Source organism: Chiloscyllium punctatum, chromosome 2, assembly GCF_047496795.1.
Source record: "Chiloscyllium punctatum isolate Juve2018m chromosome 2, sChiPun1.3, whole genome shotgun sequence".
Lineage (NCBI taxonomy): Eukaryota > Metazoa > Chordata > Chondrichthyes > Orectolobiformes > Hemiscylliidae > Chiloscyllium > Chiloscyllium punctatum.
The window spans coordinates 76,897,592-77,151,096 of record NC_092740.1 but is presented as its reverse complement, the minus strand read 5'-3'; the positions used below and the strand labels follow the sequence as shown (position 1 = coordinate 77,151,096).

Genomic DNA, 253,505 nt, shown 5'->3' with positions numbered 1-253,505 from the left:
CAAAGTTGGTTATTATATAATCAATACCTTTGACTAGAATTGGAATTTTCCATGATATGTGAATTAAAAGCAATATATTTAGAACTAAATAAAAGCAAAGTATGCACAATGTCATTGTAAACTGTACTCATTTTATGGAGAAAATCTGTATTTTCATTTTGAGTTGGTGTCCTTTTCTTTTTCAGAGTCTAATTCTGATTGATGTAAGAAGTGAATAGAAACATCGAAGGACCATTTATATTTTACTCTAATAACAATCTTGAGGATTTTTTTTATTCCAGTAAAATAAAACATGAAATTGAGTCTTCCTCTTATTGTGTTAGAGGTAGATATATTTCACAAAATCTGACTTTTGGTCAAACTCATTCACATCACCCAGGCATCCCAATCTCACTTCGTCTCATTTGCCAACATTTGGCCTATATCCTTCTAAACCCTACATACTTATATACATGTCTAGATGCCTTTTAAATGTTATAATTGTATTCACCTCCTCTGGCAGCTTGTTCTAGACAACATCACCCTCTGTGTGATAAAGTTACCCCTTGGGTCCTTTTCAAATCTTTCCCCTCTCATCTTAAACCCATGTCCTCTAGTTTTAGACTCCCCTATCCTATGAAAAAGATCTTAGCTATTCATCCTATTCATGCCCCTCATGACTTTATAAATTTCTATAACGTCAGCCTTCAGCCCCTGACATTTCAGGAAAATAACCCCCTCTCCCTATAACCCAAACTCTCCAGTCCTGGAAGCATCCTTGTAAATCTTTCCTACATCCTTTCAAGTTTAACAACATCCTTCCAATAGAAGGGCAACCAGAACTGTATGCAGTATTCCAAAAATGGCCTCACCAATGTCCTTTGCAACTGCAACATGATGTCCCAACTCCTAGACTCAATGTTATGACCTATGAAGGCAAACATACCAAATGCCTTCTTTACCACCATGTCTACCTGCGACTCCACTTTCAAGGAACTATGCACATATTTATTTTCAGGAATTTATCACTTCAAAATTGTACCTTGATAATAACATGAATATTTCCATTTATTTTTTGGTCTAGTTGAATAGACCTTCCAGATTTTTCTAATACTAGACAACTTTGCATTTACTCTCATACAAAATGCAGATGAGGAACTCTGAGATAAAACAGAAAGCATTTAGCAGGTCTGGCAGCATCTGAAGAAAGAAACCATTTTAAGATTTACATCCTGACATGTTTATTTTATTCTCTCTTCATAGATTAGATTCCCTTAAGTGTGGAAACAGACCCTTTGGCCCAACAAGTCCACACTGAGCCTCCAAAGAGTAACCCACCCAGACCCATTTCCCTCTGACTAATGCACCTAATACTATGGGCAATTTAGCATGGCCAATTCACCTGGCCTACACATCTTTAAACTGTTGGAGGAAACCCACATCAACACAGGGAGAATATGCAAGCTCCACACAGACAGTCACCCAAGGCTGGAATCAAACCTGGGACTCTGGTGCTGTGAAGCAGTAGTGCTAACCACTGAGCCACGATGCTCCCCAAATGCTTCCTGACTTACTGAGCTTTTTGAGTGCTTTGATTTTTATTCCTTATTATGTTACACAAGAGCACAGAATTATCTTTGTTGGCGGCACCATAGCACAGTGGTTAGCACTGCTGCCTCACACCGCCAGAGACCTGGGTTCAATTCCCGCCTCAGGTAACTGACTGTGTGGAGTTTGCACATTCTCCCTGTGTCTGAGTGGGTTTCCTCCCACAGTCCAAAAATGTGCAGGTTAGGTGAATTGGCCATGCTAAATTGCCTGTAGTGTTAGGTGCAAGGGTAAACGTAGGGGAATGGGTCTGGGTGGGTGTGCTTCGGCGGGTCGGTGTGGACCTGTTGGGCTGAAGGGCCTGTTTCCACACTGTAAGTAATCTAATCTAAAAGACTTGTTGAAGTGAAAGGGACCCAGTCTTTCTTTTTTTGTGGAGGTTGGAGTGAGATGTGAGTGAAAGGCTGGAAGAACCATGTGCCCTTTTCTCACAACAACCTTACTTTTGTGATGAATTTACTTTCAAATAAATCATGAGACCTTCAGTCTTTCCTCCCCTGAAGTTTCAGTGAATTAGGGATTGTTGAAAAACATTGGTAGGAAATGTTAAACTGTGTCTCTCCAGTCTTTCTGGTTCTATAATTTCCTGCTGAAAGTAATTCAAGAGCCAAAATGCATGTTTTATGTAGTGACAGGCATACTGTAATGATATCCATGTGACTGAGATGTAACAGCTGATTTATTTGCACTGTGGCATACGTAAGACATTGAATAGTTCTTAGGATCCACTTTGCCATGTATAACAAGTTTAAAAGGCTGAACAACACATGAGTTGGGAAGCCCATTGAGATTATTCGAATTAATCCAAGGCAACAATTTATCTCTTTAAGCAGAGTAAAGGATAGGTAATTAAACAACACAAAACTGGGAAATACAAGTAAATTAAAGTGGGTGAATTGTGTGTCAGATACAGAAAGATAAATAGTGAGAAAAAGTTTAGATTAAGTTAGAGGAAAGTAAGGGAAAAGAACAAGTAAAAAATCTTCTTATAAAACGTTACTTTTTAAACTTCTGCATCAACAGTTAAACCCTGAAGCAATTGCACTCTACGGTTGTAGTAGTTAATTTGCAGTATTCGACAGAATGCTGAACATATTATAGTGTTATGTAGACTGAAATGGATAAGACTTAGATTTCCTTGGCAAGTTCAGTTCAGATTTACCACAGAAAGACAATGATTTTACAATCAACTATGATAAAATGCCACTTTCAATTAGCAAACTGCAAAGCAGAGCATCTCAACATAATTTTGGGCTTCTGTATTTAATTTTCTATCTGCCATTATGTGAAGTTTCTGAAAAATGTGTGCATTATTCCCCGTAAGCACCATTGGTGCTGCTGTCTCAGGTTACAAATGGGAGTTTTAGAAAATTGTTGCAGAGTGAGCCCTATTATGGTTTCTTAGATTTTGTTTGATTCATGTAAAGTTTTCAAAAATGCAAATCTGCATTGGCTTTTATGAAAAGAGAAAAGGCTGAAGAAACTCAGCAGGTCTGGCAGCAACTGTGGAGAGAAAAAAAAACAGTTAACCTTTCAATTTCAGTGACCTTTTGTTCACCAGGATTAATTGTATGTTTGTTTCATCTCTGATGCAGTTTCTTTCCATTCTGAGAACAGAAAGAATGGGAACATTTTGAGGCAAATCACCCTATTTTAGGCAAGCTGAGTGGAAATGTTGTGAAACAGGTGTGTTCTGCTTCAATGTACCACCAGAGGGCAGCTATGTGCAAAGCAGAATGCAAAATCATCAAAGTTTCAATTTACTGACTGATCGCGTCATAAAGTCATACACCACGGAAACAGAACCTTCAGTCCAACTCGTCCACATTGATGAGGCATCCTAATCTAACCTAATTCATTTGGCCTGTATCCATCTAGACTTTTCCTATTCATGTACCCATCCAGGTACCTTTTAAATGTTATAATTGTACTCACCTTCACCACTTCTTCTGGCAGCTCATTCCATACACGCACCACCCTCTGCGTGAAAAAAAGTTACCCATCAGGTCACTTTTAAATCTTTCTCCCCACACCTTAAACCTTTGGCCCTAGCTTTGAACCTCCCCACCCTAAGAAAAAGACTTTGGCTATTCACTTTATCCATGCCCTTCATGATTTTATAAACCTCTATATGGTCACCCAAGGGGAAAAGCCCCAGCCTATTCAGCCTCTCCATATAATGCAAATCCTCCAGTCCTGGCAACATTCTTGTAAATCTTTTCTGCACCCTCTCACGTTTAGTAACGTCCTTCCTATAGAAGAGTGACTAGAACTGTACACAGTATTCTAAAAGTGGCCCATCAATGTCCTGTACAGCTGCAACTCCAATACTCAATGTCCTGATCAATACAGGCAAGCATGCCAAAAGCCTTCTTCACCATCCTGCCTACCAGTGACTCCACTTTCAAGGAAGTATACACCTAAGTCTCTTTGTTCAACAACACTCACCAGAGCCCTACCATGAACTGTATAAGTCCTGCCCTAGTTTGCCTTACCAAAAGACAACACCTCACATTTAGCTAAATTAGATTCCATCTCCCACTCATTGGCCCATCTTATTAAGGTCCCATGGTACTCTGAGATAATCTTCTTCACTGTCCAATACACCTCCTATTTTGGTGTCACCTGCAAACTTACTCACCCTGCCTCATATATTCATATTCAAATCATTTATATATGTGACAAAAAAGCATGGACCCAGCACTGATACTTGTGGCACACGGCTGGTCACAGGCCTCCAGTCTGAAAAACAACCCTCTACCACCACCCACCGCCTCCTACCTTCCAGCCAATTTGTATCCAATTGCAAACAAAAACAGAAAAGCTCAGCAGGTCTGGCAGCATCTGTGATGAGAAATCAGAGTTAATGTTTTGAGTCCAGTGACCCTGAGTTCTGAGGATGTGTCATCAGACCCAAAATGTTAACTCTGATTTCTCTTCAAAGATGCTGCCAGAGTATTTTCATCAACTTCTGTTTTGTTTCTGATTTACAGCATCCACAATTCTTTCGGTTTTTATTTTGTATCCAATTGGCTGGCCCCCGGATCCCATGTGATCTAACCTTACTAAACAAACTTTCAAAAGAGAAGTCATCCTTTCGAAGCACTGTGCTGTAATAATTTATCATATGAATATTGTACAATTTCATCAGCATAGCAACACAACAGGAAACAATTTGTAAATTTAAACTATTAAATAATTAGTAAATTTTTAAAACCTTGCATTGGAAAAAGCAAAGCTAAGTAGATGGATGTGATTAATGTGAACACTGATAAGAGCAGAAAGACTTCTCTGTAGTTACCACAATCGGACTTGTCTCTCCTCCTGAATACAATACAGTCATACAGGAAGGCACTAAACATGTTAACATGGCAATGGAAATGTGTAGAAGTGAACTTGAGAGTATCTGATAGAGCACACAAGCCATCTACCCAACAGTTCAAGTGGTTTGCTTTTCCCCAGCAGTTCTACACTACAAGTGCACTAGCAGAATGGAAAGACTCGAAGTTAACTGCAAGTACTATCTCTTTATCACCTCACAAAAGTTCATCCTCTACACTTTCACTGTTATGTGCAACACCTTCCTCTATTCACTCTCACCAACTCTTCCACCATGACGCCACCCTCAATCTTGTGGGAGTTCAAGCTGAAGAGAGTGCCTTACCTCTGGGTAGGACACTTCCAGCATGCCGGCGCCTTCTAGGCATTAAGGTCCTCAACGAAAACTCCCAAGACCAACGGGCTTCACTGTAGAGAAGGCTTCCTCCAGCTCAGCTGAGAACCTGAGGATTTCACCAAAAGAGAGTGGGAGGGAAAGAAAGAGGAAGACCACCTGAAGGCACATAGGTGAAATGGGTGTCATTGAATTACAAATACATTATCACATTTCTTCATGTTTACTTTCCATCATCAGGTATGAGTGAATGTCTGTCCAGCTGCAACTGCAAGATTGAGGGTGAAAACCCAGCCCACCTTAGCGCTACACAAGGTTTTACTGTCCGAGCTGTGAAGTGAATATCTCGTGTACCATCTGCAGGCAATGGGAACGTGAAACACGCTTGCTAAATTGGTAACTGGCTGTTGATACATTCTGTATCACAGCCATGAGAGAAATTGATTTCTGTTATGGTTGAGATAGTGCTTGTGGTTAGGATTTGGATTCTACTCAGTAGGTTATTTCCGAAGGTTCACATACAGCATGTAGTGCACACAGGTATCCTTCACCTGTACTGTCTGGATATCTATGCAATGTTATTGCCAATTGAAGGGCTGCTTGAATGTGAAGCTCCCTTCCACACTGATCCCACCATCTCTGGGTCTGGTTGCAGCCATTTCCAGCTCCATTGCACACATATAACTGACAGCACTATGAAAGGAAAGAGCGATCACTTCTCACATAATGAGTCTCCCAGGCTCAGCCTCTTCGCCTTGGTGAGAGCCAAAATGTTCATACTCCCTTCTTGGTAGCCCACTCTGTCATTCCATTTGACTTTGAACTTCCCCACATTCGCATCAACCCCTTTATTTAACTCTTCATTCTCCCACTTTATCTCCAGAACCCCAGTCATATTGAGTCAACATGCCAGATATAGTAGTCTAATGTGCCCCCAGAGTGATGCAGACTGTAGCTGACCCACCCTTTTTTCATTACCCCTTTCCTTTTAATGCTGTGTCATTTTTCAGCTTTATTTATTGAGTTGCTCCCCCTTCACAACTTTTATCCCCTCTGCATTTTAGAACCGTGCCTCTCCTGCTCAGTGTGGAGTTTTTTTTTAGCTTCCCTCCTGCAATAATGGCCCTGATTATTCTGACTCAACTTTTAGTCGCAGAACCTCAGCACCAACCATGAGCATTCCCTTGAGGCAGAAAGATCTGAACATTGACCAAACCCCCGACTGATCTTGGTGCTGTTTCCTGACTGACTAGTTGTGATTCCCTCGATTGATTTTAACAGACCGTAGGGTTGACCATGGCCCACTCCCTAAACTGTAGAAGTACCAACACCATGAACCTGAATGCTAAATAGCAGACTGACTGTGTCAGAATCCTAGTCAAATCTCAGAGGCTGCTCTTGACCTACTGTACTGCTAACCCCAGGCTGAAGCTCCGTCCCTTGACTGAACTGTGGGATATTCCTATTAGACCTTGACATATGGCTATTCAGTTGTTACAGCTGGCACGCATTCCGGAGAGTGGTAATGTACAGCAACATGTCCATCCCTTGACTGTTCACTGCTGACTTCCATGACAAGCTGGCTGGCTTTCTGTCTGCTCCAAAAAGTATATCAGCCTTTATGTTCTGGCTGAGGGGTAAAATGCAACAAGGCACACTTGATATGACAAGGCAAGGCAGTGATGCTGTGAATAGTTAATGTCTGCAAAGTGAGTGCATGCTAAGAGAGTGTGTCTCAGGGCTCCTCATGCTATGATCCAATAGTGAGTTGGGTGCATGTGGGCAATGTCCTGGCAGCAGCCTTCCAATGGAAGGTACCATTGCACTTTGAAATGAAGCATTGACATGCCTACCAAAATGGAAGTAGATTAGGGATGTGTCATGATGGTGAAGCTGGTATATGTCAGATTCCAAGTTGTGTTTTCGATGCAGTGTGTAATCACTGCCCATGGAATGTATCCTGAGATGATGGTGCCTGGGGCCTAGGCTGGAGTTCTGGCAGAGCCTTGACCAGCAAGAGTCATCAGTAACTACTCAGTCTTTCAAGTTGGGAATTGTCACTGTTCATTTCTATCTGATGGGTGGAAAAATGTTAAACTGCAAATTAATGCAAGCTAATTCATGCAAATAGGCCTCTCACCACTCACTGGCAAGAATCTCATCTTGCAGATCAACACTTGGTTGGAAAATAAGGGTTTTTGCTCTAATCATGGAGGATATTTGAAGGATTTTACTCGCTATGGTCCTCATCGTCCAGGGGTGGGGAAGATGCAGCTCACTGTGTCTTTCGATTGAAGCTTTGTGAGTGAAGACCAACCTTCTCTCTGCCTGCCTGGTTGCTGATGTGGACCTGTTGCAGTTGTAGCCAATTGCTGTATTATCCAATCGGAGGATAGTGATTGCGGCAGTGTAGTCAGGAGTTATACATTAGGACCATTCGAAAATCCTGATGCAGGAATTGCGCAGATAATTGAAATTTCTAATGGACAATTATCTAGTGACTGGGATTCTCTGAGAAACTCCCCAGCCCTGCGTCTGAATGGGACACTTTTAATGGTTCTGACTTTCTAACTTAAATAGTTAACCAGAAAAAAGATGGAGGAAATAAAACATGCTCTAACCCCTGGCTAACTATAAAACTGACTCCTGCGTTTAAGGCTGACATATCCCTATATTAACTGGACACCCCTCCACCTTCCTCCACACCAGACCCAACCATCACCTAAGTCAATCCCTGACTTCCCCGATGACAGCTTCCTACCTATCCAAACCTTGAGTCCATATTGATCTCCCCCTGGATTGATACCCTCCCTGAACTGACCCGCAATCAACCTGGACCTTACATCCATGCTAACACACAAATTTCTACCATCAACTCTCCTCAGACTCCCATCCCCAACTCCTCAATTGATGTCCATACCTCACATCTTCCTCCTATACATTCCCCCCTGGACCTGACATCCCATAACCTGGACCCAACACTCATACACCTTGACATGTGACTCCTCTCCAACACGTCCCTTCCACCCTGCTACCCCCAGGACCTGATCCTCCTCACCTACACACACTCCACACCAAAGTGACCCTTCCAACTTCCTCCTGACCTGAACTGATCCAACCAACCTCCTAATTAAACCCGCACCATCAAACACCAACCCAATGCTTTTCAACCTATCCTAAACCTTCACCTACTTACTTGCTGCCCTACTTCCTTCATCCATTTGACACCCTAGCTCCCCCCTCACTTACTTTATATTTTTTACCCTCCTGCAGCAGCTTTCAAAATGGTTTAAGGATATTTAAAACCACAGAATGCAGCATGGTCTCAGTACTCATCCAGCCCAATGCTGACTGCATGAATTCCTGAGCTCCACTATCAGCTGGAAAGGATCCTGGCCTTGAATTTCACCCAATAAAAACCCTCCAAAGGTAAGTAGGCAATGTTCAGTCTGACTGGGGTCAGACATAGGGATCCCATCGCGAATTGTTAGCATCAAGCTAATATGCTTTCCTGGCAATCATCAGAGAGATCTGGTAAGCAATGAAACAAAACCCCAAAGAAGAGAAAATATGCCAGCAGCTACCTTTGCATTCCTTGGTGTTCTTGGAAGAGTGAACCCCCTTCATTATTCAGCCACATAGAACTTTTACAATAGTTATTTAAATATTCCATTTGTATTAGCTGAGCATAAGAGTGTCCGGCTCTGCCAGAAATGTTTATACTGCTAATGTTGTTAAATATCTTTAACACATGTGGGTGGCACAGTGGTTAGCACTGCTATCTCACAATGACAGAGACCCAGCTTCAATTCCTGCCTCAGGCAACTGTCTGTGTGGAGTTTGCACATTTTCCCGTGTCTGCGTGGGTTTCCTCCAGGTGCTCTGGTTTCCTCCCACAGTCCAAAGTTGTGCTAAATTGCCTGTAGTGTTAGGTGTAGGGGAATGGGTCTGGGTGGGTTGGTCTTCGGAGGGTCGGTGTGAACTTGTTGGGCTGAAGGGCCTGTTTCCACACTGTAAGTAATCTAATTTATCCAAACAAGGCGATTTATGAGTCAATAAGTACGGTTTAATGGATACCATAAAATTGATGGTATATGCAGAATTAATCAATTGATACTTGTCGATAGTGCATGAAAAATAACACTTAATTTAAGCTTGAGCACTATAATGATCCTTTGATTGAATTGACATCAAAGTTTCACCAGTCTGCCCAATCATTTGCTTCTGTCCCATTTTAAATCTATGAATTTATAAATAAAATGGAAGAGTCCAATTGCTAATAGTTAGATCAATTGCTAATTATTTCTTAAAACGGTAACAGGCACAGATTTCTGAGCTTCTGCAGATTCAAGCCAACTTGCTTGAAATTTATAAGCTCAGCAGATGCTCTTGGCTACCAATGCTTTATGGTTCATTTAATAACAGGTATGTTTAAAGGAAGGGATAAAATATCAGAAAGGCACAAAATGTCTTTTTATGTTGCTGTAAGTTTTGTGGATTCTGGAGATACTGAAAAAAACTTACCCAATAAGTTTAAATGTTACAAAAGTTGGCTTTCAGTGCACTAATTCATTTAATTAATGGATCTATTGCTACAGGAACAGAATTTGTGAGCCTTTTTCATAATTTAGAAAAAAAAATCCTGTGTTACCCCAAACTGGTAGAATTATTTGAAAAGTTGGAATCAAGTGAACTTACGGCTTTTTACCCTGATGGCAAATCCATTGCAAAATAATATGTCAGATCAATGTATTGAACAATTAAAATGCTATTTATGAATTTCTGATCTGCACATTATGCTATCTTCTATTTAGGAATTCAAGGAAGTATGAAGGAAGTTTTCAAGACCAGTCATTGAATAGTAGGGGACTATAATGAAAAGTGACTGAGATGGGGATTGTGGAGGACTCAATGCTCAACAACAAGAAGAACATCTAACTATAGAACTATTTTGGGAGCAGCTATTTTGGAAAGGTGTTATTATGTCAAAATGCTGCTGTTGAGGTCAAAGTGCAATCTTTGGTGAGCATCAGGTTTTGCTGAGGAGACCGAGCAGCATTCAGGTAAAGCAAGGTGATGTCTTTCCCTTTCTTTTAATCCAATAGTTACTAACGGACTAGTAATGATAGTGGAATGGTTTGCTCCTCCTGTGAGATTTAATAGATCAGTGAGAAGCCAAATGTCCATGACAATGATGTCTGCAGGAAGTGCATCCACCCACATCTCCTCTCAGACCACATGGATCAGTTGGAGCAGCAATTGGTCCCACTGAGAAATATGCTGGAGGCAGAATGTTTTTTGGAGAGGAACATAGTCACACCAAAGGTTCAGCCAGATAGATGGATGACTGCCAGGAGGGGCAGGCAGGTAGGCAGTGCAGGAGTCGTCTGTGAGTTGGCATAGACAAGTTGGATGGGAGAGTCTGTTTCCATGCTGCACACCTCTATGATTCTATAGCTATTTCCGTCTCAAACAAGTATACTGTTGTGTGGGGAAGGGGCAGAGGGCGATGGCCTTTCAGGGGGAAGCTACAGCAGCAGCAGTCTTGTACAGCAGGGAGGGTTGAAATGTAGGCAGGCGATAATGATAGGAGACTCTATAGTCAAGGGTTTTTATGACCCTGAGCGAGACTCCTGGATGGTGTTTTGCCTGTCTGGTGCCAGGATCAAGGATGTCTTTGAATAGGCACAGGACATTATAAAAGTGAACATGAGCAGCTAGACATTATTATCCATATTGGTACTAACAACATTGGCAGTGAGAGAGATTTGGTCCTACAATGAGAATTTAGGTAGAAAGTTAAAAAGTAGGATCTCTGTCACTGTGATACCATAGGTCTCCCAGTAGCTGGTGGGAGATAGGGGAACAGATATGTTGGCAGATTTTAGAAAGATGTTAAAACAACAGGATTTTTGTAGTGGGTGGCTTTAAATTCCCCAGTATTGATCGGGACACCATCAGTGCCGGGGCTTAGAAGAGCAAAATTTGTGAGGTGCATCTAGAAGAGTTTCTTGAAACAATATGTAGACAGTACAACCAGGGATGAGGCCATACTAGACCTTGTTTTGAGGAATGAGCCTCACCAGGTAATTGAAGTTTCAGTGGGGGAGCACTTTGGGGACAGTGATCATAACTCCATAAGTTTTACGATAGTCATAGATAAGGTTAAGACTAGTCTTCAGATGGAAGTGCTAACTTGAGGGAAGGCTAATCACAACAGCATTAGGCAGGAGATTGAGAAATTGGATTGGGGGCAACTGTTAGAGGGTAAATCAACATCTGACATGGGAATCTTTTATAGGCCAGTTGATCAGAGTTCAGGACGAGCATGTTCCTGTGACAGTGAAAGGTGCAGATGGCAAGATTTGAGAATTCTGGATGACACGAGAGATGCAAGGTTTAGGAAATTGAAATTAGACAAGGCCTTTGAGGAATATAAAGGAAGCAGGAAGGTACTTAATCAAGGAATTAGGATGGCTAAAAGGAACTTCCTTAGTATATAGGATTAAGGAAAATCTCAAGGCATTTTTTACATGGATTAGGTGCAAGAGGGTAGGTAGAGTAAGGCTAAGTCTATTCAAGGATAAAAGCAAATTTATGCATAATGCCAGAGGAAGTGGAGAAGGCCCTTAATGAGTATCCTGCATTGGTATTCACCAAGGAGAAGGACATAGATGATGGTAAGATTTGGGAGATATTGCAGGGCATGTTGATATTTAGAAGGAGGAGGTATTGGGTGTCTTCAAAAACATTAAAGTAGTCAAGTCTCCTGATGAGATTTTCAAAGGATAATAAGGGAGCCAAGGGCAGAGATTGCTGGGGCCTTGAGAGAGATCATTGTATCCTCTTTAGCCACAAGCAAGATCTCATAAGATTGGAGAATAATCAACGTTGTTCCTTTGTTTATCAAGGGTACCAGGGATAGAGGTTGGTAAGCCTTCATTTGGGAAACTATTAGAGAAGAAGTTTAGGGAGGATTCACTCATATTTGAAAAAGAGTGGACTTATTCGTGATTTTCAGCATGGCATTGTGCGTGGAAGGTCTTGTCTCACAAATTTGATTGAGTTTTTTGAGGAAGTGATAAAGACGATTGAAGAAGATAGGGCGGTGGATGTAGGCTACATGGACTTTACTAAAGCATTTGATAAGGTCCCTCATTGTAAGCTGGTCCAGAAGATTAAACCACATTAGATCCATGGTGAGTTGGTAATTTGATACAAAATTGGCTTGGTCTTAAGGCAGATTGTAATAATTGAATGAAAATGTAGGAGGTCTGCCTAGCAAGTTTGCAGATGCACAAAAGTTGGTGGAGTTGTGGATAGTGAGGAAGGTTGTCAAAGGATATAGTAGGATATAAATCAGTTGGAAAGTTGGACAAAGAAGTGACAGAAGGAGTTTAATCTGGACAAGTGTGATGTGATGCAGTTTGGGAGTTCAAATGTAAGAAGGAAGTATAGAGTAAATGACATCACCCTTCGGAGTATTGATATGCAAAATGTTTTTTGGGTGCAAGTCCATAGTTCCCTTAAAGTTGGAAATGCAAGTGAAAAAGGTGTTCAAGAAGGCATACAGCATGCTTGCCTTCATTGGTCATGGCATTGAGAATTAAAGTTGGCAAGTCGGGTTGCAACTGTATGAAACTAGTTCGGCCACATTGGAATATTGTGTGCAATTTTGGCTGCTACACTATAAGAAGGATCCAGAAAGATTTACCAGGATGCTACCTGGTTTGGAGTTTATGAGCTATAAGGAGAGGTTGGACAAACTTGGTTTGTTTTTCCTAGACCTTCAGGCAACCTGACAGAAATATGTAAGGTCATGAAAGGCATGGATAAGGTAAATACTTAAGAGTCTTTCTCCCAGAGTGAACATGCCAAATGCTAAGTGAGAGGGGGAAAGTTTAAAGGAGATGTGAAAGTTAAGATTTTTACAGAGGATATTACGTGCCTGGAACACACGGTCAGGGGAGGTGGTTGAAACAGATATGATAGCAATGTTTAAGAGGCATTTAGACAGGCACATAAACAGGCAAGGAATAAATGGATACAGACCATCTGCAGGCAGCTGCAATTAGTCTAGAATGGCATCATGGTCAACACAAACATGATGGACTGAAGGGCCTCTTCTTGTGCTGTATTGTTTTATGTTCTGTGTTCTCGAAATCACAGTGTATGTTGACAATCTTACCATTACAGGAAAATCTAAGCAATTGCAAGCGGGAGAAGGTGAAGGAGAAATAGATCTGAGAAACAGCTTGAAAATGCAGAGAAAGGATATGAGTGGAGGATCACAATGTACTGGGGAAGAGAGAAAACAGTCTAAATAGAAAATAATGCATGTGATGAAGATTCTAAGAGACTTGTCCTTTTAGCAGTGCCTTATTACTCTGAAGTTTACACTTTAGAGGGATGTGACAATAGAAAGTTTTGAGAAGGTTTAGCAGAGACATTGGTGAGAGGCTGTTTCCGCAGGCTGGAGAGCCAGCAATTAGTGAGCATAGACTTTGGACTGAGACAAGGAAACATTTCTTCACTCAGAGGATTGTGAATTGTTTGATTTCTCTGCTGTGAATGCATAGTCATTGAATATATTGAAGGGTTAGGTTGAAAGATTTTTGGAATCCAAAGTAATGAAGGATTAGGAAGGTTAGCAAATTGGAATTCAGGTTAAGGTACATCTATGATATTATTAAGTGAAAGATCTGGATAAGGTGCTAGGGATATCCCATATTCGTTAAAGGGAAGCGGTCAGACAATAGAGAAGACAGAAGCATGGAGTAAGTAGGAGACAGAGTGGCCAGCTTTAATAGGGAGGTTGATGAAGGAAGGGAAGAGGGCAGGTGAGTAGGAAGAATGAATGAGCAGAAAGGAGGCACCTCTATTTTGAGTATGAAGGGGTCTCACTTTGTGTACATGCAGCTTGCTCCACTGTAATTTTTCAAATTTATATGAATGGAGCATTTATTTTTGCATTTGGTGACTCTCACTATTGCTTTATTACCTGCAGCCCACCCTAATCAATGTTTAACAGCAAAAAAAACAGACGTAGATGTTTCTCATGGTCAACTGCAGAATGCATGAGTTGTGTACAATATGACTGTCATACACAGATCTATTAGTCCATTCTCTATTAGTGATGAAAATTCTCCCGCACTAATCACTTCTGAATGCAAATTAATTGCTTAAACCTTTTTGTTAACCAAGTGATTCTTGAATATTCAATGTAGATTTCTTTTAGCGAAGATGGTTTGGGAACTAATTCCATTTCAGCAATGGGTCAAAGAGAAAAAAAATGGATGAATAATCCATACCTGTTTCACAAGGATTTTTCTCTCTGGTTTACTCATTTCCTCACTTAGGCTGCATTAAGGCAAGAACTTTTTATTAAAATTTAATTTAAAAAACTAACTTTTCCAACCTCTAAATATTTACTAACAGTGCGAGTTACCCATTCAGGCTATTTTTTTGATGTTTAGCATTATGTCTTCCATATTAAAATAATCCCCAAATTGGATCCGATTGAATCTTTGATCATAATGACAGAAATAGAAATAAGCTAAATTTGTAAGTTTTTAAAACATGTTCTTAATGGCCATTTCAATATTCTCAGTAATTCTGAAACTACAGTTTATCACGGTTGTTAGACTAGAGAGAATTCATCAGCTGGAAGACATATTTGGCACTTTAAAAGAAATCCACTGTTTTTAATCCAGTTAGCTTTCCTAACTCCGTATTGGGCCTGAGGTCTGAAATTATCTCTCATAGTATTGACATCAACAACTTGTACATGATACTTTCCAAGGCAAGAAAATTGAATCCACTTCCAATTCTTAGTGTAAGCTGGTATTGATCGGCTTCTTGTACATGGTACAGGCCTAGTGAACTAAGCTTCTATCCTCTCTAGAAGGACAGAAGTAGAAATCTTGGCAGGAAATTCCTCATAGTTGCATCACTTTATTATTGTCACTTTTGACAGACGTACAGCCAAAACTGTATCTAATTTTTCTGCCAAAGTTGCAGAGTCAAAATCAAAGCAGCTCTGAGAAAGTTTCCAATTCATGTTCTTCACCATTTGAAATGAAGAAATGTTAGCATGCATAGCACCAGAAAATCACTGGAAGTAGTTTGACTGTTATATTCCCCCACTGGTAGGGTCCGAGTTAGTTTGGTGAGGAAAATCTGTTAATTATATGAATTAAATGATAATGCAGAAATTGGTCATTAAAGATGGTCACCTTAACTTAAGTTATCCTAGCATCTTAGTTTTATTGGTTTGTTTCTATTTTAATGTTTCAGTGTTCAAATGTTTTCAAATATTTTTCTCTGCATAATTTTGGTCCTGGTTATCTCTAAGCACCAATAATAATTGCTTGTAAATCAACCTCATGATGTGTGCGTAGAAATGGGAAATTGAGGAGAGACAGTTCTCTTGGAAGATTGATGATGTTGTGTTTTCTTCTTCAAAAATTGCATTCTAACTTGTTGGTCATTGGCTCACACTCGCACGTTAGCAAGCCTAGACATATCAGAATGATCTCATCTTCAGTGGATCAGTTGTTCAGGGACAAGAATTTTCTCCATCTTGCTTCCAAACAGGCAAACTGCAGGTTGGAAGCAAAGCAATGCGTGGTATGTCTAAAGTCAAATGACTATATGTAATAAGTGGTCTGAATACTTTTGCATGTCAAGTAAAACAGACGGTATAAAAGATTTGGCACCTTTTCTCCCAAAAGTAGGCAAATACATGAATATTAATGTATGCTGCAGATTTTACTCAAGATTACTAAATTACATGAGTCTAACCTTTATCTGAGACCATAAGTCTTGGAGAAAGGGCAAAATGCCCTTAACCTCCTCTAGAGTTTCAAGTAATGGTTGCATTTGCATGTTAAATATCTATTAAGACCACGACCGAAAGTTAAAGCTGGTGTCGCTTTAAGTGTCACTTTGCCGTTCAATTTCTCTTGAGAATGAGAACTGTGAAGTCCCAGTCTTAGACATGGTAAACGGAGATCTTTAAAAGTAAATCTTCATCTTTTTAAAGTTTTTTTTACTGTTCCTTTATGTCTTTTTCTCTTGCTCTCTCTTCCTTTTAGTTTTTATTTTTATATACATCTGATTGAATTCCAATTGTCCTTATTCCTTTCACTGTGATTTTCTCTGTAGTATGAATTTGCTATTGAAGAAGGTTGTTCAACAAGTTTTTAGGTGGCTTGTCCTTCTCACTATCCCATTATCAGCTCACTCTTGAACCCAACTTGTAAGACAAAAGTTTTTCAAGCCCAAGACTGAAAGTTAAAAAGGCTGCAAGCTCTACAGCAAAATATGGGTCAATGCATTCCACTTATGGAAAGTATGTATATTTTTGTTTTGATGTGACCAGCATAAAAAAAAAACTGGAAGCTATTGATTTTTAAATTAATCGAAAAGCTGATAATAGCTTCCATTCCTTCACTATTTATGAAGCAGCCAGGAAACTGGCATCAAAACCACTGGTAGTTCCTGCACTGCAGCCTATTGTTGTAGTTGTCATTGATACTTTGGGCAGAACTGAAATAGAGAATGTGAAGGCAAGAGTAGCGATTTCCTCGTTGCCTCACTATGTTCCCCAGCTTTTGATGCTAGACCCATTGGTGCTGTAAGCAAAATATTTTAAATTGAAACACAAGAGTAATTTTAACACATGTTGCCAATTCTCTGATAGCAGATTAGGTTAAAATTGGATTTCTGTTCTTTGCCATTTATCTTATCAATTGCTGTATTTTGGGGCTCATTTCCAAGAATATATTACTTAAACCTTAACATCCAGCTTTGAAGTACCAGAAGAGAAGGCTGGGGATGTTGTGGGGGTCTGTGAAATCTCTCTCAACAAAGGGCTGAGCAGCAGCAGAATTCTCTTCTAAATTATAATATTCAGCCATCTGAGAGGCCATCTTCATCCCCCATGACCTGTCACAATAGATTACCCATTAGAATTCACTTGATCCTGTCACTATCAAGCATGTCCATACAATGGAGTCAGAAGGTTTACCAGTATTAGAGGAGCATCTAGATGTTGGGTGGATCTTCACCCTGTCAGAGGGATATCCTATCAGAAACTGTCAACTTTAATGCTTTACAGATTGTTCACAGACAAATTTTATTAATTTTAATTGACAATTTGCAAGAAAATTTCTTGCATGGATCTTTGCTCAATAACATGAGAAGTCAACTCACGATTGACACCTCTAATCATATGAGTAGGATTAAGCTAGCCAGGAGGAAATATTTTACAAATAGTACATAACTCTGAAATTGCTTTTCCAGGCAAGGCAGCACTTCTATAAAACACCAAATGATCCATTAACATGACGATCTTACTTCATATCTCTAATCTTGATATAGCAGAAATCCTGCAATATCTATTGCTCTTATCACTTGAATATCTAATATGGCTCTCCAGCAAGAAAGGTTCTGTGTTCAGAATTCAAATTTGTAAAACTTATTTAAATTGGAGCTAAGTTTTCTGCATGGCTTATCACATATTTTTCATTTAATATTTGGTCAGTTTCAGTTATGTGTCAAATATTTTTAATTGCTCTTTTTGGAATGTTAAAAGAGCAATATAAATGTATCTTGGATCATGTTTTGGATTTATCAACCATCTCAGCTCCCATGAAAATGGAATGGAAATGAGTCATCTTCAATCCTGAGGGATTGTCTAAGAGAAGAAATGCTATAATTTTCAAAGTAATTTGATGTCAGTGCATATCAGCAAATCATGGGTTATACTGCCTGTGATTTTCCAATACTCAAGCCTCTTGTTAAGAATCAGTATATCTCAGGTATTGTATGCTATAATGTGCATGCTTGACTATAAGGACGTGTTGCATATTAAAAGCTCCAATATTGTGAAAACATCTTTGCTTTTAATTAAACAGTAATGAAACATCTTACTTCCTTCAACCTGACTATTCCTTTATGTGTTTCATAGGTTTCAAAGAGATCACCTGTCATTATTTGAAACTCTAGAGAATGCAGCCCTGGTTTGCTCTGTTTCTCTTCCTAGGATGGACTCGTCATCCTGGGAAGAAGTCTGGTGAACCTTCATTGCATTCTTTCTGTGGCAATAATAGCCTTCCTGAGAGAAGGAGACCAAAACTGCACACAATACTCTAGGTACAGCTCAACAAAGCTTCTACAATTGAAGCAACACACACTACTCCTGTACTCAAATCCTCTTGTGATAAAGACTAGCATCCCATTATTCTTCCTAGTATTATTACACATGCATACTTAGCATCATTGACATCTAGCCAAAGACAGCCAAGTGGCTTTGTACATCTACAACTTCCAGCTCTTACCATTTAAGAAATATTCTGCTGCTCCTGTTATCAAAGTGTTTAACCTCACAGTTTTCTGAACTATATTCCATCTGCCATGATCTTGATCACACACAAAGCTGTCTGACAATCTAAGTAAACAATGTTAATCAACTCCCTTTTATAAATATTGTTAGTAACATCTTCAAAAAGCTCTCAACAAGTTTGTCAAATATGATTTCCTATTTGCAGATCCATGCTAACTGTGCCCAATTAGATCATTATTGTCCCAGTGTCCATTTGTCATATTATTAAAACAGATTCTAGCATTTTTTCCAACTATTGATGTAAGGCCAACAGTTTAGTAATTCTCTGCTTTCACTCTCATTCCCTTCTTAAATATATGGTGACATTTGCTTCTTTCTGTACCAAAAGAATCATTCCAGAATCAATAGAATTTTTGAAGGTAATCACCAATGCACTGATTTTTTTCCATAGCACCTCCTTCAATACTGTGAGCTGTAAAATGTTAGGTCCCAGGGATGTATCAGCTTTCAGACCCATTATTCTCTCTATTACAATCTTCTTTCTGATAGAAAGTTCCTTCAACATTTCATTCTCCTAAATCACTTGGATCATTAGTCCTAAGAGATTTATGTTTTCCTCAGTGAAAGCAGAAACAAAGTAATCATTTTTTGAATTCATTCTTGGGATGTGGTGTCACTGCAAGGCCAGCATTTATTGCCAATCCTAATTGCCCCAGAGGGCAGTGAAGAGTCAACCACATTGCTGTGGGTCTGGCCTGCAAGCTAGACCAGGTAAGGATGGCAATTTCCTTCCCTAAAGAGCCTTAGTGAACCAGTTGGGTTTTTCCAACAATCGACAATGGTTTCATAGTCATCACTAGGCTCTTAATTCCAGACTTTCATTATATTCAATTTAATAAATTTGCCATGGCAGGATTCGAACCTGTGTTCCTAGGACATTACCTAGGTCTTTGGATTAATGACCCAGTGATAATATCACAAGGTCATCACCTCCCCATTTAACATCACCGTTATAAGTTCTCCTGACTGTGTCTAAAAACAGTCCTCGTTCATCTTAGCCAAATATTATGAAAGCTGTAACATCCTATTTTTGTTTTGCTGGATTCATATTCATATTCTATTCTCCCCTTTGTTATTAAATTCTTGGCTCTCCTTTACTGTATTCCAACAACCTCCCAATCCTCAGAGTTGCTACTAATTCTGGCAACTTTATAGACCTTTTATTTTAATTTCAAACAATCCTTAACTTTCTTTGTCAGCCATGATTGACTGGCCTTTTTAAGTTTTGCACCTGAAGGAATATATTAGTTATTATAAGTCATGGAATAGTTATTTAAAGACTATTCATTACAGAGTACTGAGTACAGTCATGCTTTTTAATGTATTGTCCCAATCCAGCTCAGTAAACCCAGCAACATGCCTTCATAAATTTTCTTCTTCAAATTTAATATCCTTGCTTTAGATTGAAAGCTCTCATTTTCAAACAGCAGGAAAAATTCCATCATAATGTGAAGATTCATCCCTAAAACTTCTTTGACAACACTATTAATTCACCCTTTTTCCTAATGCAATTCTACATCTTAATTAGTCTGTCCTTTCTTAAGATTCTTAATAAAACTTTCTGGAAAACCATCCCTGACATATTCCAGAAACATATTCTCGAGTGTGAAATGGGTTCATAAACTGATTCCTGGGATGACAGGATTTTCATATGAGGACAGACTAGATTGACTGTGCTTGCACTCAATGGAGTGGAAAAGAACGTGAGGCCTCTCAATGAAACATATGAAATTCTGATTGGGCTGAGCAGACAAGGATGATATTTCCTTCGGTCAGGGACCCAGAACAAGGGATCACAGTCTCAGGATACAGGGTAGACAATTTTGGACCAAGATGAGAAGAAATATATTCACTCAAAAGGTGGTGAATGTTTGGAATTCTCTACCACAGAAGGCTGTGGAGGCCAAATCACTGACTATATTTGAGAAAGAAACATATTTCCAGAAGTTAAAAGTATCAAGACATGCCTAGAGAGAGTGAGAGTATGATATTGAGGTAGAGAATCAGCCATGGCAATATTGAATGAGAGTATGGGATCAGTGGGCTGAATAGCCTGCACCTGATCCTATTTTCAGTGCTTTCAAGGTAGCAGTAAGGATCCCCAAACTTTGCAAAGTTAGAGTTGCATCCTGCCACACTGCAGGGAAAGTGAAGTATAAAGATCATAATGAGCAGTTTCAGCATGTGGAATAGTAGAGTCAAAGCTTCATTACTTTATGTCTTGACACATGCGTCATTTGAGCAAACATCCAGAAGTGCAAAGTATTGGAAGTGCTTACTCTCATTGCTGCTTAATTGTTGATATGAGCCCAGGGCATCGTGAACTTTAGTTTTCACTGAAGGACATCAGAACCACATCTGAAAGGAAAAGTCAACATTTTTTCTGCATAGCTAAATCAACATGAAAACAAGTTGAACCTTGAGGAATGTGGCATGCAGCAAGCAGAGGGTTGTCAGCATATTGCACAAATACAATTACAGGGCAAGTTGTCAGAGGTATACTGCAGTGTGCTGCCTAACCAGTCCAGGCATAGGAACCTCATTTTCAGGAGGCCAATGGTCTGTTGTACAATAGCCATTTCATCAGTTGAAATGTGTGCAGTGTCATATCTCTCTTAATGGCAGTCTGAAAATTTCTTAGAATTGTTAGCCAGGTGTAGAAGGGATATCCCTTGTTGACCAGTAACTGGTATGACTGGTGATATCTGATCTTCTTTCAGAATTATAAGTGTTGTAGTCATGTTCACCAGAACCAGCTGAGTGCCTTCATTAATCCTTCTTTTTTGGTATAAGCCTAAGTTACTGAAACCAAGTGAGGAGGGATACCATTCTAAGTCTTTGGCAGAAGATAGGCTTAATTGTGGTAAGTTAAATTGTTTACTACATAATGCTTAATATCTAGTTATATTACATCTCAGTTACATGATTGTCTCCAGGTTCAACTTAAGAGGACATACAGATTGCAGTTAGCTACGTAGCACTGACAACTGGTACTGCAACACTGCTGAGAGACCATTATAGAGTCAGAGAGATATAGAATCCTTCAGTCCAACTCATCTATGCCAACCAGATATCCTAATCCAATCCCATTTCCCAGCACTTGAACCATATTCCTCTTAAACCCTTCCTATTCATATACCCATCCAGATGCTTTTGAAATGTTATAGTTGTACGAGCCTCCACCACTTCCTCTTGCAGCTCATTCCATTCAAGCACTACTCTCTGCAAGAAAAAGTTGCCCCTTAGGTCCCTTTTAAATCTTTCTCCTCTCACCCTAAGCCTATGCCCTCTAGTTCTAGATTCCTCGACACCAGGGAAAAGACCTTGTCTATTTACCCTATGCATGTCCTTCATGATTTTATAAACCTCTATAAGGTCACCCCTCAACCTCAGTCATAGAGTTATACAGCACGAAAACAAATCTCACAGTCCAACTTCCTCCCACCAACCAGACATCCAAATCTGACCTGGTCCCATTTGCCAGCATGTGGCCCATATCCTACTAAACCCTTCCTATTCATGTACCCATCCAGATATTTTTGAAATGTAATTGTGGCAGCCTCCATCACTTCGATTGGAAGCTTATTCCAAACACACATGACCCTCTGCATGAAAATGATACCTTTTAGATTTCTCTGAAATCTTTCCTCTCTCACCTTAACTCTATTTCTCAAATTCTCAAATTCCATCTGACGGTTAGGGGATCTATAATACAATCCCAATAAGGTGATCATCCCTTTCTTATTTCTCAGTTCCACCCAAATAACTTCCCTGGATGTATTTCTGGGAATATCCTCTCTCAGTACAGCTATACTGCTATTCCTTATCAAAAACACCACCCCACTTCTCTCTTGCCTCCCTTTCTGTCCTTCCTGTAGCATTTGTATCCTGGAACATTAAGCTGCCAGTCCTGTCTATCTCTGAGCCATGGTTCTGTAATTGCTGATATCCCAGTCCCATGTTCCTAACCATGCCCTGAATTCATCTGCCTTTCCTGTTAGGTCCCTTGCATTGAAATAAATGCAGTTTGATTTATCAGTCTTACCTTGTTCTCTGCTTTGTCCCTGCCTGGCCTGACTATTTGGTGAGGACAAGCCAGGGAACTATAGACCAGTGAGCCTGACATTGGTGGTGGGCAAGTTGTTGGAGGGAATCCTGAGGGACGGCATGTACATGTATTTGGAAGGGCAAAGACTGATTAGGGATCATCAACATGGCGATTTGAGCGTGGGAAATCATGTCTCACAAACTTGATTGAGTTTTTTTGAAGAAGTAACAAAGAGGATTGATGAGGGCAGAGCAGTAGATATGATCTATATGGACTTCAGTAAGGTGTTCAACGAGGTTCCCCATGGGAGACTGGTTAACAAGGTTAGATCTCATGGAATAAATGGAGAACTAGACAGTTGGATACAGAACTGGCTCAAAGGTAGAAGACAGAGGGTGGTGGTGGAGGGTTGTTTTTCAGACTGAAGGCCTGTGACTAGTGGAGTGCCACAAGGATCAGTGCTGGGTCCAGTAATTTTCATCATTTATATAAATTATTTGGATCTGAGCATAAGAGGTACAGTTAGTAAGTTTGTAGATACACCAAAATTGGAGGTGTAGTGGACAGTGAAGAAGGTTACCTCAGACTACAACAGGATCTTTATCAGATGGGCCAATGGGCTGAAAAGTGGCAGATGGAGTTTAATTCGAGGTGCTGCATTTTGGGAAAACAAATCTTAGCAGGACTTATACACTTAGTGGTGAAGTCCTGGGAAGTGATGCTGAACAAAGAGACCTGGGAGTGCAGATTCATAGCTCCTTGAAAGTGGAGTCGCAGGTAGATACGATAGTGAAGAAGATGTCTGGTATGCTTTTCTGTATTGGTCAGAGTATTGAGTACAGGAGTTGAGAGGTCATGTTGTGGCTGTACAGGACATTGGTTAGGCCACTGTTGGAATATTGCGTGCAATTCTGGTCTCCTTCCTATCGGAAAGATGTTGTGAAACTTGAAAGGGTTCAGATAAGATTTACAAGGACGTTGCCAGGGTTGGAGGATTTGAGCTGTAGGGAGAGGCTGAATCAACTGGGGCTGTTTTCCCTGGAGCGCTGGAGGCTGAGGAGTGACCTTATAGAGGTTTATAAATTCATGAGTGGCATGGATAGGATCAATAGACAAAGTCTTTTCCCTGGGGTGTGGGAGCCCAAAACTAGAGGGCATAGGTTTAAGGTGAGAGGGGAAAGATATAAAAGAGACCTAAAGGGCAACTTTTTCATGCAGAGGGTGGTATGGAATGAGCTGTCAGAGGAAGTGGTGGAGGCTAGTAGAATTGCAACATTTAAAAGGCATCTGGATGGGTATATGAATAGGAAGGGTTTGGAGGGATATGGGCTGGATGCTGGCAGGTGGGACTAGATTGGGTTGGGATATCTGGTCGGCATGGACAGGTTGGTCCGAAGTGTCTGTTTCCGTGCTATGCATCTCTATGACTCTATTCCCTCTTGTTTTGAACTCCCCCAACCTAGGAAAAAGACTCCTGCCAGAAACTGTCCTTTATATCCTGATAGGCAGAGCTTATTGTTTGATAACAGTTAGCCCTTTCAGTTACCAACTGACATGTACAACAGCAACTATCCTTGTCTGGGAGGAAATCTTTGAAAGAGGCTATTGAGTGCTCCTGGATGTATGAGTCATAGTAGCTCTCGAACTATCCAGTACAGATTTGAGATATCTAGCTGTTGTGGTCATAAATTGTTTGAACATTAAAGGACTGGTGTATATTTCTGTTGAGGAAGGCTGCTGGTTCATATTAAGGTACTTTGATTCTTTTGTGAATGTAACTGATTGCATCCTGAATTGAGGAAAGCAATGATGAGAATCCCAATTACTTTGCCTCCTGACTCACTGTATCAAGAAGCAAAGAGATGGATTAGTGAGATCTCATTAAAGAGAGCTTCAGGGATTCTGGATGAACGTATGAGGTGAGGACTGTGAAACCATAGAGTTCCCCTATAACTCCTGAAATGATCTGTTCTGCAAGAGATGAAATGTAGCTGTTACCCTTAGGACTATTGGGAATGGATTGATGCCAGGTTCTTACGCCCATAGATCTTCATCCAGCAGTGGGCGTACAATGATTCTGGACATCCTCAGACACCTTCTGCATTGGGTCTCACTCATTTACACATGGTGCTTCTAAACCTGTGGATCTTGTTTCACCTAGGAGCTTTCTTTCAACATGATGCCTCTGTTCTGCTGCTTCTGTACAGCAGCTTATGGCACAACTCATTGGAAGTTGCAAAACATATATGGAAAGGTCTATATGTTGTACGTCTCACAGAGAGGTGCCCATTTAAAGATAATGTTTTTCCTGAAATGATAACACTAAAATTGCTTTTGGCTTTTCAGTTATTTGCCAGAAAGTGTTATGTTTCTTTTGCCTCAACATCAGGTTCTGGTTTCTATTCCACTGTCATCATCCCTGTTTCTTGTCACTTCTAAGCTATGACTCACCGAGTATTAACTTCTGAAGTTATCCTCCTGCAAGTTTTGTTGCTCATTGGATTGATTGCCGCATGTTATCCACAAAGACTTGATTTTGTGCACAGAAATTCAAGCTTGTATTTTGGCAAGATAAGAAAATAAGTAATAACCATAACAATGCACAAATTTCCAGATTTTATATGAATTGCAGAAATTTAATTTTCTCCACATGCTATTTTTAAGGCACAGCTTAAGCTGTTCCTCTAAATTCATGCAAAATTTACTATAGTTTCACACAATAACCTGATGAAACAAGTGCTTTGAAATGTTAACAAAAAGGAGTTAGTTTAAAGCAATTAAGTTTTCTAAAATGTTGTTGTGGTTCTGATCGCCGAGCTGGGAATTTGTGTTGCAGGCGTTTTGTCCCTTGTCTAGGTGACATCCTCAGGGCTTGGGAGCCTCCTGTGAAGCGCTTCTGTGATCTTTCCTCCTGCATTTATAGTGATTTGCATCTACCGCTTCTGGTTGTCAGTTCTAGCTGTCTGCTGCGGTGGCTGGTATATTGGGTCCAGGTCGATGTGCTTATTGATTGAATCTGTGGATGAGTGCCATGCCTCTAGGAATTCCCTGGCTGTTCTCTGTTTGGCTTGTCCCATAATAGTAGTGTTGTTCCAGTCGAACTCATGTTGCTTGTCATCTGAGTGTGTGGCTACTAAGGATAGCTGGTCATGTCGTTTCGTGGCTAGTTGGTGTTCATGGATGCAGATCGTTAGCTGTCTTCCTGTTTGTCCTATGTAGTGTTTTGTGCAGTCCTTGCTTGGGATTTTGTACACTACATTGGTTTTGCTCATGCTGGGTATCGGGTCCTTCATCCTGGTGAGTTGTTGTCTGAGAGTGGCTGTTGATTTGTGTGCTGTTATGAGTCCTAGTGGTCGCAGTAGTCTGGCTATCAGTTTGGAAATGCTCTTGATGTATGGTAGTGTGACTAGTCTTTTGGGTTGTGGCATGTCCTCATTCCGTTGTCTTTCCCTTAGGCATCTGTTGATGAAATTGCGGGGGTATTCGTTTTCTAAAATATTTTCTGAGCTAAATAAACCACTGAATTGAAATATTGAGCGCAAATGATCTTTGCCATTGGCAGTTGACCTTTCCCATTACCAGTTTTCAGATAGCACTATGCATGTAAATATTTAGTATGTCATAATATATTATTGTGGCATTTTGTGCATTTATTTTTCAGAAAATTCACAACTCAGGCATATTATGGATTGTCTTCACTGGACTGTTCAGAGAAAAAAACCAGTAATTATTAGAATGAGCTTGAGGTTCAACAACAATATTATAGTTTCGCAGGAAAGGAGAACCAGTGAGGGAGGTGCATTGGGAGTCTGAGTCAATCAGTGTCACAGGGTCTTTTCCCCAGGGTTGGCGAGACCAAAACTAGAAGGCATAGTTTTAAGGTGAGAAGGAAAAGATTTAAAAGGGATCTCAGGAGCAACTTCTGCACGCAGAGGGCAGTGTGTACATGGAATGAGCTGCCAGAGGAAGTGGTGGAGGCTGGTACAATTGCAACATTATGGATGAGTACATGAATAGGAAGGGTTTAGAGGGATATTGTCCAATTGCTGGCAAATGGGGAATGAGAATAATTCAAGATATCTGGTCGGCATGGACGAGTTGGACTGAAGGGTCTGCTTCCATCATGTACATCTGTATGACTCTATGACTGACAACAGACACACAGCTATGACGAACAATATGCATCTATCCACAATCACAGCTAGCATACTACCAAGTGACTGTACAGTGCCAAATCATGATAACTGTAAAAGGACCGGAATTGGTTTACGATACATCCACTAAGGCTTATCTGAATATATTGAGAAAATTTATCTATACATATCCTTGGATATTTTATCAGTTAAACATTACTGAGAAAATCAGTCACTTGACATCATGATATATGATGGTTCAGTATAAAGATACCCATTGTGCTTTCCATCACTTTCTCTTTATATTTTAATCAGTGTAGTCAATCAGGCATGTGTATTTCACCTACTGTAACATCAATAAACACAGAAACTAGGCTATTTGTGTAATTCTATAATACTGCAGCCTTGTAAGAATTTAGTGTTGTAAATAAACTTCAGGATATCTGAGTCAACAGAACCCAACAATCTGTGTTATGTGTTAAACAGAATAAATATAGCAAACTACAAATGGTATTGTGCAGAAGGCATTTAACCAAGTCTTCTGCAAGTGTCTTATGAATAACGTGGAAGCCCATAGTATTAAAGAGAACCTTAAAGTTTTAATCAACATCCCGGGAGTTACTATTGACCAAAAACTCAACTTGATTTGTCACAGAAGCATAGTTGCTACAAGAGCAGTTCAGAGGTTATAGGAAGACTACAGCTCCTGACTCCTAACATCTGTCCATCATCCACAAGGCATAATTCAGGAGTGTGATGGAATACTCCCCACTTGCTTGAATGGGTAAGGCTCTAATAACACTCAAGATGCTTGACAACATCCAGGACAAAGCAGCCCACTTAATTGACACCATATTCACGAATATCCACTCCCTCCACCACCGATGCTCGTAGCAGCAGTATATAATATCTACAAGATACAATGCAGAAATTCACTGAAGATCCTCAGAAAGCACCTTCCAAACCCATGGCCATTTCTGTCTAGAAGGATAGGGTGACAGATCCATGGGAACACCAGCAACTGTAAATTCCTCTTTAAGTAACTCACCATCCTGTCTTGGAAATACTGTATACTGTCATTCTTTCACTGTCGCTGGGTCAAAATTCAGCAATTCCCTCCCTAAGGGTATTGTGGGTCAACCTACAGCACATGGACTGCAGCAGTTCAAGAAGGCAGCATGCCATCACCTTTTCAAGGGCAACTGGGAGCAGGCAAAATATGATAGACAGCTAGCGATGCCAATGTCCCACGAGTGAACAACAAAAATATGGAATTGGCTTAGTGACAGAAAGCAATGTATTGTGGTGGATGAATATTCTTTGGGAAGTTATTTCCAGTGCTATTCTCAAGGATCAGTTTTTGATTGACTATCCTTTTTACTTTTTGAACATGACTGAAGGTGTAGAAACCAATGTTATAAAGTTAGCAATGTAGTGAATAAGGAAAAACACAATTGTAGGGTTTGCCAGAAAATGGAATTGATATAAATATAGCACTTAGAGTTCAATGTGGAGAAATGTGAAGAGGCATAATAAATCTATTCAGTTAGCATCTCTGAGGACTAACAGCCATTCCAAAGCACCTTAAAGTTTATGAAGTATGTTTGGAATGTGGTCACTGCAATGTAGCAAATAGGACAGCTATTTCCACACAGCAAGATACCACAAGCATTATTGTGGTAATTACTAAGCAACTTGTTTCTTGTGATGTTTAAGGGATTGAGGGATAATATTTGTCCCATCGTCAGGGCCAACACCAGTATTGTTCATCAAAAAAATGCCTTTTGATTATTTACCTGAGAGAGCAGACAGCATCTCATTTAGCATCTCAACTTAAAGGCAGCATTTCCGACTATATAGCACAATCAAAAGTATTACATTGTTTTGTTCACCCAGATCTTTGTGTTCAAGTCTTTGAGTGGGACATAAGCTCACAAGCTTCTGAATCAGGCATATGTGTTACTAACTGAATGACAGCTGACACAGTAACATTGCAAAGTGGTGCATTGAGGGAGGACTAATACTTCTTGAAAAGTATAGATGAGAAAAGAAAACATTGTGTTCTTCTGCATAAATCCTGAAAGAGTGCAAGGTAAATTAATAAGATAGTTATTTGAGTTTGTAAATAGAGGCACAGAATAGAGAAACAAACGGCCATGCTTGAATTTTATTAGCTATTTGCTAATCATCATTAGAGTATTGTGAGCTGTTCCAAACACTGCTCTACAGGAAGAATGTGCAGATCTTATAAAGTGTCCTAAGGAGATTTATTAGATGTTGCCAAGGATGACAAATGTCAGTTATGTTTTATGCTGTTGACATGTGCAAAGATGATACTAGTTCATATCTATAAATTTTATTTACATTACTTATAAACTGTCTGCACTCTCATGCTTCCAGTTCGTTTTTTCAGTTTTGTTCCTATTTCTCTCTGCAACCATGTTTAATTAATAACATATTGTGGACTGTTCATGTTAACAGACGCATATAATCAGACATGGACTAATTAAACAATTAATTGCTACAATTCTTCGGAAAGCCTGGATTCCTCTCCTTGAAAGAAAAAATGTTGCAATATAATCAAATAGATATTTTCAAGATGATTTGGATTTTGAAAGATTGGGTACTAATAGTTTTGGATTAGGGTTTGCTCGCTGAGCTGAAAGGTTCATTTCCAGGTGTTTTGTTACCCTACTAGGTACCATCTTCAGTGGACCTCAGCTAAAGCGATGCTGAAAATTCCTGCTTTCTATTTATATGTTTGGGTTTCTTTGGGTTGGTGATGTCATTTCCTGTGGTGATGTTATTTTCTGTGGGGAAGTCACTTCCTGTTCCTTTTCTCAGGGGGTGGTAGATAGAGTCTAACTCGATGTGTTTGCTGATAGAGTTTCAGTTGGAATGCCATGCTTCTAGGAATTCTCATGTGTATCTTTGTCTGGCTTGTCCTAGGATGGATGTGTTGTCCCAGTCGAGGTGGTGTGCTTCCTCATCCCTGTGTGAGGATACTAGTGAGAGAGGGTCATGTCTTTTTGTGACTAGTTGGTGTTCATGTATCCTGGTGGCTAGTTTTCTGCCTGTTTGTCCAATGTAGTGTTTATTAGTCCTTGCATGGTATTTTGCAAATGATATCAGTTTTGCTCGTTGTCTGTATAGGGTCTTTCAAGTTCATTAGCTGCTGTTTTAGTGTGTTGGTGGGTTTGTGGTCTACCATGATGCCAAAGGGTCTGAGTAGTCTGGCAGTCATTTCTGAGATGTTTTTGATGTAGGAGAGAGTGGCTAGGGTTTCTGGATGTGTTCTGTCTGCTTGTTTGGGTTTCTTGCTGAGAACGAACCCAAACAAGCAGACAAAACATGTCCCCTACATCAAAGACATCTCTGAAATGACTGCCAGACTACTCAGACCCTTTGGCATCATGGTAGCCCACAAGCCCAACAACACACTAAAACAGCAGCTAATGAACTTGAAAGACCCAAAGCAGACAATGAGCAATACTAACGTCATTTACAAAATACCGTGCAAGGACTGTAACAAACACTACTTTGGAAAAACAGGCAGAAAACTAGCCACCAGGATATATGAACACCAACTAGCCACAAAAAGACATGACTCTCTCTCACTAGTATCCTCACATATGGATGAGGAAGGTCACCACCTCGACTGGGACAACACATCCATCCAAGACCAAGCCAAACAAAGACACACATGAGAATTCCTAGAAGCATGGCATTCCAACTGGAACTCGATCAATAAACACATCGAGTTAGACCCCATCTACTCCCCTCTGAGAAAAGGAACAGGGAGTGACTTCCCCATAGAAAATAACATCATCACAGGAAATTACATCACCAACCCAAAGAAACCCAAACATATAAATAGAAGGCAGGAATATTCAGCAGTGCTTCACCTGAGGCCCACTAACAATGTTACCTAATAGGGTAATGAAATGTCTGGAAATGAACCTTCCAGCTCAGCGAGAAAACCTACATCCAAAACTCAACTTGACCTATAAATCTTCTCAAAACTCGGGTACCAATAGTTCCGTCTGATGAGTGGACGAAAAACTGGGGTGATTTATTTAAAATCATTAGCATAAAAATCCAGTGGAAGGATGTATGTTTTGTATAATTGAGATTTTAGAATGAGGAATACATTACCTGATAAGGTAATGGAAATGAATTCCATAAAAATCAAAGAAGATTAAACAGCTACTGAAGGATGAAGAATTTACACAGTAACAGAAAACAGGGGTGAATGTGGAACTAAATATGATTGCTCTATCCAACAATTAACACATGAATGAAAAGTTAAATGGAATCCTTCTCTACTGCAAATTTCTGTAATTCTGTGATGTTAATATAATTTATGTGGAAAGTCAGCTTAGACTGAAGAGAACTAATCCTACTCTACAAGCCAGCCCAAGGTTATTTATGTTGAGCTGTAAATGGATCGCCTATCTTGTTCAAACTCCTATCTCCGTTTATGGAGAGCGTGCAGTTCGAAGGTAGAGAGTGAGGCAGATTTCATGATTTTTCTCTTATTTCTGTTGTTTTCTCTCAAAATGTTTTCTTTCCTCGAGGTATGCATTGAGAAGTTTACATTACAATCATGCTCTCATCTGTTCCCCATAAATGGTCAAAAGACAGAAATAGGTTTTATGTGGGTACTATACATAAAAGGAGTGAGCATGGGTTTGTATAGAACAATGGGGAATGTATCAAGTTGTCAGACAAATGACCATTTGAAACTAGACAAAAACTAGAACAATATTTAATAAGGAAGGTATGTTTCATGCTATAATTGTTCCTGAATGATATTACAATGAAACTACAGCATTTTGCAAATGACAATCTTTTTCATGTGGACATCACCAGTAAGGCAAGTATTTGTAGCCTATTTTTAATTGCCCCTGAATAGAATGGCTGTTCAGAGAGAACCACATTGTGGGAGGGCTGGAGTCACGTGCAGACCAGACTAGATAAGGGTGGCAAATTCAATCTTTGAAGAACGTTAGTGAACCAGATAGGTTTTTACAAGAAACAATGAATGTTTTGTGATCACCATGACTAAGACTAGCTTTCCATTCCATATTTTATTAATTTAAAACTACACCAGCTGTCAACTCAGTTTTGAGTCCATGTTCCCAGTACAATAGTCTTTGGCTTGCTAGGCAAATGACATTGCAACAACACCACCATTTTCCCTATGTTTACCCTTATTTGTCCTTGTCCTCTGTAAACATTGAATTCCAATCCTTTGCACAATGCATTCAGCATGGGCATGGTCACTGCCATGTTGCTTAACCTAGAATTCACTTAGGTCAGTGACCACAGAGGTGAGGGGGAATATGTAGCAGGGTTTTGGATGATCTCAACTTCAAAGAAGTTAGAAAATGGAAAACAATCAGGAATGTATTGATATTTTGAACCGTTAAAGTAACAAAAGCATCGATGAAGAAATTTTTCTGTACATGCTACATCGAGATTTCTGTGACACTCTCCTTAAACTACGGTACCTAGCATACTGCTTGCCATTTTCCTCCTGCACTTAAATCAGACGGAAAATGTTTAAAAAGCAGTAGTTGTGTCTTTAAGGTGCTGCAGGTTTTTAGTACTATAAAGGGAGATACGATTCATACATGACAGTTAGCTACCTCAAGCAAATTAGCTGAACAAGGAATTACAGCAATGTTCATTCAGTCACAGCAAAATTACATGTAATCTGATTTACACAGAGTCACTGGTCAGGGGCTGAAATCATGCTCTTTATTTTTTTCCTTATTTAAGATTTAGCCTACAAAGATACAAGCAAATGTAGGTGACTCTATATATTCTCCACTGCATCTCCTTCTGCACAAACTAAATTAAAAACGCATAATTAGAAATAGTGTTATTCTAAACAAGATAGAAACAATTTGTTCACAGTTGAATTTTTTTATGTAACTAATGTTTAGCCCCAGTGCTTATATAGACAGCCCTCAGAAAAGCATGCTTATGAGCAATTTTTTTTAACCTTCCACTGCACATACTGCAATATCCATTAGTTAGATTGCTTCTTAGACTATGAACCCACTGAGCCACTCATTACTTAATGGTTATTTAAACTTATTGTAGTTGAAGAGATTAGAATGAATGCTAATTACTTATATGACTGTATTAATTCTAACATAATCAGCATAACTTATACCAACAAGTTGTGCCAGAACAATTAATGTAATCGTTTAAAAGTACATCATTGTTCTGTGAGAAAAATTCACACAAAAGAAAGCTTTTCCAATTAAGATGATATACTACATTGATATAGGACAAGCCGAATCTAGTTAAAGCAGTGTAATCAACAGAAAATAAAAAAAGGAAATCGACGTGAAGTATAAAACAAAAGCCAACTAATATGGATGCTGGAAATCTGATTAAAGCAGGCAATGCTAAAGATAACTAACAGGAGATTCAAGATGGCGGTGACCCAGCAAGTCTGAGTCTGTAGTGCTCTGCCTAAGACTCGGGCAAAGTGGAGCGAGCACCTGCCTTCACCACACCTTTTAAATCATTTAAAATAGCTTTTGCCCAGCATAATTAGTCATTTTACATCAAACTTGAACAGTTTGGTGTTGTTCTTAAAATGACTACGAGCAAAAATTCCGCAGTTCGCAACAGACAGGGACCCTTTCCACACCCCCTCCAGCAACAGCAGAGACATCCACGGCCACCTCGGGGGACTTACCTAGAGGTGAGCCTGATCTCCGGGATCAACCAGCTGCAGGAGAGGATCGACGCCTTCATTGAAGAGTGCAGGACCAGGTGGGAGTCCTGCTTTGTGCTGCAGAAGCATGACGGAGAAATTGAAAAACTCGAGCAACACGTTGGAGGGGCAGAGCAAAAGGCCACAACCTTGGAAGCTGCTGCCAAGTCGGCTGTGGGCTGGGTCCGGGCTCTCGAGCAGCAAGTCCGGACCATGAAAGAGCACATCGACGACCTCAATAATCGGGGTCGTTGAAAAAATATTCGGTTGCTGGGCCTTCCTGAACGGGAAGAGGAAGGCCAACTTGCAGTTTTTTTGGAGCAAAGGCTCCCTCAAAATTAAAGTTGGAGTCGGGAGCAGGTCAGGTGTGGGTGGAGTGGGCCCATCAGGTTGCTATACATAGACCCGGGCCGGACCAGCGCCCCCGCCCGGTTCTGTTCTGGCTCCAATGTTATAAAGAGAAGCAGACACTCCTGGAAGCCTCCAGAGTCCTGGGGAAGGATCCCTAGGCCATGATGCACAATGGTTCCAGGATTATGTTATTCCAGGATTTTTCTCCAGCCGTGGTCCACAAGAGGAGGGCATTCGATGAGGGGAAGAAGCGTCTAAGAAACCTAAATATTCAATACTTCATGCGTTACCCAGCAACGCTGCGCTTCAGCCATGAAGGATCAGTATACAACTTTGGATCACCGGAGAAACAAAAAGAATTGTTGGACTCACTTAAATAGACTGTAAGATTCAAACCATATGGATAATGATTTTAACGGAAGCGTTCTCCAAGTTGATGGCTTTTGGGGCCCGCCATACAACTATAGGAGGAGATTTTAATTGTATTATGGACTCAGAGACAGATAGGATACCCAAGAGTACTATGGGTATATCTCTTAGATCCAGATAATTGGCAGATCTGAATAAGGAGCTAGGGCTAGTAGATGTGTGGAGGTGCCTTCACCCTCAGGGCAGAGACTTTACTTTCTACTCTAACCCACACAAGTGTCATACTAGAATGGATATGTTTTTTGCTCCCTCAACCCTTTTGAATTCCATATTGTCGTGCAAAATAGGTAATATAGCAATCTCTGATTATGCCACAGTACATATGGAAGTTAAGACTAGGGATGATGGGACAGGCCCCCGATATTGGTGTATGGATTCTGTCTTAATGAAGGATAGCAAATTTATAAAATATTTTTCTCAAGAATTCAAAACCTTTCTGGAAATTAATTCAGGTACGGCCAGTAACCCATCGACGATGTGGGAGACCATTAAGGCTTATGTGCGAGGTTTGATCATCTCATATTCTGTGACCCAGAAAAGACAAAAGGGAGAACAACAGCACCTGCTCGAGGCTCACTTGAAGGCAGCGTATGTTGATAGGTCCTGTATTACTAAGCTACAAAGGATCACAGCCCTTAGGACAGCCTTGAATACAGCACTTACCAAACAGCAAAGAGGGAAATATTATTTGCAAAGCAAAGACTGTATGAATATGGCAACAAGCCTGGCAGATACCTAGCGTATCTTACTAGGGGAAAAAAGGCTCCTCAAGCTATCATGTCCATTAGGGATAGTGCTGGTACTCTGACTCGTGATTGTAAAAGGATCAATACAGCCTTTAGAGAGTTCTATTTTGAACTGTATAAATCGCAGGACTGTGAGGATAGAACTAAGAAGATGGAGTCCTTCTTTAAAAACTTGGCCTGTCCGGATTTAACCTCAGAGTAGGTGTCGATCCTGAATGCTCCACTGGCAATCCAGGAAGTACTCAATGCAATTAGACAGCTCCAGAGTGGCAAAGCACCTGGACCAGATGGATTCCAGGTTGAATTTTGTAAAGAATTCATAGGGGAACTGGCTGGTCCACTTATAGACATGTATAATTACTCACATAGTCAGGGCTGCCTCCCACCTATGTTGAGAGAAGCAAATATTTCTCTCATTCTTAGAAAAGGAAACTCCCCAGAAGATTGCTCATCATACAGACCAATATCCTTGCTAAATGTAGATTTTAAAATCCTTTCTAAAACATTAGCATTAAGATTGGAAAGGGTCTTACCATATATCATAAAAGAGGACCAGATGGGGTTTATCAAGGGCCGTGGATCATCTAACAACATTAGAAGGGTCTTAAATATGATACAACCCTGCTAACAGGAAAGAATACCGGGGATAGTTGTCTCCTTGGATGCAGAGAAGGCATTTGACCAGGTTGAATGGTCATATCTTTTTAACACATTGGAAAGGTTTGGTGTTGGAGAGATATTTTCTAAATGGGTCTTATTATACAATGACCCCAAATCAGCCATGATTACCAATGGTTTAGGTTCGGATAGCTTCAGTTTGGGTAGGGGCTGTCATCAGGGATGTCCTCTCTCACCATTATTATTCACGCCAATAATCGAACCACTAGCAGAAGCTATACGAACTGACTCTAACATAATGGCTCTGAGGGTTGGTTCAGGTAAACATAAAATCACTCTCTACGCAGGTGATGTCCTTTTTTTAAGTAATCCTTTGATATCCATGCCCCACTTAATTCAAGTAATCAATCTATTTAATATATTCTCAGGCTATAAAACCAATTTTATGAAATTGGAGGCCATGCCATTGAGTGGTCTCACGAGCATATCCAATTTATCGGATGGATCTTGCTATCCCTTTCAGTGGTCACTGGAGGGTTTTCTATACTTAGGTATTTTTATCACCTTAGCATATGGTCAGCTGTATAAAGCCAATTTTGTGCACCTACTGGAGAAAATAAGGCAGGATCTTCGATGCTGGGGTGATCTCCCAATATCCTGGTTAGGCAGAGTAGCCCTAGTTAAACTGAATATTCTGCCTCGTCTCTTATATCCTATGAGAATGCTCCCTTTGATGTTGCCAAGACTGACGTTACGTAAACTACACGACTGGCTTGGTTCCTTTATTTGGAATCATAGACAGCCCCTTATCAAATTAGAGAAGCTGCAGCTTCCACAAGCAAAGGGAGGACTGGATTTTCCAGACTTTAGGAGGTATCAGTTGAGCTCTCCATTAGGCTTTGTAGCTGACTGGGTCACAAGAGACCAATCAATTTGGTTAGACATCGTAACCTCCCAAGCAAAGAGTCCCCTCATCAATCTTTTATTTTTTGATAAGATGAGAGCTATTATGGACCATTGTATTAAATACAATTAAAGCCTGGAGGATAATGCGACAAGATGAGGGTAACTTATAAAAAACGTCTCCTTATACTCCTATAGTGGGAGCATGGGGTTTTCAGCCAGGGCTGACAGATGCTACATTTAAAACCTGGAGGTTCAGAGGTGTCTCTTGCCTAGGGGACCTGTTCGATGGGGAGGTTATGATGTCTTTTGAGCAGCTGCACCAGAAGTTTGGACTGCCTAATGGAGAACTTTCTCGGTATTTCCAAATACGAGATTATGTACAGAAGAAGATCACATTATTAGACAGTCCCTACAAATTGGATAGGGAGAGAAGAGTACTATGGCCAATGGGACCACCCTCGGTCAGTACTCTTTATCACTCATTACATAATGAGGTATCAAAAGACATGGAACGACTGTTTAAAACATGGAACCAGGAATTGGGGTTAGAAATCCCTTTAGAAATGTGGGAGGACATCTGGGAAAAAGCCAGAAAGATCTCTATTTGTAATAGAACTCAAGCTATTCAATTAAAGATACTCCATAGGGCTCATATAGCACCTGAACAACTGGCAAAATCTAGGGTAGGAACATCCTCAATGTTTCCTAAATATAAAATAGAAGTGGGCACTCTCACGCACTGTTTATGGACATGTCACAAGACCTGCAAATACTGGGACAGAGTAGCGAATGCTCTGACAGAAATCTTGGGAACGGAAATTGGATTGGATCCAGTGTTTCTTCTCCTGGGCTTTTCAAATATGCCATCCCTCGATGTGCACGGGAGAAAACTATTTTCCATTCTCTCTTTTTGTGCAAGGAAAAATATCTTAGTGAATTGGGTAGCTGAGGGCCCTCCAGGACTTTCAAATTGGCATAGATTAATCATGGAATATATCCCCCTTGACTTCCTCACAAATATGGTGCTCCAAAATACTGAATTATTCTATAAAATATGGCAGCCCTTTCTGAACTATATAGACATAGATATTTTGGCCATATTGTCAAGGGCTTTTGTCTGGCTGTGGTAGTGGTTCTGGCTGGTCCGGGGGCCCCCGGGGGGAGGAATCCTATATAAGTATGGGTTTTATTATGACTTGATGTTAATCCATCTTGTAAGATATCTTATTTTATGCTTTGGTTGTATGTAGGACAGATTAATAGTTAGCTGAGTTTTTTTCTCTTTTTTTTGTTGTGTGTTGGTTTTTTTTAAAATATATATTAAATTGTATATTCGTTTTATACTTGTTTGTATTACTTTGTAATTTTGTAAGAAGTGTTTTAAAATTTCCTTTTTTCCTTTCAATAAAAATACCTATTAAAAAAAATACCCAGCAGATTCTACAGCATATGTGGAGAGAGAAACAAAAGTAATGGACGGAATCTTCAAAGCCTTTGAACAATATGGGCATTGGCGAGTTAGTTGGAAAGATGCGGTGAGGTTGTGGGTAATAAGATACTTGACTTTGAGAAAACGAATTCCCAGTTGCAACCAAGTTTTGAACAGAAAAATGTGAATCTCATTAGTGACGAGCTAGAGGCCAATTTGCATCCATTAACATTTCATTAGTACTTTTGATATGCACTTTCCCATTGTCCCACATGCCAGAGAGAAACTAGATGGCAGTAATTCTTGTCATGTAAGTCACAGGATACCTGGTCACTCCAGCTCATTGCTTGCTCCTCTGGACATCCATCTTGGATAACAGTGCCCGATATCTCAGGGTAGACTCCATGATCAACAACTTCCACCACCCTCTGATCATGATGGTTGATATTAGGCGTATGTCAACTTCATTACGTCATCATGGCACATCTTCAATCCACTAATGTAGGAGTGAAATTCCCCCGATCAGAGACAAAGACTCAGGAAGCAGATAGGATACAGGCACGAAATAGACTTTTATTCAAGCAGAAACTGGTTAGTGTAGAGAGAGGGCCAAAGGATTTCTCTGAAATTGGCTCCAATGTGAAAACATAATTGTTTCCTTAATCTTCAGCTCAGATTAGAAGGGAGATCAATAACACAATCTACTTTTACAGTAAAAAACAGTATTTTGATACATTTTGTGTTACAATGATCACACACAACATGGTGACTGTACCCTCCCCTTCCCTTCTGTGGGACCAATCTTGTAAAACACCTGATCAATGATGGACATTCCTATGGACAGCCCTAGGTTCTTAGTTTTATTTGTATGATGTTTAACAATTATTGTAGTCGCTAGGCTGGGGGAGCTATATGTTGCATTCCAAAGTTACTGGCTGTCCTCTTTCAGTTATGCTTATCTCTAAGGACTGCTTGAACTCTACTGACCATTACCTTGGCTATCTCTTATCAAATTCCATGACTTTTTAAAATATAAAATGTTGATTTTGTTATAAAAACTTGTAATATCAATTATTTATACTGTTAATGTTTTTATTTAATTAGACAAGATATGACAAGCATCTCTTTAATGTTTTATAATTGCATTGAAATCTGTATCTGTGATTATTTAAAGAATCTTTAACTAGAATTTATTAATATTGTAAATAGTTTCAAAGAGACAGCTAATTTCTGTAAGATAACTTTAGCTTTCATTTTTATGGCTAAACACATCCTTAATGAGACAAGAATTAATTTCTTATTGTAGTAATTTTTCAAAGTTTTCGAGTTACAATTTCAATTTGTTACAAATAGTCCAAATGTATGTTTTAACCTTCTTAATTGCTGAATTTGCATTCTTTGGAATCTTGCCATTCAGATAATGCTTTCTTTTGCCTTACAATAATTCCCTTCTCAAAGGCACCATTTTCTTTTTTTGAGATAAGCTTTTTAAAATTTCTGCCATTTTGTGTATCTTAAAAATAGGTAGCTGCATCATCTAACAGCACAGGTTTGCTTCTTAATGCTGCACCTGTGAATGCACCAGCGTCTTTTATTGCACTCTTTGCACTTTTGCCCCTCAAGCAAAATGTAAAGGCTCACAGTATATCTACCTTGCCTTGCTGTTTAGCACAGTTTCAAATCCAGGCAGATTGTAATGATTGTTAGCAGTCACTAGTTGGACAGTAGGCATTTAAATATATGGCTAGGAGAAAGTGAGGACTGCAGATGCTGGAGATCGGAGCTGAAAATGTGTTGCTGGAAAAGCACAGCAGGTCAGGCAGCATCAAAGGAACAGGAGAATCGACGTTTCGGGCATAAGCCCTTCTTCAGGAATCTTCAGGAAGGGCTTATGCCCGAAACGTCGATTCTCCAGTTCCTTTGATGCTGCCTGACCTGCTGCGTTTTTCCAGCAACACATTTTTAAGATTTAAATATATGGCATGCTACATTAATGTCTCACTTATAGCATGTGACAATAATTTGCATGGCTAACACATAACTTGTGCTTCAACTAAATGGCCATATCTTCAAGTCTAATGGGACTAGTGTTCAGTCAAGTCAAGGGAAACAGCTTTCTGTCAGGGATCCAAGTACTACACATTTGTCGAATTCAGGCCAGAAGCTAGTACATTGTTAGTCTGCTACTTGGAGCAGTCAGGTTTAGGGAGTCTATAGGTCTACAGTCTAAGGAGTAGGCCACGGCCTATTCTGTGGATCCAGTCCATTGCAACCATCTGGGAGTCACAATAGGCCAGTCAGGGAGCTATACAGATAACAGTCAGGGTTTGTTCATTCATCAGTCAGGGATGTCTCTCAAAGGCAGTCAGGGCCATCTTCAGTCCTGTGAGTCTGTCAACTTAAAGTAGCGGGGTATAAGCAGGTGTCCATACTGTGGGATGGAAGCTGGAGAACTCTATTGTGGGAATTGGAGGCAGCATGCTGAGTTGCAGGGGGATAATAACAGTAGTGAAAGGAAGAGCACCTCAACATATAATTGGGGATGACGATAGAGAATAGGAAAGAAAGGGATAATGTGGGAGGTCATCGACAGTCAGCACTGCCCTCACATCATCTGGGAGACAGTGCACTACAATGTTTGGCATGATGATGTGGTGTACTTGGAGTTCGGGGTGTAAAATAGGGAGATAGGTAAATAAACGTGCTGGGTGCAAATGTGGAAAATGTCAAAGATGATGGGTTGACAGAAGGGCAACCAAAAAGTTAAATATGAGCTGCTGAGCCTGTAACATATTCTATGAAGCATGATCGCAGTTACCTTCCATCATTATTGAAATTGCAAGTGCACAGTTAAGATTAAGATGGCTGCCACCACAACCAGAGTGGATGAAGTAAGTGTTTAATTCTGTGAGGGAGGGCGGTCTATTTTCATGCGATGAAAAGGCCTTCAACTGGCTACAGCATTAAACAGACTCTCACTCAAGGACATTTGCTATCACAAAATTCTGTCTGCGGACCTCTTGACCTATATTATTGGCAGAAAAATCCTGGCTTCAAACACTCTTGACCACATCATGCAATGTTATCAATCAATCCTGCTAATGACTATGAAGCACAGGCAGTACTTGGACGCCTAGAATGATTCTCTCTAGTTGTCAAAGTAGCAATCATCTTCTAAGATCCATAGCCTGCAGAGGGTGCGTTGGCTGCTGCTTTACACCTTGGACCATAAACTATCTACACCTTCTGCTGCCTTTCTTGAGTAATGGAGGCATTGAGGGTGGAGTGAAAGGCCTTAATTATTGCTGCTAGATAAGCAACCTCATACTGTATGTGCACCAAAAGGTTTGAGCGACTGATGTCTGAAACAGGGCAAGGATGTCCAATGACCATGCAAGGCATTCCATTGTCCTCCCTCTCGAAAGAAACTGTTGAAATGTTATTTGTATATGCCGAGGCTGATGAATGATAATGCTACTGAGGAGTTGCTTTGTTTCTGATATTGCCCACATAGATTCATTGAAACTGTCCCCAGTGGATCTAGCACAGTAGCTGTGGTCTTTATTTTGACTGCAGTGACAAGGGCTACTGCATGACAGGTTAAGGAACACATACATCCATAAGCTCAGGCATAGCATCAACTTCCAGTGGACATGGAGTCAACCTTGAGCTTGCAGCCATAGGTGCCTTCATGATGCAATGAAGGTGCAGGAGAAACGTAGTTGCTTGTTTTCCATTGCATGCCGTATGGATGAGAGAGGAGTGATGCCATTCCGAGGTGGAGTAAGAATAACATGTACTGACCAGTGTATTTTCAATGTAACATCTCCATTCATAAGGACCAATGAGGGACACAGGAAAACCCCTCATAATTAATGTTCCTGGCAGGAGATGTCTGGGGCTTCATATTCATATCATTCTGACAGAGGACAGCGTTCGATCCTCAAGATCTCTGTTTGAAACAACTGAAGGGTGTATTCAGACTATGGGATGGATGATGGAAATCACAGCATTGTGATGATCAGATCAGGACATTCTTCAGATAGAACAGCTCCTTCAGCATAGCAGCATCATGCAAAGGAAGACTTCTTTGTCATAACTGTTCAATGGAACTGAGCTGTGTGAAATTATCTTTCACTTCCTAAAAATATTTTGATGCAGCTGAGGGCCTAATTGCAAATGCAGTTCAATTCTTTGATCTTTGAATGTGTACATGCTACTTACTTTAAAAAAGTTACAAATCAATGAAAACCTTCACAACATCTGATGCACTCTCAATTATGACAAAGTTTCATACCGCTAGGGGCGCAATGGAAAGGAAAGCTAAGACTCAAACAGGGTTAGAGCATTGTGTAGGAATGGCTGGTCCCTCTACCTTCATTCTTGTAGTTGTAGCTAAAATGATTTCATCTAATGGAACTGATGATGAAAATTGAACAAATCTTGAAAAATGTGTAAGACACTTACAACTCATTGTTACCCATGTCACCTTTCTGCTCTCTTCTTTCTTTCCCTCTTATGACATTTAGGTGCAGTCCCCATGCTCCAGAGTTGGGTTAGAGGGAACAGTGGAGAAAGTTGGCCTTAGATGGTGCAAACCTGGGGCATTTGTGAGTGAAGGGCCCTTACATGCTGACTGAGTCCTGCCCAGAGAGAGATGTAATCTCTTCAATTACTCCCCAAGGAGTTGATGGAAACAGGCAGCATGGAGATGGAAGGCTCTGGAGTATCCTGAGAGAAGACCTGAGAACCAGCTGGATCACTATTGGCATCATCCTGTTTTCTGGTGAGGAAAGGGCTGCCTGGATTGAGATCAAGGTCCCTTGTTCTCCTGTTGCCTTGCATTGGTTCCAAGCACCAATGGCTGGAGTGATAGAGTGCGGGGCTATTCATGTACCCAGCCAACACTGACGGTGTTGTACTTGGCTCTTCGTGGCAGCTGCCAACCTGTTCATTGAGGCAGCCAGACCATGCTGCCAGAGGCAGCACTGTTCAAATAGCTTTGGCGGAGTCCTCCAATTTTTGAGTCCATTTGCCCACTGCTTCCATCAAACCCACCTATTGCTTTGTGTCTGGAAATGTGTAATGGTGAGCACCACAGGATCCCTTTTTACCTGGTACTGAGTAGGTGTCTGATCTCTACATGTGGGTTGAATGATCATGTTACTGGAGAGTTATTATGTTTCTGATATTGCCCACATAGACTCATTGGAACTGTTCCCAGTAGATCCAAGCACAGTAGCTGTTGTAAAATAAAGCAAAGAACTGCTAGTGCTGGAGATCTGAAACAAAAACAGAAATTGCTGGTTAAACTCAGCAAGCATGGCAGTATCCATGGATAGAAAGCAGAGTTAACATTTCAGGTCAGTGGCCTTTCCTCAGGACAAATTGGGTCTGTTGAACCTTCCTCAGAACTCAGAATACACAGTTCTAGTCTCCCAATAACAGTTGTGCTAAGGGCAGCTGCATGAGTGGATAAGGAATATGTGCATCCATAAACTCAGGAGTTCTTCCTTGACCAGTTGCTGGAAGATGGCAGTACAGCGCTCACCAGAATGTGCTACTAACACAAATCCAGCAAAAATACCCCCCAAGGTGTGAGTATCTGATCTGGTGGAGAGTGCAAGAGACAGTCTTGCTGATGCATCCTCTGAATGATCTGTGTGTTCTTTCTAAGAGGTGGAGGGGATGTCTTGCAGAACCAGCTCCTTGGTGATGGAGGCCGTATAGATAACACTGGTAACTATAGAAGTCAAATTTTGAATGAGTTGCAAAGTAGGATTAGAATTTCAGGCATCTTAAGAATTTCTACACAGTAGCAGTACTGGGAGAGCAATACTGGATAATGAACCATGCTTGTCTGCCTGTATATGAAGGTTTCAGCATCACCACATTATGGTCCACTCCCATAAAAGTGAGGTTCATCTCCTCATAAGGAGTGAGGAGGCAAATCTCAGCACCCTGCCACCTGTCTTAGCTCTTTGAATACTATTCTGGATAATGGTGACCTGAAATGAGACAAATGGAGGGATTGAGTGAAATGAAAATGCCTGCATAGTTGTTAATGCTGGTGTAGGTAAGATGGCCCAAGTGAGTGAATAGGCAGCACAGTGGGTCTGCAAGATTGGTAATATAGGCGTTTCGGCTGGGGGAGAGCAATTGAAGGGAGTCGTGTAATGTCATGATATTACATGACTCGACATGTAACGGTGAGAGTGGTAGACCATGAGGCTTAGTGGGAAGGTGGTGCAGTAGTTGAATTAAATGAGTGTGAGATTGGTGGTACAGTGGACAATGAAGAAGGTCACCTAAATTTAGAAAGAGTCCTTAATCAATTGGGTCAATAGGCTAAAGAGTGGCAAATGGAGTTTAATTTGGATAAATACGAGGTATTATATTTTGGGAAAACAAACAATGACAGGACTTATATGATGAAATGTAGGGCCTTGGGCAGTATTGTAGAATAGAGAGACCTAGGGAATCATCTTCATAATTCTTTGAAGTTTCCATCACAAATAGAGTGGTTAAGAAGTCATTTAATGTGCTTGGCTTAATTGCTCAGTCCTTTTGCATATAGGAGTTGGGATGTTATGTTGAGGATGTATAGGACATTGGCGAGATTTGTTCTGGAGTACTGTGTCCAGTTCTGGTCACCCTTTTATAAGAAGGATATTTTTGAGCTGGAGAGGGTTGCGAAGAGGTTTACCAGAATGTTGCTGGGAATGGAGGATTTGAGTTATAAAGAGAGGCTGGATGTTTTCACTGGAGCATAGGAGGTTGAGAGGTGACCTTATCTAAGGTTTATAAAATGATGAGGGGTATAGATAAGGTGAATGCAGGTGTCTTTTCCCTGGGCTGAGGGATTCCAAGACTAGGGGGCATTTTAAGGTGATGGGTGAAAGATTTGAAATGAATGCGACAGACAATGTTTTTACCCGGAGAGTGGTTCGTGTGTGGAATGAACTTCCAGAGGAAGTGGTGGATGCAGGTACACTTACAGCATTGAAAGACAATTAGATAAATCCATGAATAGGAAATGTTTGGAGGGAAATGGGCCAAGCACAGGCAGATGGGAATAGTTCAATTTGGGATTATGGCCTGCATGGATTGGTTGGACTGAAGGGTCAGTTTCTGTGCTGTATGATTCTATGACTGTATAACAGTGTAGTACCTATTCTCGCAGAGCTCAGAGATGGTTATTTACTGCAATGTTGGGCAATTTTCTGGATTGTGGGCACTACATTCTGGATGGCAACTTCAGACCAGGTCTTCCTGTATCCTCTGGCAGTCCTGAGGAAAGAGGACATCCTTTATTTGCTCCACCATGTCCATGAGGATCCCTAAGTCACTGTTTACGAAGTGTGGAGCAAACATGTCTTTTCTACCATAACTGTTAACAATTCACAGGAACCACTCAGGGCAACTTTGGAGTGATAGCAATTGGCCTAATGCACAACTGCTTTTTAAAAATGGCATTGGGACCAGGAGGACTGAGAGATCCTGGCAGTTGTAAATGCTTCTACCACTGGGTGAGAGGAAGACTGCAAGTGGGGTACCATAGATGTGTGGTGCAGAGCTAATGAGGCATTCTGCAAAAAAATGGCTTCAGAATATTTGTTTGGGCTCACGGTAAGAGCCCCTCCATGAAACTTACCAAAGAACACTCAGCCCACATATGGTAAAATTTAGCTTGTTGTTTTCATCCGGCATAATTAAATGAGTCTGTGAAATTTCACTTTACGTGAATTTATCGATTTTTCGATTGGTAGCTTCTTCACAAAAATGCAAAAGAGAAAAGCAGAATGCAGGATGTTCAATTCTTTTTTAAATGCTGGGTATTTGTTATTGGAAATGGTTAAATGCTACTTTCAGGAAAACCCTCAGTTGCACTTTGCATTAATAAAACTCAAAGAAATAGAGTCAGAATATCTTGTTGCTTTTGATGACAAGTGCTATTCGTTAGACCTGCTCTTTACTTTGATTTGTTTTAAACTTTCTAGAAGCCGAACTGCTGAAAGCACAATTTGGTAATATCATAATGAGGGGAAGTGAAATTCTGGGACTTCTGTAAGCAGGGCAAGCAATTGTGTAACTCCTACATTATTAGATTGAGGACTTGTGAATTCGAGAAGCCAAAATAAAGATTAGTTTAAGACAAAGAAAATAAAGAGACAGATTGGAAGAAAATAAATAAAAGTTTAAAATATTGCATTTCCTGGAATCTCCAGCAACAATTGAAGCCTGAAGCAATGAATTTATCTTTAGGAACAGAGATGTGGCTTGGTAGTAATTACATCATTAAAGGGATACATAGTCTTGGAATTGCTTGACGTAGCTTTTTGTGGCACATATGGACGTACATGGAATAGTGTTGGTTAGATGGGCTTCAGATTGGTATGACAGGTCGGCACAACATCGAGGGCTGAAGGGCCTGTACTGTGCTGTAATGTTCTATGTTCTATGTTCTATATAACTAAAGAGCAAATACTGTCTGTTCAATACTTTTCAATGATGAGGTGACCAGCAAGATGCCTTTTTCATGATGATAATAGCAGAGTTACGCAAGAAACTTTTAAATATGCACATGTAACTGCATATTTTCAACTCCCCGATATCATTTTCACACAGCTAACAGTGAGTGCCATTTGCCTCACTATTCTTTTGAAGGCAAAATCTGCTTAATGAAATAGTAAATTGAGCTATTTTAAAGATTTTATGATACATATTGCTTTTGGGAAGAGAAATATATATCATTTTTCACTCTTTTATTTATGAAAAATATTGGAACCATGCAAGGAGGCTTTGGTACTGAACTAATGCCTGTTTGGTATGGATTTTGTGGCAAGTGCTGAATTACATTTGGGAACTAGAAATTTATTGCAGTGAATAGTTTTTACATTTGGACTCTTTTATTAGTCCACAAAAACTGCACGTATCTATTACAGTCTTATCAAAAAGATTTTGTTTTACTTTAGAGATCAGAAAAGGGCACACAGGGGTAAGTCAAAGCATGCACATTAACTTTGTTTTATTACTTCCATGGATTAAAATTTATTGTTGCACAACTGAGGATTTCTGGAGATCCAATAGAAGCAGCTTCAGGCTTGACTTAGAAGCTATATGTAATTACCTTTCATTAACCTGAGCAATCATGTGTCACAGGAGAAGGCTATGTTCCCTGTTGATTTCCACATGAATCAAGATCCAGCATTATACAACAAGAAAGTCACCATTAATAATATTTTAGAAAATATAAATTCATTATTCAACATCAAATTGCTCCAATATTTAATTAACTTCCTGATCTGCTGCTGTTTGATTTAGTTTTGCAGGCATTAAACCATGAGCTCTCAACATTTATCTGCAGCTTCTAAGATTAAGTTTGTTGCAGAATTATTTCCTAGAGTTTGGCAGATGACAACTAACTAGCGATAGTGTGCTGCAGAGCAGCAGCACAGCACATTATCACGATAACAATTCGAAACTGAGCTGTGTGCAAAGAGCTGGGAAAAGATACTAAATTGGTTGACTTGCTGAACAGAAATTGTTACAACTAGAGAGAGGTGTTATGGGATAATTTCACCCTCTTTTTTTTCTCATTCTTCAAGTTGTTTGCGACAAGATGCATATTTTAGTAGGGTTGTTTTAAACATTGTACGTACTGTGCACAAATGTCCAACAGAGAGCTCAAAGGTCAGAGTCTGCTCACTAAACATTTATGCTTGGCCTGCCAACCTTTCATAACCTGTGCCAAAATGCCAGACATCTCACTAAACCTTTATTCAAAATATAGCCATACGAAAGTAAACTAATTCATTAGTCTACTCATTTGAAGCTTTTGACAAAAATGTGCATCTGTTTTGTTGCATTTAATAATAAGTTAAATATCTAATTTCTTATTTTTCCTGATTATGCTCAATGGTCCCCTATGAGTGATAAACAGTTAAATCATTTCCCCCTCGCACAAAAAAAGGATGGACTTAACTGTTTTAAAGGATAGATACATATAGGCTTTTTGATAAAGTTAAACAAACACACAAGTGGGTTGAAGTAGGACCTTGGAGCCTATGGACAAAACTTTCCAGTCAGAAGCAGGAAGGCTGACAAAATGGTGTAGGCAGGTAGGGGGCAATGAAGGGGCAGTACTCTCACTCTATCATTTTTGCGAGCGCCAAGACTGTCAGTGGCTTGGCTGTCCAACAGGGTGCCAATTGAGCCATCTTAGTAACCAATTATGGACAACTTCTCGATTCTCAGACATTTTGTCAGTTCTGCAGCAGAGACTGTACAATCTCATGAATCCCAACTGTTATAAGTATCTGAAACTTGAGGAATCTTGGCTAAGAATTGTGGAGTTAAGGTCAGAAGTGTCTGCAGAGAGGATGATGTTTCTTGGGATGGCAAGTTTCAGTTATGAAAAGAGATTGTACAGAGGGGCATGGATAGCGTAAATAGACTAGGTCTTTTCCCTAGGGTGGGTCAAATCTAGAGAACATAGGTTTAAGATAAAGGGAAAGATTTAAAAGAGACCTAAGGGGCGACTTTTTCACGCAGTGGGTGGAACATGTATGGAATGAGCTGCCAGAGGAAGTGATGAAGGCTGGTATAATTACAACATTAAAAAGGCATCTGGATGGGTTTATGAATAGGAAGGGTTTAGAGGGATATGGGCCAAGTGCTGGCAAAAGGAGACGAGAATTAATTTAGGATATCTGGTCAATATGGACAAGTTGGACCGAAGAGTCTGTTTCCGTGCTTTACCCCTCTACAACTCTATGACAGGGGTTACTTTCCTTCGAGCTGAGGAGATTGACAGGGGACATGATTGAGATGTATAAAATAATTTGGGCCATAGATAGGATAGACCAGTGGCACAGATTTAAGGTAAAGAGCAGGTGGTTAGGTGCAGAAGTCCCTCTGAACCCATCCGGTGTTCCTGATGTGGTCTTCTCTACATTGGTGAAACCAAACATAAACTCAGGGAACGTTTCGCTGAGCGTCTCACTTGGGCACGTAAGAGTCAGCCTGACTTCCCGATCACTGCCCATTTCAATTCCCCTTTTCCCCTTCTCACTCCGTCTCCTACACGTCCACCCTCGGTCTCCTCCATTGCCACAGTGAATCAGACTGCAACTGGAGGAACAACAGCTTGTCTTCCTCCTGGGCAGCCTACAAACCAGAGGACTCAACATTGAGTTCTCCAATTTCAAATAATCTTCCCACCCATTCCCTGACTCCCTCTCCAGCCCTGCCTCGTCCCTTCCATCCCACCTACTGCCCCTTCCTTCCAGCTGCCAACTGGATTCATTCCTCCCATCAACCAATCAGGTTATACCTACCATCTGCATTCACCTATCACTACCTCACCATTCCAATCCTCTCCCCTCCTATAACCCTCCCCCCTCTTCATCTGCAGCTCCCCCACACCTACACCCATTCCTGAAGAAGAGTTATACCCAAAATGTCAACTTCTTCACCTCCTGATGCTACCTGGCTAGCTGTGCTCTTCCAGCCTACTGCTTATTTCCTTTAGATTCCAGTATCTGGAGTTTTTTTTTGTCTCCACTTCTTCCTCTGGCAGCTCATTTCATATACTCACCAACCTCTGCATGAAGACGTTGCCCTTAGGTCTGGTTTAAATCTTGCCCCTCTCACCTTAAACCTATACCTCAAATTCTGGACTTCCTCATCCCAGGGAAAATACCTTGTCTATTTCCCCTATCCATGCCCTTCATGCTTTTATCAACTTATAAAAGGTTACCCCTCAGCTTCTGACACTCCAAGGAAAATAGCCCCAACATATTCAGCCTCTTCCTATAGCACCAACCCTCAAACGCTGATAACATCCTTGTAAATCTTTTCTGAAATCTTTCAAGTTTCACAACATCCTTTCTATAGCAGGGAAATCAGAATTAAATGCTGTATTCCAAAAGTGGCCTAACCAATATCCTGTACAGCCACAATATGACCTCCCAACTCCAAAGGCTTTCATGTCTTAAACAATAATCGGTATAATCCAGGGGACATGGCCAGCTCTCTAGCTGCACAGATCAATTCAGTTCAGTGGTTAGTTGAGTCAGGGTCACAGTTGAAACTGGAAACTCTCTCCCTTCTTCTGCCCTTCTGACTTTGTAACCTGTAAGCCTTTTGTGTCATTTTGACTCTTTGTGCTAAGGGGTCTGTTTATTGGGATTGTTGCAAGTATTTTGAAACAGCATCATTAAGTTAGGATAGTCTGTCGGGTTTTTGGATAGGATAAGTTATTCCAATATTCTATTTTCGGATCATTGTGTTTCCTTCTGTAATTTTGTAAATAAATTCTGTTTGTTTAATACCTGGCAGTTGGACCAACTAATTCATTCTGGGAATATTCACTGTACACTTACCTGAAACAAATAGCAAAGTTACCATCTGGGCTAGTTGCTTGAAAATGTTTTGAGGGGTTTTTACGTTCTGCCCTGATTTGCATTTCCAAAATGTTGCACCTCACATTTATCTAAATTAAATTCCACCTGCCATTCCTCAGCCCATTGGCCCATCTGTTTACGATCCCATTGTAATCTGAGGTAACCTTTTCCACTGCACACTACACCTCCAATTTTGATGTAATCTTCAAACACACTGACCATACCTCCTATGTTCACATCCATTTATAGAAATGACAAAAAGCAGGGGACCCAGCACTGATCCTTGTAGCACGGTCTGAAAAACAACCCTCCACTACCATCGTCTCTCTTTAGCCTTTGAGCCAGTTCTGTCGATCATAGAGAAGAACTTACAGCTAATTCTGAACTTATTGAGGATGAGTAATTGAGTCGTAGAGATGTATAGCATGGAAATAGACCTTTCAGTCCAACTCATTAGTGCTGACCAGATATCTTAAAAGCCAGCATGTGATGTCAGAAAACCCTGCGAACAGCAGAGGAGCTGGAGCTGAGGAGAAGTCTCTGGTGCTGGTGTGAGATGGCAGAGCGAAGCAGAAGATGCTGAACCAACAAGGAGCATTATCCATCCTGCAGAGGCAAAGAATGATCTTGAGAAATTATTGCATCAGTTGTGAAGTACTGCTTTCTTCCTTATTTTACTGAAATAGCAGATTAATAACCCACAGTTTCCAGTTTATTTTTTCCTTTAAAATGTTATGTTTTCTAGCTAGTACATTTTGCATCATTGACTGCTACCATGTTCAGCTCGGGCAGAAGGGGAGCTCCTGCATTGCCTGCCTTGGATATATTGTTTTCTTTTGCCTCCCCAGGGATTTGGTTGTGATCCCGTGTTAGTCGAAAGGCAAGAGATGGTAAACCCAGCCAAAAGCAGAATCAGTGTGTCAATTCAGGCCACTGAATCCAGTTGAAGTCTTAAGAGTAGACCTGTTCATCCAGAAATTTAAAGGCAATGACACCGTCAATCTTTTCTGGCAAAGAAAACCTTTTATGTTTGATAAGGTGTTTTCTCTGAACATGGCCCAGGATCATGTTTACAATGCGTGTGCCAAGCATATTTTTAAAGATGCCCTTGATGGTTGCAATGGAACTATATTTGCTTATGGTCAAACAGCTTTTGGCAAAACACACAGTATGGAGGGAAAGCTTCATAATCATCGGCAAATGGACATTATTCCAAGAATAGCATGTAACATCTTTGATCACAGCTATTCAATGGATGAGAATTCCATATTAAGATTTCCTACTTTGAGATCTACAAGTTCAAAGTTGGGATTTGCTCAGTGTTTCAGAAAGCAATCAATCAGTCCATGAGAATAAAAATAAAGTATCATTTGTTAAGGGTTTTACGGAAAAGTTTGTCTCTAACCCTGAGGAGGTATTGGATGATGTTGATGAAGGAAAGGCAAACTCTCATGTAGCTGTCGCCAATGTGAATGAATGCAGTTCTCAAAGCCACAGCATCTTTCTCATTTGTACTTATTACATTTAAGAATGATGCAGAGATGCTGGTGTTGGACTGGGGTGAACAAAGTCAGAAATCGGATGACACAGGTTGTAGTCCAACAGGTTTATGTGAAATCACAAGCTTTCAGAGCGCTACTCCTTCATCAAGTGTAGTGACTCCATCTGATGAAAGAGCTGTGGTCTGAAGGCTTGCGATTTCAAATAAACCTATTGGACTATAACCTGATGGCATATGACTTATAACACTTAAGAAGTATTCACAAGTGCATGTGCAAAGCCATGGTATTCAAGGCTATGGATCAAGTGTTGGAAAATGGAATATGAATAGGTGGCTGGTTTTGACCAGTACAGATGTGATAGACTAAAGGGCCTTTTTCTCTGCAGTAGATCTCTTTGACCTTCTGACTATGAACATTTTGTCCCTGGATGCAATCACACTGTTCGGGCTAAATAATGCATGATTTGATTTGATTAATGGTTAGAAACTTGAGAATATAGTTGTTAGTCAGGAAGACAAAGTGACCACAGATTCAGTGTGAGAGGAGTCTCAGCCTTTGCCCTTGTACAAGAGCCCCAACAAAATTGGGACTGGTTTGGATGCTTAATAACGATTGCTTGATAATGGACAAATTGAACTTGGCAGTGTGGGTAAAAGGCCATTTTAGTGAGAGCAAGTAGGGGGTTAAAGTGTGTTCTTTATGGCTGTTATTGAGTGCTCTGAAGGGTGTGCAGCCTGTTTACTGTCAAGGAGTGAGCAAGAGTAACAGTGTCTTCGGGCAAATGTTTAGTCATTAACTCTCCGCACCAATAGCTTGCTCGGCTTTTAGCCCCAAAACTGTCTTTGTTCCTCTTTGGCATAGCTGCAGCTATTGCACATCTCCTTCCCAAAATCTGCGTGTCTAGTTGATCCTGAGAGTTGATGAGTCTTGCAACAGCAAGATCAATTGCTTCCTCCTCTCTGTCCAATTATAGCTTACACCTTACTTTCAATAGGTTATAACCCGGATTCCTCTCCTACAAGAATTGTCCACTTGGGCCTGTCTCTGGGCAGATCTGATAGGAGTTCACATCCGCCTCTCCAAACTATTCCTTTTATTCTTGAATTAATACCAACAGTTTAACACATTACTGTACTAAAAAAATGTTAGTGGTCCCAGCTATAGTGAACAAAACCCTACAGACCTTCTTTCAGTTGCTTATATTAAAATACAATAAACAAGTGTACCTGAACCAAAGCAGGAGATAATGCTGGTGTCAGCTCACTGATGAGTGAGATTGACACTAGTTCTACTAATCAGAACTTTGGGTTTCATTACTATGACATTGCCAACACTCTTGTTTTTGTCTTTCAGCCAGCTAGCCAGATGGGCACAGCAATTCTGTGATAATGTAATCTGGAGTTAGGCTTTCTAGACCTGGAACTGCTCCAGCTCATCCTCAATGATCATTGGAACTATCTTTGACTGAGGTTTAACTGCTTTCCACAGCCAGGCATTAATCACTAAGGAAGCACCTCACAGGAACACTGGAACAGATAAAGGACAATGAGAAAGCTATTAAGAAAATGCTCATGTGATTGGATGATTTTTGTATGCATTTTCATACAATTTAATTTAATGTATGTATTTGGTTTGGCATGTTCAGTTGCCGATGGTTTTTATTTTTGTGTTGCTGAAAAGATTGTTTCTGATTGAATGAAGGTCAGGAGAATGGGATCATTGGCAAATGGGATCCTGTGGTTGAGGTTACTGACATGACTAGTGAATTATTTGATCATATCAAACCATATCAGCAATTACTCACAGAATTGTATGATATCTTATTCTTCCTATTTCTCCCCTTCCTCTTGCAATTACTGTTCCACCTCTTCCTTTTCCATCATCTACCTTGCTCCTTGTATCCTGACACACAGCTGTCAGTTGATAGATTGAGGCCATGGTTAGATTAAATCGTATGCATTACACCTTGGCAAATCTGGCATGTGCTGAGCACACAAGGACTCCTGTCACAGCTGAGGACACCAATGGTGATGCTTGATAATATTACTTGAGGCAGCATGACTCCCATTGTAGGTGGGCTAGGCACTTGTTTGTGTGTTCTAAAGAGACTCTGGAAGCATATAATAAATTTTCGTTTTTGTCATCTAGTAACCAGGCTTTGACTTGCCAGAATGCAACTGGCATTGAGGAATTGGCAGTTTGATGGAATCATGAATACAGTCAGGATACCACAGAGTGACCTGCTTGATTTACAAATAGCCATGCATCATCTGGGCATTGAGACAGCGGCACCCCTTTTGGTTTAGGAAAATGGCAGCTTCACATAAGGTGCTTCCAAAGCAAAGTACACATAGTCAATGGGACTCTGGACTAAGGGAAAGCCTATAATCAAAATAAAGCCTTAGGCTCATTCCTGTAGTTTGTCTCAACAGATGGAATGGAATTAAGTTGTTGTTTTGTGTATAGAGAGCCTTATTGACCTCCCTTATATGGCAGTGCATTTGCAAACATGAGATATTGATTTTTTCTCCAGTAGTAGCACAGAAGGTTCCAGGTGTATAAAACATCCATTCTCATGCTGATGGCCACAGGCAGTGCCATCTTTCCTTCGTTTTCAGGATGCAGTTATGTCTACAGCAGATTTCAGTCACAATCTCTTTAGTGAAGCAAAGAATTTCCATGATTTAGATTAGATTAGATTAGATTACTTACAGTGTGGAAACAGGCCCTTCGGCCCAACAAGTCCACACCGCCCCGCCGAAGCGCAACCCACCCATACCCCTACATCTACCCCTTACCTAACACTACGGGCAATTTAGCATGGCCAATTCACCTGACCTGCACATCTTTGGAGTGTGGGAGGAAACCGGAGCACCCGGAGGAAACCCACGCAGACACGGGGAGAATGTGCAAACTCCACACAGAGAGTCGCCACACAGTTTTACTGAAGTTGGGATATGTGACTTCCTCCATAAAACCTATGGAAGATGTCATGCTGAACCAAGAGCTCTTTCTCCAGCCATTTCTCCTACTGTTTCCAGTCACTTCTCCTGCTCTATGTAGTATCTCTTCATTCTTTTTATCTTGCTCAATTCCAAGAGGACAGCTAATGACACTGTCAGTGTTTGGGACCAATATTGTTCAGTACAAGTGTTTAAATAACCAAGCATGTACTTCAACAGCCACCAGACCACTTGGTGTGAAGTAATAAACATTATGGCAAAAATAGAAAAGCTCCCAAAGTAAGTAGAATTGCACTAACTGCCTGGATAAATCATGCATCACCTACCATTTATTTTGTTCATCATCCCTTTAAGTAGAGTTGGTGAGGGGTAATTTGTGCTGTTGCACATGTGTTTAGCTGTTATAGGTTAGGGGAGCATGGTAACATGGTTTTGTGACCTTTGAAAATGTTAGGACTGGCTACCATTGCTTGAGGCAGCCGAATTGTCATTGTAGGTGTGCAATGTACATGTTTGTAAAATCCAGAAGTGACTCAGCAATCACGTCACAAAATGATAGTTTTTGTCATCCAGGAACCAGCTTTTAATTTGCCATAATGGGTCATATTGCCACATGCAAGCTATGGCACCAAAATTTGGTACTTATCCTAATTAGAAGTGTCTGCACACATATAGGACTTAATTTTTCACCATAAGGAAATCATTCTGTGTAAAATCAAGCAGAGTGTACCAGCAAGGATCAGTGCATGACAAATCTGATATTGGGTTAGTAATTAAAGTCTCTTCAAAGAAATATTGTGAAATGTTAAAATTAATAGCATTATTTTCAATGTTCAAAACAATTATAACAAGACAAATGAATGAAAAGATGTGTAATTATGCTCTATTCATGTATTAATGACACAAATAGAAATAAATGTGTTGGATCCAGTAGCCATAATTGAGATGTGGTCACAGAGTGACTGAGATTGGAAACTAAATGTTGCAGGGTATGTGGTATCTGGAAAACTCAAACAAAATGGAAAAGTAGGAGAATATCCCTGAGAGTTTGTAAAGGGGAAGAAATTAAGAAGAGGAAACATGGGTCCTTCAGAGTCAAGGATAAAAAAATCATGGGAAATAAAAAATTAGTAATGATGTTAAACTAATATTTTGTACCTGTCTTCACAGTAGGAGACAAATAAAACACTAGAAATAGTGAAAAGCCAAAGATTTAATGGGAGTGATGAACATAAAGTAATCAATATTCTAAAAGAATAAAAAGTAGAAGCCAAATTAATGGAACTAATACAACACAAAAAGATGGTTACAGAGATATAGTGGAGTATTGGTTTTAAATTCCCAGGATAACCAAATTCTACAAAAATCATGATGGATTAGAAAATACTGGATGTAATTACACTATTCAAGATTGGATTTAACAGAGAAAACAGGGAAACTATTATCCTGCCATTACTCATTGAGAAAATGCTACTACTTATTATTAAAGGTGTGGTAATAGGGCATTTAAAACCTAACATCATTGGGAGAGTTAACATTGATTTATGAAAGAGAGATATTTTCAAAAAAATAAAAAAAACTATTTGAGCCTTTTGAAGATACAACTAGAAAGCTTAATGGAATGGGGAGGTGGGGAGACCAGTAGATTAATGTACTGATATTTTCAAAACACGTGAATTAAAGTGTCATGCAACAGATTGCTAAACAAAATTAAGGGAGACAGTAGCTTCGTGGTAATGTCACTAGACTAATGACTAATGCTCAGGGGACATGGTTTTGAATCTCATTATAGCAGATGGTGGAATTTGAATTTTAAAAAATCTCAAACAAAGGAGTCAGTTTAATTGTGACCATGAAACCACTAACAATTGTCTAATAACCCACTTGGTTCATTAATATCCTTCACTATGGAAATCTGTCACTTTTACCCAGGTCTGGTACAATGTGATGCACAGTAACGTATGTCACTCTTAACTGCCCTTTGAAACAGTCTAGCAAGCTACTCAGTTGTATCTAAAGACTGCAAATCAGAACTAAATAAATGAAATAGGACAGACTACCTGGAATCAGCCTAGGTGTTAGAAATCACAATGGCAAATCCAGCTTTGTCAACCATGCAAAGTTATCCTCTCTAACATTTAAAAAAAATATTCATGAGGATGAATGGGCCAGTATTTATTGCACATCCCTAGTTCCCTTTGAGAAGGTGGCACTGAGCTGGCTGTTTGAACCACAGCTGTCCATTTAGTGTAGATAGACACATAATGCTATTAGAGACGTCCAGGATATTGACTAGTGACACTAAAGGGACAATGATATATTTCCAAGATAGGATGGTGGATGACTTGGAGAGAACTCGTAGGTAGTGGTATTCCCATGTATCTGCTGCTCTTATTCCTCTAGACTGCTGTGAATACCTCACCTCCTGACTCCCCAGAGCCTGTCCACCATCGACCGGGCAAAAGTTAGGGGTGTGATGGAATACTCCCCACTTGCCTGGATGAATACAGCTCCAATAAGAATCAAGCTTGACAAAATCCAGAAAAAAAGCAGCCCGCTCGATTGGCACTCTACCCACAAGTATCCACTCCCTCCACCAACAATTCTCATTAGCAGCAGTGTGTGCTATCTACCAGATGCAGTGCAGAAACTTACCAAAGGTTCTCGGACAGCAACTGCTAAACCCACAACCAATCCCATCCAGAAAGGCAGCATAAATATGGGAACGTTACCACCTGCAAGTTCCCTTCCAAGCCCCTTACTTCAAGCCGCTCCTCCTGACTTGGAAAGATATTACTGTTCCTTCATTGTCAAATCCATGCAATTCCCTCCCTAATGACATTGTGGGTCAACCCACAGCAAGTGGACTGCAGCATTTCAAGAAATCAGCTCACCACCACCTTCTGAAGGCCAGCTAGGGATGGGCAATAAATGCTGGCCAGCCAGTGATCCCCACATCCCAAAAATGAATGAAAAAAAGACGGTAATTGTAGTTAGTTTGCAAAGTGCTGTCTCGGGAGGCTTGGCAAATCTCTACAGTGCATCTTGTAGGTGGTACACGCAACTGCTATGGAGCACTGGTGGAGAAGGGTGTAGATGTTTGTGGATGTTGTGCCAATTGAGTGGACTGCTTTGCCATGGATGGTGTCAAACTGAGTGATGTTGGAACTGCATCCATCTTGGCAAGTGGGGAGTATGCTCACATTCCTGGCTCTTGCTTTGTGGATGGTAAACAGGCTTTGGGAATCAGGAGGTGAGTTGCTCGCTGCAGGGGAATCCTAACCACTGACCTGCTCTCATAGTCTCAGTATTTAAACAGCTAATCCAGATTGACTTCTGGGCAATGGTAACCCCCAGCATATTGATAGTGGGGGTTTCAGTGATGGTAAAGCCATTGAGTGTCAATGAACGAGTTCTACTTTCTCTGTTGTTGCAGATAGTCATTTTCTGGCACTTGTGTGGCACAAATGTTACTTGTAGTTGTCAGTTTAAACATGGATGATGTCAAGGCCTTTCTGCATTTGGACCTGGATTGCTTCAGTGTCTGCACAGTTGTAAATGGTGCTGAACACTAAATTTCTAATTCCAGATTGGGTTGAATTCAGATTCCACCATGTGATGTGCTGAGAGTCAATCCCAAGTTCCTAAAACATTCTCTGGGTCTTCAGAATACTAGTCCAGTAAGAATACAACTAGGCCATCACCTCAGCCAAACATTTCACCAAAATTGAGAGAGCTGTCTCAATGGAATCATATTTTATTAGCAATATCCTTGAAAGCACCATCATTGTTCCAAACGTTTAGACCAATCAGAATTGCAGCACAGTTATAACAGTCAGGAGCGTTCCCCTCCAAGTCTTCAAATTTGACTCCAGACCCATGTTATCTTAATAAGGCAAACATGAGTAAGGAAACTTGCCACTGATTACTCATCTAATGAATCAGCACACTCCAGGTTAATCATCAATTTAAATGAAGCACTGTCAGTGGAAGGCCATAGAATATAAATCATGTGGGGAACTTCAGTGTCAATCACCAAGCAAGGCTTGGGAGCACCACAACTCAACCAAGGTAACTGAGTGATAAAGGATATAACTGCTACACTGGATCTGTGGCAGGTTGTGAGGAAAACCAACAAAAGGGAAAATGCAAACTTGACAATATCCTCACTGATGTATTTGTTACAGATACATCTGCCTTTGATAATATTAGCAGGATAGCTTGCCACTCAATCCTTGTGAGATGATGCCAGTCTTCATACCAGTCACTCTTTCTCCTGCTGCACATTATTGCACCTACTCCTCCCTCAGTGTATCACTAACATAATGTAAAAAGGGATAGATTTTAAAAAGATCATGCAACACATAACTGTGCGTCTATGAGACACTATGGACCATCAACAGCAGCTGAATTGTATTCAGATGGTATGTAACCTCATGACCATTCATGTTGCCCACTCTAGCATTACTACGAAGTTGGGGATCAACCCTGGTTGAGTGAAGAGTGCACGAGGAGTGTTTCTGGCATACCTAAAAACAAAGTGTCAATGACTGAAATTGCAACAGAGGACTGCTTGCATGCTAAACAGAGGAGGCCACATGTGACAGATGGAGCTAAGATATCCCACAACAAATGGATTGGTTCTACTCTCTGCAGTCTTGCTGCATCCAGTCCTGAATGGTGGTGGACAATTAAGCAAAACACTGGAGGAGGAGATTCCCAAAATATCTCCATCCTCAGTAATGGGAAAACCTGGCTCATCACTGCAAAAGACAAAGCTGAATCGTATCTATCCATATTCAGCCCGACGTGATGAGTAGACAATCCATTGCAAACTCCTCCTGAGGTTCCCGTAATTATAGAGGTGGTCTTCATCAAATTTGATTCACTTTTTATGAAATTAAGAAATAGCTACTGGTACTGGAAACTGAAATGGTATTGGCCTTAACAACATACCGGTAATGTACAGCCAAGTTGTTCCAGTATAGCTACCACACTGGTAACTCTGCAGCAATGTGGGAAATTGTCTAGATATGACGGGTCCACAGAAAGGAAGGATTAATGCAACTTAGCTAATTAGTTCTATGCCATTTACTCTTACTTGTCAGTGAAATCAAGGAAGGAGTTTTCAACAGTGTTATCAAGCAGCACTCATTTAGCAATAACCTGCTCACGGTGTTCAGTTTTGGTTCAACTAGGGTCCCTCAGCTGCTGATCTCATTACAAACATGATCCAAACAAGGACAAAGAAGCTGAACTTGAGAGATGAGGTGAAAGTGATTGTGCTAGACATCAAGGCAGTATTTGACCAAGTGTGGTATGAGGGAGTCCTGACAAAACTGGAGTCGGTACAAATCCAGTAAAAATTCTCTGCTGGTTTGTCATACCCAGCACAAAAGAAGATAGTTCTGATTGTTAAATGTCTCAGTCACAGGACAATATTGCAGAAGTTGATTGGGGTAGCTATTTTCCAATCAACTTGTCCAGATATGAGCAAGTAGATGAGTACTGGCCCTGGGGCTCTTGGCTCAGGGATAGGGACACAACCACTGCACCACATGAGGCTCGTCACCTAAGCACAACTGCCTTCAGCTGCTTCCTCAATGAGCTTTCCTAAACCATTAAGGTCAGTTGTCAAGTTGTTTATGGTGATTCCATAATGTTAAGCATCATTCACAACTCCTCAGATACTGAGACAGTGCATGTCCATTTTTAACAAAACCCTAGACAACTTTCAGGCTCTGATTGATAAGTAGCAAGGAACATTCATATCCCACAAATACCAGCCAAGAGCTATCTCCAGCAAGATAATCTAACCATCTCTCTTGACATTTGATGGCATTACCATCACCGAATGCCTCATTATCAATCTCCTGACCAGAAACTGAAGTGGAACAGTCGTATAAGTAACGTGGCAATAAGAACATGTCAGAGGCTAGTAACTCTATGGTGTGTAAATCACATCCTGACCCCTCAAACCCTGTCCACCTTCTATGAGACATAAGTCAGCAGTGTGACAGAATAGCCCTTACTGCAGAACTTCAGCAAGACACCTTAGGCAGCAGCTTTCAAACCTACGCCCACTACCAACTAGAAGGGGAGGGCAGTAAATGCATGGGAATACCACCTCTGCTGTATTATTATGACAAGAATAAGAATAAACATGCCATTTACTAATTGGCCATTCAATTTAATGCTTCTGCATCAGCTGTTTAAAACTATATCCATTACTTTGATAAGAAACTGAATATAATGTACAAACCTACATAAGGAAGCAAGCAGGGCACATGAACAAAAGAATGGGCAAGATGGAGTAAAATATTAAGAAATGTGCAACTATCCATTGTTGGGAATAAAAGGGAAAAGCAGAGTAATTTTCTTTTAATTAAAGATGAATAGATATGGTTAGAGGATTGCTTTAGGTGTCCTTGTACACAAATCATAGAAATTAACATGCTAACACAGCAAGCAACAAGGACAGGAATTTGTATGGCAATCTTTATGACAATAGAATTAGATGACAACAGAAAAGAATTATTGCTGAAATTATAAAGTGCTTTTAGTTTAATCCATGTCTGGAGCATGTTGTTTGTTATTGCAACACACCTCTGCCTCAATGTTGCTTCATAAAAATAGGACAGAATACACCTCTTAAAGAATAGCATCATCATAAAAATGACAGTCAGATGTACTTGTACAAATACATGACATCCCTCCTCCTTTACATCAAAGGTTCCAACAGTGAAAGCATTCCCAATATTTACAGTACAACAGTTAGGATGTAAGATGTTCCAGAGGATATTGATTCCTTTGTGGCTATTGGAGCACCTATGGTGTCTGTTTATTTTTTCATTGGGTTTAATGTTAGATATTTTAGGTTTACAAGGAACATCATCTGTCATTGCCTTTTCCTGAGATGAAGTGATGTTCGAAGATTTGCACAATGTTGTGGCACTCACCACTAAGGTATGGCTCCCTCAGGAGCTCCAGTCACTGTTCTGTCCACAGCTGGATTCAAGTCTCTATTTGGTACAGTTATTTGTGGATCTTAAATTAATGTTGTCCTTGCCACATTTGTTTTATTTACCAAGAATTGTTCTGCATGACTTCTCTATCTTTCCTCTGTAGGGTACATTTCCTTCAATGTGTTTTCTATAGATGGCAATTATTTCTTTTACCACTCGATAATGAAGAAGATATATGAAAAATGCTTTATTATGAATAACTTTAGCTCTTATCTTTTTATTTTCTTTTTTTTAGTAATTTTCCTTAATTTCCGTAATTAAAGTGGGAAAATATAATTTTAAATTATCCTCCAACATTTCCTATAAAAACATTTTCACTCGTGTGGAGATCATTGAAATGTTTTAACCTGAAGGAATACTGCATTTTAACTGATTGTACAAAATGTGAGAAAACCTGTTTTTGTGTCACTTTCTACTTCTCTGTGATTTTTGTAGCCCTTTCAATTCAATGGAGAACCTTTGCCATTCCTGAATCTTCACGCCATTTCACATTGAATAAATGGCGTCATGCTGATAGTGCCTCTTTAAAGCAATAATTTCAGTCACACTATAAAATAATTTCATCAAAATACTGTTAGAAAAATACTGTTAGACTGTTATCAACTTCTTTCCATGCTCATTATTAGTTGATTTATGCTGCCAATTCCCCAATTTTCCGAATGCGTTGCTTTTATTTATTTAAAAGAATTCCAGCAGATTTTCAACTGCACTAGCCATACTTGTTTGCTTAATAGAGCAGTTTCAACCTTCTTTCAGTTTCTCACACTAGAAGACTGTTTTAGTAATACAATATTTTTGACCCTTCGATTAAGGGACTTACATCACATCAGGTGTTTCAATATCATTCCCAGGAATACGATTCATATTTTGCCCCTTGAAATGACGATGAGACTCTGATCTTGACGAACTTTTTCAATATTTTCCATTGATTCAAACTGCATTGATCTTTTACTGTCTACTTTAGTGCTACAGTGGTTCCTGCAGTCTTTTTATTGCTGGCTGCTGTTTTCATAGAAACTGAAAGAATCTGCAAGCTTTTGAGTTACTGAATATTTAAATATTCACTCATTCTGATTTGATTTGACTTTATCCTTCCTTCCTCTCTTGGATGGTTGAGTTTTTGTCATAATGAGGTTTTTTTCAGGCTATCACCATAACATTTTTGTTTTAACGAGGAAGTTGTGTCTGTCACTGCTAACATCCTCACACATTCAGCTAAATTAAATCTGGAGGAAGTTGAGATGGATCATCTTTTCAGCATTATTAGCTGAAGATTATTTCAAATGATTCAGCCTAGTCTTTTACATTGATATGCTGGGCTCCCCCATCATTGAAGATGAAGATATTTGTGGAGTCTTCTGCATTGTATTGTTTAATTGTCCGATGCCATTCACAACTGAATGTGGCATGATTGCAGATCTTAGATCTTATCCATTTGATTTTGAATTCTCTTCACCCTGTCTATAGTTTTCTACTTCTGCAGTTTTGGATACGCAGGTAACTCTGTTTTATAGCTTCACCAGGGAGACACATTTTCAGCTATGCCTAATGCTGCTCTTGTTGCTATCTTCATTGATCCCCTGGCTTGATGTTAATGTTGGAGTGGATAACATGCTAGCCCGTGAAATTGAAAATTGCATTTCAGTGTATTTCTGCTGTTACTGATGGCACCCAGCACCTCATGGATGCACAGTCTTGAGTTGCTAGATCTTGTTGAACACTATCCCAGTTAGCACAGTGACAGTGCCACGCATGGAGGGTATTCTCAATATGTAGACAGGATTTGGCTCCATCAGGACGATGTGATATTGTCTCCTATTGACACTATCATGGACAAATGCACACACAGCAGGTAGCTAGGCGAGGGTGAGGTCAAGCATAGTTTTCCCTCTTGCTGGTTCCTTTACCGCTTGCAGCAAACCCAGAGCAGCAGCCACATCCTCTGGGACTCAAGCAGATTGATTAGTATTGGTGCTGCTGAGCGACTTTTGCTGATAACAATGAGAACCCCTCACCAGAATATATTCTGCACCCTTGTCACCCTCCTTGCTTCATCCAGTGGTGTTCAATATGGAGGAGTACTGATTCATCAGCAAAGTGGGGGCTGCACATGCTAAACATCAGTGGGTTTCCTTGCCCATGTTTGACTTGATGTTATGAAGCTTCGTGATGAGTCAATGTTGAGGACTATCAGAGTAATTCCTTTTTGACTGTATGCCATTGTACCACTACATCTGCTGGGTCTGTCCTAGGACAGGACATATCCAAGGATTCTGGTAGCATCCGGGTCATTGTGTAATGAATGATTCTGTGAGTGTGACTGTGCCAGAATTTTGCATGACTAGTCTATGAGACAGATTTCCCAGTTTTGGCACTGGTCCCCGGATGTAAGTAAGGAAGGCTTTAGCAGTGCTGTATTTGCTGTTGTCATTTTCAGTCTTTTAATCAATGGTTTCATTCCTTTGTTGAATATTTCTGACGATTGATACAACTGGGGGCATGCTAGGGCCATTTCAGAGGCCAGTTAGTATTGATGTCGATCCAAAGTCACATCTAGAGCAGATCAGGTAAGACTGACCTTTTCTTTACCTTTCATTGGCAAGCCAGATGAGTCTTTGTGACAATCGGCCATGGTTTCATGTTCATAATTATATTTTTAATTCCAGACTTTTTTTGAGTTCAAATTTCACTACGGTGTAAATTTAGGTCCCCAGTACAATAATCTTGATTACGAGTCCAGTGATAATACTACTACACTATTGTCTCCTCATATGTTGATTTCCAACAGGACCCTCTGAGATATCTTGGGTAGATTTGCTGTTACCAGTCCTTCATTCTGCTGTTATTCTCGGCCACTGACACCATGTGGGAAAAAATGTGCACGCACTAGAAGGGAAACTGCCTCAGTCTTGATTAAGAGCAAAAATTTTTATTAAATTTTAGCAAGAAGTAAGTTAAATTACATCTAAGATACATGATTATCTCTCCTGAGACATCATAAGAACAGAAGGCGGCCATTCTAGCCTCAAGGTGAAGCCTGTTGTGGTCTGGGCTCAAGGCTCAGAGTGGTCTAGAGTCAAGGTCGAGAGTAGTCTGGAATCAAGGACTGGAATGGTCGGCAATCGAGGACTAGAATGGTCTGGAGTCAAGGTCTGGAGTGGTCTAGAGTCAAGGTCTGGAGTCAATGCCTGGAGTGGTCTGGAGTCAATGCCTGGAGTGGTCTGGAGTCAAGGTCTAGAGTGGTCTGGAGTCAAGGACTGGAGTGGTCTGGAGTCAAGGACTGGAGTGGTCTGGAGTCAAGGTCTAGAGTGGTCTGCAATCAAGGCCTGGAGTGGTCTGGAGTCAAGGCCTGGTGTGGTCTGGAGTCAAGGCCTGGTGTGGTCTGGAGTCAAGATCTGGAGTGGTCTGGAGTCAATGTCTGAAGCAATCTGGATTCTGGATTAGTGGTGCTGGAAGAGCACAGCAGTTCAGGCAGCATCCAAGGAGCTTCGAAATCAACGTTTCGGACAAAAGCCCTTCATCCTGATCTGGTTTCCAGCATCTGCAGTCATTATTTTTACCACCCTAAAGCAGTTTGGAGTCAAGGCCTGGAGTCAAGGCCCAGAGTGGTCTGGAGTCAAGGTCTGGGGTCAAGGACTGAAATGGTCTGGAGTTGAGGACTGGAGTCAAGGACTAGAGTGGTCTAGAGTCAAGGTCTGGCGTCAAGGACTGGAGTGGTCTGGAGTCAAAGACTGGAGTGGTCTGGAGTCAATTCCTGGAGTGGTCTGGAGTCAAGGCCTGGTGACAATGGCTGAAGTAGTCCAGGGTCAAGGCCTGGAGTGGTCTGGGGACAAGATCTGGAGTGCTCTGGAGTCAAGGCCTGCAGTAGTCTGGAATCAAGGTCTGGCATGGTCTGGAGTCAAGAAGTGGAATGGTCTGGTGTCGAGGACTAGAGTGGTCTGGAGCCAAGGTCTGGAGTCAAGGCCCAGAGTGGTCTGGAGTCAAGGTCTGGGGTCAAGGACTGAAATGGTCTGGAGTTGAGGACTGGAGTCAAGGACTAGAGTGGTCTAGAGTCAAGGTCTGGCGTCAAGGACTGGAGTGGTCTGGAGTCAAGGCCTGGGGTCAAGGGCTGAAGTAGTCTAGGGACAAGGCCTGAAGTGGTCTGGGAACAAGACCTGGAGTCAAGGGCTGGGGTCAAGGCCAGAAGTGGTCTGCGATCAAGTCCTGGAGTGCTCTGGAGTCAAGGCCTGGAATAGTCTGGAATCAAGGCCTGGCATGGTCTGGAGTCAAGGAGTGGAATGGTCTGGTGTGGAGGACTAGAATGGTCTGGAGCCTAGGTCTGGAGTCAAGGCCCAGAATGGTCTAGATTCAAGGTCTGGAGTCAAGGACTGTAGTGGTCTGGAGTCAAGGCCGGGAGTGGTCTGGAGTCAAGGTCTAGAGTGGTCTGGGGTCAAGGACTGGAGTGGTCTGGAGTCTTGGCCTGGAGTCAAGGACTGGAGTGGTCGGGGGTCAAGACCCAGAGTGGTCTTGAATCAAGGTCTGGAGTGGTCTGGAGTCAGACCTGGTGTGGTCTAGAGTCAAGATCTGGAGTCAAAGACTAGAGTGGTCTGGAGTCAAGACCTGGAGTGGTCTGGAGTCAATGTCTGAAGCAGTCTGGAGTCAAGGCCTGGAGTCAAGGACTGGAGTGGTCTGGAGTCAAGGGCCAGAGTGGTCTGGAGTCAAAGTCTGGAACCAAGGCCTGATTTTGTCTGGAGTCAAGATCTGGAGTCAAAGACTGGAGTGATCTGGAGTCAAGGCCTTGAGTCAAGGGCTGAAGTAGTCTAAGTTCAAGGCTTGGAGCGGTCTGGGGACACGACCTGGAGTGCTCTGGAGTTAAGGCCTGGCATGGTCTGGAATCAAGGACTGAGTTCAAAACCTGCGGTGGTCTGGAGACAAGGCCTGGAGTCATCTAGAGTCAAGGCCTGGGGGTGTAGGCCGTGGAGTGGTCTGTTGTCAAGGCCTGGAGTGGTCTGGAGTCACAGACCGGAGTGTTCTGGAGTCAAGGTCTGGCATCAAGGCCTGGAGTGGTCTGGAGTCAAGGCCTGGAGTGGTCTGAAGTCAAGGCCTGGAGTCAAAGCCTGGAGTGGTCTGGAGTCAAGGCCTGGGGTCAAGGGCTGAAGTAGTCTAGGGACAAGGCCTGAAGTGGTCTGGGAACAAGACCTGGAGTCAAGGGCTGGAGTAGTCTGGGATCAAGGCCTGGAATCAAGGCCTGATTTGGTCTGGAGTAAAGTTCTGGAGTCAAGGCCTGGAGTGGTCCGGAGTCAAGGCTGGGGTCAAGTGCTGAAGTAGTCTGGGATCAAGGTCTGGAGTGGTCTGGAGTCAAGGCCTGGCATAGTCTGGAGTCAAGGACTGGAATGGTCTGGAGTTGAGGACTAGAGTGGGCTGGAGCCAAGGCCTGGAGTTAATGACTGGAGTGGTCTGGAGTCAGGGTCTGGAGTCAAGGCCCAGAGTGGTCTAGAATCAAGGTCTGGAGACAAGGACTGGAGTGATCTAGAGTCAAGGTCTGGAGTCAAGGCCTGGAGTGGTCTGGAGTCATAGTCTGGAGCGATCTGGAGTCAAGGCCTGGGGTCAAGGCCCAGAGTGGTCTGGAGTCAAGGCCTGGAGTAATCTGGAATCAAGGCCTGGCATGGTCTGGAGTAAAGGAGTGGAATGGTCTGGTGTGGAGGACTAGAGTGGTCTGGAGCCAAGGTCTGGAGTCAAGGTCCAGAGTGGTTTGGAGTCAAGGACTGGAGTGGTCTGGAAACAAGAACCAGAGTGGTCTGGAATCAAGGTCTGTGGAGTGGTCTGGAATCAAGGCCTGGCATGGTCTGGAGTAAAGGAGTGGAATGGTCTGGTGTGGAGGACTAGAGTGGTCTGGAGCCAAGGTCTGGAGTCAAGGTCCAGAGTGGTTTGGAGTCAAGGACTGGAGTGGTCTGGAAACAAGAACCAGAGTGGTCTGGAATCAAGGTCTGTGGAGTGGTCTGGAGTCAAGGCCTGGTGTGGTCTGGAGTGAAGCTCTGAAGTCAAAGACTGGAGTGGTCTGGAGTCAAGGCCTGGAGTGGTCTGGAGTCAAGGCCTGGGGTCAAGGCCTGGAGTGGTCTGGGGTCAATGCCTGGAGTGGTCTGGAGTCAAGGCCCGGAGTGGTCTGAAGTCAAGGCCTGGAATCAAGGCCTGGAGTGGTCTGGTGTCAAGGCCTGAAGTGGTCTGGAGTCAAGGTCTAGAGTGGTCTGGAGTTGAGGCCTGGAATAGTCAGGAGTCAAGGCCTGGAGTCAAGGACTGGTATGGTCTGGGGTCAATGCCTGGAGTGATCTGGAGTCAAGGTCCAGAGTGGTGTGGAGTCAAGGACTGGAGTGGTCTGGAGTCAAGAACCAGAGTGGTCTGGAGTCAAAAACCAGAGTGGTCTGGAATCAAGATCTGGAGTGGTCTGGAGTCAAGGACTGGTGTGGTCTGGAGTGAAGATCTGGAATCAAAGACTGGAGTGGTCTGGAGTCAAGGCCTGGGGTCAAGGCCTGGAGTGGTTTGGGGTCAAGGCGTGGAGTGGTATGGAGTCAAGTACTGGAGTGGTCTGGAGTCAAGAACCAGAGTGGCCTGGAATCAAGGTCTGGAGTGGTCTGGAGTCAAGGCCTGGAGTGGTCTGGAGTCAAGGCCTGGAGTGGTCTGAAGTCAAGGCCTGGAATCAAGGCCTGGAGTGGTCTGGTGTCAAGGCCTGAAGTGGTCTGGAGTCAAGGTCTAGAGTGGTCTGGAGTTGAGGCCTGGAATAGTCTGGAGTCAAGGCCTGGAGTCAAGGACTGGTATGGTCTGGGGTCAATGCCTGGAGTGATCTGGAGTCAAGGTCCAGAGTGGTGTGGAGTCAAGGACTGGAGTGGTCTGGAGTCAAGAACCAGAGTGGTCTGGAGTCAAAAACCAGAGTGGTCTGGAATCAAGATCTGGAGTGGTCTGGAGTCAAGGACTGGTGTGGTCTGGAGTGAAGATCTGGAATCAAAGACTGGAGTGGTCTGGAGTCAAGGCCTGGAGTGGTCTGGAGTCAAGGCCTGGGGTCAAGGCCTGGAGTGGTTTGGGGTCAAGGCGTGGAGTGGTATGGAGTCAAGTACTGGAGTGGTCTGGAGTCAAGGCCCGGAGTGGTCTGAAGTCAAGGCCTGGAATCAAGGCCTGGAGTGGTCTGGTGTCAAGGCCTGAAGTGGTCTGGAGTCAAGGTCTAGAGTGGTCTGGAGTTGAGGCCTGGAATAGTCTGGAGTCAAGGCCTGGAGTCAAGGACTGGTATGGTCTGGGGTCAATGCCTGGAGTGATCTGGAGTCAAGGTCCAGAGTGGTGTGGAGTCAAGGACTGGAGTGGTCTGGAGTCAAGAACCAGAGTGGTCTGGAGTCAAAAACCAGAGTGGTCTGGAATCAAGATCTGGAGTGGTCTGGAGTCAAGGACTGGTGTGGTCTGGAGTGAAGATCTGGAATCAAAGACTGGAGTGGTCTGGAGTCAAGGCCTGGAGTGGTCTGGAGTCAAGGCCTGGGGTCAAGGCCTGGAGTGGTTTGGGGTCAAGGCGTGGAGTGGTATGGAGTCAAGTACTGGAGTGGTCTGGAGTCAAGAACCAGAGTGGCCTGGAATCAAGGTCTGGAGTGGTCTGGAGTCAAGGCCTGGAGTGGTCTGGAGTCAAGGTTTGGGGTCAAGGCCTGGAGTGGTCTGGGGTGAAGGCCTGGAGTGGTCTGGTGTCAAGGCCTGGTGTGGTCTGGAGTCAAGACCTGGAGTGGTCTGGAGTCAAGGTCTAGAGTGGTCTGGAGTCAAGGCCTGGAGTGGTCTGGAGTCAAGGCCTGGAGTCAAGGACTGGGGTGGTCTTGAGGTCAATGCCTGGAGTGGTCTGGAGTCAAGGTCCAGTGTGGCGTGGAGTCAAGGCCTGGAGTGATCTGAAGTCAAGGCCTGGAGTGGTCTGGAATCAAGGTCTGGAGTGGTCTGGAGTCAAGGACTGGTGTGGTCTGGAGTCAAAGACTGGAGTGGTCTGGAGTCAAGGCCTGGGGTCAAGGCCTGGAGTGGTCTGGGGTCAAGGCCTGAAATGGTCTGGAGTCAAGGCCTGGAGTCAAGGACTGGTGTGGTCTGAAGTCAAGGCCTGGAGTGGTATGGAGTCAAGTACTGGAGTGGTCTGGAGTCAAGGCCTGGAGTCAAGGACTGGAGTGGGCTGGAATCAAGGTCTGGAGTGGTCTGGAGTCAAGACCTGGAGTGGTCTGGAGTCAATGTGTGAAGCAGTCTGAAGTTAAGGCCTGGAGTGGTCTTGAGTCAAGGGCCGGAGTGGTCTGGAGTCAAGATCTGGAATCAAGACCTGGTTTGGTCTGGAGTCAAGATCTGGAGTCAAAGACTGGAGTTGTCTGGAGTCAATGCCTGGAGTGGTCTGGTGTCAAGAACCAGAGTGGTCTGGAATCAAGGTCTGGAGTGGTCTGGAGTCAAGGCCTGGAGTGGTCTGGAGTCAAGGTCTGGAATCAAGGCCTGGTTCGATCTGGAGTCAATGCCTGGAGTGGTCTGGAGTCAAGGCCTGGGGTCAAGGGCTGAAGTAGTCGAGGATCAAGGTCTGGAGTGATTTTGGGGACAAGACCTGGAGTGCTCTGGAGTCAAGGCCTGGTGTCAAGGCCTGGAGTGGTCTGGGGTCAAGGTCTAGAGTGGTCTGGAGTCAAGGACTGGAGTCAAGGCCTGGAGTAGTCTGGGATCAAGGTCTGGAGTGGTCTGGAGTCAAGGCCTGGCATGGTCTGAAGTCAATGTCTGAAGCAGTCTGGAGTCAAGGCCTGGTGTCAAGGTCTGGAGTGGTCTGGAGTCAAGGCCTGAGGTCAAGGCCTGGAGTGGTCTGGAGTCAAGATCTGGAGTCAAAGACTGAAGTGATCTGGAGTCAATGCCTGGAGTGGTCTGGAGTCAAGGGCTGAAATAGTCCAGGGCCAAGGCCTGGCATGGTCTGGGAACAAGACCTGGAGTGGTTTGGAGTCAAGGCCTGGTGTCAAGGCCTGGAATGGTCTGGGATAAAGGCCTGGAGTGGTCTGGAGTCAAGATCTGGAGTCAAGGCCCGGAGTGGTCTGAAGTCAAGGCCTGGAGTGGTCTGGGGTCAAGGCCTGGAGTGGTCTGGAGTCAAGGACCGGAGTGGTCTGGAGTCAAGGTCTGGAATCAAAGTCTGGTTTGGTCTAGGGTCAAGATCTGGAGTCAAAGACTGAAGTGATCTGGAGTCAATGCCTGGAGTTGTCTGGAGTCAAGGCCTGGAGTCAAGGGCTGAAGTAGTCCAGAGCCAAGGCCTGGCATGGTCTGGGAACAAGACCTGGAGTGCTTTGGAGTCAAGGCCTGGGGTCAAGGCCCGGAGTAGTCTGGGATAAAGGCCTGGAGTGGTCTGGAGTCAAGATCTGGAGTCAAAGACTGGAGCGGTCTGGAGTCAAGACCTGGAGTCAAGGACTGGAGTGTTCTGGAATCAAGGTCTGGAGTGGTCTGGAGTCAAGGCCTGGAGTGGTCTGGGGTCAAGGCCTGGAGTGGTCTGAAGTCAATGGACTAGGGTGTTCTGGAATCACGGTCTGGAGTGGTCTGGAATCAAGGCCTGGAGTAGTCTAGGTTCAAGGTCTGGAGTGGTCTGGGGATAAGACCTGGAGTGCTCTGGAGCCAAGGCCTGAATCCAAGGACTGGTGTGGTCTGGGGTCAATGCCTGGAGTGGTCTGGAGTCAAGGTCCAGAGTGGTGTGGAGTCAAGGACTGGAGTGGTCTGGAGTCAAGAACCAGAGTGATCTGGAATCAAGGTCTGGAGTGATCTGGAGTCAAGGACTGGTGTGGTCTGGAGTGAAGATCTGGAGTCAAAGACTGGAGTGGTCTGGAGTCAAGGCCTGGAGTGGTCTGGGAACAAGGACTGGAGTGGTCTGGAGTCAAGGCCTGGAGTGGTCTGGGAACAAGGACTGGAGTGGTCTGGAGTCAAGGCCTGGTATCAATGCCTTGAGTGGTCTGGAGCCAAGGCCTGTCGTCTACAGTCAAGGCCTGGAGTTGTCTGGAGTCAAGGCCTGGAGTGGTCTGGAGTCAAGGCCTGGGGTCCAAGTATGGAGTGGTCTCAGGTCAAGCCTGGAATGGTCTGAAGTCAAGGCCTGGGTTCAAGGCCTGGAGTGGTCTGGAGTCAAAGCCTGGAGTGGTCTGGATTCAAGGCCTGGAGTGGTCTGGAGTCAAGGCCTGGAGTCGTCTGAAGTCAAGGCCTAGGTTCAAGGCCTGAAGTGGTCTGGAGACAAGGACTGGAGTGGTCTGGAGTTAAGATCTGGAGTCAAAGACTGGAGTGGTCTGGAGACAAGGCCGGATTGGTCTGGAGTTAAGATCTGGAGTCAAGGACTGGAGTGGTCTGGAGTCAAGGCCAAGAGTGGTCTGGAGTCACGGCCCAGAGTGGTCTGGAGTCAAGGCACCAGCATGGATTAGAGGCTAGGTGCCAGCATGGACTGGGTTGGAAAGATTGTCATTTATTGTCACTTTTTATTTCCTTATTTTTCATAATTTATTCCTTTGATCTGTAGTGCTAGATTTTTTTATTTCTTTGAATTTCTAAACGTTCCTTCCCCTATGAATTTATACTTAAGAATGTATTACTAGATACCTTTGGTACCTTAGATAGTGCTCTAAGTGGCAACTTGTAAACTTTTCATGGTACTTATATGAATACATGTGACAATAAAGCTCATTCAAATTCTAATTCTAATCCTAATCCTAATTTATTGCATCAGCTCCAACAATCAATGAGATCATGTCTGATCTGATAACCCTCAACTCCACTTTCTTGCCTTGCCCCATAACCTCCCATTCCCTTACTGATTAAAAATTTGTCTACCTCGGCCTTGAGGTTACTCAAAGGCCCTTTATTGGAAATAATTCCGCAGATTCCTTACCCTCTGAGACAATAAATTCCTCTGCATCTCTGTCTTAAATGGGTGACTCTGAGATCGTGCCCACTTGTCCTAGTCACTCACAAAATAGGAAACATTTAGAATTTTTTTTCACTGTGGGACATGGACATCACTGGTTGGCCAGCATTTATTAGAGGTAAAAACAATGACTGCAGATGCTGGAAAGCAAATACTGGATTAGTGGTGCTGGAAGAGCACAGCAGTTCAGGCAGCATCCAACGAGCAGCGAAATCGACGTTTCGGGCAAAAGCCCTTACCCCTAGCTGCCTTTGAGAAGGTGGTGATACTCTGCCTTCTTGAACCACTGCAGTCCACATGCTGTAAGTTGACCTACAATGCCCTTAGGGAGGGAATTCGATTGGTCTCCGTATTTACCCTGTCCATTACCCTAAGAATCTTTTTTGTTTCAATAAGGCTGACTCTCATTCATCTATACACCAAAGACTACAAGCACAACTTACTCAACCTGTCTTCATAATATAGTCCCTTCATTCATGAGATCAATCTAGTGAATCTTCTCTGAACTGCCTGGAATGCCAGTATAATATTCCTTAGATAAGGGGACCAGTATTCCAGGTGTGGTCTAACTAGTGCAGCATGATGACACAATGGTTAATATTGTTACTTCACAGTGTCAGACACCTGGGTTTGATTCTAGCTTTAGGTGACTGCGTGGAGTTTGCATATTCTCCCTGTATCTGTGTTGTTATGGACTAGACCAGACTACTCAAAACATTCTTATGCAGGCAGCCCAGAGCATAACTTTGCAATTTGTTTTGGTAAGTGTACAGTGAAAATTATCCAAAGTAAGTTAACGAGGTGGACTACCAGGTGAAAAACAGACAAAAATTTATTCACAAAATTATGCAATGAAACATGAAGAGCAGAATAAAGAACCCCTAGAATAAAGAACTCAGTCTATCCAGACTAGACTCAAATATGCTGTTCCAAATATACACGACAATCCCAATAAGCAAACTCCCTTTAAAAACCAGTATGAATGGAACACATGCTCAAAGGTTGAAGTAAGGAGAGAAAGAGTTTCCATGCACCTCACTATTGAACTCCCAATCAGTTATGGACTTAACTAAACTGCTCAGCCAGAGAGCTGACCACTCCCCTTTCTTTATTCAGGTCACTTCTAAAACATGACCACTTTAGCCTGTCTCGTCTGTTTACATATAAACAAAAAAGCCTCTCAATACACTTTAATCTCTGTACCAAATCAGACTAATCAGAACCCGGCTTGATTTATTACCCTTCTGAAACAAGCAAGGACAGAGTCTCCTTGAGCCAAGGAACAGCTTTTAGAACAAAAATGTGACTAGCTTTGTGACAGTGTGGGTTTCCTTTGGGTTCTTCCCACAGTCCAAACATGTGCAGGTTAGGTGGACTGCCCAAGCTAAATTGCCTTGTAGTGTTCAGTGATGTATAGGCTATGTGGATTAGCCATGGTTCTTACAGGATTTTAGGGATAGGATGGATGTTCGTTGGAAGATCATCGCAGACTTGATGGATGGAATGACCTCTTTCTAAACTGTAGGGATTCTACAATTCTAGTGCCATGTATGATTTTCGCAAGACATCCCTATTTTTATATTCCAATCTACTTGAAGCCAATATTCAATTTGCTTTGCCTATTCCCTGCTGAATTTGTATGCTACCCTTTTGTGAATATGTACGAGGACTCCCAAATGCTGGAGTTTCCTGCATTTTTTTTCTCTATTTAATTAATATTCAGTTCCTCTAATCTTCCTGTGAAAGTGCATAATATCACATTTTGCCACATAATTTGCATTCCAGCATTCTCACTTTACATTGATAACAAGCCCAGAATTCTATCAACTCTCGAGGAACTTTGGAGAAACCAGTTAGTTCCTTCACAGAGATATATTGATAGATTAAATAAACTGACAAAATATAGGCAAATGGAGTATGTTGTGGAAACATATAAAATTGTTAATTTTGAAAATGAGAACAGAAGAACAGTATTATTTAAACGGAGAAAACTGCAGAAGATACAACACAGAGGAACTTGGGGGTACTTTTGCATGAAACACAGAAAACATGCACATAGGTGCAACAGGTAATTAGAAGATTAAAGGATTGTTGGCTCTAATTTCAAGGGGGTTGCAATATGAGAGTAGGGAAGTCTTACCATAATTGTACAAGGTGCTGGCGAGACCACATCTGGACTACTGTGGGCAATATTTCTCCCCTTCTTTAAGTAAATATATTATTGCATTGGAGGAAGTTCAGTGAAGGTTCACTGGGATAATCCCTTGTGTGGAAGGGTTGTTTTATAAGCAAAGGTCAAGCAGTTTGGGACTCATTGGAGTTGAAGAGAATGTGAGGTGGTCTCACTGAAATTTATAGGATTCTTAAGGAACTTGACAGGGTAAACACTGAGAGAATATTTCCCCCTCATGGGAGAATGTAGGACCAAAGGGTGTAGTGTCAGAATAAAGGTGTGTCAGTTTAAGAGTGAAACCTTCTCTCAGAAGGTTATCAATCTTTGAAACTCTTTGCTACAGCGAGCTGGGGGACAGAGTCCTTAAGACTGAGATAATTAGATTCTTGATCTGTAAGGAAATCAAGGGTTATGTGAGGAATGTTGCATCAGCATTCCTGATCCAACATTCAGGAGCAGGCACGAGGCGCCAGACAGCCTCCTCCTGTTCCTATTTCTTACGGTCTCCCAGAAGCAGCCTCTATATCCTAATGCTTTTCTCTTGACACTGCTTAATGCTTTCTGATCTTAAATCTTTTACAGAACAGTTAACAAGACAAGCTTAAATGACAAAAATGATATTTTGGTTTTGACAGTATAAGATTTTATTCGGTTGAAAATTAAAATATCTCTTGGTTACAAGTAATGCTTGGACCGAGTGTTTTTAATGAAATGCTATGTAGGTTGGGGGGGAAGTGCTGTGAATCCTTGCTATAAAGATAAAACTTATAAGTATATGAAAGGAGTCTACTTCGAGTATTTTCATTTTCTCATGTTTTCAGACTCCAGGTATTGAATGCTAAGTCAATCATTTGCTCCCATTTTTAAAATCGGGCTATGCTTTTTATGAATAATAACAAATAAGGCATAGTCCTTACCCAAACACTGAACCATTGCTAAGAATATTTGGTTAATGCAAGTTATTTTTAAAATGCTAAAAGGGGAGATTTTGATTTACACTAGGAATGGGTTCAAACTCAACAGATCAAGGAGCTGATGGCCAATCAGTGCCAGCAGATCACTCAAGCTAAGTTCTGCTTTGGTTTCAAAAAATACATTGCTGACAAGCTGCAGGCACAGAAGAGATGCTCCATGTTGCATAAGATAATGATTCTGCAAGAGTTAATGTTGGAGACTGCATTAGGATCCATCCAATCTGATGGTTTGATATACCTATTGCAATGTATACCTATTGCAATCACACATTAAATGACATCTTGTATTAAGGCAAGTGCCTCTTCTTGTTCAGATTCACTGGTGACTCATCCATTACGACTATTAATCAGACAGATCCTTATACCTAGTGTAGCAATGTTGATAGGAGACAGCACTCTACCTCCAACCTTTAGCTGGTCGTGACTGGCTACGCAATACAATATCTTATGACAGCTTGCTAGTCAAGTATTGGCGAGTGCATAGCTAAGCAGTGCAAGGCAGTCCTGGGGAATAGAATGGGACAGGGCTCAAACACTCCTATGTTCCTTTGGTGAGCAACTATTTAAAACTAAAACGTTTCTGAGTTTTTTTGAGAAGTCAGCATTTAAATAAATATATATAAATTTGGTCTATGGATTTGATGACTGAGAAAGATTGAGAAAGATAGTCACAAATGAATGATTTTAGAACCTGGTGAAATTAAATAAATGGTTTTCTGGTTCACAAAATAATTTTAAAATACACGTCATAAAATAAATTAATATTTGTTGTGGGTAGGTCTGAAGAAATGAAAGTTGAACTACTTTAACGTACCTGATTTTAACAGAATTTCATTTTTGTTTATGTGCAGGCACATAGCATACATTTGCTACTGCAATTGACATCGTTTTTATATATGTTTTTCACAGTCTGCAAACTGCTTATCCTGAGCTGAGAAACTCTTACCAGAGTACAACTCTGCAGTCATCATATCATTTTGGATTTCTTTCATCAGAACACTATGACATTTATTGTCACATTTGATCAAGTGGCTATGTAGTTTCAGTACGAAATGATGCTGAGTCAATGTATGTCTTACATACCAACAATCACTCTTCTGTATTATCCTCTGGAGTATTATAGCAGCAAAGTAAATGTTCCTGGATTTTTCCATGGGCATTGCTTAATGTTTTTTTTGACATTCAGGCTGGTTGTCTGGCAGACTAGTCTTAATTTGAATGCAATATTCCTCTATTGATCACAAGTAATCATCATTTCATCATTAAAATGTCATATTTAAAAGCATGACAGCTGTCACAATGGGTCCACGTTATTAACACAATTCACAGCTTTTGATTGTAAAAAGAACATAAATCAATTGGGTCTTTTGTTTCAACCCCATCAGCCATTCTGTTACAGTTGCTCTTTTAAAACCAAAATAACTACAGTAGAACTTAGCCCATGACCTGCTGTCAAGCCCTTCATCACACCTATTTCCTGGATGGAAAACTGCATGTTACTTGATCAGTTCAGGTTTTATTTTATTCTGGCCCATTAACTGTGATCATCATGATCACATCACCTCAAAAGACAGTGAGGGTTCTTTGCTGGCATTATTAAAATAATTAAAGACAAGGCTTCGATTTAAGTGTGGAGCGTATACATTTTAAAAAGTGCCTATTCTTGTTTTGTCTCCCTCACCTCCAAAAGCAATAATTGTGCATTATTAATCTGGATCAGATATTAAAAACATCTCACACCTATCCAGTTTACCTATTCCATGGAGTTACATGAGGGCTTAAAATTTATCTACACAACAATCACTTATCATTTTATTATCATCAGACTCGCTCCATCTTTAATTTACATTATAAGTGGCCTAAATTAAGAACAGCTGTTCTACTTTCTACAGTGCATTATCCAAGTGAAAGATTTACTGCACAATCTTTTCCCTGTGACCTAATGTTAAGATCATCATTCAACAATCCTATTTGCATCTTCATTTTGCATAATAATGCACAGTGACCCTTGACAAAGGAAGAGAAATGATGTAATAGGTGGGAATGCTCTCAAGTAGTGGGATAGCTGAAAAGATTAGAAGAGAACTCAAAACTTTGCAGCCCATTTCATATTGAGACAATGGGGGATGATGCATTGAGTTCTAGTGCAATTGTGTTGCCAGGTCTGTTGAAAGAAAATAAATATTGACAGGGTTTTAACTGAGGGGAAGCCTCAATCAAAACCTCCCATGTTTATATAAATTTGATATATTATGGATGGATAGGTCAAGTACTGCTAAAGTTCACTAACAGCCCCATCCTGTCAATATATTGTCCTTGCCTCCACTACTCTGATTGTCCAGCTGAATAGTTAAAATGGTTCCAGGATAACAGGCTGTGGTGTGTCTCAAGGCAATGCTACACTGTGGGACTCAAATTATCAACATTGTCCTCTCAAATTATCAATGTGAACTCCATCCTTGGGGATTTGTTTCATGAGAACAAACTCCAATCCAAAATGTTTTCTGTGACATAAGTTTGGTTTTACAATCTGATTCAATTCTCACAGAGTATCATCTATAATTCAAAGAAATCATCTGAAGAGAAGAGAATGATTGGGAGAGAAGAGGGAAAAAATTTGAGAGGGAGAGAATAGTGGACTGCTAATGGTTTTCAGCACTAAAGTGGAGCCCGCTCCATAAATGGTAAGTGAAATAACTCCATGAAGACCATATCCCATTACCAAGTCACTCTTTAGTTACGCATGCATGGTACGATAATGACCCAACTCCCTCAGAGCCAGCTCTCAGAGTGACTGGAACCCCTGACACTCCCATTTTTATCTGTCAGCCAGGACTTCATGAATGGGCCAGAATGCTAATAGGGGAGAGGAGGGAAATATATCCCTGGTGGTGGGGTCCGTTTGGAGGTGGCGGAAATGATGACGGATGGTACAATGTATCTGGAGGTTGGTGGGGTGGTAGGTGAGGACCAGTGGGGTTCTGTCCCCTATCAGCGTTCCAAAAAGACCACTCCCTCCGTGACTCCCTCGTCAGGTCCACACCCCCCACCAACCCAACCTCCACTCCTGGCACCTTCCCCTGCAACTGCAAGAAATGCAAAACTTGCGCCCACACCTCCCCCCTTACTTCCATCCAAGGCCCCAAGGGATCCTTCCATATCCACCACAAATTCACCTGCACCTCCACACACATCACTTACTGCATCTGCTGCACCCGATGTGGCCTCCTCTATATTGGGGAGACAGGCCACTTACTTGCGGAACGTTTCAGAGAACACCTCTGGGACACCCGGACCAACCAACCCAACCACCCCGTGGCTCAACACTTCAACTCCCCCTCCCACTCCACCAATGACATGCAGGTCCTTGGACTCCTCCATCGCCAGACCATAGTAACACGACAGCTGGAGGAAGAGCGCCTCATCTTCCGTCTAGGGAACCCTCCAACCACAAGGGATGAACTCAGATTTATCCAGTTTCCTCATTTCCCCTCCCCCCACCTTGTCTCAGTCCCAACCCTCAAACTCAACACCACCTTCCTAACCTGCAATCTTCTTCCTGACCTCTCCGCCCCCACCCGCACTCCGGCCTATCACCCTCACCTTAACCTCCTTCCACCTATCGCATTTCCAACGCCCCCTCCCCCATGACCCTCCTCCATACCTTTTATCTTAGCCTGCTGGGCACACTTTCCTCATTCCTGAAGAAGGACTCATGCCCGAAACGTCGATTCTCCTGCTCCTTGGATGCTGCCTGACCTGCTGCACTTTTCCAGCAACACATTTTCAGCATCTGCAGTCCTCACTTTCTCCTAGAAGATTCTTCCAATCACTACACTAATAATTTCTAACAAACATCTATTGCACCAGTGACCATTCTAAGGAAGAAGAGTCATATCAAACTGGAAACTTTAACTCTAATTTTTCTCCATAGCTGCTGTGAGACAGACTGAGTTTCTCCAGCATCCTCTGTCCTTGTTACCCTTCTAATGATCCACTGGTTAGCTAATATGTAGATGAACATTTCTTAAACATAGTCATCCTGTCATTGTCTGCTTTCAGTGTTGATCAATTTTGCAAAAAGGTGCTGAACCATGCATTGGGCTCTTTATCTGCACAAGTTTCAAATGTGGACCCCAGGAAGCCTCCTTTTTTGTCCTAGCATTTAGAAAGAAAGGAGATATAGATCCATAAACATAGGTACTTCACAGAACCATCCCAAGACATTTACAATTAATGAGAGATGATAGTGATGTAGACTCGAGTCATGTTCTGTGTACCTTGGTTCACATTCTGCCATGGTGGGGTTTGAGTTCAATTTCTTTGAAGAAAAATCTGGAATTAAGAGTCTAATGATGATCTTGAAACAGTTGCTGATTGTCAGGGGAAAAAGCAAACTGGTTCAGTGAGGCCTTCAGGGAAGAAAGCTGCCATCCTCCTGTCTGGTTTACATGTAAGTCCAGATCCACAGCAATGTGGTTGACTTGTAACAGCCCTCTGGTAATTAGGAATGGACAATAAATACTGGCCTAGCTAAGGATGCACATATTCTGTAAATAAATAAATAAAAATAATTGCTTTAACCTGTGCTCAATGGTCATGAAATGTCTCAGAAACATGCAAAATGATTCCTGTGTGATTGGTAAGATTAAGAGAATGGGTTGGTCAGGATATTTGAAGGATCTCCAGATCTTGCTGCCGTCATTCAAAAAGAGCCATGGGATCATAATGTTTTGTTGAACTGGCAGATGCTGCCTCAGTTTAAGATCTCATCTGAAAGACAGCACTTACAACACGTACAGTCCATTTATTTGACAAAAGACTATAATATAGCTTTACACATTTGTATTCTCAGCATGGAGATTCATGTGCACATGTCAGGGATGCAGTTTCAGGAGTCAGCAACAATTCTTGCAGGAAACTCCAATCATTGAAATTAATTCACAGAATATCTTCAGGGAACTGTCGACCTCTGACCATTAATTTCTGTCCTAGGTTCACAGTGAATGAAACTATTACTGGGATATGAATTTGCTAAAATCTACCATGATATATGATGTAATCTCTGTGTTTCAAAAAAGTCTTTCTTTTACTCAATTCATTAAGACTTAATATCTTAAAATTACCATTTTAAAAAGCTCACACTTTCCTTTCACATTTTTTGTTGTGACCAACTGGTAAATTTCTAATAGAAGTTCCTTTTTCTTATTTATCTATCACATTGTCACCTGGCAATTATTAACTTCCTCCACAAATCAACTAAAGTGCTTTCTGAAAACGATTCTGCAACTTTTCTTCATCAATGAAATTTCAAACATCCAAAACACGTTTCAAACAGAAAAACAATCAATATATATGCAAGTGTGTCTTTTGATCGATTCATTAATGTTGCTTCTTGAATTCTGGTTTTCTGGTATGTTTGCATTTGAATGTATTAACTTTGTCCATAGTTATTACCATACCTATCTAATAGGGTGAATTTTATGAAGGGCATACTATTCTCTCCCCTGCATTCCTTCCATCAAAAAGTTGGTCTCAGTTTGACAAACTTAAAAATATGTTAAGATGATGGGCAGAACATAACAAGGACAGAGTGGGTCTTTGGTTCCTCAGAGAAAGAATGTCCCATCCTTGAAAGCTGTCTGCTAATCTGATTAGCTACTGGCTGTGAAAGGAACCTATTAAAACAGCTTTCAAGATATTTAAATCTCCTGCACTTTAAATACTTGGTGGAGAACTGCAGTATTTTTAATAAAATCAGATATTGCTATTTCACTCTGTTGAGAACATCTTGTGGGTCTTTCTGACAATATTTGTGCTGCTTGATGAATTTTATATCCTAACATTATCGCAGTGGGATGCCTGTCAGTTCACAATTTGATTAATAGCTGCAGATGCTTCTAAAATCTTTGGGGTAGGACTATGAATACAAATGTTTGTTTTTGAAAGTATTGAATAAATCTACATGTGATGAATGATCCCAAATATCAATATGTGAATCCAGAAAGAACACAGGAAGAGAAACAAATAAGTGGATTGGACCTCAAATTGCATATGCATATAATGTTTTTGCTCTCATTTCACAATGATAGCAACAAATCACTCAGTCTCAAACTCAAATCTCTCGATGTGATACTTGGCTCAAATGTAATATATATGTCTTGCCTCCAGTTAATTATTGAAAAAGTCACAGTGGATTGGAAAACTGAAACATGTAATATTTATTTAAAAAGGGAAGAAAAAAAAAGAAAAGTAACTAAAGTCTGGTTAGCTTAATGTCTGCTATTGGGAAAATAACGATTATGACAAAGGATGTAATATTAGACCATATAGAAATAGACGTTGTGATCAAACAAAGCCAGCATGGCTTCTTAAAGGGGAAACTATGCCTGACAATTTTTTTGAGAATTCTTTCAGAAAGTAACATGCCAGATAGGTGAAGGGCAAGTAGTGGTAATAACATATTTTGATTTTTAGAATGCATTAGATAAGGTATTACATGTTAAGCTACTTAATTAGATAAGGGCCCATGTTAATGGACATTAGCATGTTTAAAGGATTGGCTTGCAAAGAGAAACAGAGAGTTGGGTTGTGGGGCTATTATCAGGTATTATAAACTTGTAGCCAGTGGTGTGTCATAGGTGTCAATGCTGGGGCAATTATTTACAGCATAAATAACTTGAATGAGCAGAGTCCATATGCTCTGGCCAAGTTTGCAGATGAGACAAAAATAAATGGGGAAACAAGAGGATGACACAAAGACTTTGCAGAATAATTTGATAAAATGTAGGGTAATGCAATTTGGCAGGAGGAATAGAGGAGGTGAATATTACTTAAATGGAGAAAGACTGCAGAAAGCTACAGAATAGAAGGATTTCAAAATTCACATTCATGAATCACAAAAGGCTAGCATTTAAGTTCAACAGATAATAGAGAAAGCAAAAGGAATTTTCTTAAAAATTCACTCATTGGATGTGCGCTTTGCTGGCTATCCAGCATTTATTGCCCATTCTTAGTTGCCCTTGAGAAGTGGTGACAAGCTGTCTCTTGAACTGTTGCAGTCCATATGTTGTAGGTTGACCCACAATGCCCTGAGAGAGGGAATTTCAGGATTTTAACCTGGCAACAATTAAGGGACGGTAATATATTTCCAAGTGACGATGATGATTGGCTTGGAAGGGAACTTGGAAGGTGGTGGTGTTCCCATGTAATTGCTGCCCTGTCCTATCAGATGGAAGTGTTTGTGACTTTGCAAGGTGCTTTCAAAGGATTATTGGTAAATTTCTGCTGTGCATCTTGGAGATAGTACACACTGCTGCTACTGAGTATTGGTGGTGGAGGGAGTGGATGTTTGAGGATGTGATGCTAATTAAGCAGCTGCTTTGTCCTGGATGGTGTTAGCTTCTTGAGTGTTGTTAGGGCTGTGCCCATTCAGGCAAGTGGAGATGATTCCAGCCACTCCTGACCTTTGCCTTAAAAATGGTGGACAGAATTTGTGGAGTCAGGAGGTGAGCTACTCACTACAGAATGCTGATCAAGCTGGCTGCTCTGTCCTGGATGTTGTCAAGCTTCTGCAGTGTCATTAGAGTTGCACTCATCCAGTGATTCTATCACAGATTTGTGCTTGTGTTTGTAGATGCTACACAGTCTTTGGGAAATCTGGAGGCGAGTTACCCACTGTAGACTTTATAGTCTATCATTTACATTTGAGCCACATCATTTTATATGGCTTGTTCAGTTCAGTTTCTGGTAAATACTATTGCATTCCTGATAACTTAGCCATCTGCCTCCCAGTGAAATATTTTACTCCTTCACAGATTCTAGGCATCACAGTCTAGACCAGCATTTACAGCCCATCCCTAAATGCTCTTGAGAAGATGTTGAAGAGTGTTCTTGAACCACTTAATGTTATGCAATTACACCCAAAGCTCTGTTAGGGTTTTTGACCAAATGACATGAAAGAACAACGATTATGGTTCCACGTTGGGGATGGTGTGTTCCTGTGTATCCACTGCCCTCATTCATCCGGGTGGTAGACATTACATAGTTAGCAGGTATTATTGAAGGAAACAATGAGTTGCTGCATTGCATTGTGTAAATGGCACACACTGCTGTCACTGTGCATTGATGATGGAGGTAGTGAATGTTGAAGAGATGCCAATGATAGATGAGGTGCCAATCAAATGAGCTGCTTTGTTCTAGATGGTGCCAACACTCTCTTGAGTGTGATTAGGTTGCGTATCTCTAGTAAAGTATATAGCATTCCATCATCTGTTGTCAAAAAGAGAGACCTAGGGTTACAGGTACATAGTTCTTTGAAAATTACATCACAGGTGGACAGGTTGGTTAGGAAGGTGTTCAGCACACTTACCTTCATTGCTCAGACCACTGAGTATAGGAGTTGGCACATCATGTTGAGGTTATGCAAAATATTGGTGAAACTAATTTTGGAGTACGGTGTACAGTTTTGGTTGTCCTGTTAAAGGAAGGATATTATTAAATTGGAAAGGGTTCAGAAAAGATTTACCAGGAGGATAAACTGGAGAGTTTGAGTTATAAGAGTAGGCTGGATAGGCTGGGACTTTCTTCACTGGAGTGTAGAAGGTTGAGAGATGACCTTATAGAGATTTATAAAATCATGAGGGACATAGAGAAGGTGAATAGCAAGGGTCTTTTCTTTAGGGTTCAGAAGTTCATATTTCAAAGGTGAGAGAAAAAAAATTTAAAAGGGACAGGAGGGGCAACTTTTTCACACAGACTGTGGTTCATATGTGGAATGAACTGCCAAATGAAGTGCTGGATGCAGGTTCTGTTACAACATTTAAGAGAGGATACAGGCCAAATGCAGGACTGTGGGACTATTTTAGTTATGGAAACTTGGTCGGCATAGATGAGTTGGACCAAAAGGTCTGTTTCCATGCTGCATGAATCTATGATTCTATGATTGTGGTGGTTCAGCAATTGTACTATTATTGAATGTTAAGGGGAGATGGATAAAGTTTCTCTTGTTGGAGATGGTCATTAAATGCAATTGTATAGCACAAGTAATATTTGACAATTATTTAATTATTAGCCTATGTCTGGATGTTATTCAGGTGTTGAATAATATTGAACATTGTGCAGTCATCAGTGAAAATTTCCACTTGTGACTGAAAAAGAAGGGAAGATCGCTCACACAGACACTAAAATTGGTTAGGTCTAGCAGACTATCATGTGGAACACCTGCAGATATGATCAGGGGCTGAGATGATTGACCACTGACAATAGCATCCACCTTTCTTTATGTTAGCTATGACACCAACCAATGAGTAGTTTTGCCTAATTCCCTTTGACTCCAGTATTGTTTGGACTCCTTGACTCCATATTCAGACACGCACTATCTTGATGCCAATCATTGTCACAGTTCCCTCACCTTTGGAGTTCAGCTCTTTCATTCATGTTTGGAGGAAGGCTATAGTGAAGTCAGCAGCTGAGTGGCCTTGACAGAATCCAAACTGAGTTCAGTAAAATGTAATTGTGGAACAGTACCAGTTAATAGAACTGTCAGTAACCCTTTCTAACACCTTGCTGATGATGGAAAGTAGACCAATGGAGTGGTGATTGGTTATGTTGGGTTTGTCCTGCACTATTGATGATAGGACATACCTTGGCAATTTGCACATTGTGAAATAAATGCCATAGCTATACTGGGACAGTTTGACTCGGGACACAAGTCTCCAGTATTTTTGCCAGAATATTGTCAAAACCCACAGACTTTGCAGCATCCAACAGCCTTTGCCATTTTGTGAAATCATGCAAAGTAAATTGAATTGGCTGAAGGTCAGCATTTGTGATTTGAAAGAACTGAGAAGGAAATAGAGCCAGATCATTCACTCAACACCTCTGGCTGAAGTTTGTTGCAAATGCTCAGCATTGTCTTTTGCACTGATGTGGTAAGCAGACCGATTGTTGAACTTGAAGAGGGTTGTGGAGCCCCCTTTTCTTGTTAATTGTTGAAATTGCCCACCACCATTTAAGGCTGGATGAATAAGACTGCAGAGCTTAGATCTGATCTTTTGGCTGTGGGATTGGTTAGCTCTGTTTGTCTTATGGTATTTCTACTGTTTGGCATGCAAGTAATCCTGTGTTGCAGCTTCACTAGATTGACATTTCATTTTATGTATGCCTGGTGGTGCTCCAGGCATGGTTTCCTTCACTCTCCATTGAACCAGGGTTGACTCTGCTGCTTGATGGGAATGGTCCCATGGGGAATATGCCTGGCCATGATGTTACAAATCTAGAAATCTATTCATTTTTCATGTAAACATATTCTGTGATTTTGCCTCCACAGTCTTCTATGGCATATGAATCCACAGATTTACAATGCTCTTCACTTAGAAGACATTTCTCTTCACCTCAGTCTGAAATGGTCTATTACACATCCTGGTAATGCGACCCTTTGTTTTGGAATCTCTAGCCAGGAGGAAGCACCATCCCAGCAACCAGCCCTGTTTTGATTGTGTATATTTCAATGAAATCCCCTTTCAGTCTTTTAAACTCCAGTGAATCAGGCTGGTGAACCTTCACTGCAATCCCTCAATGGCAAGGACATCTTTTCTTAGTTCGATGAAACCACACAATCCTCCAGGTATAGTCTTCAAAACCATGTACAACTGGAGTAAGACTTCTTTGCTGCTGTACTCAAGTCTTCTTGTAGTGAAGACTAAGATACTATTTGCCTTCCTAATTGCTTGCTGTATCTGCATACTTACTTTCAGTGACTGGTGTGCAAGAATACCCAGGTTCACTTGGTACATCAACATTTCCCAGTTTATCACTATTTAGGTAATACTTTGTAGTTCTGTTTCTCCTACTGAAGTGGGCAACTTCATATTAAACATATTGTAAACATATATTATGCATAAACCAACTTACTCAACTTATCAAAATCACCATGACGCCCATACACATTCTCCTTACCACTCAATCCCACAAAGTTTTGTGTTGCCAGAGAACTTGGAAATATTGCATTTAATTGTGTCATTAAAATCATTCGCTGATATTAGTATGAACAGTTGAGGTCCAAACACTGATCCCAGTAATAGGTCACTGGTCACCAAAATAGATCCATTTATTCCTACTCTCTGTTTCCACTCTTCTAACTAATCATCAATCCACACCAGTATATTACCACCAATGCCATGTGCTTTGATCTTGCATAATAACCTCTTAAGTGAGATTTTATCTACAAAGCTTTCTGAAAATCAAAACATAGGACAACCACTGGCTGTCCCTCATTTATTCTAATAGCTGTGTGCTCAGAAACCTCTAGGAGGTTTGCAAGACATGATTTCTCTTCTGTGAATTATTGTTGGCTTTGTGTAACCTTTTTGATATTTTTTGTCCTGTTATCACTTCTTTTATAGTAGAGAAAATGCTGGAGTCTGTGACTGTATGTAATTCTGATTTTTTTTCCTCTCCCTCCATTACATTTGCCACCCTGCAGTGTCTAAGAACTGCTCTAGAGTTAACTACTCACCACACCTGGAAGCAAATTTAGTAACATGTGCAATAGTCAGTACACAATCCATTAACAGCAATGATTAGGTCTTAATAAACAATCCGCATGTGCATTGATTTAATATTCTGATAAACTAAATTCTCATCCAGCAAGTAAGATTCAGAGATGTGAGCACAAGGCTTATGATCATGACCAACATTTTCCTGTAAAAGTAAGTTATTATCACACATGCACCATAAAGCTCAATCTCAGAGGATGACAGTGAGTTGAAGGTTAGGATAATATTTATGACGTTACACATTGTTTTATTACTTATGTGCAAATAGCTTCTAGGCCTAGCAAATAACCTTTCAGCTCAAGGTTTAAGCAGTCAAGATAAGGTAGTTGTAAATCTACAAATTACTACAAGGATGGAAGTCTAGTTTATCTATCCACCATCTTGTGATTTTTAAATATGAGATCAAAATTTCTAATATTTGACGGTGTGAAGCATTAATTCAGATTACAAACACAACATCTACTATCCTAACTTAGGTTCAAGATGATAAAAATAACAAACATAAGCATTTGATTTCTGTGAGAGCTGAGGAATGGGAAGCATTTATAGAAAATGGCTTACACACAGTGAAATTAATTTAGGCCTCTAACTTGGAAATCTTTCTCTTGAAGACACGTACAAACTAAATGCTTAATTGAATTGAGTTAATTTAAATTGAATTTATTGTCACATGTACCGAGGCACAATGAAAAGCTTTGTCTTGCGAGCAATACAGGCAGATCACAGAGTTAAGTAGCATAGATAGTAAATAATAGGTAAACAGCGGCAAAACCAAAATCAGAGGTACAGGCGAATGTTAAGAGTTTGTGAGTCCATTCAGTATTAGAACATAGAACATAGAACATAGAATAATACAGCACAGAACAGGCCCTTCGGCCCACGATGTTGTGCCGAACTTCTATCCTAGATTAAGCACCTATCCATGTACCTATCCAAATGCCGCTTAAAGGTCGCCAATGATTCTGACTCTACCACTCCCACGGGCAGGGCATTCCATGCCCCCACCACTCTCTGGGTAAAGAACCCACCCCTGACATCTCCCCTATACCTTCCACCCTTCACCTTAAATTTATGTCCCCTTGTAACACTCTGTTGTACCCAGGGAAAAAGTTTCTGACTGTCTACTCTATCTATTCCCCTGATCATCTTATAAACCTCTATCAAGTCACCCCTCATCCTTCGCCATTCCAACGAGAAAAGGCCGAGAACTCTCAACCTATCCTGATACGACCTATTCTCCATTCCAGGCAACATCCTGGTAAATCTTCTCTGCACCCTCTCCAAAGCTTCCACATCTTTCCTAAAGTGAGGCGACCAGAACTGCACACAGTACTCCAACTGTGGCCTAACCAAAGTCCTGTACAGCTGCAACATCACTTCACGACTCTTGAATTCAATCCCTCTGCTAATAAACGATAATACTCCATCGGCCTTCTTACAAGCTCTATCCACCCGAGTGGCAACTTTCAAAGATCTATGTACATAGACCCCAAGATCCCTCTGTTCCTCCACCTGACTAAGAACCCTCCCATTAACCCTGTATTCCGCATTCTTATTTGTTCTTCCAAAATGGACAACCTCACACTTGGCAGGGTTGAACTCCATCTGCCACTCCTCAGCCCAGCTCTGCATCATATCTAAGTCCCTTTGCAAACGACAAATGCCCTCTTCACTGTCCACAACTCCACCTATCTTCGTATCATCTGCAAATTTACTGACCCACCCTTCAACTCCCTCATCCAAGTCATTGATAAAAATTACAAACAGCAGAGGACCCAGAACTGATCCCTGCAGAACTCCACTTGTAACTGGGCTCCACGCTGAATATTTACCATCTACCACCACTCTCTGACTTCGACCGGTTAGCCAGTTTATTATCCAATTGGCCAAATTTCCCTCTATCCCATGCCTCCTGACTTTCTGCATAAGCCTACCATGGGGAACCTTATCAAATGCCTTACTAAAATCCATGTACACGACATCCACTGTTCTACCCTCATCCACATGCTTGGCCACCTCCTCGAAGAATTCAATAAGACTTGTAAGGCAAGACCTACCCTTCACAAATCCGTGCTGGCTGTCCCTAATCAAGCAGTGTCTTTCCAGATATTCATAAATCCTATCCCTCAGTACCCTTTCCATTACTTTGCCTACCACAGAAGTAAGACTAACTGGTCTATAATTCCCGGGGTTATCCCTATTCCCTTTTTTGAACAGGGGCACAACATTCGCTACTCTCCAGTCCCCTGGTACCACCCCCGTTGACAGTGAAGACGAGAAGATCATTGCCAACGGTACTGCAATTTCCTCTCTTGCTTCCCACATAATCCTAGGATATATCCCGTCAGGCCCGGGGGACTTGTCTATCCTCAAGTTGTTCAAAATGTCCAACACATCTTCCTTCCGAACAAGTATCTCTTCTAGCTTACCAGTCTGTTTCACACTCTCCTCTTCAACAATACGGTCCCTTTCGTTCGTAAATACTGAAGAGAAGTACTTGTTCAAGACCTCTCCTATCTCTTCCGACTCAATATACAATCTCCCACTACTGTCCTTGATCGGACCTACCCTCGTTCTCGTCATTCTCAGGTTTCTCACATACGCATAAAATGCCTTGGGGTTATCCTTGATCCTATCCGCCAAGGATTTTTCATGCCCTCTCTTAGCTCTCCTAATCCCTTTCTTCAGGTCCCTTCTGGCTATCCTGTATCCCTCCACTGCTCTGTCTGAACCCTGTTTCCTCAACCTTATGTAAGCCTCCTTCTTCCTCTTTACTAGACATTCAACCTCCCTCGTCAACCAAGGCTCCCTCACACGACCATTTCTTTCCTGCCTGATAGGTACATACATATCAAGGACATGTCGTATCTGCTCCTTGAAAAAGTTCCACATTTCCACCACATCCTTCCCTGACAGCCTATGCTCCCAACGTATGCTCCTCAAATCCTGTCTTACAGCATCATAATTTCCCTTCCCCCAATTGTAAAAACTACCTTGTTGTGCGCACCTATCTCTCTCCATAACCAAGGTGAAAGTCACAGAATTGTGGTCACCATCACCAAAATGTTCACCCACTAACAAGCCCACCACTTGTCCCGGTTCATTACCGAGTACCAAATCCAATATGGCCTCCCCTCTGGTTGGGCAATCTACATACTGCATTAGAAAAGCTTCCTGGACACACTGCACAAACACCGCCCCATCCAATCTACTTGATCTAAAGAACTTCCAATCAATATTTGGGAAGTTGAAGTCGCCCATGACTACGACCCTGTGGCTTCTGCACCTTTCCAAAATCTGTTTCCCAATCTGTTTCTCCACATCTCTGCTGCTACTGGGGGGCCTATAGTAAACACCCAACAAGGTGACTGCACCTTTCCTATTTCTGACTTCAGCCCATACTACCTCCAGAGGCAGATCCCCCTCAAACTTCCTTTCTGCAGCCGTTATACCATTTCTAATTAGCAATGCCACCCCCCCTCCTTTTTTACCACCCTCCCTAATCTTACTGAAACATCTGTAACCAGGAACCTCCAACAGCCATTCCTGTCCCTCATCTATCCACGTTTCCGTGATGGCCACAACATCGTAGTCCCAGGTACCGATCCATGTCTTAAGTTCACCCACCTTATTTCTGATACTCCTTGCGTTGAAGTATACGCACTTGAGCCCATCTCTGTGTCCGCAAGTATTCCCTGTCAGTGCTACCTTCTCCACAGCCTCCCTACAGTCTTGGGCATCCTGACACACAGCTAGCTTACTTGCTGGACTACAAGTCCGGATCCCATCCCCCTGCCAAATTAGTTTAAACCCCCCCGAAGAGTGCTAGCAAACCTACCCCCCAGGATATTGGTGCCCTTCTGGTTCAGGTGCAACCCGTCCTGTTTGTACAGGCCCCACCTTCCCCAGAATGCAGTCCAATTGTCCAAATACCTGAAGCCCTCCCTCCTACACCATCCTTGCAGCCACGTGTTCAACTGCACTCTCTCCCTATTCTTTGCCTCACTGTCACGTGGCACCAGCAACAACCCAGAGATGATGACTCTGTCTGTCCTAGCTTTTAGCTTCCAGCCTAACTCCCTGAGCTCTTGAATGACCTCCCCACCCCTCTTCCTACCTATGTCGTTGGTACCAATGTGCACTACGACTTCTGGCTGCACACCCTTCCCCTTAAGGATTCTGAAGACACGGTCCGAGACGTCTCGGACCCTGGCACCCGGGAGGCAACAAATCATCCGAGAGTCTCGCCCATGTCCACAGAACCGTCTGTCCGTCCCTCTAACTAGAGAGTCTCCTATAACTAGCGCTCTCCTCCTCTCCCCCTTTCCCTTCTGAGTCCCAGAGCCACAGACCGCTTCACTGCAGCTTACACCTGCAAGGCTGTCCCCCCCAACAGTTTCCAAAGCTGTATACTTATTTTTTAGGGGAACGACCACAGGGGAACCCTGCACTGCCTGCTTCTTCCCCTTTCCACCTCTAACTGTTACCCAGCTACCTCTGTTCTCCGGCATAACTATGTCCCTGTAGCTTCTATCAATCACCCTCTCAACCTCTCAAATAATCCTCAGTTCATCCAACTCCAGCTCCAGTTCCATAACTCATTCAGTGAGGAGCAGGATCTGACTGCATTTCCTGCAGACGAAGTCGGCAGGAGTATCGGTGGCCACCCCTACCTCAAACATCCTGCAGGAGGAACATTCCACCGCCTGCACTGCCATGACTGTACACTTTGTCTCCAAAACAAGATCACTGAGTCACTTACCTGTGGACTTTAAAGTTAGGTTAGAGGAGGAAGGTGGGAGGGAGGCCCTACGAGAGTAGGACCTGGGGTCTAGAACACACCCACTCAAATACTAATCACTTACCTTCCCGACCAGCTCTGTGCTCCAACCTCACTTCTGCCCAGCTCACGCCGCTGCTCCCACTCAAATGACCGTTGGTGTTAAAGGGTGAGTATTTATCCTCACTGTTCTCCTTCCCGGCTGCCCCTCTGCTTGCCATCACTTCCTCTGCTGCTCCCGCTCTTTCTGTGAAGAGAGAGAAAAAAAACACCGCTGCCCGCTCCAGGTAAGTAATTTTAAAACAAACTGTCTTACCTTAGCTGTAGTCTCCCGGGTTCGCTTTAACTCGGCCGCTGCTCCCACTCAAATTCTAACAACAGTAAAGTAGAAACTGTTACGAAACCAGTTGGTGCATGCATTCAGGCTTCTGGACCTTCTTCCCAATGGTAGAGGTTGTAGAAAAACATTGCCAGGGTGGGATGGATCTTTGAGAATGCAGGCAGCCTTTCCTTGACAGCGGGCCTGGTGGATGGATTTTATAGATGGGAGATTGGCCTTAATGATTGTCCGGGCCGAGTTCACCACTCTCTGTAACCGTCTCCCATCTTGAATGGTACAGTTGCCATACCAGGTATTGTGGAAAGTGATAAAAATCAATACCAGATCTTGTGCAGCAGTTACAATGAAAGTTAGTTTAAAAGTATGTTCAGAATTAACTGAAGCTGTGAACCAGTGAGTGGATGATTTGGGCCAAGTTTTTTGTCAAGATCAGAGATGTGTTTCAGTGTGTGAATTGCTTTTTGGAGGAAATCCAGATTTCTTCCACATTCATGTGATCGTCCTCTGGCTATTTTGTGTGTTCAAAATGCAGACCCTCCTCTGCTGAGGTTGCCATCCCCCATTTTTAATCGAGGATGACATTTTTATTGTCTATTTTAGATTTTCTTGCGTCCAGAGGAAGATTCTGCCTTTGATTGTAATATTCAATTGAGTCACACAAATTTTGAACCAGTTGAAAAATACCAGCCAGGAACTACAACTACAATAAACATTGCAATCATAGAAACTCCTTAGCCTGGAAATCCAGTGATTCTGTGTCCATGTACTGATGCAAACTCAGTGCCAAAGTATTTATTGTGGTGCATGTAGATTCACTTATTCAGCACTGGAACCGTGCCTTCAAACATTCTGGCATAAGTATCAAGGGCTTACATCTATTATAAGTATTAATTCCTCTACCTATGTCAGTATGTTGTCAAGGTCCACTGCATTTGCTGTGCTTAATGCTTTCAGCTGCTTCTCAGCACCATGATAAATTGAGTGGCTGAAACTAGCAATAATGATATTGAAACTAGTAACTTGCTAGCTCAAAACTTCGCTCTTGCTGAAAATTTAAGTAATAGTTGATATTGGAAATCTTGGGAGGAGCCTGGTCAGATTATCAACCTAACAGAGGTGGCTGAAGTTGGTATTAACACATCAGTCTATTCACTTGCACTAATACGCTGAGCTCTGTAATGATTGGAACTTTGATGCTATTGGTGGACAATAAAAATTTTGATATGTGTTTCTGTGGCCAACAAGTAGTAACCTCTGTATTACTTCAACAACCACATACAAGTAGAATCATCGAATCTCTACAGTGGGTAAACAGGCCATTCAGCCCATCCAGTCCTTAGCAATCCTCCAAACAAAATCCCACCCAGACCCACTCCATCTCTACAACCCTGCATTTCCCATCGCTAATCCATCTAACCTAAATATATCTGGACAATACAGGCAATTTAGCATGGTCAATCCACTTGACCTGCAAATCTTTGGACTATGGGAGGAAACCGGAATACCCAGTGGAAACCCACATAGACATAGGGATTGTGTGCAAACGCCACACAGACATCACCTGAGGCTGGAATTAAACCTGGGTCTCTGGTGCTGTGAGGCAGCAGTGCTAACCACTGAGCCACCGTGCCACCCCATAATTAAGTACAGAAATAGGAGGATAAGGCAGACGAATGTGTGGCTGGAAGGATGATGTGGAGAAGGGTGTTATTTGAGATTCCTGAGATGTTGGGACTGGCTCTGGGAAAAGTGTCACCTGCACAAGACAGATGAACAGCTTGTACATGAACAGAACTGGAATGATTTGGAGGTGCTGGTGTTGGACTGGGGTGGACAAAGTTAAAGATCACACAACACCAGGTTATAGTCCAACAGGTTTATTTGGAAGCACTAGCTTTCGGAGCACTGCCCCTTCATTAGGTGATTGTGGAGTATAAGATTGTAAGACACAGAATTTATAGCAAAGGTTAATGCATTATCTGGGTTGACATGACACCAATTATTAAAGTTCACTTGAGAATGTAACTTTTAACAAAAAGTTTTGCGATTTACATATGAAAGAACTGAAACCAACATGGTCATCTAAAAGATGACAGACTTAACAAACAATTCAGTTCTTTTTCAATATATAATTTCAGTTACATCACACTGGGAACTTTTGCTATAAACTCTGTGTCTTACAATCTTATACTCCACAACCACTTGATGAAGGAGCAGCACTCTGAAAGCTATTGCTTCCAAATAAACCTGTTGGGCTATAACCTGTGTTGTGTGATTTTTAACTTAGAATTGGAATTCCTTATGCAATAAGGGGTTTTGCTCATGTTGGAAAGGTTTGAACAATCTCTGCAGGGATGTGGAAACAAGGACAGACTGGTCAAAAGTAATTTCAGGGTTCACAATACTGGAAGAGACGGATGCCACTATAGTAGGGACTAGCAAGTTAATAGCTGGGGCTGGAATCAGGAGAATGCAAGATGTATAGTAAGTAAGATTGATAAGTTAAGGTGCAGATTGTCATGGAATTCTGACACTGTAGCGATAACAGAGAGTGTGCTGAAGGACAGATACAACTGTGTATTAAATATTATTGGTTACACAGTGTTCAGGAAAAATAGGAAAGGAGGAGATGGTGTTAATATTGGTTAAGGATAGAATTGCAGTAATGCAGAAAGAGGATGCTTCAGAGGGTCAAGTAATCACTGGGGACCATCATTACCTGCCTTCCTCCAGCCAGAAAAATATCTATTAAGGGTTTGGAATATTGCATAACACTGATTCTCTTATGTGACCTGTATTCATGGCTACCAGCTGCACAGAGCATGCAGTGTCACTGGGAGAGAAGGAAGCACTCAAAGGTATGCAGAGGTATGCTGAGGTAAAGCTTGAATCAATGATATCTTGATGCCACACATCCCAACTGGCAGATATAATGCCAGGCTCCAAACGTAAATCATGTAAGTCTTGATTATAAATCTTTGTGTCATTCACCAAAGTTTTATTGCAAGATGGGATCTGAGCCTGGGATAATTAAAGGTCCATTTCCTTTGGTGTAGATGACATATATTTGAGGAACATTAGTTTCGACAAAATTGATGGATGTATTCTGAGAGTTAATGTTTTGCTTGTTTCTCTATACTGGGGGAGAGCTGCCGACTTGATCCAACTATGGAGGCAACAGTTGCTGTGCCTCCTGGTTTGCAACGTAAGAGATGAAGAGAACTGAGGAGGAAGGAAGAGGTGAAAACAGTGGAAGAAAGGAGGAGACATCCCAGGTCCTCTGTAAATGGACATGCTGTGAAAGGGCAAATTGAGACATTCTGCCTCTCCACCCAAAATGGAGCCAACATTCACCATTGTTGCACCTACTTCACATTTCCCATCGCAATGTCACCTTGTTCAAAATCAAAATCCATCACCCTGAATCCTTTTAAAGAGAGTTATCCAATGATAGAACCAGTTATAAAGTATACAACCTTTCTCATTCCTAGTGTCTGACTTGCCTTTTCTAATATTCCTATAAGGTGCTACTCTCACAGGTACACCATGTCTTTAGGAAGAATTTTCCTATGTTTCAGTAAGGAAGACTGCAGATGGCTGATGATTCATGATGTGCCGACCTTGACTCTGTGTTATCCTCTAAAGTTCATAGAGTACTAGTATCTGAGCTGGAGGCTGTGACTGTATCATCAGGTATCTGTACTTCAGTTTTGTGGGGTTTTTACTGTCCTTCCTCTTGCCTTGACCAACACCATTCAGGCAGCTGGTCCTAGGGATTTTTAAAGACTGGTTTAAGGAAAGGATTGGGATTGCTTTCTCCTCCACCAATGTAAAACAACCTGCAGTTTCACTTGATGCTCCATGACAAGGTGTGGGTGAGCAGGAAATTGTGAAGGGTATGAGGAAACCAGTTACCTTTATTCTGGACAGCTTCACTGTGTGAGATATGGAAAGACTGGATTGCTTCTGAATCCACAGTCTGGACTCCTATCTCCTCAAGGGAAATCAGGGGATGGAATTGTAAAGCATTCCCTTCTCACTTTCTATGTCTCCCTGGTGCAGCCACATCTGGAGTATTGTGTGCAGTTTTGGTCTCCATACTATAGGAAGGATGTGGAGGCACTGGAATGGGTGCAGAAGAGGTTTACCAGGATGTTGTCTGGTATGGTAGGAAGATCGTATGAGGAAAGGCTGAGGCACTTGGGGCTGTTTTCATTGGAGAAAAGAAGGTATTAGGGGTGACTTGATAGAGGTGTACAAGATGATTAGGGGTTTAGATAGGGTTGACCATGAGAACCTTTTTCCACGTATGGAGTCAGCTATTACGAGGGGGCATAGCTTTAAATTAAGGGGTGGTAGGTATAGGACAGATGTTAGGGGTAGATTCGTGAGTTCATGGAATGCCCTGCCAGTAGCAGTGGTGGACTCTTCCTCTTCATGGGCATTTAAACGGGCATTGGATAGGCATATGGAGGATAGTGGGCTAGTGTAGGTTAGGTGGGCTTGGATCGGCGCAACATCGAGGGCCAAAGGGCCTGTACTGCGCTGTATTTTTCTATGTTCTATGTTCTATGGTGACATGACCTACTTCATGACAGAAGACAGTGAGTTAGTGTTGTGTGAACTGTGCCATTAATAACTAAAAAGGTGTGTGGAGGCAGGAAGAGGTTGGTGTTGCTCTGGTGATTTTAGAACAACCATTTTCGAATTGTGGGTACAGTTGTTACAGACTTTATTCAAGCATATGCTGGCGATATGCTTGGCAAAAAGAAATTCAGTCAGCAGGACAATTTATAATTACAATGGATGGAATTATAATGGACCTGAATGATGTAGACCAAGGAAAGGAATGTTGTAGAATTGGGCAAGAATTCTAGCATGAGCCATCTCACTCGGAACATCTCACTCTACCTTTTATGTTTTTCATACTCGTTGGAAGAAGATTCTCCCATGAAATGGCAGGTTGTCATTTAACTGCAAACAATTGCCTGTTGAAAGCCCAACACCCTCATTAATATTCAGCATACCACCTTACGAAATGTGAAAAATAAACTCAAGCTGAGGAAAACTCAACAAGGAAGTCAGAGTCAACACCCTCCAGATTCAGTTCACTGCTTGCTTTCAATGATCTCCATGTTGGAAGCTGCACACTTCAAGGTCACTGGCCTAAAACACTCTAAATTCATGGACATTGATAGATGCCAATGGACCAGCATTTAAGAATCCTCATGGCACATCTCAGATCCACTCACAGGATGCTTCTGCTCTTCAATGCTACAGACTGGCAATAATCAATCTCGAATTTTTGTTTTTAGAAAAGCTAGGCAAATGGCAACCATGTGTCCACTGTCATATTTCATTAACGTCCTTTGTCCTTTAGGAGGTGGAAATCTGCCATCCTTGCCCAGTTTGGCCAACATGTGAACCCAGAGCACAGCAAGGCTTTGAAACCAACTGCTCTCTGAAGTCACTCAGATCAAGGCGGATTTGGGGATGGAGAGTCAATGCAATCCCAGCCAGCAACACCAACATCCCTTGAAATGAATAAAAGAGACAGAAAGTTTTCACCATTTGAAGGCTTTTCTGTACCTAATGAATCTGTACATAATCTATACATATCTGTACATTATGTACATATCTGTGCATAATTTCCCACGTGAATAAGTAGAGGATGTGTTAGGCATTAGGGAAAGAATAGGATTTTAAGATGGAATGGTGCTAAAGATGGGTAATGTGCTAGCTTTGATTTTGAATAGCAATACATTTACAAATGTGCACTTGTATTCAAAATGAAGCATCAGCTATGTCAACTAAGACAAGGGCATTTTCTTTAGTTCCCCTTCTACCACATGCACAATGAAGGATAGCTCCAACTGTCATGTCTGGTCTTTAAATCCAAGTGGGTCCCAGTCGCCACAAGTTCTTCTGCTCTGGCAAGAGGGAAGCTAGGATGAATGGGGTGCAATTGGGGCATACCTAATGAGGCAAGGTTCAGAGAGTAGCTTCAGAAACCTTGTTGGAACCGATGGAGAGAAATCCTCTCAGAAATTTGCCAAAATTGACACTTAGCCAAATGCTGGTAAATTTGAGCCTAGAACCAGAGTACAAAAGTAAGTCAGGTATGGTAAACTATGAGAAATTTTGAAACATTAGTTCAGCCTCAATTGGAATATTTTGTTCAGTTTTGTGCACTGTGGAGGATGTGAAGGCTTCAATCAAATTGTAAAAAAAAGAGTTAAATCTCGTTCTGAGGTTAGACTTATGTGGATAGATCAGAGAAGCTGGGTGGTTCTCCTCAGAGAAGGGAAGTTTGAGACGATGGCTTATTGGCTCTGTACAGTCCACTTATACCCTGGGACTGCTGACAAAACAAAACAGAGCTGCCATCCACTTCTTTGAGATACCACCTAATTCAGTTCAAGTGAGGAACCGCAATACCATTTCCAACCACTTGGAGCATTACATGGTTAGAGGAATTCTGCGGTCAGCAGGAATGCATTCTCTGCTGAAACTTTGGGTAGCTTTGGCAAATCCCACCATGCAAACCATCCTGCACTGACTGACATCATGAATTCAGAAACCTTTTGGATTGTGGAACGATATGCCAAAGCTTAACCACAATGTGTGAACTTCAAAATGCTGTAGATGTAAATACTTACTTGAAAATTAAATAGGAGATAAAACATGACAAAGCAATGGAAATAAAAAAAATGTTTTATTAATCTGAATACTCTACTTTCTCCTCTCTGACATTGCAGCACCTATAGTGGATTGTCTTCCTGAAACCTCTCTTTTAAACTGATTCTGAGAATTGGAACACCAAGACCAATTGACTCCTCCTCTGTTTCTACTTAAATTTCCACCTTATTTTCAATAGTTTATATCATGGGCCCCTGACCAATAAGAAACAGGTCATATGAGCATGTCTCTGTGTAGATCTTGCAGCAGGTCACGCCCCCATCTCCAAACTATATCAACTTATCTTGAATTAATGGAGACAGCTTAAATCATTGCTGCTTCACAGAGGCCAGCTTTCACAAATGTGGTAAGTTAGCGACAGTGAATGTAACATAATCTTCTTTCAGTTGTGTGTGATGAAACACAATGTACAAGTGTTCCTGAGTCAGGGCAGGAGACAAGGGTAGTGGGTGAGGATATTCAAGGGATGTGGGTTTCACTGACTGGATCAGCATTTATTGTCCATCACTAGTTACTCTTGAGAAAGTGGTGAGTTCTCTTCTTGGAGCACTGCAGTTCATTTACTGCAGATAGATCCACAGCGCTGTTAGAGATGAAATTCTAGGAATTTTACCCTGTTTGTTCAGTGAAGGAACAGCAATAAATTTCCAAGTCAGGATGGTCAGCATGGTGAGTGGCTTGAAGTAGAACTTCCATGTGATGTTGTTCTTCTCCTTCTCGATGTTGGTGGTCATGGGCTTGGAAGGTGCTGTCTAAGGCGCTTTGTTGACTTTCATCATAGATGCTGCATGCTACTGTTGCTTGTTTAGATTAGATTACCGTGTGGAAACAGGCCCTTCGGCCCAACAAGTCCACACCGACCCGCCACCCACCCATACCCCTACATTTACCCCTTACCTCACACTATGGGCAATTTAGCATGGCCAATTCACCTGACCTGCACATCTTTGTACTGTGGGAGGAAACCGGAGCACCCGGAGGAAACCCATGCAGACACGGGGAGAACATGCAAACTCCACACAGTCAGTCGCCTGAGGCGGGAATTGAACCCGGGTCTCTGGCGCTGTGAGGCAGCAGTGCTAACCACTGTGCCACCGTGACGCCCACAAATGGAAGAAGTGAATGTTGTGGATGTGGTGCCAATCAAGTGGACAGTTTTGTCCTGGAATGTGTCAAGTTTGAGTGTTGTTAGAGCCGCACTCATCCAGACATGTGTGGAGTATGCCATCACACTCCTGACTGGAGCCTTGTAGATAAACTTTGAGGAGTCAAGATGAAAGCTATTTATTGTAGAATTCCTAACCTCTCACCTGCTGTTGGAGACACATTACTCATATTGCTAGTACAGTTCAGTTTTGGTCAATGGTAACGACCAGGATGTTAATAGTGTGGACTAAGATGGATTAGCCACTTCGTATTTCTAGTTGAGGATTGCTGTGAATGCTTCCGCCTCATCTTTTGCACTGATGTGCTCAGCTTCTCACCATTGGCAATGGGGATATTTGTGGAGCCTCTTCCATCAGTGAATTGTTTAATTGTCCATCACTATTGGGGACTGGATGTGGCAGGAGAGCAAAGCTTAGGTCTAATCCATTGGTTCTGAAATCTTTTAACCCAGTCTTCTACTTGCTGTTTATTCTACTTGGCATGCAAATAATCCTGCTTTGTAGCTTCACCAGGCTGATACCTTGGTATTAGGTAAATCTGCTGCTGCGGCTGGCACACTTTGAACCTGGACTGATCCCCTGGCTTGATGGTAATGGTAGATTGGGGATATGCTGGCCAATAGGTTGCAGATTGTGTTCAAGTACAATTCTAGTGTTGTTGATGGCCCACATTATCTCATGGATGCCCAATCGTGAGTTGCTTGATTTACTTGAAGTCTATCCCATTTAGTGTGCCATATTTCATAACGAAGTGTAAGGACCCATCATTGAAACTTGGCTCCACAAGGACTGTGTAGCAGTCAGTCCTCCCAAGACTGCCATGGAAGGATGCACCTATTGCAGAGTGATTGGTGAAAATGAAGCCAAGTACACTTTTCCTTCTTTTTGGTTTCCTCACCACCTGCTGCAGGCCTAATCTAGCAATTATAGCCCTTTCGACTCAAAGAGTTAAAAGTGATGGTGGTGCTGAACCTCTCTTGGTGATGGACACTGAAGTCCGCCATCCAGGGTATATTCTGTATTCTTGAGAATTCTTCTTCCTCATGTTTGACCTTGTGCAGTCTAGATCTGATGCTGAAGACTTCGAGAGCAATTCCATCCTGACTGTATACCACTGCACCCTGACGTCTGCCAGATCTATCCTACCAGTGGTACAGGGCAGAGATAGCAATGGTGTTGTCTGGGACACAGTCATACTCATAAAATAATATCTTACAGAAAATATCAGACTTTTCTGAACCAGTCTGAGACACAGTTCTTTGAAATTGAGCACTAACCCCCAGACATTAGTCAGGATGACTTTTCAAGATTGACAGAACTGATTCTCTCATTGCCATTTCTGGTGCTTAGCACAATGTTATTAGTGCAATGATACAAACGAATGGGTTGCTTAGCCATTTCAGAGGGCAGTTTAAAGTTAACCTCATTCCTGTCGTCTGTAGTCATAAATTGGCCAAACCACTCAAAAACAGCAGTTTTCCTTCCCTAAAGGACATTAATGAACTAAATGAGTCTTACCAACAATTGTACACCCTAGAGCTTTACATTATTCTCTGGATTACTACCCCAAGGATATACTGCTACATAATTACCTCTCCAAGTTTGTGACATCAAAATTCAGTCCTAAGATTGTCAATGACATCAAGAGAATGCTTTAATCGATCCATTTCTTTAAATTGATTTCCTATTCTGTTTAAATTCACTTTACATCCAATTTTTCCCCTCCACCATTCATGTCTTTCATCCATTTAAATAAATGTCTGCACCTAAGATTATTATAGACAACTGACTGGAATTTGCACTTTGGATTTGCTTAATTCTGAAACAGAATGTGGAGGAGCCACTTTTGGACTGGGGTGGACAAGGTCAGAAGTCAGATGGCACCTGGTTAAAGTCCAACAGATTTATTTGAAATCACAAGCTTTTGGAGCTTCACCTGGCAAAGGGGCAATGCTCCAAAAGCTTGTGCTTTCAAATAAACCTTTTGGACCAAAACCTGGTTTCCTCTGACTTTTAACATTCTGAAACATGAACAACACATTTACAACATTGATCCACATAGTGACCAAAGAAATGTGAACCCTACAGTAAATATTTGAGTTTGGCTATGCTTTCAAGTAATAGCTCAATGTGAAACTGTTCATTTTACTTAGAAGGTATGAGGTAAGTGTTGGATAATTTAGTGGGATAGATCACATTTAGGGAATGCTGTCTGAACAAATTCAGATTCTAGTCAGATTCTAACATGTGGCTAGAGATCCAATCAACAAGATCAACTGCTAGGTGGTGAATTGCTGAGTTATTCAGTAGAAGAAAAGAATTATGAATTCCAGAAATATTTGTGAGTGTGACATCCATTTAACTGAATATTATTAGCAATAATAGTATTATTTCTTAAAAATGGTTCTATGCTATTGCTTTTGGTGTAACACAAGATGCAGCTATCCTGTAAATCTGGATAGATGTTAAAGTTGAATAGTCCCCTAAGATTAGAATGACAGAAAAAAACTTGTGAAGAACATTGTTAAAGTTTCAATTCAGTGAAGAAATGTGGATTTGGATCAAAACTGACAAAGCCTCAGGTTGTTTAGTTGTGTAGATGTTGGGACAAAAAGAATCCACAAATCAGAAACCATTGACTCTCTTTGTTCAGGAGCACTTGGTTGTTTTCTCCATGATATTATTGTCGCTGAACATCCTTTGTAGTAGTTATTCGCAACATTGCTTTTAAAAATGGTGTATGAAAATATTGAGATTCTCACGTGGTAAAGAAAACATTATTTGAAGATGAGGATTTACAATGAACTATTCTGTTAATTGTCAGCCTTAGGTCAAACTGCAGATTTTATAGAACACAAACTTCAGTGTTTGTGGAGATGAGGTCTATTCATTAAAATATCAATCATTTATAATTGATGAATTACAGAATTGTTACAATGCAGAAGGAGGCCATTTGGCCCATTGTGGCTGCACTGGCTCCATTATCACCTTCATCCCCTCCCCACTCACCCATTGTACTCTACGCTACTTTCTCCACACCCCCACCCTCCTCTAGCTTACCCCTCCATGCTTCAGGCTCACTGCCTTTATTCCTGATGAAGGGCTTTTGCCCGAAACATCGATTTCGAAGCTCCTTGCATGCTGCCTGAACTGCTGTGCTCTTCCAGCACCACTAATCCAGATACTACCTAAATGGAGTCAAGTTAGGTAAAGGGGCAGTACAAAGAGACCTGGGTGTTCTTGTACACCAGTCAATCGAGGCAAGCATGCAGGTACAGCAGGTAGTGAAGAAAGCTAATAGCATGCTGGCCTTCATAACAAAAGGGATTGTGTATAGAAGCAAAGAGGTTCTTCTGCAGCTGTAGAGGGCCCTGGTGAGACCGCACCTGGAATATTGTGTGCAGTTCTGGTCTCCAAATTTGAGGAAAGACATTCTGGCTATTGAGGGAGTGCAGCGTAGGTTCACGAGGTCAATTCCTGGAATGGCAAGACTACCTTATGTTGAAAGATTGGAGTGACTGGGCTTGTATCCCCTCGAGTTTAGAAGACTGAGAGGGGATCTGATTGAGACGTATAAGATTATTAAAAGGATTAGACACTCTGGAGGTAGGAAACATGTTTCCGCTGATGGGTGAGTTCCGAACCAGAGGACACAGCTTAAAAGTAAGGGGTAAGCCATTTAGGACAGAGATGAGGAGAAACTTCTTCACCCAGAGAGTGGTGGGTGTGTGGAATGCTCTACCCCAAAAGCCAGTGGAGGCCTGATCACTGGATTCGTTTAAGAAAGAATTGGATAGAGCTCTCAAGGATAGTGGAATCAAGGGTTATAGAGATAAGGCAGGAACAGGATACTGACTGAGGATGATCAACCACAATCATAATGAATGGTGGTGCAGGCTCGAAGGGCAGGATGGCCTACGCCTGCACCTATTGTCTATTAATAGAGAGATGCAATGGCATAAATTTAAGAGGATATTTCAGAATGCATAGAATAAATTTGTTCCAACAAATTAGAAAAATTCCAAGGGAAAGACCCACCACTGTCAATAACTAGAAAAGAATAGAATAGAATCCCTATAGTGTAGAAGCAGGCCATTCATCCATTGCATCCACACTGACTCTCCAAATAGCATCCCACCCATACTCAGCCACCCCTACCCTATCCTTATAACTCTATTTCTCATGGCTAACACCTCCTAGCCTGTACATCCCTAGAGACTATGGACAATTTAGCATGACCAATCCGCCTAACCTACACATCTTTAGACTATGGGAGGAAGCCAGAGCATCTGATAGAAATCCATGCAGACATGGGCAAAATGTGTAAACTCCAGATAGACAGTCACCTGGAAGTGGAATCAAACCCAGGTCCCTGTGCTAACCACGGAGCCAAACGCGCTACATCCTGTTAAAAGTTAAAGATAGTATCAAAAAGCAAAACATTTAATTATTCAAAGATTGGTGACCTATCAGAATATTTGACAAAATACAAACCAGCAAAGAATTGACTGAAAATTAATAAGGAGGAGAAAATTGGAGTACAAAAGAAAGCTAGCCAGAAATTTGAAAATCAGATAGTAAGATTTTCTGTAAATATTTTAAAAGAAAGGAGTTAACATTGAGAGTGTTCATCCTATAGAAAATACATTAAGGGAATTAAAAATTGAAAATAAAAGATGGCAGATGAATTGAACAGTTATTTTGCACTCTCCATGCAGAATACTTGTAACATCCCAGAAGTAGCTATAAATCAGAAAATTGAAGGGAGGGAAGCAGTTAGGAAAATTGCAATCACCATATAAATGGGAACAAGTAAATTGCTGCAGCTGAGGGCTGGCAAATGCTCAGAATCTCATGAAGAGCATACCTAAGGCCTTAAAAGAATTGGTTAGTGAGATTGTTAATGCAGGACGTTAATTTCCAAAATATCTTCTTTTCAGAGAAAGTTCCAATAGATTGAACAGTGGCAAATTTAACTCTGGCATTCAAGAAAGCAGGAAGATAGAAATCAGGAAATTACAGGCCAGTTAGCTTAACATCTGTCGTGGGAAAGACGTTCAAGACTATTATTATATAAGTTATATCAGGACACTTAGATAAGTTAAAATTAATCAGACAGATATGGTTTTTTGAAATGGGACTGGAGTTATTTGGGGAAGCAATGTGCTGTGAATGAAGTGGAACCAATGCATGTATTGTACTTTTATTTCCAGAAGGCATTTAATAAAGTGCCACATCAAAGGTGATTTCAGAAAGCAAACGCTCATTGTGTAAGTGGCTGCATTTTGGCTTGGATAAATGATTGGCTGATTAACAGAAAACAGACAGTAGACAAACAAAATAGCCTTTTTCAGTTTAGCAGGTTTGAACAAAAGGTGTGTTTCAAGTAGGAGTGTTGGGACCTCAATTTTTGATAATTTATGCAAATGACTTGGATGAAGGGACTGCAAATATGGTTGTCAAATTTGTAGAAGATACAGACAGTGGAAAATAAACTGTAAAATTGCTAGGAGGCTATAGAAAATAAGCTGCACAGTTCTTAAGGGTCTGCAGTTACATGGTTTGATTGCAGAGGCTGTGAATATTCTTAATGAAGAAACAAGATCTAATAAAGGAGTTGTTAGATGTCTCCAAAATCACAAGGTGTCTGAACAAACAGACAAGCAGCATCAGGAATCTAAGGTAACTAATTGGAGATGATTGGAAAAAGAAACAATGGCAACATGAGGCAAACATCAGAGTTGATGGAGGCAGGTTCAATCATAAATTTCAAAGGGGAAGTGGCTCATTATTTAATAAGGAACATTTGCAGGTTTATTGAAAAAGGTGTTGCTGTGCAAGGAGGTGAATTGCTTTTGCCCAAGAGTTGACACAGGAAAGATAAGTGGAATAGCCTTCTGTGCTTTAACTAGGCTCCAATTCAATGGTCCAAAGAAATTTTGGCTCAGAAAAGCAATACAAAACAAATATCTTGAGGGTCTCTTCAGCTCCAACACCACTTAAGCTTGTGGATTCCTTTCTCTTTTCATGTTCCAAATAAGTGTCTCAAGAAAACCATCCCAAGTCCCTACACTGTAGGACGCGGTTTTATTTTTAAATGGACACAGGCAGTAACTCCTTCTGACACAGCTATTGCCAAAGAATCTTTCTTCAGTTTGCTTTTTTATATTTTGTTCAAATCAACAACACTATAGCTGGTGATATTCTATTATGTTTTATTATTCATATCATTAGAATGATAGAGAAAGAAAGAGAAATAGAGAAGTGAAACTGAAAAGAGAAGAAAAAGAGTGGAACAGCCATCAGACTCTTATCTCATAAGTCATTGGATTTACTCAAGGATAGGAGGTTCTTCTGTTCTTTTCATCCCTATTTATGTCTTTGGGATAAACCACAGGCACTTGCCCAAAATACTACCAGGGTAGTGTAGGTCCAACCTGCCCCTTCCTCCCTGGGATAAATAGGTTCTGTAGCACCTTAAACAATGACTAAGCCTACAATGAACTCAGCTGTTTACAAGATATACTCTAACAACTACCAAATCCTCTTCAACAGCACCTCTCAAGCTTATGACTTCTGATATTAAGAAGGACAAGGGTGGCAGGCACATGGAAATACCACCACCTCTATTGAATAAGGGTTTTAGGACCTTGAGCAACATTGTGAGGATATTACGGAGCTGCTCCTCACCGGACATAAAAGCACACTGTGGGTGGAGTCAAGAAGAAAAAAAACATGGTGATCCATATCATTCACAGCACATTGCTTCCCCAAGAGGTTTAGCCTTGAGAATATTTGAGATACATGCAGAGAAGCAAATGGAATAGGCTGACCATTAATAAGTGACAGAGATTATGGAAAAGATTTTCTCGAATGCAGGAAGATCAGAGACTGGTAAATCTCTGAATGTACTGTAGTCTTCAGTCTGGAGCTGCTCAGTCTCAGTCTGAAGACATTTCTTGACCTTGTTTACTTCTTGATCAGTCTGTATTGAACTCAAACTCGAGGACCTGTTCACAAAAACACACAACAAAGGAGGGAGCAGTCTAGAAAATTGTGACAGTAAAGATCAGAAAATCAGTAAGATTAAGAAACAGAAATTAAGTCATTTAGAAAAGAGAGCTTTAAACTAAATTGCTTTTTCAAACAATTATCTGTACAACTTGAAGACCAGGGGCAACCAAAAGAGCCAAGGAGCTGAACAATTAATGTGCAGAAAGCATCTCTGAATTTCTCATATTTGAGAAAGAGTTAAAGTCTTCCAACACATATTTAGCAATTACTGAACTGTTTACTTAATGGCAATGGTATCAACAAGGAGAAATAGTGAAGAAAGTATAAAAAACATAAAATTTCCTATCAATTCATCCTGTAGAGTGCTCACATCATTACCATCTATGCTGTTAACCAATGACTATCCCAAAACAAAACAAAAGTATGACTCTCAAGCTCACATTCAAGTTGTCACAAATTCTCATGCATTCTTAAAAAAAATGCCAGAACAACCACACTGTAGGGAATCTAATCTAATCTAAATACCTTGGCTATTATGGAATAGTATTAATGGAATCTTTCTCAAGAGGTTCGATAGGAGTTACAAAATAGCTGGGCTTTGCTCATCCAATATGTGAGTTTATTATTTGGATCAGTGTTTTATAATCACAGCGACACAAGATCTATTGTTATTTTCAAAGAGGGCTGTGAATTATTACAGTGAACTCCTGCAGTTAATGGATGGTGTTGTTCTGAAGTTCATTCTTTAAGTAAGTGGTTGAGTCTATATGTACCATTCACTCTGGACAAAATAACCATCCCAAGACTTTAAAGCTTGAGTTTGTGTCTGCTATCCTATCATTAATTGGAGTTGGTGCTCCAGCCCCTCCAAACACTGTCATCACTCTTACGTTGGTGCTTACTCTGCTGTTTCAGCTTTACTCAGTTCCTGATTCCTCTCTTTCACTGTCCATTCCCACCTCTGTTATTACCCAAGTGCATATTGTCTCATCACAGGATCTCTTAGACACATTCCATTTATTGCTAATCTGTTTGAATAATGGAAAACCTGAAAGAGGGTTGCTATACTCCATTAATAACTGTCCAGGTTTGAACTTCTCACAATAAGATTAGGGTCAGAAGTGCGGAGAATAAGATACCTAGATGTAAATAGCAACAGACTCATTTAATAAACTGTAAACATGACGGATTAGTTAATAAATGAATTGCTTTTGATACTTTAAAAGAACTACGAACAGTATGTATGCAGTGTTCTTTAGTTTTCCCTCTCCAGTGTTTAATTGTTGAAGTGTTGTGGAGTGTGAATAGTGCAGCTCATTGATTGTTACCGAAAATTGAAGATGAAAGGACACATATCAATTCCCTTCATAATTGTGTAAGATAGAAGTAGAGAGGATGTTTCCACAGGCAGGTGAAATTAGGACAAGAGGGCATAGCCTCAAGATTAGAGGGAGCAGATTAAGGACAGAACGGAAAAGAAACTTCTTCACCCAGAGGCTGTTAATCTATGGAATTACTTGTTCAGGGAAGTAGTTGGCGCTACTTCAGTAAATGTTTTTAAAGCTAAGGTAGATTTTTTTAAAAAAATAAAGCAATTAACAGATATGGTGAGAGCGTGGGTAAGTGGCACTGAGTCCATGAAAATATTAGTCATGATCTTATTGAGTGGTGGACCAGGCTCGAAGGGCCGGATGGCCTACTCCTGCTCCTCGTTCTTATCAGACACAATATCTTTTTACTAACTAGGATAACCCAGCATGCTATCCCAAGTTTCCTATAGGTAGTGAGGAAGGTGTTTGGTAAGCTTACCTTTATTGGTCAGTGCACTGAGAATAGGAATTAACATGTCATGTTATAGCTGTACAGGACATTGGTTTGGCCACTTTTGGAACACCGCATTCAATTCTGGTCTCTCTGCTATGGGAAAGATGTTGTTAAACTTGAAACAATGCTGAAAAGACTTACAAGGATGTTGTCTGGATTGGAGGGTTTGAGCTATAGAGAGAGTCTGAATAGGTTGGGGCTATTTTGTCTGATGCATTGGAAGAGTGACCTGATAGAGGTTTACAAAATAATGAGGACCGTGGATAGGGTAAATAGCTAAAATCTTTTTCCCAGAGAAGGGGAGTCCAAGACAAGAGGACATAGGTTTAAGGTGAAAGGGAAAGGTTTTAAAAGGACTGGAGGGGTAACCATTTCATGCAGAAAGTGATGCGTGTATGGAACAAGTTGCCAGAGGAAGTGGTGAAGATGGATACAATTACAACATTCAAAAGGCATCTGGATGAGTATATGGGAAGGGTTTAGAGGGATATGGACCAAGTGCTGGAAACTGGGACTAGATTAAGTTAGAATATCTGGTTGGCATGAACGAGTTGGACTGAAGGATCTATTTCAGTGCTGTACATCTCTATGATCATGACTCTTAGTTATGGTTAGGGTAGTTACAAATTCAGTTGTTTGAGTGAGAAATGCAGGTTTTATTTGGCAAATATGAAGCTTTGTCAATTTTAATTCCTAAGAAACTGCAAACTAAAGATAAAGAAAAAGAATCAAATCTCATTATGTGCTGTTGAACTCAGCGAGAAAGTACCTCAGATGCAGTAGTACACAAAATTAGCTTAAACAACACCATGGCAAGCAGTTTTACAGTCACATAAGAATCATTCAATCTTATTGATTGACACCATTTTAGGAAAGTTTCTACCCACATTTCTTTTAGAAGTCCTTCAGCTGTTTTGGAAAGGGAATCTCTTCATTTGTCTCTGTGAAGCCAACATATTGGTAAAAGGAAAAACTGAATTTTACTGAAAAAGACAGAGAAAATTGAATTGAAAACAACATTTACAGGAGTAAAAGTGTTAGCAACTTTCAGTTTTAGTACTATAGAAACAATCTTTCCAACAAACATTCAACAACAAGTTTGATTATGCAACAAAAACACAACAACAAAATAAGTTGAATGCAAGATCAAAATATTATTATTGATTTTTCAGATCATAAACAAACGACTTCAAGGGGCTATCAATAATCAACTAATGCAACTACATTCACCTGTACTGATCTATCCATTAGAAAAATTCCATGTATCTAATCTATTTGATAGATCAGCAAATTGGTAAATGTGTAAAGCACAATTTCTAAGATTTCAAACATATGTAACATTGAACACCAAATTAAAAGCAGGACAGGTAAACACATTTTCTACAATATGAGAAGAATAGCTGATTACGTGTTACATAGAAAACAGATCAATGAGAAACAAATTATGTTTGACAACCTTCTGACGGTTTTTGATCAATATTTTCACAAGATCAAATAGGCAAGATCCCACTTGAACTGCGAACTCCCAGGAGTGTCTGTAAATAGTTTCATCAATGATCTTTTTGTACTTCCTGAACCATTCAATTATGGAAGATTGCAGCAAGAACTCATTTTTCACAGACTCTTTGTTGGTCTTGCTGATAAATTAGTTGCTGAACTTTTAAGATCAAGAGAGGATCTCACTCTAGAATGATCAGTACACGTAGCAAAATTGATAAGAAACTTTAGCAAATTTGGCTAAATGTCAATTTCAAGGAGTTTTATGGAATATTTCATTTTGTAGTTGGTTATCTCATGCAATTCTCCACTATGCCCCTTATCTTGTAAGCACCGTGCCTTTGATGTGTCATGGTCATACTATCTTATGCTCACCAGCAGCAGATGTGCTTGTTAATGTTGGCACCTTCCATTATTTGTGCCACTGGCACCAGGTTTAGAGCCTCATTGTGCACCATGATAACATTATCAACCAGGAATAACCCTTCAGGGTAAGGCACAGTGTGAGGGAAATGAGAAAGAGAAACAGCCGAAGGTACATAGATGACATGGATGACACTTCATGTGACATATCACATTCATAAATCTATTCTACATCAGGATCTTTTTGATCAACTCTCATTTTAACTGCAGCAACAAAAATGAAGCTACAGAAGCTCAGTGCTATACTTTGTTACTACCCTATCTGAAAGAGCACTACTCTTTTCAAATTGCCCAGTGTAAGATAATATCTTGTTATTTTTGAATGTGGTAATACCACATGTTGTAAACCCTCCAAACAATTGTTAATGTTCGCTTTTATTAAACAACAGAAAAAAAATTATGGAAGAACAAACAAAATGAAAAGGTTACATTGTCTTCTGGGATTAAACAGGAGTAGCCCTGTCTCAACTAAGAACTACGCCCTAGACTTTAAGTCATAGGAACACCTCTTCAGTCTGTAGATCTGTGCAGTCAATCAAGAGCAGTCTCTGATATCAGCCTGGGAGGTTTGGCACTGCTAGTCTGCTATGATCACCAGGATCCAGGCATTTTTAATTCTGTAGTCTAGGAATTGGGCTATAGAGAGTCCTATGGTTCTAATCAACTAGTCCAGAGAGTGGCAGTAAGTCAGTCAGGGGTCTAGTGACTCATCATTTGGGGATGACTGTCTAAGTGGGTCAATGAGTAGGCCACAGTCAGTCTTGGGGTAGTGGGGGAAGGTCTCTCTACTAAAGGGTAAGAGGAAGTTATGAGGGGCCCAGGGACCATTGCCTTGGGAGGAATGCTGGGGGCCTCAATTTGTGGGGATTGGACACTACAGGCTTGGATTCAGAGAAAATGATAATTGTGAAGCTCAATATATAAGTGGAGGAAGACAATGTGAGGGAAAGAGGTACTGTATTAGGGATGGTCTTCAACAGTAAGCAACACCACAGTTTGATGAGGAAACACAAACTACTCTATTTGGTGTGAGGCTAGAAGAGAGAGATAAAGAGTTACATAGATGGGGACAGTGGGAATTGGGAAAGCTCCAAGTCACTGGGGTTCATAGAAAGGACTACCAAGAAGGGAATATGTACATTTGGGAGTTTACCAAGAGTAAGAGGCTGAGCCTGACACTCAGTGTGAAGAGCAACCGCTGTTTCCTTCCAACAGTCAATAACTAACAAGTAGATGGGATAAGTGTTTGGTTCTGTGAGGGACCAGCTCCACCTTTGAGTGATGTGAGGCTTTTCAAAGGACAATAGTTATCTATTCAAGCCTGAATATTGCCCAGGTGCGCCTTATAGAGACATAAACTGCTTCAGTGTCGAACATTCACAATTGGCACTGAACATTGAGCAATTATCAGTGAACATCCACTTCTGAGCTTATAATGGAGGGAAGGTAATTGATAAAGAAGTTGAAGATGTTTGGGCCTAAGACACTATCCTGAGGAACTCCTGCAGAGATGTCGTTGAACTGAGATTACTGACTTCCAACAACTACAACCATCTTCTTATGTGCCAGGTATGACTCCAATAAGCATAAAATTCCATCTCCCCCACCCCACAATTTCCAACAATTCCAATTTTCTTAACAATCCTTGATGCCATTTTCAATCAAATGTCACCATGGGCTGTCACTCTCGCTCTCATTTTGGAATTTAGTTCCTTTGATCATATTCAGGTGAAGGCTATAATGAGGGCAGGAGGAAGTGCCTCTGGTAGAACCCTAATTATGCGTCCATGAATGAGTTATTGCTGAGCAAGTGTTACTTGATAGCACTGTTGGTGACCTATTCTATCACTTTGCTGGCTATCAAGAGTAGATTAATGGGGGATATTTGACAGGGTTTAGTTTGTTCTACTTATTGTGGATAAGGCATTTCTGGAGAATTTTCCACATTGCCAGGTAGAACCAGTCATGTAACTGTACTGGAAAAGCTTAGCTAGGCACACATTCTGAAGCATGATTTTTCAATATTATCAGGGGTCATCACCTTTGCAGAATGTTTAGAATAATTTCAAGGTAGTCTCTCAGAACGAAGCAAAAACAGACTATGCTAGTCCTGGTGCTATGCAACAAGATAGGATTGATTAATGATGTCATCAGGAAAAGGCCCTGTGGCAGCATCCATAATATGATTAAATTTTATGTTCTGTTTGAGGAAGAGTTAAATGGCTTCAAAATTATTTTCAAAATTTAAACAAAGGCAATTATGACTGCATAGAAATGGAGTTAGTTAAAGTGAATTGGCAAATCAGGTTAAAATGAAAAGTCAAGAGAGATGACATTTAGTGAGATATTTCAGAATACTATTCAGAGAATAGATATACAATAAACATTTAATTATCCAGTGCCTATGGGACTGGGAGTGTACGGATTGATTGAATATTCAGGATATTCAAGAGGACTCCACAATCAATGTAAAACACGTGAAGTATTAGAAATGTAATGTAGGGGTTGTACACATCACTGTTATACTTCATTTATAGAATAAATCAATCAGTTAAATAATAATGCAACTTTGCCCCTAATAAAACAATCAGCAGAGGATATGTCTAAGAATTAAGGACTGTGCAGTTAATACAGAGATGAGAACAAATTTCTTCTCTCAGATGGTTGTGTGTCTTTGGAACGCCTTGCCACAGAAAGCTGTGGGGGATTCACAGGAAAGTAAAAGTGAAGACTGTCAGATCAGCCATTATCCTACTGAACAGCAGAGTAAATCTGAGCGGTGAATGGCCCTCACTCCTGTTCCTATTAAATGTTTTCATCCAGAGATGGATAAGCCTGTAGCATTCACTGCCACAGAGAGTGGTTAAAGCCAAAACATTGAATGTATTCAAAAAATAATTAAATATAAAAGGATGAAGGGGTAATGGGGAGAAAGTAGGAACAGGACACTGGACTGGATGATCAGGCATGATCATATTGAATAGTGGAGGAGCCTTAAAAGGCTGAATGGCTCACTCCTATTTTTTATATTTTCATGTTTTCCTAGATCCTGATAGACTTCATCCTAGGTTTGAAAAGAAGTTGCTAGTGAGATAGATATCGCACTGGTTTTACTGTTTCAAAACTCCCTAGATTCAAACTAGATTGGAGGATAGCAAATGTAACTCCTTTGTTCAAAAAGGAAGTGAAACAGAAAACAAGAAATGGTAGCTAAAAATGTGTTGCTGGAAAAGCGCAGCAGGTCAGGCAGCATCAAAGGATGTCCGCAACGTCGATTCTCCTGCTCCTTGGATGCTGCCTGACCTGCTGCGCTTTTCGAGCAACACATTTTTAGCTCTGATCTCCAGCATCTGCAGTCCTCACTTTCTCCAACAAATGATAGGCCACTAAACTCAGCATCTTTCATGGGAAATATGTTAAAAGTTATGAATGAGATTATAGCGGTGCACTTAGATAAGTTCAAGATAAACAGACTGACTGAGCATGATTTTGTGCAAGGAAAATCTTGTTTGACTTGACTGGAGTTCTTTGAGGAGGCAGTACTTTTTAAAAAAATTAATTCACAGGATGTGGGCACCACTGACCATGCTAGCATTTACTCCTCAACCCTAATTGCCCAGAAACCAGTTAAGAGTCAACTACATTTTGTTGGTGGTCTGAAGCTATATGTAGGCCAGGCTAGGTAAGAATGGTGGTTTCCTTTCTTTAAAGGACATGAGTGAACCAGATGGGTTTTCTAGGGGTAGCATATTTTCAGTTGATTGGCTGGCTAATAGAAAGCAAAGAGTTAGCATAACTGGGTCTTTTTTTCAGGTTAGCAAGAGTAATTTTCAACTAGAATTGTTGCTGGGATCTGTCTACAATTATGGTTGCTCAACTTGCTGATGACACAAAAGATAGATAGAAGTAAAATAAAGGGGAGACCTTTACGAATGGAGAAAAGGAGAAACTTCTTCAGCCAGAGGATGGTGAATCAATTGAATTCACTGCCACAGAAGACTGTGGAGGCTAGCATTAAGTATATTTAAGACTGAAATAGATAGGTTCTTGATTGTTATGGGGAGCAGGGAGAAAGCGGGAGAATGGGGTTGAGAAACTTATCAGCCATAATTGAATGGTAGAGCAGACTCAGTGGGCTGAATGGCCTAATTTCTGCTCTTGTGCTGAAGATAATATGGTAGAAAGGCAATATATAAAAATGGAAGGCACTGGTGAAACTCAACAGTCCTGGCAGCATCTGGGAAGAGAGAAAACAGTTAACATGACTCTTCTTCCAGAACTTTCTATCTTAATAATCAGGTTTCCAGCATCCACAGAATTGTGCTTAGGTAGAAAATGTAAGTTGTGAAGAAGACAAAAAGATATGGATATGTTATGTAAGTGTGTAAAGATATGGCAAATGGAATACAGTGTAGAAAAATGTGATAAAGTGTAGTTTGGAAGGAAGTGATTTTTAAAAAGCATTTTATCTAAATGCTGTGAGATTGAAAAGCTCAAATTCTGAGGGATCTCTTGCATGAAGCTTGGTATGCAGCTGAAGCAAGTGTGATGACATGATGATTTTAAGAGGTGATTTTGGCCTTGATCTTTTGAAGAGAGGTTTTAAGGGGAAGGATTAAAGCTGTCTTTCAATAAAATAAACAGCTTGGGAGGCCTTAGCGTTTTTTTAAAATTTGGAACAGTAGAAGCAGCCTGAATGGGTGGGGTAAGCTCCCACAGAACCAGGATTTTTAGTTTTAGTTTTCAGTAGTAATTGTTGCTGGTTCTTGAAACTGAATGGTAGCTGCAGTACATCTGTCTGTTACTCTATCTCTCAGAATTTTATCTTTAAGTTTCTTCCTGGACTGGAGAATTGCCTGTGAGACAGACAGTCTATTTTGATGAACTTGCCTTTGACAAGCAAGTGTTATGATATTGAAAGAGTTACTGTTTAGTAATAACATAATCTATTATTCTGTCAAGTTTTCCAAGAGTTGTTATTCCAATTTCTTCTTTATTTTGTTGTACTTTAACTGTGGTGTATGAATAAAGTGAGTTTTGCTTCAAATCTGGCTGTTTGACCAGTTGAATTGCATCAGGAAAACACTCAGCTTTAAAATAAGAAAAGCTTGGGCCTAGACTATCTTTTGAATATATTGTTGGGGATGGGGATGGAGTTGATCTGGTCCAAAACACAAGTAATTAGGAAATCTAATAAAATGTTGACAGCACACATAATGACAGCCACACTTCACCAGCTACTATCCAACACAAAAGACTCCATCCCCACAACATGCAGAAATGAATGGGATATACAAAATACCACACAGCAATGGAGAAAAACATTACATCGGACGAATAGGCAGGAAACTCACCACCAGGATACATGAGCATCAGTTTTCAACAAAACAGCTGTCCCTCATATCAATACACACTGACAATGAAGGACCCCGATTCAAATGGGACAATGTTACGATACTGGGACAGGCAAAACACAGACAAGCTCGGGAATTCCTGGAGGACTGATATTTATCCATTTGTTCCACAAACAAACATGAAGAAACAAACACCATCGACAGACCATCACAGCACAAAACCGGAAATAGAACCACCTGCCTTGACAGACTGTATTGTATAAATTCTGGGCAGATCACAACAACAGCGCTCCATCCAAGGCTACACAGCACTGAAGATGTCACCCAGAAGAGGGACAGAATGTTGCAGAGATACCTTAGTGAGCTGACTTAAAACTTCAATGTTGTCATCTACCATGAGTGGAACTGAATATAAAAATAGGGACATTACTCTTCAGTTATACATGATACTAGTAGGACTTCATCTGGAGTAGTAGACACCATATATAAGGAAGCATGTAAATGCATTGGAAGCTGTTCAGAGAAAAGATGGAATCAGTGGGTTGTCTTCTGAGGAAACATTAGATACACTAGGCTTGTATCTGCTGGAGGTTAGAATTGGGGAGGGGGGGGCGCAACATAAAAGACCCAAAGGAGTCTTGACAGGGCAGATGTGGAGAGGACAATTCCTCTTACAGGAAGGTCTAGAACTGGGGTCACTATCTGAAAACCAGGGGGTTACCCACTTAAGGCAAAGATTGGGCCATTTTCTTTGATCTCAGAGAATAGAGTCATTAGAACTCTTTTCCTGAAATGGTGGTGATCTTTGAATTTAATTCAGACAGCAATAGATAGATTCTTGTTAAGCAAGTGTGTGAAAGGTTATCGGGGTCTATGGAAATACAGTCTTTAGGTTGCAATCTGGTCAGCCATGGGTATTTTTGAATGGCAGAGCAGGTTTGAGGAGCTGAATAACTGCCTCCTGCACCACATTTGTACATTCAAATGATCATATTCGGTGCCTTTAGCTGTTTCTTGATATTACGTGAAGAGAATTGAAGTGAACTGAAGACTGGCATCTGTGATGCTGAGGACTTACAGTAATGGCTAAGTGAATCATCGACTTGAGGATTGGTTTTATTAAGGATGAAGACTGAAAAGAGAATTTTAGGTAATCTATTTTTGTGGATTGTATTTAAATGAGTTGAGTACCTAAGAATTGCTTTAGGAAAAGAAATATCTAATCAGGTTATTTCAAGGACACCATCAAGATTTAGTGAGCAGTTAGGGGTATTGTGGCACAGTGATAGTATCTTTAACAAGCCGGCAGAAAATTCAAGTTTAAGTCCAACCTGCCCCAGAGGTCTATTATATTGAAATAGGTTGCTTAAAAACAATTTAGTGAGGAATTAGGCGAAATTGTATCCTGACAGAGAAAATGATTTTTTAAACAGTGAATAAAAAAAAATGTACATTGTAGTTACTTGAGACAATGAGGGTATTAGAAGTGTATTTTTTTCTTAACATTTAAAAAGAATCACAACAGGAGACATCTTCAAATAATTGATATAATACCTAGGCTTTTAGACTCGTTTTTAGACTTTAACAACTGTCAAAAAAAGTTCTGAATGCATTGAAAAAAATCAAGAATTATTTTTGGCTTCATAAATGCTCTATTTATGGATTAGGTGTCATTCATTTAGAAGATGGACCAGCACCCATTTTTATGCTGGTAAATTACTATAATTATTGTGCTGGAAGAAGTGTCTTCTGGTTTTGCCAAAGCGGTAAATTAACACTTTTCACAACCTCATGACATCCCTAACTGCATTGCCATTTATAAATACCAATCTCCAATGCAATGTCGAAAATGTAGCAGACAGTTTGCACGTAGCAAGCTCCCACAATGGTAAAGCAATAATGAACAGAAAATCTGACCTATATTACAGAGTCAGATATTTCTGCAAGTACATCCCCAGACAGGTTGACGAGGAAGGTTAGATTTTCATTCTGGAATGGTGTTGCTTGTCAAGAGTCAGATGAGGGGACCCCAGAACGAGAGGGGAGGATAATGAGTGCAGGGGTGGACTGAGCAAAAGGTTTATCTCCCTGCACTGAAGTTTAAAAGCTTCACAACTCGTATCCACTCACATTCTCAATGTAGCATTTGTACTACCTTATATCCTCTACCAACAGACATAACTCTTGTCATGAAAGATGTGAGATTCATGCATCATTTTTACAATATGGATAATAAAATGATATAATTCATGGTTTATCTTTATAGATTTTTAAAAAAGAAAACTAGGTCAAAATATCCTTCCAGATCAGTTATCTAATTCAGTACATGTTGGAGAGCAATGAACCCCTGGTGAGTTTAATCGAAAATTATTTCTACTATTCTGGTTTAAAACCAGCAGTGTAAACATTAAAGGCCATTAGCTTGCCTAACATTTGGAATAAAGGATAGGATGTTGGAAAACAGTGATTGAAAGGCTTTTGGCTTCTGGCAGTCTTGAGGAAACTTGGCTGGGGTCAGAAGCAAATATAGTTTCTCTGGAAGAAAAGTGACAGGTCAGTATAGTTACCTCAGTGTAATAGTTTAGCTTGTGAAACTGTGAAATCAAATATGTTTGTTAGAAATCTGCAAGTTTTTAGAAGCTGAGAAAGTCTAGGGTCTCAGTGTTATGAGCATTTACTCTAATTTCACAGGAAAACTCTGGGAGGAATCAATTAAGTTGAACTAAAACATTTACTATGGAGTGCCTTGCATTGGAGTCTGTATAACAGATAATAGTGGGAAACTGTTATTCTGTGTTTTATGCCCCTTCCACTGTATTCAAATTCTGGTGTGTCTAATGTAATTTTCATCCTTCGTATAATAAACCTTTCCTCTGTTGTTAAAGAAATGGATTTTCAAGAAGGTTTTGAATGTTGCCTAGGCATAGAAGATATAACCGTGGATTATAACCGTCTTTGAATAAGGCTGAACTTAGAGAGTTGACAGTTAAAGGTATAAATAAAAGTAGAATTTTGTAAGAAGGAGATGATGTAAGTGATTATCCTCTCCTATCTGGTACATAACTTTCTACAAATGTGTTCTTGAACCATATGCAAAGAGATATCATATCTCTCTGAAAGATTATCCTGGCTAACCCAATCAAACAACAAAGTTCAGACCTGTTTAATTTGCACATATTAAATAAGGCTTTTTTTTTGGCTAAGTCTCAGTTGTATCAAGGTTTTGGAGGGATTTTCCCCTCAAGGCTGAGTATATCTTCCCAACATGCCTCAATAGTTACCTACCCTTCCCTGTGGCATCCACAATATCCAGTTGCAGCTCCATCCTACCATGTGCCACTCCCAGAACAAATCACCATTCATTGGACATCCTAGAATTCACCAGCATCCGTTGCATCCATCCCATCTTTAAAAGCCCATTGTGCATCCAGACAAGTACTGTCAGTTCACAGCTACCTTGCATGGTTTCTGAGATATGCCCCACACAAGACTGACAAGGAATTTGGCATCTTGCTGTGCAGGTAGGAGCCTGAAGGTCCTGCTGAAGATACAGTGCAGAGGCAGGAATTCTTTTTCCCTCAGGACCAGTACTGGAGTCCATGATAATAGTCCATGCCAGCCTGGTCCAAAGTTGGCACTTGGTCAGTGCAATCTCAGTCCATCAGATGGAGTGCCCAGCACTATAGGAAGAATGTCATTGTCCTGCTGTATTCTGCTAGTGTAAGTGCCACCATCATGTCTCCAGTACCTCACACTCACTATAATAACCACCTCCTATCATGCTCTATCACTCTCACTACTGTATGTAACATATTGCCTCATTCACTGGCACTGTTCCAAACCCTGACACCGTTAATCCTGCACACCATCTGGACTGCGCTCATTCAGGACAGCTCCCCATCCATACCACCCATTTTCACCTCTCCTAATACCTGCCGGTTTCTCACTCCAGGAGGACAAAACTCCCCAATAGGGCAGGATGAGTCATGACAGGTGGTAAAATGCCCAACATTCAGCTGCTCAAACTTTAAGTGGACAGCCTCCTGACTCTGATTATCCCAAGCGGCTGACTGATCATTTCCAAGCCTTTTGACTGGTATTAGAAGCAACCCTTGACTGTGGCACTACCTCCTGAGTGAAGGCCATCTCACCTGCTGACAACCCTGACAAGCTTCCTGCTAAATGATAAAGTAAGACAGAAAGGAATAGGAGACTGGGATCACTGGCTGAAGGGTCTTGGAAGGCAATGAAAGCCAGGAATGCTATGACCTATCAGGTAAGCTCAAAGCGAATGTCTGATATGAAAGTGAGCAAAGAGGCCTGGTGCAGCCCATAGGCTGGGTGCATGTCCCTGAGCACACGGTATCCTTATGGCAGCATTACAATGGCAGCTGCTGTACAGCCCTTGGCAACATTCACTCTCATATTCTAGCAGCTGCGCAGACCTCCGAGGCCTGTGTGTAGGTGTAATTTCCAAAAACGGAAGACAATTCTGTGGCCTGGTGGCTCAGTGGTTAGCACTGCTGCCTCCCAGCACCAGAGACCCGGATCTGATTCCAGATTTGGGTGACTGACTCTGTGGAGTTTGCACATTCTCCCAGTGTCTGTGTGGGTTTCCTTCGGGTGCTCTGGTTTCCATCCAAAATCAAAGATGTGCAGGTTAGATGAATTGGCCATGCTAAATTGCCCATAGTGTTCAGGGATCTGTAGACTAGGTGCATTATTCAGGGGTAATTAGAGGATAATAGGGTAGGGATCTTGGTTGGTTCCTCTTTGGAAGGTTGGTATGGACCTGTTGGGCCAAAAGGCCTGTTTCCATAATGTAAGGATTCTAAACAATTCCATGATCGGTGTACCAACATTGATCGCTGAGTTTGGATCAGAATGGCTACACACACACACAGCCTGAGAAAATTGACTGTGTCACATCCTGCAGTCTGAAAAACACCCATTCACTGCTCTGATGAAAAGCCATCTAGATTTGAAACATTCACTTGCTCTCCCTTCTTGGATGCTGCCTGACCTGCTGTGATCTCCAGTATTTGTTGTTTTCAGTACAGATTCACAGCATCTGCTGTAATTTGCTCGTACATTCGCTGCCACTGTTTTCTGTCACTCATCAGACTATGTACTTGTGCTGTCACTGTCCCTTTTATTTTGTTGGCTTGAAATTTGCTGACAAATGGCGCTGGAGATTTATGTAATGTTTTGACAGGATTGAATGCTTCACCCCTTTTCACCTGACTCAAACTGCAATGAGTTCTACGAGAATGACAATTCCCTACCTTTCACCTAACCTGAAGTAGTCTTTAGTTGAGCAGGAAATCTTTCAACACTTCCCTCTCAGTTGGAGATATCCTGAGTAACTGACTGAATGCCAATTTGCCATCCGATGGAGTTTTAGAACCTTCTTTAATATAATGGTGACAGATTGCTTTTGTTTCAACAGCACAAAGCTTTCCATTGTTGGATGACAGCCTGGCAGTGGCCTGTCAGCCGTTTATACTATGAATCAGCTTGAAGGACTTCAGCAACCTGACCACTAATAATTTTAAATCACTTTCGCATCTGCATGCAAGCTTGTTGGACAATCTAATCAATCCATCTTGTTCCTGTATGTTCAGAAGGTGATTTGTATGTCTACTCTTCTTTCTGAAATTTCACACAGTTCAACAGCCTCTGGTCGGGCACTGTAATGGAAGCAAGATTTAATAGTCAACAAAACTTGCAAAACTAGAATGGAAACTTACTAAAATCAAATCAAAAAAATTATCCTGAATGATGATGCACTCCAGTTCTACAGTGTCCACCAGTCTCTAAAGGACTCTATCATGCCTCTCAACCTCCACAATATATTCCTCCTTAATACCATGTGCTCCTTCTCAATGGAATTCCGAACGTGGATGTAACTCGGAAGAGGAGCAATCAGACATGCATTATGACCCCCTCCACCATCAGCTGCCTGGATCTATAATTGGCCACTTGACCTAGCCCAGGAACAGGCTTTCAAAAAGGCCCCCCAACCTGTCTGCACCACACTGCACAATAGATCAGGAGCATGGGGCTGAATGCAACCAGAAATTTAGAAGCAGACTCTTTTAAAAAAGCAGGCCTCTAAATGAAAACTTTCAACGTAGCTGCGGAAAATTGTTTCCCCCAAGCCATAAAAAATACAAGTGGCCTGACACCCAGTAAAATTACTTGATCGACTAATCCATGGGACTAGCAGCATGCAGCACTCTCTCGCTCAGATCCACCATGGAAAGGTAAAGGAGTCCCTTATGCCAGGCCCCAGACTGGAGGTGAATGTTTTGAGTATCTGAGCAGTGGATGAAGCTGAGGAATTGGGAAGTGCAGAGCAGCAGCAACCCATACTGGAAATGTCTTATTGCTCTTTTGAAGAGCATGGGGGGGAAATTGCCCAAGGTGGTTCAGATCGTGGGGGGTCCCGTCCTGAGGGAGGGTCTGTGGGCATAGGTCCAATGGCAGGTTCCAGAGGGAGGAGTTAGTTCATCTACATTTCTACTGGATGCCTGAGCCTCCTCAATTCTCTGTGCAGTCTCGGGGCTGATTAAAAATCTCAAGTCCAATTCCAATCTTTTCATTTCTGGTTTTCATAGAAAAGGATGGTGAGTAACTACCTCACAGGCAGGAGGACTGTTGGTCAATTAAATATTAAATTAGAGCTGTGTGAATCACAGTTAAGGTCTTTTTATGTCTCCTCCTTTCTTAGCATGCCTTTCTGAGCATCAGGAAATCCAGGCAGCTATAGAGAGGTGAGAAGCAATGAATCTGATAGGAAAAAGCCTTTTCACTGAATTGCTGGACCATTCATTCTGTTTCCATTCATTCCCCACCCTTGTGATTAGATACATTAACCCCTAAACTAAGGCTCCCAAAGAGCTCTCTCACCTCTAGCCCAACCTGCTCCCTTTTATAAAACCTCTCAACCTTCACAATATATTCCCCCTTAAACAAATTATCACCTTGTCAAATTTATCAAATATTGACCACAACTCATAGGCTTTCAACAAGTCATAGTAAATTCTGTCCATAAATTGCAATCAAATCTCCAATCCCTTTACTGACTGAGGTCTGTAACATCCAGTTGTGAAAATATTTTATTACTAATTTTACTTCAATTTGGTAAGGTTAAAATCAAAGGTATATCTTGCTTCTTCTTCCTTAGAGAAATAACCTGTGTCCACATCTCCAGCTCATTCCAAAACCACTGGTAGTTAATTATAATTCATGATCCTCAGCATGACTCAGCTATTTCACTTTAAAAGCCACTGAGAGCTTTGCTTCTGCCTGAAACAGGAATTACGTTCTGCTTTCTTTATCTTCTCCATGTCAAGATTGAGGTTAATCCTCTACCACCTATGTTATATACAACAAGATGCATGTGTTGAATTAGGCAGCAGAAGTCTTTCAGAGCTCTACAAAGATAGTATCATAACTCTCTCATACACGGGTCTCCAATTTGCGAATGTCCGACTTACGAACTTACAAATGTGATCCCTTTTTGGGGTTTAATTTTAAATACCCGACATGAGAACATTTCCTGTACGTTAGAACACCTGCTTTATATTGTCCTACATTGTGTTCCAGCTTGCATGCAATTGAACTTGTGAATGGACTCAGGAACAGAACCCATTTGCAACCAGAAAACTGCCTACATCATGCAAATATTAGTTTCTAACTTGCATTTCTGGACACTGTCCCTGTCCTCAAGTTCACCCCCACTGAAGAAAAAAAAACTCTGCCCAATTTTAGTTCTTGAGTAATTTTTCTTTTAAAAAAACTCGTCTTTTTAAAAGTAAAATAAAGCCATAAAACTGACAAAAAGTCATAAACATAGCCCACTGGGGCAGAGTGACAGTAACGAAAATCAAAGAGATAGGGACTACATCGAAATGGTGAAAGTGAGAGAAATAATGCACTGTGGTGCCCACCTGTCTCTGAAAACTTTGAGCCTACTGGTAGATATAGCATGCTCCTTCCTCAAGGAGACCAGGGTAAGAACTCAACTCTTCTTTTCAATTTTAGAAACACACCACCAAATTAAAAACAACATCCAATTAACAAATGGTAACCATTGCCCATCAAGGGCAGTCTAAGGATAACCTAAACAAAAAACAAAGTGGAGAAACAAGGGAGGGATTAAATCAAAGATAATTTGGATTTGTTTTTTTTTGAAGATCCACTAACAAATTATCCAATCAATCAACTAAATAAGGGTCATTTAACAATTAGAGGGAAAACAACACATAGGGAACGAGGGGAGGGAATTAAATCAAAATAGCATTGGAAGAGGCAATCATGCACTTCAGCCCCAATAGTGCCCACCTCTCTCTAAAGGCTTTGAGGCAGTTGGTGGACATCACCACTCCTTCTTCAAGGAAACCTAGGTACAAACATGGTCACAGAAGATAGGCAGGAAGTCAGGAATCATTGCCTTCCCTCCACAGTCCGCTGCCAAGATATGATGATGGCTACCTTAACCAGATCTTACCAGTGTACGGGCCACAGACAGCAGCAGCACAGTATATAGTAACTCAGCTCCAAAAAGAAGCCAGCCAGCTCAGTCCCAAACAAAGTTCCAGGAAACATCAGCTCAGTCCAACAAGCAATCTCCAGCATGCACTCTCCTCTTTCTAGCACACAGCATGAAGAACTCAACTGTTTTTTTTTCCCACCAATTCAACCATTTGTCAAAATAAACACCTAGCAAGCACTTGTTAAAAGAGCAGTACAAAAACAACAAAAAAGTATGAATAGGAAGGAAGAGGGGGAAGGGAACTCAATTAAAATGAGTTGGAAGGGGAAATAATGACCAATGCCTCCAAGAACTCAGCTTTTTATTTTCAGTTTAAAAATCTGTTTACTGAATTACAGATACTTTCTCACCAACCTGTTCAGAAATGTTATTACATGGAGCAAATGTGAATTAAACAAGGGGCTCCTGGCTTAGAGATAGAGACATTATCATTACACCACAGGGGTACTACTAGAAAATCAGCTTTTTTTAAAACTTAAATCAACCTGTTCAGAAATGTTATAACACATGTCCAGGGCACTTGGGACTTGAACCTGGATTTTCTGGTCTCGTGGTAGGAGAATTACCATTGCACCACAAGACTTTCTAATTATCCTAAAGTGAGTGACAAATTAAATTGAAATACAAACAAAAATAACATGAACAGAATTTAACACTGCATTTAAGAAAACACACAGTTCACAGAAGTTGTTTCACACCATGAAATAATTTCCAGAAAAATGACACAAACACCTCAACTGCACAAACCACCCTTTGGAAAACCGTACTTAATTTTTCACAGCCAAGTTTTTTCTGGGATCATTGCACTTTAGGCTAGTCATAAACTGTTTAGGGTTTGGAAGGTTGCTTCGAAAATGTAACATTCCTTTGTTCCTCATTGATGTGGTCACACTGCATGACCACTGCAGACTGATCCTCCATATATAGACTAGCCTGTTTGACAGAACCCCTTTGTAAGATCATAAGACTTTCTAATTTTTTGTCAACCCCATCTGGCATGTTATTGACAGAAAGTACCACCAAGATTGCACTTCCTCTAACATCGACTTTAACGTGAAACAAAATCAATTTAAATTAAACATAGATTGACAGGTAATTAATACTTCACACAGTAGTAGAATTTTATTTCAAACAGTCGATACAACAAAGATATGCCTTGCACAGCCAACAAACACCTACACCATTCACCGCAGTTTTGAGGCACCACATGTCGTTTCACAGCTTCTAACTAAGTCTGCATTTTGTAAGATCTCTCATTTTCTTACTCAATGGTTCAGACCTGGTTTTGTGTTCACCTGTTGTGAACCACATTCCTCTGATGTTTCCAATCTCAGAGATAGTCATCACCAGGATAGCAGAGTCTTGCATAACTTTTTTAGTTAGGTTCATGTCAATTTTGATGGCACAGATTCCCTGAAAACCCCTTTATCCGATCATATTAATAAACTCTAGCAAGTTTTGTGAAGATTTGTAGCTCAGGTTGAGGTTCTGGATGTAGGTTTGCTCGCTGAGCTGGAAGGTTCGTTTTCAGACATTTCATCACCACACTAGGTAACATCTTCAGTGAGCCTCTGAATGAAGCACCGTGGTGTAGTCTACTTTCTTTTATATGTTTGAGTTTTCTTGGGTTGGTGATATCATTTCTTGTGGTGACATAATTTCCTATGGTGATGGCATTTCCTGTTTTTTTTCTCAGGGGGTGGTAAATGGGATCCAAGAACATGTGTTTGTTGACAGTGCTCCGGTTGGAATGCCATGCTTCTAGGAATTCTCGTGCATGTTTCTGTTTGGCTTGTCCTAGGATAGATGTGTTCTTCCCGTCCTTTCTTATTCGTATGTAAGGATACTAGTGAGAGAGGGTCCTGTCGTTTTGTGGTCAGTTGAAGTTCATGTATCCTGGTGGCTAGTTTTCTGCCTGTTTGTCCAATGCAGTGATTGTTTCAGTTCTTGCAACGTATTTTGTAAATGACATTAGTTTTGCTTGTTATCTGTATAGGGTCTTTCAAGTTCATTAGATGCTGTTTTAGTGTATTGGTGGGTTTGTGTGCTACCATGATGCCAAGGGGTCGGAGTAGTCTGGCAGTGATTTCCAAGATGTCTTTGAGGTAGGGGAGAGTAACTAGGGTTTCTGGACGTGTTTTGTCTGCTTGTTTGGGTTTGTTGCTCAGAAATCGGCAGACTGTGTTCATTGGGTACCCGTTCTTTTTGAATACACTGCATAGGTGATTTTCTTCTGCTCTGCGTAGTTCCTCTGTGCTGCAGTGTGTGGTGGCTCATTGAAATAATGTTCTAATGCGGCTTAGTTTGTGGTTGTTGGGATGATTGCTACTGTCATTCAATATTTGATCCGTATGTGTTGTTTTTCTGTAGATGCTGGTTTGAAGTTCCCCATTGGCTGTTCGCTCCACTGTGACATCTAGGAATGGCAGGTTTTGTTGTTCTCCTCCTCTTTAGTGAATTTTATGCCAGTAAGGCTTTTGTTGATGGTCTTGAAGGTCTCTTCTAATTTGTTTAATTTAGTGATGACAAAGTTGTCATCCACATAGCAGACTCAAAGTTTGAGTTGGATGGTTGGCAGAGCTGTTTGTTCAAGTCTCTATATTACTGCCTCTGCTAAGAACCTGGATATCGGAGATTCATGGGTGTTCTATTGGTTTGTCTGTAAGTTTTGTTGTTGAAGGTGAAGTGGGTGTAAGGCATAGGTTCACTAGTTTGACGATACTGTCCGAGCTGATGAAGTTAGTGGTGTTTGGTGTATGTGAAAATAAACTTTGTGTCTCCTACATGGATGACACCTTTTCATCACTAAATGAAACTAGTTAGAGGAAACTTTCAAGACCATCAATAATACCCTTACTGCAGCACAGAGGAACTACGCAGAACAGAGGAAAATCACCTAAGCAGTGTATCCAAAAAGGACGGGTACCCAATGATCACAATCCGCCGATTTCTGAGCAACAAACCCAAACAAGCAGACAAAACACGTCCAGAAACCCTCGTTACTCTCCCCTACACCAAAGACATCTTGGAAATCACTGCCAGACTACTCAGACCCCTTGGCATCATGGTAGCACACAAACCCACCAACACACTAAAACAGCATCTAATGAACTTGAAAGACCCTATACAGATAACAAGCAAAACTAATGTCATTTACAAAATATGTTGCAAGAATTGTAACAAACACTACATTGGACAAACAGGCAGAAAACTAGCCACCAGGGTACATGAACGTCAACTGGCCTCAAAACGACATGACCCTCTCACACTAGTATCCTTACATACGAATGAGAAAGAACACTACTTCGACTGGGAGAACACATCCATCCTAGGACATGCCAAACAGAGACACATGGGAATTCCTTGAAGGATGACATTCCAACTGACATTCCATATCAACAAACACATTGACTTGGATCCCATTTACCACCATCTGAGAAAAAGAACAGGAAATGACATTACCATGGGAAATAATGTCATCACAGGAAATGATATCACCAACCCAAGAAACCTCAAAACATAAATAGAAAGTGGGCTACTCCACCGGTGCTTCATTCAGAAGCTCACTGAAGATCTTACCTAGTATGGCGACAAAACATCTGAAAATGAACCTTACAGCTCTGCAAGCAAACCTACACCCATTAATAAACTCTGTTAAGCAATCAGCCAGGCTCTGGTGAAAAGGAAGCAGCAGCAGTAAAATTGTCTGTTCCATAACCATTACCCTAATCAGCTTTTAGCCATTTTTAAAATTTATGAAATTTAAGAGCTCCCTGCATATGTGCCATTTCTATTTGGTCTCTGCTGGACACCACCCCCTCCACCTCCCCGCACCCCCCACCCCCTCCACCTCCCCCCACTCCACTCCATTTCCTGCAATTTGCCATTGTGTAAAACTGCATGTATTCTTTTCTGTTTGTACTCGCTTCCATGTCAAGGGTCATCAGATAACATGGATCATTCATTTCAAGAAAACTACAACTGATCCTTTCATGATGGAAGCAGACTCTTAAACATCTTTTTCAAAAATTTAGGAACAATTACAGATTCTTTAGACTTATGAAAGAAGGGCACATAAACAAAGGGATGCATTGTTTTATGCAAACACAATAAGATTACAGAGTTACTATGGCTGGAGATCATAAATAAGAAAAGTTATTCATGAATAATAGACTTTACATTCTAGCACACTGTGAAAAAGAATATGGAAACGGAAAACTGTCATGCAATTATATGGAGTGTAGGATTTTTTAATATGTTGTGCTGCAAGACTTTTGACCACCTCTTCTAATACTTAATTATTTCAATGTTTCTTCTATAAAATACATTGGGACATTCTTTAGATTAGATTACTTACAGTGTGGAAACAGGCCCTTCGGCCCAACAAGTCCACACCGCCCCGCCGAAGCGCAACCCACCCATACCCCTACATTTACCCTTTACCTAACACTACGGGCAATTTAGCATGGCCAATTCACCTGACCTGCACATCTTTGGACTGTGGGAGGAAACCGGAGCACCCGGAGGAAACCCACGCAGACACGGGGAGAACGTGCAAACTCCACACAGTTAGTCGCCTGACTAAAGGAACTACCTCAGTATAAGTTATTAATGTAATTTAAGATAATACAGAATGTTTCCTCCTGCTCATATCTGGAGTGAGAATAAAACTAGGTTCCAACTTTTTGAACATTACATACAGTGGTTTATTAAGAATTTCATTGTTACTGGGCACTGATGTGTCACCTTGACCCTCATCTACCACCAAGAATACTAGCCCTTCACGCCATATTTTTTGACTGTAGCATTTCATTCTGACAAATTTGATTGTTGAAAAGATAATTGTTTTGTTCGCATTTTCTATTGAAGATAATTTAATTGAGAATGTGTAGAGGCCCATGTGTTTTGGTTAAATTAACATTTTGTTTGGAAACTCCTCTTCTAGTTGGTGTAATAGGAAAAAGACCAGAAAAAATGTTTTGCCTGACTTCTGCCCAAAGAGTAAATAGATGTACAATACTGTCATTTCTCAAGTGGATAGATTCACTGACTTGGCCATGTCAGTGAAATGTGCTTCATCGTTCATGTTTGACCATAGAATCAACTTTCCAGATCACCATTGAATGGTGGAACAGATTAGTGTGACTGGTTGGCTTAAATGTGCTTTTACAGTAAAAAGTTTTGATATTCTGATTTAAGATTTATCTTTCAGAGAGAGGGAGCAATGATTAGAACAGTTATTTCCAGACCTGCAACTTATAATCAGATGAATGAGTAGTAATAAATACAAATAAGACTGAGTTATCTAGTTATTGGATTCCATAGTTCACAGATGCATGCTCCTGTAGTTTGAAAATCTGACATTAATAAAGGCAAATGTCTTGAAAGCATGCAGATCAAAATTGTCTGTTTATGACTAAGTATTAAAAAGGAGAGAAAGATGATCTCAGACTTAATATACTTGCTGTGCATAAAGAGGAACAGTTTCTCTTTATGCACAGCAACTATATTAGCAATAAGGAAAATTTGCTTTGTCTATAACCCAATTACAGATACAATCTGTCCTCAAGATCTACACCTCTATCTGATGTACGCGTAACCATAACTGTGTACTTGATGAATTTGTGTCCAGATTGAGAAATCTGCGACCGCAGTCTGCCAGTAAGATTACTGCCCTGATGAAAACATCAATTGGCCATAATCATGTGTCTTTCAGTTCATAGTTGTAAATTAAGTTTCAGCCATTATCCCACAAACACAATTTAACTTTGAGACATATAACCTGACAGTTTAAAGATACCAATTACTGTATTGTACATAAATAAACACCAAGATATACAGTTTCTAGCCAATGATAAATGAGTAGGATTTAGAGATCACATTGTTTCACAATTGGAATAAACCTGATTAGAAACCAATATTGACTTGCTGTTTTTGCTCTGACTGATTTTAGTAATCAAAATACTTCAAGCATTAAACAATTTAATTTCAATACATTTGCACTCACTTACCTTGTTAAACATCATAACTTATCAGAGTATACTTTGCCAGTCTTTCAGAGTTTTACTCCTGGAGTGAAATCTTCATGGTACAATGGGTAGGTGATATATTGGAAAATTGCAGGTTCACTATTCTGTGACATTCTGTCCACTGTGGATGAAATTTCACAGACAGTGCAATCAGAATCTTCTCATCAGACACTTACTGCGTGTGAGACAGCTGTAATTGACATGGAGTTTTGTAAAATATAACACAAAATATTTTCTTAGCTTGAACAACCTAGGTCATTCTTTTAGTGAACTTCTCAATCCTTGTAACTCCATGTCTCCCTTACCTCCCCAATTTTCTGAAATAATTGATAATTAACTTGGGTTGGAACACAAAAAAAATTACAAACTGCTTCTATGTTAAAATACATTAAACCCTAACACCTAATCCTCCTCCTTGATATCTACAATTCCATTTATGTGGCTTGCTTACTGCTAGTAATATTAGCAGGGATCCAGTTGTGTTTGCTGGACCTCATCATACAATTATAGGATCCATTCCAACACTTGTATCCATACAAAAGTGTGCATACATAATTTTATATTCAATTATGTCCTTGCTGACAATGTATATCAACACATAAATTTGATTACCAGTTACAACAAAAGGTAAAGTCTGCTGTTGTGTGTTGTGCTGTCTCATATCTAGTATGCATTGTAGCTTTAAGAGAGCAGCTCATAATATCATCATGGTATCATAGCATGTGATCTGGGGATCTAAAGGTCCCATTCACTAACAGGGACCACTAGAAACAAGACACTGTTTGTAGCTGAATAGCTTGTTATTAGTTCAAATGTTGAAAGGCTTTTGATATATATGTATATACCACAAGCTGTAATGATTGTCTATTGGGTAAAAGCCAACATCAGTGTGACAGATCATTGTTTAGCTGTGCCATCTTATGATGGCAGTGAGGATCTAATAAGGGTGTGGGATATGGTCAATAGTTGAACTCATGTAAACAAGGCCCTGCCACTTGTTTCCCTATGCACATGATGAATTTTGCCTCAATTTCAAGAAAAATAAAAGCATTCTTGACAAACCGGCTGCAACAACCATTCAGAACTTTGTTTAAAATGGAGAAATCAAAAATACATGGATTAAAAGTGGCAAAAAACAAAAGCCAAAAAGCCAAACAAAGTACATTTTTTACATCTACACGTTTGAACATAGACATGAGCAAGGCAACAAACAAAATAATGCCATATGAATATGTTAGATGCTCACCAAACAATTCTAACAGCAATTTCTTGTATTTCATTTTGAAGCAAGCACTGAGAACGCAGTGGTTTTGTGTAATTATAGCTTTGCATTTCGGTAACTGCTGCAGAACATTACAAGCTTCATCAAAAGATTGCATGCCCACGCCACCTTAGCCTTGAGTCATTTGCAGAATGAAGCCTTTGAAGCCAGAATATGATGAACTCTTTGGATCCTGAAGGGAAAAGGCAATTAAATCAGGTATACAGTCTGAAACCTCTCATCTATAAGCCTGGATTCTTAATGCCTGTAGATCTTTAAAATGATTGGATTATTGTTAACATTATATTAACACGTTAAAATAAGCAAATCCAGGCTGAGAAGTGAAGAAGAATTTTAATGTTCTGCTCAGGATCCCAACATTGAGGTCAAATAGGGATTACAACTGCACAGGTGTGGGAAATAGTCACTGGTAGGGATTTTCCTCAAGTTGTGTACTTAGAGAATGCACTCATGATTCCATTAAGAACAGGCCAATGGAGAACTGAGAAGGAGAAGTCACCTGCTGGTAATGTAAGGAGTAGAGGGGGAAAATCAGTGCCTTCATTTTGCTGCATGCTTTCTGCTACATTTCAATCATTTAAGTTCAAAAATGAGAAATTTAGCTTTTAAATGATTAAAATGCATCCAAATCATCAATCAAATTCAGATTCCAACAGTGAGTGGAAAAAACATTAAGGGACTTATTTTTGAGGCAATAAGCTGTTATAGGTATCCATCTGATTGTCAGTAATGGATTCCTTTCCAGTGGAAACTAATTCTAAAAAGAGGTCAGAATAGACTCGAAATGTTAACTCTGTTTCTCTCTCCACAGGTGTTGAGTTTCTCAAGCATTCTCTGTGTTAGTTTCAGAAATTAATAATTGCTAAGGTTAAAAAGGAAATAGTTTGTATTATTAGAATAGAGATAAATAATAGTATGTAATGGTATTGATTATTTCATATGAATAGCTCACCACCACCTTCCGCAAGGGCAACGAGGGACAGGCAATAAATGCTGGTCAGCCAGCAATGTCCGTATCCCATGAGTGAATGAGAAAACTAGATCCTATGGAATCCTGTAATTCAAAGGGCCCATGACACCTTTCTGATGTAATCTGGCCACGGTGACAGTAAACCTTTCATCTCCACCTCAAAAAAAAATCACTTAAATGTAGAGATTAGGAAACTCAAAAGGGTGAGTGCGAGGCAAGATGGATCTCAGGATAGTGGGTGACACGGTGGCACTGTGGTTAGCACTGCTGCCTCAGGCAACTGTCTTTGTGGAGTTTGCACATTCTCCCCGTGTCTGCGTGGGTTTCCTCCGGGTGCTCCGGTTTCCTCCCACAGTCCAAAGATGTGCAGGTCAGGTGAATTGGCCATGCAAAATTGTCCGTAGTGTTAGGTAATGGGTAAATGTAGGGGTATGGGTGGGTTGCGCTTCGGCGGGTTGGTGTGGACTTGTTGGGCCGAAGGGCCTGTTTCCACACTGTAAGTAATCTAATCTAATCTTATTCAGAATCCAAGACCCTTCATTTTCTTTTTCCAGAACATCAAATCTATTATTTTTGTTTGAAAGAAAAGCATTAATTTGTCCTCTTATATATTATTTGTCAGTGTGAGAGACAGTTTAGGGCAGGAGGAGAGATATTGCTGGCCCTTGATCTGATGTTAGACCTCCTATTTTCATAGCAAATTGACCTCACCTATCCAAGAAATATGTACTTCCCTGGACTCCTGTCCCCGTACAGGGAGAAAGTGAGGTCTGCAGATGCTGGAGATCAGAGTCAAGAGTGTGTTGCTGGAAAAGCACAGCAGATCAGGCTGCATCCGAAAAGCAGGAGAATCAACGTTTTGGGCCAGAGCCCTTCATCAGGACAGGATTCTCCTGTCCTTGGATGCTGCCTGATCTGCTGTGCTTTTCCAGCAATACACTCTCGACTCCTGTCTCTTTACAGCTATCAATTTTTAAAATAAATATGCCAACTTCCAAAATGACAAGCCTTGATATCCCTCTTTCTTAATTTCAACATCTGCCATTGGGAAGCTTTTAGAGTCCATGAGAAATAATGTAATTGCAAAGTGCTAAGAAATACATAATATAATCAAGGAAAGTCAAAATGCCTTCATGAAGGGGAAAACATATCTGACAAATTTGTTAAAGTTCTTTGAGGAGGTAACAAACAAGATAGATAAAGGGGAACCAGTAGATACAATACATTTGAATTTCCAAAGGCATTATAAGGTAACCCATGCAAGATAACAATAAGATGAGATCCAAAGGTGTTGAGGGTATTATAGTAGAGGATTGCCTAATTGCTAGAAGACAGAGAGCTAGGATGAAATGGGCATTTTCAGGATGGCAACATATAACTAGTGGAACGCCTGAAGAATCAGTGCTGAAACCACTATTATTTTCAATACATATTTATAACTTGGAAGATGGAAGTGAATGTACTATGGCTAGCTGTGTTGATGAATAAAGGTTGCAAAGTAAGTAGTGGGGATGACACACAGAAACAACAAAGGATAAGACAAGTTAAGTGAGTGGGCAAAAGTTTGACAGATGGAATATAATGATGGAAAAATTGATATTATACACTGTGACAAAAAGAATATTATTTAAATAGAAAAAGACTCCAGAAAGCAGTAACACAGAGAGATGTTTGGGTCTTTGTGCATTAATCACAAAATGCTACCATTTAGCTTCATCAGAGAAGATAAACAGACTATGTGTCTTTATTTCAAAGGTAATAGAGCATAAAAGTAGGAAAGTCTTACTCAAACTATACAAGGTTCTAGTCAGACCACACCTGGGCTACTGTGAAAAGGTTTGTCCCCTTATCTAAGCAAAAATATACTGGCATCGGAGACAGTGCAATGAAGGATCAGTGTGTTGTCTGGACTGATTGGTGTTTAGAAGAATGAGAGGTGACCTTTTGCAACATCCATGGCAGGGCAGGTACAGAGACACTGCTTCTTCTTCTGAAAGAGTCTAGGACCAGAGGGCACAATCTCAGAATAAGCAGTTGCCCATTAAGATAGAGATGAGAAGGATGCTTTGCTCTTAAAGGGTCATGAGTCTGTGGAATGCTTTTCTACACACTGCTGTTGAGGCTGTGTCATTAAATACATTCAATGTTGAAATAGACAGATTTTCAATCTGTGAGGTATCACGGGTTATGGGGAGGAGGCAAGAAAGTGAAGTTGCGCATTACCAAATCATTTATGATCTCTTTGAATAATGGAGTAGAATCGATGGGCTAGTTGGCCTACTTCTGCTCCTACAATTTATGGTCATTTGAACTATTTTCACCAATAGGTCAGCTGTCAGTTGTAAACAAGTTTCATCTACATCTGAGCTTACCCATATTACAATAAAGAAGCTAACTCCAGAAATATTGTTTGGGTTCCTGTGTTATTCCATTTCCTTTTAGTCAGAAAATTTAGATTGCTGCTGATAATCTTTATTAGTAGTTTTGTCTTCAAAGTTAAAGAACTTGTATTTTCAGTATCCATCAAGGTATAGTTGCGCTAATGTTGATTACTATATCCCAATATACCCCTTTAAGAAGATTACAAATGTATATTTACGACTGCACATTTCAGTTCAGAGGCCAGCTTCTCCAACTAACCACTGATACCAAATATTCATTTGGTGGCATGGTAGCTCAGTGGTTAGCACTGCTACCTCACAGCAACAGGGACCTGAGTTCAATTACTGCATTGGATGACTGTCTGTGTGGAGTTTGCACATTCTCCCTGTGTCTATGTGGGTTTGCTCTGGGTGCTCTGGTTTTCTCCCATAGTCCAAAGATGAGTTGGCCATGGTAAACTGCCCATAGTGTTAGGTGCATTAGTCAGAGGTAAATATAGGGTAGGGGAATTGGTGTAGGTGCGTTATTCTGTGGACTTGTTGGGCCAAAGGGCCTGTTTCCATACTGTAGGGAATCTAATCTACTCTAATATATACAGGTCTTCCCCAACAGAGTAACATACAATTGTAGGACAAAATGACAAAATATTGGTGTAAAGGTATTCAGTCCACCTGATATAATTTATGAAATGCTTATGTCCACTCATTAAACTAGTTTCTGCGATAGTTTCTCATGAGGAAATTCTAGTTTTCTGAAGCTTCCAATTTAATTCAATCAATGAATTAACCTTTCTTGCTTATTGGCCATTTGTAGCATCTTAATATTTTTATTTAGTCTGTACTATGTACTTCCCAAAGTGGATTAAAAGGCTAAGATAAAATATAAATATCAAAGTGAGTGATATGAAAGGGAAATCTGTCAAATGTTAATATAAATTCTTTAGTTGCATTTTTATTAGTTAACCAGAAGTCCCAGAAAGAAAATAAATGATTTTTCTGCAGGCTAAGGGCCAAATCTCTATCTGAGTACAGGTAATTTCTTGCAACTGGTTTGATTATTATACTCAGTTACTCTTCAGCGCAAGTAATTACTGGTAAAGAGGAAGTACTGAGAGTAATGAACCAGTAGCCCCTTTCTTTGCTGCAAGTGTTTCTAATTATGTTGGCTTGATTGCTTTGTTACCCATGGGATTGATTGCTCCTTCACGAAGAACCAGAGTGATGGACTTTATAATAGATACCAAGAAGGACAACCAATGTGTAATTTTGTACCTTCAGCTACATGTACTGCTGTGTATAGGTTTTCAAATTTGTAACATCATTTTCTACAACTTTGATCAGTCACCATCTTAACACCATAAGAGTCAAGCAACAGAATGTAATTGCTTCTCAATCGTGGTTAAAATTGAAAAAAGTGGTGTTTAGCCCCTGACAGACCAGAAGGATACTGAGCACCTAGTAACCTGAAATAGTCAATGGCCAGCTATATCCTAACAGGGGAACATAGAAATTAATGCCCACTTGAGTAACTGATACTGTTGCTACCAGGATTTAACTGACCATGGAAGAGATGCATGCTCAGCCTCCATCCTGGTAGGTTTCTCTGAATGGATGAATTGGACTCAGTTCCAGCATAAACAAAGCATTTAGGTAAGTTCATCAGAAGTTTCAAGCCCTGTTCCAGATCCAGATCACCACAAAAAATAACTGGTTTTTTTTCGGTCTTTACATTGACAATGGTTGGGTGATGGACAGATGGAATGAACCTATGCTAGAAGGCAAAGCTTATATTTATTATAATAAAAGATCTCCCTAGCATCAAGCCTTCTCCAGAGGAATTTTAGACTTGGGTCTGGTGAAGAGAAAAGTTTCTGATTACAGTATAGATACATATTTGTTCTTATTGGCAGTCGTGATGTCAGGGTCATTTTCATATTCCTGGAAGATGCCTGTACTGCTAAAGACATTTGTATCAGGTCTACTTCAGTGGGGAAGCAGGAAATTTACAAAGGTATCTCTTTAGAATTAAGGAAAGCTCAAAGACTGTCTGAAGATATTTTAAAACTGGCGAAAGGTTCTTCTGGTTGGTTGGTTTCCAGAATGCAGTGAATCACTCGGCAATTAATTGCAGTCAGGAAACTGGCACCTTAAAATAATCTACTCAATTTTGAACAATGTACATGTTACTTTATACTGACATAGTTTGTGCCATGGGTTGGGAATTTGAATGGATGACATCTATTTGCATGTCCTTCTTTTCTCAATGACAGCCACATAGAAGGAAGAAGTCATACGAAGCAGTTTCCCGACTTCTGAGTAAAACATTTGGCAATTCAAGAAGAGACAGAGAAAGGGTCAAACTGTTTTCCACCAAATCCTGTGCTGGTAAAATGAAGGCATTCTGGAGCACTAATTGTATTCTTTCAGTTAGTATTTTACGAAAAGGAAAATATAATATTAAACCAGAAACCAACCTTTTTAATTCTGCTCACAGGGCCATTTTGGGAAAGAACAGACAGGAATTAGTATTATTACCAGATAGTGCTAATAATTTCATAATTTCATAATTTTCATAATTTTATGTGAAATAGTTAATAGTGCTGAGCATTCTTCTGAGATGTTTGAAATCAACTAAAACAATTTGTATTTATATAAATGCCTTTCCCATAGTAATTTCCTTTTCCTTTAACTCCTTCCGTTTCTTCCAAATCAAGGAGGTGGCCATGGGTACCTGAATGGGCCCAGCTCTGCCTGCCTCTTAGTTGGCTATATCAAACAGTACCTACATAGGCACTGTGCCCCAACTCTTCCGCTGTTACATCGATGACTGCATCGGTGCAACGTTTTGCACCCAGGCTGACCTGGAGCAGTTCATCAACTTCAGCCACAACTTCCAGCCTGCCCTCTAATTCACTTGGTCCATCTCGGACACCTTCCTCCCCTTTCTTGACCTCAACATTTCCATCTCCAGCAACAGTCTCCAGACGTATGTTTATTACAAATCCACAGACTCCCCCAATGACCTGGACTACACCTCCTCCCACCCACAATCCTACATGAACACCATCCCTTTCTCCCAATTCCTCTGCCTCCACCTGATTTGCTTTGACAAGGAGACATTCCACTCACAAGCTTCCTAGATGTCCACCTACTTTGAACGAGGTGCTTTTCCTCCTCACTATCATCCAGATAGCCCTCCGTCACACAATTTCCATTACCATTCCACTGCTCTAAACCCCCCCCCCCCCCAGTGCAATAAAGACAGTCTCCCGGTCCTCACCTATCACCCCACCAGTCTCCACATCCAATGCATCATCCTTAAACACTTCTGCCAACTCTAACTAGACCCCACGACCAAGAATATCTTTCCCTCCCCACCTCTGTCTGCCTTCCACAAGGACAGTTCCATTCAACAGTCCCTGGTTTGTGCCACTCTCCACCGACCCTCCCCAACCAACCCAAACCCCGCCCCCCCAACCCTGTACCTTACCCTGCAACTGGAAAAGATGTAAAACTTCCAGTACACCACCTCCTTTCCTCTATCCAGGCCCAAAACAGTCCTTCCAGATGAGACAGAGGTTTACCTGCCTCTCTTCCAACCTAGTTTACTGCATCAGATGCTCCCAATATGGTCTTCTCTACATCGGGGAGACTGAACATAAACCTAGGGAACGGCTCACCGAGCATTGCAGCTGGGTCTGCAGGGGCTGACTAGACATCCCAGTCACTGCCCATTTCAATTCCCCAACCACTCCCTTTCCGACATGACCACCTTGGCCTCCTCCATTACCAAAGCGAATCACAGTGCAAATTGGAGGAACAACACCTCCTCATCTGCCTGGGCAGCCTACAGCCCAGAGGACTCTACATTGACCTCTCCAATTTCAAAAAAACCTCCCTCCTCATCCCCCGACTTCCTTCTGAACCCCTCCCCCTCCCACTACTCCCTGCCACGAACTGGATTCATTTCTCCCACTGACCAACCAAGTCATACCCTCTGCCTGTCTTCACCTATCTCCATTTCACCACCCTGCCCCCACCTCCCCTTTTATCTGCAGCTCCCCCCACACCCACCCCCAGTCCTGAAGAAGGGTTCCACCCGAAACATTGACTTGTCCACCTCTTGATGCTGTTTGGCATGCTGTGTTCTTCCAGCCTCCTGCCTGTCTATTTTGGATTCCAGCATCTGCAGTTTTTTTAAATCTTTAACATAGTAATGCCAACATATTTCTCAGAAGTCTTATCAAACAAAAAACTTGGTACATAACCATGTGGGGAGATATTAAGGCTGAAGACTTAGCTAAAGAGGTAAGTTTTATGAAGGGTTTAAAAGAAAGAAAAATGGTACAGGTGAAAAAGAAAGAAATGCTAGAGCTTGGTATATTCATAGTTGAAGGCATGGTTGCCAATAGTGGAGTGATTCTATGATTATACACATCAGAATGGAACCACATGAGACCAGTCTCAAACACATGGATAACAGTGGGAAGGAAGAGGATTTGGAGGTCCAAGAAAGATTCTTTAACCATTTTTCTAATGGCCAATGTGTACCAACCAGGTATAAACTAAGGAAACCTATTATTTAAGGAATATTGGAAAATATTCCAAGGTGTCCGAGCTGGTCAGGGACAATAAATGTTTTCTGGAAACAAGTTCAGGCAGTCCCCTATAGTTCTGCTTGTATTCCTGCAAATGATATTTCACATTCATCTGAGGTTCTAGACTACGCGGAGCCTGCAGATTAATACATTTTTTACCTTGGTTTGGCAGTGCCAACCTTTAGCTCCTGTATCATAAGTATTTGGATTTTTTGACACCATAGCTGAGGTTGGAATCCTAGAATATCTGGATCCTGGCACCCTATCCTGGATTTCAAACATCCCAGCCTTCAACTACTGAGAACGTTACTGGAAAGACCTCTGACTTTAAGGGTCTTGGGTCTTGTCTGTCAATCCTTGAGAATGGAAACTGGGCGATGATCAACTTTAATTAAAATTTACTTCTAGATGATAGTAGTGAAACTAAAATTATCAGATAAACTACTTTAACATTTCAGACAATTATGGTAATGCATAAAGTCTTGGGAAGTGCGGGAAAATGTCTGCCAAGGGGTTAGAACAGACAATGCAACTGTCGAATGCTACGCAGATTTCTTCCTTCTGTGTTGATATTGCTGGTGATGGAAACTCAATCTTAATATTGCTGCAGGTTAGGTGAGTACAGCTGGTGCAGTTGCAATTTATAAACTTCAGACCTGTCTTCATGACTCCTGTCATGTATGGCTGAAATGTTTCAATTTGTAAAAAAATGTCCATTTCTGAAAACCTACCCCAAACTACCACCAGCTGCATTCTGTCAGTCACTGATGATGCGAGATGAGGGCAATATTTATCATTCAGAAGCAGGAAATGGAAAAACGAAGTAAAACTGAAGCCATAAATTCTGAACAAAAGAGAGGCTTCCAGTCTCCTGTGTAATTGTAATGATGTCAAATATTTGTGAGCCAGTTTCGAAAGTGGAATGAAGCCTTTTTCACACATTGCATCTCAAGATGCATGATAGGCCTGAACACTTTCTCTTATATCATTAAACGACCTTTAAACAGATAAAGTTTGAAGGGCATTATACCTTTTGTAGATAATTAACGCCTTCCACTGTTAAAGATTTCAGGGCTGACAATTTTTTGATTACCTTTAATAAAGTTTATTTTTTTCTTCTAAATGTTTAATTCACAATTAACTTAGTTTGACAATAATAAGAGCACACTCAATAAATGGAAAATTAGCTGTTGCATTTACGGCCTGTGGGTATTTTGTGGTTGATTTCCTTCAGCAATAATTGACACCATGAGCACAACCTAATGCATATCCTAAGTGGATATACAACATCAAAGGTACCTCAGCTGTCAGCAGTGCTTGACAAATAATTATCTAGCCCTCCACAGGATACACAGCATTTTGCATGCTCATTTCATGTCAATCTGCACCAGAACCATCTGCATTTCACAGTTATCAGGGAACAGCTGCTGACACTAAATCTGGTTCCATTACTGATGTACTGTGCATTTTTTTTTTGGCAGAGAAGAGTTACAGCAAAGAGAATTGCAGTAAATGGAACTGTCTTTCACTTTCATTCTACTATTGGATAATTTAAATTTCTCACTGCAAACGTTCGTCACAGTATATTGAATATTTGAAGAATGAATAAATTTAGTGCAATATAGGATGTTGATGTTATTCAAAAATAAAACTAGATAACTAGAGGGTTCTTAGGAAAATATGTGTAACTAAAGCTGTCAGTTATCTTCTATTCATCACAAAGAGTTTAAACATTTATAACTGCATCAACATCACCTCTGAGATTAGACTCTGAAAACAAGTTATACCCTGTTTGCATAAGTAGACCATATGACAATATATCATTATACCATATATATCTCTTTCATAACCCTAAAACCTCAACATAATCTCAGCTCAGTATGAGTATCAGATAATAAGGTAAACATGTTGTTTTGGTTTGATATATCTTTCTGAAAGGATTATTCTTTGACCCATTGATTTTCATCTATACAACTGTATCCCAGTGCTTCCCAAACTTTTTCTGTCTCTAGCCTATTTTCAAGGTATGAAAATTGTCATAACACCTCAGTGCAAACTGAGAGAGTGAAAGAGAGGGAAGGGGGAGGAGAGAGAGAGAGAGAGGGAGTGAAAGAGAGAGAGACAGAGACAAAGAGAAACTCTATTCGAACCTCTGCTCACTGAACTTCATTAACATCTGATCGAGCAATGCCTTGATTTTAAGAATCTCATGGCCTGGCCTCCACTTATCTCAATAACTTTCCGCAACCCTCTGCGGTCTCTGCACCCTCCAACTTAAGCCTCTTGCACATTTCCAAATTGAATCACTTTACCATTGATGATTGGGACCTCATACCGTCAACTGTGTGAGCCTTACTTTCTGGAATTCCCTCCTTAAATCTATTAAATCTCACCCTTTCTACCTCTCGCTCCTCCTTGAAGATATTTTCCAAAACCTACCTTTCTATTCAAACTTATAGTCATGAGTCTATCTCCTTATACTCTGTCAGATTTTTTTAATAAGGTTTCCATGATGTGTATCACCACATTTTACCATGTTGAAAGCATTAAATGCAAATTAAAAACATAGTGTCTTACAAAATAGGTGTAAGAATAGGCTATTCAGTCTTCATGCCTACTCTACCATTCAATGAGATCACAGTCGATCTTTTACTTTGGCACTATTTTCCTGCAATATTCTCATATCTATTGTGAGTTATAATACGGAAATCTATCAATCTCTGTCTCAAACTTACTCAATGATTGAGTCTTCACAGCTCTCTGGGGTAACATTTTTAAAACATTCACCATTCTCTGAGTAAAGAAATTTGTCTTGATCTCAGTCCTAAATGGTCTTCCTGTTATTTGAGAAATTGATGTCTTAGAATCATACAGTCATAGAGATGTACAGCATGGAAACAGACCCTTCGGTCCAACCCGTCCATGCCGACCAGATATCCCAACCCAAACTAGTCCCATCTGCCAGCATCCGGCCCATATCCCTCCAAACCCTTCCTATTCATATACCCATCCAAATGCCTCTTAAATGTTGCAATTGTACCAGCCTCCACCACATCTTCTGGCAGCTCATTCCATACACGTACCACCCTCTGCGTGAAAAAGTTGTCCATTAGGTCTCTTTTATATCTTTCCCCTCTCACCCTAAACCTATGCCCTCTAGTTCTGGATTCCCTGACCCCAGGGAAAAGACTTTGTCTACTTATCCTATCCATGCCCCTCATAATTCTGTAAACCTCTATAAGGTCACCCCTCAGCCTCCGACGCTCCAGGGAAAGCAGCCCCAGCCTGTTCAGCCGCTCCCTGTAGCTCAAATCCTCCAACCCTGGCAACATCCTGGTAAATCTTTTCTGAACCCTTTCAAGTTTCACAACATCTTTCCGATAGGAAGGAGACCAGAATTGCACACAATATTCCAACAGTGGCCTGACCAATGTCCTGTACAGCTGCAACATGACCTCCTAACTCCTGTACTCAATACTCTGACCAATAAAGGAAAGCATACCAAACACCTTCTTCACTATCCTATCTACCTGTGACTCCACTTTCAAGGAGCTATGAACCTGCAATCCAAGGTCTCTTTGTTCAGCAACACTCCCTAGGACCTTATCATTAAGTGTATTAGTTATGCTAAGATTTGCTTTCCCAAAATGTAGCACCTCGCATTTATCTGAATTAAACTCCATCTGCCACTTCTCAGCCCATTGGCCCATCTGGTCCAGTACCTGTTGTAATCTGAGGTAACCCTCTTCGCTGTCCACTATACCTCCAATTTTGGTGTCATCTGCAAACTTATGAACTGTACCTCTTACGCTCGCATCCAAATCATTTATGTAAATGACAAAAAGTAGAGGGCCCAGCACCGATCCTTGTGGCACTCCATTGGTCACAGGCCTCCAGTCTGAAAAACAACCCTCCACCATCACCCTCTGTCTTCTACCTTTGAACCAGAACCTTTGTTACAGAAGAATCATTTGTTTTGAAAATAGCACCACTTCAAATATAATTTTTGTTCTATTGAAAGCAGAAAGCTTAAAGAACTGTATTGGAAGCTGAAAGGTGACTACTTTCCAACTGTCAAAAGCATTAAATCAAATTGATGTGAATCAGCAAAAATTGGTGGCATTAATATTTTTCTGTTGTCATTATGAAGTGTTTATTTGTGTAGCCTTTGTGTTCCACTTAAATATCAGTAGAATGAAAATACCAGTTCATCTGTCCGATCCAGTCCCACAGTCCCTGATAGAAAAAGAATTTTATTAAACTGGAAAATGATTTGTGAGGAAGCTATCATGACTGGCAGGTTTGGGTTAAAAGGAGAGGGTGGATAGACTGGGATCTTTTCCGAAGATGCTTTGGAGGCTGAGGGGTGATGTTATAGAGGTTTATAAAATCATGAGGGGTATCAGTAAGGTGAAGATAAAGGAATCTAAAACTGGAGGGCATGAGTTTAAGGTGAGAGGGTAGTGCGTAAATGGAACGAGCTGCCAGAGGAACAGGCATGTGCAATTTCAACATTTAACAGATTTTTGGACTGGTACATTAGATAGGAAAGGTTTAGAAGGATATGGGCCAAATGCACACAAATAGTACTAGTTCAGTTCAGGAAACCTGTTTGGCATGGATGAGGTTTCTTTAATATTCATTCACAGGACGAGGATGTCACTGGCCAGGCCAGCATTTATTGCCCATTCCTAATTCCCCAGAAGGCAGCTAGAGCCAACCACATAGCTGTGAGTGTGGAGTCACATATGGGCCAGATGAAGTAAGGATGGCAATATCCCCTTCCTGAAGGGCATCAGTGAAGCTGATGGTATTTGCCATCAGTCAACAATGGTTTCATGGTCATTATTAGATTCTTAATTCCAGATTTATTGAATTAAAATCCCACCTTCTGTCATGTCATTTACGTAAATGATTTGGATGTGAACATAGGGCATATCATTAGTAAGTTAGCAGATGACACCAAAATTGGAAGTGTAGTGGACAGCAAAGAAGGTTACCTCAGAGTACAATGGGATCTTGATCAGATGGGCCAATAGGCTGAGGAGTGGCAGATGGAGTTTAATTTCAATAAATATGAGGTGCTGTATTTTGGGAAAGCAAATCAGAGCAGGACTTATACACTTAATGCTAAGGTCCTGGAAAGTGTTGCTGAACAAAGAGACTTTGGTGTGCAAGTTCATAGTTCCTTCAAAGTAGAGTTGTAGGTAAGATAGGATTGTGAAGAAGTCGTTTAGTATACTTTCCTTTATTGAACAGAGCATTGAGTTGGGAGGTCATGTTGTGGCTGTGCAGGACATTGGTTAGGTCACTTTTAGAATATTGCATGCAACTCTGGCCTCCTTCGTATTGGAAGGATGTTTTGAAACTTGAAAGGGTTCAGGAAATATTTACAAAGCTGTTGTCAGAGTTGGAAGATTTGAGCTATAGGGGGAGGTCGAATAGGCCGGAGGCTGTTTTCCCTGGAGCATCAGAGGCTAAGGGGTGACCTTATGCAATGTAAAATCATGAGGGGCATAGATAGGACAAACAGAAAAGGTATTTTTCCTGGGGTTGGGGGTAGGTGGTGTTAGGGGAAGTGGTGGGTCCAGAAGGAGAGGGCAGAGGTCCAGGGTGAGAGGGGAAAGATATAAAAGGGACGTGAGAGGCAACTTTTTCACCCAGAGGGCAGAGTGGGCATGGAATGAGCTGCCAGAGGAAGTGATTGAAGCTGGTAAAATTACAGCTTTTTAAAGGCAACTGGATGAGTCTATGAATAGGAAAGATTTAAAGGGACATGGTCCAAATGCTGGTAAATGGGACTAGGTTAAGTTAGGATATCTGGTCAACATGGATGAGTTGGACCGAAGGGTCTGTTTCTATGCTTTATATCTCCATAACTTTATGGCAGGATTCAATCCTGGCTCCCCACAACATTAGAGCTGAAAATGTGTTGCTAGAAAAGCGCAGCAGGCCAGGCAGCATCCAAGGAGCAGGAGAATCGACGTTTCGGGCATGAGCCCTTCTTCAGGAGCCCTTCGGGCTCATGCCTGAAACGTCAATTCTCCTGCTCCTTGGATGCTGCCTGACCTGCTGCGCTTTTCAAGCAACACATTTCCAGCTCTCATCTCCAGCATCTGCAGTCCTCACTTTCCCCACAACATTACTTGGGTCTTTGGATTAACAGTGCAGTGATAATATCAATAAGCCATTGCCTCCCCTGTGTTGGGCCACGCTGTATGACTGATCGCTCCATGACTCAGTCAATATACATTACTCTTCATTACTAAAATTGTTAAGTTTTCACTTAATTGGTGCTCTTAAATGCTAAAACATTGATACTGCTGACAATGTATTTCACACATATTCCTTTATATTCAATTTAGTAGTTACCAAGCAAAGTAAATAAATATCCATCAAGGTTTCTGTTGGGAAACTTCAAAATTGTTTTCTTTTAACTTTAAGGGAAATAGCAATTGCTTGGAAAATGTTTTTCTTTTTTTATTGTCCATTTCGGGGCTGTTCTTTCAGAGTTCTTAGATGAAGATGGATGTGTAAACAATGCTCCTGAGAAGGGAGAAGATAGAGAAAATAGATGACCTCAGAATAAGGAGTTTAGTGATAGTCACAGACCAGAAATGTTTGGATAAAGTCATGAAGAGGTTTTTTGAATGAGAGAGCATTTAAAGTGAAGGTATATGAATTCATGAGATAAAGGGTCATAACTTCATAAAGGAATAAGTAAGGAATAATGCAGCTTCACATGAAAACTACTCACAGAGTACAGAGTCATATAGCATGGAAACAGATCCATTGGTCCAAAATGTCCAAGCCAACCAGCCATCCCAATCTCACCTAGTCCCACTTTCTAACATTCGCCCATATCCCTGTAAAACTTTCTATTCATATACCCATCAGATGCTTTTCAAATGTTGTATTTGTACCAACCTCCAGCACTTCCTCTGGCAGTTCATTTCATGCACACACCACCCTCTGCATGAAAAAGCTACCCCTCAGGTCCTTTTAAAATCTTTTCCCTTTCACCTTAAACTTATGCCCTCTAGTTCTGGACTCGCCAACCCTCGGAAAAAGGTCTTGGCTATTCATCAGATCCATGACCCTCATGATTTTAAAAACTCTATAAGGTCCCTCAGCCTATTCAACCTTTCCTATAACTCAAATCCTCCCAGCAACATCCTTGTAAATCATTTTTGCACGCTCTCAAGTTTAACAACATCCTTCCTACAGAAAGACAATGCGAATTATACGCAGTATTCTAAATGTGGCCCCACCAGCTGCAACATGATGTCCCAACTCATATACTCAATGTTCTGACCAATAAAGGCAAGCCTGCCAAACACCTTCATCACTAGCCTGTCTACCTTTGACTGCACATTTAAGAAACCATGCACCTCCACCCCGAGGTCCCTTTGATCATAACACTCCCCAGGGCCCTACCATTAACTGTATAAATCTTGCCCTGGTTTGCCTTACCAAACACTTCATGTTCATCTAAATTAAGGTCCATCTGCTACTCCTCAAGTCCAGTGGCCTATCTGATCAAGGTCCCCGAGATAATCTTCTTCACTGTCCACTACACCACGTATTTTGGTATCATCTACAAACTTGATAACCATCTTTCCCATTTTCACAACCAAATCATTTATGAAAATGATGAATAGCAGTAGACTCAGCACCGATCCTTGTGGTGCACTGCTGGCCACAGGCCTCCAGTCCAAAAGGCAACCTTTTACCAGCACCCTCTGTCCCCTACCTTCAAGCCAATTTTGTAAAATTCGCTAGCTTCTGTGTGAATCCCATGCAATCTAATCTTACTCACCAGTCTACCATGAGGAAACTTGTTGAATGCTTTGCTGAAGTCCACATAGACACCATCAATTGCACTTTCTTCATTAATCTTCTTTATCATCTCTTCAAAAAACTCAATCAAATTAGTGACATACAATTTCTCACACACAAAGCCATATTGACTATTCCTCATTAGTACTTGCCTTACCAAATGCATGTAAATTCTGTTCCTCAGAATCCCCTCCAACAATTTCTCCACCACTAATGTAAGGCTCACCAGTCTATAGTTCCCTAGCTTTTCCTTACAATCCTTCTTAAATCATGACCCCATATTAGCCAACTTCCAGTCTTCCGGTGCCTCATTCATGGCTGGATTCTCCTTCACCATATTTGCCAAAGTTATGTAATATCCCCTTTTTGCCCCCCTAATTTCCCTCTTAAGTATACTCCTACTGCCTTTATACTCTATCAGGGATTCACTCGATCCCAGCTGTCTATACCTGACATATGCCTCCTTTTTCTTGACCAGAGTCTTAATTTCTCTAGTTATCCAGCATTCTGTACACCTACCAGCCTTGCCCTTCACACTAACAGGCACATACTGTCTCCGAACTCCCGTTATCTCATTTGTAAAGGCTTCCCACTTCCCAACTGTTCCTTTACCTGTCATATCTAATACCATAAAAATTGGCCTTACTACAATTTAGACTTTAACTTTTTGAACAATTCTACCTGTTTCCATTACTATTTTAAAACTAATAGAATTATAATCATTTGCCCCAAAGTGCTTCCCCATTGACATTTCAGTCACTTGCCCTGCCTTATTTCTCAACAGAGGGTTAGGTATTGTTCCTTCTTTAGTCGGTGCATCCACATATTGAATAAAAAGGTTTGCTTGTACACATTTGACACATTCTGACCAATCCAAACGCTTAACACTATGACCGTCTCAGTTGATGTTGGAAAGTTACAATCCGTTATCATTACAATCCTATTATTCTGACAGATATTTGAGATCTCCTTACATACTTGCTTCTCAACTTCCCACTGGCAGGGCCTGTAATACAATCCCAAAAAAAGGTGATTATCCCTTTCTTAGTTCTCAGTTCGATCCAAATAACTTGGTCAGATGATTTCCCAGAAATATCCTCCCGAAGTACAACTCTAATGTTAACCCTAACAAAAAATGCCACTCCCCCTCCTTTCTTGCCTCCCTCTATGTCCTTCCCATAACATCCTATAACATACTCCAGAACATTAAGCTGCCAGTCCTGTCTGTCCTTGACCTATCTTTCTGTAGTAGCTATGATATCCCAGTCCCATGTTTCCAAACATGCACCAAGTTTATCTGCCTTACCTGTTAAGCCTCTTGCATTAAAATAAATGCAATTTAATTTATCAGTCTTACCTTATTCTCTGCCAAGCTCTAGTCTGCCTTGAGTATTTGACTTGCTAATAAAGGGCTTTTGCCCGAAATGTCAATGTTCCTGCGCCTCGGATACTGCCTGACCTGCTGTGCTTTTCCAGCACCACTCTGATCTCCAGCATCTGCAGTCCTCACTTTCGCCTATTTGACTTGCTACCCTTGTCTGCTGTACCACTCTCAGCCTTTTCTCTTTTCTCACTATTGCTTTGGTTTTCACCGCTCTCCCACATATCAGTTTAGAGCCTCCTGAGTAGCACTTGCAAATCTTTCTGCAAGGATATTGGTTCCCCTCCAATTCATGTAGAAACTGTGCCTCTTATACAGGTCATTTCTACCCATGAAGAGATCCCTATGGTCAAAAAATGTGAATTCTTGCTCCCTGCACTGGTTCCTTAGCCACGCATTCATCTGCTCAATCCTCTTATTCCTACTCTCACTAGCACGTGGCACCAATAGTAATCCAGATTTTATTACGCTCAAGGGCTTACTTTATAATCGCCTGCCCAGTTTCCTGTATTCTCTCCGCAGAACCTTATCCCTTTCCCTATCTATGTCATTGGTACCAACATGTATAATAATCTCCTGCTGGTCACTCTCCCCTTTCAGTATATTCTACCCTGTCCAAGACATTGTTGACCCTAGCACCAGTGAGGCAACATACCACCCTGATGTCTCACTGATGGCTGCAAGAATATCTGTCATTACCCCAGACTACCTGATGAAGATATTATACTCACAGAAGGCTTAAAGCTAAATCTCTACTTGAAATATGGACATTCCTATATATTCTTAATTATTTCTAAATACTCTTAGATATTCTTAATTATAAATAACATCAAACTGTATTCTATTACTTTTGGTATTACACTTTTCTGGGTGGCACAGTGGCACAGTGGTTAGCACTGCTGCCTCACAGCACCGGAGACCCGGGTTCATATTCCCACCTCAGGCGACTGTGTGGAGTTTGCACGTTCTCCCTGTGTCTGCATGGGTTTCCTCCAGGTGCTCTGGTTTCCTCCCACAGCACCAAAGATGTGCAGGTCAGGTGAATTGGCCATGCTAAATTCCCTGTAGTGTTAGGTAAGGGGTAAATGTAGGTGTATGGGTGGGTTGCGGGTCGGTGTGGACTTGTTGGGCCGAAGGGCCTGTTTCCACACTGTAATGTAATCTAATCTTTTCAATAGTTTTAACATACCTATGCACAAAGTGTATTTTTTGTTAATTTCTGTTAATAAAACTGTAAATGATTTAATGTCTCACTTAAGTTTTCTGTGTTACAACTGAAATGAACCTTAATCTCTTATACTTTTCCTTACACTGGAAGATGCATTCTAAGGAGAAAAATCCTTCATTCTTAAAATATATGGGATATTTATAGCATAACCTAAGGCTGATTAAAACCAAGATAACATTAGAGGATGGTAACATTCTCAGCTAGTTTCCTGTCCTGTGGGATGGTTATATTAATTTTATGAATTCAAAACATGAATTCAGCCACCAAAAGTATCATGAAAATGCTTGAAAAAAAGAGATGAAAGCTATAAATCACTTCACAATGATGAACTAATAAAGTAATTGAAAAGATGTAAATTTGTGTCATTTACATCGATGATTTAGTTGTTTTTAATTAAACCTAGGAAGAACATTTACACAATTTGACTCAACTCTTGAGTTAAAAAGAGCCAAAGTGGTTATAACCTTCGCTAAGAGTGAATTCACCAAGGCAAAAGGGACTTATTGGGGCCATACGGTGGGCCGACACAGATTAGCTCCAACAGAAATTACAGCATTGGGGATTTTAGATTTTCCTGTGCCTTGGATGAGATGAGAAATTGTATGTGATGTTGGTGTGAATGGATTCTAACACAATGTTTTTTTTCAAATTTTAGCATTGTTGTTGCACCTTTAACAAACTTGTTGAAAAGTGCAGAAAAAATAAATGGATGTCAAACTGTCAAGGTGCCTTTGAAAATTTAAAAGCTATGTTGACAACCGCATTGAATTATGCAAAGCTGTTCCAACTGGCTGTTGATACCATCAGTATTGATGTGGAGGCTGTTTTTATTGCAGGATGACGAGATGGGATTAAATGACCTATTAGTTATTTTTCAAAATAAAAGAGACATTAGACTGATCTTACTTTCCTTGACGAAGTGCAAGTTACTTTGAGTTTCTGAAAGGGATTCTCATGGCAAAGCCTAATGAGATTTTTCATGCATTTCCAAACATACCTCATTAACTGCCTACTCCACCTCAATGGCATCCCTGACCTCCAGTTTTAGACCCCATCTCACCACAAGCCCCTCTCAGGACATTGTGCCACTCAGTAGTATCCACTGAAAGACCAAGATCCATTCTGCCCATGCCACTTTTGAGGAGCCACTGTCCAGCTGGAGAAGTGTTGGCAAGGCATTGACCCAAGCAGCCAAAACATCACGTTGCCCATGGCTGACATTCTGTTACACATTGTCTCACTCTACTCACAATTTAAACACCAGGTCACAACTCTCACCTGTCTTTAGATATACCCTCTGAATACCCCCTCTGCTTTCTTCAATGCACAGTGATCAGTTGCATCTTATTACTGTCCATTAGGGGAACATCACACACAAGCAAACTATTAGACAGATCCCAGCATGACTATATTTTTGGCAGCCAACAAAAGGCAACATAACAGAAGCTGCAGTTTGCACACATTGTGTGATCTATGACTGTCCATGATGGGTTTTTTCTATGTCTAAAAAGAGTAATATTTAATCTATAGGTCTTTCTGTAAACATGGTGATTTTTCAAAATATATTTTGAGAGAGTATGATTCAGAATAAATATGTATTTTATTACTTTAGAAATTGTTACAACTGAACATGGAAAGTAACTTTATTTCAATATTGCTGTTAGAGAATTCTGGATTTTTTATGCTCAGCAGAAACATCTAAATTTTTCTGGGTTAATTTCAAATTTGAGCAGTTCAGCAGAAGTCCTCGAATGAACCTGGATATTTAAAGCAGTGCTTCTCAAAAACATTTGAAGATGGAAACACTAGAATACCTTAGAATGGGTTTAGTGATTGTCCCAGGCCAGATGGGTTGGACAAAATCCTGGAGAGGTTATTTGAAGCTAAGAGCATTTACATTCAACTATCTGATAGCTCCAGTAAAAGGTCTCAGATTCTCCCGATGGGAAATGAAGTCACAGTTCACTTAAGCTCATCAAGGTCTTAGAAAAGTTTTTTCTTAGATTTTTTTTTCTGGCGTGAGTACTGTACATAGGTGTTTTTGGGGACTTGTAAAATTGTATTTGGGATTAATGGGATTATATATATGTATTGTGTATTTCAAAAACTTCAAAAGTGTATGACATAAACTTCTATAAAATTTAATTTTGTTAAAACCAAAAAACCACTGTGTGCTTACATTTCAGAGAGAAGCCACCTTATTAAAACCAAAACAAAGTAGGATATGATGTATTAAGCCCAAATTTAGGCTGACATCTAACTGGTCTGTAATGAAATCATCTGGGACCATAAAACTATTAGAAACATTGTTTGTGACAAACATCTAATGAGCTTTTCTCTTTGTTCATTCATCAGAAATACGTATAACTGGCTAGGCCAGCATTTATTGTCCATCTTTAATTGTCCTTGAGAAGGTGGTGAGTTGTCTTCCTGGACTGTGACAGTCCACATGTTACAGGTAGACCCACTATACCAGGCCAGGATTTTGACCTAACAACAATGAAGTAACCAACACATATTTCCAAGTCAAGATTGTTAGTGAATTTGAGGATAATTTGCAGATGATAGTCTTCCTATTTTTCTGCTGTCCTTGTCCTTCAAGATGGTAGTGGTTATGGGTTTGAAGATGCTTGATAAGGAGCCTTGGTGAATTTTTTCAGTTCATCTTGGAGATGGTACACATGACCATTACTGTGCATTGGTGGTGGAGGGAAGTGAATGTTTGTGAATATGGTGCTAATCAAGTGGATTGTTTTGCCCTGAATGGTGCCATTCTTCTTGAGTGTTTTGGAGAAGCACTCACCCAGACAAGTAGTGTCCCTAATGTTAAACCGGAAGCTCTGGCTTTTAGACGCATGTGGGTTGGCACTTTCATGACATGGTCCAATGAGCTGATAATCAGTCTTGGAATTCTTTAATAATCTTCCAATTATTCACCCAAGTGGGGAATGTGTGAAGATAAGCAAATAAAATGGTGCTTTCAATGGGCCTGTGCAGAGAAATCAAAGTTAATGTTTCGAGTCTGGTGAATCCAGAATTTCAGTTCTGAGGAAGGGTCACCAGACTCAAAATGTGAAATGCAGATAGGGGAAACGAGGAGAAGATGTGTTTGGTGGTTCTACTGGAGTTGTCTGAAACAGCAGAGAATGATCTTTTGAATGCAAAGGCTGGTGATAAATGAAGATGAGAGGGACCAGATCACGGTGTTGTGAGTGATGTGAAGGGTCAAGGGCAGAAGCATGTGTGGTAGGTTGGATGTGGTTGAGGGCCTTGTCAACTACAGTGGGCGGGAAACCACAGTCAGGGAAGAAGCAAATGTTAGCAGTGCTGTTTTGGGAAGGTGGCATTATCTGAACAAACTGGGAAGGAACTGGGAGAATGGGACGGAGTCCTTGCAGGACATGGGGTGTGACGAGCTGTAGTGAAGGTAGCTATGGGATCAGTGGCTTTGTAGTAAATGGCAGTGGACAGTTTATTCCCCAACATAGAGACAGAGAGGTTAATGAAAGGAAGGGAAGTGTCAGAAATGGACGATGTGAAAGTTATAGAGGGCCGGAGATTGGAGGCGAAATGAATGAAGTTTTCAAGGCCCTGCTGGGACTGTGAAGCAGCACCAAAGCAGTTGTTGATGTACTGAAGAAAGAGTTGTGGGAGGGGGCCAGCGTAAGACTGGAAGATGGATCATTCCATATACCCCTTAAAAAAGCATGCATAACTCAGACCGATGCAGGTACTCAGAGCCTTTCCTTTGACTTGGCAGAAGTGAGATGAATTAAAGGAGAAATTGTTCAGTGAGAAAACGAATTCATCCAGGTGGAGGAGAGTGGTGGTGGACAGAGATTGTTCAGTCCTTTGGTCAAGGAAGAAACCAAAAGCTCTCAGACCATCCTGGTGGGGAATGAGGGATTGGGCATCCATGGTGAATGGGAGGCAGTTAGAGCCAGGGAACTGGATATTGTCAATATGGTGGAGGGCATCAGAGGAATTGCCAAAGTAGGTGGGCTGAATCTGGACAAATGCAGAGAAGATGGAGTCAAGAGAGGAAGAAATGAGCAAAATGAGGCAGGAACAGGCTGATACAATGGGTCTACTGGGACAGTCTGGTTTGTGGATTTTGGGAAGGAGGTAGAAGCGGGTTGTCTGGGGTGGAAAGACTACTAGGTTGGAGGTAGTGGGGGAAAGACCTCCAGAAGTAATGAGGTCGGTGACAGTCCTGGCAACAATGGCTTGATGTTCAGATGTGGGGTCATGGTCCAGGGAGGCAGTAGGAAGAAGTGTCCGAGAGTTGACATTGTTCCGGTGCAAGGTAAAGATCAGTGCGCCAGACTACAACAGCACCACCTTTGTCAGCCGATTTGATAACAAAATTAGCATTGGACCTGAGAGAGCGATGTGTCACAATTTCAGAAGGAGACAGGTAGGAGTGGATGAGCACAGCAGACAGCTAATGCACTATCGGCGATTTTCAATGAAGAGATCGAGGGCAAGTAAGAGGTCAGGGAAGTGGTCCATTAATATTAACTTTATCTTAACCGGTAAAACTGGCCAACAGATTTCTTTGATGATAAGAAAAGAAAGGGTAGATTCATTCACTCAATGTTAGAGTGTCCTGGTTGAGAGCTGACAGGGTAAATCATTGTCATTGCAAACTGGGGAAAACAGCGCAGCTCAACCAACAAATGTAAGTATAATACACATCCATGAACCTCAGATAGGCTTTTCACAGGGAGTTAAAGTCAGGATTATAGATTACAGCAATTGCTCAGTATATATTTTCATGATACTTAATCCACTTTTACTACAATCAACATGAGTTCTATTCAGCACACTGAGTAGTGTAATCGGTCTTATTATTTTCCTCTAGTCTGCTGATGGAAGAAATTTGTGCTCCCCAAACTATCAATTCTGATGCAGTTAAAGGGAATATTCACTATATCGTTAATAGAGTGTGAAGGTAAGAGGACTCAAATCAGATAGAATATTATGGAATATTGATTAAAAGTGCAGGTGTTGTGGAAAAAGCTGTAAGGAAGCAATGGTACTGATTGAAACGTTATGGAGAGTTATGGAAGTTATGGAAAACCATAAAATCAATCAAAGGAATTTTATTAGGCAAAATATAGAACAAATGAAATCAATATTCTGCATTTAATTTAATTGCAGCAAGCATAGTACTATGTTCTGGGCATAAGCCAAATTGCTTTTCCTAGACTAAGGAAGTTACTGACTTCAAAGAATTTGGCTGAGGGATGGAATATGCAGGGTATGAGAGGTTTGTGGGTGGGGCAATAATAATACTAGCCTGTAGTAAGAGATACAAACATTGTGAAATGTAAATGAGCAGTAGATTTGGTCATAATTTCAGGAATGTCATTTGGCCCTGGAGGGATGCAGTTTCTAGTTTCATTGTCAGTATATACAACATCAGAATTAATTATGTATGGGAAAGAGAAAAAATTAAGATGGGTACTTTTTCTCAAGTTGAAGGTTGAGTTTTTTTTATTGAAAATAACCAAACTGATTTGCTTTCTCAATAACAGAGCATTCAAAGTTATTCACAAAAATCATTGATTGATACAACACAGAAGGAGGGAGGACATTCAGCTCTGTGAACGGGTTCTTTGAAAATGCCCTCACATTATTCACATAAAAAATTGGAGCAGAGAAGACCATATCAACTGTGGAACCTGTTGTACCATTCAGCATAATCATGGATGACCTTGGGATTAAACTATACTTTACCCACAATTCCCAAATCCTTTGATTCCCTGGGACACAAAATATCTGCATCAGCCTCAATGATGGAGCACCACAACCTTCTGGGGCACAAGTACCAAAGATTCACAACCTTATCATAGAATAAATTTCTCCTCATCTCGGTCCTATATGATCATTCCTTACCCTGAGAGTGTCCTCCCATTTTTTAGGAAAACAATATCTTTGGTACCTACCCTGTCAACTCACTTCATAATTTTGAATTTTTCAATGATCTCTCCTCTCAATCTTCTAAACCACAGAGAATATGGACATAAATTATTCTGCCTCTCAGCATAACAAAAATCTCTTATCCCAGTCACCATACTAGTCAAGCTTCACTATGATGCTTTCAGTGCAAGTTTCTCCTTCCTTAAATAGGAGATTAAAGTTGCATGCAGTATCCCAGACATTGTTTGAATAAAACCCATCCGACTTCAGCAAGACTTCTTTATACTGTACTTCAATCTCTTTTCAATAAAAGCCAATATGCAAACATACAAACTAGGTGGATGAGTAGGCCTTTTGGCTCCTTGAGTCTGCTTCGCTATTCAACAGATTATGGCTGATCAGATAACTTCCCTCTACTACTGATAATTTTTAACCCCACTGTTTGTCATAAATCTTATCTACATCTGTCTTAAAAACATTCAAAAACCCTGATTTCAATCCCGTTTGAAGTTCCAAAGATACACGATCCTCAGTAACAAGAAAATACTCTTTAAATTCTCTCTGAAATTGGCCAGCTTTTATTATTAACCTGTGACTCTTACTTCTAGATTGTATCATAAGGCAAAGTATCTTTTCCATATCCACCTCATCATACCCATACAGGATAATTTCAATCAAGTTGTCTCTCGTGCTTTTAAATTCCAGTGACACAAGCCTTGCATGTCCAAGCTTTCCTCTCAGGATAACCTGGTAAAAACAATGACTGCAGATGCTGGAAACCAGATTCTGGATTAGTGGTGCTGGAAAAGCACAGCAGTTCAGGCAGCATCCGAAGAGCAGGAAAATCGACGTTTCGGGCAAAAGCCCTTCATCAGGAATACAGGCAGAGTGCCTGAAGGGTATAACCTGCCCATTCCAGGTATTAGTCTTGTAAACTTTCTCTGAAGTCCTTCCATTGTATTTACATCCTTTCCTACATGAGGATATTAATATTGTACAAGGTATACCAGATGTGGTCTCTTCAATGGCCTGTACAATTGAAACATAATCTCTACATTTGTATTCAATTCTCCTCATGATATGCAATAACGTTTTACTAGCTCTCCGAGCTACTTGCTCTACCTGCATACAAACAGTTTGAGATTCATGCATTAGAACACACAGATCCCTTTACATCTCAGAGCTCTGTCATCTTTCACCATTTAGAGATTTTTTTTATTGTTTCGGCCAGAATTTCACCTTTTCTCTCACATTATATTTCCCATATATTTGTCAGATCTTTGCCCACCCACAAAATCCACCTATGCTCCTTTGTACCCTCCCTTATATTCTCTTCACACCTTATGTTTCTAATTATCTTTCTATCATCAGCAAATTTAGAAACTATGATCTTCTATCCCTTTATCAAAATTTGAGGCCCAGCAGTGATCCAGTAGCATAGAACTTGTTACATTTTATTAATCAGAACATGACCCATTTTTTGTTGCTCTCTGTTTTCTGTTATCTAGCCAATCAAGGTCAAAATGCTACCCCCTATATCATGATTGTTATATCTCATAATAGAGGATGTTTAATAAAATTGTACAGTTATAGGCACAGATTGCCTTGTAGGCTTATGATTTGTGGTGCTAATGGAGATCTGATTTCAAGAAGGCCAGATCTGGGTATTGAATATTCCTAGTTATGAGATGTTCAGAAAAGATAGGAAAGAGGGAAAAAAAGAGAAAAGGGGTGGTGTTTTAATAAGAAAGAGCATTACAGTACTATTGAAAGAGGATGTTTCAAAATAATTAATTTAACTGGAGCTAGGGATTTAGAGGGGTGTAATTGCATTGCTCAGTATAATCAAGATGTAAGATGTATGATTTATATGTATTTTAATAACAGTTATTTTCAACTTTGGTTTTTGAACTAATGCCAAATGGTCTTTCCATATGTATGAAGAATTTAATGATTCAAAGTATTTCTGTAGCCATGGTGATTTATTTTAAAACATGGTATGAGAAACTTCCTGGAGGTTTTGTTTTAATTGGATAAATTTTACAAACAAACAGAATAAAGATTTGTGCATTAAGCTTCAGGTAGTTTTTTTTTGTTTTGCTGAGGGAAGACACATTGTTTGAAGAAAGGCTTTTGTAGTTACAGCAGTTTTTCAGAAGAATTTGCTGATGCAGGGTGCAAAAAATAGTTGCTCCTAAATAACTGAAGTAGTTTATAAGTGTTAAGAAATTCCTGTACAGTGTTTAGTTTTAAAGTTCCAGAGAATATTTGATTAAAACACTGAAGAGGTTATATATGAATATATGAACAGGAACAAGCATGGATCACTTAGTCCTTTCAGTCCATATTACCATTCGATAAGATCACAGCTGATCTGATTTTTACCTCATCTCTATATTCCTGCAGACTCTGATAATCTTTTATCCCCTTCACAATCAAAAATCTACCTAACTCTGGCTTAAAACTATTTAAAGATTTTGCATCCACTACCTTTTGAGGAAAAGGATCTCTTTTTGAAGCTGAGTACATCAATGCTTTTGATTGCTGAATACATCAAAGGAGACAATGGCCTTGTGGTATTAGCACTAGATGATTAATCCAAAAACTCAGCTAATGTTCTGGCAACCCAGAACCTCATGGCCCAACATATCCCCCACTCAACCATTACCATCAAGTTGGGGAATCAACCCTGGTTCATTGAAGAGTGCAGGAGGGCATGCCAGGATCAGGACCAGGCATGCCTGAAGATGAGGTGTCAGCCTGGTGAAGCCACCAAACAGGACTACTTGCACTCCACACAGCATAGCAGCACATGATAGACAGAGATAATCAAGCCCAGCCCCAACCAATCAGATCTAACTCTGTAATCATGCCATATCCAGTCATGAATGGAGGCAGACAAGTAAACATCTGAATGGAGGAGGAGGTTCCACAAATATCCCCATCATCAATGATGGAAAAGCCCAACATATCCATGCAAAAGATAAGACTAAAGCTTTCACAACAATTTTCAACCAGAAGTGCTGAGTGGATGGTCCATCTTGGCCTACTCCAGTGCTTCCCACCATTACAGATGCCAGACTTCAGCTAATTCAATTCACTCCATATGATATCAAGGAACAGTTGGAGGCATTGGATACTGCAAAGGGTATAGGCTCAGATAACATTCCGGCAATAGTACTGAAGACTTGTGCTCCAGAACTTGCTGCTCCCCCAGCCAACTTCTACTACAGTTACAATACTGGCATCTACCCAACCATACTGGAAATCACTCAGATATGTCCTGTACATAAAAAGCAGGATCAATCCAACCCAGCCAATTAATGCCCCATCAGTTTACATTCGATCATCAGTAAAGTGATGGAAGGCGTTATCAACAGTGCTATCAAGCAGCACCTGCTCAGCAATAACCTGCTCAGTGACACCCAGTTTAGGTTCTGCCAGAACCACTACTGACCTCATTACAACCTTGTTTCAAACATGGACAAAAGAATTGAATTCCAGAGGTGAGACAAGAGTGACAGAGTGTGGCCTCAAGGAGCCCTGGCAAAACTGGAATCTATGGGTATTGGGAGCAAACTCCCTGTGAGTTGGAGCCACACTGTATTATGATCAGGCTAGTCCCCCTAAAAATATTTCAAGAAGGTAGCGTAGACCCTAATGTTTTCTTATTTTAAAGGCAGATGTGAAGTGGTTATTCTAGGTGTGATGCAACTGGCCAAACCACTCGACTTTAAGGAAACAGAATTTAGTTAAACAATGTAGTTGAAACACAACCAAAAGCAAACAGAATTTAGAATAACTTAACTATTTGAAAACCCATCTGACTTGATATAGCAACTTAACTTAGGAACTGTTCCAATTCCCGCAATATTGCACAAACATACCCCTTGGCAAAAGGTCAATTCAAACACAGGTTCTTACAGGCAGGAGAGATTTCTGAGAGGGAGCTAGTCAGGAACCATCTGCTGAAGTTTCAAACCTTTCTCTGGACTGCAGAAGCTTCTGACTGCCTGCTAAAACTAAACCAAACTAGCAAAAATCTGATCTGGCAGAGCTGGCCACTCTCCTGCCATTGCTAATTTAGGTATATTCCCAGACAGTTCAGCATCTCTGCCTTTACAACCTCCCTCAAAAAAAAACAAGAACAAAATAACCTTGTCAAGGGGCAGCATGCCACACCTGGATTTTGGAGGTCAGTCATCTCAGCTCCAGGACATATCTGCAGGAGTTCCTCAGGATAGTGTCCTTGGCCCAACCACATTCAGTTGCTTCATCAATGGCCTTCCCATAAAGTCAGAAGTGCTAATGTTTACCAATGATTGCACAATGTTCAGCACCAGTCACAACTTCTCAGATAATGAAGGAGTCCATGTCAAATGCAAGAAGATTTGAACAATATCCAGGCTTGGATTGACAAGTGGCAATAAACATTCATTTCAGACAAATATCAGGCAATGAACAACTCTAATAAGAGACACTCTAACCAACGTGCATTGATATTCAATGGTGTCACCATCACTGATTCCCCCACTAACAATATCCTGGGGTTATCATTGATCAAGAACTCAACTAGACTCACTGCATAAACACAGTGGCTACATGAGCAGGTCAGAGGATATGAATACTGTGTCGAATCACTCATGTCGCAAAGCCTGCCTCCCATCTACAAGGCCCAAGTCAGGAGTGTGATGAAACACTCCCCACTTGTCTGGCTGCATGAAGCTCCAAAAACACTCAAGAAGTTTGACACTATCCAGGACAAAGCATCCTGCTTGTTTGGCATTGCACCCACAAGCGTCTAACCTCGCTATCACTGATGCTCAGTACTAACTGCAAGATGCACACAGAAATTCACCAAAGATCGTCAGACAGCAACTTGCATACCCACAAACACTTCCATCTAAAAGGACAAGGGGAGCAGATAGGTGAGACACCAGCATCTGCAAGTTCCCTCTAAGCCGCTCCCCATCCTGACGTGGAATTATATCTCTTTTCCTTCACTGTTGCTGGGTCAAAATCTTGAATTTCCTTCCCTAAGGGCCTTGTGGTCAACCTACAGCATATGGACTGCAATGGTTCAAGAAGGCAGCTCACCATGAACTTCTCAAAGGGAGCTGGGGATGGGCAATGAATGTTGGCCAGCCAGCAATGCTTGTGTATATGAAAACTCAAGAAAGAGGCTAACAGATTCTTAAGTCAGAGAGTTGAAGGTACTGTTAGTCAAGTACTATGCATGCAATAGTAAAGTAATTTTCTCTTGTATGAGTACTGTAAAGGATTATTGTTGAGGTGAGTTGAATTGTATTTTACTCTGTGTTTTGAATCTTTCAAATTGTTTTTATGCAAATAGATTAGTTTATTCTATTTCATCTTCACTTCTTTTGCTAAAATAAACTTCTGTTTTATTGTTAAATCAAATCTGCAGCTTTGTGTACTTTGGTTTCAGTGAAAAACCTCTATGTTAAAAGCAAAAAAAAACACCTAGGAAATAAATTTCATTCTGGGATCTGACTTATCCAGCAATAATGGCAGCTGGGATAATAACAGTAATATATAGACATCAGAACGATGTACAGGTACAAAGTTGTGAGGAAATAACAGAGATACGTAAACATCTTGGAGAAATTATAATGGCATACTTTAATTACCTATAGATCAACTGGGATGGTGGTAGTGTAGGGGGCAGTGAAAGACAAGTGTTCTTTGGTTGTGTTTTGCAGTTTTTCTTCCAGTAGTATGTGTCCACTGCTAGAACTGCTAGATGTGGGCCAAGTGGATCAAGTGACGGTGGGTAAATATTTAGGCGACAGTTATCATTGTATCATAAGCTTTAGCATCATAGTAGAAAACAATATTTGTCCATCCAGAATAGAAAAAAAAAAGTGCAGAGAGCAGACTTCAAAGGGGCACGAAATGAGTTGGGCAGAGAGAATGGAACCAACATTTGATGGTAAAAATGGTAGCTAAAGAGGAAACGATGTAGGCACAAGTCAAGATATATTCCCTCAAGAAGGAAAGGTAGCACAAACAAATCCAGATAACTATAGAGCAGTTAGCTTAATATCCTGTTAAAAGGAAAATGTTACAGTCCATGTGGAAGAAATACATAAAATATTTAAGGAGAGTCAGCATGGCTTCATGAAGGGGAAATCATTCCTGACAAAGTTACTAGGACTCTTTGAGGGAGTAACAAATAGGATAGATGAAGAAGAAATCATGAATGTAGTGCATTTGGATTTTCAGAGTCATTTGATAAAGTACCACAAATTAGGTTACTTAATGGGTAACAGCATGGTGTTGGAGATCGGATATTAGCATGGATGGAGGTTTGGCTAACTATTGGAGATAGAGAGTTGGCATAAAGGAGGGACATTTTCAGGAAGACAACCTGTAACTAGTAGAATGTCACAGGGGGCCACAATTATTTACAATATACAGAGGAACCTTAATTATCCAGCATTTGATTATCCGAATATCGGATTATCCGGCAAGAGCCCAATGCTTGACTAAACAATATTATCCGGAATTCGATTAACCAAACAAAATATTCCCTACCCCAAGCTTTTCAGATATTCGAAGTTCCTCTGTATATTAATGACTTAAATGAGGAAAGTGAACATACAGTGGCTGATTTTGCAACTGACACCAAAAAAACTGTTGGGAAAACAAGTCATGAGGATGACATAAAGATGCAGAGGGGTAGAGATAACTTAAACAATTGGGTAAAACCTTAGCAGTTGGAATATAATTTGGGGAAATGTGAGGTTATGCATTTTGGCAGAAATATTGAGAAGCAGAATATTATTTGAATGGAGAAGTACTGCAGAAAGCAACAGAATAGGGCATTTTGGGAGTCCTCATGTATCAAAAAAAGCTAGCTTTCAAGTTCAGGTAGTAATAGGGAAGGTAAATAGAATGTTGACCTATATTTCAAAAGAAATACAGGAGAAAAGTAGGGTTATTTGGCTAAATTTCTGTAATAACTCTTCCTGGAATAAACTGTTTCCTGAGATGACAGGGTCAAGGAGAGACTGCTATATAGGATTTAAAAGCAACATGCTAATTAACCATCCCTGAGAAAGAGTCGAAGCAACATAAACTAACTATCCTGGGAGATAGAAGGTAACAACTGCTTGACAACTTGCTGTGCTGTGACAAATAGACAATTAATATTGTCTACAGAAGGAATGTCCTGATGTGAAGGGATAAATTACAGGAAAGCTATGTTTTGGACAGAACAAGGAACTGGGAAGCTATTTCTGATAAGAAGACAAGCTACAGGCTTGATGACTCCAAAAGGGTAATTTGTATTGTGGATGAATGGATCAAAAGGATCATCAATAATATCACATCAGAAACTTCACAAGACAGAAAATCTTATAAGAATTCAACTTCAGGAGTCTTCAGCATCAGAACTAGAGGGCATAGGTTTAGGGCGAGAGGGGAAAGGTATGAATGAGACCTACAGAGCAACCTTTTCACACAGAGGGTGGTACGGGTATGGAATGAGCTGCCAGAGGCAGTCATGGAGGCTGGTACAATTGCAACATTTAAGAGGCATTTGGATGGGTATTTAAATAGGGAGGATTTTGAGATATGGGCCAGGTGCTGGCAGGTGGGAGTAGATTGGGTTGGGATACCTGGTCGGCATGGACGGGTTGGACCGAAGGGTCTGTTTCCATGCTGTACATCTCTATGACTATGATTCTGTAAGAATCGAATCCTAGGCATCCGGAGGCAGATGCTGTTGGTTGGCATCCATTAAGTGAGTAATAGCTAAGTTGTAAGACTTAACTTTCTGACTTGAAGTGTCTTATTTTGGTTGCTTCATGAATTGTTTCAGTATTGTTTATTTATTCAGTAATTGTTTCAGTATTTGTCTGTAAGATTTCTTAATATGTAGCTGAATTGAAGGTAGCTTGTGTTAACTAACACAACACCATTGGAACATTTTTGGGCCCCTTATCTAAGGAAAGATATGTTAACTTTGGAGACATTCTAGAGAAAGTTCACTAGGCTAACACCAACTAATGAGGGATTGCCTTATGAGGAGAAGTTGCGTAAGTTGTGATTTGTTGTACTTGCAGAAGTTTAGAAGGATGAGAGGTGATATACTGAAACATACATAGAGGATTTGACACTATTGTTTGACAAGCAGAAAGGTTCTTTTCCCTTGTGGGAGAGTTTACAACCAGAAGGAATAATGTCCGATTAAGTGATCGCACATTGAAAACAGAGAGGAGGAGGAATTTTGTTACCCAGAGGGTATTCTTTACTATAGAGGGCTGTTGAGGCTAGAGTCATGATGTACATTCAAAGCTGAGATAGACATATTTTTAATCCATAAGGGAATCATGGGATATGAAGAAAAGGCAGGAAAGTGGTTTTGAGAATTATCAAATTAATCATATTAACAATCACACAACATCAAATGAACCATGATTTGGAGATGCCGGTGTTGGACTGGGGTGAACAAAGTTAAAAATCACACAACACCAGGTTATAGTCCAACAGGTTTAATTGGAAGCACAAGCTTTCGGAGCGACGCTCCTTCATCAGGTGATAGTGGAGGGCTCAATCGTAACGCAGAATTTATAGCAAAACTTTACAGTGAAATTATACATTGAATTATACAATTATACATGTAACTGAAATTATACATTGAAAAATTGATTGTCTATTAAGCCTTTCATTTGTTAGAGTACAGTGATAGTTTCACTCCTTTCATGTGTAAATCACAAAATCTTTTTTTTAAAAAGTTGCATTCTCGGGTTAGCTGTTAACAATGGTGATAGCTGGACAATATGTTGAAGGTGTTGGCCCCAAGTGTTCTCTGTCTATGCCATGATGTTTAGATCGCTTCTAATCTAAAAAGTGAGATAACGGAGTTTTACATAAATTCATGCAGTTTTTGAGCAAAGTACAATGTAAACCTGCAAGTACAAATTCACCCCACAAAATATATGTGTGCATATGGGTCTTTGTCTGTCTGTGTGTGTGTGTGTCTGTCTGGGTTGGGGGTTGTGAGTGTGAGAAAGTGTGTGTGTGTGTGTAGTGAGTGCAGAGTGTCTTAAGTCTGTAAGGGGGTGTATGCATGAGTGTGGGAGTGTGTGTGTCTGTAAGGGTGTGTGCGTCTGTGTGTATGTGTGTCTGGGTGTATGTGTGTATAGGAGTGCCTGTGTGTGTGTGAGAGTGTGTGTGTGTAAGAGTGTGTGAGTGTGTATAGTGCAATGGTGGTCACCTGTAATGTGACATGAACCCAAGAACTCAGTTGAGGCCCTCCCTATGGGTACGGAACATAGCTATCAGCCTCTGCTCGGCCACTTTTCTCTTCTGCCTGTCCCGAAGTCCACCTTGGAGGATGGTCACCTGAAGGTCCAAGGCTGAATGTCCTGGACCACTGAAGTGTTCCCCAACTGAGAGGGAACCCTCCTGTCTGTTGATTGTTGTGCGGTACCTATTCATCCGTTGTAGCCTTTGCTCGGTTTCCCCAATGTACCATGCCTCCGGCATCCTTGCCTGCAACGTATAAGATAAATATATCAAAAGTCCCAAACTGCTAACTTAAAATGCTGAAAATGTGTTGCTGGAAAAGCGCAGCAGGTCAGGCAGCATCCAAGGAACAGGAGAATCGACGTTTCAGGCGTAAGCCTTCCTGAAAGAAGGGCTGATGCCCAAAATGTTGATTCCCCTGCTCCTTGGATGCTACCTGACCTGCTGCGCTTTTCCAGCAACACATTTTCAGCTCTGATCTCCAGCATCTGCAGTCCTCACTTTCTCCTGCTAACTTTAAATGCCCACTACTCTGCTTCCTTTCCACTAACTAACTTCTCTCCATGTTAAGATATTGCCTGTAACTTCACAAACCCTGGCATATGTACTAACATTCTGTGTGGCACCTTATTAAATGCCTGTTTGAAATCCAAGTCTATTATATCTGTTGGCCTATTTTTATCAATGCAATTAATTGTAACCTTATTATTTCCTGTTATGAAGGTGTAGATGTGTATTGTACCTTTAAGAGAGACTGGAAGCTGGTATGGACATAGAGAGCCACTGAAAGAATTTAAAATGTAACCTTTGATTGTGAAACCAATAGTGCAGTTGAGTTGCCATGATAAAAAAAATCAAATTCGGCCAATCAGTTTAAATTATGCCCCAGATACCAAAATCCAATCAAATTTGAATTTAGTATTTTGACAACATCAAACGAATGAAATGATCCAATGTTTTGAGGTATAAAACTGGACATTTGAACACTTAAGGGGAGAACTGCCAGGAAAACCAATAAGAATAGACTGCTAGTCAAATAGCTCTCTGAAAGGTACTTGTTCATTTGAAAGACCTGTGAAGGAGAATATTGAAGAAAAGACAACAGAGGAAAGTCTATAGAGGAAGATACAAAGAGAAGATTCAACAGCTGACTGGTTTTGAAATTTGAATTTTTCTTAATCAGAGTTTTTATTGGACCAGTATCGTAGAGTGGGAGGTAAAAGATAGGTTTAAGAGAAAGGAGTTGGGAATAGTTATTTAATGTTCTCTTTTGGACTTAAAGAATAAAATTGTTAATTTTTACTTTAAATAGTGACCTCTGGAATAGTTCTTTGCCACTCAAAATTTAACAGATTATGGCACGAGGTGAGCTTCTCTGTGTGTCGGGTTTAAATTAGCAGAGGGGTTTACCCCGTGTCATAACATTCCACATCCCTCCTTTTCACTGTCAGACCTGCAAATTTTTCTCTTTCATGAATATACACAGTTTCCTTTTTGATGTCATGGGTAAATTTGCTTCATCTGTCCTTTCTGGTCGTGTCACACAGACAACAACAATTCCCTGTGTAAATATTATTTTTATCATACCACCTCGGGCTCAATTTGAAAGCAAGGAGGTTTGTGTAAGGTATTGGGTTCCAAATGCAATTCGATTGGTCAAACCACTCAACTTTAAAGAAAACATACTTTATTTTCAAACTACAATTGAAATACAGTTGAAATAAAAATAAAAGAATTGGCTTCACCATAACTTTATCGAAATGCTGAACGAAAAAAAATATATAAACCACTACTAATTAACTGCTCCCAAATAGGAACACCAGATAAACACATCTTTGACAAAGGCAAATTCAGTAAAATAGAATGTCTCACATGCAATTTTCACAGAAGGAAAAAAAAAACCCCAGCTTTTAGCTGTAATGATGTGAGTAATCAAAGCTTCCACATCCAGCTTCAAGACTCCAGAAACTAGTGAGTTTTGAGAAGATTTGTAGCTCAGGTTGAGGTTCTGGATGTAGGTTTGCTCACTGAGCTGGAAGGTTTGTTTCCAGAGCTCTCATCACCATACTAGATAATGTGTTCAACGAGCCTCTGGATGAAGCACCAGTAGTGTAGCCCGTTTTCTATTTATATGTTTGGGTTCGTTGGGCTGGTGATGTCATTTCCTGTGGTGATATCATTTCCTATGGTGATGTCATTTCCTGTTCTTTTTGTCAGAGGGTGGTAAATGGGATCCAAGTCAATGTGTTTTTGTTTATAGAGTTCTGGTTGGAATGCCATGCTTCTAGTAATTCTCGCATGTGTCTCTGTTTGGCATGACCTAGGAGGAATGTGTTGTCCCAGTTAAAGTGGTGTCCTTCCTCATCCACATGTACAAACCAAACAGAGACATGCATGAGAATTCCTAGAAGTATGGCATTTCAACCGGAACTCTATCAACAAACACATTGACTTGGATCCCATTTACCACCGCCTAAGAAAAAAGACCAGGACATGACTTTTCCATATGAAATGACATCACCACAGGAAATTACATCACCAACCCAAGAAAACCCAAACATATAAATAGAATATGTACCAGTGTTTCATCCGGAGGCTCACTGAAGATGTTACCTAGTATGGTGATGAAACGTCTGAAAATGAACCTTCCAGCTCAGCGAGCAAACCTCCATCCAGAACCCCAGCAACTGCTGAAAGCTAAAATTAAATATTCTAGTTCTGTGGAAGCTTGACCCCATCATCCAGACTGCTTCTATTGTACTGAAAAAACACCCAAGGTCTCACTAGCTGTTTATTTTATTGACGTTGAGTGGACCACTTTCAACCTCTGTCTCAACCTTTCTTCATAAAAAAAAGGAAAGAATATACCCCTTAAAGTCATAGTATTGTCACAAGTCTTTTGAATTCCCATTTTCAAAAGGGAGTGGATGCAGAATATTTAAATATATTAATGCCAGAGATAGATAGATTTTTGATTCCCAAGGGGTTGAAAGAATATCAGGGATATGCAGGAATGTAGGGTTGAGATTCAAATCAGAAGAGCCATTATAAAATTCAGTGGCAGAGCAGGCTGAAAGGGCCAAGTGGCCTATTTTTACTCCTTAGGAGAAAGTGAGGACTGCAGATGCTGGAGATCAGAGTTGAAAGTTTGGTGTTGGGAAAGCACAGCAGGTCAGGCAGGATCTGAGGGGCAGGAGAATCGGGCAAGAGCCGATGAGGAATGAGACTTGTGGGCTGGGGGGTGATGAGAGATAAATGGGAGGGTTTTGGGGTTGAGGGGAATGTAGCTGAGAGTGCGATAGATAGGTGGAGGTGGGGGTAATGGTGTTAGTTCGGAGAGGAGGGTGAAGTGGATAGGTGAGAAGGAAGATGGACAGTCAGGACAGGTCACGAGGGCAGTGCTGAGTTGGAAGGTTGGAACTGGGATAAGGTGGGGGAAGGGGAAATGAGGGAACTGGTCAAATCCACATTGATGCTATAGGCTGTAAGGTTCCATGATGAAAAATAAGGCGTTCTTCCTCCAGGCGTTGGGTGGTTAGAGTTTGACGATGGAGGAGGCCCAGAATCTGCATGTCCTTGGTGGGAGGGGGAATTGAAGTGTTCACCAGAGGCCAGTGGGGTTGGTTGGTGCAGGTGTCCCAGAGATGTTCTCTGAAGTGCTCTGCAAGTAGTTGTCCTGGCTCCCCAATGTAGAAAAGACCACATCGGGAGCAATGGATATAGTAAATGGTATGTGGAAGTGCAGGTGAAACTTTGATGGATGTGAAAGGCTCCTTTGAGGCCTTGGACAGAGGTGAGGGAGGAAGGTGTGGGCACAGGTTTTTCAATTCCTGCAGTGGCAGAGAAAGATGCCAGGACGGGAGGTTGGGTTGGTGGGGGGCATGGCCCTGACAAGGGAGTCGTGACGGGAATGGTCTTTATGGAAAGCGGATAGGGGTGGGGAGGGGCATATATCTCTGGTGGTGAGGTCTGTTTGTAGGTGACAGAAATGGTGGAGGATGATACGATGTTTCTGGAGGTTGGTGGCGTGGAGTTTGAGGGCAGAGGTGCAGGAAGTGGATGAGATGTGCTGGCGGGCATCATTAACCAGGTGGAAGGTGAAATTGCGGCCTTTGAAAAAGGAGTCGATCTGGTATGTTCTATGATGGAACTGGTCCTCCTGGGAGCTGTGGGGATGCCTGGAGAGGAAGAAACAGAGTCTTGAGGCATTTGTTGTGGCACATCGAGGTGTGTAGGGACTGGATGTCCATGGTGAAGGTGAGGCGTTGGGGGGCAGGCAAACGAAAACCTTGGAGGAGGTGGAGGATGTGAGTGGTGTCCCGAATGTATGTAAGGAGTTCCTGGACCAGGGGAATAGGACAGGATCAAGGTATGTGGAGATGAGTTTGGTGGGGCAGGAGCAGGCTGAAACAATATGTTTGCTGGGGCAGTCAGGTTTGTGAGCCTTTGGTAGGAGGTAGGACCGGGTGCTGCAGGGTTCCTGAACTATGAAATTGTGTACACTCTGGGAGATGATGGTTTGGTGTTTGGGGGTGAGGTCATACTCAAGGGGGCAGTAGGAGGAGGTGTCTTTGAGTTGGCACCTGGCCTCAGTGGTGTAAAGGTCAGTGCGCCAAACTACCATCACACCACCCTTGTCTGATGGTTTGATGCTGAGGTTGGGGTTGGACTGGAGGGAGTGGAGAGTGGGCAGGTTGAGGTGGTCAATGTCCCAGCGGCAGTTTGAAATAAGTGATTGAGAGCAGGTCCAGGCCAGCATGGGGTATCCAGGTGAATGGAGTGTGTTGGAGGCCAGAAAAGGAGTCCTTGGAAGGTGGGTGGGAGTCTTGGTGGAAAAAGTAAGCCTGGAGATGGAGGCAGCAGAAGAAATGTTCAATGTCGCAACGTGTGTTAAGTTTGTTGATCCGGGACCAGAGGGGAATTAAGGTAAAGTCTTTGTTGAGGACTGATCATTCATCCTCAGTGAGGGAGAGGTCTGGGGGGATGGTGAAAACTCGGCAGGGCTGGGAGCTAAGACCTGATGTAGGGCTGGAACTGGGAGTGGGGGTGGAGACTGTATCTAGAGTGGGAGTGGTAGTAGTAAGACCGAGGGTGACATCATTTATGGAGTGATGCTCACCCTGGGCGTCGGAGGGGCGGAAGTGGTGACTGATGGATCCACAGGGGTGGAAGTGGTGTAACGCGTGTCATAGGCGATCCTGTGTGTGGTGTTCAGGTGAGTGGCATCAGTGGGGGCGCAAGTGTAGAGACAGTGGTAGCTAGGGGAGACGGAAGTGTCGTAATGCGTGTCAGATTCCTTGTTCATACAATCAATTTGATTGTCTGGGAGCTCCATTCCATTCTTCTTCCACATATATATGGTCAATGGCTGACAGCTCCTGCAGATCCAGGAGAACAGAAGGGAGCAGTGGGCTCTGCTGGAACTGCAAGAAATCTTCAGCAAGATGACAACAAAAACCCCCCAGGGACAGTGAGTCAGGCTTTTTGACAGAGAAGGATTAGGAAGCCAAAAGAGGGAGGAGGCAGGAGAGGTTGGTTTTAGAAGTCAGGCATGGTTACACAAAGTAGAGATGGAAGCGGGGAATGAAGGTTCAACCTTATGTGGGTACCCCTGATGGACACAGAATACCACTCTAAAAGATACCATTCCTTTGTTTGGTCCACACTTCCCCCCCCCCCCCTCCCCCCCCACAACCCACCCTCCACACCCAGCACCTACCCCTGCCATCCCATGAGGTGTAACACCTGCACCCACACCTCCCCACTCACCTCCATCCAAGACCCTAAAGAACCATTTCAAATCCAGCAGAGATTTTCCTGTACATCCACCCACCTCATCTACTGTGTCCATTTCTCTCGAAGTGGTCTCCTCTACATTGGAGAGAAAGAATGTCAACTCACAGAGCGGTTCAGGGAACATCTCTGGGACACACGCACCAAACAACCTGTGGCCAAACAATTCAACTCCACCTCCCACTCCGCCATGGACATACATGTCCTGGACCTCCTCTACCGCCAAATCCAAGCCACCACCCCCAACTGGAGGAAGAACCACATGGCATCAATATCAACTTCACCAGTTTCCAAATTTCCCTACCCCCCCCCCCCCCCCCCCCCATCCCAAATCCAACTCTCCCACTCGGCACTGCCTTCTTGACCTGTCATATTTGTCCATTTTCCTTCCCACCTATCTGTCCCACCCTCCCCACGGACCTATTGCAATTACTTCCCACCCACATCCATTTACTGCCTTCTCACCTACCTTCCCCCCATCCCCCTTATTTATCTCTTATCCCCCTTCGCCCTCCATATTCCTGATGAAGGGTTTATGCCTGAAACATTGACTCTCCTGCTCCTTGGATGCTGCCTGACCTGCTGTGCTTTTCCAGTACCACACTTCTGACTCTGACAATCCAGCATCTCCTAACCCTAACCCTAACCCTACCTTCCACTCAAAGCAATCCCGATTCTAATTCATCCTTTTACAAACTTTGCTAAAAAGTAATGGGCTGGCCAAACGTGTCTGGCTTCTCCTGCTCAGTGTAAAATGCCAATGTTTCAGAAGGAGGCCTTTAATTTCCACTTATTGAACAGTCAAAGGCCTCATTAAACCCAAAGACTAATGGACTTAAACACAGACTGGGGTGAACTGCAAGGTAATGAGCTGGTCATCAATACTAATTTGTGTGTTCCCTGCCTCAAACACACCCACCAGCAGTAATACCATACGCCCCCCCCAAACCCCACCACCACTTGAGGATAACACTGGGAAGATCACACAGATTAGCTGATTACAGGAAACTGTTATCAAGTCTGCATCATCATCATGAGTTTATCAATTCTCCCCCTTTTTCTCACACTGACTCTGTGTTGTCACCCTACTACAGTTCACCATAGAAGCTTAGCACAACTTTGATGACATTCATCTCATCTTTCAATTATACATTGTACAGACTCCTGAACTCAATACTGAGGGCAACAATTTCAAGTTGTATTCACTTTTTTTCTCCAAAGGCAAAATCTTCCCAGGACTTGAATGATGTGGGCAATGGTGAGAAATTTGAGAGGATCATGCAAGTTGTAAAATGAAGCCTTTGGGGGATCCAAGATGGCAGTGATCAAGGAAGATCGTGTTGTAGAGCTCCGCACTGCACCGCAAGCGGGATGAAGTCCTAGCCCGCCCAACAGGACCACTGCGATATCCTGGGACTCTGGAAAGGTTGTGGAGTCCCAGGAAACAGTCAGAGATCAACTTACCTTAGTTTTTGCCATCCAGTGATGTTGAAGATGGGAGGAGGTATGTCCGCGGCCGTTCAGCAGTTCAGGCAGCATCCGAGGAGCAGTAAAATTGACGTTTCGGGCAAAAGCCCTTCATTAGAAATAGAGGCAGAGAGCCTGAAGGGTGGAGTGATGAGTGAGAGGAGGGTGGGGGTGGGGAGAAAGTAGCATAGAGTACAATAGTGAGTGGGGGAGGGATGAAGGTGATAGGTGGAAAGGGAGATAGGCAGGCAGGACAAGTCATGGGGACAGTGCTGAGCTGGAAGTTTGGAACTGGGGTGAGGTGGGAGAAGGGGAAATGAGGAAACTGTTGAAGTCGATATTGATGCCCTGGGGTTGAAGTGTTCGAGGCGGAAGATGAGGCATTCTTCCTCCAGGTGTCTGGTGGTGAGGGAGCAGCGGTGAAGGAGGCCCAGGACCTCCATGTCCTCGGCAGAGTGGGAGGAGGAGTTGAAATGTTGGGCTACAGGGCAGTGTGGTTGATTGGTGCTGGTGTCCCAGAGATGTTGCCTAAAGTCTTGGAGGAGGTGGAGGGCGTGGGTGGTATCTCGAATGTATGTGGGGAGTTCCTGGACTAGGAGGGATGTCGAGGTAGGTAGAAATGAGTTCAGTGGGGCAGGAGCATGCTGAGATAATGGGTCAGCCAGGGTGGTCAGGCTTGTGGATCTTGGAAAGGTAGAACCGGGCAGTGCGGGGTTCTCGAATTATAAGGTTGGAAGCTGTGGATGGGAGATCTCCTGAGGTAATGAGGTTCTGTATAGTCTGGGAGATGATGGTTTGGTGATACAGGGGTGGGGTCATGGTCGAGGGGGGCGGTAGGAAGAGGTGTCCTCAAGTTAGCATTTGGCTTCAGCGGTGTAGAGGTCAGTGCGCCGGACTACCACTGCGCCCCCTTTATCTGCTGGCTTGATGGTGAGATCGGGATTGGAGCAGAGGGATCGGAGGGCTGCAAGTTGTGAGGGTGAGAGGTTGGAGTGGGGGAGGGGGTTAGACAGCTTGAGGCGGTTAATGTCCCAGCGGCAGTTAGAAATGAAGAGGTCGAGGGCGGGTAATAGGCCAGCACAGGGTGTCCAGGTGGATGCAGTGTGTTGGAGGTGGGTGAAGGGGTCCTCAGAAGGTGAGTGGGAGTCCTGATTGTGAAAGTAAGCTCGGAGGCGGAGGCGACGGAAAAAGTGTTCGACTTCATGGCGTGTATTAAATTCATTGATGCATGGGCGGAGGGGGATGAAGGTGAGTCCTTTGCTGAGGACTGATCGTTTGTCCTCAGTGAGGGGGAGGTCAGGGGGAATGGTGAAAACTCGGCAGGGCCGGGAGCTGGGATCTGCTGTGGGTGTAGAGCTGGGAGTGGGGATGCAGCCGGTAACTGGAGTGGGTGTGATGGTGGGGGGATTGGGGATGGAGTCATGAGCAGGGGTGGTGTTCCCCTCAGGGTTCTGGGAGGGGCGGGGATGGTGACAGTGGGATCTGTGGGGGGCGTGTCAGCAGAATGCAGGTGAGTGGCGTTGGTGGGGGCAGAAGTGGTGGCAAACATGGCAGTGGGGGGGGCAGAAGTCACTGATCGTGTGACATCAGCGATGATGTGAGGGGCGGAAGTGATGTCACGTGTGGTGCATGAGGAATTGTGAGAGGCAGAAGTGGCTGTGAAAGCGGCTGTGATGGGGGCGGAAGTGACATCATCAATCAGCGTGGGGATGGTGGCTGCATGAGCCGCGTGGCTAATGGAGTCCGAGCAGTTCCAGAAGCTGGGGGAATCTACTGGAATGCTCGAGGAGCGCTAGTTATGGAGGTGGGTAGATAAAAGTTTGTTGAACTTACAGTTTTGTACTTACAAACTTGGGGATTTCTTACCAGGTCCTGGTGAAAGAGCTCACGAAATCTTGTGAGATGTTGGGCAAGCAGACAGAGGAGAAGCTGGCTCCAAACTCTCTCATGCTGCAGAAACATGAACAGCAGCTGGGAGACCTGGAGGAAAGGACAGATGAGGTAGAACACAGAGTCACTGCGGTGGAAGCTGATACCGGTTCCTCCAAGGATAGGATCCAGGCCCTGGAGACGCAGGAACGTAATTTGCTTGACCAGGTTGATGACCTCAGAACAGGGGCAGAAGAAAAAATATTCGGATCGTCGGTCTGCCAGAGGGTAAGGAAGGTGAGCGGCCGTTGGAATATATTGAGGACTGGTTGCCGAAATTCTTTAACTTGGAGGCTGGAGTGAGAGGGTTGAAGATTGAGAGGGCTCAAAGGGTCAGGGCACGGAGGTCAGGTCTGGACCAATGTGTTTATCCTATTCTGGTGTCATCGCTAGAGAGCTAAGGAGAGAATCATGGATGCTGCAAGAATCCAGAGGAAGGATCCCAAGGCCCTAGTTTACGAGGGCTCCAAGATCATGTTCTTCCAGGACTTCTCAGCAGCGATAATCAGAAATGAAAATCCTATGACGGCATCGAGAAGACTGAGGGTGCTCGGGATCCAGTACTCTCTGAGGGTTCCGGCAGTGCTTCGGAACACCTTAGATGGATCTGTACATCTCTTTGAAACGCCAGAGAAGGCAAGAGACTTTGTGGACTAATTAAATTAATCTGAACAATTTAGTATGTACAAGTAGTTGAGTTGTTTAGGTATGTCCCTGTTTTTCTTTAAAAAGAAAGAGGATGTCCGGTTGGGGCTTTCTTTTCCTTTTTTTATTAGTAATAATTTGGTCTAAACTATGTTTGGGGGTGGTTGGGATATGTACTTTCAATTTCTAAGTTATACTAAAGGATGGGTGGGATACTTACCCTTTTTTTTTCAATATTTCTTTGTTCACATTGTCATTTCATGGTGTATTTTCTTTCTTTTCTGCTTGTGTTTGCAGTGCAGCTCTAGCCAGGAGGAGGGGAAATGGTTGGAATGGCTAGATGCCTACTTACAGGCAGTTTATGCCTGGTTCAGGTATTTAAATCCCCTGGTTGCAGTATTGGCAGCGGGATGGAAGGTTGGGTTCTGGGATGTGTAGATACCCCCTTTGGGCAGGGGAATGAGATCCCCTATTCAGCACCATTGGCACATTATATATTGGTTTGTTTTTTGTTTTTTGTTGTATATAATCTTGGATAGCTTTGTAGTTTTGTTAACCGTTGTGATTTTAGTTTATGTAGTTTTTATGTTTGATGGATCTTGTGACACTAAGACTCAACGATTTATAATCTGAGTTCCTCCTCTCTGGAATCTAAATGTTATTGTAGAGGGTTATGGCTAATGACTTGATTAAATGGTGTACCTGGAACATCAAGGGGAGTTACTCACCAATTAAGATGAAGAGGGTACTTTCGAATCTTAGAAAGGAAAAGCTGGATATTGCTTAATTACAGGAGACACACTTGGATGATAGGGAGCATTTGAAACCACAGCAGAGTGGCTTTGATCGGGTTTACTTTTCATCATTTAATACGAGAAGTAGGGGAGTGGCTATATTGGTGAGGAGGAATCTCCCATTTAAGTTACTAGAGTGTGCTAAAGACACAAATGGAAGGTTTGTAATCCTCAAAGCCCTGATAAACAGGGAAGAATATGATGTTTTAAATGTTTACTGCCCTCCTGCCCATTCCCTCAAATTTTTGTGGATGCATTCTCTAAATTGATCAGTCTCGAGTCCCGGCATATCATTTAGGGAGAGATTTTAATTGTCTTATGGATCCCAAAGTAGACAGTCTGCCCAAAGGCCCCCAATACCCTCTGTACAAACTAAACAATTAGTGGATCTGTGTGTGGAGTTAGGCTTGGTGGACATCTGGAGGCAGGGATTTTACATGTTTTTTCAACCCACGCTGTTGTCACATTTTTTTCTGGCCCCCATGGCAACCCTGGACTTGGTGGCATCCTATATGATTGGGAATATTACCATCTCCAACCAGGATCTAGTGAACCTGTTGGTTAAGATTAAGGATACTTAATCTTTAAGGATTAAGGATACTATAGTGGGCCTGAGGCACTGGTGAATGGATCCCTTTATCCTTAAGGATAATAAGTTTGTGGAATACTTCTCTAAGGAATTTTGGGCATTCATAGACATTAACTCAGGCTCAGTTAGTAGCCTGTCCGTCCTTTGGGAAACTGCCAAAGCCTATGCCGGGGGTTAGTTATTTCCTATTCCGCCAGTAGGAAGCGGCAGAATGGTGAGCAGCAATGTCTCCTCGAAGCCCGGTTGAAGGTAGCTGAGAAGGCTTACTTTGACAGGCCCTTGGTCAAGCTACAGAGGATTACAGCTCTGCGGTCTGCACTGAATTCCATGCTCACACCGACAGCAAAGAAGGAGTTTACTTTTGCAAAGCAAAGGTTATATGAGCATGGTGACAAGCCAAACAAGTACTGAGCATATCTCCCCAAGAAAAGGAGTGCCCTTCAAGCCATTACTATGATTAGGGAAGGGTCTGAAAACCTAACATGTGAATCCAAAAACATTAGTGTGGCATTCCAGAGATTTTACTCTGAAATATACCAATCTGAGGGTTTTGTGAGGAGGGACAGGCCAAGATAGAGTCCTTTTTCAAGGATCTTGAGCTCCTGCGTGTGACCCCTGAACAAGAGTCTTTTCTCAATATCCCCTTATAAAAGCAAGAGGCAGGAAGCTGTGAAGGAAAGGTGCCTTGTCCTGATGGACTTCCCAGCGAATTATGTAAGGAATTTATAAATATATTGTCAATCACCTGATGAAGGAGCGTTGCTCCGAAAGCTAGTGTGCTTCCAATTAAACCTGTTGAACTATAACCTGGTGTTGTGTGATTTTTAATAATGTAATTCAAGCATGCCAACAGCAATCAATACAGGGATTGGTGATTTCTCTCGATGCAGAGAAGGCATTTGACTGAATTGAGTGGCTGTACCTTTTCTTTACTCTGGAGCAGTTTGCTTGGGCGAAGCCTTTATAAGTCAGGTAAAGGTACTCTAAAGTGACCCTCTCACTGCGGTAATCACCAGTGGGGTGCGATTAAGCAACTTTAATATTTTTAGAGGCAGCTGGCAGGGCTGTCCCCTTTCGCCATTGCTTTTCACATTGGTGATTGAATCGTTGGCGGAGGCCATTTGTAAGGATCCTAACATATCAGCTCTGGATGTGGGGTCAACATAAGATTTCATTGTATGCGGATGATGTCCTCGTTCTTTTGTCAAATGCAGCAGTTTCGGTGGCTTGCTTGATACAATGCATCAGCACGTTTGTCACCTTTTCGGGGTACAAGATTAATTTTGCAAAATCAGAGGCTATGCCTATGGATGGTCTTATGAAGGTGCTAGGTCTTGAGGGTGAATCACGTTTCCCATTTAAGTGGTCACGGGGGCATTTATGTATTTGGGCATATTAATTATTCCAATTCTTGATCAGTTATTTCAAGCTAATTTTGTTTAATTATTCGACAAAATCAAACCAGACCTTCAAAGATGGGAGACACTTCCGGTCTCATAGTTAGGTCAGATAGCACTTATTAAGATGAATATCCTCCCCTGTTTGTTGTACCTTATATGGATGCTCGCCCTGACTTTTAATAAGCAAACGTTCAGGAGACTGAATGGCTGGTTCTGCTGGTTCAGCGCTTTTATTTGGCATCATAAGCGACCCCTTATTAAATTAGCTAAACTACAATTGCCTCACAGACTAGTAGTCATGATTTGGAGATGCCGGTGTTGGACTGGGGTGTACAAAGTTAAAAATCACACAACACCAGGTTATAGTCCAACAGGTTTAATTGGAAGCACTAGCTTTCAGAGCGCCACTCCTTCAACACAACCACCTGCTTCCAAATAAACCCGTTGGACTATAACCTGGTGTTGTGTGATTTTTAACTTCTCACAGAGTAGGGGGACATTAAAAACAATCAACTGAGCTTTCTTTTATCTTACATGAGTGATTGGGCTTATAGAGACACTCTTTCAACATGGTTAGATATCAAAACCTCTCAGGCAAAGTGCCCCCTTACTAGCTTGCTGTTTTTGGCCAAAGTGAGGACAGTTAGGGATATTGCCATAAACCAATTGTTATCAATACTATTAAGGCATGGAGAGCAATTCAGCAGAGGGAAGACAATATTGGCAAAACATCTTCTTTTACACCTATAGTGGGTATGCTGGGCTCTCAACCGGGGATGATGGTTTTAGGATTCAAGCATTGGACAGCTAGGGGTGTGTCTTGCATGGGTGATTTATTTGAGGGAGACACAATGATGTTCTTTGATCAGTTAGCACAGAAATATGAGCTATCTAACAGGGACCTCATGTGTTTTCTCAAGTTAGGGATTTTATTCAAAAATAACTACACTTTTGACTGATCCTTACAAATCCGACATAGAAAGGAGGGTGCTCAGTGCAGCGAGTACACTTTCTGTCAGCACTTTATGTCATCAATTGGAGGGATACTCCTCAGATGAGTCTGATTGACTTTGCAGAGTGTGGGAGAGAGAGCTAGGTGTTGAAATCTCCTCAAGGGCATGGGAAGATCATTTGGGAAAATGCAAGAAAGATATCAATTTGCAATAGGACCCATGCTTTACAGTTAAAGATTCTCTTTAGGGTCCACTTGACTCTGGATCGTGTGTCAAAGTTTAAACCAGGGATATCTTCAACATGTCCCAATTGTAAAGTTGGAACGGGCACTCTTACCCACTGTCTCTGGTCCTGTGGTAGGCTTCAAACATCCTGGAGCACTGTGGCGGTCGCAATGGAGGGGATTTTGAGTGTAAGGTTGGAGAAGGACCCAATCGCTCTCCTTCTTAGTCTGCCCGGTGTGTTCCCTATGGATTGCATAGGAAAAAAGTTTTCAACATCCTCACTTTTTGTGCAAGAAATGATATCTTGTTAGGCAGGGTATCCGAAAATCCCCCGGGCTTGTCAGGCTGGCAAAAGATTGTTATAGAGCATATCCCCTTGGATTTTCTCACACGTATGATACACCACAAAACTTGAGAATTTCTAGAAGAAATTGTGGCCCTTTTTGGAATACCTGGATACAGATTTGTCTGCCACACTAGTAAGGACTTTCATATAGCCGTAACAATTGTGCTTTACGAGTCCAGTATCCAGAGAGGAGGAACTGCAAACGTATGAATAGGTGAAAATTAATACTCTCGATATTGGAGAGTTAGTGTTTTGTTTGGCCAAGCTCTATTATCATTATTAATTAGTTTGCTGTTAGTTATTATTTATTTAGTTAAGTAGTTAGTTGGGTTTTTTAATACATTTGTACATGAGGACAGTTTAGGGTTTTCACTTTTCTTTGGTGTTCTGTCTTTATATTGTTTTGCATTCATTGTAATATTAAAAAATCTATTTTTCAAGAAAAATATGCTTTTTAAAAAATGAAACCTTTCTGTATGGCGGGAGCAACAAGACACATTCTTCAACTAAGTTCAAGATGAGATTCTTGCTAATGAGAATCAAGAGTTCTCTTAATGGGGAGTATAGCTCATTATCACTAATTATTGCTTAATCTTGCCTCATTAACATGTCCTACTCTACCATATGCCAGATAGAAACTAGATGTTGAGAATTCCTGCCATGACAGTCCGAGTGGGTACCTGGTAACTCCAGCTCACAGCTTGCACTTCTGGAGCTCCAGGCTCACACCAATGTCCCAGGGCAACCTACATGGGCAGAGGCTGCATGCACTAGGCATGCACAATTAAAGCCTCATTGTTGTACCTCTCTGATCCACTCACAGGCAAGCTTCTCCACTTTAATGATGCACTTTAGATTGCACTGGCACATATCACTGGAATCTGCTACAAGGGCACAGGGACAGGCACACAGTGACTGAATTGGACCAAGCTGTTTCTCAGAGCTCTCTTAGCACTCAATCACTTAAAACCTACACCTATCAGTCCCTGGACTGATATCAGAAGTTTCTCTCAGGACCCCCTGACTGAACACTGTCTCCCTAAAGCTGACTAAGGATTATTCTGCTTAGACTTTGAGACATGGCTGTTTGTTTGCAGCACATGTAGTTTGTTTGCCGCATAAGCTCCTGGCATATGGTGCACTTGTGAGATTGAGGCAGAGATGTGCCATAACAGCAAGATGTCCATGTCATTGGCTGATGACCACTGATAACAAAACAGGCTGCCTGGCTTTGTGTCTGTGCTAAAGAGCAAGGTAATACAGCAGAACTGTAGTCTTTAAACTGCAGCTGAGGGCCAAAGCACAATAAGAGATGCTGTGAGCATTACGATGGGGCCAAAGAGAGTGAGTGTTAGAGCAAGCGAGCAGCTTTGAGATGCACTCCAGTCCAGTCTGTGAGCTGGATTCCTGTCCTTGTATGCAAAGTGACCTTGCAGTATTTCAATCTGATGTGTTCTGGAGTGCAATACTGAAGTGCAGAAGCTCACTGTCATTGAATTGGAGATGTGCCATTTAAGCACAGAAGGTTGGCACATGGAGTCATGGACATGGGCATGAAACGCTGGTGCTGTGTGCCCAAGATGACAGTATGGAGGAGTAAGCACTGAGCTCACCAAGTGCCCACTCAGATTTTCATGTCGGGAATTCTTGACTTCTAGTTACTATCCATCCCTTGATATGATAGAAAGCTGCATATTAATGAGGTGAGATTCAGTAATAATGAGGGTGATAATGAGCAATAATCTGTGTTAATAGGTATTTTGCTGCTGCCTAGCGAGAATCTCATTTCAACATCCAAAGCTGAAAATGCAACCAGTTGTTCCTGAAGTCAACACAGGCCTTATCTGATTTCTCCCATGACTCCCCCACATTTCTCTCCACAGCTCACATCACTCAAGGCCTAAAAGATTCTCTCCCTCCTTCCCTCAAATGTTAATTAGTATGACAAACTTCAAAACAAGATAGTCAACTAAAAGAAAATTACAAAACCATTTTTGTATGGTACAAAGGGAACAAATCTTTGGAACAAATGGAACAATCAGGTAAGGAGGACAAAGCTGATTCCTTTCCTTGACCCATGCCACCTCTGGTCACAACAAAGTGTGGCTTTTAAAAAAAAGCTGATGGTCCAATTATCAATCTATCAAACTGTGTGTAGCTCAGTGTCAAAAATAAACTAGCATGGTCCCTTTGGTAACACATAAATAGTTTATTGTGAGTGAAACTTACTCAATAAAAGATTGTTAACAAAGGATTTAAACTATAAATTTATGCAAATACCTTTTTTTCAAACTAAGTTAAAAATCACACAACACCAGGCTATAGTCCATCTGGTTTATTTGAAAGTACTAGCTTTCGGAGCACCACTCCTTCATCAGTTAAGTGGTGGGGCAGGATCATAAGACACAGAATTTATAGCGCAGTCTTATGATCCTGCTCCACAGCTACCTGATGAAGGAGCAATGCTCTGAAAGCTAGTGCTTCCAAATAAACCTGATGGACTATAACCCAGTGTTATGTGATTTTTAACCTTGACCACTCCAGTCCAACACTGGCACCTCCACATCACATTCTTTAAAACTGACAGATACATGCACACACTCACCACAACCCTGTGAAAATAAAAACATTGAAACTCTGCAGTGTGTTATCTTAATTGCACTATGACCAAGTAACAGTTAAATTCAGGAAAAATAATTACTCTGATTATCTAAATGGTAATCTGTAGCTGAAGTAAATTTATGCTGAAGCTTCTGTATTTGAAGTTTCTTGCTGGATATGGCCGACTGGAATTTGCTTTTCTGGAGACAGTGATATACATTTCACATTCTCCTTTAAGAACCCTCGACCAGGCTTTATGAGATCTGCCAGTGAGTTTTCAACTCAACAATTTTGATGAGAGTTGTTTAAAGAGAAGGAAGGCAAAGACTGTTTGTACTGAGGCGTGTTATCTTTGACTCACTGTCTTCAAATCCATGGCTTTCTTATACCTGCATTCTGAGTTATGTGACCAGTCTGTGAAAGCACTGTAGCAACTCCAGTTCAACAGTTTGAGTTCCTTGAGAAGTGCAACATTCTTTTCCCCCTGCTTCAGCTAGTTTCCTACGCGTTCTAAAGGTTCAAGAAAAATCCAAGAAAAAAAAATATAGTCAGTAAATAATATTCCAAATTAATAGTTCAAGTAACACATCTTCATAATGGTACGCAGCATTAACTTGCAGTCTGGGAACATGATTGAAATGGTACCTAACAACTGTCATGTGAATTGCAGTATTTATGGTACCATAAATTACTTAATCCTGTAACCTTGCATATCACTGCATCACTGCTGAATCCCCTTCGATCATTAAAAGGAGACTCCGGAATATCTAAATTGTTATCTGTTTGCCAAGATTGATTGTGCTGAAGCCGAGTTTTTCATAGCTGGGTGGTAAACTAGTAACGGCAAGTACAACCAATAACAAGAGCAAATGATTTAGCACCCAAACTAACCTTGTTCAATTTTACCTCAGAGTAATGAAAGGTACATACAAATAAACTTTGTGTGCATGTATCAAAAGGACTACGTATATATTTATGCTCTTATGCATAGATTGGTAATGTGAAGCATTTAATAATAAGTGAAACATCTTCTGAAGTTAATAATTCTTTAACAGCCAATGTCACTAAAGGAACTCATGACTCTATCGTTGTTTAGTACAATATCCTTAAGCATTGAGACATTGTTGAAATCCTACTTGTACCAAGGGGTAAAAAGTAGCTTTGTGTTTTTTGCCTCTGAGGCTCTATATGAAAAGGTAATAAAGACTCAACCTAGTTTTGAACATGATCAGATCCACAGTGCACATTTCCCCAAAAGACCAAGGTGACACAAATCACAAGATGCGCTGGTGTGGAAGATGGAATAAAAAGTCACAGTAGCAGAGATGCAGCTTAGATATTGGAGCTGAAATTGTCATCTAAATTTAACCTCAGGCTGGGTTAAATTTAGTCTGAGGACAAAAGATCATCTTCAGTCCACAGTGGCCAGTATTGGGAATACAGCAGTGATCTGATTGAATCAGCCTTTTAATTATACTGTGGCTCTGCCATCTAAGGGAGAAGGATGGGCAGACCCCTGTTGCTGCAGCCTAATCAGAGGGTTGACAGCTCTGGAGTCTCAGCAGCATCACCAATTGGGCACTGCTAAGACAGGTTTTAGGCCATCTCAAAATAGAGGCATTCTCAGGCAGGTATCAAAAACTTCAAATTAACTCGCTTCACGTGGTAGCACTACCACTGGAAGAGTCTGTTCTGGTTTTAAACTTTCTGGACATCTTTCCAGTTACCACTGACAATGCCAGACTATGGACACAAAAAGGATCCTCTCCTGGCAAAACTAAAACAGTGGTGGTGATGGGGGAAACAAAAGGGTCATCGCAACCAGAATTGAAACCTCTCTTGAGACCAGATCACCATACAGGACAACATATTATTATGGGGAGCTGGAGTGATTGTCCCACACAAAGGTTGCAACCAGATAGTGGCTAAACTCCACTTCGGTCATCCAGGGGTTTCCAAAATGAAGATGTTGTTGAGACATTATGTCTGGTGGCCAGGATTGGATTCAGATATAGTTGCATTGGTGGGGCAGTGCCCAGAGTGCCAATAATGACAAGAATTACCACAAAAGTTCTCTCACATTTGTGGGAATGGTCAGTTAAACCCTAGACTTGGTTACATGTGACTATGCCAATCCTTTCATTGGCTCTCTCCTCTTAGTCATTGTGGCCGTCCAGTGAAAGTGGTTGGATGCACATAGAGTTCATGCAACAAATACAGGGATGACAATTGAATAGTTGTGAGTACCTTTTGCAATACACAGTCTTTAGGAGGTGTTGGTCACAGACAGTGGGCCATCATTTACCAGTAGGGAGTTTGAATGCTTCCTATCGGCATTCAGCATGTAAGGTCAGCTCCATAACATCCATCGTCCAATGGACTGGTGGAAACAGCAGTCAGACTTTGAAGACCAGCGTAAAGAAACAGCCAATAGCTTCACTACATATCAAACAGTGCCGCTTCCTGTTTGAATATAGGACCATCTCTCACACAACTACAAGGATAACTCCAGATGCTGATGGGGAGAAGACTCTGCACCAGGTTAAACCTGATCTCCCTAGACCTGATTAGGGGGTGGAAGTGAAACAGCATCAGGAATGCCAGTGCTGGACAAAATTCTCCTCTAAGCAAGTGAGGCAGTTTATAACAGAGAATGATGTTTGGTGTCTAAACTACAGGAATAGCCTTGCATGGGTAAGAGGCCTAGTCAATCAGAGATCAGGTCCTGTAATGTACAAAGTACAGGTAGAAGAGGCACTCCTAACCAAGCACTTGGACCACATGAAAGTTGCTACCTTGCAAAACATACCCAGTCCGTCAGAACATTCAGCGAGACTGTCAGAACTTGTGGGTTCTCTCCCTCTGCCTAGCGTCGAAGAAACCTCCGAGGCTTAGATGGATCTAACAGATATCACAGCCTTGACACCCACTACTACCTGATGAAGAAGGTGAATTTCTTCTGAGATATTCCAGCTGTAAGAGGCAGGTTAAACGCCAACAGTATCCAAGGCAGAGTCAGAGAAACGGAAGCTTGTATGAAAGCACCTTAAGAAAAGCAACAGGAAAAAGAATGGGCCTATGTCCCAGGACCTAGAGAGGGAGGGATGTAGTGACTGGAACCAGGTCATCAGGGTGGATATTATAGAATATGAGCTCCCTGGTTGGGGCTGTTAACCTGGTCCAATCAGGGAGCCCTGACTGACAGATATGTACAGGACTGTCAAGGCTTCTGCTCATTCTAGGAGCCAGCTCTGTGCTAGCTGGGTCAGTTTTAAGTCCTGTGCATGTTTAAATAAAGCGTGACTGGGTGACAGGATACCGGCCTTTATGGAATTATTTCATCGGTCACCGGTATGGTCCATTCTTGCTCATACATTATAGCTCATTCCAATCAAGCAACCTGAAGTGCCATTTCTTACACTTAAACGTACTTAGTCTTATTTATTTATGTTTTAAATTGTTTTTTCTTAGCTTTATTTACCTTACTTCAATTTTACTCTCTCTTGTCTCACTTTGGCCCCATCTTTATTTCTTCTGTTTCTGAGTTAATCTCTTTTTTTCAAAAATAATCATCATTTTTTCTAAATTATAGTAATTTACAGATAGCTCCTCACAGACAGCTAATGAACTTACAGGTTTTCTGTATATTACATTTTTTTTCAAACCAGTGGTCTGTCTCTGCGCTCTGTAAAATATGGCACCTCAGTCTGAGCTGTTTCCTTACAGGTTTGTTCCTCTGTGAATCCTGGGTAAGCATAGGCCTTTTGCTTCAGCTTCATTATATAGTTTTCTGCTTTATACTGCTCCCACTGTGATTCCCAAGTAAGTGGGGTAGGTGTCAGATTCTGATTTATGGCTTCTTGCTCCATTTTGCTATCTAACAGGCTCACTGCTTCTCTAATCCCACCTAAGTGCCTCTCCAACAAAGATGCTCAGCTAAGTGTTACATTTAACATGCCATGTCTCATATACTCATACCCTGTATCCCGAAGTATTTGCAGTTTTACAAAAAGCATTATGTCTGTGGTAACTCTTATCCAGGAGAAAGTGAGGACTGCAGATGCTGAAGATCAGAGTTGAAGAGTGTGGTGCGGGAAACGCACAGCTGGTCAGGCAGCATCCAAGGAGCAGGAGAATTAACATTTCAGGCATAAACTATTCACCAGGAAATCTTATCAATCTATGTAGTTTCCTTAAAATACAACAATGTTGACGCTCAAAACTGCATGGAGTTTTTCTTCTTTCCAACGATTTCATTCTCTCTTCTGTCTCCCGGCATAAATCATTAAGGCAAAGACATTGTACTAATAACTTGCTTTTATTCTTCACTGCCTAAGATCATGACTCATGAATATATTTGTGTTCAATGCAAACTAGTATAGAATGCTTGATTAGTTACATGTAGCTACGGTAGGATGTGTGCATGGTTTATAGGAATTAATCCTTTACATTGATCTTTGACTGTAGCTTCCTTCATCTTTTGTGAAAGAAAACCTTGCAATCCCAAGATGAGGGAAATCAAGTTGTGTTGTTTCCTTTGTTATGCTGCCCAAAGGATGAACACAAAAGTTTTGCTCTGAAGAATCTTCTTCAGCATTATTAACATGGAATTTACTCTGCTGTTGTTAAATTGGAAATGGGTGAATGGGAAAATGTTGCTTCCATGATTTCCCCAAACTAACAATCCTAACTCTACAATGGGAATGAATGCCATACCCTCCGTGACATTGCCAACATGAAAGCCAGCCACTCCTACAGGGAATCCATAGGCCTAATGAAGGAAGAGGAAGAAGATGAAATAAGACAAGGAGGAACAATAAGAGAAGGAGAATGAAGATGCGTTTTGAACTTTTTCATTCTGGATACCATGTCCAAAGGTACACACCTAAACTTCTATTTCAATGCAAGCTATCCCACTTTACCACACTTGGGTCTACCATTGCCCCATCATCAGATCCATCGGGACATTTTCTCACAGTGTCCCAGTGCCACCCTCCTAGGATAAAAAATCACCATAAAAACACAGCTATGAATATATATATATATATATATATATATATATCCAAAAGCATATCCATTTATACAAACAATACTGAACTACTTCTCCTTGTACATTCTGTTATTGCCAGCCTTGCAGGTGCCATTGCCTATCCAAGTGTTACCCCAGAAAGCTGGAGGTGAAAGCCAGTAACATTCAATGAAAGTGATAGCAGATGGCCTTACAGAAGACCTCAAACAGGCTTGACGGCACAGCTTTAGACTGCACCACCTTGTCAAAGGAGGCAACAGTCTGGGCTGGCTGGCCAAGAAATAACAGCAAGGGCTCTGAAGGACTGGTGGTGGTATAACCATAAAGGCTTGTGCTCCATCAGGTTATTGCCACATCCCTGGTACAGCATTGCACCCATCTCATAGCATGTTGGACCTCAGATTACTGAACTGCTGTATGAACCTGAAAGATCTTTTGAACAGTGAAATCCACAGAGATTAATGGCAGTCATCTGAGAGTGTATGGCTCTAACTGAACAGCCACTGCAGCACTGAGATTTTGATTGGCTTTTACCTGTCCTGAGGTGGGACTCTGCATCCACATCTGGGTGTGTTTTGGTGTCTTGAAGTTTTCAAACACTTCAATGCTAAAGAGGGTAGATTCCAAGGTTAATGTGTTACTCAAATATTGGATCTAGATTCCACCATGCACCTTAATAGTGACAAAAGGCTGTCTGGCAGGCCTGTCAATGCACAAAGCACTTTGGTGTACATTTTCATCTGCATCCTCTTGTCAGTCACCCCATCAACGTTTGGTACGAGTGTCCTGAATCATAAATCAGTTGTGCCCTTGTCGCAAGGAACATCTGGCCACAACTCACTTGTGTTCTTTGAATTGCTACATGCTGATTCAAACTTAATATTAGCCTCTAATGTATCCACAATAACAATACCTGTACTTTGATCTTCGAAATATCAGGCTGCTCACACTCAGAGTCGTATCTCGACCATTATAAGCAAAACTCTTGAAGAACCATGGGAACATAAGAGAAAACATTGAAGAAGATTTTTTAAAAATCATTTTTCTTCTAAAACATCCTGAGAAATTTATCTTCTCATCAATCTTATTGAATCTAGTTCAGAATGCTGTCTAGCTCAATAGCTGATTAAGCCATAAATCAATTGCAAGCTAAAGTACCCAAGCCTGGCATCTTGTAATTTATTAATTTAATTTTTAGCCCAGTGGTACATTACATCTGATGGTTACAAATCTTATGAATTGAATGTCACCATATCCTGAGAAATAGTTTTGATTTAGTGACGAATCAGTGATTTTGCATGTTTCCATTGGAGCTAAGTAGAAAAGCAGACAAGGAAACTTGATCAGGCAATAGCCCAAAATTCAGAAACTGACCAATGGGCCAAATATTTCCAGTCATGTTCTCCAATCTTTAAGACCAGAATGCAGGTATTGAGAAGCCTATTTAGTTGTGTTTGCTTCTTATTAAAAGGTCAGCTCAACAGAATTAAATGCCTGTATCAATTAGATTCTACTGAGTTGAGAAATATATGCCATGATAAACCTAATCTATGGAAGTAAATTGGATCCAGTGAGGAGGTCTTCTTGCAGGACTTCAGACTAAGTAACTGTTGCATTGTCCTCAACTGCTATTGAATTAAATCAATGTGAATGATCGTATTGCAATATAGGTTCTTTGAGTTCCATGAAGACAGCACTAGGGAGGAAGCTGATTGTCTGTACAGTGGCACAGGGAAGGAGAGTCAATGGGGAAAGGAGAAACACTGTCCCAAGAAGGGAAGGACACTAGCCAGGGAAATAAGGAGCACTGACTAGGAGGTAACAAAGGTCTTTCCTGTCTCTTTTAAAGTATGGTTTTATCTTACATTCAAAAGTTTGGGTTCAAGACAGACTAGCTAAGGAAAAGGCAAAGTCAAAAACTGTCTTCTTGTTTTTAACACTGTTCATTTCATAGAATTGTAGAGTCATAGAGCCATAGAGACGTACAGCTTGGAAACACGACCCTTTTGTCCGACTTGTCCATGCTGACCAGATATCCTAAATTAATCTAGTCCCATATTCCAGCATTTGGCCCATATCCTTTCCTATTCATTTACACTTCCAGATGCCTTTTAAGTGACATAATTGTACCAACTTCTTGACTTCCTCTGGCAGAAATTCCATGCACGTATCACCCTCCGCATGAAAACATTGCCCCCTTAGGTCCCTCTTAAATCTTTCCCCCTTCACCCTAAACCTATGCTGTCCAGTTTTACATTGGGGAAAAGACCTTGACTATTCACACTATCCATGCTCCTCATGGTTTTATAAAATTCTATAAGGTCACTCCTCAGCCTCTGACACTGAAAATAGTCCTGGCCTATTCAGCTTTTTCCTATAGCTTAAACCCTCCAACCCTGGCAACATCCTTGCAATTTTTTTTCTGAACCCTTTCAAGTTTAACAACATCTTTCCTGTAGCAGGGACAGCAGAATTGAATGCAGTATTCCAAAAGTGGCCTAACCAATGCCCTGTACAGCCCAGACCTCCTAACTCTTATACGCAATGCACTGATCGATATAGGGAAGCATATCAAACACCTTCTTCATTATCCTGTCTACTTGAGACTCCACTTTCAAGGAACTATGAACATGCACTGAAATAAATGCTACAGAACCTGATACTCAGATATATGCAAGGCTCTAAGCTTACTGTTACATTATTGAAAGACCATTCAGTAATTGTACTCTATCTAATGCTAGCCGATTAACTCCACATAATATTTGCCTGGCAGAATTTAAGGCTTCTGAGCAGCCTTCCATGGGATTCTCACATCCCACTTAGCTCCACCCATACTGTGATATCTATTCTCACTTGTGAAACAGCTCTGTGCCATCAGCACAAGGTTTCCCTGAGATCCTGAAGCCCCTATGCAACATTTCAGAGTCTAATGTTCGGGTAGAATGCACCACAGAATATTGGCTGTCCATGGCCTAATTGATTCTATTGAAAGTTGATGTCTGCAGGTATGATGAGGCTACTGCATGGCAGAGGTTATAATCTCCATAGTCAAATTGGATGAGATAATGTGGGAGCTCTAGGTCATGAGTCACTATTGTAGAATCTTCTGGGGAGTGTTGTGAAAAGCAAGGATGCAAGTGGGCCAGGTGATTGGAAGCTTCAATGTCAGGATAAGCATTGGGATGTCAATAGCATGGTACTCAGAGAGAAGAATAGTAAAATCTACATAGTCACTGGTGGGGTCTGCAGAAACAGGGGAGGCTCAACGATTACAGGAGAATGAAGAATGGCAAGGTGATGTGGGTGATAGATAATGGGGGTATTTATGGTCACAGTTAAGGTGAACTGACTCACATACAGATTTGAATCTAGCCAACTATATCTCCTCACCTTGCAGATATTATTTTCTTCGGGCCAAGATGAGAGCTGACCTATTGGCCAGAGCCAGAAATGGGATCAGAGTGAGCGCAGGGCCGAGATAGGAACCAAGCCACAGGCCAGAGCAAGTGCAGGCCGAGCTGGGAGCCAAGTTGCAGGCCTGAGCCAGGAATGGGGTCAGAGCGAGCGCAGGGCCGAGCTGGGCGTCAAGTTATAGGCCGGAGCCTGGAATGGGATCAGAATGAGCGCAGGGTGAGCTGGGAGTTGAGCCAGAGGCCAGAGCCTGCAATGGGGTCAGAGTGAGTGCAGGCTGAACTGGGAGCTGGGTTATGAGCCGGAGCCTGGAATGGGGTGAGAGCGAGAGTGGACCGAGCTGGGAGCTGAGACATAGGCCAGAGCCTGAAATGGGATCAGAGCGAGCGCTGGCTGAGCTGGGAGCCGAGTTCTGGGCTGAGCCTGGAATGGGATGAGAGCAAGGGTGGGCTGAGCTGGGATCTGAACCACAGGCCAGAGCCCAGAATGAGATCAGAGTAAGTGCAGGCCGAGCTGGGAGCTGAGTTATGGGCTGGAACCTGGAATGGCGTGAGAGTGAGGGTGGACCAAGCTGGGAGCTGAGACATAGGCCAGAGCCTGAAATGGGATCAGAGCGAGCGCTGGCTGAGCTGGGAGCTGAACCACAGGCCAGAGCCTGGAATGGGATCAGAGTGAGTGCAGGCCCAGCTGGGAGCTGAGTTATGAGCCGGAACCTGGAGCAGGAGCACAGTGAACCCAGGCCAGCCAGGGGATGAGTCCTGGAGGTGAGTCTGAGACAGAAGCCAATGCGTAGAGACAGTGAGGCCTCATGTTCTGAGGCCTGGCGGGTACGGACTCAGTGAGAATGATCTATAACTTGTATACTTGAAAGATACTTCTTATTATCATTCTGAACTTTTTAAACTCTGTACTTCCGTGCTAATCCTTTTTTACTATTTCAATTCTGTAACAACAGAGTACCTAGATACTCTGTACCTAAGATGGCACTGAGAGATGACATTACAAACTTTTCACTGCACTCATTTGAGTGCATGTGACAATAAAGGCTATTTAATTCAATCTTTTCAGAATTAAGTAGTCATGGTCAGTGCTGATAAAAAGGCAACACTCAAATTGGGATGGGACATTTTTGGGTGAGAAGGTAATACTTACATTTTTGGCACACTGTTTGGGCTTTGTATCGATTATGAGTGAAATGGATGAGGAAGCAGCCACTCCCAATGAACCAGTGTGCTCCAGGACCCAGGGCTTGCACTTCAATCAGATCTCACACAGGCATGGTCTCCTAGGAATTTGTCGGCTGATTTGCATCTCGTGATGTCCAAGTAATACTTGAAAGCATGGAAGAAAAGGGATGCTTGCAGGTCTAAGGTGCAGAATGCAACAGTCTCTCCCACTGGATCGAGTTTGATGCTTGGGTTTCAAACTTGCTATTGAAAAGCTCACTCTTGTGTCTGCCCCACTAGGTGTCGGACAAAGGAGCAACGTTCTGAAAGCTTGTTCTTCCAAAGAAACCTGGTGTTGTATGATTTTTAACTCTTTCCACCCAAGTCCAACACTGGCTTCTCCACAATATCTGAAACTGACATTTCAAGACATTTCCCCCTTCTACTTCTTCTGGTGATCTCGCAGTTGAGGTGGAGCCAGTGCAGAAAGATATAGGAGCAAAAATAACAGGCATTACACCAAACCAGAGAGATGTAAGATTCAGCAAACAGGGACTTTAGTGACATTGAGCATTGGCTGGAATTAGAACCTACTGGAAATTCTGCAGCCCTCTGCAACTGAGTGAGATACAATGTAGGAGATACCTCAGCATGTCCTCAGAGGGTGTGTTCTATATTCACCAGCTGTACAAAGATCTGTAACCACAAGGATTGGGAGGCAATTCCATGCCAGGTGCTTTGAAGGTCACTGCAGCACTGACTTTCTTTACAAGTGGCTTGTTCCAGGGCTCTGCTAAGGATCTTTCAGCTACCAAGTCACAAGTATATGTGAGAGTTCACTGATGTCTTATTCCAAAAAGCCCAATGATCTGAGATATTTTCTTTGGATGTAGAGAGCCAGGCAGCAGTAACAGCATGTAACCCTCAGGTGCAAGCTGTGATAGACTGTGCATCTATTAGGTAAAAACAATGACTGCAGATGCTGAAAACCAGAGTTTAGATTAGAGTGGTGCTGGAAAAGCACAGCAGGTCAGGCAACATCCAAGGAGCAGTAAAATCGACGTTTCAGGCAAAAGCCCTTCATCAGGAATACAGGCAGAGTGCCTACAGAGTGGAGAGATAAATGAGAGGGGGTGGGGGTGGGGAGAAAGTAGCATAGAGTACAATAGGTGAGTGGGGGAGGGGATGAAGGTGATATGTCAGGGGAGGAGGGTGGAGTGGATAGGTGGAAAAGAAGATAGGCAGGTAGGACAAGTCATGGGGTCAGTGCTGAGCTGGAAGTTTGGAGCTGGGGTGAGGTGGGGGAAGGGGAAATGAGGAAACTGGTGAAGTCCACATTGATGCCCTGGGGTTGATGTGTTCTGAGGTGGAAGATGAGGCGTTTTTCCTCCAGGCATCAGGTGGTGAGGGAGCGGCGGTGAAGGAGGCCCAGGACCTCCATGTCCTCGACAGAGTGGGAGGGGGAGTTGAAATGTTGGGCCACTGGGCGGTGTGGTTGATTGGTGCAGGTGTCCCAGAGATGTTCCCTAAAGCACTCTGCTAGTAGGCGTCCAGTCTCCCCAATGTAGGGGAGACCGCATCGGGAGCAATGGATACAATAAATGTCATTGGTGGATGTGCAGGTAAAACTTTGATGGATGTAGAAGGTTCCTTTAGGGTCTTGGATAGAGGTGAGGGAGGAGGTGTGGGCATAGGTTTTGCAATTCCTGCGATGGCAGGGGAAGGTGCCAGGACAGGAGGGTGGGTTGTTGGGGGGCATGGACCTGACCAGGTAGTCACGGAGGGAACAGTCTTTGCGGAAGGCGGAAAGGGGTGGGGAGGGAAATAGTGGAGCACTCTCAATCTAAGGGGCATCACTTCATTAATGTGTAACTGATAACATATGATGACATGAGCTAAATGCTCCAGATTTGTGCATGATATCCATGTGTTTTTATAATTCCTACATTCTGGAGTACCCATAAATTGTGGATAATTTAAGGACCACCTCATCAATTGTAGAGATGGCTGCTGAGAGCCAAGGGCTAATCCCAATTGACCTGACTAATGACATGGTGAATAATCCTCAGAATGCTGACAAGGGGAATTACAATACCTCACATGTCTCTTCTCTACCTCACTGGCCAGTTAATAGAATGGACAAGGATTAGATTTGAATGTTGGAATGTTTAACTTGTAAGCCACAAGGTGGCTTCGAAAGAGTTCCTGGTGTCATCATTTTGTGTACTTCACAACCTCATCCAACAAAGAGAGCATGTCTTTGAGATAGGAGAGATGGAGGACTGAGTGTCATATCTGATGAAGAAAAGGAATCTGATGGTGACGAATTGGATTAGGAGATCAATCACAGGCAGGAAGAATGGTAAGACAAGACATGCTATGCTGATGAATCTCATCAGGAGGCACCACTTCTGACTGTACGATAGAGAGAATATCATTGATGAAGCAGTTGAAGATAGTTGTACCAGTATCAGCCTGAGGAACCTCTCCAGGAATGTTCTGGGGCTGAGATGATTGACCTTGTTCAATTGTGCTGCAAAGAGCGGAGAGATCTCCCCGAATCACATGAACTTCAATTTTGCAATAGACCCTTCATGTTGAGAAAACTCACTCTCAGCTCACCTGTTCAGTTCAGCTCTTGCATTTCTTTTTCCATTTATGGAACAAAGTTGCAAGAAGGTAAAAAGCCAAGTGGCCCTGGGAGAACCTAAACTAAGCACCAGTGAGCAGATAGTTCCTTCTTAAATTCCACTTGACAGCACTGTCAACAATACCTTCCGTTGCTCTGCTGATGATTGAGAGTAGACAGATGGGACAGTAATTGGCCTGTTTGGATTTGTTCTGCATTTTGTGGATAGGACATTTCTGGGCATTTTTCCACATTGGCAGATGGATGTCAGTGTTATAGTTGTATTGAAACAGCTTGGCTCGAGACAGGGCTAGATCTGGGGGAACAAGTGTTTAGAGCTATTGCTAGGACATTGTTAAGATCCATAGATTTTGCAGTAACTTGTGTTTTCTGCAGTTTCTTGATATCATGTTGAGTGGATTAAATTGGCTGGAGATTTGACACCTGTGATGCTGGGGGTCTCAAGAGATAGATCAAGTTATATCATTCACTCTCCACTTCTGGATAAATGTGACAGCAACTGGAAGCATCGTGGGTTGATCAGGGAGTGAAAAAATGAGTCACATTTGGCAAATCCACAATTCTTCAAAGAAAACGATCTCCACAGGCAGTTTTGACATCAGGCTTGGCAGGAAAACAACTGCTGTGGAGTTATGAATTCACTTCCGATGGGTAAGGAAAACTAGATTGGAGTTAACAACACAAACTCAAAACTTGATAGAAGAAGAAACTTAAAAGAATTCTCAGACTGTGATGAGACTAGACAATACATAATTTGAACCATGAATTTGCCAGGAAGATTGATTAAGGTCACAATCACAGCCATTTATTTGAAAAATCAGGGAATGGGAACTATGAAAGGTTAGACTATGGAAGATGGGAATGGGTCCACTTTGCCCACAAAGAAGCCAGACAGCCTCCATCCTTGCTGCAGAAGGTTGGAAAAAGAAACTCCAATTTGACCACAGTGCACAGGAAACTCATCATTTTGATCACAAAAAAGGCAAGATAACCCCCTAGCGAGCAATTTAGAGATCAGATTATTTTACAGTATTTGAGTGTTAAAAAGAGTACTGCAATAATAGAGAATCAAAAGTTTCATTAGAAGGATGTTTATAGCAAGCCTGTATATAACAGAATTCAAATGCTTGTAAAACAAGGACATGAAGACAATGTTGATATCATTCAGAATTATGAAATGTTGAAGGCAGAAGATTCTAATAATATAGCTATACTACAAGAATAAAAAATCTAAGAGTCAGCAAATTACAAGCAGGATTGCATTGCAATACTGAAGGTTTATAGCAGCTTTAAAGAGAGAGGAAGAAGTAATGACATCAAGAGAAAATAGGAGAGGAAATAATACTATCTCATAGATTTAATGTCAAAAATGAGCCAAACAGAACACAGAATTTGACATCTTGGAGAGGATAGCTCTTGATATTGAAGTTTGATTCAAAATCATATGCTAAATCTCCAGATCAACAAATAAGTACACAACTGAATTCGATAGAACGATATTAATTGCCAAAAGAAGAAGACAACTACTTCTTTAAGTGCTTTTTCAAGCCTTTGATAATTACGTTATTCTAATGAAAACAAAATTCATGAAACAACAAGATTAAACAGCATCCAGATGAATCCACGGATAATTTGCACAAATTAGTTGAAAACTGTGATAATGGAGCTTTTTCATCAGAACTCATAGGAGTCAGAAATGCTTTCAGAAATACCAGTTGAGTTTTTGGCAGATTTACTACAGTCCAAATAAAACTTGGCTTTAGAGAAATTTATGTAAATTGTGCTGAAAGCAAAAACTATGAAGCATCTAATAGGATGGGGAGACAAACGTTTGGTCTGAAGTCATAAGGAGATGTTAAATGAGCAGAGGGAGGCAGGCAGTATCAAATAGATACTCCAGAAACACTTTCATGTCTTTCACTAAAAGGAAGGGCAGTTGGAACATGGAAAAAAAAAAAGAAAAAGAGAAAAAGTGGGCGGCACGGTGGCACAGTGGTTAGCACTGCTGTCTCACAGCGCCTGAGACCCGGGTTCAATTCCCGCCTCAGGCGACTGACTGTGTGGAGTTTGCACGTTCTCCCCGTGTCTGCGTGGGTTTCCTCCGGGTGCTCCGGTTTCCTCCCACAGTCCAAAGATGTGCAGGTCAGGTGAATTGGCCATGCTAAATTGCCCGTAGTGTTAGGTAAGGGGTAGATGTAGGGGTAGGGGTATGGGTGGGTTACGCTTCGGCGGGGCGGTGTGGACTTGTTGGGCCGAAGGGCCTGTTTCCACACTGTAAGTAATCTAATCTAATCGCAGATGAATCCTGAGAGGAGACCAGCATAACTGGTCATTAGTCCATCGCCCAATCAGCAACTTGGTGCCAGCCAAAGCTCCATTTGTACACATTCCTTGGCTCCAGCTTGTCTACAAACTCAGCTTCCACTGTTTGAAAAAGCCCCTGTATAAAACTTACTTACAAGGAGCTTTTAAAAAGTGCAGCAATCCTTCAACAATCCTTGCTGCTTTGTTTTTAATTTTCTTTCCTCTTCCCCCCTCCACCATTTCAGTCCATGCACAAAGAAATAGAAAAAAAAAGTTCCTTACAAACGAGATAGTCTTTTGACAGATTTTTCAACTGGAAGTCTTCACAGATTTGTGAGGCGATGATAAAAACCTCCAGAAGTCTGCAGCACAAGCACCTTTCCCTCCCTTTCTTTTTTGAAAGAATAGGAAAGATGAAGTGCAGATTCCCTAAAAGAAAGAATTCTAACACATAAAGCAAAAGGAAAGACCCTGGATCTAACTGATCTGCCAGCGAAGTATAAACTGCAGACATCATTGTGCTATTATTGGTAAGAATCAATGGGACTGTGAGAACAATCCATTCTACTTTGTAGTCTGGGCCTGTGAGACAGAACAATATACTCCCTGACCTCTATTTGCTTCCCCCCATGATATTTGTGTCAAACTCCCTGTCTTTTATGTTACTCATGAGCGTGTATTTTGGGTAAAAGGGAATAGCCAACGATTAATAGTAGTAACTTGGCAATTAATAATTAATCTTCTCTGTCATTTTATTAGATTATAAGTGTGTATAATTAATATAATTGTTTTTCCATTGTATGATGAAATCTGGTGCATATGATTTTTAGGTTCCGAATTGCAGACATTCAGGCAACTGATTTTCATGGTTTAGTTAACTGTATACAATTTTTTTACTGTTTGTGTGTATTCTTCTCAATTGTATCATGATATTGGTAACATGTAAATATGACCTAGGACATTCTGAAAGATAGTTTACAAACTAGAGATGAGATGTTTCAACAGAGTTCTATAAACATCTCAATGTGAAGAAAGAGAAGGTTAGGTGGTCATTAGGTTCAATAAAGATAGAAGCAATGTGTGAATGCTCCAGATTCTAATGGAGTTTGAAAAATATGATGGCAGGCTTTAACTCCCTAATTCAATCAAAACTCTTGGAGCTGCATTGTATAATTTATAATACAAAAGGCCTTTACTGAATAGCGACGTTCCATGAGTCTAAAAAAACTCTCTTTTTGATAAAAATAACTAAGTTACTGGTTCACATTGTGGTTCAGTCAATGGTTTGACCAGCCAAGGACTTACAGGCCAACAAACACTGAGCAATTGTTGGTTATGTTATGTAATCTCTTGTAACATTATTTGTGTACTAATCAAATTGTGGGTTTTTTAAAACTGATTTTAAATTGAATGTTGACTGTGGTTTTTAATTTGTCATAAAGATACAAGAAAATCTAATAGAAGGAATTCACCTGCCTTGTGTGATTTTTCGAAGAATCTCAAGTAAACAAATTATAATCCTTGAGATTACAGGGATTGAAGTGTAACAGTTCCCAAAGTAAAAATTCTTTTGCCTAGTCGCATGATTTATTTATGAAGCACTTCATTGCAATTTATGGAGGTTTTAAATCTCTTAACTGTTTCTTAACAAGTTCAACTAAGGAATTGAAATACTTTGATAGAGAATACTACTCATTTGTTTTCAGACATCCGCATGTCCTTTTGTTATTTATTTCAAAGTAATAATCCCTTGATATCATTAGGAGATATTTTAAAATGCAAATTAAAACAAAAATCAATTTAATTAAATTGCCAAAATTGAAGTTTCAGTTGACCAATAAAGTCACTTTGTCCCGCATGTGTGTCTGTGTTGTCCCAGAGCAGCTACTATTCTGTGTCCGAGCTGCACCAGCAGCCCGTTCCGCTTCCTCTGACCGACAGACAGAGACAGCACCAAGCAGCAGTGGCACGAGTTTACCATTAAATCCAAAATCTTTCCTCAATGGGTTGACTGGCAAACTGGTGATTGTTAACATGCAGCTTGCAAACGTAGAAAAATATATTGATGGTGCATTAGCCAATCATCTTGGAGAAGTCCTAATCAAGTGTAACAATGTTCCATACATGAGAGGAGTTGAAGATGAGTAAGAATATGGAGAAATAAGAGAATGACTTTCCTTTTTATTGGAAGAATGACCATGTCTACAATTTATTTAGTACTTCTCTTTATATCCAATAAAGGAAGATGCTGTTTAAGGTGTAGGTTTGCTCGCTGAGCTGTAGGTTTGATATCCAGACGTTTCATTACCTGGCTAGGTAACATCATCAGTGGCGAACTCCAAGTGAAGTGAAGCTGTTGACTCCTGCTTTCTATTTATATGTTTGTCCTGGATGGGGTTCCTGGGGTTTGTGGTGATGTCATTTCCTGTTTGTTTTCTGAGGGGTTGATAGATGGTATCTAGATCTATGTGGTTGTTTATGGTGTTGTGGTTGGGGTGCCAGGCCTCTAGGAATTCTCTGGTATGTCTTTGCTTAGCCTGTCCCAGAATACATGTGTTGTCCCAGTTGAATTGGTGGTTTCTTTCATCCATGTGTAGGGCTACAAGGGAGAGAGGGTCGTGTCTTTTTGTGGTTAGCTGGTGTTCGTGTATCCTGGTGGCTAACTTTCTTCCTGTTTGTCATACGTAGTGTTTGTGGCATTTCCTGCATGGAATTTTGTAGATGACGTTGGTTTTGTCCATGGGTTGTACTGGGTCTTTTAAGTTTGTTAGTTTTTGTTTGAGAGTGTTGGTGGGTTTGTGTGCTACTAGGATTCCGAGGGGTCTTAGTAGTCTGGCTGTCATTTCTGAAACTTCTTTGATGTATGGTAAGGTGGTTTGGGTTTCTAGCTGTGTTTGGTCTGCTTGTCATGGTTTGTTCTTGAGGAATCTGCGGACTGTATTTTTTGAGTATCCGTTCTTCTTGAATACATTGTATAGGTGGTTCTCCTCTGTTTTCCAAAGTTCGTCTGTGCTGCAGTGTGTGGTGGCTCATTGTAATAGTGATCTGATACAGCTTTGTTTGTGTGTATTGGGATGGTTGCTGGTGTAGTTAAGTATTTGGTGAGTGTTTGTTGGTTTTCTGTATACGCAGGTTTGTAGTTCTCCGTTGTCCTTCCTTTCGACTGTGACGTCCCGGAATGCGAGTTTGTTGTCGGTTTTTTCCTCCTTGGTGAACTTTATGCCTGTGAGGGTGTTGGTGATGATGTTAAATGTCTCTTCTATCTTGTTTCGTTTTGTGACGACAAAGGGGTCATCTATGTAGCGGACCCAGATTTTTGGTTTGATGGTTGGTAGGGCTGTTTGTTCTAGTCTTTGCATTATTGCTTCTGCTATGAATCCTGATAGCAGAGATCCCATGGGTGTGCCATTGGTTTGTTTGTAGATTATGTTGTTGAAGGTGAAGTGGGTGGTGAGGCACAGGTCCACTAGCTTCATGATGTTTTCATTGGTAATGTGATTGATGGTGGTTGGGGTGTGTGTGATGGTCTCTTCTAAAAGTGTGGTAAGTGTTTCCTTTACCAGGTCGACGTTGATGGAGGTGAATAGTGCTGTTACGTCGAATGCTGTTTTAGGAGCTGCACTGACCAGGTTAGAGGGTTCTACTGTGCTGCAAAATTTTCAAGACAAACCAACTTAATTGTAGACACAACTGTTCTAGTTTGATACGGCATTGTGAATGTAGATATACTATTAAAAACTCTTTCACAGTTTGAATTAAAAAAGGCACTTTGCATGAAGTGTCTTGTAAGGAGTTCTGTTGCCTAAATTAGCTTTGCTGTTACTGATCAGGTTTTTTTTGGACACACCCAAGATAGCAGCTGAGTTACTTTGGGTGGTATTAGAACCATAGAGTCCTTACAGTAAAGCCAGAGGCTATTTGGCCCAATGAGTCTGCACCAGCCCTCTGAAGAGCAATACATCCGAAACCATTTTTCCAACCTGTCCCTGTGATTCAGCATTTCCCATAACTAGTCCACCTAGTCTACCATCCCTGGAGACTATGGACAATTTAGCATGGTCAATCCACCTAACCTTCACAGGTTTGGACTGTTGGGAGAAACCGGAGCAGCTGGACGAAACTCATACAGAGACGGGGAGAATGTGCAAACCCCACACAGTCACCCAAGGCTAGAATCGAACTGGGTCCATGGCACTGTGAGGGAGCAGTGCTAACCACTGAGCCACCATTCTGTCCTATTGGATGGAAAGTGAGGCCGAAACAGCAAGTATTATATTTAAAGTGGCAATCTACTTCTTTGGAGCAATGTTGGCTGACTTCTAGACCCAGTTACAGCCATGATTTGGAGATGCCGGTGTTGGACTGGGGTGTACAAAGTTAAAAATCACACAACACCAGGTTATAGTCCAACAGGTTTAATTGGAAACACACTAGCTTTCGGAGCGTCGCTCCTTCATCAGGTGACTACAATCACCTGATGAAGGAATGTCGCTCCGAAAGCTAGTGAGCTTCCAATTAAACCTGTTGGACTATAACCCAGTTACAGCCAGAAATGGATAAGTAAGAGAAGGGAAACTAATTTTATTTTTTGCCTTTAACCATGTCCATAACCCAAAAACTAGGGGACAGTGAGGTCTGCAGATGCTGGAGATCAGAGTTGAAAGTGCTTTGCTGGAAAAGCACAGCAGGTCAGGCAGCATCCAAGGAACAGGAGAATTGGCATTTCAGGCCAGAGCCCTTCATCAGGAATGAGGGAATCAGGAATAACCCAAAAGCTGCCAGTTGATTTAAATTCAAATTCCCTCAAAAAGTGTCTGGTCTTCTCACTGAATCAGTTGTTCTAACAACTCACCTGCTTTACCTGGAAGTCACATTTCCTGGTGGCCTGATACAGAATAGTTATGAGTAAACAGAATCCTCATCAAGCAGGCCACTAGAATTGTGAAACTACAATGCACGGGTAAAAATACTTCTTGCAAATAGACTGCTGTGTGCTGTCTGCAATGGGGACAACACACAGGTCCACTTTTATAGAAAGACCTAAGAGTCTCAGCAAATGGCTCAGCTAAGGGGTTTAATTTTCAAGAGGACCAGGCATCCTCATCGACATCCATGGGTCCTCTGGGTGGGCATCACAAGATTCAAGCCCTAGGATGGAGGCTGTTTGTACAATCTAAAAGGTGTAGCTGGTTTGATGTGAGGTAAAATCACTGGAACCCTGCAATCTCAGACCCAGGTGGACACAATTGAGTTGCATACGTTCATTTTTCCATCTACAATGTGAACAGCTCTCAGAACTGGCCAATCACTAAGGCTACTGCATCACTCAAATAATTCAGTGGGTCACCTGAGTATATAGCACATGTGACAAGTTGGGATGGAGTGAAAATAAAGTATTTGTACACATTCACTGGTGAGACGGACAATATTGGTATAGAAATCAGGGAAAATGGTCTATGAAAGATAATTCTCCAGGGCAGGATGAAATGTATCCCAAGTAGCTGAGAGGCACCAGTGAGGAAATAGCAAAGGCTCTTGTGAAAGTTTTTAATCCCACTCCGGCCATAGGAGAAGTGCCTGAGGCCTGCAGGACAGCAATATGGAATTGTTATTCAAGAAGGGAGCAAAGGATAAACCAAGAAACTAAATCAGTCTAACCTTAGTAGTGGGGAAATTAATGAAAGCAATTCTGAGTGACACAAGTCATCTGCATTTGAAGTGGCAGGGATTAATCAAGAACAGTTAGCATGGTTTTATTAGAAGGAGGTCATGCCTGACCAAGTTGATTGAATTTTTTGAAGAGGTAAACAGGTGTCTCGATTAGATTAGATTAGATTACTTAGATTAGATTAGATTACATTACATTACAGTGTGGAAACAGGCCCTTTGGCCCAACAAGTCCATGCCGACCCGCCGAAGCGCAACCCACCCAGACCCATTCCCCTACATTTAACCCTTCACCTAACACGACAGACAATTTAGCACAACCAATTCACCTAACCTGCACATTTTTGGACTGTGGGAGGAAACTGGAGCACCCGGAGGAAACCCATGCAGACACGGGGAGAATGTGCAAACTCCACATAGTCAGTCGCCTGAGGCAGGAATTGAACCTGGATCTCTGGCGCTGTGAGGCAGCAGTGCTAACCATTGGATGAGGGTAATGCTCTTAATGTAGTCTATCTGGACTTCAGCAAGGCTTTTGATAAGGTCTCACATCAGAGATTGATAAGAGCCGATGTCACTGAAATTTGATAGATTGGATCCACAATTGGCTGAGTGGAGGAATCAGAGGGTAATGGTTAAGGGGTGTTTTTCTGATTGGAAGTCTGTATCTAGTGGGGTCCCACAGGGGTCAGTGTTGGGGCCCTTTATGTTTATGCTTTATGCAAATGATTTAGACTTGAATGTAAGAGGGTTGATCAGTAAGTTCACAGGAGATACAAAAATTGGTGGGATGGTAAGTACTGAGCAGGATTGCCTAATATTACATGAAATATAGATCAGCTTGTCAGATTGGCTGATCAGTGGCAAATGGACTTCATTCCAGATAAATGTAAGGTATATATTTGGGCGGGACAATAAGGCAAGGGAATACATGATGAATGGTATGACACTGGAAACACTGAGTATCAGAGGGAACTTAGTGTGCATATATCCTAATCCCTTCTAGTATTAGGGCAAGTGGATAAAGTGGGACACTTGCCTTTTATAGGAGCTTAAACCCCCAACCAGGGGCAGATTCAGAAGGCAGGCAGGATTCAGGTACCTGGCAGACTTTATTCCTATTCAAATAACAACTGCAGGAAGAGAGCATAGTTCTTCTTTGAAACTGGCCTGGACTTGAGAACCCAATTGTTTTCTTAATCTTCAGCTCCAATCAGAAGAGAGATTAATTACGCTCAGATTTTTATAGTGAAATACAACATTTTTATACATTTTGTGTTATAATGATCACAAACAGCATGGTCACTCCTTATTCCATAGAGCCAATCATGTCAAATACCTAATCAATGATGAACATTCCTATGGATAGCCGGAGGTTCCTATTATCTCATGGTGTTTAATAGACATTGTAATTGCCAGACCTTGGGATCTTTCTATGCATCCTATTGATTCACATTCTAGTGTTACCAGCTATAGTCCTTTGGTTATGTTCCAGACTTGCTTATCTCTAAAGTCTGCTTAAATTCTGTTATTCATTATACTCCATGTTCTATCTCTATCAAATTCTGTTATTCTTCTTATATTTTCCACTTTCCCAATTATATAAATTAAAAAATTTAAAAGGCAGTTGGTTCTAACTAACTGCTATAAGATTCATAATATTAATTTATATTATAAAGTTAATTATATGTAAAGTTATAAATTACTGCTGTTAGCACTTCTTAATTAATGAGTGGCGAGCAATCTATTTCATGCCAGGCATCTTCTTCGAGGTAAGGAAAGCATTTCCGACACTAATTAACTTCCAACATGTATATTTGAATACTTTCCCCTAATGCGCCTATTATGCTTTGGTTATATGTATGTATTTATTATTATGTTAAAATCTATTTCTGTGATTGTCTGAAGAATCTTTAACTAGAACCTATTTCTTAATATTGTGAATAAATTCAAAGAAACAACTGATTACTACAAAATAACTTTAGCTGTTGTTTTCACAGCTGCACGATGTGTTAGGCTGACAATCTCATGTTCTGAGATTTACACACCTTGTTCTTACTGGCACTGTTCACCTCATGGGACAACATCCTTTCATTAATGAAGCTGAAATCAATCACCTGTGGCACTTTAATGAAGTTATGTTTATCCTTAGACATCCTCTTACCAAACTGTCTCAGATGGCTGTTTCTGAGGGCTTCCCATTCACTTTGGAGTAGCCCTGTTCAAATGTATTGTTATGTTTCACTTAAATGCTGGAGCAGATATTTAATTCTGTTTTAATTACTTTTCTGCCATTTTGTGTCTAATGGCTGGAGCAGGTTCTTGAATTCTGTTTATCCTTTGTCAGTCATTTTGTGTCTTTCAAACATGGGCAGCCCTTACACTTTATTCACCAAGGCATTAAGTTTAAGAGTAAGAAGGCTATGCCTGACCTGTACTAAATGTTGGTTCGTCACAACTACAGTATTGTGTGCAGCTTTGGAATCCACGTTATAGGAGGGATATGATAGCACTGGTGAGGGCACAGAGGAGATTTACAAGGATGTTGCCCAGACTGGAAAGTTTCAGTTATGATGATAGGTGTGGTTGTCTCCCTTAGAGCATAGGAGATTAAGAGGGATTATGATTGAGATGTATAACAGTATGAGGGGCATAGATGGGGTAAGCAAGAAATTGCAGAGATTATAGAACAAGGATATAGATTTGTGATGAGTAACAGAAGGTTTAGAGGAGATGTGCAGAAAATCTTTGGCACCTAGAGGATAGTGGGAATATGGATCTCACTGCTTATAAAGGTGGCAGAGGCAGGAGCTCTCAAACCATTTAAAAAGTATTTGAATGTACATTGTGATGCCCAGGCACACAAGGCTATGGACCAAGTGGTGGAAAATGGGATTAGAATAGTTAAATGGTTGTTTTTGACTGGCGCAGACACAATGGGCTGAAGGATTTTTTCTGCGGTGTAGAACCTTTGACTCTATAAGAAGTTCACCAAAGCGTGTGTACAGATTCATGGTGGGTTACTGCAGCTTCAACATCATGGCCATTGTGAGGGCACTGTTCTTGTCAGCATGCAGGGCTTCATGGCCACCAAGGGAGGAGGCACCAGCCTATACACAGTCTGGATGAGTTGTCCGTAGAGATTTCATCAGATTTCTTTTCCCTATTGAACCCCGTCAGCTCAAGACTTCCAGTGCTTGCCTTTAATATTTACTGTACTTCACATGAGAAGACCAAACAAAAAAGGCAACAAGGGAAAAGAAATAATTTTTATCTTACTGAAAAATTGGACATAAACTCAATGAACTAACATTGTGTAAACCATCAATGTACAATTAAAAATCTATTTTCTTCCTCTTTCTGCTATTCACATGTGATGCAATCCTTGTGGCTTCAGCAGAGGTAGGCAGGTTGGTCAAGTCCCGGGCCTTGCAAGTTGCATCATTAGCTATAGAAGGTGTCTGTGCAGTGAGGTGACGCATTATTACATTAGGAATCCATTGCGACAGTAGCTTTCACTGTTCACCAACATGCAGCCTTGTGCTAATGTTTTGGTGATACCAGATGTCAGATTCTAATACATTGGCTGGACTTAAAAAGTCAATGACATAAATATTGTTAAAATCTCCAGGCTTCCCACACATTCCCAGAGTCATCTGTTCGCTGTGCACACCAAGCCTAATGCTTCTCTGAAAAAGTATGAGATTTTGATATCCATAAGATGAGAAATTTTGTAGAGACTTTGGATGCAATGAAATAGTCTCTGCTAAACATCAAACCTAGTTCTATTACTCAATAACAACTTTTGTTGGTCTCATCTGCTGGAAATGCCTGCATTATATCATCATATCATTCAGGCTAGGAATAAAACAATTTTAAAAATGTTCTTATTCCAAATGACACATTACAACAAATTCGCTATTAACTATGTCATTTTATTCATTCTGTTGAAGTAAATTGAGAATTCCTTGAATGTCAACTTGTTCTATCTTGTGTGTACTGTTAAATCAGAAATCCTGTTTAAACCTACAAATGTGCTTTCCATTGCACCTTGTCAAAGTTATGGGCCAGGATTATGCTGAGCTATGTTCTCTATACTTCCTGGAATAAATATTGGACCATTCATTGGCTTGAAGCAAGATTTCCACCAATAGCTGAGTGAATAGTCCCACCCCTGAGGACTGCCAGATAATCAAATGGCCATCATCTCTCCATTCCGAGCTGTAATACCTGGGGTTTTGGCACTGCTGGGACTACATGTAATTCCCAACAGCAATCAAAGCTAAACTCAGATATAAAGGTAAGTGGGGGTGCCATAGGGAGGGCAAGGCTGGCAGGTCACAGTGAGACAGTCAAAGGCAGTGGGGATGTGCCAGGGGAAAATGGAGAAGTGTTTGCATTTGAGGAAGATCTGAGGGAGAGGGGGCCTCAGATTGAGCAAGAGTTTCTGTAAAGGATGTACACCCTTTGTCCACTATTAGCCTGAGCCATATAAGCTTCCAGCCTTCAAATCTCGGACTTGCCTCCATCATACATGGATTAAATGCCAATGATGACTGGAAGACACCCTTAAGCAGCCATTCATTGGCCAGAATGGGCCCATGGGTGGACAGGCCTCTGAACTTTTCACTGCTATAGGTATAATTATGGTGAGATGTACAGGTAGGCATTGAGAATGGTGTCCATGGTATTTAGCCCAATTCTAATCTTCCCACCCCAATGTGTGCCAAAATGTCCCCAAGGGGGGATGTAAAAAATCATCCATGGTGTCAAAACAAGAACAAACTCAATAAAATCCAAGTTACAGCTCACAGTTTTGATAATACTACATGTATATTGGACCATACAAATTTACTGCTCAGCAAAGGTTATTCAACACATAATGCAGAAGTAACCTCACTGCTTGCACTGATCTCTCTCTGTTAGTATCTGTTTCAAATACTTCAGCATTTTTCAATTAAGGACACAATGCTCTCTGCCCTAACATACTATGCAGCAAAGCAATCTATGCTCCCAGAATCCTTTCTGTAAAGATTTTTCATTTCACTGTCTTCATGACAATATTAAATTGATGATCCATCAACAATGGTTCTTTCTTACTCACACTATTGAAGCCATTATTTTAAATATCACTCCTTATGTATTTGATTTCCTTTCTCAAATAGGATAAAGTTGCTCAATGGACCGGAACTGTATTTCAGCCTTTAGTCTCTTTGTTCAATCATATCTTTAACTAATTTCACGTTAAGTCTTTATTCCCATCTCATGTCTTAATTTCCTCACATCACCTTTGCCCATGTTGTATTTCTCTCTCACTCTCTTGCTATAATATTAAATGTTTTATAAATGCGTGAATATGAAGTGAATTTGCACAACTGAGAATTACATAAACCTGTGAGCAAAGATAGAAATAAAATGTGTACTGTATGCATTATAAATTGCATTGTGCATATTGTCGACTTGGGTTACCATTATCAGTGGATGGAATCTAGAACCAAAACAAATAAATCTGTGTTTTCACCACATGGCCAGTTCTGAGTTGGTGTACATTTTGCTGAACCTTGCTGTTTCTTCAGAAAAACTTCACAGTGAAGATAAAAGCATATGGAAAATTGCCTTGAGGTATGAAACCTTTGTGTACTTTCTCCAGACAGTGTTTTAAGTTGAAGATTTAGGAGAGAGCATACTGAGTGGCTAACTTGTTGTTAGATACACAAGAGGCACTCCAACTCAGGATCAGCAACAGGAAGACCCGAAAAGGGTATAAACATACTGTTCTTACAAAAATAACCATGCAAATAGGAAAAAAAGGTACATTCAATCATTACAGAGACTGTTTTCTTTGAAAGAAACATAATCTCAGACCTTTTGAAATGCACTAATGTTGCACTTTAGTTAAAGGTGTCATTGCCTATGCCAATTTATGTTTAATGTGCATATGAAACCATTACTTGAATTGACACGTAAACAAATGTTACTGTGATGTTTTAAAGCTGCAGTGGCAGAGATGAGAAAAGGAAAAAGGCTTTACTTCTTCACTATGGGGGTAAAAGATTGCAACCAATTACATGGTATTATGACCCCAATAACAGTAACACTGAACCAGTCAGATTCAAGAATAAAATCCTGCTTGATTGATCATCTAATTAAATATTGTAATTGGTTAACATAGAGGCTAGTTACTCAAACATTTTCACACAAGACTGCCGATATTCTTTAACAACAGAGGGGAGAAACTATGTATAAAAACCTTAACACACATCAAAACAATGTTTCAACCTGTTTCTCAATTTCATCTGTTCCAGAGGCTCAACCACAGAAAAATAGCACTGCTATCTCCACTTTTTAAACCTTTACTTAAATGACACTTCCCAGTTGTTTTCAAAAAAAGGCCTGCACAGAACTGACCTATACCCGTCTGCCTCTATTTTGAAATCAAAATCCAGGGGTCTAATATATACCATAATCATCTATTCCACTCCCCCAAAGAAAAAAATGAGAAGATATTTGCAAGAGGCATTTTTGTCTGTCAAAAAGTACTTCTATATTACATTAATGTTTATAATGCATTAACATCAAGTACAAGCTGATTGCCATTCCAACCATATTTAATGCAAGTCCATTTTGAGCAAGAAATTCTGTTTCCTTCATATTTGTTCTCAACAAAACATCCAATATAAATAACTTTGTCCTTGAGAGCCAAATAAACAATTTCTTAATTGTATAGTTGCTTAAGCTCTTGTCCCGAAATCTCTCCAAAGGGCTATATGGTCTGTATAAGTAAAATATCTTTTCAGTGTTATTGGACATGTAAATAGAAAATTGAGTCAAACAAATACAAACCACAGTACCTCTTTCTCTACCATTGAATACTTTTGTTGATAAGTAGTCAATTTCCTGGAAATAAAATACTGACTGGCTGTTCAATCCCAATGCCGTCATCTTGTACAAAAACAACATCCGCACTTCTGTAGCTGCCAACAACAGCAGGTCTGAATGACCTCTCCTCATTCAATGCTGCCAAAACCAGTGCAATTGTCAGCTTTGAAATCATCAAAGGCACCCTGACATTCTATTGCCCATTCAATTATTTTGCCTGTCCTTAATAAATTTGTCAAAGGAGACACTACTTAGTAGAAATTCAGAATCAGATTCTAATAAAGTTCACTCATGTCTATAGAAAGTAAAATGCTATGTTATGTCTTGAGCATAAGTTCTGGATTGCCATAAAAGAAACAAAGTTTTATCAGGTAGAAAAAGATTATGACACATGCTTTTGTGGATTGAGCAAGATTATTGACCTTCTTATGACATTCCACACATTCCTCCAGACACTGACACAGATACTACACTGACTCAGGTGGCCATCTCTGACCAGGCTGGCAGTGTCTGGTGCCCAGTCAACCTGTGCTGAGTGAAAAGGATGGCACCTCTTCCATGACCCATATATCAGACAATCCTTCTCTGTCTCTATTTCTTTCAGTTCCGAGTCTTGAGAGTTTGATTGTCACATCTGAGCTGAGGCTTTCTTAGCTTTGAACAACTCCTTTAGTATTCTAACCAAACACGTCCAGTATAGAGCTTTAAGCAAAAGCCCTTACACTGAGATAACCTATTTACTAACTGTTATGAATGAGCTCCTTCTTCTAAGATAAACTATTTCACCCATCCAACTTAAACCAGTTCAAACCTACTTAAATTCTATTTCTTTGTATTTTTCTTTCTCCACTCTTCCTATGTTTCTTTGTTTTGCTCTCGCTTCTCACCCTTTAATTCAGACTTCCTTATATATAACTCTTGTTACCTTTCTTTCTCCTCTTTTTTCCATTGTTGTTCCATTCTCCTTTTCTTTCAATTCAAGTATTTGCCAACTGTAAGTTAATTCTGGTTGCGAAATCACAATTCCAGGTTTTCCTCCTTCTAATTCTAAGTAATTTCTTCAACCACCTCATTCTTGTGAGACACCACTTTTATGCAAACTCTGCTAACTCTCTCAGTTTATCACTTAGTTAGGGATTTCAAATAATCTTCTGTTATGTCTTGATCTTCCAAAAAGAGTACGCCATTTTAAAAATCCAATCCATGCAATAAACCTCTCCATGATAGTCTTTTTTTGTATCCACAGCTCTAAATTGTTGTTTCTTTAAAAGGAACACAGAGCCCTCTTAAATTCAATGAACTCTGATTCCACAAGATTCCCCGCCATTTACAATCCCAGCTAACATTAATCCTGGGCAGGTCAGATTCCAGAGTGAAACCTGGCTTGATAGATAGAACGCTTAGGTTTTGTAAAAGAAGAATATTGCAGATGCTGGAAATCTGAAACAAACACAGAGAATGCTGGAGAAATTTAATAGGTCTGGCAACATCTTTTTGAGAGAAATAGAGTTTTGAGGCCAATATAACTCTTCTTCAGAACTGACCAGACCAGACCTACCGAGTTTCTTCAGCGTTTGCTGTGTTTATTTAATTTTTAAAAATTTGTTGACATAGTGGTTTGTCACTGATACATTTTCACACAATATTGTTGTTGCTGTTTAACAATAGTACATAAATTTATTACACAAAGAAGACAAAAGTATATATACTGTAGTTGGAGATCTCTTAACAATAACATCAGAACAAAATTACGACCTGTTTCCTGACAGCATCTTTTACAGACTCTGTTATCTCAGATATTTGAAATCTTTATTTAACTGAATCTTTCAGCTTCTTTGTCTCAAATTGTTGAGAATGTTTTGTAATGATTCCTTTCCAGACTGCTGACATGGATATCTTGAAATTGGGTTAAGCCTTCTTAGTTCTAACAACCTGAAAATTTCTATTCAAGCTGTTCTGGCTTAGAAACTCCACAGACTAGAAAATACTGCTATTGAACTGACTAGCTCCTCTGAAAAGACTTGAAAAACTCTTTCCTCCTTCTAAGAGAGCAATTGTTCTCTTCTGAAATGCACTCTGAGTTTTTCAAAATTAAAACTTCTACATTCTGTTCAAAAGTCAAGCTAAGTGTAGGACAGCACAGTGACTCAGTAGTTAGCACTGCTGCCTCACAGCATCAGGGTCCCCAGGTTTGATTCCAGTCTTGGGCGACTGTCTGTGTGAAGTTTGCATATTCTCCCTGTGTCTGTGTGGGTTTCCTCTTGTCCAAAGATGTGCAGGTCAGGTGAATTGGCCATGCTAAATTGTCCATAGAGAAATGGGTCTGCGTGGGTGACCCTTCAGAGGGTTGGTGTGGATTTGTTGGGCTGAAGGGCCTGCTTCCACACTGTAGGGGAATATAATCTAATGCTTTTATTCTGCCTGTCATGCATACAACTGTATAAATACCTTATCCATTCGACCATTGATGGTCTGCTGGGCAGTTGGCTGAAGTTGTAAGCCTTCTTAATATTTAGGTCACTATTCCAAATTGACTTTCTGACCTATAAAAAAAACTGCACAGAATTAACTCACATCCAAATCTCTCAGTTTTGAAATCAAAACCAAAAGTATAAAATATATAAACACCCTTCATCACAATGCACAAGAAAACACAACTGCCTTCTAGCCTATGATGCAACAAACAAGCAATCCAATTGATCAATATTATACGTGATTGGGGCAATGTAACCACAGTAACATAGAAAGTAAGATCAGGGTAGTCCATTCAGTACTTTGAGCCTGTTTGCCATTCAATATGATCTTGTCTGTTCGTCAATGTTCCTACTAAGCTGCATGATTTTCTGTGCATGGCATTCAGCACTGGCACTGTGACTGCAATATTGTCTTCTGATTCTTGAAGTGATTGCTATACAGTGGCCTCAGAGATAGTGAGGACTGCAGATGCTGGAGAAGTCAGAGTCGATAAAGTGTGGCACTGGAAAAAGCATAGCAAATCAGGCAGCATTTGAGGAACAAGACAGTCAATGTTTCAGGCATAACCCTTCATCAGGACTGGGGAGAAGGAAATGGGCTGAGAAATAAAGGGGGTTGGGGCTCGGGGAACGGTGGGTGTGATGGTGATAGGCGAGCAAAGGTAGGAGTGTGATAGGTCGGTACCCATGCAGCTGGTAAGAAAACTAGAGGGAACACCATTGATCGTCCAACTTAAGATCCTGTTCTCCAAAGACCCTTTAATTCCTTTATTCTAAGAACTATCTCTAACTCTGTCTTGGGGAGAAAAAAAATATGGCTTCAACCACTTTCTGTGGCAAAGAATTCCACAAGCTCAACACTTGCTGAGTGAAAACAATCCTCCTCATGTCAGTCATAAATGGCATACCAGACTATGACTGTGATTGCCAAATAGCCAAATGTGACTTTGGTGATGTTAAACATGTCAAACTAAAGCTCAAACACAAATAATCAAAGGCTATCTCTCTAGTTAACTACCCCAAAAAACACTCAAACAAAACAAATAACTGTTAGGGCTGCCAGAATTAACAAGATTGCAATCACTTCCAGAGCTCCTTTGGTTGAGGCTACCAACATTAACCAATACTTCAACTTCAATGCCTGCAAATACTAGAAACTAACTGAAAACTGACAACAGCAATCTCACAAATGGTATTACAAATTGTCCAAAAAATCTGTCCACGGTGGTAGCGCTTGACTGAAATTGAAACTGAAAAACATTTAAGAGACTGAAGAAACAGAAGTACTTCACATATGTTAGTTGTTCATCAATGAATTCAATGACAAAGCCCAGAATCATCAAAAAATTCCATAGACAAGTATCACAATAAAAGAGCAACAGAATATAATCAAAGTGGAGGTGCATGACCCTGAATTATACATCAGTGTGCTCCTTCAGGTACAGAAACTAATCTCATATGACACTGCCCATTCCTACTCTGCAGTTTTGGAAGCCAAAATGCTCAACAAACTATTCTCTGCAAACTAGGAAATAGAAAAATTCTGGAAGATGTTCAGTTCCAAACAGTCACATCAGATTTGAATCATGGATTTTATTTGTCTCTCCACAGATGCTGAGGAAACTCGAAGGAATTTCTCCTTAGCTTTAATTTAATTCAGATCCCCAGTATTTGCAGTACTTTGCCTTCATTAGCATGTCTTCATATGCAGCCATCTGACCAAACTATACCACAACAAAGAAGTTTGACATTGACAATCAATGTCATCGAGAAAGTGAACTTTGTTAAAAACTTTGCTAACCTTGACCTTAATGCACACTGTCAACAAAGTAAGCTTGCAAAAGAACTGAGGAATGTTTCAATATTTTATGACAAGGTCGGACATTGTTTATATAAGAGGCTTGACTTTGGAGTTAATACAACATTTGAGGTATTTGAATACATGACTCAGTCTGCATTTTATGAAATTGGAGGCATATTGAACACAAGTAAAGACATTCTCAACTACAGTTGCACTGAAAGTGATCTTAAGCCACCTTTTAAATGTGCCAACACTATGTTAGAGAATGTGACCTCACCTTAAGCAAAGCCAAGTGTGTGTCCAATGAAAGCACCATTGCGTTTTTTAGCCATATGTTGAGCCATGAGGGGCTGTGCACTGGCCCATGGAGGGTTGAAGCCATTGTAAATACTGTTCATCCTACAGATGTAGAAGAAGTCTATAGTTGCTTCATAACTGACTTCATTATATAATCCAGAATGTGATCTAACAAAAAAGGCCATCACTTGGGATTGGACTAAATCACACAAATGGACTGTACATCTGATCCAATAATGGCTGTCAGCAAGTTACACAAATGCCTACCCTGACCCTGAGAGAAATCATCCAGCTCGTTCTGAATGCACGAAGTTGAGTGATTTATACAACCTTTGAAAAAAGTCATACATAAGGTACAGGTGTGATCAGTCATGGAAGCAAAGCCCGTATTACTTTTTTGTGATGATGTGGAGGTGCCAGTGTTGGATTGTGGTGGGGAAAGTAAAAAAAATCACACTACACCAGGTTTATTTGGAAGTTCAAGCTTTCATAGCACAGCTCCTTCATCAGGTAGCTAGTGGAGTAGGATCATAGAACACAGACATTTTGGCAAAATATCATAGTGTCAAACAAACCTAGATTGTGTTAAATATTTCATCTTTTAGAATAGATTGCAGGTTTCAATTTATTAATATACTTCATCATACTAACACACATTCTATAAGAATGCACACACACACGAACACTCTCTCACACAAACACACACACATTCTCTCCCTCACACACACACACACACACACACACACATAATTCTATGGGTTGAATTTGCATTTGCAGAATCATATTTGCAGATTCATTCTATTTTGTTCCAAAATCACACAATTTGTCGCAAGACAATATTTTTATAATTCATGAGACATTTTATAAATTCCTACTTTGGAAATAGAACCAGTCTGACTCAAGATTGGAATACATATAGACTCTAACCTCACACCTTTACTGCATTGTCTGAGCTGAGATGTCACCTTTCTTTATAAAACCTTAAACTATCTCACGAATGTTACTTGAAAGAAGTTCTGGGATTTACTTATTAATGAATTGAAACCTGCAACCTGTACTAAAAGATCAAAGACTTAACAACAATCTAGGTTTATTCAATATATCACATCAGTGTATGACACTATGATCTTTTGCTATAAATTCCGTGTCCTATGATCCTATGCCACTTGCTACCTGACAAAGGAGCAGCGCTCTGAAAGCTTGCACTTCCATATAAACCTGTTGGACTATAACTTGGTGTTGTGTGATTTTTATTTCTTTTGTAGTTATGAGTGAATCCTTACACAACTGCCGGAAGTAGTTCAGCTGCACTCATCTTTGATCAGTGCCTCTCCACATGCACCTCCTTGACCTATCCCACAGAGTTCATGATTAAGGTGAATGCTACTGAGCAGAGAAGGATCACTGAAAGTAAAGACAAAATAAAGCAAGAAATTCCAAGCTACACTACTAAAGCTATGAGATAATGTACTTGTGACACATGATATTTGTATTAGAAAGCAAAGAACTCCAATTACATCTATTCATTTGTTGGGATTCACGTAAAAGTGATCATTTTTAAGCACACTTTGCAAATTTTGAATCAAAATACATCGTTCTTCAAAGTACTGAAAACTGAATTTACACACATTAAATCCTAATGTCAGCTGATTTCCTACTTATGAGAGAAGATGCCCACTATAGTTAAGTGATTATGTTATGAAATGAATAATTTTCAGTTAGAGAACAAATCCTACATCTCATTATACATGATTGAATGCAATGTTAAATTAGAAGAAAGGTTAGCATACATAATAATGTTACTGCTGAACATGAATGTTCACACTGTGCTTCTCAGAAGTAAAGCAGTGTGGTGAACTAAAAGTTGCATTGCGCATTTTGTCCATTCAAGGCACCCTAAATCAAATATCAGTAGAGAGAATCTAGAAGGAGAAGAAAGGAATTAATGTTTTAACAGCATGTGCACTTCTGATTCTGAATGTATCTTACCGAATCTTACTGTTTCTTCCCAAGAACTCCATTCAAATTGTTTGGACAAATGTATTGCTCATTAATTATTTCAAAACTCTCACAAAGGAATATGTGAGAGGTTGTGTGTAGGGAATATTTGGGAAATAAATAACTGATTCCAATTTAAAAAATATGCTGAGGTCAGCTCAATGTAATAACTTGTGGTTGTTACACTCTGCATCTGACTCACACATTCATTATTTTATTGCAGGAGGTGTGTAAGCGGTACAAGTGTTTTGTCAGAGAAATCCTCTGTTGCACTCCCTCAGTTTTTCATGATTGTAAGTGGATTTTTTTTTGTGTGTGCTGTTTCCTGGAAATTAAAATGGAATCAATGAAGCAAGTTACTTTGATCTTTTGATCAAAGGACAAATTATGACCTTTAATCTGGTATGACAAGCAATTCAAGCATTACAAAGATGAAATTGTTGTGCATCTGGCTATAAAACAGTGCAGCAAATAGAAGTGGAAATGCCCTATTCCAAATTAAAAAATCAAAACCATGAAGAAAACTATATTAATTTTAAAGAATGTAGAACATTTCAATTTGATTACTTGGTACAGGCCAAAGAGAAGAAGAAAAGTTTTCCTTCAAGAAAGCATTTTAGTTTTTTCTTCAAATGAAAGTAAAATACAACAATGATCCTCATGGTTAATGCTTCAGTCATAAAATACATTTAGAAATCAGACTATTTGACCCTGCAGCAGAGACATCAGTGAAATAATTATTTAAGTTAATTTGATAAAATATAATTATTCTTGACAATATTATTAAGAGTGCTTTGGAATCATTTGAAATCTAGTTAACATAGTTTAATAGCAAGCCAGCCTAAATGAGGAACAAAATGGACAGTACATAATAAAAGCTGAAAATGTGTTGCTAGAAAAGCGCAGTAGGTCAGGCAGCATCCAAGGAGCAGGACAATCGACGTTTCGGGCATGACCCCTTCTTCAGGAAGCGCATTCCAGTGTTTTCCAGCAATGTGTTTTCCAACAACACATTTTCAGCTTTGATTTTTCCAGTAACACATTTTCAGCTCTGATCTCCAGCATCTGCAGTCCTCACTTTCTCCCAGTACATAATAAAACTACTGCTGAGCATGTTAGTTGAGATGGAAAGCTCAAGCCTAGTATTATATGCATGAAAATACTCAAATTTAGCTTGACAGGACAAACTAATGAGTGATGTTGTCAGCATTTTCGTTCCTTGTATGTAATCCAGCAGGAAAGCAGGTCAAATAAGAGTCTGACCCAATAGTGATGAGATCTCTGGATATTATGCAGTTGATTGTTGTGCAAACAATATAAGTGATCTTGTCTCCTGGTCTACAAAGGCCATGATGAAGTTAATTTCAAAAAGAAAATCCTGCAACTGCAGGTAAGGAGCTTGGAAAGGAGAAAAATATGCCAGATATATTTATTACTTGCAAATGGAAATTATTTTCTGTTTTCAGTGTCATTTGTTTGGAAAGTTCCTAGAAAGGGGGATCTTCTGTGATGATCTGTACTGATCAAATTAATTAATTTCCCTATTTTCTCCAATTATGGGAAGTAATTTTCCCTTTTAGCATTACTGTGGGGCACATTCACCTATGAAACACTCTGGGAGTTTAACTGGATAGTTCTCAAAGTTGAAAGTTGCTATCCCACGGCTATTTAATATGGTTCAAAGTCAGAAGTCATACAACACCAGGTTATTGTCCAACCGGTTTATTTGAAATCACAGGCTTTCTGAGCACTACTCTTTTGCCAGATGAATGCAGCCATTTTCCATTATCTGTGGGGGCTGCACCCCAACTTTAGTTGTACTTTAGCTCCACATTTTTGGCCTTGGGCCACCAGAAGATGCAGGGCTGAGAGGATTGGAAAACTTTCCCATAATTCTGCTCCTGGGCCTAGCCAAAGTGGTCATCAACAAGTCTATGGAGTGGGTGGCTGAGGAGATTGTTCAACCCAACTGATTGTCTCTCTCCCATAGTTACATTCTCACCTGGGCACCCTTGCTTAGTTCATTCAATTACTCATGGGCAGCTCAGGAACTGGAGTGCATCACTGACACCAGCAATGGTATTTTGATAACTTTACAATTACTTGAAAGTCCTCTGAGTGATTTCTGAGTGAAGTCAGTGCATGCAACAGCAGACAGTCCACAATTGAAACTTAAAAATAGAATTGATAGCCAGCCTGCACCACTTAAAGTCATAGCTTTTTGAGGTGCTGAGATCATTGAGAGTAATGCAGTACAATAAAGAACAATGGCTGACCATGGGAGAGAGTGTGTACCAAGGCTTTTCCATTTGAAGGAGGTAGAAATGCACACAACAATCTTGTATCTGTGAGGGGCTAGCAGTTGGAAAGGTGGGATAAAATTCTGTAATGTTTATATCCTATCTAGCCCAAATCTTATATTCTTCACAGCCTGGCTTTTGAATTTTAACTGTGATTTAGACTTTATATGCTTAGAAGGTATTATTCAGATAACATGAGAGAACATTGCATGTCAGACTGCTCCAATCCAGCAAATGACTTTAGACTTCTCTTTCTACTCTTTGATACAATCCACCTAATTAAATGCCTCATATGAAAGAGACACATTGAAAAGTTTTAAAGGAAAATCAAAGCAAAATGTCATTAATTTATTGTTGGTGCTATCCTGTCTCTCCATTGGCCACAGAAGGATTCAAAAGCATTACTGGATATGGCATGCTCTCTCCCCATGGCGAGCAAGGTGTGGATGTAGCAATGGATAAAAGAACGCAGTCAGGCTGATGGCCTCTCCTTTAGACTCCTATACAAACAAATAAACAGACTTTTAACAGAGGACTTTCAAGTAATTGTAAACTTATCAAAATACCATTACTGGTGTCAGTGATGCACTCCAGTTCCTGAGCTGCCCATGAGTAATTGAAGGAACTAAGCAACTGGAGGACACTTCAGGCTTCCTTTGCAAGGGTGCCCAGGTGAGAATGTAACTATGGGAGAGAGACAATCAGTTGGGTTGAACAATCTCCTCAGCCACCCACTCCATAGACTTGTTGATGACCACTTTGGCTAGGCCCAGGAGCAGAATTATGGGAAAGTTTTCCAATCCTCTCAGCCCTGCATCTTCTGGTGGCCCAAGGCCAAAAATGTGGAGCTAAAGTACAACTAAAGTTGGGGTGCAGCCCCCACAGATAATGGAAAATGGCTGCAACCTCATCTAACCTTTATAAACATGGAGTGCAGACTGATTAATGCCACAATAATGACCTCCTACGTCTTTGAGCATAGATGGCTCTTCAGACAAACCTTACTTTGACTTTAAGTGCACTTTATTACCAAATTTATAAACATTTATGGACCAAGCTACAAGTTGTTTAATGGCCTTGCACAGGTGCTCAATATCAATGAGCATCTTTATATATTCATATATTACAGCTCACCAAATTCATAACAAACCTGTCGGGTTCTGATTTGCAATCAGTAATTTACTAATATTTAGGTGGTTCAAATCATCCCCAGATCCTTGGTTCTGACATTGGACTTATTTTCAGGGCAAAAGAATCTCTGCATTTATTACATACAAAAAGATAAATATAATACGAGAAATAAAGGCAAATGTGAAATTAATACAATTATACGGACGACAGTAATTAAATGCACTGTTAAATTAAACACAGGTTAAATACTATTAGAAGCTAAACAGCAGTGTTAATCACAGAAACTTTTATCAGACTTTTTAATCTTGGGGCTCCTGTACTGTCACCACCTGCCTTTCCCCTCCCTGCTGGCTATGTCAGACACTTTGGGGTCTTGAGAGTTTAAGCTCACCACTGAGGAAAACATGGTTTTAAAGTGCATGGTTGCTGAAGTACTTGCCGTTGGTTCTCTTGTTTCAGAACAAGACCGTATCTGGAAGCTCTTGTGCAGATAGCGCTTGGTTGGCTTACCCACATCCCTCTCAGATGTCCTTTGCTGCGATGATGCCCTTGATTTGTCTTCCCGGTTCAGCTTCTCTGTTCAGCCTCTGTGGTTCATGGTTCTGAAGCTGCTTGTTGGGGCTGGAGCCTGTGGGGGAGCTGTTTCTACAGAAACTTGTTGTTGAAAAGGCTCTCCCTCTGATCAGATCAGGGCTAGAAGTTAAATAGACTGTGTGTCCCATTATCTCCCCTCAAATCTGTGTTGTCCATTGTATTTCCTTCTGAAGTCAATTGTCTTCCTGATAGTTAAGAGAATGGTTTTGATCGAAGTTTGATTAGATTACTTACAGTGTGGAAACAGGCCCTCCCGCCAAACAAGTCCACACCGACCCTCCGAAAAGCAACCCACCCAGACCCATTCCCCTAACACAACAGGCAATTTAGCATGGCCAATTCACCTAACCTGCACACATTTTGGACTGTGGGAGGAAACCAGAGCACCCGGAGGAAACCCACACAAACACAGGGAGAATGTGCAAACTCCACACAGACAGTTGCCTGAGGTGGGAATTGAACCCGGGTCTCTGGCGCTGTGAGGGAGCAGTGCTAACCACTGTACCACCATGCCGCCCGATAGCTCTGTGAATTAATATCGATTGAAGTTGAATGTCTGCTATCTGCCATAATGTCTGTGTTGGGTAGCCCAAAGTATAAATGTTAGTTTCAGTCAAGACTGGTAGGTCTGGTTGATTCTTCTCTTAGGGTGGAGGTGTGAATTGGACATCCAGGATATTGTCCAGTATTTTAAACTGTGGGGAGTTTTCTCAATCTAATAACTTCAATCACTACTCAAGTCACTCACCTACTGCTCAACTTTACCAATTAGAACTGAAAACAGACAATTCAGACTCTCCAACAACCACAATCATCTTACATTTTGCTGGTAAAAGCAAAATACCGCAGACACTGAAAATCTGAAATAAAAACAAAATTCTGGAGAAACTCAGCTAGTGGGGCAGCTTCTGTGGAAATAAACAGGGCTAATGTTTAACCTGGATATGAGAAGGAGAAAGGGAGGACTGCAGATGCTGGAGAGTCACAGATGAAAACTGTGGCACTGGAAAAGCACAGTAGGTCAGGCAGTATCTGAGGAGCAGGAGAATCGATGTTTCAGGAACAAGCCCTTCATCAGGAATGTGATATGACCCTTCTTCAGAAATGTTTATGAGAGTTTGTTCTGAAGAAGTCATATCAGAGTCAAAACATTAGCTCTGTTTCTCTCTGCACAGATGTTGCCTGAACTACAAGGCTATGGCCCTAGTGCTGGAAAATGGGATTGGAAAAGTGAGGTGATGGTTTTTGACTGGTTCAGATTTGATTGGGCAAAGGGCCTTTCTCTGTACTGTAGAAGTCTATGACTCTATGATTCTTTTTTGGCTTGCTGAGTTTCCCCAGTACTTTCTGCTGTTATTTCCTTTTTTGCTAGGTATAACTCCAACCAGTGGAGTCTATTCATTGATTTTAGTTTTGCTAAAGGATCTTGATTGGTTATTTGGTCCAATGCTGACTTGATGTCAAGAGCAGTCACTCACTCTGTACCTTTGAAGATCAACTCCTTTATCAATGTTCAAACCAAGACTGTTAGAAGAACTGGAGCCAAATTGTCCTCAGTGAGCCCAAGCTTTCTTAACACACAGGCTTCAACACTGACAGGATGCCAACGTCTGTGGCTGACATGATTTTTTTTTAAACTGCAGACGAAGAGGTAGGCAGCTTTTGACAGTGGAGCATAGGAAACAGTCAATCCATCAGTCAGTTTGAGAGTCGGCATGTCATTGTGCATCACCATGTTATATCATTGTCAGACCTGATGCACATAGAACGTAGAACATCTTATCAGATCAAATGGATTGGTTGGAGAGACAGTTAAAGCAATGAGAAATTTGCAACAGCAATGGTATGTGATGGATGGCAGTTATAGGAAGGGGGGGAAAGTCTCAAGGAGATAGTGAGGAAAGAGATCAATCTGAGACTGGTACAGTTGAGAACAGAAGTGAGTCAAACAGTCAGGGTAGGCAGGGACAAGGTAGGACTAATCAATTAAACTGCATTTATTTCAATGCAAGGGGCCAAACAGGGAAGGCACAGCACTGGGATATCATAGCAATTACAGAAACATGGCTCAGGGATGGGCAGGACTGGTAGCTTAATGTTCCAGGGTACAAATGCTCCAGGAAGGATAGAAAGAGAGGCAAGAGACGAGGGGGAGTGGCGTTTTTGATAAGGGACAGCACTACAGCTGTGCTGAGGGAGGATATTCCCGGAAATACATCCAGGGAAGTTATTTGGGTGGAACTGAGAAATAAGAAAGGGATGATCACCTTGTTGGGATTGTATTATAGACCCCCCAATAGTCAGAGGGAAATTGAGAAACAAACTTGTAAGGAGATCTCAGCTACCTGTAAGAATAATAGGGTGGTATGGTAGGGGATTTTAACTTTCCAAACATAGACTGGGACTGCCATCCATAGTGTTAAGTGTTTAGATGGAGATGAATTTGTTAAGAGTGTACAAGACAATTTTCTGATTCAGTATGTGGATGTACCTACTAGAGAAGGTGCAAAACTTGGGAAATAAGGCAGGGCAGGTGACTGAGGTATCAGTGGGGAAGCACTTTGGGGCCAGTGACCATAATTCGATTAGATTTTAAATAGTGATGGAAAAGGATAGACCAGATCTAAAAGTTGAAGTTCTAAATTGGAGAAAGGCCAATTTTGATGATATTAGGCAAGAACTTTCAAAAGCTGATTGGGGGCAGAAATTCGCAAGTAAAGGGACAGCTAGAAAATGGGAAGCCTTCAGAAATGAGATAACAAGAATCCAGAGAAAGTATATTCCTATTAGAGTAAAAGGAAAGGCTGGTAGGTATAGGGAATGCTGGATGACTAAAGAAATTGAGGGTTTGGTTAAGAAAAAGAAGGAAGCAAATGTCAGGTACAGACAGGATAGATCAAATGAATCCTTAGAAGAGTATAAAGGCAGTAGGAGTACACTTAAGAGGGAAATCAGGAGGGCAAAACGGGGACATGAGATAGCTTTGGCAAATAGAATTAAGGAGAATCCAAAGGGTTTTTACAAATTCATTAAGGACAGAAGGGTAACTAGGGAGAGAATTGGGACCCTCAAAGATCAACTAGGCAGCCTTTGTTTAGAGCTACAGAAAATGGGGAGATACTAAACAAGTATTTTACATCAGTATTTACTGTGGAAAAGGATATGAAAGATATAGAATGTAGGGAAATAGATGGTGACATCTTAAAAAATATCCATATTACAGAGGAGGAAGTGCTGGATGTCTTGAAATGCATAAAGGTGGATAAATCCCCACGACCTGATCAGGTGAACTCGAGAACTCTGTGGGAAGCGAGAGAAGTGATTGCTGGGCCTCTTGCTGAGATATTTGTATCATCGATAGTCACAGGTGAGGTGCTGGAAGACTGGAGGTTGGCTTAAAGTGGTGCCATTGTTTAAGAAGGGTGGTAAGGACAAGCCAGGGAACTATAGACCAGTGAGCCTGACATTGGTGGTGGGCAAGTTGTTGGAGGGAATCCTGAGGGACAGGATGAACATGTATTTGGAAAGGCAAGGACTGATTAGGGATAGTCAACATGGCTTTGTGTGTAGTAACTCATGTCTCACAAACTTGATTGAGTTTTTTGAAGAAGTAACAAAGAAGATTGATGATGGCAGAGTGGTAGATGTAATCTATATGGACTTCAGTAAGGTGTTCGACAAGGATCCCCATGGGAGACTGGTTAGCAAGGTTAGATCTCATGGAATACAGGGAGAACTAGCCATTTGGATACAGAATTGGCTCAAAGGTAGAAGACAGAGGGTGGTGGTGGAGTGTTGTTTTCCAGACTGGAGGCCTGTGACCAGTGGAGTGCCACAAGGATCAGTGCTGAGTCCACTACTTTTTGTCATTTACATAAATGATTTGGATGCGAGCATAAGAGGTACAGTTAGTAAGTTTGCAGATGTTGCCAAAATTGGAGATGTAGTGGACAGCGAAGAAGGTTACCTCAGATTACCAGATGGGCCAATGGGCTGAGGAGTGGCAGATGGAGTTTAATTCAGATAAATGCGAGGTGCTGCATTTTGGGAAAGCAAATCTTAGCAGGACTTATACACTTAATGGTAAGGTCCTAGGGAGTGTTGCTGAACAAAGAGACCTTGGAGTGCAGGTTCATAACTGCTTGAAAGTGAACTCGCAGGTAGATAGGATAGTGAAGAAGGCGTTTGGAATGCTTTCTTGTATTGGTCAGAGTATTGAGTACAGGAGTTGGGAAGTCATGTTGCAGCTGTACAGGACATTGGTTAGGCCACTGTTGGAATATTGCATGCAATTCTGGACTGCTTCCTATCGTAAAATGTTGTGAAACTTGAAAAGATTTAGAAAAGATTTACAAGGATGTTGTCAGGGTTGGAGGTTTTGAGCTATGGGGAGAGGCTAAACAGGCTGTTTTCCCTGGAACATCAGAGGCTGAGGGGTGACCTTATAGAGGTTTACAAAATTATGAGGGACATGGATAGGATAAATAGACAAAGTCTTTTCCCTGGGGTGGGGACGTCCAGAACTAGAGGGCATAGGTTTAGGGTGAGAGGGGAAAGATATAAAAGAGACCTAAGGGGCAACTTTTTCACACTGAGGGTGATACGTGTATGGAATGAGCTGCCAGATGAAGTGGTGGAGGCTGGTACAATTGCATTGGGATGGGTATATGAATAGGAAGGGTTTGGAGGGATAATGGCTGTGTGCTGGCAGGTGGGATTAGATCGGATTGGGATATCTGGTCAGCATGGATGGGTTGTTCTGAAGGGTCTGTTTCCATACTGTACATCTCTATGACTTTATGACTCTATTAAGCGCAGTACTGGCCCATTGCTCCTGGATGTTGCGCTGGCCTTTGGAACCAATCTGAAGCCTATCTATGCTATGCTATTCCATTTTGAATGACCATTTAAACGCCCTTAAAGTTGACAAGTCTACTATTGTTGCAGCGAGTGCATTCTAGCCACAACTACTCTCTGAGTAAAGAACCTACTTCTGACATCTGTCCTGTACCTATCACTCCTTAATTTAAAGGTATGTCCCCTCGTGCTAGCCATCACCATTCTTGGACAAAGACTCTCACTGTCTACCCTATCTAGCACTCTGATGCCAGCAACTTACCCAGCAAATATACTGCATGAGCTTCAAACAAATAATGAGCTATGATAGTCCAGGTGTGAGGTGTGCAACCAGCTGAAGTTGGTCTGTAGGTAATCAAGGGTTCAGCAACAGTCAGTCAAGGAGATCAGATAATTCCAGTCCAGGGGTTGGGGACTTGATCCTTTCAGAGTCCAGAGATCCATTTCCTTGCGGTCAGAGGACTAGGGCACAGTCACTCCTGTACGAGCAGTGAGGATATTACAGTCAATCAGAGTGCAGTGGTAATATCAGTGTTTGGGGTGGTCTAATCTTTCCTACATTGAGACAAAGAGAGGAATTGAGTATAATGGAAGTGGGTGAATGATCAGTTTATGGTGATGCATGAGCAGGAGAGATATCCACAGTGAGTGCATAGAAAGCACAGAGGACAGAAAGGATTAGTATATGGGAAGATGACATGGATGTCAAAAATTGAATGTATATTATGCACGCAGTACTGAGAACTGCTGTCCATTAGTCTTGGTGAGATATACATGCAGTGGCAGCATTAGAGTGAGTGTTGACCCGGTGGGATAGTTTAGCGGAGAAAAGACAGTACTTAAACTTTCAGATAGAAATCATTGACATTCTTTCTGCAATGCCAAGTGCTCCTTTCCTCATCCAGGATTCTCTGCTGAGCCAATCTATGTCTAGGCTGGCTGACCTAGTCATTGTAGCCTCCTGTGTCAATCAGTTGGAAAAAGAACTGCTGTCTTCTCCACCACCTTATCCTTCAACATCTTCAGGTCCTTGATGTGAAGCAGGAAATTAACCTTTCCTCTGGGTCATCAGTAATAACAGTCCAGTGTCATGACATGAGAGCCAGTCCTTTCTGGCAGCGTCTGGATTTCAAAGTTGAGCCTGAAGCATGAAAACCAAAAAAATCCATGTAATAATGATGGCTTCCAGCTCTCTGGCTGCATAATCCCCTGAGAAATGTACCCAAGAACTTGGTTCCATAATTAACGGGTTGAAGAGCAGAAGATGGTGTGGCAAAAGTCACTCTGAGCTATGATGGACTGTGTGCCATGAAATTCATTCGACAAAACACTTTAACTGTCATTGGAAATATTCCACCTAATCAGGATGTTGATCCTAGACTCAGTTCAGTCTAAAAATAAAAACAACAAATAAAAGTAGCATTAATTTGTCCTAAAGTTGAAGAAATATAGTCACCTGTCAGTTCCCAATAAGAAGACAACACCAGGGTCCCAATAAGAAGACAACACCAGGGATAGCATTTATTGCTGAGCCCCAGTATCTTGAGTATTGTATGACTGTGTGAGATTACAGAGATAGAGGTGAGTGAGATAGTGGAGGGATTGGAAAATAAGGAAGAGAAATGCAAAACTATGACATTGTTTACCCAACATCCATGTAGGGAACTGAGCATTGAGCAGTAGTGATGGATAAACAGGATCTGGGTGAGTTAGGGCTGAGGCATCAGCGTTAATGATGAGAACATGAAGTTCAAGGAAGATAGAGTGTTGTGGGTGAACCAAGAGTGTTTGAGTGAAGTCTAGAGGCAGGAAGGAAATGGATGAAAATTTCAGCAGCAGATGGAACATTTTCTGTAACAATATCTCCTTAAATAATTTGCACATTTCTTCTTCCAGACAGCAGGGAAGATCATTTATTTGCGAGCCTTGACAGCCTGCAATATCAGCTCAAGGCATGCAGAAGTGAAAAAAGTTTCTGCCTTGCACTTCCTTGCTCTGTTGAAATACCTGGACAATGATTCAATTTTTAAGCCAGCAGGATTCTTTAAATAATTCAGCTCAAGTAGACTCATGCTGATTGTCATTACATAACCGTGTAAATTAGTCAGAAAATCCAAAGATCAGATGCATATGCAATTGTTATGTCAAGAAACTATCAATAAGTACATTGCTTTCAGTTTCCCCATATGCTTTCTCATCTTCCAACACACTGAAAGTTAAAATCCCATCCGTCATGTGGGAACTTCTGGGCATGAATAGTTCCTTACCATGATCTAACACCATGTGCTGGCATTCAAATAGAAAAGGATCAAGCTCGCCAACATTTTGTAGATTTGATTTTTTTCTCTTTTCTTCATTAGAGTCTTAAAGATGTACAGCATGGAAACAGACCCTTCGGTCCAACTCATCTATGCTGACCAGATATCCTAACCTAATCTAGTCCCATTTGTCAGCACTTGGCCCATATCCCTCTAAACCCTCCCAATTTAAATACCAATCCAGATGCCTTTTAAATGTTGCAATTATACCAGCCTCTACCATTTCTTCTGGCAGCTCATTCCATACACATACCACCCTCTGCATGAAAAAGTTGCCCCTTAGGACCCTTTTATATCTTTCCTCTCTCATCCTAAAATTATGCCCTCTAGTTCTGGACACCCCCACCCCAGGGAAAAGACTTTATCTATTTATCCTATCCCTGCGCCTCATGATTTTATAAACATCTATAAGGTCACCCCTCAGGCTCCGACGCTCCAGGGAAAACAGCCCAACCCTCTCCCTAAAGCTCATATCCGCAAACCCTGGCAACATCCTTGTAAATCTTTTCTGAACTCTGTCAAGTTTCACAACATCCTTCTGGTAGGAAGAGGACCAGAACTGCACGCAATGTTCCATTGGTTAGTGGCCTAACCAATGCCCTGTACAGCCGCAACATGATCTCCCAACTCCTGTATTCAATATTCTGACCAATAAAGGAAAGCATACCAAACACCTTCTTCACTAGCCTATCTACCTGCGACTCTACTTTCATGAACTATGAACTTGCACTCCAAGGTCTCTTTGCTCAGCAACACTCCCTAGGGCCTTATCATTAAGTGTATGAGTTCTGCTAAGACTTGCTTTTCCAAAATGCAGCACCTCGCATTTATCTAAATTAAACTTCATCTGCCACTCCTCAGGCCATTGGCTCATTCAATCAAAATGATGAATCTATCACCCTTTCTATTTTATTCTGTAATAATGTAGTTTTTAATGAACATTTTCTTGACATAAATTATTATTTTCATTTTTGTCCCCTTTTTCTCAGTCAACTGAATTGTTTTCAGTCTAAATGAAAGGCCTTCATTTTCATAATTTTTTTGTTTTTTTTCTATTTACTTCAGTGCACTGGGAGTTAACTTGTACAATGTATAGAAACAATAATGGAGATAATAGTATATAAAGAGCTTGAGTTACAATGCAGGTTGTAAATAAAATCCAATTTATCTATTGATTTACTTGAATAGCTTACCAATGCACTTAGGGTTGATTATCGGACTCAGGCTAACTTCAGCTCCTTCCATGTACCATGTAAGTGAAGCTAAAATCAAGGTGTCAGCATTCCCCAGCACAGAGAGACTGTTCATCAGTTCTCTGCCTATTGGCAGGTCCCTGCCAATTCTTTACCAAATCATAACAAAGTGCAATTTATTTATTTTAGTACAGATGGAATGTGGAAGAAACACTGAGTTTACTTCAGCCCACATGGATTTTGAACCTCTTGCTGTCAGCATTAATTTAATCCGGATGCTAGCTGTCTAGTTAACCAAACTAACTATGCATGCGCTCCAGAGCCATTGATTCCAGGACTTTAACACAGCTTGCAAAATCATGTCAATTATACAGGGACACCGTAGTGTCAAGAGGCTCCCACAATGGCACAATTAGTTACTTTTAGGTTCTGGAGGTCACTGGTTTGGGAGGTTATATTAAAGAAGCTTAGACAAGTTCTGCAGTTCAACAATGATCCAACAACAGTGGACAGAGTGGATGAGCTGTCACTCAGTTTGGCTGCTTTGAGCTGAGTTTCTCCAGTATTTTGAATCCTACCTCAGCAAGAAGAGGCTTCTCTAACACACTCCTGACTTGTGCTTCATGAATGATAATCAAGATATATTACATTAGGCATGTGTCGTACACCACAGATTCCCTAGCCTCTGACTCAACCATGGAAACTGTCCCAACTCTCAATATCCATAACTCCAGGTTGTTGACTCATAAAAAAAGCCAAAGTAAATTAGAATGTATTAGTAAGCTCGGGCTAAATTCAAAAGGCCTGACAATAGCAGAAGAAAGAAGTAGGTGGAGAAAGGTGAGAAGTTTTATATTTGAGATCCGGTTAGAAAGCTTTACTGACTGCAGTGACTCTTGATTTCAATGTAGTGGGAATGAACATGCATGTGTACAAATTAACACAGAAGGAGGGCATTTGGCCCATCAAATCTTGTCTGCCATTCAACATGATCACAGCTGAATTGAAGTCCACCTTCCCATATATCCCCAATTACCTTTGGTTCTGTTATTTAACAAGAATTTACCCAGCTCTGTATTAAAAATATTCAATTGCACTGACTCCATCACTTTTGGGGAAGATGGTTCCAAAGTCACACTACTCTCTGAGAAAACAATTCTCCTCATATTTGTTGTGAAAAAGACAATTTTCAGTTTTAAAACAATCTTGGCTCACCCACAAAGAGGAGGCATCATTTCCTTGTCTACCTTGTAAAGATCATTCACGATCTTAACTAAATCTCCTCTTGAAGTGATTGGAATGCGATTAGCCAGGTAGCCCTCACTGGTCCAATCTGACAGATAAAAACAGGAGTGTCACATGTTCTGATCACTCTGAGAGCTGGCTCTGAGGAAGCCACTGAGAGAAAATGAGGACTACAGATGCTGGAGAGTCAGAATTGAAAAGTGTGGCACTGGAAAAGTACAGCAGGTCAGGCAGTATCCAAGAAGCAGGAGAGTTGATTTTGCAGGCATCAGCCCTTCATCAGGAATGTGGGGTGGGGGGAGGGGAAGGGGGTTGGGAGATAAATAAGGGTATGATAGCAGGGCTGTAGGGGCTGGGCAGACAATATGTAGATGCGGGGGAGGGGGGGGTGGAGGGTGGAGCAGATAGGGAAAGGAACTTAGGGTAGGAAAGGTCAAGAGGATGGTGTCGAGTTGGATCTGGGATGAAGTGGGGGTTGGGGAGACTTGGAAACCAGTGGTTGATGTTGATACCATGTGGTTGAAGGGTCCCATGGCAGAAGATGAGCCATTTTTCCTCAAGTCGTCAGGTGGCCTGGATTTGGTGGTGGAGGTGGCCCAGGACTTGCATATCCTTGGTAGAGTGGGACGGGGAGTTGAAGTGGTTGACAACAGGGCAGTGGGATTGCTGGGTGTGTGCGTGTCCCAGAGATGCTCCCTGAAATGCTCCACGGGTTGGCGTTCTGTCTCCCTGATGTAGAGGAGACCACATCGAGAGCAATGGATACAGTAGATGAGGTGGGTGGATGTGCGGGAAAATCTCCGCCAGATGTGAAAAAATCCTTTGTGGCCTTCGTTGAAGGTGAGCGGGGAGGTGTGGGTACAAGTTTTACACCTCTTATAGCAGCAAGGAAAGGTACCTGGTGCAGAGGGTGGGTTGGTAGAGGGCGTGGACCTAACAAGGGAGTCCGGAGGGAATGGTCCCTGCAGAATGAAGATAGGGATGGGGAGGGAACTATGTCTCTGCTGGTGGGGTCTGATTGTAGGTAGTGGAAATGGCAGAGGATATTGCACAGTATCTGAATATTAGTGGGGTGTCAGGTGAGGACTGGGGGGTTCTATCCTTGTTGCAGCTGGAGAGGTGGGGTTCAAGGGTGGAGGTGCAAGAAGTGGAGGAGATGTGCTAAAGGGCACTGTTGATCATGTGGAAGGGGAAATTACAGTCCTCGAAATAGGAGGCCATGTGGGATGCTGTTGAGTGGAATTGCTCGTTCTGGGAGCACCCACTGTGGAGGTGGAGAAATGTGCTCCCACAAGGAGGTTGAACAGTTCAACTTCACTAACACCTTCCACCCTGGTCTGAAGTCCACCTGGATGATCTTGGACATTCCACCCCACTTCCTGGACTTCTCCATCTCCATCTCCGGTGACCGACACAACATGGACATCTATTTCAAAGTGACCAACTGCTACAGCTACCTGGACTACACCTCCTCCCACCTCCCCCCCATGCTCTCTCCATAAAAATGCTTTCCCTTATGCCCAATTCCTCTGCCTCCACCATATCTATAAAACCTGTGCCCCCATCGCCCCCCTCACCTCTGTCCAAAGCCCCAAAGGATCTCTTCACATCCGGCAGAGATTTTTCTGCATATCCACCCACCTGGTGCATGTGTCTGTTGTTCTTGGTGTGGTCTCCTGTACATCAGGGAGACAGAACGTCAACTCATGCAGTGTTTTAGGGAATGTCTCTGCGACACATGCACCAAACAACCCCACCAACCTCTGGCTGACCACTTCAACTCCCCCTCCCATTCCCCCAAGGACATGCAAATCCCAGGCCTACTCCACCACCAAATCCAAGCTTCCCAACAACTGGAGGAACAACCCCTCATCTTCTGGCTTGGGACCCTTCAACGACACGGCATCCACATCAACTTCACTAGTTTCCAAATCTCCCCTCACCCCACCTCATCCCAGATCCAACCCTTCAACTCGGCACCATCCTCTTGACCTGTCCTACCTGTCCATCTTCCTTCCTACCTATCCACTCCACCCTCTCCACTGACCTATTGCAATCATCCCGCTCCTGCATCTACTTTCCCACCTACCTTCCCTCCAGCCCCAAACTTTTATTTATCTGTTGGCCCACATTCCCCCCAAATTCCTGATGAAGGGTTTGTGACTGAAACATCGATTCCCCTGTTCCTTGGATGCTGCCTGATCTGCTGTGCTTTTCCTGCACCACACTTCTCGAATCTGACAAAACCAAACAAGTACCAATTATAATGCACATGTAAATAAAGGGTGACTGGGGATGGGATACAGGCCTCTGTGGAGTTATTCCACCCCTCACTCTTTTAAACTCCTGTGAAAGCAAACCCTGTCTGTCAAACATTTTTCTCATAATGCAACCCACTATTTCTGAGTATCAGTCTGTAAACCTCCTTTGAACTGCCTCCAACATCTTTATGTCCTTCCTTAAATAAGGATGCCAAAGCTGCACACACTGTTCAAGATGTGGTCTCATCAATAACTGATATAACTGAAGAGTAATATCCTTATGTTCAATTCCTCTTGTAAAGCAGAAAGCATTCTATTAGCCTTCTTAATAACTTGGGGTACCTTCATACCAACATTTTGCGACATATGCACCAGAACACCAAGATCCCTCTGTACTACAGAATACTGGAGTTATTCTTGATTTCAGTATAATCTTGTTTTTTTTTTGTTCTTGCTACCAAAGTGAGTTTCCCATTTTATATTTAATCTGACATTTCTTTTTACCATTCATTTAGTCTATCCCTATCAGTGAATAACCTCATGGCCTCTTCAAAGTATACTTTCCTATCTACTTTTGTGTGAGTTAGACGTTTAGCTTCCCTAGCTTCACTCCTCTCATCTGGGTCATTGATGGAGATTATAAAATATTGAGGCTCTGCAAATTCACAGATGAGACCCCGTTCAACATATCTCACCAATTAGAGAAAGATGCATTTAGGCAAATTCTTTGTTTTCTGACAACCAGTCTATCTTTTATCCATGCTAATATGTCTCTCTCTTCTTTAAACATGATTTCTCTTCCATGAAATTATGCTGACTCCTTCCTTTCACTTTATATTTTTCAAAGTGACTTTCCCACTCTGTACCCACTCTGCCAAATTTTTACCATTCGCTAAACCAATTTATATCAGACAGGGGTACGCAGGAAAGTGGAATTGAGGTTAAACTTGGATCAGCCATAATCCTATTGAATGGCAGAGCAAGCTCACAGAGCTGACTGGACCAGTCTTACTCCTTGTTTGTATATTCCTCTGTTCATGAGTACACAACTATAATCTCCTTAATGATTGATTTGAACACATTCCCTACAACAAACATCAACTTTCTCAATCATGGATAGGAGGATCACATTGGCTGCTTTCAATCTGATGGAACCTTTCTGGACTCTAAAGAAGTTTGGAAACTTAACACCAACACATACATTACCTCACTGGCAACAGTTAAGTCCTTAGACCTACATCCCAGGGACTTGTCAACCTGCAGCTCCATCAGTTTGCTCAGTATCCCTTCCTGGTGATTGTGATTTCACAAGATTCTCTCTCACTTCCACCTTCAGGTTTAACAATTATCACTTTGGTGTTTTTTTGTATTCTCTACAATGAAAAGATAAATCAAATATTCATCATTTTATCTTTCATTTCCTCATTTACTATTTTTCCCCCATTCTCAGTTTTAAGAGGATCAATACTTACTTTGCTTACTCTTTTTATCCTTTTTAAGTAGCTGTAGAAACTCATAAATTTATTTTTACATTTCTAGCTAGCTTCCTCTCATACTCTACTTTCCTCTTCCTGATTGACCTTTTAGCCATTCTTTTTCATTCTTTACATTCCAATCAATCATCTGACTTGCTGCTTATGTTTGTTCAATTGTATGCTTTCATCTTAAGTTATATGCTTTCCTTAACTTGTTTAGATAATGGTCCATCGTAAAGTAGTCTGAAATGTCCTCTTAAATGTCTGCCACTATTTCACTACTCCTTTAAGCTAGCTCAACTTTCATGCCCAAATGTCATTAATTAAATTTAAAACACATGTCTTAGACTCATTCTTCTCTTTACTAAACTGGATTTAAAATTTAACCCATATTGTGGTCACTCTACTTCCAGGTGATTTTACATAAGTTCATTAATTAACGCACACATTAATTAATTAACACTGATTTAGTTTTGTCTTTTTTCTTAATATCTAATCTTAACTGTTGGTGCATCCTTTACTTTACTCTCTATTCCCCGCTACCATTCTCTGACTTACCTTTCCCATATTATGATTTTGTTCCCCTGCTCAACTGCACCCTTGATTCGTTAGATCTACTTGATCCCTCACATGTCATTGTTTAGTTTAAAGCCCTCTCTACTTCTCTAGTTGCGTAGCTTGTGGAACATCAGTCTCAGCACGGTTCAGATACAGACAATGCCAAAGATTTGTTTATACTTGCCACAATATTGATGCCAGTGCCTTGTGAACTGGAACACACTTCTGCCACACTATCCTCTAGTGTTGCATCCATTTTTCTAATCTTATTCATCTTATGTTAATTTACCCTATGGCTCAAGTAGTAATCCAAAAATTACTATAGTTTAGGTACTGCTTTTTAATTTCATGCCTAGTGACTCATCATTCCTCAGCAGAAACTCTTTCCAAATTCTGACTATGCCATTGGTATCAAAATAAAACAAAAAACTGAGGATGCTGGAGTTCTGAAACAAACTGAAACAAAAACTGCCAGCGAACCTCGAGCAATTCTGTTGTTCTTTGTTTCACTGGTACCATTATGGACCATGGTGATTGGATCCTTCCCCCCATTCACTGAAATTTCTCCACCCCATAGTGAATATCCTGAACACTGGTCCTGAGCAGATAGCAGATAATTCTAATTATAGAATCCCCAAAGTGTGGAAGCAGGCCATTTGGCCAATTGAGCCCCTACCGATCCTCCAAAGAGCACCCCACTCAGACTAACCAACTACCCTATCCCTATAACCCAGCATTTCCCATGGCTAAGCCACCTTGATTATGCATCCCTGGATACTATGGGCAATTTAGCATGGCCAGTCATCCTGAACTGTGAGAGGAAACCAGATTGTTTGGACTCATGCACTTTGTTGCCCAGAACAGCATCAATCCCTCACTATAGTGTCACTTGTTACCACTACATTCTTTTTGCCCCCTCCAATAGTTTTCTGTACCATGATCAATCATTTCATCCAGTTTGAAGCCCTCATTCTCATCTAATCAAGCTGATAAAAACCTCTCAAACCTGTTGGACAATTGCAAAGGCCAAGACTCCAGCTCACTGGGCTCCCTTACCTGCCTCATTAGCAGCCACACCTTTTTAAGCAAAGTCACTGACTAAGTCAGAAGACTCTATCGTGATGAGTGTGAGTATCCCTGGTTGAAGTGTCCAGATAACTTTCTGTCTCCTTGATGTGCCCTTAGTGTTTGCATATTAACCTGAAGCTTAATGTGGAACAATGTTTCAGGGGTTTAGTTAGAAATGAGGGGAAGAGCGGATTGATCTGATGAATATTTGACATGGTGATAGCAATTCAATATAATCAGGAAAATTGGAAAATTTGCAGACAGCAAATCTTTTTTGGTATCATGAGGTAGCAGAATACCTGATCCTCGAATTAAATGTACATTAAAAATAAACCATATATTGTTCAGACACATGGAATATCAAAAATCTGGGCAACGTGGAACATGTACCCGAAAAGGATTTGGCCAAATTTCCAGTACATGCTGTGTTGCTTGGCAGTCCCAGGAAAACATCCCTTTGGTCTTTTGATTTATGTCAACTCAATGCCTGGTTTAAATTCCAATTGAAGCAAGTTGAAATACAGCAATCAATGGGAACTGCAGGTGCTGACTTTGGAAGAAGGATTCCCTGCTTAGTGTTAGAAAACTATGATGTATTCTCAATAGCTGGAGTCATGCCATCTTTACAACATTCCATCCATAATTTAGTAAGAGATAAAGAAAAACATTACGAAAGATCTGGAGTCTATAGCTGGTACTAAAGCTCTGTTTCAAATACTTCTAAATTACTAAACCTTGAAATTAATGGGACTTTAATTATCCATTTATTGGATTCTAAAAATCTTTTGACACGAATTGTTTAGTTTCCTGAACTGCACATTTACCTGATGGAAAGATCTTTTATTTGCTAGCCTCTCTGAAATGACAACACTCACATTATATTTGTGAACCTCATGTAGGAGTCATTTCATTCAGAGACATTAGAATGGCATGTTCAGTGACATACATACAAGGGATGTTGTTCAAGTTTTAATTGAAGGAGCAGATAGTCGCATGAATTGATGGCAATGAATTGTGTAGGTGTATGCATCAGTTTTTTTTTAACAATTGAACTGATAATTAAAATGCTTAAATAAGCAACATGCATGATAAAATATCTGCCTTAAAACAGAATTTAAATGACAGTTTGAAATCTTGAAAAGCAAACACATTTTTAAAGTAGAGACAGTGTCAAGATTCTGCAATGATAAAAAAAAATCCAATTTAAAATGTGATATAATCAGAACAATAATAATAATGTTCCAGTAGGCAAAATAATTAAACTCAATGTTATAAATGTGATCATGCTTTTAATTTTCGATTCGATAACATAGTCATATAAGATCATAGAGGTAGGAGCAGTAGGAGGACATTCAGCTCATCATTTAGCTGAATCTTACCTTTTTTTCAGTTAAATGAAAGTTGTGTTGAGTTTGGTGAAGTGATTTTTGCCAGATGGCTAAGCAAGATTTCTTGCTGTATCTCACCCCATTAATTAGCTTTTCCACCCTATGGTAGGTATCATGTCCAATTTCCACCTCATCTTATCACAGACTGTTCTGGGGATAACTCATTCCTCACCGGATATCGGGCCTAATATTAGCTCCCCTTGTATCCGCGCTATCTTTCCAATCTTGCTGTGAACCCGCAGGAACACTGCATTTGGCAGCTATCCTGCTTGGTCAGGGAAGGTGTCAGGTAAGATATCAGACAAGGGGAGGCTGGCACCACACTTTATTGAGATCCTTGTGGATGGGGTGATTGAGAAGAGAAGAGTCTTCTACCTACAGACCAAAAGAGGAAGTCATGCTACCATCCCATACCAACCTGGATGGAGATTGCTACATTGATAGTTCCAGGGTGCGGAAGAACTGTTCTGTGATGCAGGAAAGGTCAATAACCTTCTTGGCCCCACCAGGCTAAATAGCACACTCTGTTCTATGCTACCTCACACTCATTCCTGTGAATGTGCTTCCCCTGTTTATGCTCTATCATCCCTCTGTTGTGTGCAACACTCTCCCTCATTTGCACAAATTGTCCTCAACCCTCCCAAACCACTAACCCTGCATGACTTCCACACTATCCCCTTACACCTTTTGGGACAATTCTTACCAACAATCCTAGAGGGGAAAAGAGCTTCTGTACAAGGCAGCTAAGTCTTGATCAGCTCTTGGTAAAAGACAGACAGTATAAATCAAAATACTGCAGAGTTCTGATGAAGAGTCATATTGAAATGTTAACTCTATTTTCTCTGCACAGGTTCTGACAGACCTGCTGAGTTTCTCCAATCCTTTGTTTTTTTTAATTCTGAGAAACAACAAATTCCTTGAAGTAGCTCGACCACTGCCTTAACAGAAACAGCATGAATGGAGGCTTGGTGTAAAGGTATTGCCACAGGACCTGAAGGGAAAGGCACAAACAGTGTGTAGAGCCACACCAGCAGCTGACATGCCTTCCTAAGTATCTCAGCAGTGACCAAATGTTTCTTTATTTCTCAGAAAGTTTCTTGAGTTTTCTTTGTGTGTTTGCAACAAACTCTAGAAGTGGATCCAAAGTGACCAGCTGACACTACAACATATCAGCAATCAGCTGCTCAGGCAGAAACATCACAGGTTCCTTCTCGAACCAGCCCCAAGAGTGACAGAATGAGTCCAGGAACTGCTCCTGTTCCAGCAGCAGACTGACACCTTGACCCCACCTGAGCACAGAGCAGAACAAACTGCACCCACACCAGAACGTGAGGAAGATCATGAGCCATCAGAATACAAGAAAGCTACACTTTCAAAATATCAAGACAGCCGATCCCGCAGGCACTGAATTGAATTGAATTGAATTTATTGTCACGTGTACTGAGGCACAGTGAAAATCTTTGTCTTGTGAGCAATACAGGTAGATCACATGTTAAGTCGCATAGATAGTAAATAATAGGTAAACAACAGCAAAAACAAAAATACAGAAACAGGTGAATGTTAAGAGTTTGTGAGCCCATTCAGTATTTGAACAACAGTAGGGTAGAAACTGTTTCAAAACCGGCTGGTGCGTGTGTTCAGGCTTCTGTACCTTCTCCCCAATGGTAGAGGCTGTAAACCTTTAGGCCTTTCAAAATGAGATAGAAATTTCACCAGTTGTCCAACAGGTCAAAGAACATGATCAAATCCCTCAACTTGACAATCAATGCTGAGCTGAATGAGGTCCCACTGCACTCCCCCTTCTTGAGATTACAAGTAAAGCATCTCCCCCTGCTCTGCAGTGGAAATTACCCTTGACCTCATAAATGGAGCTGGAAAGAACAGAAATTTCTTCAAAGGAACTCATTTGCTCTGCTCCTACCTTCAACGAATAAACATTCACAAATGGAAGCACCATACTTCCATATCAAATTATATGTTGGAGAAAATGACCTGGCAAATACTTCTTGACCTGGAAGATCTCAGGCTTCAAAAAATTAGGGTTAACAAGACAGCCACCCCACTGGAGTTTGAGACCACCTGACGCATGTGCACTCTTCCTTACCATATCACAAGCCACATGGTATTATCTCCCAGTACTGGATAGGTTTCTTGCAAGTGGCACAATGCAGGTCACCCTTCATTTCGGAATGAGAAATTACAAAATCTATGCCACGCCTCAGTGCTACTACAGATGGTGAGGCTGGTTACTGAGATCTTCAAGGCAAAGGTGTTGTGAGTCTCCTGCGGAGAATGGGAGTTGGGAGAGCAGGGCTGAACTCTCTGCCAATGCCACAGCAAAATTATTGGCATCACCTCTTCATGTTCATGCCCAGTCCTGGAGTTGATTTTAGCCACCAGATTGATGAAAAGAGAAGTGGACAGGATTTCCCTTGGTCTAGTACAGACCAGATTTTACCTCAGTGGACAAGTATCTCTTTCAAATATTCCTTGAGTTCACCAGGGAGGATGTGGGGGGTCTTCATCCAGGAGCACCAAGCCACCCACCTTCTCTTCTATATCTGTCTGATCAAGTCTGAAGTTGAGATTCTGTCCTCCCCCAGGTCACCATCCCCAACTTCTGGACATTGCTCTACTCTCCCAGCCCAGTTGAGTTTGTGGCTGAAACAAAACAAAAGTTGCTGGAAAAGGTCAGCACATTTGGCAGCATCTGTGAAGAGAAGTCAAAGTTAACATCTCAGGTCCGATGACCCTTCCTCAGAACCAGTGATTTTGGGAACCATGTGTTCACCATACCCTCTGACCTTCCCTTCTCTGAGGCTGAGCGTGCTGTTCTCAGCAAAGGACTCAACTTTGTACCCTTACGTCCCCACCTCAATGAATTCCGGGCTCGACATGACGCTGAGCTCTTCTTCCATCGCCTACGCCTTCGTGCTCACTTCTTTGGGCAAAAGTCCTCCCCCCGCTCCACAGATCCTTTCACAGCCCTCCAACATTCCACCTCTAATTGGACACCCCCGCCAGGACAATTTCCTGCCCTTGATCTTTTCATTGACAATTGTCGACAGGACATTGGCCGCTTTAATTTCTCTGCCCCTTTTACCCATTCCAACCTCTCTCCATCCGAACTTTCCGCTCTTCACTCCCTTAGGTCCAACACCAACCTTGTCATCAAACCTGCTGTCAAAGGAGGTGCTGTTGTCATCTGGCGTACTGACCTCTACCTCGCAGAGGCTAAGCGCCAACTCTCAGATTCCTCATCCTACCTCCCCCTGGAGCATGACCACACCACTGAGCATCAAGCCATTGTCTCCAACACCGTGACTGACCTCATTTCCTCCAGATGCCTCCCCCCCACAGCTTCCAACCTCATTGTCTCCCAACACCTGACAGCCCATTTCTACCTACTCCCCAAAATCCACAAGAAGGACTGTCCCGGCAGGCCCATTGTGTCAGCATGTTCCTGCCCCACTGAACTTATTTCCTCCTACCTCGACTCCATCCTTATTCCTCTGGTTTACTCCCTCCCCACCTACATCCGAGATTCCTCTGATGACCTGTGACACATTGACAGCTTTCAATTCGCAGGCCCTAACCACCTTCTATTCACCATGCATGTGCAATCTCTTTACACCTCCATCCCACACCAAGACGGCTTGAAAGCTCTTCACTTCTTTTTCAAAAATGGCTCAAACAATCTCCATCCACCACCATTCTCCTCTGCTTGGCTGAATTTGTTCTCTCTCTCAACAAGTTCTCCTTCAACTCATCCCATTTTCTCCAAATCAAAGGTGTAGCACTGGGTACCCACATGGGTCCTAGCTATGCCTACCTTTTCATGGGGTATGTGGAACATTTCTTGTTCCAGGCCTACCCGGGTCCCCTCCCACAATGCTTTATCGGTACATTGATGACTATTTCGGTGTGGCTTCATGCTCTCCTCCTGACCTGGAAAAAATTCATAAACTTTGCTTCCAGATTTCATCCCTCCATCACCTTCACCTGGTCCATCTCCGACACTTGCCTTCCTTTCCTTGACCTTTCTGTCTCTATTTCCGGCTATAGTCTATCCACTAATATCCAGTACAAGCCCACTGACTCCCACAGCTATCTGGACTACAGCTCTTCTCACCCTACATCCACTAAGGACTCGATCCTTTCTCTCAGCCCCTTCGCCTCCTGAACTTTGACAAAGGGTCAGTTAGACTTGAAACGTCAGCTCTTTTCTCTCCTTACAGATGCTGCCAGACCTGCTGAGATTTTCCAGCATTTTCTCTTTTGATTTTGGGACTGATGTGGGGTCGCTAGTTAGAATTATCATTAGCTCAACCACAGATCCAAGCTTGATTAAGGGGCATTTTATTGACATTCAAGACCTGACTTGGTCACCAGGTTACAGTTGCTCCTATTCCTGACCCATTCTCAGCTCTAGAATACCGTGTTGCTGCATCTGGAAGCAGGTGTTCCTTCAACATTGAGGTGCCCTGTACAAAGCAACCTTTGTCATCTGCACTGCCAACTAGTGATCCAGTGGTATTACTGCAGTCTGTAGTAATTCAGAGATTAATCAGATTCAGCCTTAGATAGGGTGGGGTTTTTGATGCTGGTTGCAAAGTCTAGCGTCACACCTACTCCATCCTCTCAGCCACCCACCTCAGTGGAATGCAGCCATATCTTGATTTTCATGTCTTTTATCAGGATGGTACTTTTCAAGAAGGAGATGCTACCAACCATCAACAGACATCGCCAACCACCATCAACTGATCCCAACCATTACCAAGAGACACCATCTATCATCAAGCAGCACAAACCACCACTAAATAACAAATAATGCCAACAATTATCACCAATTGACACGAACTATTACCAACCATTATCAATCATTACCAATCAACACATTCATCATCAATCACCATCAGCCATTATCATCCATTTCCAACTGACACCAACCATCTCCACCCTTCACCAACCATCACCAACCACGACCAAACATCACCAACCGTCACTGACTCACCACCAAGTGCCACCAATGCCACCAACTACTACCAAATACCATCAACCACTAGCACTCAGGGATGCTTCATCATCCATTCAGTCAATCTTGGTCTAGAGATTTCTTCAAGTTGGTGGGAATGTCACGATTTTTGCCAGGCTTTTTGGGCATCCTTGTCATATTTCCTCTGTCTTCCTGGTAACTGGTTGTTACAATGGAAACCGGAGCAGAGAACTTGTGTTAGTGTGATGTCTCAAAATATAGAGGGTGTTGGCCTGACAGAGGACAGAGCAACTATTCTGGCAGTAAAGTTTGGAAAATTTTGTGGAGGCATCACTAGTGACTTTGCTTGAGGGATTTGAGGAGTTTGGTGCACAGTATCCTTACAGGAGAGCAGGTAACATTGCTACCCTGTTAACCAGAAACTTGGCACTGGATTTGAGGACCTTTCTGAAGCTGAGCAGCAAGAGTAACATTTCTGTGTTAAATGAAAAAGTTTCAACCATTACATTCTCACTGAACCTCACACCTGGGTATACTTTGATGTTCTTCATATCCACTTCCCTGTGTTTTTCCCCATAACTCTTGATCCCCCAAATGATCAAAATCTATCTATCTCAGCCTTAATTGTACACAAGAACTCTGCCTTCACAGTTCTCTGAGACAAGGAGTTCCAAAGATTCTGAACTCTTTGAGAAGAAATTCTTCCTCATCTGAGTCTTAAATTGGTGCCCTTTCATTCTGAAACTATGCCATCTGGTCCTAGACTCTCCCATTAGGGGAAACATCTTCTCAACATTTAACCTATCAAGTCCCTTATGTCTCAATTAAATCACCTCTCATTCTTTTAAACTCCAGTGAGTAGAATCCCAACCTATTTAGCCTTTGCTCATAAAACAATCCCCCAATAGGTATCAGCCTAGTGAACCTCTTCCGAACTGCCTCCAATGAAATGATATCCTTCTGTAAATAAGGAGACTGAAACTGTTTCAGATGTGTATCTTGTACAGTTGCAGTCAGACTTCCCTAATTGTGTATTCCAATCTATGTGAATTAAGAGCCGAAATACCGTTGGCCTTCCTGATTACCTCCTGCACTTATGTGCTAACTTTCTATTTCATGAACAAATGCCTCCAAGCTCCTTTGTGGCCCCTTCTCCATTTAAAAAATACTCTGTTATTTTATTCTCCCTTCCAAATGAATAGCTTCGCACTTTCTCACATTATATTCCATGTGCCAATTTTTTGCCCATTTCTTAAACCTATCAATACATCACTCTGTAAACTGCTTGTATCTCTCTTGCAACCTGCCTTTCCACCTATTTTTGTGCCATCTGCATACTTGGCTGCAGTACATTTGCTTCCTTCGCCCAAGTCATTAATCTGTATTGTAAATAGTTGCAGTCCCTGCACTGATCTCTGTGCAACCCCACTAGTCACAGGTCATCAACAAGAAAGAGAACCCCAATCCCCACTTGCTGTTTCCTGCCCGTTAGTCAATTCACTATCCGAGCCAAAATACCACCTCAAACCATTGAATACTAAAATTCAATGGTTAGGATTCTCTCTTGTTGGAGATGCTCATTACCTGCCACTTGTGATCATGAATATTAATTGCTACTAGTCAGACAAACGTGGACAAGGCTCAGGTCATGTTGGATTTGATCATGGGCTTGTTCAGTATCTGAGGAGTGTTAAATGGTCATGAACATCCTGCAATTATCAGCAAACCACCCCACTTCTGACCTTATGATGTAGGGAAGGTGGTTGTTGAAGCAGCTGCAGATGGTTGGAATCCATCCTGACGAACTCCTGCAGAGATGTCCTGAAGCTGAGATGGCTGACCTTTAACAACCATGACCATCTTCCTTTCTTTTAGGCTTGAGTCCAAGCAGCAGTGATTCCCATTGATTTTAGATTTGCTAAGGTTCCCTGGTGTCACACTTGGTCAATTGTGGTCTTCATGTCAAGGACAGTCGCTCTCACCTCACCTCTGGAATTCTGCCGTTTTGCCTATTTTTGACAATCCCACAAGGGACCAGGAGTAGTCATGAGGAAAATACCATACTTTCAATTGCTGGTTCAGTTTTAGCTTCAGTGACAGTAGACTGTCTGGTGCCACAAGCTCTGCACCTACTCCACAAACTACCTTCTGGCTTTTAAACAGTTTACTGCACTGCCAGGATCAGTACTCTACTGATGGGCACACAGTGAACTTTTTAACAGCGCTGATGAGCAGTAAGTTGTCTAAATTCCTGATTTATTACTCAGCTGTACAATTCATTCTCCTTTACAGGAAACAGAAAATCATAAAACTTTGCTCGTCAAAATAAATCATCAAACTGGAAAGAATTACAAAACATTACAGACAGAAAAATGACATCAACCCATAAGTCTGTGAAATATTTTACTCCAAATGAGTCATTTAGTATGATTGTACTCTCTTGAACACTCCCGATAACTTGTGAAATGTTTCTTGCTCAAGCATCTACTCTTCTAAAAACAATTTTTTGACTGTGTCAACAAGGCATTGTTCCACAGAATGGAGTATTGTATATATTGTGCTTAAAATATTTCGAAACATGTCTTTCAATTCTTCTTTTGCAATTGTATTAAATATTGACATTTTTACTACATTGTTAAACAATGAAAACAATAATGCACATTTTCCTCTCAGACTAAGAAAGTTCATGTTGGGCTCTTTCATAACTTTTGGCATACCCCGTTCAGTGCTAACTTTACTCAGTATTTTTGCTTTTACAAGCAATGGTCAGGTTCCATTTGCAATTTATGAGCTGCATGTTGGTTAGAATTCCCATTTTGGTACAGGGACTGCCTCCAATTCCAAGGATCATTCCTATGTCCCATAAACCTCACGTCTCAACCCCTCACCCACACCCAAACCCCCTCATACCCCTACTTCCTTTCTCATTTCCTCACATCCCAATCTCTGGTTTCCTCTATGCCATCCAATAGCCCCATCCAGATTGCCATGTATGTTCTATAGCCAATGTCAAGTAGGTGCAGTGTTAGAATCTTGGGTTCACAACTTGAAATAAGATATTATAACGCAAGAATAAGAGTAAATGAACACTAAATATCACATTCTGTCTTAAGTAGTCAGTTAGGTTAACGATACTAAAGGTACAATAAGCACACAGAAATTTATTCTTTAAACTTAACCCCTTTGTTCAACTTTAGTTCTATATCCATTTGACTTCTGTTCCCAAAATTTCAAGTCAGATACTTTTCAGACAATGAAAGAATAACGATTGTTCTGAGGGTAGTTTCAAAGATTTGTGTTGGGTTTGAGATTGCTTGGGTCTTCCTCTTGCTACCAGCCAACATTTCCCTTCAACTTTCATCCAACTAACTCCCAGTTCAACATGGACATCCCTAACCTCTTAAGAGTAACCTCCTTGAGTCAGAGGTCTCCTGATTCTAATAATATTCCCCTCCAAATATGTAGATAAGAGCAACCATTTTGGATCTTATGGCATTGATTAGGAATCTGGTTTAGAAAATCTTGAAAACAGGATTGATCGAGTGAATCCTTAGAAGAGTATAAAGGCAGTAGGAGTATACTTAAGAAGGAAATCAGAAGGGCAAAAAGGGGACATGAGATAGCTTTGGTAAATAGAATTAAGGAGAATCCAAAGGGTTTTTATAAATGCATTAAGGACAAAGGGTAACTAGGGAGAAAATAGGGCCCCTCAAAGATCAGCAAGGCGGCCTTTGTGTGGAACCACAGAAAATGGGGGAGATACTAAATGAGTATTTTGCATCAGTATTTACTATGGAAGATATAGACTGTAGGGAATTGAAGGTGACATCTTGAAAAATGTCCAGATTACAAAGGAGGAAATGCTGGATGTCTTGAAACGGGTAAAGGTGGACAAATCTCCATGACCTGATCAGGTGTACCCGAGAACTCTGTGGGAAGCTAGAGAAGTGATTGCTGGGCCTCTTGCTGAGATATTTGTATCATCGATAGTCACAGGTGAGGTGCCAGAGACTAGAGGTTGGTAAACGTGGTGCCACTGTTTAAGAAGGGTGGTAAAGACAAGCCAGGAAACTATAGACCTGTGAGCCTGACTTCGGTGGTGAGCAAGTTGTTGGAGGGAATCCTGAGGGACAGGATGTACATGTATTTGAAAAGGCAAGGACTGATTAGGGATAATCAACATGGCTTTGTGTGTGGTACCTCATGTCTCACAAACTTGATTGAGTTTTTTGAAGCAGTAACAAAGAGGATTGATGAGGGCAGAGCGGTAGATGTGATCTATATGGACTTCAGTAAGGTGTTCGACAAAGTTCCCCATGGGAGACTGGTTAGCAAGGTTGGATCTCATGGAATACAGGGAGAACTAGCCATTTGGATACAGAATTGTCTTAAAGGTAGAAGACAGTGGGTGGTGGTGGAGGGTTGTTTTCCAGACTGGAGGCCTGTGACCAGTGGAGTGCCAGAAGGATCGGTGCTGTGTCCTCTACTTTTTGTCATTTACATAAATGATTTGGATGCGAGCATAAGAGGTACAGTTACATCTCCAAAATTGGAGATGTAGAGGACATCAAAGAGGGTTACAACAGGATCTTGACCAGGTGGGCCAATGGGCTGAGAATTGGCAGATGGAGTTTAATTCAGATAAATGCGAGGTGCTGCATTTTGGGAAAGCAAATCTTAGCAGGACTGATACACTTGATGATAAGGTCCTAGGGAGTGTTGCTGAACAAAGAGACCTTGGAGTGCAGGTTCATACCTCCATGAAAGTGGAGTCGCAGGTAGATAGGATAGTGAAGAAGGCATTTGGTATGCTTTCCTTTATTGGTCAGAGTATTGAGTACAGGAGTTGGGAGGTCATGTTGCAGCTGTATAGGACATTGTCTAGGCCACTGTTGGAATATTGCATGCAATTCTGGTCTCCTTCCTATCGGAAAGATGTTGTGAAACTTGAAAGGGTTCAGAAAAGATTTACAAGCATGTTGCCAGGATTTGAGGATTTGAGCAATAGGGAGAGGCTGAACAGGCTGGGGCTGTTTTCCCTGTAGCATCAGAGGCTAAGGAGAGACTTTATAGAGGTTTACAAACTTATGAGGGGCATGGATAGGGTAAATAGGCAAAGTCTTTTCCCTGGGATCGGGGAGTCCAGAACTAGAGGGCATAGGTTTAGGGTGAGAGGGGAAAGATATAAAAGTGACCTAAGGGGCCACCTTTTCACACAGAGGGTGGTACGGGTATGGAATGAGCTGCCAGAGGAAGTGGTGGAGGTTGGTACAACTGCAACGTTTAAGAGGTATTTGGATGGGTATATGAATAGCAAGGGTTTGGAGGGATATGGGCCAGGTGCTGGCAGGTGGGACTAGATTGGGTTGGGATATCTGGTCTGCATGGACGGGTTGGACCAAAGGGTCTATTTCCATGCTGTACATCTCTCTGACTCTATGACTCTATGCTCATCGTCTTGCTGTGATCTATTCTCCAGAACTGGATTAAGATCTTTCGCTGTTATTCAACTAGTTAATTGATTGTTAAACCACTTGAGAGGAACAAAACAAAGATTATTGCAGGGAAGTTCTGATTAGAGAGCAATGTGCCAGTAAGACTAATGAAATTCATTAGCACAAACTTACCAAGTGGAAAACTGAAATAATTAACATTTGTTTCTTCCTGTTTAAAACTGGAAAATTATAGTAAATTTGACATCTCAAATTCCAAAATCAGAAAGTGCAGCATTTCAATCAAAATAAACATTGTTTGAAAGTTATATATGCCAGAAATTTGAATCTGAGTGTAATTTGAAACTGATTTATTCTAGATGAAATTGTGTTGGTTACATATTAAATACTGATTCTGAATGCAGAATAAACAGTTCAATGGTTTAATCCTTCTGGTGGGAAACCTAATCCACGTAGAAAACCTGACCTCATAACATTGCCTATGAGCTCCTTGCGGGAGTTCAGTTGACAATAAAGAAAGGCTGGAGTGAGGCATGTTTGTTGGCAGCAGCTGTCTAGATGGTTCTAATGAAACTTCGATAAGCATTCTGGGCTTTCTTCGCCTTGTAAAAATAATTTACCTTTATATTTTTGGGAAGTATCCCTTTAGCTAAAGGATTTGATTTATATTGACTGTCCATTATGCACGATCCACCCCGGAGGTGTGTTAAACTGCATTTGTTTCCAAGGTGGATTATAAGATTTGAATTTGAATAATTTAATAAGGGTTTCAGTCTCATTCAGGTAGACACTGGAATCACAAACAAAATGCTAAAATTAAAACAAGAGATAGTAATGAGAACCGAGAGGCAAGTTGACCACTCAGTTTGAACTTTCTTATTAATCAACTACTGCAGTTCAAAAAACTATGCTCAGCATGAAGTGTTATTGCATTTCATTTTTGCCCCCATACTAATATTCTTTGCACATCAAAAGTACTGAGTGCTGAAATGTTTTGATCTGAAGTAAAAACATTAAATTGATTTATTTCTATTTTGCTTCTCTCTAATTCAGATTGTCGGATAATTCTTTAGTTGATCCTTATCATCACGATCTTTGTTTTTTAATGTACAGTTAAATTATGGTTGTCTTCTAGGGAACCCGGTATTAACCTTTCTTTTAGATCTGTCCTTTATACTTCCAATAAACATTGCTGTGATGCAGTGGCATTTCAAATCCAACCATTCTTTGAAAAAAGATTTCCTGCCAATTTTCTGATTAAAACCAAAGAAAGCATAAAAAGAGGAAAGGTCATGCAGCTCCTACTGCAAACCATGCTCAATTTATGTGTTCTGTCAACGATTCTCCATGATTCTTTCTCTCTCACAGACTGTTTTCCCCACCCCCAGTCCACCTCAAACACAGTGTGCCAAAAATGAATGCCTGGAAAACTCACAGTCACATATGGCTTCACCACTTACATTATTCATCTTTTAATGGTGTGACACTTCCATGGTTCCCATCAATCTGAATTTACAACGGAAACAAAAGGTGCTGTAAATTTGCAGAAGGTCAGTCATTTGCTATAAAAAGAAAAGAAAGAACATGACAATTCTGTTGCATATCCACTGAGGTCAGAAAGATGGAAAGGCATTTTACTGAGTTATGTGATCATCTCAAACTACTTTTCCGCTTGTCAATCCTATTCTAAGCAAATCTGTAAGTAATTCTATGTTCAGCCTTTTTTTGTTGAATTTCTAGTATGTGTATTCAACATAGGAACACAGGATTTAGAGGCAGGGGTTGGCCATATGGTCCTTCAATCTTGCTCCATTGTCCAACAAGATCATGATTGATCTGGTTATCAGTCCAGTTTCACATTCTTGTCTGTCATTCATAATCCTGGGCTGGATTGTTCATCAAAAATGTAATTCAGGCTCAAATGAATTCAATGAATCAGTTTCCACTGGTTTCTGGTTTCCACAGACGAGCCATCCTCTAAGAAAGAAATATTCTTACCTCTGTTGTAAAGGCATGACTTCTTATTCTTAATCTATATCCCTAGTTCTGGTCTTTTTTGCAAGCAAAAACATCATCTCAGAATACATCCTGGTAATTCCCCTTAGGTTTTTATATTTTTCAAATAAGATTGCCTCTCTTTTCTCTAAAGCAAAAGACTCAATGTGTTTATCTTTCTTCATAAGATAAAACTGTTATCCCAGGAATGAGTTGATGAACCTTCTCTAAACTGCTTCTAGTGCAATTATATCCTTTATCAGTTAGGAAGGGTAAAATTGTGCAGAGTACTCCAAATGTGATCTCACTAAAGGCCTGTACAGCTGCAATAAGATTTCTCCATACTTATATTTTATTCCCTTGCAATAAACAATAATATTCAATTTTCTTTCCTAATCACTTGCCACACCTGCGTGTTAACTTTTTATGATCCATGTACCAGCATCCCAGATCCCTCTGAACATCCAAATTCTGTAATTTTTCTTCACATAACTAAGATACTGTTTTTCTATACTTTCTTGCAAAGTGGCCTAATTCACATTGTGCCACATTATTCTTCACCCGCAAATTATTTGCCCACTCATTTACCCTATCTAAATCCCTTTGCAGACTCTCTAGCTCAACTTGACAGTTCACTTTCTTATCTATTATGGTGTTATCTGCAAAGTTATCTACCATACATTCAACCTACATATCCAAGTCATTAATTAGATTGAAAATAGCTAAGGTCCAAGCATGGATTCCACTAGATCCAGCTTTCCAACCTGAAAGAAACTAGTTTATCTCCACTTTGTGCTTACTGTTAGTGAATCAATCCTCAATCCATGTTAGTATGTTACGCTTTACACCATAAGCTCTTATTTGGAAACCTTTGATGTGTCACCTTGTCAAATGTTTTTCAAAAAACAAATACAACACATCCAGAGGTTGCACTTTCTCCACCTTGCTCCCAAAAACATAAGTTTCTTTCTTACATTCTCAAAAACTTTTAGAAATAAGTTAAACATAATTTCCCTTTGACAAAATGGATTTGACTCTGGAGCTGACATTCTGATTGTCTCAGTAACATATTCACTCTTCCTTGCCAATAGATTCTATCAATTTCCCAATGTTAAGTTACTTGGCCAACAGTTCCTTGCTTTCTGGTCATTTTTTTCAAACAAACATAAGAAAATATTTTATTATACATTAATGGGATGTGGACATCACAGGTTTGGCCAATATTTATTACCTATCCCGAGTTGTCCTTCAGAAGATGATCTGAAGTGCCTTCTTGAATCACGGTAGTCCATTTGTTGTAGGTAAACCCACCAAGACTTTGACCCAGCAACAGTGAAGAAACAGTGATATATTTCCAAATCAGGATGATGTAGAGCATGGAGGGGAACTGCAGTTGATTGCGTTTCCATGTATCTGATGTTCTTGTGTTTCGAGATGGTAATGTTTGTGGATTTGGAAAGTGCTGTCTCAGGGGGCTTGGAAAATAGGAGCAGAAGTAAACCATTCAGTTTCTTGAATCTGTTCTGCCATTCAATAAAATCTTGGCTGACCCGTTTGCTTTCAGTTCACTATTCCCATTTTCCTCCAATAACCTTTGATTCTCTTGCCAAACAGGAATCTCGTTTACCCTGGCCTTAAATACTGAATGGCCCAGCTTCAACAGAGTTGCAAAATCACACAATACTGACAGAAAAACAATTCTTGGCATCTCTTTCTTAAAAGAGCACTACTTATTTTTAAAACAATATCCCTAGTTCTGATTAATCTACAAGAGGAAGCATAATTTCCACATCCACCTAGTCAAGGTCATTCAGGTGTTACACATTTAATCACCCTTCACTCTTCCAAATTCAATGGGAACAGAACAGTCTGTTGAACCTGTAAGACAGCCCATTCATTCCAGATATCAATCTAGTAAACATCCTCTGAACTGCCTCCAAAGCATTTTCTATATTTCTTGAAGTAAAGAAACCAATACTTCACAGAATATTTGAGACGTGTTCCCAACAATGCCCAACGTAACAGAGGCAATACATCTTTACTTTTATTTTTAATTCTTCTCTTAATAAAGGAGACGATTTAATTAGCTTTCTTGATTATGTGCCACATGTGCATACTAATGTTTTGTGACTCCTACACGAGCACACCAAAATCCATCTGTACCTCAGAATTCCACTGTCATGCTCCATTTGAGTAACATTTCAATTTTTGATTTCTTCCTGTAAAAGTGAACAGCATCACATTTTCCAATATCATATTGCTTCTGCCAGACTTTTGTCACTCACTTAAATTATCTCTGTCAATCTGCAACCTACTTATGCCTTCTTTTCAACAAGCTTTCCTGTCTATCTTAGCATCATCTATCAAACTCTAGCTGTCATAATTTCACTCCCTTTATCAAAGTCATTGATGTAAATTGTAAAAGGTTGAGGCACCAATACAGATGCCCGAAGGGATCCATTCATCAAGTCCTGCCAATCAGGCAAAGATGTATTTATGTGCAATCCTTGTTTTCTGCCAGCCAGCCAATGTTCTATCCATGCTAATATGTTACCCTTATACCATGAGTGTTTATTTCCTGCAATAACCTTTGATACGGAACCTTTTAAAGGCTTTCTTGAAAGTCAAGTATTGTATGACTCCACTTTACCATTCATTTCAACTAGCTCAGCTCTCAAGTTGATATGGCTTCCCTAATTTCGATTTAAAACAGTAGTCTCAGAAACCAATCTTCTCCCAATCAAGTAAAATTCAAACATTTCATGGGTGCTGCAATATAAACGTTCCTTTGCTCTGCAGTTATTAATTAATCTTGTCACATTCTACAATACCAAGTCTAATATAACCTGCTCTCTTCTTGGTTCCAGCATATGCTACTCTAAGGAACTATCTTTGAAGTTCTCTATAAACTTTTTATCCAGGCCACTGCGACCAATCTAATTTTTGCAGTTTATATGTAAATTAAAGTTATCCACATTTATTACCATCCCATTTATCACAAGTACTAAATATATCTTCCAACGTTATGGTTACTGTTTATGGGCCTGTAGACCACTCCCACTAATCACTTATTTCTCATAATATTTTTCATCTCCACTCAAATCAATTCAACATCCTGATCTCCTGAACCAAGTTCATCTCTTGCACAAATACCAGCTTTGATTAACACCATTACTCCTCCATCTTTACTCAGCTTCATATTCTTCTTGAACATATTGTTAGACGGTTTTTGCTGTAGCTAACCAAACTTGTTTAACAATCCACACTGAGGGCCAATGTCTTGTGCGTGTCTGTCATCTGTCTGTGTTCTTACCTCTAAAGAGCCTCACATCAGTGGGTCTTTCAGCCCTAACCCCACAGTTGAGATACTTACCCTGCTCACTATGAGTGTGGTCAGAGCCATTTACTTCCCACTATAACTTCTTGATTTCCAGAACATTGGTCTCATGCAATAGCCAGTGATTTTCAGTCTCTCCTAATTCATGCCCCAGTGAGGCCCTGAACATCCAGATCCCTTCCTGATAGCTCTTTCCATGAACCTCAAAGGCATCCAACCTCCCAGGTTTCCACCAGAGCTACCTACATGAGACCAGACCTCCCCATCTTTTCCCCAGCAGCCCCTGACATATGAGGTGACCATGCCACCTTAAAGTCAGGGTGTTTCTGACCATTGACGAATACCTGTTCACATTACCCATTCCCATCCATGCTTCACCATATCTCTTTCTTACAAGTACAGTCACCCTTCCCCTCCGACAATTGTCATCCCCAGCCTGCAGTCCCCAATCTCAATGCATAGTTGCCCGAGACCCCATTCTGCAGCAGTGACCCCAATCTTAATTCCTCTGGATGACCTGATGGACTGTCTTTTGCCTGTTTGCTTGAGCAACCTGATCCAGAATGAGATGTGCCCACATCTCTAATTGATGCTTGCAGATATCCCACTCATATTGGTCCTATCATGCTTGACTGGCCACAATGGAGCTGCAGAATAACCCGTGCCCTAGACTGCAGAGGCACGGACTCCCTGACCTCGTCTAGCCCCCTGGACTGGTATCGAAGTTTGCCCTTGGTTTACTGTGCTCAGATGCCCTGGTGGACAGGTGCCAGAGCTCTACTCCCTGAAGAC

At 41.2% G+C, this 253,505-nt stretch overlaps 1 long non-coding RNA gene and 2 pseudogenes across 1 annotated transcript; all 3 read left to right on the top strand.

The window, feature by feature from the left end:
- The first annotated feature begins 10,081 nt into the window (after positions 1-10,081).
- Positions 10,082-175,602, top strand: LOC140493306 (uncharacterized). The gene is made up of 3 exons (XR_011963642.1): positions 10,082-10,333; positions 173,141-173,423; positions 175,256-175,602. It is a non-coding gene; the product is annotated as an uncharacterized lncRNA (long non-coding RNA).
- LOC140493611 (kinesin heavy chain pseudogene) lies at positions 40,926-51,999 on the top strand (annotated as a pseudogene).
- A 23,683-nt stretch (positions 175,603-199,285) lies between the features above and the next one.
- On the top strand, positions 199,286-199,600 carry LOC140492324 (small nuclear ribonucleoprotein F pseudogene; annotated as a pseudogene).
- Positions 199,601-253,505: the final 53,905 nt, after the last annotated feature.